This window comes from Takifugu rubripes, chromosome 13, assembly GCF_901000725.2.
Source record: "Takifugu rubripes chromosome 13, fTakRub1.2, whole genome shotgun sequence".
In the NCBI taxonomy this organism is placed as follows: Eukaryota; Metazoa; Chordata; class Actinopteri; order Tetraodontiformes; family Tetraodontidae; genus Takifugu; species Takifugu rubripes.
Window position 1 is genome coordinate 4,286,395 of NC_042297.1, and position 288,358 is coordinate 4,574,752.

At 42.6% G+C, this 288,358-nt stretch overlaps 1 protein-coding gene and 2 long non-coding RNA genes across 5 annotated transcripts; all 3 read left to right on the forward strand.

The window, feature by feature from the left end:
* Positions 1-2,894: 2,894 nt before the first annotated feature.
* LOC115252022 (uncharacterized) lies at positions 2,895-5,186 on the forward strand. The gene is made up of 3 exons (XR_003890467.1): positions 2,895-4,108; positions 4,175-4,269; positions 4,470-5,186. It is a non-coding gene; the product is annotated as an uncharacterized lncRNA (long non-coding RNA).
* A 53,729-nt stretch (positions 5,187-58,915) lies between these two features.
* LOC115252032 (uncharacterized) lies at positions 58,916-60,066 on the forward strand. The gene is made up of 2 exons (XR_003890477.1): positions 58,916-59,013; positions 59,809-60,066. It is a non-coding gene; the product is annotated as an uncharacterized lncRNA (long non-coding RNA).
* Positions 60,067-99,224: 39,158 nt separating this feature from the next.
* ntrk3b (neurotrophic tyrosine kinase, receptor, type 3b) lies at positions 99,225-229,490 on the forward strand. 3 transcript variants are annotated; one of them, XM_011609523.2, is made up of 17 exons: positions 99,225-99,832; positions 121,863-121,937; positions 125,743-125,814; positions 154,510-154,578; positions 162,964-163,118; positions 163,650-163,792; positions 165,243-165,381; positions 172,014-172,316; positions 172,851-172,865; positions 174,699-174,754; positions 175,919-176,021; positions 201,572-201,760; positions 211,128-211,258; positions 212,405-212,577; positions 214,447-214,690; positions 224,135-224,293; positions 226,315-229,490. In XM_011609523.2, exons 1-17 carry the CDS (start codon positions 99,591-99,593, stop codon positions 226,498-226,500), a joined length of 2,454 nt encoding a protein of 817 aa, XP_011607825.2. In that variant the 5' UTR covers positions 99,225-99,590; the 3' UTR covers positions 226,501-229,490. The 3 variants fall into 3 exon arrangements, with proteins under 3 accessions (XP_011607825.2, XP_029702278.1, XP_029702279.1); XM_029846418.1 differs by having other exon boundaries at positions 175,919-176,012; XM_029846419.1 differs by lacking the exon at positions 172,851-172,865.
* The last annotated feature ends 58,868 nt before the right edge of the window (positions 229,491-288,358 follow it).

Below are 288,358 nucleotides of genomic sequence, written 5' to 3' on the forward strand. Positions count from 1 at the left end.
ACTATGCAGGGCTGGGGGAGGCTGGAGGCTGTCCCAGTGTCAATTAGGCAAAGACAGGATACACCCCGAACGTGCTGTTAGTTCAGCACGATGCTTTCATACTGAGTAGTTGTAGAAACCCATTTGCACAAAGTGTCTTCTTAGGAACCTTTACAGGAACTTAATTTTCTCGGGGATGTTTTTCTGGTCGCATTGTCACCTCTTTTAAAGACTGTGAAGTGGCCAACAGTGATACCTTAATCTACTAATGGGAAATCAGTCTGCATCTTAATGTTAATTGTTACAAGGTCATTATTTTTTGTATATGGCTGCATTTAGCACGTCTTTAAATGCAGGGAGGTACTTTTGTAATGTATTTAGGTTTCTTGCAGGGGCCTTGCAGAGTGCAATCAAGCAAAACAGCAGCTGTAAGATATGTTGTAAGATGACAGTGCAAAAAGCTGCAACAACTTTGCTAAAAAGAGGAAAAAAGAACAAAAGTCCCTGTAGTGCTTCGTCCTGGAGACACCTGGTTTGAGAAGTACAGGAATTGGAAAAACACCTAGAAAGTTAGAGAGAAGTTTTATATGTCCAGAATTTTGTTTTCTCTGGGTTTATTGTTCATCTGTTGACAGCTTTAAGTTGAGGCCAATGTGAGCAGAAATAAAGTCCCCAAATGTGACACAGGTTAAACTCTATTCTGCACTCACGTCTGAGCAAAAAGAGCAGAAATGAATCTGTCGGCAGCTGGCACAACTATTTAAGAGTGTATTTTTAGCAAAACCACAGAATACTCTCTGTAAGTTCATTAAAGTTCACACTATAAAGAGAATTTATTTAAAATATATGATGAAGGAATGTACTGAGATGGAAACCTAATCTGGAAATGAAAGATGTTCTACTGCAGGCAGAGATAAAGAAAGACGCAGAGAGATGTCAAAATAAACCGTTCCCGTTTCTGGTTGCTTTGTATCGCCATTGTATCCAACTCCTCCTGACATGAGAGCTTGCACAGCCACCGAACGATGCTCTGCAATTGTTTTCTCTGCCTTTTCCAGTAGGAAATAAAAGCAATACAGTAACAAACAGACAAACCGATGCAGTTTTCTATGGATGGGTGAAGAACTACACAGAGTTTAAATTCACAACTTAATGACTTTATTTATCATTTATTTACACACATGCCCACCTCAGGCTGGTTATATCAGAGTCAAGGAAACTCAGGGACTGGGAGTGCAACACACACCAAGGTGCGGTTGTCAGCCAGAGGGCTGGTTGGATCTAAAGAGCCTGAACCAGCCAGTCTGGCTGTGCCTTTACCTGATTTAAACAACAACAATTTGTTGGTCACTCTCGTTGGCACAGTGCGCTTTAGGTTTGGGAGTGCACTCTATTAAAAAGTCATTAAGGCTGAAGGGAAGCATGGTGGGCTCAACCCTCGTGGTGAAAGGCGCCTCTGGAAATTGCTCCATCCATCATAATTACACCAACTGGACAGTGTCTCACAGAGGCCAAGGGACGCAAATCTCTTCATGACCTCACACGGCCAGATTGTGAGCACATTAGGAGGAGAGATGGAAGGGATGAAGAAAGAGATGGTGCATGTGAAAGACATGAAGAGGAAGCTGGAGCACAGAGGAAGTGTGGAAAGAGGAGGAAGGTTTCGGATCGAAGAAAAAAAAAGGAAGGATGGAAGTCAGGAGAGATGTTGTCTGAGCACAGAATTACTGTGAATGAAGGCTGCTGCCATGAAGCAGATAAGAATTAGGGAATATGTTTGCTTAATAACTTACTCAGAGCAAGTATATAGACGTGAGTGCTCAGGATGCGGTGACTGACTTTTAGCAATTTGGAGCCAGAGGCAAACAGACGCAACTGGAAATTAGGTTGGATTTTTGAGAAATACATTATGTCAGTCTGGATTCAGTCAAGTCTACTCAGATAAGCACTTTTCCTTCCTTTTACAGTTTGATAATTTTGTGATGTGTTCTTCCAGAATCACATAAGTCTGCCGTGAAAGGATATTAATGTCTTTATGTGGGTGGTGCCGCAAGAAAAAGGTACCTTAAATAAGCTACAGGCACTCGGGGCTGCTGCGTGTGTGTTGCTATGGCCTTAGGGGAGCTGTTTGCCTGTGTAGGAAATGATATTAGATAAAGAGACAATCAAATGTTGGCAGCAAAGACACCATGTTGGCCCACACGATTGACTCTAGACCGTCCCAAAGCACATTGTTGAGAGAAAATAAACACAACCTTGATGACCCTTCAGTCCATTACTGGGCCAACACAGATGAACCTGCATGCATATTCAAATCCAGGGGAGAATTAAACTGTCCTCTCTGGAGTTGCAGTTTGATTTTATTGAGTTGAGACCAATATCTAATCCCTTACTTATTAATTCAACAGTTTTAAGTGATTACAATTACAAACTCTAATGAACTGTAAACAGATTTTGTTGAAATTGAAGGCAAATGCTCTTTTAATTAATCTTTACAAACTGTGGCTAACACCTCAAATTAAATGATCATTAAACTGATCACTTTAAATTTTATATAATTTTCCTCTTAATTTGACTCTTCTGCACTGAATGACTGCAGGTCAGGATGATCTTTTCCTTAAATAATAACGACGCAGGGACACGCTGATTCACTTGCTGCCTACTGGTTTTGGGGTGCATTTAAGACACGAGTGGGTCAGTATCCAACAGTTTCGCAGCATTTGCCTGAATGTAAATCAGTCAAAAGCTCCATTTGCTCCATAGGTGCAACGTGTTTATTTAAGTAATGCATCTTTTTCTATCACTGAATATTCCCACAATAAATGAGAGGAATTGCAATTTTTAAAAATAATGCATACTCAAAAACTTGTGATCTTTACTATGTGCAGTCATATCAGAGCACTTGGGGCTTTGTTTTCATTTGATTTTGATTAAGATATCGGCTTGAGTGTCCATACATGGGATGTACAAAAGAGTCTCTGAGACGGACCCTTAATCTTTATTCTAGCACCTTCATGATGAATTGTGGATAAATTCCAGTTTGCAGGAAAAAAAACAAAAATTACAATTCCACCTTTGAGGAGTTTAAAAAAAAAAAAAGCTAATTTATTTGTCCATATTCTCCAGCTTGTTTGTCACGCGGCGTTCCTCTTGAATTCAGCGTGTCACAGTGTGTTCAGACTGATTTACCTTCTCCGTCGCTCTGCTCATGGGAGGGTCTGAAACCTGGCACCGCTGCCAACAGGCTGCAACAAACATCGGCCTGGAGACGCAGAAACTGGCAGCTCGATGGCGCTGACGGTTATTAATGATGACCACTGCAGCCCCCCCCCAGAAAACAATGAAGCAAATCGTTTGTGGAAAATTGTCCGTTTCTGTTTTCATGACTCTCGGTGTAAGGTGAGTCCTCTGAAGATGGACGAAGAGGTCGTGGGCGTGGCGGAAAGTGGCGTGGGAGAGGAGGCTTGCACAGGTCAGACGACGAGACAAAGGAGGTGAACGCAGCTCTGGGGAGCGGGTGCACAGCACAAGAGGGGATCCAGAAGATGGCATGAATAGAAGACTTGAGGGAGCTAATAGTGTCTGTGATGACTCTGTAGTGGAGGAGGATGGGTGTAAAGCACTCTGGAGAGCAGTGCAGAAGAAAGAGGAAATGTTACAGAGCAGGAGTAGGTGGAGGAAGATGAATCTGCAGAGGTCGTATTCAGCTGTGAGAGCAGAAACAATGGAAAAAGAGAGAGAGAGAGCGAGGAAAGAGAGGGGAAGCGATACTGACCCATATTTCTATTACTATGCAGTGTCAGTGGTCAGTGCGTGAGGTTTCCTGTTGCTTAGTTACAGTATTGCAACAGCAGTATCAGTGTGCATTTATGTGTGTCATCCTCACAGTGGTAGGTGTCGGCACGACTCTCCCACTGCTGCCGCCATGTCTGCTGCCACTGTTAACAAGAAACGCTCTCACCCATGCTTGTTCGCGGAGGTCCCTTGACGGCGCAGCGACACAATCTGCTCCAGACGCTCGGTACTGTAGGGAGGCCAGCTGGTGTCGCGGCGTCAACGACGCTCCCCGGATGAACCGTGTGCATCGGCCCAGATGCCCTGCCGTAACCCCGCCCATCAATCACGATTGGTAGGCAGCACCAGCAACGGCATCTACCCTAAAGGAAATCTGAATCTCCCTTTTCTCCCCCTTCAGGATGATGGATGAGGACGGATCATCGAGGCCTGAGGGCTGGAGCTCCATGGGGTGTGAAGATAGAGTTGGGGGAGGCAGAGGAGGGCACGCGCTGGGTAAAGTTGCAAGAGCAAACATTTTTATATGCTCTTTACAGGATCATCTCCACAGCAAACCAATAATTGTTCATCTTTTGGCTTTGTTGGTGTTTTTGTTGGGTTAAGGGTCCAGCTACTTTTTGTTTCTCGTGAAGTTTTGTTTGATTTAATCTTTAGATCAGGAGGATCGTGATGCTTGTTTCTTTCCCCTGTTTTAGGCTCTTGACTGCTGAAAGGTGACCTGATATGATGCCCCTCATGAGAATAGTATCATGCACGCATGTGAAAGTTTAACAAGCATACTGTCAATATGGGCTGAGCTACTCTATTATTTGTTGTCTGTTTGTTCAATTACTCAGACTGAAATAATTATTTGATAAGACATTTGAATACTAAAAATGAGTTATTCCATTGTTTGTGCCAGGGATAATATAACTTACAACACATCACATCCAACATTCAGAAATGTGTGACTGATATATAAATAAAACAAAACATGTTTTTTTTTTTGTCCCAAAGTATAACTCAAAATAATAGATCATGATAGGAAATAGTGTATTGTTCTAATAAATGAAGTTGTTGTGGCTGATTTTAGTTTACAGACCTCCAAACACATTCTTTTGATGTAAATAACTAAATATAAAACATTTTCTTTTTGTAATATTCAACAAGAAAAGGGTGAATGAGAAAAATAAAATGTTCTTTTCTTCCTGATCTTGTGTCTAAGAGATGTAAACATGTAGATATGCAAGTAACAGAAACACACTTCTTCCACAAGGACAGATCTTCACTAGAGGACGTGAAAGGGCCTAAGAAGTCCTCTGAGTTGGTTCCTGGTCCTCCTTTCTGATGGTATCAGTTCATATTCACAATAGCGAGGGAGTGATAAATTGCCCTCTACTGATGTGCTCTAAAACAAAACCGGGTCTTGTCTGTTCTCGACCAGCGATCCTATTGTGGTGTCTGCCTGATATATAGCAACTGGACCCCCCGTATTTTGTACCACTCTTGAATTTGTCCCCTGGTACTTGAGACCAGTGGTCCTACAGTGGCCTCGGTCCTTGGTTCCTCCCGCACACTAGCATAAACAACAATGGTGGCATCTAAAACGGGGAAGCTAATGCTAATGTTGGTGAAGTCCAAATCGGGATGATGAGGCTTTTTTAAGGCACTTCTTCGATAGTTTTCAGAGCAGTCCTGCCACAGGGAGGAGATTTTACCTGTTGGCTTGATGCCCACTGACATCGATCATCCAGGTCATGATTGATCCTCTCTTCTTCCCAAATCTTTTGAGATTATTTGTGCACTCACAGAAGAATCCTGGAAGAACTGCTGATCATAAATCATTCTACTTATTTGTACTAGTTCTTATTTCTAATCATTTCATTGTGACATGTCCGTAAATGACAGTTCTTGAAACCAAATCTCCACCTATTGTTCTTATTTCAATGTAAAAAGAAACCTTCAATAAACAGTTTTTTTTTTTTTTTTAAAAAGGTAGTAGGAATAAGTCTGAACAAGTGGAAGGCCGGAATGAAATGCAGAGAGAACCTGATTGAGTTGATGAAACATAATTGAACTGAATTTTGTTTGAGTCTAATTTCAATCAGGTTGCTAATTTTGGGTGAAAATGTTGGTGTTATGCAACATTGCTTGTCATGATGAGCTCAGTACAGCCACAGACCAAAGACAGACCAGAGTTTGGATTGTGGCTGTACTGAGCTCATCTTTACAGATTTCCTACGCAGTTTTAATGCAGTCCTACATCTTTACATTAAATGTGCTGCCTTTCTCTACCCCCCTTTCATTCTTCACCCATCATTTAATTGCATCTTAGATATGTTAGATGTAATTCAGATGAATGCGAGGCGCTCTCAAATGTGTAAACACGTATGAATCAGAGAACACAGCCTTTCAGCGCCTTTTAAGAAAAAAATGTCAATTTTTATAATCTATGACTTCTATCAAATGCGATATTTACTGTGAAAGGAAGTCAGGTCACAAGCACAGGAATCATTGAGGATACGTACAGTCCACCGGTCCACGTGCATCGCATCGGCCTGCTTGAATGAAGCAGCAGTGAAGCAACAAATACTGAATGGCTGAAGGTGTTTTCCAGTGTTTTGACAAAAACTTACTGCAAAAGTCGCAAAAGTCAGCATGTTCAATGCAACGACCACTTTGGATCCCAAACACAGACCCACAGCGGCAGAGGAATTTCATCAGCAATGATTGAAGCTGAACGTTAGTTATTATTTGTTGACCCTGCAAAATCTCATGTTTACGTGTCTTATATCTGCAGGATGTTGCATTAGAACTTTACAGCTCGACTGCGGAAACAAAAGCACTCCTGAGGGCTGTATCTCTCCCCGTCTAAAAGGTTGCCTCTCCAGTACAGTCTGTGGTTTTTCATGGCATCTAGTTGTAAAGTCACTCATAAAACAACATGGTAGATCTCTCCCAGAGGACGCCATCAACAAACGAAGGCAGCTGAGACACTCCGTGGACGCAGTCACGCTAATAAATGTTAAGGAGATGAATTGTTGATTTTTGCCTCTCCTCTTTCAGTAGAGATATGATAACAGTGAAATTAGAGCCATATGACTTGATGTTGCAGGCCAGCTGCAGCACTGCTCAGATTATGCAAATGTATTTAATGCCTTATCCTCCAAATAAATAGTTGCTGCCAATATTTGTGCCTCAACTGTTGTAGGGATGTGCTCAGAGCTGCGGCTCTACTTAATACCAGCCAACCGCAGTGAGGATTTTCCACTGTGGCATGCTCAAAAATGGGAATCATTGTCCAGAATAACACAATGGCCATACGCAGAAGCTGCAACTACAGCTCTGATGAACACATTAGCTGCCTCATAAATGCACTGCCCGTATTTGGGCTCTATTAGAAATGTCAGCAGTCTGATTTAAAAGGAATGAATCTCTTAGGTGCGCAATGGCATCTCCATACAATGCCCTGTTTTGCATCTCCCCTGTTCCAGTCCTGTAAAATGCAGAGGGCCTCATCACCAAATGAGTGTTCATTACTTACCAGTCATTTGCAATAGTTTACACTTTTACTGAAAATGATTTCACGCTCAGAGATATTTCCTTGGAGTTTTAAAAGGGTTCAGAGTATTAAAACATTCATCAAAGTTAGTGGGCATTGGAGAAATTCAGCCATTATTGTGAGTTTTACAGTGCAGCTGCCAGGCTGGCATCTGCAAGCAGAAGCATTTAATAAAAGAACCAAGTCAGTTTAATAATACACAATCAAATATAACAACTCTGACATGAATTAGTTAACAGCAATTTCACCCCTGAGGTTCTTCAGCTGCTGCTCTGACCTGATGGAAATATTTTGAAATCACAGCGATGGAAGATGCACATCGGTGTAAAGAACCCCTTCACGGCTTTAGGGCGATTCCACTTACTTGGTTGCTTACTACTGTGAGGCTACAGGTCCACCTGCATCGGATCAGCCTGTGTGTATGAAGCTGGAACCGGCTGAGTAAACAGCAGTGAAGCAGCTAATGGAGCAACGTTTAAATGCTAAAGAAACTAGCCTTCAACCGCATGATGGTGTGTTATTTTTACAATTTATAAAGAACAGTTTAAAAAATTGATCATGTCAGACAGGCTAGGACATCCCAGTATAATCAATCTTCACGTGTTTTAAGTAAACCTTCACATTCTGGTACATTAGCTTCTACAATTAGCTCTCCTTTACCCCAGAAATCTGTATCTGATTCCAACACGTCTACCTGAGCTAAGTGTAGCTACACTAGTGTTACACACTAGATTAGACTTTAATGTCTGACAAGCCATCAGCTCGCTTTAATATACATATCATCTGATTTTTTTTTTTTTTGTATAATAAACACCATATTTTTGAGAAATCAGTGGTTGAAAACAATTAATGCTTTACAAGAGAATAAATAGTCTCATCTCGCTCACGTTTAACTGGGATGGCCTCAGTTTTACAGGCCAGTGTTCATTTTATGACAGTGACAGATGGATGGCTTTTGTTTATAGACTAAGTTAATCTTTTTCATGTACAGCTCACTTGACTCCAGAGATCCCTGAAAACAAGGTGCAGGAAGACGCTGGCATGGCTGCCTAATAAAAACTGCAGGATGGTTCCTTCAAGCAGATCCCGAAACCATATATTTGATTCTTTTTTAACCATAGCTTGTCATCCAAGATTCAACACTGAGGTCATCTGTGTTTAACCAAGCACAAACCTCCATCCACCTGTCCATTAATCCATCCATCTGTGCACTGCGTCTCTTGTTAACAGCCACTTATTCCTAATTGTGATGGGGAGTTTATCCCAGCAATCAGTGAATGAATGACATGACAGAACAGGACACTGGTCCATCACAACACACACACACACACACGCACAGACAGACAAGCACACTATTTACGTGGAGGTCGAACCTATAGTGTGCCTGGTCGGTGAGAGGAAAATAAAAGCACAAAAACCTGCAAACTAGATATAGCAAGAATCAAACTCCAGACCTTTTTGCTGTGTGAATCAAACAAAGCCGTTGCTCATGAAAAATCTGTCCAAGTACTCCAATTTGTCAGCCAACTGTAGCACATGGAAAGACTAGGAACAGCAGAAAGCAATTGGTGGTTTCATTTGTTTAACAAATGCAAAAGTTACAGACGGTCTAAGTGCTCAGATGGATGCTAATGATGCCATTTGAAATAGTGACCTGCTCTTATCCATCACAAAGCCCAATATTTATTGCTCAACCAATGACCCAATTACACAGGTGAAAGCATAGAGGCTCTTGTCCAAGTCTGCTACTTTACACATGGAACCTTTGGCCAAAACCACCAACATCCATTTAGCGAAGCATCCCCTCCACCTCCCGAGACACGGCTGACCCATGACTTCACCATCCATTAAACTCAACCCACACGTTTCATAAAATATTAAACACAACAAATTTTATTGCGGGTGACTTTTCCAAGTGCCGAAAAGTATTGACAAAATTTTGACCACCAGATAATTCCTTAGTGAGATCTTAACTATGCAAATTTACAAGTTCAGTCTGATGTCTTCATAAATTAAAGATTATTGGAAATATTAGGCCGATTCAGTAAAGAGCAAGAAAGCTACCAACCCTCCGAAAAAAAGACACACAAAAGCTATGATATAAGAAGTCTGTCTTGTGCTTTTGGCTTTAATGTTTTTAGCTATTCTTTTCTCCTTGATATAGAAAAGAAAATCACATTTCAAATCAGATGGTTAAAACACATTTTATTTTCCTTTTTCCAGAATTTATTATTCGATGTATAAGAGGTCTTTTATTATGTAAATAAATAAATAATCTTAAGAAACTATGTGGGGTGAAAGACATCTTTTTCTGATAGTGACACAATAATGCTCTGATGCAAACACACACACACACACACACACACACACACACACACGCGCACACACACACACACACACACACACACACACACACACACACACACACACACACACACACACACATACAGACACAGATCTTTAGTACACAAAGGGGATTATGGAAAAAATTAGAAGTGACAGTGACCTCTCAGACAGAAAACATGTGGGGGAGCGTTTTTAGATCGCTCCAGTTCCACCGACAGTTGGATGAGCTGCATCTCTGTGACAAACTGTGAAAGGATTCTTTGTTCTGATTTTAAGCAAGGCTAAATTATTGATATATGTTGACATCAATTATTCAGGTTTTAAAGGGGAAAACTGACTCTGTCTTGCACAAGGCTTCTGTGTAAATGTGTTATTTGTGCTTCTCAGATGCATATTAATGCTCCACATCACAATTTTCCTAAAACGTTGGAGAAACACATGTGTTGAATGAAGCACACAGTTCAATATGACGTCCTTTAGATGATTAGTTTGTGTTGAGATCAATTTTTGTGCAGGTGCAACAGCTGACTGACGTCTGAACTCATGTGGCAGCTAAACTGGTACAGACTCTAAAAACACCACATTAGTTCACATCCTTTAAAAAAGACACTCAGCCCACAGAGAAAGGCATTTATGAAAATCTTTCGCTAACAGAGTAAAGTACAGGGGCCAGATTAGCACCGCTAGCTCACTTTGTGCAAACCAATGAACACAATGATTTGTCACCTCCTTATTGATGCTGAAGCACTGGCTTTCAAATGACCACACCCATTAGCCAACTGGTGCACAACCGTCAGTTGCACAAACATGTTGTGCACATTGCTTAATTGTAGACACAAGTCCAAGCACTATAAAAAGGCAGCAGGTGAGTTCACCTGGAACGAGTAAGATGAGGAAGAGCGACGATTTGAGGAGGAAATATGACAGAGAAGGAGGTGGAGGTGGAGGCAGAGGCTGGGCCTGATGAAGACCTGAAGCGGGGATTGATGCTCAAAGCTGAGCACTGGATTTGTAAAATCAAATTCGGGCAACTATAGTTGACCATGTGGCGAAGCGAAGACTAATGCTGAGAGAGTCAAGAGTTCTTAGCAGATATACAGAGGCTTCAGTGATGAGGATAGTTCGATATTAAAATAGGTAAAAAAGAATCATCCTGCTAAAGTAACCAGGTACTTCATATGTGCCATATCAACACAGTTGATCGTGACATTTTGTGACATGTGGCTCTTTCCTCAGGATTCAGGGTTGACAGCAACAAGGACGATGGGGGCCTATTTTCACGCCAGAACAAGAAAAAGGAATCATTAACATGGTTCTGGCCCATAACGCTATGAAGCTCAGAGGAGTTCAAATCGACATCATAGGTGTCATTTTCAATGATCATCGGGTCTCTCTATCAACAATGTCACGAGTCTTGAAAAAATAAAAAATTCACATAGAATAACTGTATCAAGTGCCTTTTCAGCAGAATTCAGCGAGGGTCAAACAGCAGCACCGTGCTCTTATGGAAGTATGTATTGCTCAATTGCACTGAGATGTTGCACAGTGTGTTAGATCCATGCTAAACTACACAATCTCATCTTTTTGTGCGTTACAGAGTGTCACAGATGGATGCTGACCAATCCCACATGAGTTGATCTCCATTGATGAGACAGGGTTGAACTTCTCCAAGGAGAGGCAGGAGCATCATTGGAAATAGGGCTATAATCACTGTGACGGGGGGGAGGGGCATCTCTGGACCAGTTGCACAACGTCATCACAGTGAAACAAATGCAACAGATACAGCACATTTTCTTCTGGGACAATGGATTATGCACAGGTCCAGAAATGGTTTTAGCAGCATCCACAATAGGCTGCTTTATACATTCCACCATACTCTCCATTTCAGAATCCAATCGAGTTCTTCCCTATACCGCTCACGAATGAGGCCGCCCTCATTCACTTCTGAGTGGAGGGCTGTGACAAAATTGACACCGCAGCCATTCAAGGATGGATTCGACAGTCACTGCGGTTCCCTCGTTGTCCTGCCAGTGAAGGTATCGCTGGTGCTGTTGCTGAAGTCCTCCGGCGTGATCCAGCTCGGTGGAGACATAATCCCTCATATTTTTCCTTAGTGGATTTTCTTTTTTTGGTGTTCTGCTAATTATCTGTCTGGCTATGCCAATTATGTATAGTGTTTTGAGAAACTGAGCTCTCTATATAAACTTGTGCTCGGGCAAGTGGAAAAACTGTAATATTAAAGCAATAAAGCTAAAACCTTAACAAATGACACATATTGAGGTAGTTGTGTATATACTGTGTATGGTAGAAGTTCTTAGTGTGTATGGAACATGTATAAAAGGTAGCACAATGTTTCTGTTCCCAGGAGGATGTTATAGATGGCAAAGTTTGGTGCCATTTTCATCTTGTTGTAACGCATTACATCTGAGGGCTACTGCCATACACATCACGAGCGATCTCTCCTCCATTTTATGACTCTGTGGTGGGATCTGCCATCTTTTATGGGCTAGTCTGCTGGTCCATCAGCATCATGGACAGGGACAGGATGGACAGACTGGTAAGGAGGGTCAGCTCTGTCCTGGGATGTCCCCTGGACTCCGTGGAGGTGGTGGCAAACGAGAGGAAGATGGCTAAGCTGTCATCCATGTTGAGCAACACGTCCCACCCCCTACAGGACACTCTGACAGCACTGGGCAGCTCCTTCAGTGAGCGGCTGCTCCTCCCTCGCTGTGTGAAGGAGAGGTATCGCAGATCTTTCCTGCCGGCTGCTGTCAGACTGCACAATAAACATAATACCCGCTAGTCTGCAGAATAGTAGACGTAAATAAATAACTGTTTTTACCACTGGACTCACACAATAATTCTCTAATAGCATTTCAACCATTCTGCACACACTGAATATTAGATATTCTGATATGTATATTGTTCAGGTAAACTCCTCTCTGTACTATGTACAGGTATACAAAAAGGCTAATCATCCATTCATCTTGGATTATTATATACACGGTATATTCTGTTTTAAATATATTTTCTATTCTTATTTCAATTTCTCTGTGTGTTTTTGCTGCTGTTGTGCTGTAAATTACCCCGTTCTGGGAGAAATAAAGGAATCTGAATCTGAATCATAGCCACCGGCTGCTCTTTTGCTCTGCACCTTGTTGTGTCTTCTTTTGACACAAACTCGGGGACGCAGACATTATTTCGCTTGTCCAAATGGCAGCATTCTCTTCTATTCTCTTCTTTTGTAATGGATAGGTGAGAGCACAGGCTGACAGACAAACTTGATAAATTCTCAATGATCTGTCATGATCTCACCTTTAAAAAATAGATTGAGGAAAACACTTTTTTTGTGCTCTGGACATGTTAAAGAAGCACTGACTGATAACATTCATCTATCTATCTATCTATCTATCTATCTATCTATCTATCTATCTATCTATCTATCTATCTATCTATCTGTCTGTCTGTCTGTCTGTCTGTCTGTCTGTCTGTCTGTCTGTCTGTCTGTCTGTCTGTCTGTCTGTCTGTCTGTCTGTCTGTCTGTCTGTCTGTCTGTCTGTCTGTCTGTCTGTCTGTCTGTCTGTCTGTCTATCTATCTATCTATCTATCTATCTATCTATCTATCTATCTCTCTTTTGTGCCCAAAACAGACACTTTATTATAATAATTATAATCACATTAATACCAATAATACTCTAAATGTCTCTTTGTCCTCCACATCTAACATTACCTTATGAGTCAGTGTCAGTAAAGCTTCATTTAATGTTTCTCCTGAATTTGTCACCATCTCTAGCTTCAGCCTTTTATCAAATATCCTCACTGTGGATAAAAAGATTCACAGGAGAATGCAAAACGCGCTCTCATCCATATTCTCATTCCAGGTTTCTGTGCTTCTCACACTGAAGTGGTAAATTCAGGCAACCAGCCTGTAACAAAAGCAAGTCGAGTTGATATGAGTGGAAAAGATAATCAGCAGTGGAATAATGCCTTAAACTCTTACTCTGCAAATGGAGATTATACAGTACATCATTATACATATGAGTTTCTTGTTTTAAACACACGTAGTTTTATCAAGATACATTAAAATAACTGCACTGTAAACATCAGATAAGTCACGGATCATTGGCAGGCATGACATTGTCGGCAAATCATAAATTATGCATAATACAGGTAGTAGAAATGAGGACAAAGTAAACCCTGAGGTGAATTAGAATGCGAATTTCAATCTGTGTTGTTGGAGACTTTTGATAACAAGGCCTGTTTGACTTTCTCTCACCCCTTTTAAACCCCTTTTTTCCCGCAGACAGAAAAATGACAGAGCCTTTCCTAAAGCCAATATCAATCAGAATATTGTCACCTACAGTCAATTCACAACATATTTGCTGGTTAAGGATTTTAACACTCCTGGTATTAAGGAAACACCTTTGTGAACCAAGGAACCGAACACAATGGGCAGTGTGGAGGAAAAAGATCATTCGCTGTTTCACACCCAGTAGCTACAGGAAAACGCTCTCTGTAAACAGTTTTCTCATGGCACCATTTTTTCATTCGTGGCCAACAGTGGCAAACACAAGCAGGTGATAATCCGGACCAGAGGCCCAAACAAACAGATGTGCAGTATGAATCTGTTTTCCTCTTCTCTTTTGTCTTATACCTTTATATTTGACTGACCTTTAGGGCTGGTGAGTTTTTTTTTTTAGAGGTACGGTTTCCATTTCCTCTAGCAACACGACACCCCATACCTCCCTCCCTTCCTCCCTCCCTCCCTCAAATCCATCCATCCATCCATCCATTTCCTTCAAATGACCTAAAGTGTAGCACATCACTGGTCTGTTTTTGGAACCCCTGGCTCCCGCGTGGGTCAAATGTGTTATTACAGCTGATAAGTTGATCCACTTCTTTGAGCCTTCTATATGAGGAGCTTTGTATGCAACAGGCAAACCTGATTTGTTCTAGCCGGAACAGTTGGCGAATGTCTTCCCGGCTCAGACGACTCAATCGCAGCGTGACGGCTGTGCTCCATTGCCTCATCTCATATTTCATCCCAACCAGCCCCTGCGCTGATTTTTTCTGCTCTCTCTAGTTTTCTTATTACAGCCACTACCGAGGAAATAATATCTTGCTTTACAATGCTTCTGTGGAAAAATGCATTTCCTCTCATCTAAGCCTTGTGTGCAGGCAGGATCCTCATAAGGTGTCTTTGCACCCACAATCGGCACAGCCCCCTTTTCCACTCTTCAGTCTTTAAATAGGCAATTTTCTCCCTTAATGTTGTTTCCCTCCTTTTCTGTGGTATTGATTGGACAAGCTCACTGGATCAATAGATTGCTGTAGATCAGAGCGATTCCTGCTCTGATGAGCTACCATCTCTCAGCATTCAACACGGTCTCCTTCTAAACAGCTTAGAGACCCTCTCATATTTGAGACAAGGCTATGAAATAAAGGGCTGATAGAAGTTGATGTTTGGGCTTGTTTGTTTTGACCGATGAATAGGTTAACCGCCCCGACATCGCGCCAAGTCTTCCACCATCGCTCTGATTCTCACCTGATTGTGGAGCAAATTGCCTTGAGTCTACGCTCTCTTTATTGCCCTCACAAATCCTGAAAGTTGTTAGTGCCACAGGGCTGCAGAACACAAAGGGAGATTGTATACTAATGGCTCCATGATGTGTGCATTTTTGTATGATTCAGTTGAGATAGCAAACTATCGATCACTGCTCTACACCGAGGGACAGAGGTTCTGCCCCACATTTCAGTTTCACTTGGTTTTCTTTCAATTCGCTGTTTGGGTATTTGGCTGAAACTGTATTTGTCTCAGATTAAACCATATTTCCAGTATTCCTTAGTTAGTTTATTGAAAAAGTAAAACATTCAAAAGCTTTATTTACATATCCTATACAGTCAGAAAGATTGCAAGCATTCAATAAAGTACAATATAGATTGTCCCGAGAGTTAACTTTACTGATATCAAACACATGTTAATCACTCTGTGATTGATAAAATTTGTCCAGGAAAAACAAGGAAATTATTGGCATTTGTGTCAAGAAGACTAAAAAGCTAAGCAAAATACACAAGCTGTGAGAACAGGAGCCTTTTCTGCTATTCAGTGAGCTGCATGGCTGTTGGTCCAGGTCTGGCTGTTGGTCCAGGTCTGGCCGTTGGTCCAGGTCTGGCCGTTGGTCCAGGTCTGGCCGTTGGTCCAGGTCTGGCCGTTGGTCCAGGTCTGGCCGTTGGTCCAGGTCTGGCCGTTGGTCCAGGTGACTGCATCGCTTCCAGAAGTGAGCGAGAAAGTGTTGAGATCTGATTACACAAACCACATCTGGAGGTGTCTGAACCTCTTGTGATCACATTATTTTTGTAGTAAGAAAGCAAATGTGGCCTACTGACCCAACACTATGGGACCCCCCAAACAGATGGTCAGTGACAGGTACTATCTGGCATGCACATCATACCTATTCATTATGCAACGGTGCCGCTGAAGTTCATTAAAAAGTCATGCTTGAATCTCATCAGAAAAACATGAAAGTGAACTTTTTCACACTTTCCTGTTTTTTTTATTTGGCTTTTCTCTCTTGTTAAAGAAAATGTGTCATAGGAACATATATGTTGTATATGTATATATATATGGCCCTAATCTGGTGCCTTTTAAAATGTGTTTAGTTAGAACAAATCAATTTTATCCCAGCAATGTGCGCCTTCTTTAGGTCTTTAGGTCACCTCCATGTTGGAATGCAGTCTTCAGCAAGGGGTTTGGGTTCTGTACAGAGCCCGCAGGAACTTTTTCTATGGTCTTCACATGTGTAACACATGCCAACACTGACCTCAGTGTCAATGTTTACTGATAAGATACTTGGACTGATCTGTCTGTCTCCACACAGATAAACACCCATTCACACTTGGGTGTAAACATTCTAGTCTCTCCTGGGACATGTGGTGGTAACAATTCACCTAATGGGTGGGACGGGTTAGGTGGGGGTTAGTATCTTTATCCAGGGGACCAATATTCATGAAAAAAGCTCCCATTCAGCCCCAAGATTGTAAGCACAAATAGTCTCAAATCCTGCCAACTAGTCAGGACTGACAACGCCAGATTACGTTTTTTTTTGGGGGGGGGGGGGAAGTGACATAAAAAAACAATAAAGAGAGCAGGTTGGTAACCCGCACCGCAGCCATTGTCACGTAAACGCAGAGTAGCGCTTTTTCAGCAGACGATAGAGCAAGTGCAAGTAGCCGTTGACCATAAGTAGGCGTAGAAGAACAACACATTGGCAAGACTCCCAATCCACATTCTCTGCATTATTTTTAGTTTTGTAGGTCAGGGTTGTTGAAACCACTCCTCCACTTCATCGGTCCCGTGCAAAACTTTGGTGCCCGCCATGATGATTGCTGTTCTGCAGATGGTCACTATTCTACTAACAAGCTGAGGACCAAAGTGCCCCCACACATACACACGCCTGCTTCATTATTGCAACATACTGGCAGAATATATGCATTACAGCATATTGGTGGTCTGAATGCATGGAAATCATTTTCCATACCTTGTTATCTGCATATTGTATTTCTCTGCATTTGGTATACGTTGCTATACGTTGTTGCGGTAACGGGGGCTGAGAGGTGAAACATCTTCCAATTTGTATTACAACATTTTTTCCCAGTTGCTAACACAACTTACAGTTTTTCTCAATCACTTTGGTATATTTTTCCAATCATTCTTGCAATTTGCAGAAGATCAAGTGCATTTCTCAAAACAGTTTGAACAAATAGCAAAACACCGTGGATCACCTGCAAAAGCCAGTCTCTTGCTCAAAATCCTTAGTCCATCCCTCAAAAGCAAGTTTTTGTGTCAATATACTTGTCAGTGCCATCAGAATGTTTAATCATTGTGTCATTGTGTACGGATAAGAAAGTCAAATTCATTAGTCATGTTGGCAATTGAATAGTGCACTTTGAAGGGACATGTTGATGTAAAATGTGGTTTAGGTGTGATGACAAGTGTATGCGCTAAATACAGAAGACAAAATGTTATTTTTGGAATTACTGCATTACATGCATTTGCAAAAGAAGTTAGATCAAACGTATATGACATATTGCATCTTCTTTTCTACAGCCATAGCATATGTGCAAATGCCACACTTACAGTAGTGTAGTGTACATCTTTACATTACATTGCATTTGGCAGACACCTTTTACTGTAAACCCAAAGCGACTTACAAACGAGGACATATCTATATATGGTTTTGGAATAAAAGTTGTACCTGGACAAAGTGGTAGCGCAGCTCCTTCACCCTCTCACCATTTCTTTCAAATGGGACAGTGTATAGCTGTTTCATGCGCATGTGTTGTTTTTTTAGCACTCTATCAATGGTAGAGATACTGACTGTTTGGATGTTTGCAAATGTGTCGTTGTCCTGCAAAATAGTAGTCTGTATCTCTCTTAGTGTAATGGCGTTGTTTTCCACAACAATGTTGCAGATAGCCATCTCCTGCTGTGGTGTGAAAATCCGCCCTCTACCACCCCTGTGTACTTGTCTTGCAGTCCTATGTGGGAAATAGAAATGTCAACCAAAACAAATTTGAGGAAGACACAATGGCATTGTATAGAGCATCAGTGGAATAGGCTACTGTAACTTTGTATGGGGCATTACTGTATTGACATGTAAATACAGTAAACTCCATGTAATTCAGCACATACTGTTAGATTACACACCTGTTCTCTCTGCGGAAAGTTTGAATAATTGAGGACACAGTTGTTCTGCCAACATTTGGCTGCACCCTTCTCCCCGCTTCAGCCATAGTCAGCCCATGATTCAAAACATGGTCTACAAGTGTTGCTCTGATTTCATCAGGAACACGCATGTGTCCGCCTCTTCTGCCTCTTCCTCTTCCTACTCCTCCACCACGCAGCCTCACCCCTCTTCCTCTCCTTCTTGGCTGTTGTCCTTCCATTGTCAGACATTGTAACTTTCTATTGTGCTCTGGTTACCTATATACTCCCCAGTAGATTGTTCATGAGATGCTCCCTTGAGCTCATTCAGAAAACTGTCGATCATTGGTTGATCAACTCTTTTCATTAGAGAAAGTCTAGATTCACCTGGGAGGAATTTACCAATTTAGATCATATTTACAGACAAATGTCTTATGGAAATGTATATATGCTTGACATGTTATGATGGCTTGGTAAATCATTTTGCATGTGAAGACTTATATGATGAACTATAGCCTAAATGTTTTGGGGAAAGAGACTATTTGATAGATTCCTATAACAAAGCATTTTGATTAGCATGACAAAAGCAATTGATAATGTACGAAAAAACTGAGAATTGTACACAATCATTTGCATGGATGGACAAAAGCATTTGCAATTTGTTCAATGCAATGAGAAACTGCCTTTTTCATCTGCACAAATGGCATGATGATGTGACAATTGAACAAGAACTTTTGAGAATTTCAATTCTGATGTGAGAAATGTACCAAACCAATTGAGAAAAACTGTAAATATATCCAGTGTGCATATTTTGCACTGGCTTGTTTGGAGGAAAATAAAAACAAAAAATCCAAATTTTACAACAGCATGTTGCATGCAAATATTTCAGTACCTGTGAACAATCTGAAGAATTTTTACAAGTTCAAATCTTTGAATATTATGGCAAAGCACACTAAAGATGCTTTTCATCATGTCCATTTGTCGTTAATTGGTTAATCTGGTAATTTAAATGAACAAAACCGCCTCTCAAGATTCAACATCTCGATACGCATTTTCTGTTTATATATAGACATTCAACCAGGAAGTCAGCATAGAGATCACAGGTGAGCATCTTTTATTTTATAACAATAGAAAACACTTCTGCTCTCACTGTCTATTGAGGGAAGATCAATCAATCAATCTTTATTTATATAGCGTCTGTTATAATCAAAATTGTTTCTAGGCCCTTTACAGAATTTACAGACCCCAAACAAGCAACAGTGGCAAGGAAAAACGCCCCTTTAACAGGAAGAAACCTTGAGCAGGACCAGACTCATGTAGGGGGACCCTCCTGCTGATGGCCGGCTGGGTAGAGAGAGAGGAGAAAGAGGCGGGGGGGACAGGTAGAGGATAGGTAGAATATAGAGATACATACAGAAATACATTATATTAAGTAAAGTAAACTGCAGGTAGAGTCAATGCCTGTGCCTGTGACGTGGGCAAGGCGTGAGGCCAGACCCAGCTGTGTGGCAAGATGCTGCCCAATTATATTTCTTGTATCTTTCTTCATATTTTTTCCTGCAATTTACTTTTTCAGTCAACTGTTTTTTGTGAGCATATCTCTTTTCACTCCAATTTAAATATATCCAGTGTGCATATTTTACTTGTTTGGCAGAAAAAAAACCAAAAAACCAAAAACAACAACAAATGTTACAACATCATGTGTATATCTGCAAATATTTCAGTACCTGCAAATTTTCTATAATTTGAACTCTTTGAATATTATGGCAAAGCTGTAGTTAATTAGGCAATCTGGTAATTTGAATGATGTGTGTGCCATTTAATGCAGAAGTTTGATAAAGCTAGTTTTAGATTAGATTAGATTAGATTCAACTTTATTGTTATTGCACATGTACAGGTACAGAGCAACAAAATGCAGTTTAGCATCTAACCAGAAGTGCAAAAGAAGCAGCAAGTGAGGATAATAACTTAATAAATACAGTATGGCGGTTATTTTACAATTGTTTACCGGGTTGTGCTATAAACATATTTTACAGATGGTGTTTACATTAAATGCCTTGGACTATAAGTGCAGGAGCTATTTAGCTATTTACATAAGATAGAGGAGATGTGCAAATTATAAATTACGTGTATACAGATACAGATGATAAAGTGCGTGAGTGCGCAGGACAGGTTTAAACAGTAGCTACATTGGTTACTAAGCTAGTGAGTTGTTGTGTAAACTGCTGTAGTGTAGTGAGGTGTGGAGTGTGTAAGGGTCAGCAGGAGTTCAACAGGGACACCGCTCTGGGGAAGAAGCTGTTCCTCAGTCTACTGGTCCGAGTCCTGAGGGTTCTGTAGCGCCTCCCAGAGGGCAGGAGGGAAAATAGTCTGTGGGCGGGGTGGGAGGAGTCCTTGAGTATGCTGCGTGCTCGATGCAGGCAGCGCTTCCTCTGGACATCTCCGATGGCAGGGAGTGTAGTCCTTGTGATGCGTTGGGCAGTTTTCACCACCCTCTGCAAGGCCTTGTGCTCAGCGATAGTGCAGCTTCCATACCAGACTGACACGCAGTTGGTCAGGATGCTTTCTATCGCACAGCGATAGAAGTTCACCAGGACAGCCGAGGATAGCTGGTTCTTCCTCAGTGTCCTCAGGAAGAAGAGGCGCTGGTGAGCCTTCTTGATGATGCTGGAGGTGTTTGTGGTCCAGGACAGGTCCTCTGAGATGTGGGTCCCCAGGAACTTGAAGCTGGAGACACGCTCGACGGCCATCCCGTTGATGTGGATGGGGTCCTGTGTGCCTCCTCTTGCTTTCCTGAAGTCCACGATGAGCTCCTTGGTCTTGCTGGTGTTGAGGACCAAGTTATTGTTAGCGCACCATGTGGTCAGGCGCTCTACCTCCTCTCTGTAGGCTGTCTCGTCGTTGTTGCTGATGAGACCGATCACCGTTGTGTCGTCTGCAAACTTGATGATGGAGTTGGATCCATGTACAGGTCTGCAGTCGTGGGTGAATAGAGAGTAGAGGAACGGGCTCAGCACACAGCCTTGTGGCACACCGGTGCTGAGTGTGATGGTGGTGGAGCAGCTGTGACCTGACCTAACACGCTGTGGTCTGTCGGTCAGGAAGTCCAGAGTCCAGTTGCAGAGGGAGGGGTTGATGCCCAGGTCTCCAAGTTTGGTGATCAGCTTGGAGGGGACGACGGTGTTGAAAGCTGAGCTGAAGTCAGCAAACAGCAATCGTGCATAAGTGTTCGTGTTGTCCAGGTGTGTGAGCACAGAGTGCAGTGCTATGGAGACTGCATCATCTATGCTCCTGTTGCTGCGGTAGGCAAACTGGTGTGGATCGAGTGTGGTTGGGAGGCAGTCCTTCAGGTGAGCCAGGACCAGCCGCTCGAAGCACTTCATAATGATGGGGGTGAGTGCTACCGGGCGGTAGTCATTGAGGCAGGTTGGACTGGAATGCTTCGGAACTGGGACGATAGTTGTGGCCTTGAAGCAAGACGGGACCACTGCGTGGGCGAGGGACAGATTGAAGATGTCCGTAAAAATCCCGGCGAGCTGTTCTGCGCATGCCCTGAGCACACGTCCAGGGATGCCATCAGGACCAGCAGCCTTGCGTGGATTGATCCGGCTGAGGGCTGTGTAGACGGCGGTAGATGATAGTGTGATGGGTTGGTGGTCTGCTGGGAGAGGGGTCCTAGTGGCAGTGTCCTTGTCGTCCTTTTCGAAGCGAGCATAGAAGGTATTAAGCTCGTTCAAAAAGGTGGTGTCCATGACTGTGGGGCTGGAGTTGTTGGGTTTGTAGTCGGTGATGGCCTGGATGCCTTGCCACATACGCCTGGGGTCAGAGCTGGAAAAGTGACCCTCAATCTTGCGTTTGTAGGTGTGCTTGGCCTTTTTGATGCCCCTCCTCAGGTTAGCCCTGGCTGTGCTGTAGGCCTGGGCTTCTCCTGATCTGAAGGCAGTGTTGCGCGCCTTCAGCAGGAGCCGCACCTCCTTGTTCATCCATGGCTTCTGATTGGGGTATGTGGTAGTGTAGTTGTAGATGGAGTGCCTTATTTTTCAGGATATAGGAGGAATTTTGCAGTTTGAGTGTGTGGGGTTGTGAATTGTGTTCTGTATTTTGATAAAAACCAGCCTAGCTTGCAAATTTTTGTTTGGGTTAGCAACAGGAAAAAACTAACAATCCTTTTAAAAGTCAGTACGTTTACATACAGAGTTTAAACAAGCTATGCTCAAAATTGGACTTTGGTGTCTTGTCAGAATTCATTCTTTGTCCTTGTTTACACGCAGCCGAGAACATTGGATAACTGATGGGAAGATGTCCTCATTACTAGGTAGCGAAAAGCGTCTTTTTGGTGGGTTACATAATTCTTTTCTGGGTGCCATATTACATTATGAAATAAACAACTGTAATCAAGTGGCAGAGCAGCGTTTCGAAAACAATCGGAAGATGGATAATCATACAGCTTTTTTTCATTGCGTACATAATGTTCGACTGTACTTTATATTGTGTTGATTTTAAGAGGTAGACAAGGTCAAGATTAAGTCGGACTAAGGCATTTACATGCCGGGGCAAAACGATTTCCGACTGCATTTTCTGGGCGTCTTAGTCAGATTAGGATATCAGTCAGTTAGACTAAGGTTTACATGCAGTTGCCTAGTTACAGTCAAATTAAGGCAACAATTGTTTCTTTCCACGTGGCAACATACTACCTAAATCTCCTTCTGTATGAAATACACCTGTATTTGCGGGACTCTTTAACTCTAATGAATTTCATGATTTTAATTCTATTTTGGATCCTGATTTTGTCCTCCAAGTTTCAAGCGGTGTGGCCAAATTTAAGGAGTGTCACATCCAATTATTTGTCCAATTGTCTGACATCATTAGGATTATTTATCTTAAAGCTACAGATAGAGTTGGAGCCTGCCTGATCCAGAGCGATGGCTGTCTAGCTGCATTACCATATGAGGATGACAAGGAAGCTTCATCAACCAGATGTTGCGTAGTTTGACTAACGCATCCTTTTCACCTGTAGTTTTTGTCTCTCTTTTGGCTACACAACAGGGTACACACAAAAATAGCAAGCTAATGATGATGATGATGATGATGATGATCCTCCATATGTTTTTAAAATCAGGTTTAATTACCAAAATTCCTGTGGGAGCTGGAGTCTGTTGAATTCAGGCTGTGAAATCTTCGCTACAAACAGCTGGTGTGGATTGGACTCATGTGTGTGTCCTTTTGCAGGATTATTGTGTTGAAAGTCACTAACCAAAAGGAGAAGAGCAAGCTCGCTACTATGTTTAAGTTGCACTTCCACTGAACAGAACAGTTCACTTTGGTATGTCAGGTACAGATTTATCCATGTTTGTAATAGGAAAGAAGCCCAAATGATCAGATTCTACAGTAGCTCATTTTGCTACCTTTCCATTAGAGCACCGAAACAGCAGTAAGATACGATTAGAAAGGTGGCTGTAGACAAACCGTAATCCCATAATTGGAAAGCAGCGAATCATCACTTGTGAACCATAATGTTCTCTTTCTCTCTCTTCTTGTAATTCATCAGATGCTATCAAGAATGAGGATTTGACACAGAAGATTTAGAGCTGTTGCTTTTAGTCTTTTAATAGTAATTTCTTCAGTCATCAGACCTTCCTGATGTCACGCTTTTGATCATAGCATTTATTAGAAGGCCGCACAACTCTTCTGTGCTGCTGTGATATAAAGCTGCTTACCTGACACAGCTATCGCCATCTGTGCTGCGCGCCCCACAGTGGAAAGGCAAACCAGATCACGCCATACCACGGAGTGGAAAAGTAGCTGAAATGGCGGTGCAGCTCCACCTCCACAACTTGATTCCCATCTGTCCCCACTTCATGGGTTGCCATGTTGTTGTTGGTAGTGGCTGTTGCTGCTCTTTGGTTGCATATTTCTCATTCTGCTTCCAGTTTTTTCTAATTATGAATTGACAAGCAGGTCTATCTCTGAGGTCGTATGTGACAGGATCTCACATTGACTAGCCATTTCTGCCCATATCTTCAGTAATTGGTATGATTCATGTCTCCGCCCTCACAGATGGCAAGCATCTGACATCAATTTGTGACTTTGTGTTTTACTTACATTTGCAGTTCCAAACTACAGAGTCAGATCATAATTATTTGCTCTCTAGTGAGACTGGTTAATTCATCTTTCTGCACTGCAGTGAACAGGCAAAATCTTAATGAGGCCTCATCCATCTTCCTGTTTGTGCAGCACTTCAAAGATTTTAACTGTAGCTCTGTCCATCTTAAATGACGAGCTCCTTCACCTGTGCTGCTTGTCCTGTGACATTATGCAAATGTCCGTCCCCTCGCCAACAGACCCCTCTGCTCCCTGCCTGTAATCAGGCTTGATTATGCGCTGTTGGCTGTAAATGCTTTATCAGCAAATAAATTCACAATGAGCATTATAATATTCAGGTCCAGCAGCAGAGAGAAAGGTCAAAGGGGTGGACAGGTGTCAGCAGGTACGTTCAAGCACAATAATACAGCACAATGGCAGCATGTTTAGCGGGGTTTTGAATATGATAAGGAAATGTCAGGTGAAGGAATTAGTGGTTTGAGTCAGGAATGAATGGTCGTCAGAAAAATGTCCTCAGAAACAGCTGTTCTCTCAGGACCTGGGCAAGACTCACCTTCAAATGTATTATCTTACATCTTATTTTTTTTTAAACTCACTCCTAGAGTCTTGTAATAACAAGACAGCTGAAGCTTTGAAGACCCCTTAATGGTACCTATTTATTTTTAAGATAAACCGGGCGCATTGGACTAGCATAGACCTGGAATGTTCTTAACGGTCTATAAAATATTGCTGTTCTATTATTATTATGATTACATTTACTATTGGGCCACCTGGGGGCCAGGGGCATTTCTGTGCGAGGTTAGCATGTTCTTCCTGTAACTGCGTGGGTTCTTGCTGGTTACTTCGGCTTCCTCCCACAGCCATAGACATGGATTTGGAGAATTGTCCTTGAATGTGAGCAAAACATATGATAGAGCCATGTTGTTTTGTCTGCAAGAAAAAGAAAATAAAGCTCACAATAAAGCACCAAATCATGACAGTGTAATGAGTACCAATAACATGTTTCTGTAGCAGTCCATGTTATTTTGCCTCTTACAATTTTAGCAGACTAGAAGCATCTCTGAGTGGGTGATGGGAATGGCATAGACCACTGAGCCTGTCCCTTCCTTATCTGTTGCACTACAGTGACAGGTGACATTGTGTATGATATCAAGATTCTTAACGTTACCGTGACATCCAAATCTATGTGCTGATTGTCAATAAATAACCAAGAAGAATGTGAGTGACATGAGAAACTACCTCAAAAAGGAAAAAAAAAAACACTGCAGAAAACAATAAATGAGAATTTATAGCCTCACACACCCAGAAGGCCCGTGATGCTGTATTGCCTACTGCCCTTAACTGCTTCAGTGATTTCTGTTCCTCCGTCCGCTGCGGTAGCTCCATTCATTTTAAAGGAAGAGCCTCCACCATATTAAGGTGAATATTTAGGGTACATTTTAATTTGGTGAGAGACTCAGCAGGTCAACTGGTGGGTTAATTAAGAGGAAAAATGTGACCATATGATGGGAATTGATGTTAAAATTCTGATTCACAGCAAACAAAGTGATGCACCTCATGAAGAGCATAATGACTGTGGAAGACGGGTGTCTCATTTATGATGTCCATGACAGTTTTATTAGCGTAAAGGTCATTTATCTTTTGTGTGCCAATAATGCTATTGCATTGATCCGGTAACGGTGACCAGAATTTCAAATTGTCTTTCCAGAGGAAATTGATGTTGTCATTTTGGAACTGAGAAGGCTAAATCAAACAGCTTGGAGTGACCAAGCAATTACAGAAAATGCCGAATTCAAGTGTCCTTGGCGAAAGAGAGACTGAGTTTTGCAGCTTTAATAATTAGCTTTAATTTAATTAATTTTAGATCATGATTAATTTGATTCCAATATGTTTTATCATCCAACAGACGAATTTGGAGGTAAGTGTATGCGTGTTTCCTTGTAGACAGGAGCCAGAATCATTGTTTGATGGGTCAAATATGAGAAAATCTTTGAGCTCATGAGGCACAGCTGGATGTCTAAACTTATTTAATCAAATATGCCTAGTGAAGTGGAACTCGGGATTCTATCATCCATTCATCTGTGGCACGAAATCACACGCTTCAAAGGTTTAACAGTCCAAATCTACTGTTTTTGGTGGGAGTTGGGCTTCCAGCACTGTCTCGGACCCCCATGCTCTTTGTACACAGCAGGATACACCTATCATCCAGTATGTGCATAAATCCATTATGAATTCATGGATGTGTTTGGCTGAATATGCAGCAACATTTCACCAAAAAAACAATCTTATTTCCTTTAACAGATGAAGCCATGATGCAAACACTGGCAGCATGAGAGCACAATCACTGGGAATAAGATAGCTGTGCTGCATCACCAGTGCCCAGTCTTTCTAAAAAAATTCTCTGTGTCTGATCCACTTCAGGGACAAATATTATACATATATTATGGTCATACACCTGGTGCAAAGTTGCTGTACTGGTGATAGGGTCAGGGATGCAGTCGCACAGCTCCATCTACACCAAGTCTTTATGACCATGGTCAAGAGTTCTGAAAGTAAAGGCTGAATCAAATAAAAAAGAAAAAAAAAAAATCAGTACATTCAATGGCTTCTATAACAGTGAAACACGTGTTAGCCAGTTTTCAAACAAGCATTTTAACTAAAAGGCATAATTTCAGATAGGGCATGCAGATGAATCACATGGAATCCAAGGAAATAAAGCATTCTCATTAAAACTACATAAAGACACATTAGAAAATCATTGGGTACTTCACAGCCTACACAGCTATTCTGTAACAAACACACCAGTTGTATTACAGAAGAAATAGAGGGACACATTGACGGTGGAGGAGCAGCACAACACAAAGAGGTACGGGAAACAATTCAGCAGCATGTCCTCAGGCTATCTGGTTAGCACAATATCTGAGTAGATAACCTTTGCTTTACAAATCATCCACGCCACACACACACACAATGACAATGATGTTTCAGTGTTTTCTGCTGATCATGTTACTTCACTTTTTAAACTCCAACTATTCAATTACTCAACTATTGTGAGCTGATGCGTGCCACAGCCTTGCTTCATCCATCATGACCTGGGGACGGGGACGTTATTGTTCTCACAACCTCACGCTAGCCCAACACAATGTCCACTCTGGAGTTGGTCATATTGTTAGTTGTCAGAGTGAATTTTTGAAACACACGATGAAGTTTTTCCAAACTAGGTCAGCAAACCAATGAATCACTCCCCTGTATTACATACCCCCAACCCACATCTTCCTTCTAACTTGCTGAATAAATAGCCTAACTACCCTCTCCTTTGCTCTCTTTACTTATGTATTTATAGAACATCTGTTCATTGAAGATTGCCAGGCTACATAAACTCCAACATTTGTTATCAGGTGTATGCAACATTATTGATTACATGAATTTTAATCCTTGATTTAATGTTTTCATTCACTCATTTTAATTCAGATCAATGGTTTGTTTTTAAGAGAGCTAACAAGCAAATGACAGAAGTGTGTTTTAAACCTGTGGTGGTGTGAAACATTAAATGTGAATTCATTGTAGCATTTAACTGGACCACAAATTACTGCTAAAAATTCAGTTTTAAGGGAACAACAGATGTGTTCACATGATGGTAGATCAATAATAATACAGAAGATGAGTAGAATATTGTTTTATATGGACTAATATTATGTAATTGTGGAAAAATAATGCTCCCTTTTCTGAAGCTATTCATCTTTTAAAATGGAAATCTAGAGAGTCTTTGGACATTCTTCAACTTCTTCCCAAATGAGAACAAATCCAGAAAAGAAGCTTTTGGCATTTTAGCAACCTGATTTAAGATTAAAATAGATTTGAACATTTGAATTCCAAGCTCTGGTAAGACAAATGTGGTGATTTATTTAACTGATGCATTTCAATTTGCTGTCTCTTATAAAAGAGACCAAATGATCAGAAAATACAGACATAAAGGTGAATTTGAACAGAAGGAGATCCTAATTGCAAGTGTTTTGGAGCTAAACAGCCGGTCTGCAGGTTAAACAGCAATATCACGCTGAAGCACGTCAGCACTTCAGCATGGCATGCAGATAAATTAGGAACCTTCATCCACTTGAACCTTGAAAGAAAACTCACCTGTTGCACAGGCATTGTCAATGTATTCAGCTAACAGGTATAGTTCTGATATTCAGAAACTATCACTAGATTAGTCTTTTTTGCTATGGCTGATGTAATCTGTCCGCAGCAGTAAGGAAACCTGATTCTTTTTTCAGTAGCCCCTTTACACCAATCATCATTTATTGTAATGGTAGAAATTATTCTTCATCACATGATCACACATAAATGCATGTATAAGGAATTACGTAGGAAAAAAACCCCAAATTTCTAGTTTTAGATTCCTCAAAAGTAGCCCCCATTGCTTTGATGACTGCTTTGCAAACCCTTGGCCTTTATTCAATGAGCTTCATAAGGTAGTCACTTGAAATGGTTTTCATATCACTGGTGTGGGTAATCCGTGAAACGTCCTGTCTTCTTAACTTGGCTGGCTCCATCACTTGTTTGTGTCAGGCTGGTATACAGTTGACGGTCCTATTTGACAACTGTTAGAATCTATATCACGACAAAAACCAATCAGCCAGTTGTAGAGAATCAACAGTCCATCATTACTTTAATAACTGCAGGTCAGCCAGTCTGGAGAATTGCAACAACTTTGAATGTATCCCCAAGTGCAGACGCAAAAATCACAAGTCTTATAAAAGGTGCTACAACAAAACTGGCTCATCGAGGGCTTTTCCAGGAAAAGAAGGCCAAGAGTAGCCTCTGCTGCTATTGATGTGTTAATCCAATTCACCAACCTCAGAAATCAACTCAAATTAAAGTCCGGTTAAATGCCACACAGAGTTCTAGTAGTAGACTCATATCCACATTGAGTGTTCAGAAGAGATGAAGACATTTGTTTGGGCCAAGAAACACAAAGAATAGACATTAGAGCAGTAGAAATTAGTGCTTTGGTCTAATGAGTGCAAATTTGAAATCATTGGTTCCACACGCCATGTCTTTGTACAGTGCAGGAAAGGTGAACGGATGGTCGCTACGTGCATGGTTCCCAGCATGAAACATGCAGATGATAGTCTGGGGGTGCTTAGCTTTTGACAGTATGGGGAATTTACTCAAAAATGAATGCAAACTCAACCAGCATGGCTACCATAGCAGTGACATGGCATCCCATCTGGTTTGCATTTGAGAGGAGAATCCTTTATTGTTCAGCAGCACAATGAACCTAAACACACCTCCAAGCTATTTGACCAAAAAGGAGTGTGATGTAGTACTGTCAGATGACCTGGCCCCCTCATAAAGCTCATTGAAAGAATGCCAGGAGTGTGCAAAGCCGTATAGCAAATGGTAGCAATTTAAAGAATCTGAAATATAAAATGCTAAAGGATGTCCCACAAATTATTAGTGTGGCCTTGTTTGTACAATGGGAGGGGTGCAACATGCACAACACATTTTCAGAGAAATGTAGTAACACCTACTCACACCTCTCTACCACTGCTCTGCTGCGCCCTAACTGTTGTAGATTGCCCGCCACTCAGCTCTTCGCAGAAAGAAGTGGAGGACATCATCAGAGAAATTAAGCCATCCTTCTGTGCCTTGGACCCTTTCCCAACTTCTCTGCTGTCTCCCCATTCATCACCAAGATCATAAACCACTTCCTCCTGGCCATATCCCATCAGCCATATCCCATCAGTGTTAAAAACCATAAACATCAGCCCACTACTGAAAATACCCACCCTCGATCAAGCCACCCTCTACTGTAACTGTTTTTTGCAAGCCAACTTCAGGATCACCTCGAACCCAATAACCTATTTGAGATGTTTCAGGCTGGTTTCTGGCCTGGCCACAACACAGAAGCAGTCCTGCTCAGGGTCACCAATGACCTCCCAATGGCAACAGACACTGTTTCATCATCTCTATTCATCCTTTAAGATGTAAAAGCTGCTTGTGATACAGTTGGTTACATCATAATCCCCCACAGATTGCAATAAACCATTGGCCTGTCAGAAGCATTCAAAAAATGGGTTTACATTATACCTGACATTAAACCTATTACTCTAGGCGAAGCAAAATCACACATCCACAACATCAATTATGATGTCCCTCAGGGCTCCCTGCTGGGCCTCTCCCTCTTCTAAAATGGCTGACATCCTAATTGGCGCACCACATCAGCTCCACCCTTTCACCATCACTATCACAATCTTCTCTGACAAAAACATTTCCCTTTCCACATCTGTCACCACCCTGTTTTAAAATGGAAAATCAACTGACCTTTAACACCCACATGTGAGACAACTTGCTACCACCTCAGAAACATCAACAAACTCCATCCAACACTCGCCCTGGCAGATGCAGAGAAACTCGTCCACGCCTTTGTCTCACAGGGGGTCTGAAGTGCACTCCTAATAGGGAACTTTGGCAGGTGCATCCAGAGGCCACAGTACATCCAGAACAGCACTGCCAGGATCGTGATGACAATGTGCAAACATCATCACATCACCCCCATCCCCCATAATGCTGTATATTAACAATCCTATATAACAAAGGTATAAAATATGAAAGATAACAAAAGTCAAATAGAAAATCTGTACATGAGTACAAGGTCTTCCTCCCCACCTACGAGTGCATTTATTGACATGGCCCTTTTTACCTTCTCATGTACACTCCGTTCTGCAGCTACAAACACCTTCCAAGCCCTGGGAACCAAGCTCTGCACCATGGATGATTGGGCCTTTTCTTCCGCTGCCCTGAGGCTGTGGAACACCCTCCATGACCACCTGAGGGCCCAGCAGTCTACAAATGCTTTTAAACGAAACCTAAAATTCTACCTTTATAAAAAGGAAACATTTTGTTAAATGTCTTTTAGATAGGTCTTCATGTTAAGTGTCTTATTGATCTGAATAATGCTTAAAAATAGAAAATAGTCATTATTATTATATTAATACACATATATGTGTATACTCTGCTGAGTATATATATATATATATATATATATAAATCAGCAGGTGCTTGGTTACCTTGGGCAACAGTGTGACATCAGAAGGTTCCTAAATCAGCATTTTTTTGTCTTCAGTAAATTCAAAACACGGACTTCCGCCTTTGTTTACAGTTGAGATTTGGGTTGTGGTCTGTTATGGACAAATGCTCTTCTCCTTTAGCTATAGCTTGTTATGGTTTTATTATTTAAAACAAGTATTAAATAATAAGTTTCTAAAAAGCATAGGGCCGAAGGCTGTTATGAGTTAATGTCTGAAATCTAATGTGTGCATTAGGAGGCATGACATTGTGTAAATCATAATGTAGCGTCACAGCAGTGCATTTTGCTGTGCAGATAGGAGTCTTTTGTCATGGTAATGCTCTTTATATATCACTGATAGGGGAAGCAGGGCACTCAAGTATGGGGTGGAGGAGGCATCCGTCACTGCTGTCTGCTCTTGATCAGATTTTGTTGTAAAATTTGATTCTGTTATATTAAAATCCAATAGTTCCAACTTCTGGTTAAACTTGCCTGTTTTTTTATGTAGTACATAATGTTATGCAGTACATAATGTAGTACATGTAGTAATGTAGGGTTATGTAGTACATAATGGCACAAGTATTAGCACCTTTAGCTTTACAATAACATCAGGTATTTAATTGGCATTTGCTAATGAATGACATTCATTCAAAATAAATTAGTTAAAAAAATCTACCCATTAAATTTAAACCAAATAAAAGTGGAAATAGAAAATCAGATGACACAAATTTTGTTAAATTCCATAATTATGCCAAATATACATTAAAAAAACAGAAAGTGACAGAAAGAGGAATATGAGACATCAATCCCTGTGTAGCAAAGAGAAAACATAGCAAATGTTTGATTATCCAAAATGACCATCATTCTTTGTAGTATATTATAACATGAGGTGTCTTAATATGCCCGCCAGCTTAACAGAAGCATTAAACTCAATCCACCAATCCAGAGTAGTCAGTGAAAGGTGTTCATCCTTGCACCACCTACTAGTGCCATCTACACTATAAATATAAACAGAGCATGCGGACAACACTGCCTTGATTCAACAATCAAACCTCTTCTCACTGCCCAGCATGAAGAGTCATCTAGCGAGTCAAGTTCTTCTTTATAAAATTCACTTGCTATGGGATATGTACCTGCCAGTGGGAATGATCCCAGGGTTTCACTGATGTTGGGATTTCTGGTTTGTGTCTGTCTTTGGCCTGCAGGGTGTGGTGATGAGCACAATTAGGTGCAGCTGGCACTGCAGGCGGGTGCACCTGTAGGCAATTTACATCTTGCTGCCTATTTAAGCAGGTTGTGCCTGCTTGTCAGTGCCGGGGTGTCTGTTCGTGTGGGGACTGTGTTTGTTTCTCTAGTGTGGGTGTTTTTTCGGGTTCCTTGGTGTTGGTAGGGTTTCTGTTCGTGGTGAAGCTTTTTGGTTGCTTCCCCTGTCGTGTGTTGGTGCTCTGCGTTTCCTGGAGGGTCGCTCCTGTTCCCAAGCTTCCGGTTTTCCTGGAGGACCGCTCCTGTTCCTGTGTTCCTGTTGCCCTGGAGGGCCGCTCCTGTCCCCAAGCTTCCGGTTTTCCTGGAGGACCGCTCCTGTTCCTGTGTTCCTGTTGCCCTGGAGGGCCGCTCCTGTCCCCGAGCTTCCGGTTTTCCTGGAGGGCCGCTCCTGTTCCTGGTCTCCTGGAGGACCGCTCCTGCTCCCCTTGCAGCCTAGGAGGACTGCCTCTGCCTCCTGTACTACCACGTATCGTAACAAGTGAGGACTCTAGGAGTACACTAGCCATGCAGAGCCCTGACATGTCAAGCATATATAACTGAATAAATGTTAGAGATGAGGACCAAATTGGTGCTGAACAAATGACCCAAACAAACACTCTCCTATATAGAATCCAAGACGCAGCCATCTCACGAGTACCGCGTGCAAACCCAATGTCAGCTGCAGACACCTGCTTGTATGGACTTAAGCTATAGCCTCCACCACCCTGTAGAAGCTTTGTGCCTTGCTCTCCCTTTTAGGGTTTAGCTCTCAATCAGGGAAAGGAATCCCCTACCTTAGTTACAAAGACCGGGTTGGGTTTCAGAACCATATGCATTATCACTAAAATTAACTGAGTGCTCGAAGGGCTTACAGAGAGCACTTGAGATGAGTGACTAGCTTTGCAGAGGCAAAAACTAGTAACAATACTGTCTCAAGGGACAGATGTTTGAGACTAATTTATGAAATGGCTCAAATAAGCCCATCCAGAACCACCCCTAAGACTCATGTAGGCATCAGTGGTCTGGAGACAGGCAGAAGCCTGCGTGCACTCCTTATAACCTGGCACACCAAATTGTGTTATCTTGCTGTTTCATTCCAATAGTCTATATAGCAAACTGCTATAGCTGCCAGATTAATCTTGAGTGTGTAAAAGGCTTTGCCTTTATCTATTAACCCCCATGAAAATGACAGTATCACTGGCACAGAACACTGAAAGGGGATGTGGTCCCATTCGAGAGACCACCACTGTAAGACTCCCCACTTACAGTTGTACAGAGACCTAGTGGAGGGTGCCCTGGCATTTTGGATAGTGTTAAACACATTTTGAAGTTCCTCTGAATGCATGTGGAACACCATCCCTTCCCGCTGCGAGAGCAAGTCCTTGCGCACTGGCAGTTGACAAGGCTGGGCGCATAGCATCCAATATATCTTGGGCCAAGTGCAACACTGGCCAGTGTGGAGCTATCAGCATCAGCTTGTGGTTGAATTTGGCAAGAGTGGGAGTATAAGGGCCAGCAGGGGGAAAAGCATTGAGCAGCATATGTGGCACAAAATGAGTTAGTGCATCTACACCCAGGGTTCTCTGGATGTGAACAGACCTCTCTTGTGCATCATCCATTCCCCAAATATTGGCACACTCCTTGACAACAGATTGGTCCATGGGATGTGAGTTGCTCCTGTGCAATATACGAGCACAAATGCCCTTGATGTTAAATACACTACTGTTGTTGTGTATCTTCACCAGTATGTGGTGGCTCTAGAGGAATGGCACAGTATAAACTGGACAGACCTGTGTCGACAGAAGAGTGCAGGGCAAGCTCTGAATGATTTTACTCTCTCCTCCAAGAGATAAGCTGTGAATGGCCCGCTGTGCAGGGGATAATCCCAGAAATCTTCTGTGGCAGAGTTGGCTCTTCTCCATATTTTCCAGTCCAAATTGGTGTTTCATGACAATGTGCGATACAACCCCGTCCCTCTGTTCTGGTTGTGCCAACAAAAGTTATTCATTCAAATAAGTGGTCAGCTGTAAGCCCTGACATGAGAGTGGTCTCTGTAAACCGTATGAAAACCCCTGGGCTGAAAGACCAAATGAGTAAACACAGTAATCGTAGCACCCCCCTGAATGGCGAATCAGAAATGTTAGCTGTGAAGGCAAGGCAAGGCAAGTTGTATGTAAGTTGTGGGTAAGTTGTTCAGACAAGATTCAATTCAAAGTGCTTTAAAACAAAAATAGAGATACATTAGAACAAAGCAAATAGAATATCAAGAAGAAATACAATACAATAAAAGCTAAAAGCTTTATTAAAAAGCATTATCCTAGTGAAAATAAGAGAAAGAAATTAGATTATCTATTAGATGGGCTGGGTGAATAATAAAGTTTTAAGGTAGCCATCAGGCAAGTTTTTTCCACAAGTACGAAACATAGTAACTAAAGTCTTTTTGTTTATGACTCTAGGAACCAGGAGTACTGCAATTCCGGAAGACCCAAGGGGTCTGTATGTTTTATATTAGAAAAGTAACTCACAAATGTAACTAGGCTGAGGATCATTCATTGCCTTATGGACAAATCATGAACGTTTTTTCTGATTATTTGACACACAGGTAGCAAGCGCAGTGATTTTTGTGTGGATGTAATGTGTTCCACCCACTTGTTCTGTTATTGAGGCCTGTGGTTGTGGCATTCTGGATAGGCTGCAGGCTTCTGACAATTTTTTTTTTTTTTACCAAAACCTGTAAACTCGCATTATAATAGTCCAGCCTGTTGAAAACAAAAGAACAACCAGTTTTACATTTTGTTCAATTAGAAATCCTTTAATTCTTGCCATATTTTTAGCAGTAAGTAATAGTAGCAAACTGATTTTTGTTTTAGTCCCAATGTGGTTGTTAAAGGTTGTGTGCAAAATTTCTCCAAGATTTTAAGCTTGAATCATTGTCTGAAGTGACATGGAGTCAAGTTATACAGAAAATATAAAGAGGATGTTGTGATTTGCACACACACACACGCACACACGCAGACAGATATATAGATAGACAGACGGATAGATAGACAGATAGATAGATAGATAGATAGATAGATAGATAGATAGATAGATAGATAGATAGATAGAGCAAGGGAGAGGCATCATCTGCATAATTATGGTAGGTGACATTACAAAACTCCATAATCTGAGCCAGTGGGAGCATGCGGATGTTAAATAAAATAAATCCAAGGATAGACCCTTGGGGAACTTCATCAATAATGTTCCTGCTCTCAGATTCATAATTAGCAATTGACAGATAGTACTCCCTGTCATTTTTCGAATCTGTCCAGCAGTATGTTCAAATATATTGAAAGCAGCACTAAGATCCATTAACACTAAGACTGAAATTTTGAATAGGTAACTTCTCACATAAATATCATTCAGTAAGTGCTGTCTCAGTGCTGTAGTTGGATCCAAATCCAGACTGAAAAACATTAAAATAATTATTTTGTGTTATAAAAGCATTAACTTGTCAATTATCTTTCCTAAAAAGGCATGTTTGTTATGGGCCTATATTTGTTAATTGCTGATGCATCCAGACTGCTCTTATTGAGCAGTCGGTTTTTTTTACTGCTGACTTTAGGGCCTTTGGAAAGTTGCCCGTCTGGTGAGAACTGTTAACTATCTGTAGTAAATCTGATGCTAGGTTGAAAACATTTTTTAAAAAAAAGTTCTGGGCAGAATCAAGGCTGCAGGTAGTAGGCCCAAGATGTTGAACTGTCTATTAAAGATGGAGAATGTAAAAGGTGAAAGAATGTAGAAGGTGCCAAGTTAACCAAAATGTTTTTGTGGGAAGGCATAGTTAACATGATAGTCCCATGGCCTGAAGTAGACTGGCCACCTGTCGGCCTTATCTGTTCAAATTGGATGCAAAATCATTGCATGCCTTAACAAAGATGAAGGGGTTGAACAGGAATATAGATATACACATCTATCAGATCTATGGATGAAAAGCATTTGAATGAAAAAACATTTATTTGGTCTTACTACATGCAACAGTGAAGGTGTACTTCCATAGAAATTTTATAAAGGCCTGCAAGTCTTGAATAGCATGTATTTCTCTTCCCCCCCTGTTTGGAAACAAGGAAATATCTGGAATAAAAGGCAAACAAACTCCTTTTGGAAAATATCTTTTTCGACAACAGATTGTTCTTTTTTCTAACAGAGAGAGGATTTCCTCTTGTAAGACTCGAGCTAATTGCCCCTATGTTTGAGACTTTATTTGCCAGAGAAACAGGAAGGAATATGGGCTAACTGGAGCCTGTTTCACTGAGAAAATGTGCATAACAGCCATAATGAGGCTGTATTTGCTTTCCAGTTTTTCCGTTTGAGGGAAAGCCGAGAAGCTTACTGCAGCCCCTGTTCTATCATAAGAGGTACGGTCATAGGAGGTACTTCCTCAGTGGGAGGAGTTGGATTGTCTGTTGCAGCCGCTTCAGAAAGGTGGTGGCTGGACAGCAGCTTGAGCAAGTGATTTGCGCCAGAGGTGAAGGTGTGGTTCCCTTGCGGTGAAATGAAGTGTCAGGGCTTCTTTGTTCTTCCTTGCCTCACATCTCTCCTCTATTTTGGTCTGTACAGAACTGAAAATGCTCCCCAGAATTACTGGCATATCTAGTATGTCAGTCCACTCCCTCAGTCAAGTTAGTGACTGTCATCTCACTTGCACCTGAACAATGATTGTCGCCATCACCGTTCCCGGCCTGAAATGAGCTGGTTAGGAGGGAAGGACAAATCAGCAATCATCGCCATTTTGTCCTGGTCATCAGTGGATGCCCCAAACAGCTGTGCCAGTAAGGATGGAAATATACTGAGAACTCAAGGAAAGAGGGAGGCTGCCTTGTACACCCTCTTGGTCAGTGCATACTGGAACCCCTCGGCTTGGTTTGCAGCTATAGATGCTTGGAAGGACTGCAGATCGCTACTACTCGGGATGCACTACCGTGCAGCTATGGGGACTTCTACTGGAGGCTTTGGAAGAACCAACCAACCAACCAACCAACCAACCAACTAACTAACCAATCTTTATTTATATAGTGTCTGTTACAATCAAATTTGTTTCTAGGCGCTGTACAGAATCCTGACTACCAACAAGCATCATGGCAAGAAAAAACTCCCCTTTAACAGGAAGAAACCTTGAGCAGGACCAGGCTCATGTAGGGGGACCCACCTGCGGATGGCTGGCTGGGTAGACAGGGAGTTTGAAGGGGGAGTACGGGTAGAGGATAGAATAGGAAGAGATCATGGAAATACATTAATGTTTGGCCAGTTACTAGCAATTTGGGTAAGACATAAGCTGTTTGTCTTCATTGTAGGACAGGGTGGGGTCCGCTATTGCAAAGAGCCAGGGGACATCTAGTTTCTCTTGCACACATTTGTATTGGTCGAGCATTAATGGAGGGAGCTGGAGAGCTCACTCCATCTGCCATTCTGCTGGTAGACTTGTGCAGCTTCAACTTTTCAGCTGGGACTAGAGCCATTGAGATGTCATCGTCCTCCTCATCCTCTGATATGAAGATTGAGGTGTTATCGTCAATTGAGGCCAATTTTCCTTGGAAAATGATGGAGTTTGGAATTGCTCACAGAGGGCTTCCCAGTTTTATTCAGTCTCCAGAACTGGAGGGGCTGGAAAAAATGCTCACCTGTCTGTTCTGTTGGAAAATTGACAAGGCAGAAGCCAGCACATCACACTAGCATCCAGTGATCACAAAGATCCATCCAGTGAAGAGTTAAACTCTCTGAGAGGGGGTTTTGAATTGGGGGAGTGTTATCTACTAGATGGGGCTCAGATAAATCCTGGCTGCAGGGCTTTATCTCACACCGAGACACAAGTTGAATATTATGATGAAGAACTAACGGTAACTAGCTACACAGCAATGTACAAAAACATCATAAAACTTACCCAACCCATTTGATCTGTGCATTGGACATTTCCAAAAAACAACCGGACTCATCCCATCCTACCCGACTCAATCATTGACCCATTTTCTCAATAAACATTGTGAACCAACTTACCCCTGCCCACAATAAACAGTGAAGATCAGCATACTTGCACGGGCTCACTTTGACTTCCACATGCTTACACACATGCACACAAACATACATAATTGCAATTATAGATTGTTAGTATATATTTTTAATAATTAATGAACATTTATAGATTGTTTACAGGAAAGTCACTACTTAACAAAATAAGTTGTAATAAACAACTTCCAATCCATTTTTAAATGTCAATTAACTGTTAGTTATTAACTTATGGTTATTGTGAAGTGTTACTCTTGTATCTGTACTACGGTGATGTGGTATGACATGGAGGCACTGAGAAGATGCCAGAAGCAGACACCATTTCAACAAAACATTTGATTCAATTTCTGTTTTCATTTAAGCACACTTGTTCATTTGAAAATAAAATGAAACATTGCTTTTTACTTAAAGGTTTACCGGTAAGTGTTTTTTTAATATTTTTTTTTTGATGTTTCAATACAAATGAAATTAATTATAAAAATAAACATAGTGCATTGAATACTTCCTGTGATTTTATTTTCAGATTTAACAATACACTTTACAAAATTTCCTTTAACTGTCACACCATGTGCTTCCTATACTGCATAAAAATAAAGAGAAACACAAAATTGAAAAGAAAGGATGAAAAAGACAAACGTTAGTGGAGTCTTGTTTTCAGACAATTTGGTCACCGTCGTGCAAGAGATGACAGACAGCGTTAAAGTCAAAATGACAGGAATGAGGAAAAGTGAGAGGGAGAGCTCAAGAGAGGGAGTGAATAAAGAATGAGATTTTTTTTTTTTTTTTTAAAAAGCTACATAAAAAGAGGGAGATGAGAACATAGGAATGAAAGAGAGCAGAAATCCCAGAAATGGATGTAAGAGATTAGTTTATCATACACTTATGCATGAAAGTTTTTCTAATTAACACCTGACACTTAAAATGACCTGAGTAGATTAAAGAAACAAACAAAAATTTCAAGTTTGTAAAAGGCCTTTTTGCCATTTGTGGTGGAAGGACTTGCTTGTCAGAATTGGACCTGAGTGATTGACTCCTGCATGAGGGCCTCACTTTGAAATAAGTGTTCCCAGATATTTCAGAAAGATAAGGTAATCTGTCATTCAATTTCTAGCACCTTCCAGTTGGACACTTCTTAAGGCCTAATAGGTTTTCACACAGTCGACCATTAAGCCCTAAATCAAATAAATTTAGGTTGAGATGAAGGACATTTGTTGGCTCCGAAAACCACAGACAGTCAAGCTTTGTAGCATTGCCTAAAATAAATGAGAACTATCCTGCAGAAGGTCCTGTTGAATATGTTTTGTTGTTTTTCAGTGTTTTTGGTGTCTTTGCAAAGGGGTGGAAGTTTTGCTTATCCCAATTCCCCCAAAAGCCGTTGAAATAAAATAGTATATCATATTTGCTTGGGCTGTGATCTTAGTTATTTCCCTTCTAATTTCATCTCCTGATGCAGCTGAGCAGCAGAGTAGAGCGCGACCACCAAATATAACTGTATGAATCTTTAATTCCAGTGGCCCTGACTGAACTGTCGTTTCTGTTCAAAATGCTTCTATAGGTTTTTGTGGAGAACCCTTGAAATGTGGTGCAAATGCTTTTTTCATCCCTAGGCTACATGGGAACATCCACTTATGATATCATCAAAATACAAAATGAAGTTATCTTCACAGACAATGTATTTTTTTCCTCCTTTGGTTCAGAAATAGTTGCATGAAATCAAGAACAACAATAAAAATGTGAGCCGCATTTGTAAATTTCATCAGGAGGTCGAGTGCAGGGCCGCAGCCAAGGTTTTAGAGGCCCCGAGCAATTGGTCAAAAAACCTTAAATTCCACTCAAATCTTTGCTATTTATTTAAGTTACATTAAATCTACACATAAAAATAGGTATGTTCATAAAATAACAATTAGACAATTCCACATAAATTATTACCATGTGCCTCTGCCCCCCAACACTAGTCAATAAATATAGATGGTCAGCAGTTCCACACGTGACCCACACATTTTTAAGACAGTCATGAGCTGTGTGAGCTGTGAACTAATAAGCTGCGCCGACCTGTCAACACCGAAACTGCTAATGAAACACACAGAACCCACCGGTATTTAAACCTGAATTTCAAGCACTTAGCAAAGAGGATGTTGCTGTGTGTTTTCTTGCCTTCCTTTTTCCTGACCACTACATCCCTTTCAGGGTCATGGGGAAGGCACTGGAGCCTATCCTAGCTGCATATGGGTGAAGGGATGGCTGAATGCGATGCCACCTCATAGTAGAACTGTTAAAACCAAACCAAACAGACTTTAAAATACATGGGTATGAATTTTTGTGAGATGAGGTAAAAAGATATAGAAGAAATAAGATGTTAAAAACTAAGTTTTTTCAGTTTTTAAAGTTTTCTCCAAATTTAACATCGGCCTATTCAATCTATGAAAAAGTGCAACAGTGTAGTTCTATGCATGTAAATCAAAATTTGAAAGCCAAATATTTTTGCTCCATGCATTTCAAATGGTTATTAAACACATGAGATAAAAGTTAATACGTATGTAATGTTGTTCTTGACTTTACTTTGGAATATAAAGATTAGATAATTAAAAAAAATATTTTGTACACTGTCGCTGGAAGCATTTTTTGATAGGGTCCTGTTTGTGTATCAAAATATGCTACCCTAAAATATTAATTAACACACATCAAAACATGTTGGCATTAATCACAAGGGGGCAGTCAGGCAAATATTTATTTTATATAGTACTGGAAGCATTATTTGATATGATGCTGTTGGACTGTGAAAATATTCCAACTGTGAAATATTAATTAAATCATAGTAGAAAACCTTACGATTGTAAGATGATTTCCTTTATAGGGTAACTTTCTTGAGAGTAGAAGTCAACAAGGCAACAAATATTGGCAGAAAATTGGAGGAGGCCTAATATGTAAGTATGGAAAACTGCTGGCAAAAGGCTGCAGGAGAACCCATACATGTGGTATGGGTTGGAGTGGTAGATGCCCAACCCAGTGCTAAAGGCATGCCAACATTGCCACCTTATCAGTGCAGGCATGAATCAGAGAGGGTAAAATGCCCTGTGCATGCTGTATGGAATTGTTCGAACCATTTAAGTGTCCAAATGAATTCTCAGGGAATTACCCTTAGTAGATAAATAGGGTCAAATTTTACTGTTAAACCTTTAATCCTATTTGACTCATATTCTCTGTGCTTTTCACCATCATAACATCAGTTTCAGAGTGTAATTTTCCATCATTGTGGAAAATGATATGTGTTTCCCTGCAGAATTAATTCATTTAATGGCTTTTACTTTATTCAGCACATGGGCTTATATCCATTAATTAAAGCACATCTAGTTAATAGCTCAGTTAACATCCGTCCATAGTCAAAAACAACAGGTGTAAGCACAATATCATGATAATATTACCATTGTTCCCAGACAGTGAGGATCAGAGAAGGAGCTATTTCTTCTGTTTTCAATTTCCCAGCTCACCTCCAATGTGTGTACATGCCACTATCATTTCTGAGATAAAAAATGACATGCTATATATATTTTTCTGAGTGTGAAAGTATCAGTTATATATTTTATAATACACTTTGATAAATTTGAAATATTTTATCCTTCCCTTTAGTCTGTTCCACCAGAAATCTGAGAGCTGAAAAAAGCTCAAGAGGCTCTGTCATTGTGTTCACAGCCTGTCCAAGAGACTGATGAACCCGTCTGTATCCAAAGTTGTGAGTACATAACTCCCTGGACATGCCTCAAACGCTTGTGCACATGATGATACTTGTTATACTTAAGACTCTTGTCATTCCTGCCACCTCTCACTATGTCACTTTTTTCAGAAATCTTTTGTTTGACGATCCTATGTTTCCTCTAGGACCACTCCTACACTCTACCTTCATCATCTGATGATGTGAGGGCCCCATTCATTGGTCCCTTGGCTAGGGTGGAGAGTCTGAAAAGTGAAAAAAGAAATGCAATGTCTAGAGAGAAGAGAGCAAAGAACATAGTGCACAGTCTTTAGGAGCATCTCAGAGGGATGACACTCATCATAACGGTCAACCTGAAAGACAAGATTGATTTATGCTCACGTAAAAAAAATACAAATTTGTAGAAAATCTACAATCATATTTTTCTGTCTGTTTAGAGTTCCTAGTTATTTCAAGTGTTTTTCATAATTGTCTTAGGCTCAATGAATTCCTGATCTTCCTGTACACCTCTTGTCAGCACACAGCCATAAGTACACCAAAGATCACAGGGAGTTTGCTGTCACTCTCCACTTTCACGGTCCCAAACACCTATTTGGAAAAGTTTGGGTTCAGGTTTATTGTATTTAAAACCCCAAATCACAAACATTGTTTGCCTTGGAGGGCTTTACAAGCTGCACAGTTGTGACATCCTCTGTTCTTACACCCTGGACCCGGACTTTGGTTATGAAAGCTTAAAAACCATCTGCTTCTTAACCACTTTATCCCTTTCGGGGTCACGGGAAGGGTACACAAAGGGTGACAGCAGGTCCACCCCTGGAGAAGTCACCAGTCCGTCACAGGGCCCATTATGAGCATTTGTGGGTTTGGTACCTTGCTCAAGGGAACTTTGGCAGTGCTCTGAAGGTGTTCTGGCACCTTCCCCTACTACCAGAACACCTTCCACGTTTTGAGGGAAGTGGAGCTTGAACCGAAAACCTTCCGCTTCTCAGACCAGTTCCCAACAGAGTGAACTACCATCGGCCCAACGCCATTTCTGTATTCACCCTAATTTTGAGCCTTATATAAAAGGAAAGTTTAAGGGCTGGCTTAAAATGATCTTTAAGCGAGACTGTGTCTCCTTCTTGCAGACTGGGAGCTGGCTCCATAGAAAATGACAGCTGAAGGCTCTGCCCCTATACTACCTTAGAAAACCCTAGGAGCTACAAGCAAGAGCGCTGCACTCCAAACACAGGATGATAGGCTGTGTGTTGGATGATAAGCCTTTATAAGGTTTAAATAAGAGGGCAATAAATAACAAGACCATGATCAGCCAAATATGTGAGGAGGATTTTAAAATGTACTCTAAATTTAACAGGGAGCCAACATAGAAAAGCCGATACTGAATTAATATGATCTCTTTTCCTGTTTTTGTCAACACCCAAGCAGCTGCATTTTTGGACCTGTAGAAACTTTAAGGACTTTTTCGGAAAAAAATAAAAATGAATTATAGTCATTAGGCCTGGAGGAAATTGATGCATGGACTAATCTTTCTTCATCACTTTGGGACAGGAGATTGTTTTGCAGGTGACAAAAAGGTGGAACTCGAGACATGCTTAATATAGGTATCTAAAGTCAAATCCTGATTGAACAAGTCACCAAGTTTCCTTACTATGGTACTGGGAGCCAGATCAATGCCACTCAGCAAGGCCACATCAGTAGACAATATGTCCCTTAGGTTTTTTGGACCTAGTGTTAACTCCAGTTTTATCCGAGTTAAACTATGGAAAGTTGAGGAGTCTCTGAATAATCATCTCCCCCATCCACGTACACTGTAACAGTATCATCCATGTTTTTTGAAGTCATGTTGTCTATATCAGTTGTGCATTTTTAAAAATTATTTTGGTGAACTGTAGTGATAACTACACTTACATTAGACTCATTATTAACATCCCCATGAATAAATAATGATATAACAATAAAGAGAACGCCTTAAGGAAATACCCCTCACTGACTTGAATATTTTTTTCACTGGGTAACAGCCAATACTGCTTCCAGTGATTAATGACATGCCTTGGAAATCCTGTTTAGTGCATCTATATTAAATAACTGCCTTTTATTTTTGCCAAGATGGATGAGTTCTGGCATTAACATTACATGTTGAAATGAAAAAAGGAGAAAGATCTAGCTAAATATGAATGTGTGCCTCATGTTGGACTCCAATTATACATTTTTAATTAATAATAAAAACATCCAATGTAATCCTCAAACCCACAAAATGTCTATATATGTTCATATGGTGGATAGTGTAAATAACATATTTGGTTATTGTTTGTATGGTGGTTTGCCTCCAAGGCCATTGGAAGAATCTAATTTTGTAGTTTGTGAGCCTGTCCCCAGAAAAATGGCAGCCCTTGCTCGCTCAAAGACATTTTTGGAAGTAGTCTAATATTTGTTTCAATTAGTATTTTGAGCAGGTTTCTGACATAACATTCAAATAACGTCCCTCTCTAAGTAGGGGGATTTAAATAAAATCAGCACCACACTGTAAATAATGCTCACCTCACTACACTTTCAATTTTGAACAAAGTTGACAGACAATTTAAATATACTTTGACCAAATACCTTTTTGTTGCGAGAATATTCTAAAGATGACAACTGGTACTTTCACACAACACTGCTCTTTGCAGGAGAGAGAGCTACTGAAGATTTTTTTGCAGCCCAAGGACTAAATGGTTTTGTTGAATTGACGATGTGGGAGGAATTTGAATTTCCCTTTGATCCCTGTCTTATTTTATCACCTAGTCTTATTCTGTTGTACTGTCCTGCATCAAAAGTTCATATTCTGTTTTGTGGTTGCAATGTTGTTTCTGTTGGACTTCAATGTTTTCAGTTTTTGAGTTGTTATAATAGAATGTATAACAGTTTTGTTCTGTTCTTTTGTTACACTATTGTTCCTTGTTGCTTTCAAGTCTATGAATGAACAAAGTCAGTCAATGCTCTCTCGAAGCTACTTTATTCCTCTGTCATGATGATATTGCCCAAAAAATTTCTTGTGAAGGTATCATCAACATTGCGACAACAGTACATCTGCACCTTTCTCTTTTGCCAAGATTTCTTGGAGTTGCTCTTTAATTCAACCAGAGCATCAGGTAGGAATTTCAGTTTTTATTTCTTTCATTTTAACAAACAATCATCAGATTGACATTTATTTGTGCTTTATTTTATTTTTCCTTCAGATAAGATCAGGTCTTGCTAGGTGATATGTAAAAGTGAGTCTCTGTGTTTATGTTTTCTCAGGGAGCTGGAATAAAAGCCCTTCACGAGGCCAGTTCAGGCCATTTTCGGCTGTCTCATGGCGGCATGGTGGGGTCTATCCAAGCACATCAGGTCCTGTGGAACTTCATCCCCTTTTGCAAACATTTTTTCAATTGTTTGTTCAAGTTTTTTCTACCAAGACACTTTGCCTTGCGGAAAATGCTGTTGTCTTTGTGTTTAGGCACATTTTGAAGAAGCTGTTGTGTGATATATGCTGTGGTCGCTTGGTCACAGATGCGCTAACTGCAACATTTGATCAGAGCTCCCACTTACTCAAACTAAAGAACAGAGGGGGGTTAATGATTCCATCTGAGGGGACAGCGAGGGTGGTCAGATCAGCTGAGCATTTAATTCGCTGCTCCCTGCCCAGGCAAGCTGTCACGTTGTCCTATATTGATCATTTGTACGGTCTAATGGTAACACATTAGGAAAAAAGAGAAAAGCTATTTTTTTATACGATTTTAGTTATATTTCTTTAACAAAAAATCTCTGTGCTGTGCATAACCTGTATGTGTCATTGAATAACGTTTTGTTGCTGCACAATAGCCAAAATAATAAAGAATAATTTTAATTTAATTGTTACTCATTGTTTAAACCTGATGGACTTGCTATTCATACGTGGGCTTCTAAAAGTAAATTCCATGGTTACACATTGCTGAGTACGGTAAAGTATAATTCTATTTGTTGTGTAAAACTGGAGCAAAAAGGAAACATTTGGCCATCATAACTCTCTTCTATAGTTCATGTTCATACACAGACCACAGCTGACAATATGGCCTTTACATAAATATGCAGGAAAATATTTAATGAGAAAATGAATCAATTTAACAAACAGCTGACACATTTAATGTAACTTTTAATGTTCAATTCTTGAATGAATAAGTGACCATCAGCATGGCGACATTATGTGAGCGAATCCATCAGCTTAATTGCATAATTGTACAGTAATGTAGAGGACTTTCTGTCTAAGATACTGTATAGTTACTAATCATTCAGATAGCACATAACATAAAAATAAAACTCACAAAAGCAATAAAACCATAACGAATTTTAAAAAAATTCATAACCTCAATGATCCTCCAGTCAGGTTGAACAATGCCTCTGCAGAAACATTAAACTAAAGTTTAAAAGGCAATTTAAAACCTACCCAGCTTTATTTCACCCTTCTACTCCATCCCAAAATAAGCACACACACGTAAATTCTGACTGAGGGTCTCGGAGATGATGTTTATAGTCATGCTGAGCTTTTTCGTGGACACTTAAAAAGTAAACCAAATCTAATGAAAAGCTAAGCAGCAAATTTAATAAGAATTTGAATATTCTACACAAAGCATGGTATGAACTGTGAATTAAAATGACAAAATAAATCCAGTGAGTGTAGATGCAAACCAGTGTCCCCATATAGCATCATGCATGTATGCAAATGTTGCATTTAAAATAATATTTTTACCATGAATTATTTATTACTTTACTCATCCACCCTGGCAGATGTTGCCTGCATTTGTTCGTATGGGTTCAAATGGAGTTGTCCCTCACCAACCGTAATACCTCAAGACTTATTTCATTTATTCTAAACTAAAAACACACGCAAAATGGGGAAAAAAAACAATTCTAATTAAAAACTTTTAGCTTGTCCTCTAACTGATTATGTGCTATGTGCAATTCAGTTCAAATTGGTTTAGATGATTAGCATTTAACCCTTTCTTTTGAATAGATGAGATTTACTTTAATATTAACAAAAAAAAGTGTGGTTGAAGCTTGTGCTTATTAGGCTTAAACATTTTACAGAAAAACAGAGAAAAATACAACCAAAAAATCTTCAACGAGGCAATTTTTGAACCAAATGGTCTGAGTTACACAGTAGATCTCCAAAATACACAGGAATGAATGAATAGCTTTAGATAATTATCTTCTTGTTTGTTATGGGGCGACGGCACACCATTGTTTTTATTTTTTAAAGAAAGAAAATAAACAGAGAAAATAACATTCTTAACTGAAAGGTTTTTCTTGCTGCTTTTTTGAATGTTTTGGTTTTTTTTGAATGCACTGACTGTGTGTTGAATCCATAAAGATGCTGTGCATTCTGCTCCCAGGCAGTGAAAACAGGCAGTGGAGTGGAAGGTAATGCTGATGCTGGTGATCATTCCATCCGTGTCCAAAGTGATCATTCTGGACCCTGTGATTGGTCAGGAGGATGCTTCAGGTCCTTAAAGGCCTTTTCTTAGGCATTCGCACTGTTGCCATCCCAGAAATGCTCTTAATTGTTTCATAATAAACCATAGGCACTCAGAAAGTCCAACCTCTGCCAAGATCAAGTCTATTTAATCTGAACATACCTGCGTCTGCCTCCATATCTGGAAACATACCAACACAGAGTGGCTCATTCTCTGTCCTCCCATCAATATTCATCAATTTTTTCAGTATTTTTCCATAAAGAAACAATCCATCAGAGATGATTTAGAACATGTGAACAAAAATCAGTATAAGTGAACAAAAGTGTGATTGATTGATTATGCAAGTTTTACATTTTCCAAAAATCCGTAAATCCATGCAGTGGATGTTATTTTGTTGTTGCCCTTATTGTCTTTAATTAGAGCAGCGATCCTTTGACTGAGATTTCATTTGGTAGCACTAATGAGACATACACGTGTGCTCCTTTTAAAATGCAAAAAGTTTATCAGCGTCCTGGTGATATGTTGCTCCATAAACTGTCATAAACTGCCAACTTTTGTCTAGGAATCAAAAACCAAGAGAGAAGTTCCTCCGAGACTTGATGCAAATTTAAAAAATACGACACTGACGATCTTGGAAAAGATGAGCTGTCTAAAAAAGCTGTTTTTTAAAAAGGCTCTGGTTGATTTTCATTTTCAGCTATTGGTTGTTCCCCCATTACACAGGTTATTCAGATTATCCAAATTATTATTATTGTTGTTGTTCAATCACATACATACAATAGCAGCATGGAAGAGCAGCAGCAGCAGTTCAGGCTGTGTGTAACACCTGTTGGTCACAGTTTTGTTGTTATGCTACATGTTATTGGATGCAGCGGTTGTATTAATATATTTCATAGTAACTTCAGAAATTGCGTCCTATGATTATGATGTGAGTCTACTTGGCATCATCTAACGCTGACAAGGTGCGGGGACTGCTCATCTCCCCGAGCTGTATTTTCTATCTCCGTCAACCTTCCATTTATGACAGGTTCTGAATGCAATAAGCTTGAAATATGAAGTGACACACCTGTTGTGGTTATAATGGTGCATGCAGAAGGCTTTTGAGTTATTTTGAACACCCTCTGATAGATGGAATGCAACTGGATCCCCCGTGCCTGCACCACTAACAAGCTACAACCCGACTCTCCACTCTGCAGCCCTGGCTGCTGCTCCTGCAACACGCAGTATGCATGCATGGAGGCAGAGACCCCTGCCCTGATGATGTAGGAGCTGTGATTCACTCCCACTCTGCTCACTTTGGGCTACATATATACAGAATGTCAGAATGAATTACGAATGTGGATAGATTTTCTCACAGTAACTAACACTGTATCTTAACTAGAATAACTCATGGATTTTCACTCATGTGCCCCATGCAATTGATTCGCTTCCATTTTAATCAATGCAGCTGTTTCACCATCTCTCATGTCTGTTTTTTAATCCCACAGACTCCCCCGTCACTTTTGCCCAGCAGCTGGAAAGTGACGCATTGGACTTCTTGAATATTGATGGGCAAACTGTTGCCTACACTGTATATTTGCTACCACTTGACAACGTCACTGCTCACCTCTTCCTTTGGTGTGATCGCCAACACACACCTGTCCTTCTGGCGCGTTCTCACCCACGCTGTCTCTCTTTAACTCACCCACACAATCACACTGATCCACAGTGAACTACAGCATCATATTAGTGCTCGGGAGGCACAGATCAGGAAGGCACATATGCAGGCCTAAACATGACATGGAATCACTGCTTCTTTGGCTGGGGAGGCTTTAACATGTGTGGACAAACTGTCATGGTGCAAGTGTGATTGAAGGGAACTAGAAGTGAAACAAAGTTTAGGCTGTACAGAGCAAGTATTAAACTAGTATCTTCCTCTGTGTTCCATCATTAGTAAATGCAGTCGGCTGTTGTCATACATCTGGTGCAGATTCTTCATTTTATCTTATATAGCCATTTTTAAAGGTTGAATAATAAATTTGCATCAGTAGAAGATTATGGTTTGCCGTGTCCCGAGGTTTCTACTCGTCCCCTGTTCTTGAGATGAGACAATACATAAAAAGGAAAAAAAAACTCTATACCATCAGAGGTCTCTGAAGTCATTAGAGATGACTGACACAGCGTATCCAGCTACGGACAGCAGATCTTCCAAACCACTCCACTTACAAACCACTCCCCTACAGGGACCACCAGACTCAGTTGATTCAGCCTGAGGGGAAAAGCCCTCAGATGCATTAAAGGGCTGAGGCTGTACAAATGTGCAAACAGGCCACACGGGCCAACAGCTACAGCTCATTTTGCGATCACTTAAAGGTAAGTTTGGGTTATTGTTTTGTGGGCATGTAAAGTACATCTGGACCTTTCCACACTGACATCGGGTTCAGGTTCATCTAAAACATATCTCATCTCGTACTGTGCATTTTAAGGGGGGAACATCTTGTTTCCTTTATATGAAACTTTCTTCATTTCCACCTTCCTTGTTGAGAATCCTAAAAAAAAAAGGTCCATATTGCTGGTAGTAATAGGCAAAGAAATTGCATGTTGGATGATTGCACATAAACAAAACCAAAAGTAGAATTAAAATGTGTTTTTTAAAACAAGCCCACAGAAGTCCAAGAGTGTTCTGCATATATCACATGCAAAATGTCTCTGCTTATAATATATGCAACTGGCTAAGGGGCATCCAGTGTCCTTGCAACACATTCAAAAATCACTAGTGGTTCTTAAAACATTGTAGAAATAAGCAGCAGAAATATGAGTATGTGAGAGGATTTACATTATTATAATTATTATAATAATAATTATTATAATAATAATTATTATAATAATTATTATTATCATCATCATCATTAATAATAATAATTAGTATTATTAGTGTCTTTGGATTTATTCAGTGTTCAGACCTGTCGCCTCTCCATTCATGAAATGCTAACAGCATTTTTACCTAAAAGGTTTATGAAGCCATTTGTAGCATTGAAATATAGCCTGCCAATGGCAGTATATTGTCTCTGAGCTTCAGTGTCGTCTTAGGAACGACCACATAGCACAATCCCCTTTATGACATACACCTTTTTGCACAGTGTGTAAAATTGTAAAAGTGTGTGTACAAGTCTACTGTGACGGGATCTGTCACAGTGGAAAAGCTGCAAAAAAGCAGCGTCAAGTAGCGGATAAGTGAGAAGAAGGTGTACAATGCGTTGCGAAAGCCAAGAAAATGACTCCAGATTTAATATTGTATTATAGTAAAATTGTATTTGGCCATTTCTATATATAGTAGGTCACAGTGAACACGTGATTTGTTAGCCAAGGTTGGTCAAGGTGTTAGTCAAGATGAAAACAGACCAAATAAATGCAGAACAATTGTAATTGGATCACTACAAACTCGTATTAAGACAAGATGCTGAGTATCTTACAGCTGAGTATCTTACAGCTGGAGTGACTTCAGAGTTCAAATTAACAGATAATATCTGTAATATCTGAGAGCAAGACTTGCAACGCAAAGGGATGGAAACACATCTAACAACGTTCCTCATACGTATCACAAAGTCCACATACTCTTTCGGCTGACCATGTATGAATGTTAGAATTCCTCAAAGCAGTGTGCGCACCACCTTAAAATGAAAAACACTTAAGCTGGAATATTGGATTTAGGGAGAACATGTGCCTCTTGTACACTAAAAACCTCCTGAACCTTATTGAAGAAAGATGAAAAAGAGAGAAAATATAACATGGCTTGTTTTTAAATCCTCTACTTTGGAAAGAGCTCAACGCTAAGTCATTACAAGTCTTGCTGAGTTGCAAAAGACTTCTTGTAAAACAACCATAACCCCGGTTATGGCCTGAGAATCCAACCGCAGAATGTCTGCTGGTGCAAAGTTGATCAAATTATCTCATTAATATTGGATTTCAACAGCACCTTAACATCTCCACATACATCTGGACTCCATTTTAGCCTCACAAATGACTGTGTAATTGATCGAAACACACTGATAAGCATTTTTGGGCTGTGCGAGGAGGAGTATTAGTGGTTTGGTACAGCCAGAGGGGCTACAACATTGACAATTTGCAATAACTACATTGAGATAATGTTACTGGTGGACCTAAAGTGGAATAAATAAGTGCTTAATGCGCCCTGCCTTGTTTATCCTTCCTGTCTACTTGCATTGTTCATATGAAAATTGGGCTTCTGAGAATATAAAATTGTTGGGTTTTTAAAAAAAACTTTTGGCCTAAAAACTTTGGGCCGCTCCCTGCGTTGCTGTGGAAGAGCATTTGTCTGCCAGTATGCGGGATACTTATCACAGGAATGGATATCTCATAAATGGGGGCTCCTGGAAACACACGATTCTCTGCCAAATTCGTCAGCCTCAAATGAAACAAACTCTGTTCAGACATGTTGGGTGAGGGAAACCCAGAGGGGCCCACTAAAGAGGAGATTGAAGGGACCAAACGAAAAACACAGGCTTATGATAAGCCTACAGAGAAATAGTTTGCTGGCTTGTTGCCTTTTGATATCAGTTTGAATTAGAATGATACTATTGATTTTTGCAAGAGTGGCCTGACAATGCAGCCTGCAGCTAGTCCTCGGAGAGCACAGAGACAGCCGAGAGAGATAAAAAGGAAGAGGCAGAGGAACACAGAAAGAAAAATAGGCAGATAAAGAGAGAGCAGGATGAAAGCAAAGCAAGAGACAAGCGCATGAGTGAGGGTCTGCTTGCAGAAATAGAACGACTCCCCAATCAATTGTGCGTTGGTGGCCCTGCTGTGAGACTGCAGGGGATCCCTCAGCAGGAGCATAGAGAGGAGAGGTCGTAATAGGCCAATACATTAGATAAATGGCATTTACTGCTATGGAAACGACTTCAACCTGGCTGGAGGTTGCCCACCGTGCTGGCAGCATGTATTTATAGGTCACTCCGGTACCTCGACATGCAGTTTCTATGGAATCAAATGCACGCTCACACTATCTTTACCTCTTCAGCCTTGACTTACATTTCTTTTCTCACTACCTTTGTTGATGCCTTATCACCTGTGTGCCCCTCCTCCCTGCAGCTAATGTTATCAGCTTCCTTGCTGGTAGTGCTGTTGGCACCTCACTTCCTGTCTGAGGAGATCAGGTGATAACCTGTTGGTGCAGCGTGTTTCAGGGCAAAGAAGAGTAGAAAAATGCTGCAGTAAGTAAATTGAAATGAATTGGATTCCTTCCTTAATTTGTGATCAATGGGCTTTAAAGGGCTATATCTTAGTCAAGAGCCCAACCATTAATGTTGCTAATGACATCATTTTGATGATGTTGTTGTTGTCGATGTTGTTGCTTTCTTTTAGTGTACAATATTGATGGCAATATATTCAGATTATGAGCACTGCCATCTCGCTGTGGTGAAATCATTGAACGGCAGAACTGGTGGAGAAAGACCTGGAAAGTGAGAGTAAGTTATTGAATCGCTGCCCGTACATCCGACTGCCAAACCTCTATGTAGAATCAAGCTGTCAATCAATATCAAAGACGCCATTTTCATGGCATAAATGTGACTATTTAAAAGGAAATAGTCATGGACCAGCTTATTGGCTGGATGTGTGTCTAGTAGATAGGACTTTTTTTTCCCCCACCCTGAGCCCATGACCCATGCTGTCTGCCGGTAAGAAAACCCTGACGGTGTTTAATCAATCGTTCTTTTTAATCCTCCCCACATTGCATTTTACCAGGTCTTACACCTTATTATTTTCTCCGGCAGGCAACATAATCCAGTTGATGAAAATTTGATAAAGGGTTTTTGATTTTGAATTTCACTGAAAGCAAAATGTTGTTTACGAACAACACAGAGATAAGATAGATGATATCTCCCACATCTCGGAAAATAAACAGGGAGACAATATTGTCTTCAAATAGTGCCACCACGTGCGCTGTGCATTTTAATTGAGACTTGGTAATTAAAGGGCATTTCAGCTCTCGAAATTAACTTCGTGGCTGTCTAAGCATTGATGCTACGTGCACGGGTGTGATGTTTTTGCAGCGTGCGTGGAGATTTAGAGAGATAGGCCTGCTGCTGGTATCTATGGGCAGTAGTGAAATAAATCATGTGGTAAACAGCCAACAATTGACAACTGATCTGCTACTGATTATTCTAAAAGAAAACAATGAGAAATGATGCATAAACATTCATAAGTTTTAATTTCCTTGGCTAAGCTTGTTGTGGTCAGTGATTTTCATTTAGAATCAAGACATCTCTACCTTTTCCCTCCATTGTTCTCATTTATCATCGCACCTTAATTCCAGCATTACTGGCGCCTTTAAACATCTATTGTGTACAAAAGTACCTCATCTTCTTTTCTCCCCCCTCTTTATTTCCCAATGGTGGATGAATAATTAATTTCTTATTCAAAGGAAAAGGCCAAGTAGACTCGCGGTGTTGTTATGAGCGAGTACTTCTTAACCACAGACCATTGTCATGTTCATGTCTCCCAGGGGAGCAATTCCAACACAATTTACTGAACATGAGCATTAGATAGTTAGAACCCGAGCAGCGCCCCTGTCTTTATGGGAGAACAACGGTGGTCAACTAATGCTCATGGGAGGAAAACACTGAGCAAAGCTTTGCTTTCAGGTAATGGCTCTGAGGGATGCCTATTCATTAAACAGAGTGTCTGAACAATAGAGCTCTACATAATGCATCTGTTTTACACATCCTGAATTATTTATGAGCATAGAGCAGCGTTATATCCAGAATGGGTTAAAAAGGTTGTCACAGCACTCGTTTCCATTCAACATAGTGCATTCTGAATGGTGCCAATATAGAGAAGGAAAACTAATTAAAAGGTTCAATGACAAACTTCACAATAAACAAAAGAATAAATGGAAATATACATCTAGTTATGTGGTAATAATTTGGTGTCTTTCCATCCTAACATTGCACCTGCAGGTCAAAGGTGTCTTTTGATACTCCTGCAGGAACCATAACAAAGAAAGAGCACTATCTTCGACTTGGTTGTTTAAGTAAACAGGGTAGAAAAAGCAGCTGATAGGAAATATAAAGCAATTTGAGCTACTTTCTTTTTCACGGCTGCTGCTAACTGAGAAGCGACTGTGCTAGCGAGGCACGCAGCTTTGCAAAGTTACAATACAGTAAGATGGACCGAGCGGCAAAGCCAATGAGGTGACCGAGAGAGCAGGGAGTTCAGATCCTTCATTCTGTATTGCCCACACCACAACCGAGAGCCTTTTAGATCTCACCCTCTCTAATCCCTCAATTTAGCCTAAGCATAGCAGCCACGTGATGTTTGAAATCACCCCACAAAAAGTACAATAAATACTCACATAAAGCCTGACTAAAAATATACACATATAATCGATAAATATAAACCATCTGAACATATAGAAATACTTACATATCAAATAAAAGACCCCTCTGCTCACTTCCCTGTTGTTTTCTCTCTGGTGGTGCTTAAAACCCCATTTTGCCTGAGCATCCTAATAGGAAGGAGGAAAAGAGGTGAGTTAAAATTCACAGTTAAAATATGTTTTATCAATGTTACATTTATTAACCCGTTATATTTCACCCTTAAATTTTGGTGGTGAGGTCAGATGAACATTTTCCCACCAACCATGTGCTCACCTGCCTGAACAAACTATAAGGGTTTCAAAAACTGCTGCGCTCATCTTATTTCTCTTATCTACTCTTTAGTTGTAATTAGCAAGGATTCATTTAGCCACACACTGTTATCAGTAGTTAACGGCCGACCGCCATTACATGTTACACTCTCTATTTCAGACGTGTAGGGCAGTACCCACAGGTAAGAGTCATTTCTTGGAAATTAAAATTCTTATTCCTCTTGTAAATTATTGCAAGAGGAAGCAATATTACTGTTTGTGACTTCTGCAGCCCGGTTTCTATGATTTGCTGATACTCTAGAGTGTCAGGAAGTGTTTAGATGAATGATGAAATTGAACTTAATTGCCCCAAAACACCTTCAGTCCTCTAATTATATTCCTGCCATAAAAAAAGTCAGCTGATATTATGACTCCTGAGAGCACGCTGCCAAGAGTTTTAGGTTCACCCATGACAAAGAGACAAGGAGGTAAATTATCTTATCATGCAGAAAAATGTCAAAATATGTTGGGGAAAAAAGTCAGCCATTTGAGACTAAGCATGTGACTCCTCCTACAAAATGTCGTGAACGTGAAATGATACTTTGCAGCCAGTTTTAGTAACAAACAGTTTCTCTTTAAGCTCACAATCACGGTGTCAATATCAGTATTAGGACTTTGAGGAGACTGCATGAAACACAAGGCTGAAGTTGATTATCATTATATTTCAACATTATTCTCAATATTGTAGTTTGATTTTTTTTCTTAGCATTTTATTTTGACTTGATTTTTGTAATTGTGTTTTGACCATCTTCTCCAAATGTATTTCGACTATTATTTTTGACATTCCAACTTTATTCTTGACATTCCAACTTTATTCTTGACATTTCAACTTTATTCTTGACATTCCAACTTTATTCTTGACATTTCAACTTTTTACTCAAAGTACATTAAGGAAAGAAAAACTACTCCTCTTAGTTTTTTCTCCTGGGTGGCCCTAATACTCTTCTGTAGACAGGCTGATTAGAGACGAGAGGATTAAAAAGGTGGGGGGGTGCGTGTGCTTGAAATCTTTGTTCTTTCTGTGTTAAGCATGGGAACCTGCAAGAGAATCTGTGCAGTCGTCATCGCTTTGCACAAAAAAGGGCTTTTTATTTTTGCTGGATATTGCTTCAAGTACAACTGCTGCAACTAAATCAACCATTCATCAGATCATGGAGAAATTCAAGGAGAGGGGTTTAATTGTTGTGAAGAATGCTTCAGAGTGAAAGAAAGTAGTACCAGGGTATTGCTGGGCTAGCCCAGGAAAGACATCAGGCATGTGTGAATCCATTTGCAAACACAGAGCAGCAACAAAGAAAAACACAAAGGACAGACTGATATTCTGCAAAGATACAGAGACTGGGCTGCTGAGGACTGCGGTAAAGTCATTTTCTTTGATAAATCTCCTGTCTGATTGTTTGAGGCATCTGAAAAGAAGCCTGTCTGAGCAAGAACAAGTGAGCCCCATCATCACCTGTGCGTTGGAAATGCAACACCAAAGCATCCTGAGACCATTCATGTGTGGGTTTGCTTTTCAGCCTGGGGAGTAGGTTCACTCTCAAAGTTGCCCATCAACGAGGAACGTTGCCAAAACGTCCTGTGAGCGCAACTTCTCCCAATCATCCAAGAACGGGCTGGTGATGAACTGTGCCTTTTCCAGCATGATGGAGCACCTTGTCAGTGAGCAAAAATGATAACTAAATGGCTTGGGGAAGAAAACATTCAGTCATACCACACATTAAAATAAAATAAATGAGATATTCAAGTAGTCAGAATAGTCATCTTTTTTCTTTGCACTGCGCAATATCCTAATCCAGAACTTTCTTCTGCAATTTTTAAAAAATGAGTCTGGATCATACCAATGCCACAAGCATCTGGCATCTCAAGCCATAGGATTCAAGTACCAGCAATAGGAACGGCTATTACTACAGTGAACCCTCAGGCTTCAAGGCCTGGATGAGGGGTTTCTGTCCTGGAAAGACCTTCATATATACTGGATGTACAGTATATTCAGGTATTTCTGGACCCATGTGACTGTCTCTCCTCTCTGCAAAAGGACAGGTCTCACAACAACTGTATGTCTTTAGGTGCCCAACATCTCTGTGGCCTCTGTGTGGGTTCTGCTGCAGAGGACATGGACACATTATGTAGGGTGCATGCTAAACCTGACACACTAACACATGCAGAGCTGGCATCTATTCCTGTGTCTTCACTACAGATGGGAATGTAGGAGTGATTTAATGAGTGTGTGTGTGGTTGTGTTCAAGGTATGATAGTGGGGTAATTGCCAGCCTGCTGCTATATCCTCTCCATAACCTCTCACTTCCACTTATATCGTCACCTCCTTACTTCCTGCTGAGCATGTGCACGCATGTGTTTTACAGTGTTAATAAAATGTCACACACATCCAGCATATTGTACAGCAAATTCAACACAACGATGAGAGAAAACACATGTAAAAGACTGCAGTTACACATCTTTACATAAGCTAGATGTATCATAGTTGAGGCAATAACCTATAAGCAGTACAGCCACAAAACATGCTCACTTAAACCCATGAAATAATATTCAAATAATAATTATATAAGTTGAATTGAGCAGAAATATTTACACAGCAATAAAGACATTACAGTGATGAGCACACAGACATTTAAAGAACCAAGAAATGCACATAAACTGATATGACTCATAAAAATATCATTACACAAAAGCCTGGAGGGGCAAATATTTCGATAAACACATGTAAAGCATATTCAAGGTGCAGCTCAGAGGGTGTTTTTAATAGGACCTTGCTTGTTATGCTGTTATACTGCATGAAATCACCTGAGAGCCACTGATCACTGCAGTGGATGTGCCTCACCCCGGTAACAGGTCAATATTAGATCAGTCAATCAAATCAAACATTTTTCCTAAGATTCTTAATAGGAATTCATATTAAAGCGAGCAGAGAAATGCAGATGTGTCTTGTCTGTTTGAGAGTGGTGAACACATTAAACAACAGAAGAAAAAGCTGTGACATCTATTGAAGAAGATGGTTCCCAGTGTTACCAGACTGCAGGGTCCACTTTAATTTAACTGGCTGCCCTAAATGAGCTCAAGACACCGCAGCTGTTGGGTTCACATGCAGCTGCTCTGTGTAAGGCTTGGAGGTGAGGCACAACCTGCTGACTCCCTGCTTTGGCCTACTGAAGCCAAGTTTCCAATTCAGTAAGAGGGTAGTGCTTCGCCCCCTGGTGAAATTCAAACCTCAGGTCAATTTCTAGTCTCCAGTCAGGCTAATGTGTATGGGTTTGGCCGGTGGGAGGAAGCAGGAGTAGCCACAGAAAAGCCACAAAGATCTTCATAAGGTATTAACAGAGGAACTAATGGGGGCTTTTATAGTCATGTCGATGGCTTTTTCAATAATAAAATCCAAAGGGGAATCTTCATCTTCCTTTCTAACAAGTTGTAAGTTTGTTTGTGAAGAGTAACTTTTTATTTTCTGTTCCTGCGTTGTGGCCGTTGTATTTAAATGATGGTCTCTCATCAGATTTAGTATGTTATACTGTTATAAACAGGAAAGGGTCAGCTAAATCCTTCTGGTGTTCTTGTGGAAAAGATGCGGAATGTATAAGGAAATTTGAGCTCATTAGCTTAACGACAGATCATGACAAGATGTGTTTTGTAGTATTTGTTGACACATGCCAACATTTGCAAGTCCAAGTATGTTTTACAGTATAATTTCCTATTGTCCTACAAGTCTATCAGGAGTGACATTAATAGTGGATAAGCTGCGTACGTGCCGGCTTTAAATTTGTTAGTAAAGCATATGTTTCTTTGCCTCAGTGAGTTGCTTAATGATTTTCTTTCCCCTATTCTTTTCATCCTATATTTCAAATCTATGGCATTGCCATTATGTTTGAGATGTTTTGCAAATTCTACAAGGAGGTCAATGCAGATTTATCCCCCGGCTCCACCTACCCATATCATGGTGAGGTTGGCCAATAATCAGGCATTCATTAGTGCAATATCCAGAAACATATTTACATCTTTATTGAAATGAGGCTCTCTTTGCTTAGAATGGGTACTTCTTCATTGTACAAAACATGTTAATTTTGCTTTTAAGCTATTATACAAAATAACCATCACATTTATCTGTCTAGGCACCATCACTAAAGAATCTTCACAGTGTATTGAACACAAAGGAGGTCGTGAACGGACTCATCGCTAATGGTATCAGTTCTGCTTTCAGTCGTGTATTCAGTAGTTTGCAGAGGAACATATTCCACAAGTGCAACTCATTGATGGCTAAAAACATTGAAAATTCTTCCAAGAGTATACACGAGGACCCCGTGTCCAGATTTCCTTCACTTTTCTCTAGAGAAGGAAAAGGAAAGCTGCCAGTAAAAAAAAAAAAAAAAGCATAAAAAGAGTTACAAAGTGTGCTCTCCACTTGTCATTCACCAGAGAGTGATTGGTTTTAAGGATTAGGAAATTCAATTTTTTTTAAATAGAACAATTATATAACAAATGTACAGTACACTGTTTTCTAATGCCCATGCCCAGAATTAAACAATGAAATGTTTCTACTCCAAACCATATATTTGATCAAATCACACTGACTATTTTTACAATACATTTGTTTGCTGCAACAAAGATACACTCCAGGACAACAGTCTATTACCTTAGATGCCAATTTGTGTAGTGTTTTTGCTAATACTGTTAAGTTTATGGCCCCTGTGCATTTCATCCATTTGTATTTATATAGAACACCACAACTCTGCACTGCAGAGTGGAGTCAAATGTTGCGCAGAATAACAGAAGAAAAAAAGAGGAGTGTTTTGATAGAGTGTGACATTTTACATATAACACTTTTCCATCCAGCAGCATATGAACCATTTAGCCTATAATTCTACAATTCTGTGTAGGATGATCTGAGTTTCTCAATGAAAGCTTTTTCTTTTCTGTCAAAAGGAAAAGCAGGAAAGTCTCATAAAACCCAAATTTCATTCCAGTTGTTATGCGTGCAGCATAAATGACCGCAACATTTAATTATTGAACTGATGCTAACCGTTCAGAAGCCAGAACAATTATTTCAGCTAAGTTAAAAATGAGCTTTACTCACTTTCATTTCCTAACAAATCAATTTAGTGCATCTTTTCTCATCTCAGAGGACAAACATTATGATGCCCCTCCTGGCTGTGATGATTCGGTGTTCTCTTTGATTATTTCTGTTTCTGTGATATTAGTTTCAGTATTGATTGGCCTTGTGTCCTGTGATGTGTCTGTGTTGTCTCGTCTTCCTGCCAAGCTTCCTTGTGTCTTTCCTTTTGCTTCTTGATTGCATTAAATTCCATATTTGCTATGTACCTCCTGCACCCAGCATCAGATATAAAAGCTGTGATGTTCCTGTCAGCTTGTCAGATGTGTTCCTAGTGTGCAGAAGTTATTGACTATGTGTTAGATAGGATCTGTGTCGTTTGCGGCTCAATTTATCTCGTTTCATGCTTACACTTTTCTAGTCATTCTAGGTTTCTCTTTCTTGTGTATATTTTTCCTTTTAGTTGAACTCTAGGTAAATTGTGACATTCACGGTGTTTGTATTTGTATGGCATGACTTCTGTAAAGAAATGAAGTGAAATTTGGAAATAAAACACATTAAAACCCATGCGTACATTTCAGGATTTATTGAGTACTGGTACATTGTCAAAAATATTCACTCACACATCAATTTTCTGTTCAGCAGTGTGTAGAATCAAGCACCTAGGCATGTAGACCGAGCCAACAAACATTTTTGAAAGAATCAATCACCCAGGAGCAGCATCCAAGCCTTATATTAAGTGCAAAGCCAAGCATTGGATGCAGTGGTGCTACAGCAGTGGGGATCTGTTCTCTGGACTGACCACTCTCACAATCTGGTGGATGAGTGGCAGTTGCCAGGGGAATGGTACCTCTCTGACTGCATTGTGCCATATGTAAAGTTTTATGGAAGGGAGATTATGGTGTGGGGTTGTCTTTCAGGAGTTGGGCTCGGCCCCATAAGGCCAGTGAAAGGAACTCCTTGTTTTGGGAACACTGTGGGAATAGCTCCTTCCTGTTCTATCAGGACTGCACAACAAACGGTGTGCAAAGCAAGGTCCATCAAGGCATGGGTGACACTTTCGTGCCTAAAGCCATTCTTTAACTTGCCACATTGGTCTGCCCACATTGAACATGTTCAAGGCAACAGAACATGGTGTCTCCACTTGAGCCATGTCGTCCCAGCTCCCGCTGGCTGCGACGTGTCTGTAAAGCTTCCTGACTTCTGATGGAGCAACTCCAGGTATTATTCAGTGGTCACAGCTTTGGATCAGCAGTCTTTATGCCATATCATGCAACTGCAACAAGTCTTGCCGCAGGTCGGTAAGTACTCAAGCAGCTCATGCTCCGGAGGTGCAGCCTGTCTTCTGTGGAAAGAGCAGATAAGCTACTTTCTCTGCCCACTTAATGCAATAGTTTGGCAGTGGATCTTTTGGATCATATGCTGTGGTTGCTGGGCTCAGATGAAGCTAGATGGGTTGCTTTTTCTGCACATTTTCTTGCACCAGATCCCACCCCCAGTATGCACAGCCCTGGTAAAGTACCTGTGCTTGGCTGCCGGTGATTTCCATGGTTTGGCCAAAGAAGCAGATCGAGTAATACTGACTTCCAGATGTTTCTCCATTTGTGTTGTGGCATCAGATTCCCTGCAATCGGCTGTGGAGGATGTGGATTATGGCTGAGGGTTCCAGCTGGAGGGGGTCGGTGATCTGTGTTTTTTCCACCAGTGTTTTTGTTGCAAGTCTCAGTGCTGCATCCCTACATGTTCCAGGTGCTGGGAAATCCCAAAGCTAGTGCTCAGTAGCAGCCTTGGGTGCCGGTGAACAGCAGGAGCTGCCGTTTTGCAAAGACTCCAAGATGTGCCTAGGACTGCTGTGAATACCCAGTACAAGTATTTCAGTGGCTGATTGACTTAGTGATGCATGTCCTCTCATTCACATTCATTTAGTTGGACTCCATTTTGGTGACCATCACTTCAGCTGATGAGCACCTGGAATAGGTTTGTCGTTGAGGAACATGAACTGATTCTTAACCTCGTGAAATGCCAGGCCAGACTTTTCGGGTCATCCCATTTCATGGCAGGGTGCGGTTCCCTTGTCCTCTAAGGTGCAGTGCAGACTTAACTTGTTTAGTTTTCACTATTGCCCTGCAAGAGTTTTCAGGCATGGTAAACTTCTACAGTCATTTCCTCTCTCATAGCCTACTTCCTGCAGCCACTTTATGAGGCCCTGAGGCTAAGGGAGGTGAACGACTGGGTTGACTGGACTCCCGAACAGACCCAGGGATTTAATGAAGCTAGGTCAATTCAATTTTACGGATATAAAATATGAGGGTCAGGCTCTGGCCACATACTGCTCAACCTGGCAACCTCTTGGTTTTTTTTGGACAATGTGCACAAATATGAGGAATTTTGATATGAGCTATAAGCCAATGACATTTGCTATGTCGAAGGTGACCGAACATGTATTTTTCTGTCATGGGTGCTGACAATGGCCATGGAAATCCTGGCTCTTAAGAACACAAGCCTCAAACTCAAGGTTACTGAGGTACAAGAAGGTGGCTTAACCCTCCCTTGCGATGTATACATGGGTCATTCTTTATTCGTGCCGGTGGCCTTGAGCTGTAGAGTCTTTAACATGGTTCACTCCCTCGGGTTACCTGCTTGTAGGAAAGTTTTCACCGGTTGTTCAAGGCTACATTGTGGGATGCTTCACCTGCTGAAATGGTTTTTGGGTAGCCACTCTGAGCCGTTCCGACCCTTCGTCCTCTCCATTTGCGCTCCTTTTTTGTTCAAAATCCGCTGTCATTCTGGAGTCATTCTTGAAATAGAAAGATATGTCAAAGGAGATGTATCAAATTTCTTTAGTAATAGTTCACATCATAGAGAACTAGACAGAAAGGACAGCAATATGCATCATTTGACAATGGAGTAATGTTGATGAAGAGGACATTAAAATTGAGGAGAAGGCTCATCGTTCATATTGCATGACTCACACACCCCACATCTTGATGATTCATGTACAGAACAAATGTATAAAGTAGCAACAATATTCTTGCATCGGAGAGTTAGTCAACATATTGTTTTATTTTTAGCTAACTTTCGTTTATAACTCACTATAGGAATCCTATAAGTGACCCATTTCCAAATGGTATGTTTTCTATTTGTTTATGGTGCACCAGGATATTGTTCCCACATGATGGGTTTGACAAATAATTGGATATGTATTTATCTGGTATATTTGTTTAGCCTCAAGTTGTACATAACCATATCACTGATGTTATAACATTAAGTCTGCACTGTTTAAGTCTTACATGCAATGTCTCTCCAGTTATGATTTTGGTTTTGGTAGGGTGAAAATTACCCCAAGGTTCTGAATATCTTTCATTGGACTTGCAAGTCCCTTAAACACAATGGTTCCGCATTTTTGCGCCCAGATGCAAAAGGTTTCCAGGTGCTCCTATCTTAGTTACACTTTGCTTTCACATTATTGGTCAGTGGCGGTAAGGTGGAACTTAGAGATGGGTCAATTACAGTTAAAAACAATAATATAAACTGGAGGGCAGAATCAATAGGGAGATTGCTGTTTCACCATGGTGCCTAAAGTGACCGACTCTCTGTCTTCCATCAGATGGAAATCAGGTAGAGAAAGAGGTGGGTCATGTCTTTACTGGTATGACCAAACTACAGTCATGGCAATGAACCCCAAAAAACATTTGTTAGAGTGTTTCCCATTCCAGGAACTCATAACAAACTCTGGGGCTCATCCGGGATCTCTCCTCATCAGAACTTCCAGAGGAGCAGAATCAGAGACACTAACACCACAAGATGTAGAGATTGCAGAGATATCAAGACATTGCTGGAGTTAGTCTGTGGGTGCCTGAAAAGGGAGATCAGACGCCTACTTAAGGTAGGGCACTGCTGATCCAGAGATCAATACATAATAGTCACTTGACCATCCGTCGTGTCAACAGCTTGCAAAAAACAAGTGTGGGGTATCAACAATAAAATGTTAAAAGTCTTGACCAGTGACACCTGCCGTGCTGGGACATTGTAGCTGTAAGCCCTATAGCTTTTTAAAAAATAACAAAACCTCTCATCCTTTCTGTTCACCTTACTTTGTTCCTTGAATGACCAGGAATTGTCTTTTTTGTTTTAACTTTTCTATTTTCTATTAACTTTTTATGCCGCCTGAGTGCACTTTATGGAGACCTCCAGGTAAACCTCCAGGTCTCCTCCTTCAACTCCATCTCTTCTGCCACACAGCTCTAAAAACCATACCTCGCTGATGGACCAGGATGTTGCCCTACTTTTAGCCTTTATTTTTTAAACCACAAACCAGTGCAGTGTCTGTGATGTGTCTATGTCACTTTTTAGAAAAAGCCAGACTGCTTTTTTGGAACCTCAAAAGACAAGGTAGCAAAAAGTAGCACCAGATGCCAGGATACAGGTTCTTTTTTCGGTGGGAATGCACAAAAAGAGCATTAGAGCCAATACCATCAGTGGGAATGTGGCATTAGTTACTTCCCTTCTCAAAGCTTTTTTCCCCCCAATTTTTCAGTTATAGAAAGAATCCTCGTAGACCCAAACATCTTTTAGAGTCTCTGAGAAAGAATAAATGAAGTTGACTTTCTTATTTGTTGGCCTTGTCCAGATCTGTGTCTTGCTCCAGCTCTCTCTCTGAACTTTTCAGGCAATTATTTTGTCCTCTTAGAGCTCACCTGTGCTCTGAAATACCCTACAATGTGTAAGAATTCATTTAGACAGGTGTGTGCATTAAAAATCCATTTACTGACACACAGATGACTCCGATGAAGATAAAGATCCGACTCAAAGCTAAATAAAAGAAATGGATGACACCCAAACGACCTATATGAATGTGACAGAAAAGAGGGATATTTTAGAGTTGCTGCACTTATGAGGTACTTAGTGTAGATTAATGAAAAAATTGATGAAGACAAAAAATATATATTTTTTAACATTTTGACATGGCTTAACCATAACAAGTGAAAAATGTAAGAGGCTTTTAATACTTGTACCCACTGTATATTGAAAAATGTAATTTAAACCAAATGAGGGAAAGTGGACCAACAACGTTAATTGGAACAGGAGCATGACAGGAGAAGGTTCATTGCTTTTTATGTTTTTAATGAGTTGTTATAAAAGAGATGGAAATTTCAAACAGTAGTAGGGCGTTTGTGTCTTTACTCGTCTGATGTAACTACGGTGTTTTCCAATTAAGGGCATTGAACCCTAAAACCATTTATTACTGTGGTTACAACCTCACGACCTGCAACACATAGTTTAGAGCACCATTCTAGCTGGCTTCAACTTGCTTGTTTTTGCATTCTTTCTTTTTGTTTTCTCTGTTTTGCATGCATTTTTGTTGCCCATCATCCTCCTGTATATTAGTTGTCCTGTTCCTGCTGTCTTTGTCAGCTGTAGAGATTTCATTCAATGTGTGCTTCTTGATGCTTGTCATTACCTGTTATGTGCAATTCATTCCCTCTGTTCTTGTGTTTTCTTGCCATTTTTCTTTCGTTTTTATTGCATCGTTTTCTTTTTTGTGGCTAACATGTTTCTTTCAATGTTTAGTATCATGGTATTGCATTAATTATGTTAGACTCCTTTGCTAAGTTGTGTTTATTCCTTTTGTATCTCACACTCCTGATGAATAAATCTCTAACTTACTTTCTAAAAAAAGAGCCATCTGTCTCCTAATGCAGGTTTGGGCCCCGCTCCACCTCCTGTGAGAATCAGAGACCAACATTGGTGTTTGATATTGGTCTTTTCAGATCAGGAAGAAATGGAAAATAATTCCAATTTACAGTTTTAACTTTTTTTAACCAAACAGGACAGCCTGTTTCTGCACGAGCCAAAATGGCTTCACAAAAATAGATTTTGGGAGTTAACAGTGGTTAACAGGCTGCTGAAGAACACCCCTCTCTCTGTTTGCATGGTGCTGCAAGTCGACAAATAATTGAAAGCATGCATGTGCAGCCAGAAACTGCAGCACTGGGCTGATAGTGACAGGGCCTGGCTGAACAAACTGAGAACAGCAGGAGTGATTTAGCAGGCTGGCTGCCCCTCACTGCTGCCATCTCTTTTCCTGGCAGTGGCAGATCCAGTGTAACGAGTTTCATTAGAACGCCACTCCACTGTTGTATCAGTGCCTTCCCTTTTTATACCAGGAGAGGGATCACAATTCTTGAAATCTGCTGTGTTGAATTCATCTCCAAACCTACCATGCCCCCTTTCCAAGCGCAGGAGAAGGTTCAGTAAATTTGTGGGTCATTTCTTCATTTCCCTGGCTAAGCAATGCGGCCAGGGTTGAATTATGATAGTGGAGGTTATGAAATGCTGGATGATGCCTTTTATTATCACCCACACTCAGGTGATGATGAATCTTGGCTCAACTGCTCTCTGACACAAGGATGGGGAATTCGGACACCTTCTGATTTTGTCTGTTGAGAAAACTTAAATCAAGACAATGTTTTTATTTTATGAATGGATGCAGGCGTTCCTGTTCTGGTCAGGGCAGTCACACTGTGTTGTAAATATATCCGGGAGGGAAGCATGACCTCCATTCCACCTGATCTCCATTTTACACGCACACACAAACACACACATGCACAGAATTTATCTGCTGGGATTACTAGCCAACCAGTAGATATCTTACCTTTATTGGTTCACTAGTAAACATGTTGGGTCCATCTACGGTAGTTTAATTAGTAAGGGCAAGAAAAGGCTTGAACTAGTTCACCAGTGAGCATTTCAGCCTTCACTAATGAACTAGTAACATATAATTGTATGCAGTAGTTAACTAGAGACCTTAATTCATGATTGACTAGTTAACATGTCAGAGTTGTTGCATCTAGTGTGTGTTTTTTACATGTGATATCAAGGATACATAAATGCTCACTCTGTATTACACACACGCGCGTGTGTGTCTCTCCCAGGACCTGGCTCATTCACAGTCTCCAGAATTCAGACTCACTGCTCTGAAGTATTGAGATGGGAATCCTGTCTTCATTTTCTAGGATTCTCCATACAGTTCAGATGCAGCGGTGTGATAACTGGTAGCCACACTACAAGCTTGCAGCCAAATGGATAGGCCTTCTGGCAGCGACACTGCAGACAGAAGACATTCTTATGTGCACACTCCCACTGCGGATAATGAGTGGATTAATGTGAGTGCATGTGAATTGGTATTGTTGAATTCATCATTCATTGACTAATGTTGTTTGTTAATAAGAGTGTCATACTTTTCCTGAAACAGGAGTGTACAATGGATCATCGGCAGTAAAGACACAAAAAGGCCTGTCAGCTTGTATCGACCAGCTTCTCCCTACGTTGTTGCCGAGTGAGCGGGCTGACTGAGTTGTCAAGACTGCAGATGAACAGCTTGTGCTGGCTTCTCTCTTTTGGATTCAATGGGGATGGGGAATGGAGCAGTGGTTGTATCTGACTGACAGGCTGTTGGACTGCTCAGCAGGGGGCCAGTGAATGTCAGCGATGGGTCACTTCCAGGACCGTGAGAAAAAAAGGCAGTCAGGTTCCACTTTTTAAATTTGTCCCTGTTCCCCAGGGAATCAAAAGGAAAGATGTTCCAGCTTCAACTCACTTAAGAGGTCCTTTTACGCTTCACTTGCCTCGGAGCTTTGTTCTCACATCCAGTAAGACGTGCCATGTGGGACAGTTGTGGCTTAGCTTGGCCAGAGTAGCAGGAGGACAGGGAGTGCAAGAAGCTGTGCTGGTTGGCAGTGATGCAGCTGAAAGGACAAACAAGACTGTGGAGAAATGAGAGGGACCACTGTGAAGGCCAGAAGAACACAATAGCTATGTCTCTAACAAATAAAACATGCTAGGTTACTGTTTGCATGCTCACTTGACCACTATTCATGTTATTTAACGACAAATTACCCTATCATTCTAAATGTTTTTTATAAACTTTAAAGAGGTCAAAGTAATGGGAACATTTCTACTTTAGTTGCAAGCCCCTATAGAAGCTCTTCATTGCAGCAACTCTATATAAAGTCTTACTGTCACAGCATAGGGTGCCGTATGTAAAGGCCATTGAAATCTCTGAAGGTGACCATTCATTGACTTCAACCTGAATAGACAATATTATAATATAAGTAAATTTAATCCTTGAGCATGTTTAATTTTTTTTTGATGGCAGGTAATGGAAAAGAGCAAACATGTTGCAAGGTAACACTGTTGGGACAGGAAGAAAACAAACATTATACATTCATTACATCCATATGTAAAATAATGGTCGCTTATATTCCTCTCGCGATTAGACAAGCAAGGCAGCTCACAGAACCTTCTTCCATTATAGCTGATGTCGCTGTTTTTCTACATGCTGAAAATAACAACTGTACGTTTAGGTTTAATAATGGCAAAAGTCCAGTAAGTCAGACCACATCTGTCCACATCTGCCATTACAAACAGTTCTCACAGCTGTCAATGATGTCAGACTGGAGACAGATTAGAATCTGAGGTCACAAACAATCCATCAAACCAAAAAAATCCACATGTCCTACAGATACTATATGGTTGGCTTTCAGGTTTTTTTTTGTTTTTTGTTTTATTCCACTGAGGAGAAGCTTTGTTCTGGCCACTCCCATCTGCACTGAGGACATCTGGCTCAGCCAGAGTGACCATTGCATCCTTGGTCAATCACCAACAACCCGATCCCTGATCTTTGGTTATCCTTCCAGCTCTAAGAAGCACCCTGGTTGCTGAAGCTTTTCTTCAAACTTGTTTTACTCCACAACCTCTCTGCTCTTGGCAACCTTGAGTGCAGATAGTGTTTTAATCCTTCCCCAATTAGATGCCATGATCTGAGCTCTGGAGGCATTTCATGCTACTGTCAGCAGGGAGACCTTAAACAGACAGCTAAAATCATGTCTAATCAATTGAATTTACAACAGTTTTCTTTTGAATTAATTTCACAGTACCAAGGGTCTAAAAATCTACCCATTTACTGCCTGTTAAAAAAGGTAGAGCTTAGAAACACAATATAAACAGAATTTATCAGAAATTGTCATGAAGACATACAATTCTTGGTGGTGGTAGCTCAGTCTTTTGAACTGGGCTGTGAAACGGAGGATTCTCGGTTCAAGCCCCAGTGCAGACGAAACATTGAAGGTGTTCTGTATGCCAGAAGCACTGCCAAGGTACACGTGAGCAAGGTACCAAACCCACAGATGCTCACATAGGGTCCTGCGATGAACTGGTGCTCATGCAGGGGTGGACCTGCCTTCGTCCATTGTATACGCTCCCTGTGACCCTGAAAGGGATAAAGCAGTTAAGAATACAAGGCATACAATTCTGCTGAGTCAATCCTTCTCAATGGGCACCTCTTAAACAATTTTCTCTGAGGAATGTGTTTTTTACTGCATGTTCACCACTATTTGGGAACTATAAAAGGATATAAGCTGGCTAACAGCTTTCCAAAGTAATATATACATACCTATCTATATGGAAAGAACAGAAACCTCCATTTCAGTCTTTGAGTACCTAACTGGAATGGCAGGTGATTGTCTCCAGAGGCCTGTTGAAAACTCATACCAAGTTAGTTAATTAGTTTATATTGTAGCTTCCTTCTGTGTGAGGAACTAAACTTGTCCTCAAAACTGTTTTTCTGTAAAGAAAATGATTCAATGCTGCTGTTGTGGAATCACAACACATCAGGATGCATGCGCTAACTGGTCATAGGAACTGGTTTCATCTTCAAAAGGTGATAGTATATTACAGATTCCTTCACAAAAACCCAACCAGTGCCAAAGTTCTCCTGGCTAATTTTCCATCTTGTGTTTCTGAACTGTTTGGTGTGTAAATGTTCTATGATGTATAGAGAGTGGCAAGACTGTGGTTCACATGGAAATGTATAAAGCAGAAATAATTGCAAGATGTTCTGGAGGGATATTACAACAGATATCTAAGCTTTGCAGTATGATTATTTTCTGAAGTGCAGGCAACATTATGTGTATTTGGCTCCAAGGACCAAGCTTCACAATCACTTAGTTTTCTACTGTACTGCTATGTTTTACTGTCTTATGGAACATTAAGACAAAATCCTGCCTTGCTTTTCAAATATTAACAAATATATTCTCTACTATTATATAATATTATGTTACAGATGGTCCCAAAGCCCCTACCCAGTCCAAAACCTTGACCTTCTCTGTCTTAGGTATAATTCCTCTTCTCCTTTGCTGTAGAAATAGCCAAAGTTTCAATAGACATCACTTGATATGATTTATATAAACTGACCTTCGACAACTACAATTAACTGTAAATCATGCAAAACAGGCCTCAGTATCACCATCATCAGGACCATATTTAAGCCCATCAGCAAGTCCAAGGCATAGAGAATAAAAACTACCTACACATATCAGCACTGTGTTGTGTTTCCCACGACAGCATCTATAAAGATTTGTGTCAAATCAGCGAATGCGGCACTTGGGTGAATCCTGGAGAATTTAAACATTCACTGCCTCTGTAACCCAGGGGCAGACATAGAACCTTTCATTTGTTTCATATAACAACCAGTGTTTTGCTTGAGGATTAATATTAATTTGATATTTAGTCCTTCATCTACATCAACCCATAATTCCACATGGAGTTTACTTAAACTTTACATGTCACATTAATGACATGTGGCTACAACCGGCACTGTTATACAGCCTAGTTTAGTATATTGCAGGATAATGCAGTGACCTGGTTTCTGCTGGAATCAGGTACTTCAGCATCCTTACGGCTCAGCAGGTTTCACACAGTGATCCAGCAGTGTTCTCTGCAATTGCCCCCCTGTGCACGAGGGGGGGTCAAGATGTTTCATCAAGTAATCGCCTGCCAGGCCAAAATGTACACCATTATTCCCCCGGGCTGAAAGCCCTTTTTAAAATATTTCCCAAAGAACTCCGTCATTTTAACAGATTGCAGGGTTTTGTTTGGGGTTTTTTGCAGTTTTTTTGAGTGTCACACCAGTTGACTGTAAATGCTTTCTACCAAAGGCCAGACAGTGGACATGTTGTTGATAAGCGGTGAAGAGGGAACAATTCAGTGGAGGATAAAGAACAAATAAGTGGAAGACAACTGCAAGGCAGGCAAATGGATTCAAGGAACCCAGTGTGCCACTCAAAACTGCATGATATCCTCCTGATGAAGTGTATACCTTTCCTGCTGACTATTCTCCAAGTTTCTGTTCACCACCTGGGAGAACTATTCCTTGACTACTGTTCTTTGGCTGAAGTAGTGAAGGTAATTCCCACCCCAGTGTGGCACCACCATAGAGAGCAGCAGCCTCACTGAGACTCAGACTAACAAAATGTGATGAGCAATCACGCAGGCCTCCATCAGAAAGTTGTCTGTTTACTGCAGTACATTTTTTTCAAGCTCTGTTCATATAAGAGCTGTTAAATCAGGCATCATTCATATTTGCCCATTTCTGTGTTTACTATTTTAGTTTGTGCACAATCAGTTGAGATAATTGAATCCAAAAATTTTACATTTAAAAATCTAACAGATATAAATAGTTCAAATCCACTCTGGTGACAGCAGCAACATATGCTTTTCACTCACAGCGATCTTAATTTGCAATATAAAAGATGTTTGAATGTAATAGCTTTCCTATAAATTGTTCTTTATGGGAAAAGATGCTGTTTCCACATTTGGACCACGGTGCCTCTCCAAGAGAGATGCTTGTTCAGCAAGAAGACAAGGCTGCAGTTGGAGAGCGACATGCAGACAAGCGGGCAAGGTGTAATCCATAGATAAACACTGACAAGGAGCAGGCAAACAGGAAGCCAGCAGGAGGAGAAGATGGCTGTACCTGCAATACACAGCCAAGTCAAACAAGACAGAGGCTGCCACTACTGCTCCATTTCTATCACATTTTACAGCATCGCCTAGCTTGACCTGAAGGGCTGCAGCAAAGCTAAAATAGGAACCAAGGGGATGTTTCATATCAATAAACATAGTATGTACGGTGCTATATAAATCAGGATGGAAGATGTGAGCATGTAATGATTTGGGTGCACATGCTCCTCAGGGCATTCCTATGTAATTAATATGTAATTAAATTGTAACTATTATTTTGTCAAACTAGTGCGTGGGTTAAAATCTGTGGCTTGGTTTCCTGGTCAAGTTGCAATGCCACGTTTCTGTATGTATATATTCTTTAAATAACTTTAAATAACATTTTTTCCCCATCTCCCTCAAGACAGCAGCCATTTTCATTTTGCTCCAGCAGTGACTCTGACTGGATAAGCTAATCAGCTCTCGCCTCAGGGATTACATTTCTTATCATATCTCTGCCACCAGTCAGGTTAAGCACGCTGCCACATTGTAGCTCTTTTTAATAAAGCTTCATTTTAAATCAAGATTTGGGTAAAGCCACCCACTCAGTTAATTGGTTTCTATTATATTAGGAGGGATTGTATGGCAGCCAATGCAGTAGGACTGGCTGGAGCTAAAGTGGGTGCAGCACTGCTGACTCACACAATGAGACCTCGCAACTCCCATTTGCACCGTCACAGAAAAGTACTTGGAAACTTCTTTAATGCTTCACAAGTGCAGTGAACATGCAGAAGGTTGGATTTTTCTCTCTGAGTGTTAACACACAGGTCAAGGCTACTGTGCCGACACAATGGCTGCTAATAGTTAGACAATCCTATCTGTGTTTTCTGTCAAAGGCAACAATAGTTTCAAATTCTTATCACCGGGGTGATTTATAATCTTACAAGTTTTATACACTTATAATAATCAAAGTTTTAACCAAACAAAGTAAGATTTTCACAAGATCATCAGTGTCTCGCAGACCATTATAGGTCAGGTCCCTAGACTGCCTGTCTATTGGTTTCATTTTTCTCACATAAAGAAAGTTTATTCACGGGGAAAAGTCAGACAACTAATTGGCACCTGAGTGAAGTCGGGGCTCCAAACCTTAGCAGCTTCCATAATGCACAATTCCATAATTCCCCTTAAGGGAAATTGTAGTGTACATTAAGATCTGACCTCCCTCAGGAACTGTACCTGGCACCACTCGCCTGTTTCCATGGGGTCTCCATGTTTTTACAGTGGCCTTAAAGTCACTCGAGCCAAGTTAGAATCATCCCTGTAAAATACAAGCTAACAAAAGCAATAAAGGAAACAATAAAGTAGATAGTGCACTAAAAGCAGTCAACTCTTTGAAATAATTTATAAGAATATTGGGATTCAGAAGACCCCCCGACAGTTTTCTGCCTTAGGCCCTGATAAATTTGAAATGACCTGTTCTTACATGATGTTCCACTGGCTTTGAGTCTGTTAGACTAAAGCCAAAGGAACCCATTAAACACAAGCTTTCAAACAGTCTCTGGTAAACTGATAACCACGAATTATGACAACCAAAATATCAGGAACCTGCTGCCTGGTTTACTGAAACACATTTTTCAATCAACATAACCTCCGGTCTGTGTATATTGCCACAATTTTAGAACTTACTGTTCAGTTACATGGTTTAGTTTCTATTTTTCAGGTACTGTATAACAGAAGTGTGTTTGATTATGTTCTTCTTTTACAAATGTTGAGAGGAACAATCCAAACATTAAGAACCTCCGCCACAGATCTCTCCTCTCTAACCACCCAGCTTGGCAGAGAGTGGTTAGAGAAGAAAAATGGCACCAGACTTTCCTTTAATGTCAGAATTACTACCTCATTTCTCGCACAATAAAGAAAAAGCCTCCTCTTTCAGGGCTTGTGATGTCTGAAAAGGCAGAAGAGCCATACACTCATTAAGTGGCGAGTCATTGGACTCAGCCTGATGGCTCTGAGAAAATAACAACATTGAATCAATGTGGCTTAACACTGGTGACCTTTAGCCCCTGCTCATAAACACAGATTCTTTCAGATTCAGAGATTCAGTTCAAGCTCTTCCTGTGGGTAAAAATGATGATGAGTGTTGACTTCCATTAGATTTCCATAAACCTTTCACCTCTTATCCAAGAGGTTTCTTTGGTTTTGAATTACCTGGTTGGAATCCCAGAGTTATACATATACTCTGCTGGTTTACTGAATGCTGCTGTTAGTGGCCATTAGTAAGATGGACGGCTGAATCCTGTCCCGAGGAGTTGGCTCTTCTGTGTTGGCCCTGGCGTCTGTACAGTGGCTGTTTAGTCTCACCAATGTACAGATCTCTACATCCTTCACGGTACTGGACAGCATAAACTCCGTTAATTAGTTTATACCTGGCTGTTTTGTCCGTTGGGTGGGCCAGTCTCTGTCTGTGTTGCCAGGTTTTAAATGAACAGGGATGTTGTGTTTGTTGAAAATCCTTCGGAGTCTCTGTGATGTAGCTGATATGGATGGTACGGCAACGCTGTTGCGTTGCGTCTCTGTTTCATCTCTCTCCGGTTTGCTCTTGTTCTTCCTTGTGGATTTAAGAAAGGCTTGACTGATACAACCAGACCTTTTCCGAGATTTCCTGATGTGGTTTTTCTCCTTCCCCTGCCCCTCTTCCATTGAAGGTACCATGTGTGCACGGTGGTTCGGGGTTTGTATAACACCAAGCTTGTGTTGCAGATTCTAATGGCTGTCAAATACACTGGTCTGTGGGTGTGTCTGTGTATGCTTTAATGTTGAGGCTCTACTTCAGGAACTTGATGATATGACCCACTGTGTTGATGTGGTCAATAAAGCCTTCCACCTCCTTTGTCTTGAGTTTAAGCCATGTGTCATCCACGTTAGGAGAGCCCATGGCACAGCCGGTGTTCCTGTCTGCAGAAACTTTATCTAAGTTGGAAGTAGATGTTGGTAAGAGTGCAAGAGCCCAAACGCTATATCCCCAGACCACATTCACATTGGACTTTTAACAAACATTGGATTTTTAACAAACATCCATGTTCATTTTAACCCTAATAACATGCTAGTCCAACAGACTAGTCCACCCAAAGGACACATCATTCAGCCATTAACAATGATTTTTGCTTTATGCTGTCCAGCGCAGTGAAGAATTTACAGATTGTATATCGTTAAGACTATACAACCACACAGACACTCCCCTGAAGACAGCAATGTTCAGGTTTTGGCCACAGAAGAAAGATGCTTTGTAAGAGGAGTAAAATAATTAATCTTTGTTGACCTAGAAAACCCATCACTTAACAGAGGAGGAGGCTTAAGACACCAGTTGCCAATGCTTACGCTGTTGTCCTGAGAATGACCACCAACAGCATCCAGTAAACCAGCACAGGGTACCGGTACATGAAACTGGGATTCCCACCAGTTAATTTTAAACAGGAGAAGCCTCTTGGATTCCAGGTGAAACGTCTTCAAAATACCGAGGCATGTCCAGTTGATTGTTCTTTAGCCAAATATGTAAAAGACAATCAACAATAATGACAAAAGCAGTTTTTGCTTGCACTAAAACCACTGTCTGCACACATGGAAGAGCAGCACAGTCAGACAACAAAGAGGGCAGAAGTAAATAAAGTACAAAGTCTGCATACAGAGATGCATTGCCTGTTAAGCTACATAAATAGGAGTGGCGATTCTCATTCCAGGTTTAGAAGCCTAAAGACAGATGGGGGGAAAAAATAGCTCATCTATTTGTTTTCCTAATAGGTGCTATGAAGCTGCAGCCTGAAGGCATCACTGCGAACTCCGAGGACAGGATTTTATTTTAAATTTCCTTTATTATTATTATTTTTTTCTATGAGGTTGAAAAACACAAACAGATGTCAAAAGACATCAAAGGCCACAAAATCACAAGCAATAGCAGCAGCAACAACAGTAGCAACGTCACCACAACAGCAGCAGAAGCAGCAGCAGTAACAGCTGCAGCACAACAGCAGTAGCTGCAGCAGCACAACAGCAGCAGCAGCCAGAACAGCAGCAGCAGCACAACAGCAGCAGCAGCAGCACACCAGCAGTAGCAGCAGCAACAACATTAGCAGCAGCAGTAGCAGCAGCACACCAGCAGCAGCAGCAGCAACAACAGCAGCAGCAGCAACAACAGTAGCAGCAGCAGCACACTAGCAGCAGCCGCAGCAGCACAACAGCAGCAGCACAGCAGCAGCAGCAGCAACAGCAGCAGCAGCAGCAGCAGCAACAACAATAGCAGCAGCAGCACACTAGCAGCAGCCGCAGCAGCACAACAGCAGCAGCACAGCAGCAGCAGCACAGCAGCAGCAGCACACCAGCAGTAGCAGCAGCAGCACAACAGCAGCAGCAGCAGCACAACAGCAGCCGCAGCAGCACAACAGCAGCAGCACAGCAGCAGCAGCACAGCAGCAGCAGCACACCAGCAGTAGCAGCAGCAGCACAACAGCAGCAGCAGCAGCACAACAGCAGCAGCAGCACAACAGCAGCAGCAGCACAGCAGCAGCAGCACAGCAGCAGCAGCAGCAGCACACCAGCAGTAGCAGCAGCAGCACAACAGCAGCAGCAACAACAGTAGCAGCAGCAGCACAACAGCAGCAGCAGCACACCAGCAGCAGCAGCAGCACAACAGCAGCAGCAACAACAGTAGCAGCACAGCAGCAGCAGCAGCAGCAGCACACCAGCAGTAGCAACAGCAGCAGCAGCAGCACACCAGCAGTAGCAGCAGCAGCACAACAGCAGCAGCAACAACAGTAGCAGCACAGCAGCAGCAGCAGCACACCAGCAGGAGCAGCACAACAGCAGCAGCAGCAGCAGCAGCAGCACACCAGCAGGAGCAGCACAACAGCAGCAGCAGCAGCAGCAGCAGCAGCACACCAGCAGTAGCAGCAGCAGCACACCAGCAGTAGCAGCAGCAGCACAACAGCAGCAGCAGCACACCAGCAGTAGCAGCAGCAGACTATTTTCAGGATTTTTGTCTCACCAGCCAGCTGCACTCTGTGAAGAGGACAAGCGGGTGGAGACAGTGTGATGCAGGCTGGTTCTTGCATGTTGTACATCGTCATTGATGTGTGCACCTTTGTTGACATTAGAACAACATGAAGAAGGCTGTGGAACCTCTGAATAGACATCCCAAAAGAATTTAGGGTACTCCCTTAAGGGTTCCTCCCTTTTTTGAACATTTGCAAAGATTACATTGACTGGAACAATACTGGTAGAGACACAATAAATCAGATCATGTTTAGCATTTGCAGTTCAGCAAATGGAAAAACCAAAACCGGATCACAGCTGACGATACAGAGAAGCTACTTTTCACAGAGAGGAAGCCAACATTTTTTTTCCAACATTTTTCTAACAGCCTGATTTATACTTTATGTACATAACATGGTTGACTCTTCCTGTGGGTTCCATTAAACTGGTCTACTGAACTAGTCTGGCCTGCTTTTGACAAATATTCTCATTGAACTTGTTCAGAGTCATACATCTGCAGTGGAAATCGCTGTCTCGTAGCATCCTGTAGCCTTTGTCTGAATGTGAGCAGCTCCCTCTGTCAGGAGTCACATCATCAGCAGTCATTCAGTTCCATCAGCCACTATTACACCTTCTTGTCATGGTGCTGCTTCCACCCTGTGATGTGCTCACACTCATCTCTTCCTTGCACTCACCCACAATCTTTCCTGACATTAATGTCTTTTTGACGCTAGCTGTTTTTCTTCCATCATTTTGTGCTTTTGGGAGTCAAAACTCCATAAAGTTTAAGGCTGATGTCTGTTATCTCTCCCAATTTGACTTCAAATCAAACCAAATCAAATCATCTTTATTTATACAGCATCTGTTGGAAGCAATCTTGTGACCCCCCCCCCCAATAAGCAACAGTGCCAAAGAAAAACTTCCCTTTCACAGGAAGAAATGGGTGGAGACTAGCATTGACCTTATTTTAGGTCATTAGCGGCATCTTAGCATCAAAGTAAATAAATATCACATTACAGAGATGTTATCTCAATGAAGAATATTGTTCCTGAAATATTATTTTGTGTTCCAATCTCTGCTGAGCCACAAATAAATAAAGATTCACAAACCCAGTGAAGTGAATCAAACTTTTGAATTCCGCTAATCTGTTAAAAGATGAGATTAATTTCCCATTACTGTTTTATTTTTTATGTGTGTGTCACCATTCCATCTGGTTGCATGTTTGAAAGGTGATTAATGGAAAATGCCATCTGTCGCCATCTGATATACTGTTGCTATTTCTGAAAAGCAGCAGATTTAGTTCCCACCACCTCTTACCTGAAATCCTCAGCTTGGATGATGACTGCTTTGACAACCTTCATATCCACAGCCAACGCACAAACGGGTGTGATTGGACTCTAAGCTTCCGGGATGTCCTGAGACTTTCTTTTTTTTCTTTCTTCTGTTTCAGCATATTTTATGCTTGCCACCCATTAATAGCACATATTATTTAATATGGGAATTCTGGCAAGAAAGTCAAAGTTCCAAGATTGAGGCAGCTCTGGAATAATGGAGCAGGAGGCTTGGCCTTCATCAGGGCACCAGTCAAGTTCCATCTAAGGTACTTTGAAGTGGGCGGCTGTGAATAAGTAGGTGGGTGGACTGGAAAGATGTTCATTAAGCAGCACTGGGCCGACTACAGATGCTACTTTGATCTGCAATGGGGGAGCGGGAAGTAGAAAGAGTTGATTTTGGCAAAAAAGACCAATTTAATAGCAAAAAAATGAACTTAGTTTTGGGCAATTTCCAGTACTTTGAGAGGATTTTATTAGCCTGATATTTTCTTATTCCTAAAAAATACCAAGTATTATTTTGGACAAAGAAATCATTTCTCTGTGGTGGGCTTTGGAGAGGGTTTTACCATTAGGATTCACAGTTTAATCGCGATTAAAGAAGAAACATTTGGGGAAATGCTCCTAAATGCTGCAGCCCTGCCACTTTTAAACTCTTTGATGGGCAACCACACAGAGAACATTTGCTGTTTATCTGCAGAAACAGACGTTTGTTCTCTGTAGGGAGGGGATGGTCATCTGTGCCCCAAGGCCACTGACATGACCTCATATATGCAAACATCAGTGGCAGCTTCAAGCCTCCTTGATGGAACTGGAAAACGGGGCGCTCCGCACCTCCTCCAGAGGTCCGGGAGCCTGAGCGTCCTACACAATATCTTGGCTGTTCCGAGTGTCAGAAAACCGTGTTTAATCACACAAAATGTGTTTTAAAGGCAGAACATAGAGTTCTCAATAGGGCCCTGATTGGGCCGTAACGCTTCCACTTTGATTCATTTTCTGTGGGAGAGGTGAGCGGGCATCTTTTGGTGCTGCTGTCTTCTGTGTTTTCCAGAACTGGACTCAATGTGGATTCAGTGACATGTTCACTTAATTATATCCTCTGTAGAGGTTGGAACGTGGTGGAGGAGTTCTGTACATTCAGGTTTCGTTTTACGTTCATCAGAATGAAGCCGAGTGGGGAAACAGCGCTGTGGACGTTACTGCACTCGCCTGGACAGACATCTTAGACAACGTTCCCGGGAGCTGCTGGAGCTCATGCTTCAGGGTCACGACCCCCATTTGTTCTGATGAGCATGTGGATCACCGTTGTTCTCCTCTTTATTCACCACCACTTTTAACGGCCATCGCTTGTTGGTCTGTGTTGTAACGCCGTCAACAGGAGTGAATGCACAGCACAAGTTTGTCAGGTTTGTACATTTAATTGTTATTGGCTACTGACGCCCAAACCACATCAAAAACAGATTGCACACGCTCAAAAACCTGCACGTACAATGTGGTGAATGTAGCTCACTTCCAACTCCACAATGCCTTCATGGGCCACACAATCAGACGTAAGACAGCACACCCAGCACACTAACACATCACATCACAACACACACACATATGAGTTTACACAGAAAACACACACGTCTTTGAAAAAGATGGCAGAGTACACCACAAGGCTCTCTCTTTCCTTGCATTAAAATCCTCATGTGGTTCATGGATGTTAGATTTCCATAAATAGTTGTTGCGTTTGCTTGTGTGTTCTGAAGAGAGATGTGGCCGTTGCTTGGATGTTGTCCAAATGCAGGCGCTGTTTGCTGGATTGGACTGAATGAATGATCAATGACACAAAAAAAATGGTCGTCGTGACAACATAATGAATGTTTAAGATGGTGGTTCTTGTAGATAATGCTCAACTCGACCCATTAGAGAAGAATTTGCAGCAGATTTGTTAAAGACTGACCCCAAAAGCAAAAAGGGGTTCCTGTCATTGTCCCAATCCTGTAAGCTCCAGGTTCAAGAATGCAGGACTGAACAGAGGAGACTCTCTCTCTCTCCCTTTCTGTGTGTGTTCTGTGTTCTTGCATTGTGTGTTTCATACCAGCTAGTTTAGCAATAACATAGGATGCTAAATAAGCAGTGGTAATGCAAAAATCATCTCTCTCATCTTCTCAAAACCACTTTACCCCCTTTCCGGGTCACGGGAAGGGTGCACACATGGGTGAAGGCAGGTCTGGATGAGCCGCCAGTTCACTGCGGGGCCCTATTAGAGCATTTTTGGGTTTTCCACAGGGCGACCTGGCCAGCGCTCTGAAGAAGTTCAGGCACCGAGAACCCTCCGCGTTATATTTACTTTATAACCTCTATCTGTTTTATTGATTTACCTCAGCTTGTTCATCATGTTGTTAAAAACAACGTGTCAGTCATGATTTAAAGTCATTTTTATGTGCTGTTTGCAGTCATTTATAGCCATTTATACCATTTAAGATACTTCAACTAACAATGTCTAAAAATGAATGTGCTGCATACACACTAATAGGCGTTTGTATGAAGAAAAGTAGAGTTTATAGAAAAGACATTAATGTGTCAACTAGCTTGTGCAAAAAGTGACACCGAGAGTTTCTACTCTTATGTTTCTACACAAGGTCTAAAAATCACCTTTGAAAGGTTTTACCATTTGATGCATTATTAAAGTGTTAAAACCACAAAGTAACTACACGTTGAGTGAAACTAAGCTGCCTAGTTGAGTCCATTAAGTGCGAATCACAGATCTTAAAAGCAAATTGACAGCAGTTGAGAGTGATGAAGCTCTCAAATTGACAACAGATATTTATCCATTGACAAAACATTTGACATCTGTCTCCATCACTTCTGGAGGAAAAAAATCCTTTCTTTGTGCTGAATCCAATAACTTTAATGGAAAGTTGGACATATTTACAGCAGGTGACACATCAGAACGGAACTCTTTCCGTCTTAAAGTTCCATTAAAGCTTGTATATTTCTATTTGGCTCAAAAGACACCTTTTGGATGCATTACCAATGTCGAAAATGTTTTTTTTCCCTCTTTCTTTGTGATGTGGACACGTGTTTAAAGATCTAAGCTGCTCAGCATCAAAAATGAAAATGCAGGAACGGAGACGTGATTGACACGTTTAATATACAGCCCAGCACTAGAAAATCCAGCTCAGAGTGGATGAAAAGGAAAAAGCATCATATTCCTTTTTTTGCTCTCTCAGAAATCTGTTTTACATTTTTATCTATCTATATTTTTAAAGAGTGTCTAGGCCCTGTTCAAGGAAGGATCGGCTGACACACATCAGACTGAGAGGACTGAGCCTGTGTGTCTCGGCTCGGAATCTTTGTGCCTTGTTGAAATGTATTAATGCCTGTGATGTAATTACATTTTAAAAAGACACTGGTGATAAATTGAATTTCTATACTGTTCTGCCCTTAAGCAAACTTAATTAATCCATTTTTAATCAGTCGGTGGCAGGCTGCTGACTGGAAGTTTAATTTAACCAAGAGTGACAGCTGAGTCGGTCGCCTCTCTCAGACGGGTCCTGGACCACGACAAGCTCTTCACATGGGAACAAAACTCAAAACAGGATGTACTTGAAAAGGAAAATCGGTTTAATTTGATTTATACAGAATCTGTGCCTCCAGGTGTGTAACAGAACCCCGACCCTGACCCCAAATAAGCAAGAGTAGCACAGAAGAACTTCTTTTAAGAGGAAAAAACCTTGAATAGGACCAGGCTCATGTTTTCTTACTTTACAGAGTCAGCTGCTGTCAGTTATTGTGTAGTCACTCGGTGTGATGAGAGTCCATGACGAATGCCTGCTAATTACAGACGACAGACACGCACTCACTCCCTCAGTGAGTCCCTCCTCCCACAATACCTCCACCCTGTGGCCGTGCTGCACAGACACACACGTTGTTGAAGGAACCCTGTTGCATCAATCCGTGCACGTGATGACGTGAGGAATGACACTAACCTGATTGGAACGACCCACAAACCCACCCTAAGTCTTTTAAGTGCATACTCTGCAGTATAAAGTAGACATTTTAGATACTTTTATTGAAAATTAAATAAAATCAAGATTACAGTGGACATTTTCCTGATCTCATGACCAGATATGAAAAAAAACAATAACCACCCATGATCATGAAAAGTTATTGTTATTTTATTATTATTAATCTCTTCTGCCTGTTGCAGAATATATTGATTGTTTGGTTGTTTAAGCTCTAATGTAAATCGCTCCGTAGAGACGGAACATATTATTGATCACAGCGACAGTTTAACTTTTATTTGCGACAGAGAAACAGTGAAAAGTGCAAATGTGATGACAGTTGCATAACCACACACCGGCCGCGCGGCTCGAGTGTGTCGGCGCTGAGATCCCCTCTTCGATTTTGCTTCGCAACAAATGACTCTGAGCTGCACCTTTATTGTGTCTTTCACTTCAGCCCCTCCACCCCTGAGCACACACAGATTTGTTGACATGGTCTCAACAGACTCAACAGTCAACTCAGGATTAAAGTAAATTCGTTATTGCGCACAATTATTTGCAAAATTAGCAGAGCATCATTTGTTCCCTGATAACAGACTGTCTAGACATTACAGGGAATAAATAACAGCCCCCCACCCCCACCACAGGGATTGAATAAACAGCCCACGGGAGGATGTTGACTCACGGGAGGATGCTGAGGAGGCAGTGGGATTGGGCTCCGGAGCACAGAGCAGCAGAGTGCAGGAGGCAGAGCAGCACAAGCAGCAGCAGCAGCATGGAGAGGCCAGGTAAAAGGGAGGGGATTAAATATCTGCCCCCATCAGGAGGGAGGGTCAGGTGCCAAATCGCGACCTTTGAGTTGTCAGCCTGAACTGGCGCTGCAGGCTTCGCATCACCAATGCTCATTGGCGTCCAAAACACAGCAGCTCAGTCAGGTGTAACACGAGAGTCAACCCCAGAACGATGTGATTTCAATTCTGCCATTAATCTGGAAGTCCCCCCCTCTATCAAGCAGCAACAAATGGTAATGCCAGTCGGGTAAATGATCATCCTCCCTGCTATGAAAACAATCATGGACCATGTCAGCGCTCTCCACATTCAATAACTTGTCTGCTGTGGAAGAAATAAAAGAAAGAGAATGATAGTAGAAGCAATAGAGGAAATTCCTCACATGTCTGATCTGATCTTGCAATAGAGCAGCATTCACCATCATCATCATCATCATCAACATCGTCATCATCATCATCAATCGATCTCATGCTCGGTGCATTGGGATGGGAATTGGAGATTGGAATTGGACAAAACATGGAAGGTGTTCTGGAGGTGCCAAGATGCCTTCAGAGCACTGCTGAGGTACCCTTGAGCAAGGTACCAGTCCCCTAAATGCTCACATATAACCCTGCAAAGAGCTGGTGACTCTTTAAGGAGTGTTTCCTGCCTCCATGTGTAGCTGGGACACCTTCCAGGTGACTCCAAAAGGGATAAAGCAGTCAAGATAAGGAAAATTATATAATGTAGTATATATTTTCCATGATAATCATCTGTACAGATGGAGGAGATGGCTGAACCATCAGGTCCAGGAATGGCTCACGCTGGAATCAGGCTCTGCAGAGGATTTCCCATTAACATTTACTTAATCCCTCAAGTGAGTTTGGGGCCACTTAAAAAGGCTTTCAAAGGCAGGTGTGACTCGCTCACTATACATTTATTTGCAGCTGTTACAAGTCACTGTAGCTTCTCTGTGAAAAAATTCTGTTTGTATTAAAACTGGGTCCTTAAATAATGCCGAGTTACATGAGATAACAGAAATATATCAGCTAGTAGCAAAGCAGGGCTCCAGACATCAGAGGTTGATGTTTCCTTTCCCACTTGAGCAGCAGATCATCGTCACTGGTGCATTCAGGCCCACAGTTCACCTCAACACTCTGCCTTCACAGGTATTAGGTGTTCGTTATATTTTGAAGGGTGTAGATTTATCACATGTGGGGCCTCAGAAAACACAAAGATAACAGCTCTTCATATGGGCTCAGTGCAACAGTCCTCAATTTTATTAATCCAGGCGGTGAAACGTCAGACAATCCCACGTTTTTGCCAGGAAACATGAGCTGCCATCAGTCTAGGGGGATTACCCCCCCCCGCACGGTAGAGGCGTTGAGGGGTGTAAATCTCAGGTCAGGATGACACTGTGTAATGCACCTTGACTAATTGACTGTACTGTTTTGAATGGCAGGAGGCGAATAGATGCAGAGACAGAGAAGCTCTGGGAGCTGATGGAGAGACGTGGCTGTAGTTATCGGGGCATCTTGGCTACCTCGGAGATGTTTAGTGGAGCTTCGACAGAACCGGAATGACTGAAGATCACATCCTGCTCATATTTATGTCCTCTTTACTAAGACATGTTAGCTTAATTGCTCATAAATTGTGCATTCATATTTTCCTCCTATTTAACCCCTTTATTGGTTGGTGCCTTACAGTCAGTAAAAAATACATTTTCCATGATTTCATATTTATTTTAGAAGATCCCAAAACATTTGGTTTAAAGTATATTTATAGAATATGATTAACTGACCCATTATTTCCAAAACAAACAAGAATAAAGTGCTCTTTTAATCTCTTAAGGGAATTTAAGATCTTAATTGCTTAGAAATGACTATCTTTGATGGAAAATTGAGCTTCACCAGATGGAAATGTGACAAACTGTATTTCCTCATGAAAAAAAAAAACAATCCAGAAAGGATGCAGAAAAATGTGTGTTTCATTGTTTTTGTCTAAGGCTTTAGTGCTCTAATTTGATTGTCTGGGAAAGTTTGGAGTCCATTCAGCCGCAGGATGCTGCCAATTACAATCAATCGTAGGCAGACAGCCACTGTGATGGAGCAGTTATCTTCTGATGGTGACCACGGGACAGCAACGCACGGCGAGCTGGCACTCAACTTCTTATTTGAAAGTAGATTTATTCTATTTAGTCCATAGAAAGGCCATGTTCTTAATCTGAACATTTCTGTGATTGCTAATTATCCAGATTTTAGTGATGAGCTAACAGAAGAACTGGCCTTGAACAGAACCCGCTTGGACGCCAAAGTCCTGATACGGTAAACGGGAGAAAATGTCCCTCTCTGATGGTATCGTAGGTTAAGCTCTTAAAAAGTGACCGGCGTAAATTTATGCTTTTATTATTATTCCCTTCTTTCACTTGACCTTTACAAGAATTAATTTCCTCACACTAATAAATAAAATCTTTGGGTAAGTTATCTGTACTTCACTGTGGAATACGGGTCATTGCAATCAGGTTTCAGACAGTCTCACATTTATCTGCGGTTAAAATTTTGGCAGATGTGCCAAATAAACATGCTGCAGTTTTATTTGGAGCACAAATCCATTGTTATTCTATAGGAGCAGAGTCAGACGACTGCAATGAGTCCCTTTAGGAACAATAAATTACCAAGAGCCTCCCTCTTTAGCCATAAATCTCAGCCTGATGCATCATGTTGTCCATGTTGACCCATCAGAGCTGATGATTGAGCCAACCTGTCATCCGTTACTCTCCAGCATAAACGTATCTAAAAATACCATATATGTTGGCGCTGGCTGATATTAATAAATCCAAATGACCAGTGATTGACAGCTCTGCTGTTTAAAATCTCAGTGACAATGTTTACTTGTATGACCGACAGCAAAGGATTGTGGGTTGGGATAGTAGAAATAGTTTTTTTTTTTAAAAAGCTGTTATATAAGATGTGCACAGTGTGTGTGTGAGTAAGTGGGTGAGCGGTGAGACACACGCCGCAGTGAAGCGTGTGCACGAGTGTGTGCAAGACACAGATAATAAATGTCCTGCTGCCCTTAATAATTAATAAAGACAGTAAATCGACAGGAGACACATGTCAGGAGAGTTTCTTTACCCCAGTGTGGGTATAAAAGGAGTTTACCTTGATGTTCCAGGTCTGACTTCAGGCCTTCCTTCTGCTCCTCCACCACCGGCACAATGACTCCTTCTCCTCTGGAGTTGTTTCTCTCAGCTACTTGGAGACACATCCTAAATTATCTTATAGATTTCCTCACCTCTACCTTCTAACCTCTCTTCATTAGGCGTCCAAAGCTCATAATGATCTTGTTTTCCATTCCTTTCCCTACTCGGTGGCAGATTTGCTGGAGCCGCTGCTTTATCCAAGGTTAGAATTTAGTCTTTGTAGTAACCAAAGAGAGACTGACTGCTGTTCTTTATTGCCTTAGCTAGCGCTTGGCTTCCCACCTCTCCCACCTCTTGAAAACCTCTTGGTGCAGGTGGCTCCTAAGAATAGGTGGTGACTCTGCATACATGAACTGTTGCTTTGTTGGTAGACCTCCTCCAGATAGATTGGTAAACCTTATTTCAATGCCAGCCCCCTGAGTCTCCAGTGTGTCTGTTCCACAATCTCCACAAATTCTACAGTCTAATTCATTAACTACTTCATAATAATTAACTTTTCTTTCTCATGCAAGCTTCGTGCTGAAAAAAGAAATTTTTTGAGAGATACTGAGGGAAACTTGCATCTTTCATCTTTCTTCAAAGCTATGACAGATTGAGCGCTTCCTTTGGGTCTCATTTGTGGTTCTCTTTTCACCTTCTCGCGTCCTGTTCTGACATGTCTGTTCGTTGCTTGTTACTTTGTCACATATCAATCAATCAATCAATCAATCAATCAATCAATCAATCAATCAATCAATCAATCAATCAATCAATCAATCAATCAATCAATCAATCAATCAATCAATCTTTATATATATATATAGCTTCTGTTACAATCAAATTGTTTCTAGGTGCTTTACAGAATCCCAGGGCCTGACCCCCAACAAGCAATACCAGGCTCATGTAGGGGGACCCTCCTGCTGATGGGGGGCTGGGTAGAGAGAGAGGAGAAGGGGGAGGACAGGTAGAGGAGAGAGTGGGCAGAACATAGAAATACATTATATTAATTAAAATAAGCTGCTGGTAGAGTCAGGTTGGGTGAGTCAGCGGGGTCGGAGGTCAGTAGGTCAGCATACAGCTATGAAGGCGGCGATACCTGTAGATGAATACAGAAGGGGATGGGGGAGCAGAGGAGAGGAGAGGAGAGGAGAGGAGAGGAGAGGAGAGGAGAGGAGAGGAGAGGAGAGGAGAGGAGAGGAGAGGAGACCCAGTGGGGTGACAAAGGCCTGTCAGGTGATCTTCTTTCTGGACCCTGGCAGCCTCGGCCTATAGCAGCATATCTAAGATGTTAACTTATCCTGCATCACAGTCTGTTTTCTTTGGCTTTCTTTGGCTCAGGTTTCACCCGATCAATCAATCGATAAAAAAAACTTTGCATTTAAAGCTTGAAGGGAACTGTTTTTGTGGTTCCATCATTGAAATCCTCACGGGGGTCCAAACCCCATCCTTGTGAATCCCAATCCAGCCAGGTTTTTTTTAATCCTACAGCTGGACAACGCTTTTAGCCCCATTTGCCTTGGTGAGCGTTTTCTACCTGGTAGGACTCAAAACTCTGCAGAAATGCGGCCCTTGAGGACCGGGTTGGGCCCCCTGACATGGAGGAATTACCTGGCATGTTGAAATGTAAGTATGCAACGATTCTGTTGCTAAGCATTCTCAGTTGAAGCTACACAATTTGAGCCTTCCGTTCCAGTTCTGCAGCTGCACTTCTTTATTTAATGAATGAAAGTGACTGAATGTATTTTTTTTTTTAAAACAGGGCCACTACTGAAATGCTCTGACTTTATGTCAGAGTTATGATTAATGCTTAAATGACTAGTTTTTAAAGTGCTGTGTTCTATATTCAGTGAGTGGGCACTCAGCAAAAGCTACATATTTTCAGTCCTTTAAAACTATCTCAGCGTGTGACATTTTTATTTCATCATTTCTCAGGAATGCACTGTTGGGTCCGTTAAAGTACCGAAGTTACTGAAGTATGTTCTAACTGCTCATGATTAAAAATTATTAATGCACATTATTGAACCTGTGCAGAAGGTGCACTTTTTGGGATTAATTAAAATGCAGCTACTTCAGTGCATGACGTAATACATCCCTCCCCAGCATCAGACACCTGCTGCTATATCATGAAAACTATATATCATGTAATATGCACTCAGTCCCTTAATATTTATCCATCTCCATATAATCTGCTCCACATTTAATTTATTTTTTCATGTTTACATTTTATATTTACTTTATTTGGGTCCATCACTGCTCTGGAAATGCATCTTCACACATCTCCCACAAGGGCCTCTTCTTGGACCTCTGTCCTTTGGTTGTTGCTTCTCTCTGCCAGATAATATGCATGTAAATGTGTGGTTTCATGCTGATGTCTAGCTAAAATGTTTATCACAGTGTCCCTTGAGGATCAAGTGGAGTCTTGCTTACATCTGAATTTATCAACAGTGGACAAGTTCTTGCCTCTGGAAGCTCAGGAAGGAATCACTTTTTCTACTCATATCCTATTTTTTCTAGGTGTTATAAAGGTTACCAGTACACATTGTACTGGACATTTAACTGAAACAGGGGGAATATTCTCACGTTTTCCCAGGGGTCCAATGTCCCAAAGTTCATCTGTGGTCATTCTAAACTCTCCTTTAAGAACTATTTAAAATAACAACAGTCTCCCTTTATTTCTCTAACAGCATTAATCATGTCTTACGTGACTAAACTGGGTTTTTTATGACAAAGGAAAATAAAATAGGAAACATGTGATCTGGAATAGCTTTTTTTCTCCTGTAATCTTGAGAAGATTACAGAAATTTGTGTGACATTTCTGGACCATTCAATAAATATCATAAAAGGTTACATTAAAATCAGTCGTATGCACTTACAGGTACAGTGTTATCCAAAAACAACTGAGATCTTTCCATCAGGATGGAGAGTATGGCATCCTCAATCAGATATGCTGATTCCTTTCACTAATGTTAGCGTTTCTAAAAGGAATTCAAGCAAAGTGGCAGTTTGGCAGAAATTAAAATTAAATGTGCAAAGCTACAACTGTGGCAACAAAAGATTTGTGCATGAAGGATAAAACCGCAGCAGTCAGCAAACCCAGGTCTTGGAGGAATTCACTTTTGAGTTTGCATTGTGCAAAAAGAAAAGGCAAAATATAGGAAACAAAAAGAAAAGTAAAGCCCCTCGGCTTCAGCACTAGAAATTACCTTTTTTTATTTTTATCTTTCCAGCTGGTTATAAAGATGAACCTTTTAAACATTTATACACCAGATTAAGTGGCTCCTCTAAACTAGTAGCATGAGTGCCTTAATAAAAAAACAATGTTTTGAACCTACAAAAGGATCCCAGGATGAGCCACTCTTCTTACCTTTACTGCTAATCACTTTGTCATGTATTCACCAAAATGTCACTTCATTTCCAAACCTCTCAGAGATCTTAAAATTGGTTAATCATCTCTTAGATAGACCAACAAATCAAGAGGAATCCAGGTTAGGTTGATCCACAGTGGCCTAGCACCAGCACTGACCCTCCATTTGGACATCCAGTTTCATCATAGAATAAATTATATGACAATAAAGCTTCTTCTGTTTCCTCTAAATGACAGATCCCAAATATCATCTAATGATGCAAGAAATATACTTATTATAAATCTGGAACCACTACATCAAAAGTAAAATAAACGGAAGGTTGGTCTGCCTGTGATCACCACTTCAACACATTCTATAAGCAGAAAAATATGTGATCTGTATATTAACTGTAATAAATGATCACTTGATTTTGCTCCACATAGTCATAGAGAAGGCATATGTTGAAATATAAATAGATCTTTAAGTATTGCTTTTGAACTACATGTTCTCCTGATAGGTTAGCCATTACACTGCAGACATTAATTGGAGCTAATACAAATTAGCATTTCTTCTCTAAACTGACCGGTTCCCTGAGGTCATCACACAATATGACACGACTGTACCTGCGATTTCTATGCAAACATGGTTTACACTGTATAAATGTCAACTGTTTGTTTTGGAAGCTAAGAAAACTAAGAAAGAGACAATGAGCATTGAGTTTCTCAGTTTGGAAGGACAGCAGAACGCCCCATCCAATTAATTAGTCTTTAACAACTTCATAGCACCCCTTCATCTTCAGTCTCACTTTGAAGGTTCTCCACTTAAACTGGATGTACTTGATTCATTCTGGCAGACCAGCTGAGCTGTTGAAGAACACTGTGGAGGTAGATATCTTTGTCCACGGTCAGTCAAAGATGATGAGTGAATATCAGGGCTGTGGCGAGGATTGCACATGTGTTGTTAATAGTAGAATCTTTACCACACTGATCTAATGCCACTTTTTCCCTGTTTGGAGGCTTCTCCACTAGGGTCACCAGGCATGCCGACTAGGGCCTGCTATGTTAATGACGGGTTCTGATTGGCCAGGGGGTTAATGTCACCGTCTGCGTGTGTATTTCTTTATTTTACAAAATAAATGTAAACTACTCACTGAGATCAGAATTTCGATTTACCATGAGGTCTCCAATGCCCCCTAACAGGAACAAGCAGATGTAAATGTAATCGCAATAAAAACTAAAAACACCAAAAACGTCTACCGAAGTGGGATGAACGGAAGGGAATGGAGGGTTGTTTTTTTAAAGGAAGGATTGGAAGTGGTTTAATCAAATGGACGCTATTTTTGGCATGACTGGTGAGCAATGGGAGGGAGAGATGCCTCAACTCAAAGATGAAGTTCTTGGAAATTAGACAGGGGGTGGGAGAGTTTTGTGACTTTCAGCATTTTTAAGGTACTTTTTTTTAAAATCAGAGATGAACAACAAGAGGTTTCAGACTGCCTCACTATGAAGACCCCGCCCATATCACCGAGGTACCCTAGTGTACCAATGCGGCCGTACTGTACCGTGTCGTGACTGTGTAGTGGAAAAGCACCATATAAGGGACACATTCAAATGTGAAATTCAGCCTAATTATAATCATTTATTGGGGAAGGATGTCAAGTGCACTGGAGTAGCAGTGTGTGTGAAAGTACTTCCTAGACATGCTTCTATTAAGGCAACCGACATTTTTCTAGGCAGCCTCCTCCCACACCTGGATTAGGGAACCGGTCACCTCCTGGTCAGTCTGTGGTGTAACTTGGCGTTTGGAACAACAATGCATGATGTGTCCTAAATGTCTTAAAAAGTCCAGCCAGAGGTTCACATATGAGTTCAGGCCTTTTCAAGCACATGAAGGAACCCAATCCCCACTGCACCCAGTATGATCAGAAAATGGGTCTAAGTGCACCTTTGCCTAGATGTCTGTGCAGTCCTCCAAGACAATGACTCCCAAGTCTTGGACTTGGTTCTACTGAAGGTTGCTGCAGGCACCAGAACATCTATCCCCGTATCTCCACACTTACATCTGTCACATGTGCACAATTGAAAGACCATAATCCCAGTGGTGGATCAGCCAATTCTGATGGTCTTTGGCAAATGCTGTGCAAACTGCAAGGTGCAGGACCAAATGAAAGCCCCTGATGTGGCCTAATGGAGTGGCCTGTCCCGGGTCATCTTGTGTTCCTGTTGTTCCTTCCCTCCCTCCCTCTGTTTAATCAAATGGGCTAATTTCCCTCTCCTGCTGTCTCCTACTGTCTCCTTGTGTCTCCTACTGTCTCCTGCCTTCTTCTGCTGTCTCCTCTATGACACCGTAAACCCTCTGGCCAAGGTGCCTATGGCGGCTGCAGATACGGCCAAACCTTTAAAAGGAAAATGAGTTATTGTTTTGCTTAAAATTCTTTTTATGTCCTATAGTGTAGAACATGACACATTGCAGCAATTAGTTTGATTCAAGATATTGTAAATATTCACAGTTCACAGTCTCTTACAGAACTTAAATAAACAAAGGAAGGATGGATGATGAGTCAAAACAGCTTTTGATGAATCTGAAAATTGTAATACTTTAATGGTGGTGTGATAAATTAAGCCTAATGAATGGACTTGTTATTACACTGGTATGACACTCACCTTGTACTTAGAGCATACGTTATAAAACCTAAACGTCCCCTCAAACAGTAATAAGAATAATCCCTGGATGCAACCCAAAATTGAATAGCTCCTTCCTTGGCATGGTCTCCACCATTTGCTCAATAAAGAATCTGCCAAAAGCAAACTTAACAACAAGCAGGACTGAAAATATATACCTTTGCAACAAGTTAATGTATGTTTATTTACACTGAAACTGACATCTTGTTATGATTTCACGTTGGAGCAACTTACAATGTGGTTTATTGTCCGATTTTTCGACAGCATGCAGAACAAAGATACTACATTTAAAATGACCACTGTACAGTAACAACCAGAGAGACCAAACACACCATAACACCAAATATTCACCAAATATCCCACACAACTGTACATCCACATGAACTTTTTCCTATTTAATACCTCGTGAGAAGGAAAACAAACCCATGTGTCTTTGCAAATGACTGTTGCTTCTTGTTTACTCTGTATTTTCAGCCACGGGGTAAAAGTTCAAATAGTCTTGACTCCTCTGAGCAGAGAGAACTTTTATATAGAGTTTGGCGGGGCTGGTGCACTTTCTTTCCTTTGACCTTCATGACAGTCTGAAGAAAACGTCCAAACTTCCACTGCTCTGTGAGCTGTGTGAGCTCTGTGAGCTGTGTGAGCTGTGTGAGCTCTGTGAGCTGTGTGAATTGTGTGAGCTCTGTGACCTTTTTGAGTTGTGTGAGCTCTGTGAGTTGTGTGAGCTCTGTGAGCTGTGTGAGCTGTGTGAGTTGTGTGAGCTCTGTGAGCTGTGTGAGTTGTGTGAGCTCTGTGATCTTTTTGAGTTGTGTGAGCTCTGTGAGTTGTGTGAGCTCTGTGAGCTGTGTGAGCTGTGTGAGTTGTGTGAGCTCTGTGATCTGTGTGAGTTGTGTGAGCTCTGTGATCTTTTTGAGTTGTGTGAGCTCTGTGAGTTGTGTGAGCTCTGTGAGCTGTGTGAGCTGTGTGAGTTGTGTGAGCTCTGTGATCTCTTTGAGTTGTGTGAGCTCTGTGAGTTGTGTGAGCTCTGTGAGTTGTGTGAGCTCTGTGATCTTTTTGAGTTGTGTGAGCTCTGTGAGTTGTGTGAGCTCTGTGAGCTGTGTGAGCTCTGTGAGTTGTGTGAGCTCTGTGATCTCTTTGAGTTGTGTGAGCTCTGTGAGTTGTGTGAGCTCTGTGAGTTGTGTGAGCTCTGAGTTGTGTGAGCTCTGTGAGCTGTGTGAGCTCTGTGAGATGTGTGAGCTCTGTGAGCTGTGTGAGCTCTGCGACATGTGTGAGCTGTGTGAGCGCTGCGACATGTGTGAGCTCTACGACATGTGTGAGCTGTGTGAGCTCTGCGACATGTGTGAGCTGTGTGAGCTGTGTGAGCTCTGCGACATGTGTGAGCTGTGTGAGCTCTGCGACATGTGTGAGCTGTGTGAGCTGTGTGAGCTCTGCGACATGTGTGAGTTGTGTGAGCTGTGTGAGCTTTGTGAGTTGTGTGAGCTCTGTGTCCTTCCTACAACACAATGCAATCGGCACCTTGCAGCAACAACCCCCACCCACCTTAAATAATGTGGCAGTGGTGGTGTGCACCCCAAGGCCAAAGCACCACCCTCTCGGCAGTGAACAAATGTCTTCTCTTCTGTGGAAGCTCTGCTCTTGTTACTGTGTATTTATAAATGTATTATAATGCTCAATGCTGTAGTAGGACCAGCACGGACAGGTTTAGTGTCAGGGGGGGGCTGGTGCACTTTCTTTCCTTTGACCTTCATGACAGTCTGAAGAAAACGTCCAAACTTCCACTGCTCTGTGAGCTGTGTGAGCTCTGTGAGCTGTGTGAGCTGTGTGAGCTCTGTGAGCTGTGTGAATTGTGTGAGCTCTGTGACCTTTTTGAGATGTGTGAGCTCTGTGAGTTGTGTGAGCTCTGTGAGCTGTGTGAGCTGTGTGAGTTGTGTGAGCTCTGTGAGCTGTGTGAGTTGTGTGAGCTCTGTGATCTTTTTGAGTTGTGTGAGCTCTGTGAGTTGTGTGAGCTCTGTGAGCTGTGTGAGCTCTGTGAGTTGTGTGAGCTCTGTGATCTCTTTGAGTTGTGTGAGCTCTGTGAGTTGTGTGAGCTCTGTGAGTTGGGTGAGCTCTGTGATCTTTTTGAGTTGTGTGAGCTCTGTGAGTTGTGTGAGCTCTGTGAGCTGTGTGAGCTCTGTGAGTTGTGTGAGCTCTGTGATCTCTTTGAGTTGTGTGAGCTCTGTGAGTTGTGTGAGCTCTGTGAGTTGTGTGAGCTCTGAGTTGTGTGAGCTCTGTGAGCTGTGTGAGCTCTGTGAGATGTGTGAGCTCTGTGAGCTGTGTGAGCTCTGCGACATGTGTGAGCTGTGTGAGCGCTGCGACATGTGTGAGCTGTGTGAGCTCTGTGAGATGTGTGAACTCTGCGACATGTGTGAGCTCTGTGAGCTGTGTGAGCTCTGCGACATGTGTGAGCTGTGTGAGCTGTGTGAGCTCTGCGACATGTGTGAGCTGTGTGAGCTGTGTGAGATGTGTGAGCTGTGTGAGCTCTGCGACATGTGTGAGCTGTGTGAGCTGTGTGAGCTCTGCGACATGTGTGAGCTGTGTGAGCTCTGCGACATGTGTGAGCTGTGTGAGTTGTGTGAGCTGTGTGAGCTTTGTGAGTTGTGTGAGCTCTGTGTCCTTCCTACAACACAATGCAATCGGCACCTTGCAGCAACAACCCCCACCCGCCTTAAATAATGTGGCAGTGGTGGTGTGCACCCCAAGGCCAAAGCACCACCCTCTCGGCAGTGAACAAATGTCTTCTCTTCTGTGGAAGCTCTGCTCTTGTTACTGTGTATTTATAAATGTATTATAATGCTCAATGCTGTAGTAGGACCAGCACGGACAGGTTTAGTGTCAGGGGACCTTTCTTTGCTGAACAGGAAGTGTCTGGAACAGACTCATCAATATAAAATAAACCACTTCTTGTTTCATTTCATGCCACGGTGGTTATGACAGACACTGAAATATATGTAATCTTCAATCGAATGAAAGTAAACATTAAAAAAAGGCCACATCACTTCAGTAAATGTTTGATCAAAAAACCTCATGTATTAATAATAACTTCTGGCAACAGATGGATGGCACAATACATGTAAATAAAATGTGTCTTTCGAATCAATTACGGCACAGGCTGGCAAACATTATTTGTAGAATGACACATATTTGTCAAGCAAACAAACAAACAAATAAATGTGAATGAGTCTCTGTCTTGGTGGCCTTGTGCCTGGCTCAGAGGCACTTGGGTGTTCTGACTGTGATCATCTGCTATTCTCACTTATGGCTATGGGGACTCCATCAGCAGTCTGGGGTGTAGGAGTAGAATGGGGAGCCGAGCATTTAGCTACCAGGCCCCCCTGCTATGGAACCAGCTCCCTGTCCAGGTACGAGAGGCTGACTCCATCGCTACTTTTAAGATCAGACTTAAAACCTACCTCTTTGAAAAAGCTTATTGTTGCTAATTCTCTAGTTCCAGTTACTATCATAGACAGGCAAATTATCATACTTAGGGGGTCGTCTAATCATTAGGTCACATCTTAGCTGTGCTGTTATAGGCCGAGGCTGCTGGGGTCCAGAAACATGATCACCTGACAGGCCTCTGTCACCCCACTGGGTCATGGTTTCCTCTCCTCTCCTCTCCTCTCCTCTCCTCTCCTCTCCTCTCCTCTCCTCTCCTCTCCTCTCCTCTCCTCTCCTCGCCTCGCCTCGCCTCGCCTCGCCTCGCCTCTCCTCTCCTCTCCTCTCCTCCTCTCCTCTCCTCTCCTCTCCTCTCCTCTCCTCTCCTCTCCTCTCCTCTCCTCTCCTCTCTCTTTACCCAGCCGGCCATCAGCATGGTCCTTCAGTGGACGCCCTGTCTATCCGTGCTGCGTGCCGTCTGCTTTGGGCCAGCATGGTGTGTGTCAGACTAACACAGTTGTCACACCTGCATGCACACACACCACATATATGCATACCTGCCTGCTTGGACATTGGTGGTTTCAATTTAGTTTAATTCAAAAGGTCCTTATTTGTCTCTGGGGGGCAATTAAATGGAGCATAGATATATCTTATTAAAAGGAGCAATAGAGCAAAAACAAATTAACAAAAAGGACAAAACCGGCAACATGACATTCAAAAGTAAAGCGTTTAGTGCCGCGTGGCTTTGGGAGCGCCACATCCTATGGTAGCAGTTCAGAGTGGAGGAGCCGGACAGCAATGGGGACAACGGTGGCTATCCCTCAGTCTGTCCTGCAGCCAGGACACATGGTCCAGAGTCCAATAGTTTGGGAATCATGCACGTTGCTTCTTTGGATTGTCGTGCAAATGACATCATTATATTTGTCCGTCCGTCCGTCCGTCTGTTTGTCTGTGTTCTTGAGACAAATTGAGTAGCAAAAATATTCACTATACTAGCAAAGTGAGGACATTTTTGGGGAAGTGAGGACATTTTGGCTGGTCTCCAGAACTATAAAGGCTAGATTTGGATTTAGGTTGGGTTAGAATCAGGGTTGGGGGTTAGTTGTGATGGTTCCCAGTATGGTCACGGTTTGTCTGGGTTGGGATGGTAGCATAAGGAATGTAATGTCTTTGAAAAGATCTCATAGAGACAGACGTACTAGGATATGTGCGTGTGTGTGTGTGTGTGTGTGTGTGTGTGTGTGTGTATTGGAATCATGATGAGTTTGTATCAGACTGTATTCATTTATTAAAATCATTACTGGGGGTCTTCTCGGCTCCCTGCGATGAAACAATACTGATGCATTTATTTAATTTGATGCCATCTAAACTCAAAATTAGCTTGATAATTACATTTGAACATTAAATCTTAATTTTCAAGCTGTGTCTCTGAGAAGGACATTTCCTTTTTTCCTGACCTTACAGATAGTAATTAAAGTTAAATGGGCCTGAATTCTTCTTTTATAGATTAACATGAAACATTTTCTTTTGAGGTTTTTCTATTATATCTGCTATTGTGCTTCAGTAGAACTGTAAAGCAGTAATGTCTTCCTTAATCACTATTATTTTGTGTTTTTAAATATATAAATAATCTTTCATTTTAATTGGAGTTAGATATGCTTCATCCATGTAAAAAAAAAAAAAAAAAGGTAATCAATCTGATATCCAGTCGGGCCCTCCTAGGCAGCAATACCTGCAATTAAACATTTGCAATGAGTTTTTTTCCATCCCTGCAGAGAGTTTTCAGCTCGCTCTCCTTTGCAGCCACACCGCACAGATTTCCAATATTAAATGTGTGCTTGCTACAGTAATTCGATCAGATCCAAGTTAGTTCTTTCCACTAGAAAACCTCATTTTATCTCTTCTGGGCCCTCAGAACAGGATGTTTTCCTACAGTGTGGATCAGTGTCCCACTGCGTAAGCCAAGTGTTCTGTAAGTTTAGGTCACAAACAGATGGGCAGAGGATTTCCATTAGGATTTCCTGGCAAATTTGAGTCACTCAGGGAGAGATGTGCAGTTTTTGATGGAGCGGAGCTCCCACACACCAGCACACTGCTGTCACCATCTTAGCAACACGTTAGTTTTTCGGGTTTTTTTGGGTACTTTTAGGTCACTTACAGGGCCACATTCACTATAATAGCTGTTTCTCGGACCTTTCGCTCTCTCTTTATATATATATATATGTGTGTGTGTGTGTGTGTGTGTGTGTGTGTGTGTGTGTGTGTGTCAAGCAAACAAGAGTACATTCATTCCAATTTGGTTGGATGTTGTGCCATCTCTGTGTCCCCTTAATTGTCCCCTGGGAACAAAAAGAAAATCTCACAACATGGACCGATTTCCAAAATATGTACATGTTCTCAGACCATCAGTGGCTGGAAGATGACCCCATATTTGTTGAGAGAAGAACCACTACATTCCTGCCTTTAAGGACATGAATCCGTCATGGCTCGGCGCTTTGGGGGACTTTGTTATATACGTTCAATCAACCCCTGCTAAATTGCGCCACAATCAGAATGGACAGGAACGCGCGTTGCTTCTGGGAGGGTGAACATCATCTTCTGGTGCAGAAACTCGTGTAGGTACCCCCTCCAACACACACACACACACACACACACACTGCAGGGAGGATCAAAGCCTATTCATTCCAGTTTGACTGACTATTGTTGACTGTTTTTAAAAAACACAATTAATTAACCAATCTAAATAAAGGCGTTTGTTGGCTCTGTAATGTTATGCGATGCTTAAAGAATTATAATCCATTGAAATACGATACACACAGGTGCTCGTGCGTGGAGCTGACGCCTTCGCGGACGCATGATTGCAGGCGGTTTCTGCAGGTGTCAGTGTGACTGTAGCCAGTAGGAGGGTCTTGATGCTCCAACTTCACATTTTGTGTCTCTCTCTCCTCACCAGTCAGTCGTCCTAGTCCTGCTTGGAGAGACACGACGACATCAGCAGCAGTGGTAGCAGCTTTCATCATGTATTTCAGACTGAAAAGACGAGCGGAGCCCGTCATCATCGCTCCTTTTCATTTTTGATTTCAGTTTTCTGTTAATGCTTCTGTTTTTTTTAACCTCCTCCTCCTCCTTTTCATCCAGTCTCTGACGCGCAAGGACACTACAGCATCTATCCGCGGCAGAAAGGCTCACAGAGCATCCTCTGTACGCGCCGTTCTCCTCCATCCCCTCCGTCTCCTACTCTCATCCTCTCCTCGCTCTTGTTCGGTTCGAACCTACAGAGGACGTCGGGACCTCTTCTGCACCTTTTTTTTTGTTCCCGCCCGAGACATGGATCTATGGTTTTACTCGATCCGGATTTACTGGTGGAGGGTTTTGTTCCTGATGAGTATATTTCAGGACTATCTGAGCTCCATGCTGGACTGCCCGCCGACCTGCAGCTGCTCTCAAACAGAGATCTATTGCAATAAGTCCGACAACGACCGGTTTTTCCCTTTACTCGCCCTCCAAGACACGGGGAGCAATGGAACCAACGTGGACATAAAAGAGTTATTCAAAAACATCACGTCTATGTGAGTAGATGCGCGTTATTTGCTGTTACTCTCCATCCCTAAATCATTCCGTGAGCTCAAACGCTTCCAGGCTGTCTGTTGCTTCATTCGCGCTGGTTTGATGAAGGGGCTTCTGTTTATTTGTAGCACTTTTTTTTCCGCACTTTTGCACTTGACACTCTCTTGAGTGGCCTCCTCATGACAATATTCGAGAATCCGTTATGTGTGGATGCTTAATGCGCTTTCATTTGCCTTGCGTCCTGGCAATGAGGCAGCGTCTTTGCAGCCATAATAGACGTGGAAACTTGATGCTGAGCCTTTTCAAAGTGTCAGATTTTATGTCCTGACACCCTCTAAAGCCCTCCCCTCCACCTCCCCCGTAAAGTTGCTCCTCCGCAGCGGCTCCGCAGGCCTGCATGAGCCAAATGAGAGTGGAAGGATGTTGCGGAGAGGCTCGCCTCAGCCGTTCCGACAGATTGTGTTAAATGAAACAGAAATAAAGCGGCACAGTTTAGGTCAACCAGCTGGGTTTGAGCCTGTCTCCCCATCAGAGCCAAACTTTATCATGTCCAGATGATGCGCAGGACAAGGACGTCACTTGTGGCTTTCTACCTCTTTCTTGAAGATGGTGGGACTCAGAGATGATTTAAAACAGAGAGGCTGTGATGAGGCAGAAGTACATTTTTATTCTGCATCCTCTCCCTCCCTCACACTCCCTCCCTCCCTCCCTCTCTCCTCCTCCTCCTTCTTTCTCCCTGGCATCGATCCTTCCTGCCAACATCAAAGCTTCCTTTCTTGAAAAGTCGGGGCCTTAAAATAAGACCTGTGGTGTCGATGAGGCTGATTTGCATATAAAGTAAACATCGTCCCATTTTACGCACTGGGACTCCCCTTCCTGCGCGTCGTCTCCTACGCCACAATTGACTTTTCTCCTCCCATCATCAGTTCTGGTATCCGGTTTTAGCCTTTATTCGTTTCAGGAGCGGAGGCTGTAACTTCTTTTAGTGACACGGTTCATCGCGTTTCAGAGCCACTAGAGGGTAGCCTGGCACCCTCTATGCGCTGCGAGCCAACCGTGACTGGATCGCTGCTGCGGGATCACAGAGCTTTCAGTAAATAAAGCCCAGAATGGAAACATAAACGGGGCAAATACGCGATTTCAGGGTAATTAAAACGACTGTTGCTCCAATATTTCGATTAAACTTTTCTTTTCCAACTGAAAAAAAAATCCTTCTAAAGGGCATGTTTGCAACCCTGTATCCCACCTTGCCTTAATGTTTCCCGCAGTTAATAAAAATAATTTTACCCACTTCATAAGATGAAGATGGTTATTCCTCCTCCCTAAAGGGCAATCTGATTATTTCAAACATCAGAGTTTAAGGATTTTATGAAATTTGGTGAGCAAAATATTAATATATTTACATGCAGCAAAATTCTGTGTGTGACAGAAGCTCAGAGCAGTGCTAAAGACAAATAGACCAAGTTGTTTTTACTCATTTAATATTGAGGAAGTTGTCTTGTGTCTATGTGTTGTCTCTATGTGCTTCTGCACAGCAATGCCTCTTATGTGACATCCCATCATTTCCTGAAAGGATCAGGGGTTTGATTCAAACATGTCAGCATGATTTCACATTCATCCCAAACACATTTGCACATTTAATTTTCTGTCTTCCGACCTTCACGGGTCAATTAAGGGCCCTTTTCACCGTGCTGAAGCTGAACTATTCGAAAGCTGCATTCTGAAATGGCTGAAGATACATCAGATTCATCGACAAACTGTTGACAGCATTATTGATCCAACTACAAAATGGTGGCAGTTGTTTGTCTTTACTCGGACGGAGGGGCACCATTTCAGCCTTTTGTCTTGTCCACAATGATGCCGCCATTTGCATCAATGTGCAAAATGATACCAGAACAATATTGGCCTGTGGAGTTTTGACCATAGTTAAACCATTATTTGAATATTTCAAAGTCTCACTAAAACCGATAAGTGCATCATTATTAACTGGTTGATTTCCATGATTTGTAATGAGCAAAACTATGATCACATTGAGCCATTTTAGGCTGGTTAGAGCTTCAGAGTGGATACAGAGTAATTTCTTAGCTGAATTCTTCTTCTTCCTCCTCTCCTACGCTTAAAATAGTAATAATAACAATTATAATAATGCTAATTATTGCTGTTACAATTTTTTTGGAGGTAAACACTTCCTGCTTTGGTTGAGATCTTCTCTTGCTGTAACGTAACGTAACGTGCTGTAAAGAACAAGCGCACTCTCTGGTGCTGATTTTTGCCATTCCCAGTCTAATATGGCCCAGGGCTAATTGTGCATTTCATGGCCCGCTGCCAGCCGGCCGCCTGTTTTCTCGCAGCTCTGCGCGGACGGTAACCACTGGGCTACACTGCCAGCACCTCAATGACACATCGTTCCTATTCCTCTCCTACCAGAGTGCATAATCTGATCATCTGCTCACCTCTCTGTGTTGGAAATGCTATTTAAAAGTATGAAATAGCATAAAATAGCTTTTAGCCGTAGCAGCACACTGTATCTATAAATATAGAGCACGGCAAACTGAAAATAAATAAATGAACACTTCTTATCCGGAAAAACATGCTCACTCCGTATCCATAGTAACACAGAGCCGTCCTTGGTCTTTCTGCCTTTTCAAGTTGTGACATACCCGCGTTTTGAGACCTGAGGAGTTGATTTTCCCACCTCACAGGAGAGATGAGGGCAATTTTGCAGGACAAATCAATGGAGATGGAAAAGTAAAGCTGGAGGCAGAAACATCTCTGTGATTAAGCAGCTGAAGAAAACAGCTCCAAGTCCAGGTGATAGTTTAGTAGTTAGAAGCTTAGCGTAGAAGCATCCTCAAGTATAATGGATCAGAACCAGCCCGGCGCTGACACTTGAAGAAAAAACCTTTTTCTCCCGGACAGCAGCTGAGGTCTGTGTGGACGTCTCCGTCTTCTGGTGCTTCCGCCTGCTGCTGCGATCTGCTTTTTCTTTTCCTTCTTTATTCCAAACCGATCGAAAAGCCCAGAGTTTGACTAAAATGTGCGACTATTCATCCTCATCATCTCTTCGCATCTGTTACCCACCACTTTCCCTCAGACCCGAGTTCCTCAAGGATGAAAACAGAAGTTGTTTTCAAAGCACCTGTTAATATTTATGTTCTTTCATCTTTACAATCAGCAGGTTTATATATACCGTATATATATTTATATACTTTAAGTTTCTCTTGCTACATTCCTCAGGTCCTCATGTGACCCAGAGAAGATTGTTCCTTTTTTTTGTCTGTGAAAGATGAAATTTCGGTTTCGAATGACACGTCTCTTATGTTGAATGTGTTTTTCTGTGTTTGCATCCTTGCTTTTCTCGTAAATTTGGATATTTTGCTACTTTCTTTATCATCTCTTTGTGCTTTTATGACTCTACAAGAAAAGTCACCCTTTTAAGAGTCTTTTGTGTGCCATTTTATGAAATGAAGGCCTTATTTATGATACGCTTTGCAATTTTCTGTCTAGAATCACATAAAATAACTGCATACGGTTATTTCAGGGTTCAATGTCTCCCTCCCCAGACAAAAGAAGAACAATTGTGATTCAAAGTTTAGCAAATTGCCCAGGTTTGGGAATATGGAAGCAGGGCAGGATGTCTTAGTAATTCACAGCTAATTCTTGCTATAACTGACAAATCCTGTATTCATTCTGTCGAGTTGAAAACAAAAATTGCTCCTGCTGCAGCATCACACCTCATGTCGACTCATCATTTAATCAAAGACATTCTTGTGGAATTGCAGACTTTACGATCTGCTTTAAGTCAGACATGCTGAGACTCCTGCACCCAGAAGTGCTTTTATTCTTGACTTGGTTTAGAAAGAAAGACAGTCTTTGAAAAACCTATAACAGGTAACGATCACCGTTGACCTCTCAGGTTCGGGACTCTCTGAAATGATGCTGAAGCAGTTTGAGTCTGCTCACATCGGGCTGTGGACGCTGGTTAAAGAATAATGGAGCAGCCGGCTGCGGCCCAACTGGATTTCTGACCCGTCAGTGTGGGAAAACGCAATTTCCCATATCTTAAATCTGATTATGGGAACAGGTGTGATCTAAGTTGTTGAAAATAAACAAAGCCGTCACATCTATCCATCGACAGCCTGGCAGCCTGTGGAGTCCGTTAGATGTCACATCGGATGACAGTTACGCTGACCCTATAAAAAACTCAGCCAGATCGTTCCAATCTATAAAAGGCTCAGCTTCCATCACACCTTTACCTTCACTCTTTATATGAGTCCTGCCAACTCAAAGATCAAGTTTTACGCAAAAGCTGAGGTTTACTATGAAAAAGGTCGTGTGTGAGCTGCACGCGGCCAGTCAGCATTACTTTATTACATAAATTCAGTGTTTGTTGTACCTCTTACAACTATTAAGCCCACATACAGTCAGCGAGAGAACGGCCAGCAGAAACTACGCGGCTCTGCTCCGCAGCGCTTGCATAAGTCCTCTGAAAGGGCGCTGATAACTTAACTGCGTTTCATTTCACCGGAGTCAAGAGAAATCCTGTGGAAGAGTTTTTGTAGTCAAAGTTGACCCTTAAAATGAAGATGCTTCACATATTTTGGGAATCTGATTTTAGCTCTGGAGCAAGGCGATCGAAAAAGAAATAAATCCACAATTTCTCACAGTCAGAATATCGGTAGAGAATCATCCAATAGGACCTTTTCATTTAAACTAGATCGGCCACACACAACCAGTGTCACCACCCAGTCAGTAACACATAAATGTTCATATCCAATGTTGCATTCACTGTATAAAAGTTACTTCCGGCAAGTTTGTTTTATAGATTTGATTGGACAAGCTGCATCTGTGGTGTGTTGGTTGGATCCACAACAACATCACGTTTAATCAACAGCATTAACGATTATCGGCCGAGGACGAAGACAGGGCAGCTTCAATGACAGAACCAACTAGTCCAATGACAGAGAAGAAGAAACAAATATTATATTAAAAAAAAATAAAAATCAAAAGGGTGAGATTTTGGTCCTAACCACGTCCCCAAACAGCTCAAAGCCACACTTTTGCTGTTCGGTTCTCTGCTTGATTTTGCTCCTATCTAGAGTGTTGAGGTCAGCTGTTGTCATGGAAACACACCAGTGATTTTCACAGAAGTAGCCAGCTTGAGATGATAGCATCACAGCAGAGCTGATAGCCAGCACAACAGAGCCCTTCTTTAAAGGTTTTACTAAACGTGATAACACACCCTCGCTTATTCAGCAAATCAAATGCCGACCCTCGTAGATTCCAGACGTTTGTAGGCTTTTCTAGCCAAACTGGTGCAAACATTAGTGCCAAGTTATTGCAATTGCTCACTTTTTGGCAAATTCATTGATAGAAAACATGCTGATGAAACCCTTGTGGGGTAAATGCACCAAGAACTCAGCCACAGGTTATCATCCACGTTAAACTCGACATTGAGGTTTGGGATATTTCATAAAGTCATCTGCTTCACTGGCTAATTAGAGGCTCGTTTCAGATAGGCAGGAATTTGCATCGGTGAGGAAAAAAGAACGACACGTCCAGGCTTTAAAATAGTCAGTCAATTGGAACCCAGTCAGAGGTCTGTTCCCGCCCCCCAATCTGGGCTGTCAGATGGATGTTGAGGGTGTGCCCCCTCATGAGTGCTCACACTTTCATTCTGCCTGAAACACTCTATTTATTTCCTTACCTCCTCCCTCATATTAATCAATTTCTCTGCTGCCAGTTGAATCTGATGCCCAGCTCGTCTCCACCTGTTTGTCATCCAGATTCATGTTTCTTTGTCACACAGATATAAATCTTAGCTCTTCTCTTTTTATTGAGTTTCCCTCAGTTTACTCAGAGAGTAAATAAGGCTTCTTTGTGTTATTAAAGGTGAAGATGAATGGTGAATAAACCAGCCGTGGGTATCTGCCGAGGGGAACGAAGATGTCCGAATTACATCCCAGCAGACAGAATCAGATTTCTGTCCATAATAATGCTGCTAAATGCTCTTGACTTTTACTGATTTATGAAAAAAACCCTCAAAATTTGCAGTTTTGCATCCAGTTCTTAGCACTGCCTTGTCTTTCAGAGGCATCATCGATGACCACATAAAACCCTAATCAGTCTGTCAATGAACACAGCATGTGAGAAGAGAATTATCCACCCCAATCTTCCATGTCCGCATGTCCGATCAGTTTAGATTCGTAGCTCCTGACGCACGGATGCAAACTGAAAACTAAATGGTTCTCGAAGGACTCTCCAACAGCTGATGATGATTTAGTGGGGGCTAAAGTCTGCGCCAGTATCGGTCTTTGCTGACGTCATCAGACAGTAGTTTAAAACATCAGTAGACTATAAGAAGCAGACGACGTTCCTTACGGAACATTTCTGGCTATAAGAAAAGAACATTCACACGGTATGAATGTACTTTAAAGGTTCAAACAATGGCAGTATCAACACATTTAATTTTATTTTAGGAGGACTTTTAAGCACTAATGAGGGCCTAAAGTAACACTTTGTTTTGCTGTAATGCGTGTTTATGTGGATATTCTTTAACCTCTTTATTACTCTCGTAGCTCCTCGAGGGAGCTTTTAATATTCATTTTTAAACTTACTTTTGAGATGCACTTTGAAAATGAAAGCTAAGGAGGCTCACGTGTTCTCGTCAACAATCCAGAGCTCGCATGAATGTCAGCGAGGCTCTGCGGCGGCGTCGCTAGCCCACGCCTGTGCCAGGCCGTCCTTACCACACAAGCCCCCTGCTGGATCTGAGACTCACCCCGGGCGGTGCAGAATGGGCTCCTCTCTCTGTTCACAGCATGTTATCAAGTTTGCATGAGCCCATCTTTGTGAAAATAGGCCACGGCTGCCATCCGAGAATTAGGAGCTCTGCTTTCGTTCAGATGCAAAAGGTCTGGAAATTGTGACCGGCCCAACTTCTCCCACCCTTGTTCCCACCCCAACATTCGGAAAATTCGGAACATTCGAGCACCCATGAAGCGGCCCTGCAAATGACGCTCTATTCGTCCACTTTACCATCAGAGGATTCCTTGAAAATACAAAAGCCTCTCCAGTTTTTGCCATTTTAGTAAGGCCCAGCTAACACCATCTGGCTTGCTTTGACATTTGAGGAATGTGTGTTTGTTCAAAAGCGCACGTGTGTGTGTATAATACAAATATAACAGTTGTCCTGGAAGCAAAAAGGAGAACAAACGTGATCTATCAGCCCCCCCTAAACAGAAAGTTGCTCAACAAAGCACAAAAAACTTCAGTTAATCAGTTACCACCATATTTACAAGCACTGCTTTGACTCTTGTTCAATTAACTAATCTTTTTTTGTCATAATTTGCTCATAAGTATGCAGTTTCATCAATCTTGTGACCTTGAAGCAGAGGGCTGCAGCATGTGAAGAGCCAAGCCCACTACACAGAACCACTCCTCCCTTATAATGGCCGTGACAGTAAAGCCGGCGTCCGTTGCTTCTCGGAGGTTTATTGTGTGACTGAACATGTTGCGGCACCTGCCGGATCACTGCGCAGGTCTCCGTGTCAGAGCCCAATACTGTAACAACAGCACGTTCTGGAGCTAGAAATCATGTTTGGAACTTGTTAACTCAGCCATATGGCGTCTTTATGAAGTGTCCCACATGTTACAGCAAACATTACAGCCGCGATCTTCTAGCCTGCTTCTGTGATCCCTCGATGGCGTTTTCATAACAGAAACTGTGGCCATTAACGTCACTGAAATTATGTTCTGATACACCGGCCGAGATATTTAATGCTTCCTCTTTCGTCGCTTGTTTCTGCTCCCAGCGCGCCTGAAGTGCAGCAGTGGCAAACTTTCCCATAGTGCACCATGGCACCGGGTTGGTGGGGGTCGGGGTGGGGCCTGAGCGGAGCAGGAGGTTCAAGATTAAATTTGTTGTCAAGTGAGGGGGACCGACATTCATTTTGTACCTCTGTAGAGTGAATGTAGCACAGGCGTGGCCTACAAACAAGGTAGAATAAAACACAACGCCACAGAGTTTGTGTGCGCAGCAACAACCCTGGACAAACCGGCAAAATGACAAATGACCTGGTTAGAGTTGGAGTTTTTTAAATGTAACATTGTAACAAATGTAACAGGAGCTCAGACCTCAGGACATTTCTCCACATATTCAGACTCACGCCTGTAGTGCAGTAGGTAGCGTATAGTAGTATTTATCATACGTAAGCAGACAGACAGACAGACAGACAGACAGACAGACAGACAGACAGACAGACAGACAGACAGACAGACTCTGGCTGTCATATAACCTCCTTGCTGGACGTTATGAATTATTCAGTTAATGCTGCTAAAGTATGTGAAAAGTCAAATCTGCGGTTAGTCTTTATGGTCCTTGTTGACCTGATTATGGTTCCCGGCGTCTCCAGACTTCACCACTCACTGACCCACCAATGCCGTCAGAGGTGGAACGTACAGTAAACGCCTTGATATGTACGGTTGTAATTTCCTACAGTAAATGATCGCCTTTATGCTGCTGTTTAGCCAACATAAATGTAAATTATATATGCTGAAAAAGAGGCCCTGAGCAGTATGGCGGACCTTCATTAATGATTGGCAAAGTCTCTGTATATGTTCTTTTCTCTTGGCTATTGATGCATATTCCACTGTATTAAAACATTTCAGGCCGGGCAGGCTATTGATGTCTGCTCACTGATCATTCGCAGCCAGTGGAGGTGGTTTTGAGAGCACCGAGAGCAAGAGGAGGTCTCTGAGACCCCAGCAGGGCTTGTGTTCAGGCAAATGAGAAGACATTAAAAGTAAATGGTCCACAGGGATTCAGTGCTTTATTCTACTGGCTTCCTGATGGTGCAGTGACCTTGCTGCTCAGCTCAGACTCTGGTCGTCTTCACTCTCAACTGTTTATAAAGTATCCAACCACCGCCACACACACACACACACACACACACACACACACACACACACACACACACCCACACACACACACTATCTACTGTAAAGACATCCTCCCACAGCAGTTTGACTATTTTAAATGGCACAATTACTGTAATATGACTCTCTTTCCTTTAAATGTGTGTGTGAGAGAGACAGTGATACAGAGAGAGAGAGAGAGACCTAACACTGTCAGAATAATTATTAATAATTTATGCTTGTTGATGGTAGCATTTACAGTATTGATTCCAGCCCAGCAGGATTCAATTTTCTGCTTTTACTGATTTCAGTTCCCTGTTTCCCTTTAGCTATCAAATGGAATAAACAAACAAACAAACAAAAACAAAGAGCCAAAAAATATTTGTCCTCCAAATGACCCCACAAATACACCTCACATTTAAATTACAGTATATATAAAACGTAACTATCAAAAAATAGTTTTTGATCATTTTTAAATCTCGGCAAAATCTGCAGATTAATCCTGATTGCTCTTCAACGATGCACCCAACAAAAGAAAAAACTTTCTCTTCATTTTGGTGGGAATAGAGGGATAAATAATAAAAGATTCACTTCACTTCAAGGTTCCCTCTTTACCTAGAACCCATCAGGTGGGCCAGGGGCTTCCTCTTGTGGTTGTTCTTATTTCTCTCCATGCTCTGCTGATCATCAGCTGCAACAGGTTGCACCTGTTAATTGCATTAACTAAATGAATGCATTCATTTCAGGAAATTAATCATCGTACATCAATGCAGCTTGACAGCCCTAATATATGTACCCATATATATGACACACACATTACAGCAAATTCATTGGTAAAATGGGCCCTCCGATTTAAGAAGATAGCATCCTGCATGGATGCTTATCAAAGTGTCATTTCTGGACGTCATGATAATTTAGCTAAATTAGCATCTGCGCGTAACCTGCTATTTATTCTTTGACGTGACTTTGACGGCGCTGGTGGCTGACATGGCATCTGTCTGCGTCCGACATCAGTAACTGCAGATTCTTTTCATTTCCAGAGGAAGCGTCACCTGTCAAGCATCACTAATGTGTTTACAGTTGCTGGAACAATGAACTTGTCCCCCTCTGGAAATGCAAGAGAGGAGACAGTGGGGACAGCTCTCTGAGCATTATAGTGCCGATGAAGTTCCTCTTATTTAAAATGTAATCGTCTATTTGTCCTTTCCCTGGGCACAGCGTCAACAGTGATTCTTGGGCTTTTATTTTTGTTTAGAGTTGCAAGGTTGCAGTCAAATTTTGCCCTCAAGAAGCAGAGACATGATGACCAGTGTGTGGCAACATCTCGAGGATGAGGAGAAATGGTGCTAATGGTCATCGATTAGCGGATACTTCAATGCAATATTTCAGTTTATGACTTTAGATTTCCTGCAAGTTACACAAGCCATGGAAACCATGGCAACAAAGAGCCAAGAAGCAGGTGAGATTCCTACCATTAAGATTTTCCTCACCAACAAGTTGAACATGTGTTCTATAGCTGTCAGGCAGTGTTATGTGCCTGTCTGATGTCAGTGAAAATAACAGCATGTTCACCTGATGTGCTACTGTAGCTTCACAGCATCTCTCTTTTTGACTGATGTTTATGTCTCGGTGCCTCCAGACTGAAACATTTAAAAGGTGCAGCACTTTATAGATACATGAAAGACACCCCTTGAAAATCTGAGTCCAGAACCAAGTTAGAGAAATGTTGCTGAAACACAAGAAACTAATTGTTTTAATCCTTTTTAGACATCTCCTCCGATATTAGTAACATATTCAGCTAAGCTTTTATAAAATTCCAAGAATCTACACAGTATGTTAGCTCGGCTGGCGGTAAAACATTATGAGCAATCTTCTTTTAACAGCCTCTAACCTGTTTCCAGCCAAGTAAATTAAATCTGGATGCGGCGCTAAGCTCTCTCATCCATCTTAGACTAAAAATTTTAAATAAAAACAGTCCCAGCAGTGCTCTGTCTGTGCTGGGCTGTGTTTAACTTTACAAAGGCAAGACACCTTGCTGGCTGTCAACCCCGTTAACCAGTTTTCGTGTTCTTGCTAAAGCAGCATCCTGTTATTTTGACACCTGGCTAAATATCACAGTGTCTCATTCCTGCCGTGATTGTGGCTTCTGTTTTTGCAGGTGTAAATTCAGTCTCGCCTTCGTCGATGTGGAAAATGCTTATTTACCGGGGACTTTAATTAGCACAAACAGGCAGGTGGGAGGATGTCGCCCACATGATTCACATTAACCCCAAGCTTTTCCCTTAAGCCTGATACCTGCGGGTTGACAGGAAACCAGCCCTGTTTGTTCCCTCCGCTGATGAACCTGGACTCTGTCTCTCCCTCCAGATCTATTAAGCTCCCAGAAACATGTAACTAAATTACTGGAGTCTCTTCAATGTATACAAAAACATGACCATAGGGCCCCATAACTCATGTTAATTCCCAACATTGCTGTTTAGTACATGGCAAGAAATAAGCATGATGGTGGACCATGTGACCACCCAATTTGGCTTTTGTATATGACTGAAAAATTGATGTCATACACCCAGTTGTGAAGGTCGATATCGGTCAGGTATGCATTTGATCTTCTGCTCTTTGGTCAATGTTGTTGCTCTTTATGAACAACAGAGGGGTTATTATGGGCAGACATGTCAGCACAGCTTCAATGGCAGCGTGACGCACCAGTGGGATAGGAGGTTTCCTGCCAGATTAAATGCATATTTGTCAGGGGAACAAATATTGTAGTTGTTTATGGGGACCCCCCTTAGCTCATTTTTACAGGCTCACTGAGAAGAATCTGAATGGCCTGTTTATTTACATTATTTTCATATTAAGGCTTGATTAAGTGGTTACAGCGTCTCATTTGATGTGTTTTAGACAAGAGCAACTATAAAACACTTAAGGGAGGTGCAACACTATTATCCAAGCAAGTCCAATTTTTAGTTTTTGCATTGTCACCTTAATTATTTTACAAGTATAGGAGAGCATTTTTTAAGAGCCAGTCACAAAATTGCATTTCTCAAAATTAGGAATGAGGAGGGAGTGTGTGGAATACCATTACTGTTGTAAAGAACTAGATATTTTCCAATACTGGGTTCATTTTGCTTTACTTTTACACCCAATTTACGTCTGAGAGTCACGAAGCTGATCCCCTTTAACGTGAAGGAGGACTTTTGTGATCTGATGAACTGTCAGTGCTGTTAGTGAAATGAGCTCAGTGTTTCATGCTTCACGAGCTGCAGGCTGATCCAGTCTGCTCACAGGACCTGGACAAGGTCTCCTGTTCTGTGTCCTCTTCAGCTGCTCCAGGACCCAAACACATCAGGTCCAGGCACGTCTCCCTGTGGCACAAAACCTAGTGGATGGATGATGGATGGATGGGTGGATGAATGGATGGATGGATGGATGGATGGATGAATGGATGGATGGATGGATGGATGATGGAGCGATAGATGGCTTATGGATGGATGGATGGATGGTGGATGGATTTAATATATATGGATGGGTGGATGGATGGATGGATGGATGGATGGATGGATGGTGGGTGGGTGGGTGGATGGATGGATGATGGATGGATGGATGGATGAATGGATGGATGGATGGATGGATGGATGGATGATAGATGGATGGATGGATGGGTGGATGGATGATGGATGGATGGATTGAATGGATGATGGATCGATAGATGGCTTATGGATGGATGGATGGTGGATGGATGGATGGATGGATGGATGGATGGGTGGTGGGTGGGTGGATGGATGGATGATAGATGGATGGATGGATGGATGGATGGATGGATGGATGATAGATGGATGGATGGATGGATGGTGGATGGATGAATCATGGGTGGCTAAATGAATCAGTGGATGAATAAATTAATAAATGAATGGATGGATGGATGCATTTTAGAAGCTCCAAAGTGAAAATGAAGTTTTTAAATGATAAACTGCTGATAATTACATAAACATTGTGAGAAAGCGTTCAGCTAACTTTAATTCTTCTTAGTTAATCATCTGAACGATTCGTCTCGCTCTGCTGCTGAGTAAAGAACCTCAGATGTCGGTGTTCTGCAGCCCAACCAGCTTCTACTTTTGTGCTGGAAAAAGCCCACCAACAATAAAACTAGCATTATTTCCCAATCATCAATCTCAATCAAGCTTTATATATATATAGGAACGAGAGAGCAGAGAACAAACGGTGGGCGATAACGCTGCAGCAATGAGATCTTTAAATGTCATTAACTGGAAGATGGAGCTGGACTTCTGTCAGGCAGGAATGCTGCGCTGGAGAGTATTTCACCCTCAGATCCTCAATAATTACATTTTTTCCCTCCAGAGATGCAACTGGCTGGATTGGAAAGATGTGCAGACATTTTACAGATTCTGACTCCCTAAATGTCCATTAGAAAAATGAAGGAGGAGCTCAGTATTCAAAAAATATAATAGCCAGATAATTGAACTTCATATTGTGTCTAACTGCGCAGCTCAAAGTTAATTTGCTAAAGTGTTTGATGGATATGGAGCCCAAAGTAACCGCAAAACATTAGCAAAACATTAGCAACAATGCTATCAACTGGGGCATTTAAGATCCATAACCAACGGAGATACGCATCAGAGCGTGTTGAAGATGCACAGCGAACACAGGTGATTCATCTGGTCCTTAATTGTTGGAGCCTTCGTCACGCAATCTCATAAAAGTCTTATCAGATATATTACAGCTAATTATCCCATTTATAACAGCACAATTACACACCCGAGACTCGCTCTTAGCACTGTGAACTGATCTAAACTTCAGGTGGACAGAATGCAGATTACCGGTGAGGACGGCTGACGTGGGCTTCACCTTCAGAAGCAACCGACATGGTCTCGTATTGTGATTAAATTCCATTCACGGGGAGAGAAAATCAGGGGCAGGTCAATCAGAGTGCATCTAATTGATAATTAAGATGTGAAGTAATTACTGAACAGAATTATTGATCTGGTCTGCATACAAAAGAGCCGTCAAGTCCTGTCGGCTTATGAGAAATCACAGACTCCTTCAAAGGTTATCACGGCGTGTTGTCCGCCATCTGCTGGCTGCCCCTCGGTCCGCGCTGTGCTGTTCATCACTGCACTTTGGACTTTCTCCCCCTCACAATGGCGCCCGGCCTTTTGAGAGTGACTTTAAAGAGACGATGAACCCTGAGCCCGGCCAGCCAAATCAATCTAGTCACGGTGGAGGAACGGAGCGGTTCATTACTGGGAGAGCAGAGGAGCTCTAATATCAGTTCCCTAATATCACTGTGAACCTCCACTCCTTTTTTCCCTAATTGAATTCTCCAGGAGAGATGCCCCTGAGCTGCAGATTTATCATATCCTAAAATTGGAGGAGACGAGCTCCATGAAGGACGTGTGTGGAACATTTAATCCACTCTTGGTGCCGTAAGCCAGGTTCTGTGCCAGGGTTGGACTTATCCTGCTGTGAAGCCTTCAGGGACCCGTCTTTATTCCAGAAACAGCAGCGGCTGACAGTGCACGTGTCCCGTACGTGCTGGCTGCCGCCCACAGAATGACCACCAGTGACAGCAGATGGCAACATAATCTGCAATCAAAGCTCAAATGCACCTCAGCACTAAAAAACTCCCTGTAGTTTTTCCTCTTCTACCTGTCAACAACCTCTCTTCATCTCCTTCCTCGTATCTGCGGTGATGACGGATGGTCTCAACATGAAGGCCGAGATAAAAACGCCTTTCAAATTGATTTGAAGATGGTGTTTGGACACGGAATACGGCGGCTTGTTAGCATAAAGCTCGGCTGCAGATAAGTAGTTGGCTCATAAGTCACAGTAGTGCAGGACAGAGGTGGGAGGGACCATAAAATGTAAAGTGCCACATCAGTCCCAGCAGGTCCTGATCAACACAGTCAGGAAGCGTCCCTCATTATAAATATCCATGAGACATCGCCATCCTATCATGTCCTTTTTATTGGTAACACAGATTAGAAAGAGTCGATCCCTTTTCTGGCCAAACGTCAGCAATAAGGAGTACAATCGTACATCATTTTCTTGACATGGTGTCACTCTTTATCCCATCATATCGCTTTAGTTCTGTTCTATACCCCCTTTGCTGCTCAGTCAGCCCAAATGTAGCTTATCTTGGCCTGTCCTGTCCTCTGCTGTCTGGCCGTGGCCCACTTTTCCTTACTCTGGCATCATGTGCTCAGGATGGTCCGCTTCAACAAGACTGCAGCTGTATTATTCACCTCTTTGCTGTATATCTCTGCGCTACATTTGCATTCCATAGGGCAGGACTGGCAGATATCCAGTGTTATACAATATAATCACTTATTGGATTAAGCAGTATCATGCTCAGCGGGCCAGGAAGCCCTAAGAGGAGCTGGAAGTGCTGACAGCAGCAGGAAGCCTTGAGCCTGCCCTCCACCACCATGTTTAAAGAGTGATCAGACCTAGGGTCCTATCTCGGTGTGTTTACCAAATGAATGAAGTCATTTGCTGGAGCAGCTGGGCCGTGTTCATCCCACTGTGACCCTGGTTAGCAACAACACGGATCATTTCCTTCCTCCGAGGACCTCCTCTTCCCCCACGTTTCGGTGTTTCTTTGCGTTCTTTGAAGCATTTGCTTCCATTTTCACAGATAAAAAACTAAAGCGTGGCAGAAAGTCAACGGTCTCACCTGCGTCCCCCCCCCCCCCCCCCATTTTTTTTTCGCATTCACATCGGTAGCACACTTGAATCGCCCAAGCACTGGGGTTTCAGCAATCATCTCCAGTGTGAAAGTTAAATCAAAACACTTAACAGCAGAGCTCATTATCCAGCACTATCGTTCTTTTTTTTTTCATTGTGAAAAAAATTGATTAGCTCTATGGCTCAGTGAGAGATCCTTCCAATGAGGAGGTTTGGAACAAACCTTCCTCCTCTCAAGTTTCACCCACAGCGCTAGTTAGCAACAATGGTGCGTATTTTTTGTTCCTAATAAAGATGGCAGATTAGCTTAACCACGATTAGCTAAAACATCTCTCATACTCTGATTCTGAGCGGGATGGAGGGACAAGCCTAGCATGATGACACTTTACAAAACGGCAGGCTAATTACCATCGTTCCCATTTTGGGCAGAAATGCTGGACTCAGTCGTGTGGAACGAGTTGATACCTTTCAGCTCACGGAGCAGTGCTCCCACGATGTTCAGCCCTGCCAAAAATCTGCTGTGGGTTGGCTGCACCGGTGGTAAACACTGACAGAAGCTCAGGTAGTTTCCTCCCAGGACTGTGCCTCAGAACCAGTGACACAGAACCATTCAGGAGAGCACAAGAGACAGCGAGAGTGCTTAAACACCATGGTCTGATGACCCCGACCAGGCGTCAGAGGAGCACAGCACTAACGCCGTGTTGGGGAGGCGGATTGATTTGGTTTTAACACGATCCCATCTGATGGGTTATAATTATACGAACACTTCCAGTTCTTATCAGCATATGGTGACTTTAACTGGAGGTGTAGAACAAGAATAAAACCAGAATATCAGATGCTTGCTTCAAACAGGACAGTCATAACATCAAAGCTTCTCTAAAAGGTGCCAATTTGATGTCATTAATGCTGATTTATGGACTCAGACTGAGGCTGATTTTAGCTCGATCGTAACAGCGAGTGTTGAATACACATTTTTCCAAGTTGTGGCCTGAATCAACCTGATCTAAGCTCAACAGTCCAGTTTTGATGTACTCGCAACTAAATAATTGCGATATGCCGCAACTATGAAGCATTTTATTGGCCAACAAAAAATAAAAAACGGACCATGTGTGATAAATACGATGTTCAGACTATTTTTTCCCGCACAATGAGATTAAAATGAGGACACAGACACACGTATATATATTGCAATATAGAATTTCTGTGAAGGTTCTCAGTCCAGAAATACCATATAGAATGTGTAGTCATCATTTCAGAGTCTTCAGTTTATTGCACGGGTGTTGTTGCAGCCAGAGCGAAGGTCAGGTCTCCTGAGAACCGCATTTAGTACTTTAGCAGACAATATTGGTCCATAACTGACGCAATCTTTTCCCAGGAAGATATAAAAACCTTGTATAAATAAAATTGTTTGTAATTTACGTCCCTCTGGTGTCCTGAAACGTCTCCCTCACACCTCCGTCTGTCGCTGCTTTTACAGTCTCTGATGCGGTTCCGTCTCTGCACAGAGGAACTATTTCTTCTTCTAACGAAGCTGTGATTTGGCCTATTTGACCTGTCACATTTTCATCACTATCATATTGTCACACAGGCTTTCTGCTGCAAATAGAATTCAGACTAAATGGCTCATTATCCACTCATTTCATATATTTTCACTCATGGAGTCATTTCTGTATCTCTACCAGGACGAAATCAATTTTAGTCCCAAAGATTTGCCGTCACTTTTCCTGTCGTACACATTTATGTACGCTAAGAATTTCCTGGCTGGGAAAGAAGACGACCTCAGTCGGCTACGTATGTTAACACCGTGGTCGGAGGCCATTTTATAATCAGATTCTGTCCGACAGATGGAGGCTGGATGCGATTTCACAGACTCATACATGAGGTAGCAGGCTGCTAGCTGCATCTGTCTGTCTGTGATTGAGTCTACAGAGATGGTGAGTGTGTCTCAGTGGGCCCGACCACAGCCACCGTGATACCTGACTCCCGTTTAGAAGCTCGGGATATCAAACAACCCTTGTCCCTGTTTTTTTTTTTCTGTCTTGCCAGCGTGTTTTATGTGCATCTTCTAGCAAAATCTCTCCAGTGCAGCTTCCCCTTACCTTCATGAGCCATTAGGAAAGAAATCAGAGATTGGTTATCTGATTGATTTGAGGCATTTCCTTTAATCTCAAGGAGTGCTACTTCACTGTAGAGTGCTACAACACACACACACACGTACTCAGCCGAAGGTGTTTGGGCAATAGAGTGCTGCTCTGTTTCTATGAAAACAGGGAAGGAGGCAGAATGTAGATCAATATCCCGGGAAGCCACCAGAGACATTCTATTTTATTAAACATTTTCCCATTAAGGTGCTGGTGTGAGGATTGTAGATCATCCAAACAAAGTCGTAAATCACAGACAGACAGCGGAGGTTGCAACAATGGGCAGAATCAGAGGAGATTATGGGGGAAACATGATGTTTTGTGTTTGCGGGGAATCTCTTCTGTCTCTTTACCATCGCGTTTGAGCTCAGGAATCATGTTTGCGCCAGCGGAGCGTCAAAAGAATCTTCTCATCATCAGGGCACAAATCTTTGTGTGTGCAGACAAAGCTAATCATCTGCTTCCAATTCAGCCCGTTACAGAACACTGAAGCTGTTGGGGGACTAAATTTATGATGCAAACACAAAAATGTAGTTCTAATTGTTTTTTTTTTTAAGCATAACCCTGAAAAGTGAAACTAGTTAAAGTGTCTTTCGTTATTTTTGGTGTTCACCAAACACATTCATTCCTCATTGACCTTGTGTTTGGAGAGAACAGCGTTTAAAACATGATACTAGATCAGATTTCTTGGTTTCAGGTTTTTTATGACACCAGAAAACTAAACTGATGCTTTATCTGAACATAGCAGGACTTGAAAGGTTCCTGTGAAGATGTTATATCCACTAAAATCGAGTTTTAAAAGGTTTAATTTCCGTATCCCTGATACTGATCTACTCATGCATTAAATCAAAAGTGTTGATAGCGAGCTAATAAGTTAGCAACCCAGAGTGTTTAGCGTTTTATGTGCTGTTTGGAATCCTGGTTATTTCCAGCCTGCACATAAAACGCTAAAAAATTCTGGGTTGCTAACTTGTTAGCTCGCTATCAACACTTGTTGTGTTGCTGAAGGTCTACTGGGACAGAGCCGCTGGTCCGGAGAATGTAAACATCCTGATTGTCTGAATGAGAGATCACGTCTGTGATAAAGTTGAACTCTTTCTTAAAAACATTACAGAAAGCCAAGCCTGACATTGCGAGACACTTATTGTAATAGCCTTTTTTTGGGCTGTTTTTTACGGTGAAAAATCCTAAAAGTTACATAAATTCTAGGGAACGCACATCCTGGCATCAGCTGGTTGCTGATATCCTCCTGCAGCTGCGTCCAGGTTTCAGTTTCACTTCCGAGTAACACATTAATGACTCCTCCCTCGTTCACACAGTTGCTATATTTTCCATCGTTTTTAAACTAATATACTTCCACACTTCACCAGCATTTGTCAGGGCGGAGCAGATAGGCTCTCCAGTTTCTAATGTTCAGATCAGAATACTGCAGCTCTCTGGCTGCCTCGTCGCTCACGATTGCTGGGTTCCCCCAACAAAGAAGCAAAAGAGCAGCATATTCATTAACACAATAGACGCTGGGCTAGAGTTTGTATCCCAGGGCCACTGCAACACAACAGATGGCTGTTGCTGGGAAGGAATCTGTTACTGTTTGCTTCCAGCGTGTTCTCCTCCAGCACCGGACCACCCTGCCACCCAGTACAGTTTGTACTTTGTTGGAGGCCATTTTCTGAAGCAGATGGAACATGCTTGTAATTTCATATCCCCGTGTGTTAGCGGAGCGAGCTTTTAGATGCTGCAGGAGCGGTTTGCTCAGATAGAATGCCCCTCATTTTCTCTGTTCTCAGCAGTTATTAATCAAAGCCTGCTGTGGCCAATGTATTTACAAAACCTTTCTAGAGGAAAGGATTGCCATAAATTAGAAGTAACAAAGCATTTAAGGCTGAAATAACAGAGCCGGGAGAAAGAGCGCACATGGCTTTTTAAAAAATTTTCTTTGCTTAAATCTAAATTCTGCGTGGGATTCATTATGACTGGACTGGAAATCTTTCTCCAGCCAAAATCCTTTCAGGTCTGGGTGAACTGTTATTGTGTATCCACTGTAAAATTGACCAATTTAGCAAATTTTAGCCTTTTTTTTCCTCCCCTTGATGAATGACTGGACATTGAAAAAAATAAAGTAAAAACCTGCGTAGCTTTGTCTTATTTCACTGATGGTTCTGAATTTGAAACAACAGTCTTCTTGTTACATTTCTATCTAAACATATTGAGGAAAATAGTCTGAATTCAGCAGCACTTAAATTATTATTTTTTTTTTTTTTAGCTAAGCCAAAGTAAAAAATCCATAAAAGAAAATTTCTCATAGTCAAAACCTCTTCAATTAGGACAAAATACAGGTTGTACTGAATGAGAAAGTTAAAAATGTGGAAAAGGAGCCTCAACTGAGACCGTGATTCAGGCTCGGTGTCTGTTTGTGCCTCTGGTTTTTGTTGTTCTCTCTCTTATTTTACTGAGATTTCCTCCTGCAGTGCCTTCATTTCTATCAGATCTGCATGAAAAAGTAGAAAATCTTAATTGTGTAACTACACAATCTCTCTGACCTCCGACCTTTCTGTCGAAACTGAAACACAGATTGTTTTTAGCATCTGTCACTTCGGTATTGAAGCTAATGAAGCTAACGGGCATCAACTGGCTGTTTATATCGCTTAACTTGGTGGCTGTTTTCAGCATCTTGATTTTTCTGGGACACATTTCCTGACTTGAAGATGCTGAAAACCTCATTTTTACTTTTTCTTCATTACATGAAGACCAAATGAATCATTTTAAAGTCACATGTTGGTCCTGTTTTGTGTCATAAAGCCATTTTTCAGCAGACACTCTGACTGCAATAGACCCCTCTGTCGACCTTATTTCTCATGGGCTACACATGTTAAAGCGCCACGCCGAATTTAAAAAGAAAACTTGTCTTTCTACGTGAAAACCACGTAGTCACCATTTACCATTGAAATATGTCAAGCCGAAAAATATCATCAGTCACGCTGTTTCATTCTCCGCTTAGTATTTTCCAGCACCTCAGATGTTCAATTAATGCTCTATGTGGAAGAATTTTTCCTCTGCTCAACATTTGCAGTGTGTTTCTGGGAGCAGTTGTAGTTTGGATGGCACGTTTTCTTCTCTTTGGCCAATTTTACCAGCTTCCTTTACGCTCGCGGAATGCTGTACCCAAGATGTCGAGACGTTCCTCATCCGTCTGAGCTCACAGCTTATTCCTTAAAAACAAATCTAAGCAAGGAAGACTAACTGAAATGAGACTGTCCAGCTCTGAGTAGTAGCATAAATGCTAAACCAAATGAGCCTGAATAAACTGTATAAATAGACGACGCTGTTAAAGCCATAGAGAGGAGAGCAGGATAGAAAGTAAATCTGAACTGAAACTAGACGTTTCCATAACAGGATGCTGAGAACATATAAATGTAGCCTCCAAAGGCTCTTTCATGTGATAACAATTACACAGTAATTAGCTGAAATTAGCCATTGCTCTCTGTGTCTCATTAAAGTGGCAGAAAAAAGCAGCTCCAGTAATTTCAACGCTACTGCAGATGCAATGAAGGTTTCGCACTGCTAGCTGGAATTAACGCTATTGCGGCTCCAACTAAAAGGCAATTGAAGCCGCACATCGGATTTAATTTTAGCCCCCGCTGTGGGCACAGTTTTTGCCAGGGCACAGTTTTTGCCCTCCCTCGCTAGCGGGGACGCCTGACTCGTGTGATCTGAGCTCCTGTCGCAGTGGAAGCTTAGAGAAATGGCAATTATTCAGATGGCAAGGACACAATATGAGCACAACTGGCATTGTGGTGGCATTGATTTGAAATGTGACATTTAGGCAGACGTTCCCTGTTGTATTCAGTCATAATTTGCTTTGGCGGAGTAAACCACCATCTCCTCATCTCCCCAGCCTAATTGAAACCTGTGTGCTCCACACATGCAGCCTTTCATTTCCAGAACAGTAAATCAGGAGCAAAGCTGCAGCATGCCTGCGTATAAGGCCTTCACTTTTTGGTGGTGATAGCAAAAGTCATTTGAGCTGCTTATTGGTCTGCTCTTTTTTTTCCCCCCTCTCTCACAAATTAAACTTCAAAAGCTGCCTCGTGGCAAATAAAACTATCAGAGAGCAGCAGAGTGCTGTGACAGTAATTACAATTTAAATAAATTTGGATTGCAAACCTTTGACGGCACGCAGATGCCTGGAAACCGACGTTGGCTTTGATTCGGTCCCTTTTCCCCTCGGATGAAAACTATCATTAACTATTTACTTTGTCTTTTGTGTTTGCAGCCACATAGAGAACTGGACGGGCCTGCAGACTCTGAAGGACGTGGATATGGAGCTGTACACCGGACTGCAGCGACTGTGAGTGTTTTATCTGCAGCAGGAAGGAAGGAAGGACAAAAATGTCCTCGTCTCTTGACTGCGTTACAGATTTCGGGGGTGGCAGGGGCAACCGTATCGCCGTTAATCTCTGCGTGGCACCATGTTGCTCATCTCGGGAGATGAGGGTTGACTCAGCTTGGAGCACGAGTGGCTACAGCGATACCGGCGCCAACGATTTAGGATTCCATGTCCAATGCGACAAAATCCCGGTTAATTCTCCGAGGAGATGACAGAGTGCTGCAGTGGTGTGTGTGGCGAGGAAAAAAGATCCTAACACAAGCTGAGCTTTAAACAAGCTTTTAATTCTCCACAGACCCACACTGGCGGAACAACCCCTTCGCTTTGCTTAGCCACTGATCAAATAATGCCACAAAGCAGCAGGGAGAATTAAATTACGAATCCCTGCTGTTTTTTTTCCCCTTTGAAATGCACATCTGTTTCTTGCATAAACCAATGATACACTCCTTTCTCTCCACTGCCATCACGTACTTTCCTCTCAGACCTCCACTCCTCCCTCAGCCACCTCCTCTCCCTCCCAGCTGAGAGCCTTATTCTCCCCTGCCATCCAAAGTTAGAGCTGGCCTCTCCCCTGATCCGCTTGATCCCTCATCAGGGAGGCCAAGTGTAATATCTCCACCGCTAAATTAGCATTTTTCTCATTACCGCTGCCTCTCTCCTGTTGCTGACTCCTCCCCAGCTAGAGTCAGGCCCTTACCTGAAAAATGGTAAAAAAGCCCTTTGCTCTGTTAGCGCATTTGCTCTGCTCCTTCTTCACCGGAGTCATCTAAAGTTTAAGGCGTCGCATCTCGGCTTTATTCTCTGCTTTATGGAATCTTTTAAAAAAAACAACAAAGACCTAAACAACATAAAAAAGTTTCAAAACCACTCGCCAGTGTGGATCCACTGGTTCCCACAGCATCCATCAGTCTTTGTCCTTCAAGATCATTTAAGCACCATTAACAAAAAGCATGAGATTAAAGTTTTACATTACACAACAATACATCTATGGAATTACCTCATTCAGGAATTTGTCTCACCTCAACTCCCGTTGTAGAAGCCACGCCTGTGGTGGGAGAGTCAGCATCCTAAATATGTTTCCAGTTTCATACCAGTTTGGAACCAACTCCCTGCTCTTGATCATATCTGCGGGCTTTTGTTAGAAGCCCATAGGGTTCTTCTAAGAACCTGACGTGATGCAGCGTTGGTGTTTAAAGAGCAGTGCAGGTAAGCTCCAGCTGCAGGTGAGAGGCACCCAGTGCAGGCTCAGATGTTATTTTAAAGCAAATCGCTTTATTGTTTATTGCTTTCAGGCTTCAGCTTCACCTGAAACAAACTTTACACCCATTTTTTCGTGGAAAGAACTTCGGGTGAACTCTGTAAGAAACTTCGAAAATTGCTGTTCTCAACATGTCTTCGCAGCACATTTTGATGCTTTAATGCTCCTCCCGATAAAATCACCCACAGCTCATTCAGGGCCAAATCTGAAAAGGATTTTCGACAATATGAAAAATAAACCAGGCTCTATCCTTTTTTAGATGGATAAAATGACCAATTGATTGAAATTTTTATCTTGTGCAGTGAAATGAGTGTTTATCAAATCAAATCAAATCAAATCAATCTTTATTTATATAGCGTCTTATACAATCAAAATTGTTTCAAGGCGCTTTCCAGAATCCCAGGGCCTATCATGCAGCTCCGAAGGCAGTGATACCTGTAAATAAATAGAGCGGGGTGGGAGAAGCAGAAAAACTACACAGGAATCAGCATAACTAGTCTGCTTGATGAGGAGAGGAGAGGAGAGGAGAGGAGAGGAGAGGAGAGGAGAGGAGAGGAAACCATGACCCAGTGGGGTGACAGAGGCCTGTCAGGTGATCATGTTTCTGGACCCCGGCAGCCTCGGCCTATAACAGCACAGCTAAGATGTGACCTAACGATTAGACGACCCCCTAAGTATGATAATTTGTCTGTCTATGATAGTAACTGGAACTACAGAATTAGTAACAATAAGCTTTTTCAAAGAGGAAGGTTTTAAGTATCTTAAAAGTAGCGATGGAGTCAGCCTCCCATACCTGGACAGGGAGCTGGTTCCATAGCAGGGGGGCCTGGTAGCTAAATGCTCGGCTCCCCATTCTACTCCTAGAGACTCTGGGAACCACAAGCATTCTGAGAGCAGAGCGGTCTATTGGGCTGGTAAGGTGTCACTAGCTCCTCCAGGTAGGATGGAGCTAGGCCTCTGAGGACCTTGTAGGTCAGAAGAAGGTTTTTAAAAATTATTCTAAATTTAATGGGCAGCCAATGAAGCGACACCATTACAGGAGTTATATGATCTCTTTTGTCAATACCTGTCAGAACTCTGGCTGCAGCATTTTGGATCAACTGGAGGCTTCTTAAAGAGTTGTTTAGACACCCTGATAATAAAGAATTACAATAGTCCAGCCTGGAAGGAACAAATGCATGGACTAACTTTTCAGCATCATGCCGCATCAGTAGTTTCCTGATCTTTGTGATGTTCCTCAAGTGAAAAAAGGCACTTCTAGAGACTAATTTAATGTGTGAGTTGAAGGAGAGATTTTGATCAAAAGTTACTCCTAGATTCCTCACAGAGAGACTAGATGTTAATGAGATACCATCTAGAGTGATCATGTGATCTAATCTATCCCTGAGAGGTTCAGGACCAAACACCATGACCTCAGTTTTTCCTGAGTTAAGGAGGAGGAAATTTGAAGACATCCAGGACTTTATGTCTTTAAGACAGGTCTGAAGCTTCACTAACTTCTCTGTCTCTGTCCTCTGTCTGAGGACTTTGCTAAACCTCCCAACACAAACACAAAGACTGGTTCTTTTTAGTCCCCTGTGCTCCAGAAAAAAGACTGAATGGGACAAAAATCTGAGGATTTAAATTGTGCTTTTAAACAGGGAAAACAAACCAAACCGCATGTTCTGATTAAATCCCACTGTCGTCACCACGGACAGGAAACACCAGCGCTCAGAGTTCACTACGGGCTTCAAGGGGACCAATCATACTTTTGAAGCTCTGCTTCTGCAAGTTTTGGGCGATGAAAAGCAACATTCGTGTCATAATCAGAGCTCTGCGTGAGGAGACGGCCGCTGAAGTTGTAGGGAGAGATTAGAAAGTCATTACCATTGTAGTGCAGAAGAGCTCCTTAAACCAGAGCAACGGGAACTCCAGGACTCCATGAAACGAGTCCATTTTGTCTCCAGCAAAATGAGGATTCAATTACTTTAGATTTTTTTTCATTTTTTTAATCTCGGTGCAAGTTCACAGTATGAAGGGACGCGTTAGCATTCATGTTTTAATCAGAAGTTTCGCTCGCTTCATTTTAAGGACACACAAGTTAACAAATCTTTTATGAGCGGTGGTTCAAAGCGAGTTTCCATCTCCACAGGCTGAGCACATGCACATGCACATGCACAGAGGAGTTAAAGTAATAAGAAGAGACAAGGACGTGCTGTGATTGGTTACAGTGGACTGTAACAGATCACAGACGGCAACGTCTTGGCCAGCTCTCTATTATTGCTCTTTGACTACGAGGGTGCCATTTTGTGAGATCCACTTTTATTCAATCTCAAATAAAAAGAGAAGATCCGATTCACTGACGCATGATAAAGCATACCTAAATTTAATTGATGAGGAGGGAAATTACAAGAAGAAAAAAAAAAGTCCTTGATGCAGTGCTATGATAACCTGTCCCACACACAAAGGAAAGGAAATGCCTTTGTTTACTTCACAGTTCATCTTTTTTTGTATGATTTATCATTTCAGAACGATCATGAATTGCAACCTGAAGGTGATCCAGCCCCGTGCCTTTGCTCAGAATTCCAACCTGCGCTACATGTGAGTAAAAGCCTCTTTGTCTGTGACAGCTACGTTTCCCTGTACCTTGAAAGGAGCCGCTCAGACGAGCGACACTTGACACTTTGCAACATGTTTCTGGATGAATTAGTGGAGCAGAAGATGAAGCAGTTGATCGCGACTGGCTTTGGGGAAATTGTGGCGCTGCTATTACTGTTGCAACGGCCGCACATCTTAAATGAGACATCCATTATTTCCCTGGGATAATTGGATTCCTATCTGCTGCGGCTCTTTGTGCTTCAGCTGAGTAACATGCCAAAGATGCACTTCTATTTAGCGCGTGCGCGCCAAATGGACAATTTAAGGAGGTGGCCGATCATCAGAGAGCTGGGTGAAGAACAAGGCAATTTCTTTAACAAAGGCTGATGTGTCACCAGGTTTGACAGCCTGTTATTCCTCAATTTTCCCAGAGTAAACACGGTGTGGAACTTCTTTTACCTGTGCCCACTGCTTTGCACAATTTTCAGCTGTCAGATAAGAGTTCAGACGCTCTACACTTCAATTACTGCCATTAGGCTTGAAGATGTGCGGCACGTTCCCTGTGAGAGAGAAACAGACGGCAGCAAATCATGAAGTGAATTTGAAAATAAACTCTGGTCTTTATGTACACGTTTGGATCATGTGCAAAATGTGTTAGTCTCGGTGTGCACGTGCTGTGGTGTGCATGCACACAGTGTTTTCTATCCCCCAACCCCCCTCAAAAAAGGGGTTTAGAGCCTCATTTCATTTTGCATTTCTCCCAGAATACATAAAAAATGCAGTTTTGACCTTCCCACCACGTTCTCCCACTCCTCTATTTGGTAAACATGACTGTGCTGTTTGATGGAAACCGTCTTCACAGAGGTGCGTGAACGGACAATGCTGTGCTCGGTTCCTCTCACTCATGAGAAACATGGCTGCAGACCTGTTGTTACTGATTATCCAAACAAGTGGAAGGAAAACAAAAAATAGAGGCAGAGAAAAAGCCACCCATCTGGGATGAACACGTGCATAGATGCAGAAGTGAAATTTTGAGCGAATTATTTTGCTTTCGCTGTGGAGCATTCACAGCCAAAGCCCAGACCATCCACGAGAGTGCTCCTCGATGCAAATTGCTGGTTGCTAGGTGACGCAAGTTGATGATGTAAAAGGAGATGAATTATTATGACTAAGCTTAGCCTAAGAAGGACCTCATTGATGACTGTGTCAAGCTCGAGTCTTCAGACCCGTTCCTCTGTGAGATCTGAAGCTCTCCTTCTCGTGTTTGGACAACAGCTCTGACATCACTGCTGATGATTCTTATTAACGACCTCAAACTGCCTTTCCAATTAACACTCTGCTTCGTGATTCCATACATGTTCCTTGCATCATTTAGTGGTTGCAGGAGTGAAGTTATGCACCTTGACAGGCAGCAGTTTCCTGACAGGCGTTGCCGAACAACGTTTGTGTATTTGCTGGATGAAGTCCTAACTTCCTGTCTGATTGACATCCTGCACAACAGAATGGACAAACGAGGCCCTCTATTGGCCGGCTGCAGAGTATGATGCCATAACACACTGGAACCAGACTGGATTCGGAATGACATGAGGCAATGCTGACATTTCTGTGCTCTTGGTTCAAGCCCCAGTGTAGTTGGAGGAGTCAGGGCACCTCTGGAGCACTGCCGAGGTACTCTTGAGCATGGTACCAGACCCTCCAAATGTGCACACGGGGCCCTGCTTTCACCTATATGCACCTGGGATAGACAACCGAAAGAAAATAAATTACTGTTTTAGTGTACCATACACTCAAAGTAATTCAGTGTACAATTACTGGCTTCCTACTATAATATGCAATAAATTGCATCCTTCATAGATGAATGGAGCACTTTTATCTTCCCTGAAATCAGCTACATTTATTAGAATGTCATTGACTTCCTGTTTATTCTCCAGAACTGCTCCTGTCAAAGCAGCCCTGCCGTCGTAATCCACTGTTATTTATCTCAGCCGAAAATAAACTTCATTAATCTACGAACTATTGCTTTGATCCATGGGAGATTTGATGTAGATCTGTAGATGGCTCAGAATAAGTTTCCTCAGTAAGGTTCCTGTTCTAGTCTCCTAACGCTCAGACGGGAACATCAGCTGTCCAATATGAAGGTAAATATAAACTGCAACTCTCCAGAAAGCCTCTCCAGAATTAAGTACACACTCGTGACACAAATATTTGGCGACGATCGGAATTAATATCCTCGCAAGTTGTGCACGTTAGCAAACAACCTTTGAACCCGGCTGATGGGTTTCTTGTTGATGCGTTCCGAGTGTGAAGGGTTGAGACAATAACTGTGGCAGAGCTGTGCAAACACATGTCCAGGGTGGTGTTGAGTGGGCACCTCTGCCACTCCTATTAAACAACTTTAGAACACAAATCTATACATTGGGGGTCTTTTTTTCTAAACATGGAAATAATTGCCAAATACACAAATGAATGTATAGGAGAAAAATAATGCTGTCTTAATTGTTTTAAACAAATTCTGTATTATTTTAGGGTCATTTCAAATGAATTTGTTATCCTACAGTCCGAGTACACGTATGCCTCTAATTTGGACGCACGTGTCCAACCTGTTTGATCCTTTTGAGTTTTACTCAAGATAATGGTGCATTTTTATTTCACCGCCTTCTGCAGAGGAAGCACAGAGGAGGAAGAGGAGGAGGAGGAGGAGGACAGTGAATGCAGCTGAACAAAAATAACGCAGCTTTATGAACTGGCTCCCAGCAGCTCGGCTGGGAGTAGTAACTCTAAAGGCAGCGTCATGACAACGTCCTACATATGTCTTTTATTTCATTATTGCTCTGTCCTGCAGGAAAAAAAAAAACTGGGAATCCTTTAATCCTTCCTTTACGTATATCCATAAGTGTTTGTCTGTGTGATGCGTCTGTTTAAAGACCACTTAAATAAAGTTATTAGTGTGTTGTTCTCAGAGGTCCCAGTGACTCAGCGGCAATTCCCATCACACCAAATATAGTGGCTGGAGAGATTCCAGGACCTCTTAAGTACCATAAAGGGCCATTAAAGAAGCAACCCATCATGTTTTGCAGTGTCTTTGCAGACAGATAATCCCACTCTGTGGCTCCTACTTCAGGTCCTTTTGGGCGCATTATGACACAGACGGTGATTAAATCAGAAGTCACGCTGATCTGCTTTACCTCGTTTGAATCTGCCTAAATTACTGCAAACTGAGATGCAGAATTATTTTATGCCAGCTTCCAGAAGTGGAGTTAGTAAATGTACTGGTTTTAAGTGCTGCTCCGCAGGTAGAAAGTGAAAGGGAATGTGGATAATGATGTTATTTAGCAGAGAGACACTAAGTTAAGGCAAACTAGATGTAAATCCCCCCTGACCAGGGAATATTAATAACTGTAGTGAAGAATCCTCAAAGTTCAGAATGCACATTAGTTCAGAATGGGTGACTTTTGTAATGATTGTGCTCTTTTGCAGCATTTTATTCAAGGCTTATTCTTGAAATTTCTTTAGGTGAGTGTTTATTAACACAAAGCTGTGGACAATAATGATGATCAAGAACATCAGAACATCTGAATCTCTGTAGCAAAGAATCAAGGATTCAATGAACTTAAGTCTTATAACAGCACAAATCTACATGTTTCCGGCCGGAAACCTACAGATAAGTGTTAATTAATTTAACACTGTAAAATTTACCTTCAGCACAGTTGTTTATTTCTTAGCGATACTGTCGTCTTTCCCCCAAATGTCGTCTTTCCCCCAAAACGTCTCCTCCACCAGCTGCTATGTTATTGAAACTCTCTTATTTCACAGCTATTTTCAGTCAGAAGTTAGAGTTAGATGAGAAGGGCAAGACATGCAGTTCATAAGAGCTTTGCTAAAGATGCACTTCACCAGCACTTCTACGAGCGCTAGTCACCTTCAGAACAGTCTGTTAGGTTCCTCTCACACCCTGAAGGTGTCACATGACCAGTGCATAACAAAGGAGTGTGTTTCTTCTTCACACTGACAGAGATAAAGTCAGAGATGAGCCACATTTATTGTAGCAAATGGGGACAAACTAAAACTGCCCTTCGCCGTTGCGGGGCGCCACACTGGCCCCGTCCTGCGCGCTGATGGCTAATTTGTGTTCCCAGTGGCTGTTTCTGTGTTTTTTCTTCTTGATGACATGTTTCATCACCAACATCAAATCTTTATGTTTCTCAAACAGATATTTGACCTGATTTTATTCGTCGGGACCAATGGACAGTAACTTTTTATGGAGCAGATGTTAGAAACGCTTCTGAAAGTATTCATGGTTAATAGATAAAAAACATTTTGTTTGTTTGTTTCAATGGCCACAGTGTCTGTAATTATTTAAGCTTAAACTACAGTATGGGATTGTTGGTCCATGTGATTTTGAGTGATACTCAGACAAAAGCATTTTTGTCTAAGTCATTAGATATGAAATGTAAAAGTAGCGTCCTGAGGGAATTTTTGATGGGGTTTTTTTATATGACATTTTTAGTTTGCAACCATGATGTTAATGGGAACAAACAAACAAACAAACATTATAATAATACCTCCTGAAGCAAAATCAATTAAGGATTTTGAAAACTCAAAAAGAGACAATTGCAGTTTGGTAACAGTGTTCAGTCAGACACACACACACATGCGCACACATGCGCACACACACGCACACGCACACACACACACACACACACACACACACACACCTAAAGGCAGTTTAGATCCAATTACCTTGGTGTGTATTTGGACTGTGGGAGTGCCTGAAAAAAAAAAAAACTCATGGAAAACGTAATTCGTAAAAAGACAAAACATGTATTTCGATGAAGAGCTGGTATTGTGTAAATTCCTCCACAGATGAGGCATTCAGCCTTAAAATGCCATCAAATGGCATCTCTGCCCCTCTCTGCATGGAAACCTTCCCTTTGATGAGTGCGAGGAGTGATGATAACTACGTGTTGGTCAAGGCCTGTCACTCATCTGTCATCACTTCCTGTTTGGCCCCACCGCGAGTCAAACATTCTCACTCTGTTCCCGCGACATTGCTCTCTCTCATGTACAGTATTTATTCTGCAGCCAGAGCTTCAGGTGGACATGAAGCCGACGCTGCACTGTCCTTTCAAGCCTTCAGCGTACTTCTGTCATTGCTGGTCCTTCTCTCTTTGATGCTGCTGACTGGACAGGCTTTGTGTGCTGTTCCTGTCCCCGTCTGTGTCAAATTAAAGGTCAGCGTCTGGATAGTGAGGCAACTCTTCTCTTTATTCTGGTGCAGCCAAGGGAGAGGTCCAATAAATCCAGAGGGAATGTTGTCACCAGGGAGGTGGAAAGGTCACTCCCCACAGGGAGAGGAGTGGAGAGAAGCTCTCTCATTAAAATCTCCCATCCTCCGTATTTTTGCTGCAAAGTGTCACTTTTAGAACCAGGTCAGGTAGCCAACTCCCATTATATCACCTTTAATTAGAAGTCTTGCTATTCAGTGTTTACCTTGTTAAGATGCTTTAAAACCCTCCCTTTTGTGTCCATTTCAAACAGACGCCACTTTCTTCAGCTTCCACTTTGTCTTCTCTGCATGTTTGGATGTTTTTATCCAGTTCCTGTTTCCTGCTCTGCTGACTGAATGTACCAAAAATGACATCTGCAGTTTTTTTAGGCATCTTGATTTAATATTGTCACATTATTCTGGCCGGTTCATCTTTGCTTCTGTTGTCAAGGAGGAAAAGGTTTAATTATTCTCAGGGCTGGAGAATGTTCCAGAAACATCTCTTTAACATCTTGGAAATATTTATGACATTGACTTAGAGGTGATCAGGTTCTTGACATCTCTCTATATACATATATAGACCCCCCCCCCCCTCCCCTCACAAACACACGCACACACACACACACACACACACACACACATATATATATATATATATATATATATATACTTTAGTATAGTAAAACTAAATCAAGTGAGTTGTAAAATTAGCATAAAAACAGTAACATTTGTGTCCAAAATGTTTGACCTTTATTTTGCCTCGAGAGCCCATTGAAGGTAAATCCTCAAAAGAAGCACAAAGCAACACAAATGCAACATAAAGCAGTAGTAGAAAAAATAAAACACTGATTAAAGCGCTTAAAAACAGTAACAGCCAAGTGAAATCAGGTCTGTGACGCTCTCGCAGGGCGCCACTTTTGGGGCGTCTAACTGATGGGCTTTGTTCTGACCCAACACGGATAAGGCTGATAAAGGATTGTGGATCATCTCTGGACCTCTGGAGAGTCTCCGTGACGATTTTTGGCCTCATCCTTGCAGTAATGTAACAAACCTACACAGCCTGAGATGTTTTTTAGGTCATCTTTGTAACACTTCTCTAAAGTACATAATATCTTTTTGATTAGTGCAACTGGAATGGCTGAAATCTGCGGGGTTTGTTTATCCCCAAACACATTTCAGACAAATTTAAACACAAACATATATTGCTGCTGTGACTCAAAGAGAACGTGACTTTTTTCTGTCTTTGCTTGGATTTCTAATCACACAGAATGCATTAAGGCCACAGCGGATTCAGTCAGAGCGTATGTGGGCAAATATTTTCTTTCTGTGGGAGTCGTCGTATGACTTTTGATTCTTTAAGACAGGCATACTGGCTGTTTATTTCTCCCTTTCAAAGTGTAAAAATGTAACACTGCTCTGGAGGAGGACTACCTCCTACACTCAGGCTGCACCCTTTCAAGACCGGAGCTGATCTTTTCAGCAAGCCTTCCACTATTTTTTTTTTTTTTTTTTTTAACATTTAATCCTAAATATGCACGATTAAGCTGGCTGGATTCCACACATTCCAGAACCCAACGCACAGGACATGGACCGTAGAGAGACACATCCTTGAATTAAAGCCTGTGATTTGTGCATTTGTGCGCTAATGTTCTTGCTCTCCTTCAACATTCAATTGGAATCTGACAATGTTGTGCAAGCCCGTTCCCTCCCACAGGCCGACCTGCTCTGCCAGGACGCAATCTGACCGTGGAAGTTAGTTGATGGGGAGGTAGAGGATGCTTCAGGACTTCCCTTCAGTAATAGATTTTGTAGTATACCACCCTCGCCACCCACATGGCACTACATGAAATCACTCCTGGTGCAGCAAACGAACCATCGGAAATGTTATTACAGCCCCAACCACTGTGTTGTTGCACAAGATTAATCATGCCAGGCTGTAGCATCGCTCGCTGCTTTTTGCTGACTTCAGCGTTCCTGGGAGGAGAAATTAGTTTTTCCACTATTAAAAAAAGGCCAGAGAAGAATATCTTGTATGTGCCTGCTAGATCTTAGCATATCGCATGGTTAACGTCTCAACATACAGGTTTAACGGAGTGAGTAATTTCAGTACGCCGTTGAGATGTGTTGATGTTTACGGCTCCTGGATGTGTGTTCTGCCGTTCTAACCGTAAAAACCTCTGTACATGCCACCGTCTGATAGCAGCAACATTGAGAGCGGCGCCAGGCGTCTGCGCAGGGCATGGAAACATGCTCTCTGGATGACCGCTGAGACGCTAGCTGAGTGTGAATGGAGTGTATCCGCCTGTGCTGTGGGTTGGAACCGGTTGCTTAGTGTACAGAACAAACGCCGGCTGAGCACAGGATTCCTGGACTGTTTTTGATCTGTAAAGTCTGGCCAAAGTCAAAGAATCATTGACAAGGACAACAATAAAATTGTGAAGCCTTGTACAAATGTCAGAAGACGCTGCTTCTGTTTGATCCTGCACATGTGTGTTGGATTCTGATATCAAATAACCGTACGAATATTAACACTGAGCAGGTTTTACTTTCAGGAAAAACTCGAATCTAATCGGGATTTTGGATGCACTGCAGGTTTTGTTGTAGAAGATAATCACGTTTTAATTAAACTGTTCTTTGGAAAGGGAATGGGGATCGCAGGATTAGACAGGTTCCCAATTCAAGCAGTCCCAAACACTCAGCATGCTATCATCAAAAGCGACGGTTGCCATGGTTCTGATAATCAATCAATCAATCAATCAATCAATCAATCAATCAATCAATCAATCAATCAATCAATCAATCAATCAATCAATCAATCAATCAATCAATCAATCTTTATTTATATAGCGTCTTATACAATCAAAATAGTTTCAAGGCGCTTTCCAGAATCCCAGGGCCTGACCCCAGACAAGCAACAGTGGCAAGGAAAAACTCCCCTTTAACAGGAAGAAACCTTGAGCAGGACCAGGCTCATATAGGGGGACCCTCCTGCTGATGGCCGGCTGGGTAAAGATAGAGGAGAGGAGAGGAGAGGAGAGGAGAGGAGAGGAGAGGAGAGGAGAGGAGAGGAGAGGAGAGGAGAGGAGAGGAGAGGAGAGGAGAGCACAGAGCACAGAAACACACACAAAAATACACTATTTATACAGCGGGTCAGCGGGGCCGGAGGTCGTCATGCAGCTCCAAAGGCGGCGATACCTGTAAATGAATCGAGAAAGGATAGGGGGGGGAGAAGCAGAAAAACTACACAAGTATCAGCATAACTAGTCTGATTTTAGCAGTGGATTTGCTAGTAGCTTATTAGCTGCAGATGCATTATCTTGCTGTAACTAACATGTTTTAAAATAACGAACCATTGAAAATTTGGCTAAACATGTTTGTGTTACAAATTACATATATATATAATATATATATGTGAGTATTAATCCTGACAGGGATATTTTCCTGAAGTGCCTGAGCCTGAATTAACCCTTATAAACAGAAAATGTAAGAGTGAGTGACTAAAAACACTAAGGTGAGATAATAACAATAATAATGCTGTTCGTCTCTTCCAACCTCGCTGAACCATCCGTGCTTTTATTGAACCCTCTCAACCTAAGTTGGTGGAAAGGTGATGAAAGCAGACAGATTAAGTCAGAAATAGAAACTGTGAAGCATCTACAGGTAAATAACAGCGTGCGAGAAGAGACGGATAAATAGGCATGAAAGCATTAGTACAAGAGCTGGGGGCTTCTCTTCAAAGCTTATTCACTGAGATGGAGAGCAGCCAGCCTGCACAGGCAATCTTTACATCCATAATCACAGCACTTTTGCAGAGCCTAATGCTTTATGACAATGGTGCTGGTCCTCAGACGGTGCTGGGTTGCTGTGGGTCACAGCGAGCCCCTGGAATAACGGCTTCACTTAATCTGCAGGACAGGATGTTCACTCTCATGAGACTCCGTGTCAGCCGGTGTGACCAGATCAATACGTCTGTTACACTGAGCCTTCTCCTGCTGTCTCCAGTTCAAACCTCACACCCACCTCTATGAGCTTCCTCACCACGATGCTGTCGCTTTATCGAAATCCCGATTTGATCTGCGTGATGCCAAACAGCTAATACTGGTTGTGGCTCAGGCAAAACAACACGTTTCATTACTATTAAATCTAAACAGACCTGCAGTCATTACACTGCTGGACGGGTATTAGCATTAGCATTGCAGCAGTGGTGGAGAAGTGAGTATAGTCTCATTTTTTGCATTTTTTCTTAAGTAGCCCAGAAAAATGCCCTATTTTAGTGACATATATGACAACTATTTAATCTATCCAAAACTCCGTCAGTATTATTCGCACACTGTCCTTTAATTTCTGCTGCTTGGCCTCAGAGAGGGAGGAAGTCCATACTGTGGATGGACTAAGGAATAAAGAATGGCAACTATTCCCCCGGGAAAGTCAGCAATCAAGCACTGATTGTGGGTATCACTGGTCACATGATCTGCCTGCATTATGCTAATATATATTCATTGTGAGGCAAACATAATGAAATGGTATTTCAGTTATTTTTTAGTTTATTTAAAGCGCATTTTTCGATAGAAAAATATGCAAGTCATATACGTATCACCACAAATATTGAAAATCATCATTCAAAGTGTTCAACAAAACAAGAGGCAGCAATGTTTACAGAGCCGCAGGCTAACTGCACCGGTGTAGCATCGCTAATGTTAGCTGAGCTGCTGGCTAATGTTCATTTGCGAGGACACTTGTAATTGTGAAATCACACTTTTGTTTAAATAGCTCTCTTCATTAAACCCGCTCATTACGTATAAAGCAAAACATTTCAAATAAACCTGAAAAAGTTCATTTGTCAGTACTATTTTCCTCGACATGGCCACCCTACTCTGCCTCTGATTGGCTCATCTGTTGATGAAGGCAGAGGGTACTAGCATGCCATGACCAACTAGGGCTTCACCATCCTAGGGTAAAAATGAGCACTTTGTCTTGGAGATACTATTGAATGTTGAGGGATTTAGAAGGGGATATATGCAATGCTGACTAAATAAATAAGTGAAAATATACTATACACTCGCGTATCTTCTGGACTACACCAGTGTGTTGCTGGTTCCATGCCCATGGTCTGGGCCTGTGCCCTTGAATTGAGTAGCTGGGGCAGCCTCAGCCAGATCCTGCAGGCCAGATGAGGTTCTGTGATTCCTGAGGTGACACTTTGCCCATCGGACACTTGTGCTTACTTCTATCCTCTTCTGTCCTCACATCACTCGCCTCTCACTCCAGGAAACTGCGTACTGATGGACAGTGTGCTGGCTGAGTCTTGACACGCAGCGTACACAACACCAAGCCCCTCCACACAGGCGCCGTCAATCAAACAACACTAGCGAGGAACCTTCAGATGTGTTTGGACAAGAGGATGAGAGTTTCAGCCAATCCAATTGCTATTTACTGTCGGGGGGTGGGGGGTGGTGGTGCAGGATCAGGCATTTCCTCCTCATCCCTATGGTCTTTGCTGTAACCTCTGGCCCCTCATTCACCGAAGCTGAGAGGGGGGCGTGCAAGCGTGGCGCTGGGCTGATTTTCCTTGTGTCAGAGACAGATAGAGGGGACAGACTCTTATGTGCGAGAGGAAATAGGCTTTTTTTCCCCCTTTGGTGCGTCTGAGGAGACCCGTCAGCTGGCACTGGTCTGAATGTTCCATGTCAGGTGTCCTGCTTGTCATCATTTTCACGGTGCATTTTAGGGCTTTCTGAAGGCTGTCAAGCATCCTATGGTTCAATAGAACATTTAGGGGCAGCAGGCCTGGCCTGAAAGTCAACAGTTGAATCCAGAATTTTTCACTTTTAGGGGAGAAATAATTCTGTATTGGAGGTGTGAGAGTAAGTCTGGACATTCTTTTCAGCCACGTTAGCTTAAGTTATGCTACCGTTTAAATGTTAGCAAAGTCATGGCAAAGATCTCCTTGCTAACAATTCCTGCCAATGTCATTTTGGAAGCGACACTACAGGAAACATCTGTGCACATGCTGATGATAGAGGAGTCACAATCGAGGAGTCACAAGTCCTCTTATGGTTTGTGCACACATGTTTGGAGCCACAGAAAAGAGAATGTGATCAAATGAAGTGAGAGCTCAAAGACAAGAACCTCTGATAGCTCAGCATTAAACCCCTTTTATGTGGGTCGTGTTTGGTCTTCAAAACAGTCCCTACATTCCCCATGAAAAGCAATGTTTTTACATCAAATCGCAGCTGTGGAGATGAAACAGCTGGTGCGAGTGGTGATTTTCAGAGGCGCTAACTCGCTGCCTCTCCAAATATCTAAACCACTCTCAAGTGCCGTTGCCTATCACACCTTAAAACTCACTGAACCGTTCCGATAATCGAAGTCTCTTTCACAAATGTCACCCCGAGTGAGCAGCAGACAGTGATGCACGCACTTAAATTCTGCTGCCATTATCATTAAGTGCATTTACATGCGCACAAGGAAACTGAATTCTGAATTCTGGATGTGCCAGTATCGACCCAGAGTATCCTTAATGTAGCTGGACAATCACCCCCGATAGCTTGGTTGGGAGTGGCCTAGTGAGAGCGTGCGGCCTGCCAGCTGGCTTATGCATACGTGCACGTGATACATTTTATATTTTGCTGACCTGGAAACAAAAGCTTTACAAACACGAACAGTTTGTGATCTGTGAGTATGGCCGAGAACTATTGGAAGAACTGAAGGAACTCAATGCTTTCAAGACCATAGAGGGGCGCAAAACCTGAAATTATTTTAAAAAACTATCCTCCACAGGCCCGTTACGATGTGCACCCCCATCAGCGCAATGCTCATGGTGGCTCTAGGTGCTCCTACCCCAGAAGGCCATGCCGAGTATCTCCATGCCGAGTATCTCCATGCCGCGTATCGCCATGCAGAGTATCGCCATGCAGAGTATCTCCATGCCGAGTATCGCCATGCCGAGTATCTCCATGCCGAGTATCGCCATGCCGAGTATCGCCATGCCGAGTATCTCCATGCTGAGTATCACCATGCAGAGTATCGCCATACAGAGTATCTCCATGCTGAGTATCGCTATGCTGAGTATCTCCATGCCGAGTATCGCCATGCAGAGTATCGACATGCAGAGTATCTCCATGCAGAGTATCGCCATGCAGAGTATTTCCATGCCGAGTATCGCCATGCAGAGTATCGACATGGCAAGTATCAAGTATAAACTCAACCATCGCAGGTGTTGATTCAGCTTTGGCTACTCTCTCTCTCTCTGGCGATGGACCGTTTTAGCGTAAATGGTCAATTGGTGAGGACCAACAACAACAAAGCGCAAATCACCACCTGGCGGAGGGATGGGGGGTGGGGGGGGGGGGTTATTGATGCCACCCCTAATCCGGCTACTGCAATCTCCTTTGTAGACAGAAAGCCCGGTTGTATAAAAAATGCACGCCAATCGCGGCACAAGTGTATTCCAATTTCGGTGCACGCTTACTGAATCGTCGCTGCTTTTTAATTTCCCTTCCCTTCTTCTGCCTCATGCATCCTTCCTGCAGTGCTCCAGGTTTTTCTGTCGCAACCGTTGGCTGTTCCAGACAGAATCTGTTCTGTGCTGATAGCTCCACTAAACCCAATAAATGGTAATAATGTTCTAATCTGAATAAATGAAGACATTCCTTATAAGTTTTAGTCACTTGGAAAGAGCTTTAAATGTTATTGCACAACGTTTTATCGTTAGAATTTGAGTCTTCTATGATGTGCTCCAAAATAACAACCATAATAATGACTAGAAACAGCAAATACAATATATAGGCAGTAGTAATATATGGTTACAGAGCAAAGTGGTTGCTTTATGATCAAAGACCCACGCTTTGAAAAAGTCCTTCCGGAATGCAGAAGATCACCAAAATGCAATGAGGTTTTCCTCGGCCCATAATTAACATTTCCAAATTTCATTAAATTCATAACTTCAGAACTTTGTGACTCATTTTACTAAAAGGAAGACAAACAAAGGCCGCCTGTCACATGGCCTCCTTGGCAAAAGTAATAATAATACTAACAATAACACCACCAATAATAATAATAATAATGGTGATGACAATAATAATAATAATAACAATGATGATACACACTACAGATGAGATAGTTGGAGGTTTGTTTCTAGTTTAGATGCCTCATGAAGAAGGTTCTGGGTTTGCGTCTTTCTTGTGCCTCCGTACTGTGTGTAACGGTGATAGTCTAAGTTTGATCTTTCCTGTTCCCTGTATGTAAAATATACGTTGTTACTTTGTTTCCAGCAGGATAGATAGAATTGAAATCAGGCTGTTCCCGGTCAAGGTGTCGTCCTACTTCCCCCCCCCCCCAGCTCATGACTGCCATCTGCCCCTGCTCCTCTTCCCACGCGACAAAACAAGTCAAAATGGCAGCCTCGGGTGGGCGTGTATGACGGCTGCGGCAGAGGGGATGCAGGGATATTCTGGCAGCAACAGGCTGCTCAGATGATCGCACAGCAACACCTTCATGGGGAGGGGGAGAAGGGGGGGGGGGGAGAGTGCTGCCGTCCCCTGTTCCTGCCGCCGCTTTTAACGACCGAACTTATTATCATCAGCCAGACGCCTCAACCTTTTCAGCGTGTGATTCTGTTCTACTAAGCGACTGTGACGTCCATGAGTAAACCAAACAGCAGAGACACAGGTGAGAAACACAGAGGCGATCTGGTGAGGCCAGGCAGAGAGGAGTCGGGAGGAGGGCGAAGCTAAAGACGGACGCGACACCATCAAACAGATCCTGACGGACAGAAGAGGTTCCAGCTGCTGAGCAGCAGTGAGCCAGGACTGAAGTGGATCACCATTTTCTAAATGAGGCAAAGATGTCGAATTACATACGAACCATTGTGAGGGTTCATTAAATCACAATTAAAATAAGGAATTTAATGATGACATTAAATGGGTTTTAGGGCTTTTAATCAATGGGTGGAGCAACACTTAGCCTGCTTAACTGTTGCACATTTGTGTGTGTGTGTGTGTGTGTGTCCTGTAATGGACTGGTGGCCTTTCCTGTGGATTTCTGCCTCTCTCCCAGCAGCTGTTGGGAAAGCAGAGTTTCTCTTCCTCCGTGATTACATCATTTTCTCTTGTGTTTTTGGCCACAAGTGGAACACCATCCTCATAACCTGGCAACTAAATCTGGCAGCAACAGAATCAAGGTGTTTTTTTCCTCTCTTTATAGTTATAAAAATTAGGGAGACACTTTGTTGATTAAGCATTTTTCCCTATTTGACAATATTTTAGCTTTTAAAGGACAATCCCAGACACGTTTTGGAGTTTTAAGGCCTTATGCCATATTTAGTCACTGTTAAACAGTATATTATATTCCACTTTTATACTCCGAACCATTACTTTGACAAAGGGCTAAAAATGCAGCGTGTGACATCACACAAGGTTTTATTCCAGCCAGTATATCGGGGTCCTCCTGAGGCCGAGCTCCGCTGTTGTTTTATTACACTGGATTCAATTGTGCCCAGTCACTCAGTACAACCGTCTACAGAGGTAAATTCATTAGGAACTTCGGTCACAATGGTGATAAAAAAATTGAAGTGTCAAATCATCAAAAAGCCACAGGGACTCTAGTAAAAATGATTGGGGAGCCCCGGTAACATTTACCTGCTTATCGCCCTTAAATAAAACACTACCTCGCTATTTTAAACACGTCTCTGTGCTGCTGTGCACCTGTAGCAAGCGCGGTCTTTTCCATGGCTTGCTGGTTCACGACAATCCATCAAAAGCCGCTATTTGAGGAGCAACAACAGAATAAACCAGGTTGTGTAATGAAGCAATTAAGCTAGCAGTGAGTGGTAGATTGACATTTGACTTTTAATACTTGTCCACATATATTTTGGCGAAAACAAGGCCTTTTCCTCGCCCAAATGCTTGCCAGTAATTCCACGATGTTCTTTGTTCTCCCCTTCATTTTCATACAGATTTTAGTAGAAACAATGACAGAAATGCGGAATTATCTCATCTGCTTAATAACTCTTTGGGATGGAGGGAGCTGTGAAGTGATGAGGTTATTGCACAGAAACACAAAGAAGCACTTTTCCATCTCAAAACGGACGGGAAACCTCAGACGGGATTTCTTTCTTCTTCGTCGACTGACTGCTCCGACAAATCTGTAGAAATGTTGCTGCATTCCGCATCCGGACTCCGTAATTTCTTTTCCATGGGAGGACCTTGCGACGTCAACTTTTAAAGAAAAAAAAACGTGTTCTTACAAAATTGTGTCACACCTGAGCCAGGCCGCCTGGTGCACGTGATGATGTCATGGTTTCATCGTGGATTCATATCTTCTCCGAGCTCTGATGTTTGGAGCATCTCCGCCATGATGACATCAGAGCGGGATGAGCCAGTGGCACTCGCTTCTTTACCCACAGATCAATTCAGCATGAGGCCTCGCTACTCTTCCTCACTACTCTTCATTGCCCCTCTTTATCGTCATGGTTCATAGCTACTCTTCATCACCGCTCTTCGTTGATACTCTTCATTACTACTCTTCGTCGCTATCAGTGCTCAAATTACAATCTGAGCTTTGTAGGGGGTCTTTAAAATGACTGAAGATAAGAGGGAGATAAATAAATAACGAGCCATTTCAGAGAGCGAGAGAGGTGAAAGAGAGAGATATCACTGCTCATTACATGGTCCAACACACACACGCATGCACACACACACGCACACACACAGTAGCCCACTTTATGAGACACTGTCCCCAGCAAGACAGCCAGCAAGCGCTGCATGAAAGAGGTTTTCGGCAGCCTGTTAGAGCCTGTGAAGTCAGGTCTAGATGGTTGGACACACAGGCACCTTCCCAACAGCTCTCTCCATTATTCTGAAACGGCCTCTGTTTCTGTCCACTGGTTCAGAAGCAGCAGATAAGCGAGAGACATCGTGAATCAGAAACTGTCCAAGTGTGAGGCGGGCCAACCTTCAGGTGTGGAGCTAGCATAGAGGCCGAGCTAGTACAGCTGTGCTGCGACGATGGAATCTGGGCCTCCACAGCTGGTTTTTCTTTCCTCAGAAACCCAAAATAGATTATTATTTATTTAGATGGTATATAAATAAATAATTATATTCAATAAGAGGACTCAAGAGCCCCACAGATGGAGGATTTTACTGCCGTCATGGGAGCGCCTACACCTCCTTGTTGACTCCCACATGATTGGAACCCACATTGCTACTCTTCATCACTACTCTTGCTACCCTTCATGGCTACTCTTCATCACTACTCTTTGTAATTACTCTCGCTGCTCACCATCGCTACTCTTCATCTTTGCTTTTCATTTTTACTCTTCATCACTGCTCCTCATCACTACACTTCATTTCTATTGTTCATAACTCTTCTTCACCATTCTTTATCGGCACACTTTGTCACTTCGTAGCTATTCATCACTACTTTTGCTACTCTTCATCACTACTTTTGCTGCTCTTCATAGCTACCCTTCATGGCTACTCTACATGACTACTCTTCATCACCACTCTTCATCACTACCCCAGCTAGTCTTCATCACTATGTTTTCACACCCTCGCTACTCTCCTTTGCTACTTTTACCACTATACTTTCTCGCTACTCCTCATCGCTACATTTCATTGCCGCTCTTCCTCACTACCCTTCGTAGCTACTTTTCACCGTTACTCTTCATCACTCCTCTTCATCCCTAATCCACCAGGCTCTACTGTTGCGTACTGTCAATGTTACATCAGTATCGCCTTGAAAGGATGTGCGTCGCTGTGTCTTTTGTGATTGTGAAAGGTTGTATTGTGGGGAAAATAAGCTGTTTGGGAGTGAGGGAATAAAATCTGCTCGCGTTGCTGCCTTCCACTCTCTTTCCTCCCTGCTCCGATTTGTTTTATTGTCCTCTTACGGTGTCACTCATTAATGTAAAGCCAGAGGAGGCGTCCCAAGCTGCTGATGTGTGGTACAGCTTTAGGGGGCTGTTATTGTTGCAGGAGCGTCATCAGACCATGAGACCAGGCTAATGTAACCTGGAGCCGACTGCAAAGCAACTGCGTTTAATCTTTTGGGCACAGCCGTTTTGCATGTTCTGAATGTCACTGCTCTGATTTCTACCTGCGAGAGCGTTTTGTATGTCACCTGCTCGGGTTGCGTTCCTGAAAGTGTTGATGCATCCAGCTGAAATGGTCGTGGCTCTCACAACCTCTGAGCCGTGCTCCGGACGCAGAGACGCTGGCGGCTGTGCAGATTTTGGATCCGACAGGTCAGGCTCAGGCTGGCAAACAGCTGCTGCTCACCAAACCTCCGCTTACATTTATTCAAAATACTTAACAAATTTGCTGCTGGAAACTAATCTATTAGCAACATTTTAATGTTCAAAACACACTCAGAACCCTGTTTCACTGCCAGCAGGCACACAAATCTATGACTATTCAGAGTCATTCTCACCATTTTGTTCAGCATTCTAAAAGGGTCTTTTCTTACTTATTTTCTTTCCTTTTTTTTTTTTTAAGCAATTATCTGTAATATTGTGCGATGTGGTCATATAATTGCTTCGGAACTGACTGCCTCTGGAAGATTTTTCTCATTTTGATGCAGTTCCTTGGTGAATTGAAGGGGAAAAAAATGGCTCCTCTTGAATTATTATGAGTATTTATTTGTACCTGAGCTTTCTTCTCCATAAAACTGTGAATCTTCCCACCGGTCTGGTGAGGACGGACCCCGAGGTCCAGGAAATGGAAGAAGACACCAGAAGAAAAGCCAAGAAGCTGACACAGTTACATCAAGTGTAAATGTTGGGGGGAAAAAATGATTGACAAGTTGGAGTTCTTAGAAAGATTCCTTGTTGGATCTTTCCCCCTCCGACTGTGAGGCTGCAGTGGAAACACAATGTAGGTTCTTTTATAATGAAAAGGAAAGAACGAGAGCTGTTATTCGCATACTGGATGAGTAAAAACACACTTGACACCGAGTCTCTGCTGAATGGCTGTTTTGCTCTTGTGTGTCTCATGCTGTGTGTATGTGTGTTTCTAAAAGTGCCAACCTCATAATAGATCTGGTTGCAGGTGAAATTCTCCTGGTTAATTCTCTGTTAGTTACTGACAGTTCTACGCCAAAGGGTTTATGCTAGAACCTGATAAAAAATGGTCAAACATTATTATTTGCTGTACAGCAAGTCCACAGGAAAAGAAGGTGCTTTCTGTGGGAAAACAGACAGGAATAAGGGCCAAGACTGTGACTCAGTAGAAATGTTTTAATTACCAGAAACAACATTTAATTGAGTCCTAGGGACAGTGAGAATTACAAATGGGCCCAGGCAGACAGGCCCTGCTGCAGTCTGGGCTGGCTGCTGCTGCTCCAGACTGTTGCGCGTTTGAATGCAAGTTCAGCAGTGAATGCCTGCATCGCTTGGTGTGAGGATTTGTGATTACGTGCCGGTCAGCCTCACAGAACAAATGATTTAAGGTCTCCTGCTTCGGGGGAAAGATGCCAAACACACTTGAGCTCCTTCGGTAGTCAACCTTCACTTTTGCTGCAACACCCCGGCACGTGATTTATCGAGGGTTTTTAGGAATCCACAGAGCAGCGTTAGTACACCCGAGCACACAACAGGCTGCAGTGCTGTGAGCCACAGCTCTGTACAGCTGCGCTGCTCTGCTGCAAACAGGAATTTTCAGTGAGATTAATTCAAGGTTTTACTTTGGATGATTTAGCTCGGTGAGTTCTTGATATTTGAACTCAACTAAACTAACCTGCGCAGCGTCTCTTCTTCACTGAAACGTTGGAGTCAAACCAGCAGACCGGCTGTGATTACCCAGAATCCTTTTGCTTTCGGTAAAAATCTATCTGAAAAGAGAAGCGGCTGGAAATGTTTGTTGCAGTTCTTTGAAGAGGGGGAAAAAAATGCTCCCGGGCGTCTTTATTGCTGTTTTTTTTAATCAAGTCTAACATTTTATCGATCTCAGCAAGAGGCATTTCATAAAGCAGCAGGAAGGAGCAGGCAGCCAGTGGGAAGCCTGAGCCGCGCTCGCCGCCGTGTTCTCTCTCTCTCAGCTCGGCGTCGCCATTAGAGCGCTAGCTGCAGTGTTCTGTGTGCTGTTTGTGTCATTTGTTCTGTGTGAAGGCCCACGTGTTATCTTTATAATTAACAAATGTAATCAGAAGTCTGGCTGAAAGGTTTGGTTGTGTGGCGACGCCATCAGCCCTGCGGCACCTCTGTCTCCGCTTGTCTCATTAGATGGGAGACAATTTTCCTGACATTACTCAGTCTATATTAGCATCTCCATCCCTGTCTGGAGAAATAATCAGAATCATGGCTTAAAGGCTTGCTCCTCCTGCATGCTGGAATGTTGGTGAGCATCTCTTCCATGTAATGAGCCGCATAGACGGATGACTTTCAATATTCCGTTGCATTAATTATGCTGACAAATTGAAAGCTCAAGTGATAATGCAGGGCCATATTCCACTAACTAACATCTTAACCGCACCCAGCTCAGCGAGCTTGGGCCTAAGCTGTCATCTCATAAAGCTTTTTGCTTCATCACAGCCTTAATTCATCTTTCAACCTTGTGCTAAAACAGGACCGCTACAGTAACACAAAGATACCACTCAGGGATCAGAATCAGCGGAACGACACAAGCGGGTGTGCTCATAATGCTGATAACTGAATTTCCAAAAAGCTTCAGAAAAGGATTAAGTTCTTATTAAAACTAATCATTTCCTGTCAGTCACAGCTCGTGCGGGGCTGTTATTTAATGCCATTAGTCACCATAAGGCTGCTGTTTACAAAAAACGTAGATCGCTGAGGAGAGCGTCATTTATTCCTGACTGACTCAGAAGCTCCATTATTCAGTAAAAATGCCTTTTCTAATAATTCAGCAGTTTTATTTATACCGTCCAAAATTCCGAACACTGCCTCTGTGGGCCTGGCAGTCGGCTCCCGGTATGAGTCTGTCCCCAGACATTGGAGTGACTAGAGGGAAAAGCAGCCAAGAGCCACTGCCAGTGTCTTCAAACATGTAAGAAAGAGAGCAGAATAATCACAGGATTTACAGGTGATCTCTAGTCTGACTAGATTAGGAGATGACAATGACAAATGCTAATGCAGGAGGAAGATCACGTCTTGCCAAGTTGCTCCAAAGACAGATTTACATCTGTTGTCCAACAGGGAGCGGTGCTGCATGGACACCGTGTGTGGTGGTTAATCAGGTTTTGGACGGCTGCTTTGTGTGAAGGAGAAAGTGTGTGTTTTTACCTACTTTAGAAACAGACAGACATCGGAGAAAATAAGCCCAGTGCCGCCTCGTTGCAATTATTATTTATATATGAAAAATCCCCACATTTATGAATTTATGCAGGTAGGATTTTGGATGTTTTATAACCTAGAAGATTATAAAAGAAGACAAACCAACTTTTGATGAGTAGAATTATTTAAAACATCCCTGGCATCAATGCAACAGCACTTCCATCCATCAGAACAAACTTCAAACTGAAGAACAACCTGTAATAAACATAGTGATGATAATGGAAGCATCCTTAATGATCACTGGCAGCATAACAGGAATCGGCAACAACTGTAGCGATGACGTCATCCCAATGTGCCGCTTGTGGTGCGTTTAAATGCAGAACACAGCAATCAGACATTCTGCCCTTGTAGCTCTCTTGACATGGCCTGTGTGTAACCACATGCTAATGATAATATAAGCAACAATACTGCTAACAGATGATTGGACGTTCTATTCCTCACTCCAGGCGACTTTGCTGCTTCATGTGCTTTGACCAAGCTGGTGTGGAGGAGGAATAAACAGGTTTCCTTCCAGATGAGAGGAATTCTGAAACGAGACATGCACACATGCTCAGGATTTTCCTGAGATTAAAGAATCAACTATATTTATCCCCCTTCCCCAGAGTCAAGCCTACCTATGTTTGATGCAGTCTTAGTGCATATAATGTTCATGATTATAATAAAGGGAAGGCTGTTTGAAGTTTCTCCTGCTTTAAATAAATCATTTCTTTTCCATTTAAGGATCTCAGTCTGTTTCATTATCTTTATTTTTGGTGACTGCGCAGGGATCATGTGCACATCCTCTCTGGTAGCTGTTTTTTATAGAGTTGGTCATTCAACAATCATAAAATTGTAAAACCCCACCTGAACACACACACACAAACACACACACACATACATCCATATACTCATATAGATATAATGCATTCTCCAGCCCTGTACTGTAACCCTAATCATTACAACCAACCCTAAACCCTAAACCCTAATCTAACCCCAACCTGAAAACAAACCCTGAATCCTCAAACAGACTTTGTAATTATGAGGACCAGCCAAAATGTCCTCACTTTCCAAAAATGTCCTCACTTTGCTATTAGAAAATGCTGGTACTCATTGAAAGTATATATTGACACACATACTGTTCACTCACACACTCACAAGTCTCCTTCCAAACATGTTTTTGGACTGTTGAAAACTTAAGAACCTGGAGAGAAAACACAGACATGCACGGGGAGAAAATGCATTCTTGCTGAAGAATGTGCTAAACACTGTAAAACCTCTCCACTCCATGCTTCTTCTCTTATTTTCCAATACACCAAGTGGCCCACCATATGCTCATGTGGGTAAATATAAGAAACTTTCAGGGTTTTTGAAAGTTAAATACTAATTATAGGATTTCCTGTTAATGTCAGACCTTGTACTTGTCTTTAGAATTTTAAGGAGGAGTCATCATCAGGTATTGATCAGCAGCAGGTGAATGTTGGATGGGCAGAAACAGACAGACAGACAGACAGACAGACAGACAGACAGACAGACAGACAGACAGACAGACAGACAGAAGTCACAATCGAGAAGAAGGCCAAAGGTTGCAGATATTAGCCTTGAACCAAGTCATAGCAGACACGCACAAAATCATACAGTACATCGAATACTCCATCAATACGTGCGCTGAGCCAAGACGTGAGCTTTAAGCGTCAGCTGCGGAGGGGACGACTGAGGCCCAGCCGACCGTGAGCTGTGCTGCAATGCTGGGTGGGATGAAAAGCATGAAATTAAATAAATTCTGAGGAGATACATGCAGAAGACTGCAGCCACACGCAGTCTGAAATAACTCCTTGATGTGTTTTTCACTCTGACTTGACTTTTTATTCCTGAGGCTGGAACAGCTTGTAATTCAGCCTCTGCAAGTAGTCGGAGGCAACATTTGGGGGTGACCTTTGGTGATCGGCACCGGCACCTTTGATGTGTTTGGAACTGAAGAGAAAAATATGGTTTCTCAGAAAGAGAAGGCTGGAATTTGGTAGTAAGGAGGCTGTTTTCAGGGAGAGAGACAACTGTGCAGCTGCTGCTTCTTCACTTCTAAAGACGCTTCATGTAAAGAAACAACTCAATTTTACTGCCCATCCATCCATCCATCCATCCATCCATCCATCCATCCATCCATCCATCCATCCATCCATCCACCCCCCCCCCCCACACACACACACACACACACACACACACATACACACATACACACATCCGGAGGTCATCATGGAGCTCCGAAGGCGGCGATACCTGTAAATAAATAGAGAGGGGAGTGGGGGGAGCAGAAAAACTACACAGGAATCAGCATAACTAGTCTGCTTGATGAGGAGGAGAGGAGAGGAGAGGAAAGGAGAGGAGAGAAAACCATGACCCAGTGGGGTGACAGAGGCCTGTCAGGTGATCATGTTTCCGGACCCCGGCAGCCTCGGCCTATAACAGCATAGCTAAGATGTGACCTAACGATTAGACGACCCCCTAAGTATGATAATTTGTCTATCTATGATAGTAACTGGAACTACAGAATTAACAACAATAAGCTTTTTCAAAGAGGTAAGTTTTAAGTCTGATCTTAAAAGTAGCGATGGAGTCAGCCTCCCGTACCTGGACAGGCAGCTGGTTCCATAACAGGGGGGCCTGGTAGCTAAATGCTCGGCTCCCCATTCTACTCCTAGAAACTCTGGGAACCACAAGTAGACCAGCATTCTGAGAGCGGAGCGGTCTATTGGGCTGATAAGGTGTCACTAGCTCCTCCAGGTAGGATGGAGCTAGGCCTCTGAGGACCTTGTAGGTCAAAAGAAGGGTTTTAAAAATTATTCTAAATTTAACGGGCAGCCAATGAAGAGATGCCATTACAGGAGTTATATGATCTCTTTTGTCAATACCTGTCAGAACTCTGGCTGCAGCATTTTGGATCAGCTGGAGGCTTCTTAAAGAGTTGTTTGGACACCCTGATAATAAAAAAATTACAATAGTCCAGCCTAGAAGGAACAAATGCATGGACTAACTTTTCAGCATCATGCCGCATCAGTAGTTTCCTGATCTTTTTGATGTTCCTCAGGTGAAAAAAGGCACTTCTAGAGTCTAATTTAATGTGTGAGTTGAAGGAGAGATTTTGATCAAAAGTTACTCCAAGATTCCTCACAGAGAGACTAGATGTTAATGAGATACCATCTAGAGTGATCATGTGATCTAATCTATCCCTGAGAGGTTCAGGACCAAACACCATGACCTCAGTTTTTCCTGAGTTAAGGAGGAGGAAATTTGAAGACATCCAGGACTTTATGTCTTTAAGACAGGTCTGAAGCTTCACTAACTTCTCTGTCTCCTCTGGTTTCATGGATAAATAAAGCTGTGTTTGTCATCAACACAACAATGAAAATTCATCCCATGCTGCCGAATAATGTTCCCTAAGGGAAGCATGTACAAGGTGAAGAGGATTGGTCCAAGTACAGAACCTTGAGGAACTCCATGGCTAACCCTACTGTAGGAGGAGGGAACACCATGGACATGAGCAAACTGGTATCTATCAGATAAATATGATCTAAACCAGTCTAGTGCTGTCCCTTTAATCCCAATCACATGTTCCAGTCTATGTAACAGGATGCTGTGATCAACTGTATCAAAAGCAGCACTGAGGTCCAGCAGAACCAGCATAGAGACCAGTCCATGATCTGAAGCTATGAGAAGATCATTAGTAACTTTAAGAAGTGCTGTTTCTGTGCTGTGATGAGCTCTAAAGCCTGACTGAAACATCTCAAACAGGCTGTTCCTCTGCAGGTGCTCCAGTAACTGAGTCACCACCACCTTCTCAAGAACTTTAGAGATAAAAGGAAGGTTGGATATCGGCCTATAGTTTACTAACACATCAGGATCCAGTGAAGTTTTTTTAAGCAACGGCTTAATCACTGCCACCTTGTAGGACCGGGGTACATAACCTGTCACTAAAGCACCATTGATCTGGTCCAGGATAGAACTGCCTATCAATGGTAAAACATCCTTCAACAGGTGTGTTGGGATGGGATCTAAGAGATACGTGGTGGACTTTGATTTCTGAATTAGCGATGACACCTCAGAAAAATATATAGGGCTGAAGGAGTTTAAGGACTCGTTGGAGAACCTGTATGTTCCCACAGTCAGCACATCTGGTGATGGCCCAGTTGTTGGGATGACCTGGTTAGCTTTCTCTCTGATAGCTAGAACTTTATCAGTTAAGAAGCTCATGAAGTCTTCACCACTAATCCATCCATCCATCCATCCATCCATCCATCCATCCATCCATCCATCCATCCATCCATCCATCCATCCATCCATTTGCTTTGGTAACAAAAAAGTTAATGAGGGCTTGTTTTTCCCCAGATTCATCATGCTGCGTCCTAAACAAGTGAGAGAATGAAGAATAAATATGTATTTTCTGGGAAGTCGTTTGCTTTCGCAAAAAACACTTTCCATTATTTTAGGTGATGGATGCCGCGTCATTTCATAAACTGCAGATGGCTGCTAAAAACCACAAACCTTCTTTCTGTAAAATGTCAGCGTTTCCAAGCACAGGAGGAAAAACAACTTCTGCTCATGATTGACAGCCATGGTATTTTAAAGTTAGACTTTTAACGCCGTGATTGCACGGTTTAGAGTCCTCGGCGGTGCTCAAAAAATTCCTAACGTGACAAAAAATTGGTAGAAAACAAAGAGATAACACGGACCAATTAGGTTTTTTCGGCTGTTGTGCTGGAGCAAACTCTTTTCAGCTTCTCTTAAGCGTGACAGACGGTGATGCGTTTTAACGGCGTTGAGGCTGCTGATGGGCTGCGACATCTCACACAGTGGCTGTCTGGTTCTCCTGTGCGTGGTCGTGAATGTCAATCTGCAGCACTCCCCCACACTCACACAGTGGCTATCAGTGCTGCTGCGCTAATTAGCCAATCCTCTTGAGTAGCTGAGTCCTCCCAATGGCATCTGTGCCAAACAGAATTATTAAAGAAGGAGCGGGGAGGAGTTGGGCCTCCTCTGCAGAGGAGCGAACATCCAGGTTCAGTTTAGCATTCACTTCATTGCCCTCTGGCAAGGGGATCCAGCACTGTGATAAATATTAACTCCTGCTTACATCTGCTACACTACGCCTTTTTTTTACCCCAACCTAATGAAAATTTCATGTGAATCGCATAATTCTAATTCTTTATTTAAATGAGCAATGTCTGAGGAGCAGAAACGATATGTGACTCAGTTGTGGATGCTGATGCTGGGTCTCAATATTTAAAGTGGCATGTGTGCATGTTAGTGTGCATGTGTGTGTGTGTGGGTGTAGGGGGGGTGTCCTTTTGGCTTATAAATTGATTAATCTTCTACTCCAATTATTATTTTTTAAATCTAATAATCATTTTGCTTTCCCCTCTGCAGTGATTGGCCTTCCTCGCATCCTGTCTTTTGGCATTCCATCAGTTCTGATGGCTTATTTGCTGATTTGTTTATATATTAATTAATTCATTTGCCCCCTCAATCCAATTTCAAATGACATTTCTTATCGAGCTGCAGTGGATGACCTTTGAAAACGGAACATTTCCTGCTGGAGATGTGAATGAAGTCCCTCTGCTTAAACAACTCGTGCTCTATTACACATAATAACATGTGACAAGCTTCATTTAAGCTCATTATTTAATGAGTTTTATCCCAGTGTAAAAAAGTCAAAAGGCTCTATGGTGTTCCGTGCACACCAGTCAGAGAACCCTCCTTTACCAGCTCGGTGTTTTGAGCATTGTGTTGCCATGGAAACGTACAACATGCATTCACGGCAACAATGTTAAAGGTGAACATATCATATATCAATCATATATAATGTATAAAAAATTAGACTTATACAGACAGGCAGGCAGGCAGGCAGGCAGGCAGGCAGGCAGGCAGGCAGGCAGACAGACAGACAGACAGACAGATGTAGGTTCCTTCAACATGTTAACTGAAATTTGGCCCCTGCACCCTCCATGTAACCCCAAAAGGGGTAAAGCGGTGAAGAAAAAGTAGTTCAAATGTGTGACGATGCACGCCGTGACATCATCACGGCTGTGGATGTGTGTCTGCAGACGCGTCTCAGATGATTTGATAAAACCTGGCATGAAGGATGATGTCAATCCTGGCAAAGACAGACGTGGAAGTTACACTTACGCATCATTCTGATGCAACTGCTGCAATTCGTTCTTGCTGTCCTCTTGGGGAGTGTGCACGTGCATGAGTACATGCAAGGGTGAGTGGTTGTCACCGACCATGTTTCTAATCTAGGGGGAGCTAAAGGCAGGCCTGAAATACACGTCTGAACATTAAACAAGGCAACAATATTAGACTTACAACAGAGGCACGTTGGGGCAACAAATGCATGCTAGGAAATTAAAACTTAAAACATAAAACACAGACTTTTTTCCTGGTTGGATGGAAGCTAGAGCTGATGGAGCTTCTTTCAACCTCCTGGTTTTAAACACCAAAATATCTCTCTCTTTAATTTTAAACCTGACCCCCTCCCCCAGTCCTGGTAGGATGCATCCATCGGCGTCTGTCATTGCGCTGAAGCTTAGTACAGGTTTCTGTAGTTTCTGAAGACTGTCGGGAGTTTGGAGGTAAACTCCCGAGCATCTGACCCTCTCAGCGACGCTGTGGTGCAGCATTCCATGTCGTTGGTCTGTTTGAAGCGTGTCTGTTTTGTAGTCCTCCGTTGGAGGGTGTGAAGTTGACGATCTGTGGTAAATGTGTCTATTTTGAGGCCTGTGATTTGACAGATGTGTTCAGCATCCGTGTTCAGCATGACTGAAGCTGTTTGATGCCTCACCTTCCCCTCTCTCTCCCGCACGCTCCAGCAGGATGTATTCTCCTCATATATTATACAGTCCCAGAGGGACTTAAGGCTGTTTTTCATCGGCAGGTGAAACTTCACGCAGCATTTTTAAACGCTCCGCTAACACACCTACTGTTTTCTGAGCCGAGGTGCGTTTGCACAAACATACATTTCAAGGTGAAAATTTGATTCAAACCAGCAACTCCATGCAAACATGTTGGATGTGAGCAACCTTGCAGGAAGTTAGGAAAAAAGGAGCAACACCTTGTTGCCATGGTGACACTTCTGGTTACGACTGAATCTATTAGGGCCCACGTAAAAATTAACATCCAGAGGTGTGAGGGAGGGTGTGTGGGAGTGTATATGTGTAGAGAATTTCTCAACATCTTTCTAGTGTGAATTGTAGCTTGTCTTAATATCACGTTATTAGATCGGACCGTTTGACGCGTCGGTGAATCGGCGATTGGTGGTTTCTCAATCAATCAATCAATCTTTATTTATATAGCATCTTTTACAATCAAAATTGTTCCTAGGCGCTTTCCAGAATCCCAGGGCCTGACCCCAGACAAGCAACAGCGGCAAGGAAAAACTCCCCTTTAACAGGAAGAAACCTTGAGCAGGACCAGGCTCATGTAGGGGGACCCTCCTGCTGATGGGGGGCTGGGTAGGAAGGTAGGAGAAGGAGGGAGGACAGGTAGAGGAGAGAATAGGTAGTCGAGGAGAGGAGGGGAGGGGACGAGAGGAGAGGAGAGGAGAGGAGAGGAGAGGAGAGGAGAGGAGAGGAGAGGAGAGGAGAGGAGAGGAGAGGAGAGGAGAGGAGAGCAGAGGTAGAGGAGAGACTAGGCACACATACTCCACAGAGTACATACTGTACAGAGTACATACATTCTGTCAGAGACGTATAGGATGACAATAATCTGAAGGAGTTAATGTTTATTTGTATTGTTTGGAAATGTGGCAGGATTTGATGCTTCTTGGGGCCAGAGTGGATTTATTTCCTACAACCTCGACACACGCACATGTCCATCAGACACATATATTTTTTTTATATTTAAATCTAATCAAAGTTTCTAGCCAAATTACTTATTTGTCTTTTATTGAGTTAGCTGAGCCCTGAAGCACCACACGGCCATGCTGGGTTCCATTTCTTCATCACTAGTAGTTATTTTCAGCCATCAGTGCAGGCCTCATCCCCATCTTCAGTTTACTTTAATGTCTCCAACAAAAAAAAGGCAATAAAAATGATGCAGAGTAATTTCAATACCTTATTATTTTGATCATCAAAAAGGTGCTCATAATTCCTTTTCTCTGATTCTCTTTCCTCTGCAGAAACCTGTCAAAGAATCCTCTCACCACGCTGTCATGGCAGCTCTTCCAGAACCTCCAACTCGCCGAGCTGTAAGTCTGATGCTTCATCACACTCCGCATCTCTCTCTCCCTCCCTCTCTGTCTCTGTCAATGGCTTTTGTTTGTATTTCCCTACATCAATTTATCACCACACCCTAAGTGCTATATCTCCCTCTATACGAATTGTCTTCGCTGCATACCATTTTAATTCCCGTCTTTGTTGTGCAAAACCTCATTTGTCTGAACGTGCTGTAAAAGACTGAATATAGGCGGCTTGATGCTGCTGCTTGATCCTTTAAGTCATTTGTTGACTCAATTAATGTTCACAAAGGAAATGTAATGGCCTGCATACAAGGAGTCCAACCCTATTTTCCTCTTTGTCATGAATATTTTAGTGATGAGTGTGCTTATGAAATGAGTTTGCCATTTCGCTACCAAGGAGACGAGTGCAACACCGACCTGCTTGTGATTCACACGTCAGCACACCTGTCGACTTTGTCCATCATTTGAACCTTGGCGCTGCGCTTCCTGCACCTACAGGCCAGCAAAGTGGAGGCAGAGGAGGGCAGGAGGCTATTTCAAACCTCCTTATTGTTCTATTTTCAGAGGTAGAAGCAGGGCAGGTCCTGAGAGAGCGCCACACTCTGTTGATCAGTGTGAACGCCCCTTCTCGCATCAATAGTCAGTCAGAGAGGATCCTGCACCATAAAATGCCCAGTGGTGTGTGTGTTTTTTTTTAAAAATTTAAACATTGTGGTACCCCTGTGGGTCTCCAGGTGCATTTCTTGGTGTGAAAAGTGGCTTTTCTCCTGACATTGGGCTTTTATTACTATCTCTGAAAATCTCAAGGCACTTCGTGCTTTATCTGATGCTCTCATCGGGATCCGCTGCGCTAGCAGGAACTGCAGGATCAGCACCTGTTCCCATCATCCCTGCATAGTTTGCACCTCTGCCTGGACCTCGTACCAGTGTTCCACAAGTGTCATCTCAACGCGTGCCTTCCTCCCAGGCAGATGTGCTGTAAATCCCTCATTATATATGTTATATTCCTGTGAATGTCTTTCCTCTCTGGACTGTAGACGTTCCGCACTGGCTAAACCGTGATATGTTCTTTTTTTCCCCAAAAAAACTCCTAGCGATCAGTAGAAGGTATTAAAATTGATACTTTTGTGGCTGAACAAAAAGCTTCTGCTGTTTGCTGTGTGCTAATTTTCTAACTGCCGGAGTGTGCTGAAGGCAGTGATGTGGCCAAGTCAGGTTTTCATTAATATCACTGGCGAGGCTGGCTGATTTTCAAATCTTGAGCCCAGTACATTCATCACCAGGCGGATTCATTTCTCATTACAGCAAACTCAATTAAACAGGTTTTCTTCTTCTAACAGACAGATATGTGAAGCTGCCTTTACAGAAAGTGGTAAAGCTCAGTTCTGCTGACCTCGGTATGATTTGAAATGGTAAATAGTGACCTGACTTGCATTTCCACCCCAGGACGCTTAAGCTAGATAGAAATTGCTACATCAGCGGCAGTCACGTAATACCAGTTTCGCTGGTCAATAAATTGAAGAACATGACAGTAAACCTCTGAAATTGGAATAAAAAGTCATACAAATGTCATCTTCATCCAGCAAAGACCAACAATGGCATCAGCAATAACAAAAATGGGACGAACATGCAGGCATGCCCACAAAAAAACTTTGTTTGGACCATTTAACACACTCCCTTAGACACCCAGCCAATGTGGATGAGGATGTGCGCTCTTTGCTTCATAAGGAGAACATAAATATGTGTTTTACCAGCAAAGTGAGGACATTTCTGGTATGTGAGGACATTTGTTTGGTCCTCACAACAACCTTCAAACACACCTTTTTGGGTTTACATTAAAGGTACCTTCAGGGAACCGAGCCCGGCCCATAACCACCTCCCTGGTCCCCCAATGGTTGAACCTCCATCCAACCATCCTCCAAAATATGCCACGTTATTTCATAATGTTTATTTACGTCAATCCTCTTGTTTGCATTTTTGTACTTTAAAAGTTATCAAGTTAAAAAAGAACAAATGGAGCATTTTTAGAGTGTTTGTGTGTGTTTAAACATAAGAAAGAAAAATAATATGTGTTCCTAAAGCAACATTTCTACTTGGGTTGAAAATGACTTTAGTTGTTTTTTCCAAACGTGGCCATTTTACAAGGATGTGACAGATAGTGATTAGTGACATCACGTCACCTACTGGGAAATCACTGCATTCCTTTTTAGACAAGGGCGCATTGGGGAAATTAAAATGACTCCCTCGGTTGACACAACTCACTAAAGTTCATTGCTATTTGTTCTTAAGCCGCAGTTTTCTATGAGTACAAATGGCATCGTTGTTGTTCTACATGAAGAGCAGGGCCGGGATGATGTCATGCTTCCTGCTGAATACTGATGAGGAGTGAGGCTTAGCGTCTATCGCATTTGGCGTGTTTGGTTAAGAGGTGTCAGTTGGAGTGGCGTGGCGGCAGAGACGGGGGCCGAGGCTTTATGCAAGAAGGAAGCCGTGTGGAATCAGCCCTCGCTAATGGGAATTGAGTCACTCTATCATGGGCAGAGTCTGCAACATGGCTCCAACATTATTACCTTCTTCACTGCATCAGTGTGCTAATTTAAACCATTTTCACTCACTGAGCGTCAATCATTCAGTCATGCCAAACTGAGCATCCTGACCAACTGCCTGTCTTTATTAGGAAACAGCTCCGTTCACAATCAGTAAAAAACACTCCCGCGCTGCTCAATCATGCTTATATCACATCAAAAGTGCACCCTAATGAAAAGAAATTCCCCGGACATGATGAAATTGAAGCAAAGACTCAAGACATTTAAGATCCCCGCCCCATCATTCCCCTTATTGACATGTTATTTCCTTTAACAAACAAACGGATTTGCTAATTAAAATCAAACCCAGGACAAATCCAGCCATTTTGACAAGACTCCAGGTCAACGTAGGAGCAAGTGTTTCTCGTCGCTGGATGTGAAGTCTCTGTGCTTCTGCTCTTATCAGATCTTGGAACTGTGAAGTTGCTTTGTTTTGCAGGTTGGTTGCAAAGATATCTCACACTCCCCGCAATATCTTAATATCGGTGACAATGACGCGGCTATCAGTGGAATCTTAATAATCTGGAGTCCTTTGTGGCTCCTGTGAAAAGGCTCTAACGTCATATCAAAACCTTTACAATGGAAGTCTGCTCTGCGCTGCCTCTGGATGAGACTAACATAATCGGCTCTGCCTCTTTGTCAGTTTGCCCTTTAGCTGAAGAACTGCAGCCCGTCCAATCAGAAGCCTGAGAAAGGCGGCAGAGTTGAATTGGGCAGCTAAATGCTAAATCTGTGGCTGAGGCTCTCAGTGGTGATGTTAACTGGAGATTATAGGAAGCAGACTTAGTGGCAGTCAACGATACCGCCGTCTTGGAGGAAGAGCATAATGTCTGGAACACAAAAAGAGGGAGAGATTCTCTTCTCTTCTTTTGCAGTGGAAGCAATCAGCCCGAGGCAATGTGCATCCCCAATCCCTTTATTCTGTCCGTGCTTCTTTAATCCGAGCTCTCTGGAAAGCAGGGGCTGGCCGACGCAAACTCAAACATTTACGCCTCTCAGTGCAAAATGGATTTTTCTTTGAATGTGGATGAAATGTGACTAGATCAAACGTGTGATCCTAGATCAAATATGACTGCCAGTCATATCTTCTAATATGACTGCCAGTGCATTAGGCTAAATTAAACATTCATTTTTCCCTCCCAAGGTTTCCTGACAGGTAAATTACTCAATTCGATCCATTTCATTAGTGCCCAACAGCATTTAGGCCAAACTTTAAGTCAAACGCGTGACATTTTCTTTGACACTGCAAACTTCAAAGGACGACATATAAGTGGAAAGAGAGCATTCAAATGGTAAATATAGAAGAAAAGACGGGATTATGAGAATAAATGGCCCAGATATTTGGAGGTCAGCGGCTGAAAACACTGACTGTCATGCATGGTGAAACTGACAATAACTGGCAAATGTCCAAAATGTCACCTTTGAAACATTTGTACCAATGTGCGATTCTGGTGCAGCAGGCATGTGGGAGCAAAGCTGGGGTGTCAGGATCAGACAGTATTTAGCTGAGGAAGAGAAGCTGGAGCAGTTCAACGGCAGTGGCAGAACAAAGTGCAAAGAGGGACACCGCCGTAGCCGCGGGAGTAACAGGATCTGGAGGATCAGGAACAGTGACAGCCTGCGTTTGACCCAGGTCAACGATGTCCACATACCTCTCAGCATCAGGCTTCAGCAGTGTCAGAGGTTTTGCCCTTTCTTGAGCATTTTTATTAAAAAAACAACAAAAAAAAACCCTAACTAATGCTACTGGCCAATAAACTAGATGTGAAAAATCATCAAAATGAATATAAACTTATCTGATGACGAACTCCTTCTTCCTCCAAGATGTCATAAGATGTAGAAATGTTGTTTAAAACAAACCATAATGAACAATAGAAATATGATAGCGATGGAGAAACTACCATTAAATTAGAGTTGTTCCCCATTTAACAGCAACAGCAGGAAATACCCCAACAGAGGAAGAAACACATGCAGGGGGGACGAGGCCTATAGATGAAGACAGAGGCAGTGAGATTGAATAGAGTCATTTCTTTATCACAAAGGCGGTAGTTTTGGTCACATTAGCTTTGATCGGCCGATCTGGTAATATTTGATTATGCAGAGCACCCTTTTATGCGGGGGAACATCGGCTGAGAGTAGAACAGGAGGATGATAGGCCCTGAGCTTCTTAGAATTCAACTTTAGTCTTCCCTTATCTCTGCCGCTGCAGCTTTTACCTGACTCCACATACTCAAGCAAGTGCTCATAATTTACAACTAAATACAAAGGACGGCTCCTCCGAATGTCTCTGGGCTTCCCTGTAGTGCAGCTTATTCGCCTGTATAGTCTTTGAGTGCGACTGACTCAGTTTTTGGAGAAGTTGGCGCTGTGGCACCACAATGAGGTTCACTTGAAGGGGTTCAGATATTTTTATTTCCTGTCACTGGCGCAACATCCCGGATTTAATCAAAGAGCTGCCTCGACAACAACATCAAAAAAGCTGCTGCTTTGCAAAAAGAAAAGAGAAATATTTGAATGTCAAGCAGTCGTCATTTACGGCAGGATAATGAGTGCACTTAACTGCAGGAGCTGTGATATAAAGCTTTAAAGATTCTAGTATTTGTAAAGTCAAAAATGACATGTCTAGACCAAATACAGCTGGTGTTTACATCTACTTCACGCGTGCCATGAAAGGCAACACTGATGTGCTATATAACGATCATTTTGCAAATTATTTCATCATCCAGAGAAAAGTGTGTTTGTATTAATTGAGTAGAGCCCAGGGACGGAGCGCTCAAAGATCAGCAAACACCTTTGCTGTTTTCCGTGGAGCTTCCACACCTTCAACAGGACGGTGAAAGGCGGTGAGTGCTTGAATGAGCGTGCTTTCTGATGTGGAGGAGCTGCAGAAGACATGGTTTTAGAGGGGGGTCGGGGGGTTATGGTGAATTGGTAGGATAGTGCATTTTGTTTTTCTTTTCTTGTTTGCTTTTGGTGCAGAGGAGCTTCAGTGGTAAAGTGGTGAGATGATATTGGCTTTATGGGACTCAAGTAAATGTAAAAATCCAATTTGTCTTTGTAAAGTTTGCCATCTGTAATACATTTAAATTTCAAGTAAATGCAAAGCAATTTCAGGGTTTATTGGGATAACTAACCAGGAATGCAATACTAGAATTTAATAAATAGCTTGACATGCTTCAAATATAAGCATTAGGGAGGCTTTTGTAATAAGTCCAGTGTTTCTGTTCAGCCAGTGCAATATTATCCTAGAAATACCAGATAAATGTGGCGGAAAGTCAAGAGTGCTGTATCTACTAATAAAGTAGGTACTGTAAAGGCATAAGACACAATTGGAAATGAAATACACACATTAAACAGGCACCAATGAGCAGGATAAAGACCTCAGAGTTTGAAACCTTAGCTCTTTTTATTGCTCTTCAGAGATCTGCTGTTCATTTGTTTAGCTGAATCCATTTTAATGCTCATTTTAGATTACGGTGACGTCATTTACACGTGTTTCTCTGGTGGATAGCATGTAGAGTCTACATGCTATCCACCATTCCACCCTTATTTTATCACTGTAGCCTCCGATTCCACACATCACTGTAGTCGTCCAGCGTGGTTGGACGGCCCTCCTGGCTCAAAGACGTGACTTCCACATGTTTTTATTCATTTATAAGGCCCTCACTGGCAAACTTCCAAACTGCATCTCTTCATTAACTGTTGAGTCCACAAACACTTACATCAGCTGCTCAAGTGAGTGGCTGCAACTGAAAAAAAGCCCCAAATCTCTACTGAGCTGGGGAGATCTGCCTTCTTTTCTTGCCTCGTGAGTTTAAATAAAGGTATTGAATGAGTGAATAACTTATTCCGGTGTCCGGCGCTGCTGCGTGCAGGGTTGGTGTTATGCCTTGTGCACCCAGCTGAGGCCGCTTCAGTTTGGTTAGCCTGACTCTTTACCCTGAACAGATGACAGAATGTCAGTCACTTGCTTTAAGAGAAGCCAATTTGAGGGTCTGAAAGCTGGAATAAAACTGTGATCAGTGAGGGTTTCTCCGATACTCTTAGGCACAGCTCTGCTGGGTTGCATTAAAGGTGACAAACAGCACAAAGAGATGCTCAACTGCACGACGCAAAGGCAAAGCAGCGGGGATTCAACACACCCGCTGCCTAAAATAATGCCTGACGACATATAAAAGGAGAAAGCGCAGCTCTGAAACCTGTGATCTGCCAATTCCCAACTGAAGGCCATGACAACCTTTCCAGGAATTAAGAAAAAACGAAAATAGAAGAATGTGATCATTAGCTCTCCTCTGGAGAGGCGGGGGGGGGGGGGGGGGGGGGGGATTGTTAGCAGGCTTCAAGCAAACATAATTTTTGCTCTTTTCACGGCTTCAGAAGCCTTTCAGATGAGGGGTGAAAAGTCTTTGTTGCTTTAAACAGTCCAATTGACCCTTTGCTGGACCTTTATGGATTAATATGACTTGGATGAATGAAAACCTACATGGAGAATGCATTTTTATCCATTTTATAGCCTGTTGTATAGAAATGTAGCTCTGTATCAGTGCAGCAGGATCCCTGAACGTCCCTGAGAGCTACTGGTTTGATAATACACCAATGTGGTGGTTCTCATTAAAAATTAGCATAATTTTAGTGTGAGAAAGGACAACCTGGACCATCTGTGTTAGTGAGCATTGATCTCCTGTGGTTCAGCTCATCCAGCGTTAAATTAAAAGTTCTGTGCATGCAGGAAGCCGACCCCTTCTGCAGCACGCGATTTCATTATCCTCTATGCTTTCATTCATTCACTGGACGTGCACAACAGTAGCGAACAACCATTGTGTGATGGTTCATGTTTGTGTGTCTGTGTGTGTGTGTTGGTGCCATTTCTGTAACTGTTCCATATTTGCTGCAATTTAAATTTGTTCCTTTTTATTCTGTATGGCTGGAAATTGTGATACTGAAACATATGAAGAGCACTTTTTAATGCTTCTTTCATCTTCAAGTGATGCACTGTTAAAAGTGAAGGGATCTGTGTAACCGGCAGCATGCAGGGTTAGCGTGACGCTGCCGCTGCATCAAAGCTGTACCTGCTCTACTATCAGATCCAGTGAGCACCTGATAATAAGCCCGATCCACCCGAGGAAATCTATTCTCATTACTTAAAATGTGGCACATTGGAGGCATACATTATTCATGCATTCCGCAATATCAATATTGACCTCTGTCAAGGACGCTTGGATGGGCATTCGTCTTGACAGAATCAGCCAAGCCAAGCCTCCAAATTGGACATATGCAAAATGCAAATTGGGCGTATCGTGCAGAACAATGCAGCTGCCCACGATGAGAATGCTGAGAAACGCATGCTCAGAGGAGCCTAATGGTACCTGTCTGCCTTAACACAGCTCCTGACCTTTCACCTTCCGACATTTGAACACGGGCATGCAGCCTTTTGTTAGTTTCCTGTTTCATCTGCGTGTGCCAATAAATCCAACTTCAACAAAAGCTACCTGCCATATACAGCAATAAGCAGCACTAATGAGCAGGGACAGTTGACCTTTTAATCCTACTAAAGATTTTCACAGCTTCCAGCCTGGTTCTGCTAATGGGAGAAATCTATACTCTGTGACTGTTAAAGCTAAATGCAGCAGACCCAGAGCATCCTCCAGTTGCATCTTCTTGACATTATCAGCCATGTCTGTGCTATGCAGTTTACCGATATGTTTTATGAATGCATGTGTTTATTAAGCATCGGTTTCCTCCGGATTTCAAAGGTGCCCGCTTGGACTGTTCTCATTGTTGATGGTGTTGGTGTCTCTGTGGGTTCCAGGCGTCTGGATGGCGTGGTGTTTGAATGTGGCTGCAATATCCGCTGGATCCAGTTGTGGATGCAGAGAGGAGAAGCCGGGCTGCACACACAAGAGCTGTACTGCAAGAACGAAGACTCCCAGATACGCCTGCACAACATGTACATCCAGAAATGTGGTAAGAGCAGGAAGACGGGGAGGGGGCGGGTGTGTGCGTGCGTGTGTGTGTGTGAACTGCATTAAAAGAGGACAGAAGAAAGGAATCAGCTGAGGGAAGATGGGAGATTCCAAAAGTAGGTGAGCAAATGAGTGAAGGCTGATGGAAATAAGACAAGGAAAGGTCTGAAGAAGAACGGAAAGGGTTAAAGGTGAAATGGAGGGAAAGGAGGAGGAGCAGGAAGGCGTACGGAGGCGGGAGGACGGGGGTGTGTGACAGGGTTCACGGGGTGAATCTGATGTGAGGAGCTGCGTGTTGATTCTGACAGACGCTGGAGACTCTGCAGTGTTATCTCCTGGTGGTGACTCATCCTTGTGACATTTTGTGCGTGTGTGTGTGAATGTGTGGGGGGGAGCCCTATTTCTTTCAATGCACTGATTCTCTTACACTAATAGAAGTGAAAATGTAATTGTGTGTGAAAATACATACAACCAGCATTGATTTAAGCACCTTGAGTGTCTGTGTGTGTGTCTGCGCACGTGTGTTTTCCAGACTTACCTGAAATAAGTGTGAGCCATGGCAGCGTGTTGGTGACCGAGGGCGACAATGTGACCGTGAGCTGCAATGGATCTGGACTACCTCTGCCTGATGTGGACTGGACTATCAGCGGCCTGCGCTCCATTAACACACACATGGTGAAATACGCACACACAAACACACGCGCACACACTCCGGTGAAAACAGCTGTTGGCATTATGCTTAATTAGCTTGACAGCATTTGTGACACTGAGAGAAACAACCATTAGTGGTTAGCTATTAGCCTCCCCAAGCTGTGTGATGTCACTGAGGACTAACACTGTTATCAGTGTCAGAATTCCCTTTTGGTTATTTTGGCAATAGCTGGACTTATTTTTACATTTCAGCAGCCAAATGAGGGCAAAAAAAGAAAGCGTGGACCATCTTTTGAACAGACCTTAAAGCCAGTGCTTTTGTTTAATTCCACATCTGCCTTTTTGCGTCACGATAAAGTGATCCATCGAAATCAGGCCATATAGAGAAATTAAAGGAATTATTTTTCCTCTTATACAAAAAAAAAATCATTCAAGCATTTTGTGGGGCGAATGTTTGTTTTAATAAGCGTGAACTGGCCAAAGTGACTGGAAATGGAGCTCTTGGGAGGTGCAGGAAAGTCCAATTTGAAGTGAAATAAACGACTCCAGACAGTAAACAGCAGCCTGATTCAGTGCGCTTCAGTGGGAATACAAGTTCCTGGCACTCCTCTTTAATTAGTGTAATGTTAGAATATTTCCATATGTGATGTCGCAGCAGCACATTTATAAGCACAAATCATTGCAAACAGTCAAAACAAATTCTGATTCCTAAAGAGCTTCTGAAAGAACGCTGATGAACCTCAATCCACGTAACAGCCAATGCGCCGCGAAGAAAATGCATTTACCTCTAGTTTTATTTGTCGTCGGCTTGTTTCGCTCCCCTGAATGTGATGTATATTTAAAAATGTTTGGGTTGTTTCTTTAAAGCTCATGTTGATGCGCAAACATGCAATTATGGTCTGACTTATTCACATATGAAGAACAAGGCTTTAATCTGCTTTGCTGCTCCCAGATTAGCTGTGCAGCATAGGTTACCCCTGATCAAAATAAGCTACTTTAGGAAGACTGAGAGGCCCGGGCTGAACCCGCAGCGTGCCAGCTAAAGCACTAATCTGGCTCCCTGAGACAGGCCCAAGGGATGCTGCAGCAATAACAACGGCAGAGATAAACAGCAGGAGGAAGAGAAATGCAGTTTGGGAAGCTGCTATGTGATGGCATTTGTCAGCCATGCCTTTAATGCTCAAAGTCACCTTACAAATGGAAGTTAGTGCAGCCTCAGGGTTGATGTTTTTAGCGATAATGTAGCTCATCAGGATGAGTAAAGTGGAAGGTACCGCGGCCGACGGAAGGCACCGGGGGACGCGTAAACATCCTACGCTCTCCCGTCTGGCTGAAAGTAGCAAGCAGGCGGAGCACCCAAAGACTGAGTGTGCACGTTCCCCTTCAGGCCACGGCGATCTCCATCAGACGGAAGTCCGGCTCCCATTCATATATGTTCTCTTTTGTGTGTCTCCTCCCTCCTCTCCTGCTCCAGTCTGATATCCACCCCACCACCCATTCCATCAACCTGACCCTGTTCAACATCAGCAGAGATGACAACAACTATCAGCTGACCTGCATCGCAGAGAACGTGGTTGGGATGACCAACGCCTCCGTGCAGCTCAACGTCCAGTGTGAGTGGGACTTCCATCTCGGAACATTCGCATACCGCACCGTTCCTTCCCATGGTCCTTTGCTCCTTTGATGGCTGTCATCATTTCAATTGAATTTCCAGGAAACCAAAAAAAGTTTAATAGAAATGTCAGTTAGCTTAAGATCCATGATTGCAGAAATGTTCTCCCTCCTGTAGCAGAGGTCCGTTCATCAGTTTAAGCTTTATTAAAAAGAGAGACAAAGAGAAAATAACTCACCACCACCTCAGAAGGGTGATCCTGGAGGACAATCACCTTTAGGTTGTCAGAGAGCCACACGTGTTTAATTCCACTCAAACAATTCTTCATAAACACAAGCAAAGTACACAGAATGAAGCTCTGCAGGTTCAGGAGATGCTCTTTTACTTCTCTTTTAGAATTCTCTTTCCTTTGATATTAAATAAAAACAAAACCTGCAGAAGAATGTCCTAATATATAACACCAATATTTTATTGTTTGGTTGAATTTTAAGGAAACATGGATTAAGCTGTTCCATATTTATTAAATATTAAATTTAATTAGTTGAGAGGGACGCTGTGAATTATCTTTACATTTGAATTTTTTTTCTGCTCAGCATCGTTTACCTTTTCAGGATTTGTATCATGAAATTCTCTAACTTGCTGCTTTAAGAGGCCATAAAAGGTGTTTTCACTACATCTGCTGATTTGAATCAAAACCCACGATTCCTGCGCTGTTCTTCCCTTTGATTGCTATCGACGTAAGGAGGAAGTTCAGCGGTTTCTAGCTGGGAAGGTGCTAAGCAGAGGTTTGAAATAAATCAGGAATCCAGCGTTCCCAGCAGAGCGCCTGAGACAATGTGATGAGTGTAGCGCTGTCACAGAGAACTGGCCATGAAAAGTGTATTATTCCTAACTGCGGAGCTTCATCCAGATCAATACACAAGCGCACTAGGAGAAAATGTTACGGGAAGATGGATGGATTTTATTTTTGGAGGTTTGCCTAGCTGTTTTTTTCATTCTGTACAACTTATTTTACACCTCTAATGGAGAGAATGTGAACCACTGGAGCTGATCAGGACTAATCCAGAACAATTCCTACTGTAAATATTCATACAAACACACATAGAAACCCTAAATAGCAACAACAATAAGGGTAAAAAGTCAGATATTGGAATTGAAATTTGGTATCCCAATAGTCTTCCAAGGATTTTCACTTATAGTCATTTTAAAATATCATGTAGAGTGAAAAAGGACCGTTACAGCGAGTTACACTTTTAGAGCACTCAGATTCTCTAAATGTTGTGTCCTCACGTAGGACGACAGTAATCGCGTAGGATTGGGTGAACACACAACACAAACATGATCATCAAACATCAGACCTCTGGCCTAGAAGGCTTCAGGTGTTTGAATGAACGCTTTTCCATTATATTGTTTTGTTGTTTCTTTTCAATTTTCGTGACAACCGAGCAGGTAATAGCTCCGATGTCAACCTCCCCTCGGTCATCAGCCCGTTCATTATTTTGTGAGGCGTTAATCCATGTCCTTCATCTGCTGTCAACCCGCTGGCTTTGAAGACGGATCAGCTCTAAAGCACATAGCTGCACCTCTGTGACTGGACTGTCAACACTGAAGAGCTAAAGCTAGCAATCACGCCAGTCCGTCAGTTAGCTATATCACACCTTTAATCAAAGTCTTCTTTAAAATGAGATCATTTTGAAAAGTAGTTTAGCGAAAGGATTAGTAGAAGTCAAGGCACGTCCAGTGCCCACTGAACTGGCACCAATTAAATCAATACAGTGTTTATTCATTGATGAGTATGGAACATCCAACCCAACCTTTTTGGACTCTATGTTGAGACTAAAAGATGCATTTTCTTTACCAACTCCTTAAATCGGGGTTTTGGCTTCAGAGGGTCTTCCTGCCGCTTCTTTCAAATCAGTTGCAGAACCAGCTCCATTAGCTTCACCTCACAAATGTGCGTACGTGTAAAATCAACAGCCAAAATCAGCGGCTATTCAGGAAATTAGTGGCCAAGTGTCAACATATTAAATACACTGTTTGGATGCGGACTGATGATACTTTAGCCTCACTGAAGTCCAAGGACTGCGCAAGTCACTGTTGTTTATGGCAGTAAGAAGGATTCAGACTGGAATTTGTCAGAGAATAAGAGAAAAACCTCTTTTGCCAGCAGAACATCCAAATTAAGCAGGTACATTTAGGATGCAATGAGATGTTGAGAGTGAAATTGATGAAGACAATTAAGACAATTGAACAGTGTAGACCATCCTGCAGCCTTCCAGCTCTCCGGCAAGAAAAGCTATGGGAGGATGAGCGGGTGATATATAACCTTACGCTGTAATAGAGCAATGATCTCAATGTTCCTGTAATATCCCTGAATCACAGCTCATCCACAGGTTTGTCCCAGGGATTGGCCTCAGGCAGAAATGGGACAGACTATATATCCAAAGACAACATTTATCAATGGGGACATTATTCTTTTTGTAGCAAACTCACCGATGTAGCGGACAATCTATTGTGCCTGTTTGTAATGCATCACTGTGCTGATTTGTCATCAGTTCAGAACCTCCTACTGGAGCAGAGCAGCTGTGCGCCGCAACGCAATGACTGATTGACGTTGCGGCATCTGGTCACATGGGCAGTGTATGGATTACGTATCTCCAGACTTTTTGTCTTTTTCTTTTTGTTGACATTGTCTGCTGGTGTTCTAAATTAACTTATTAATTTTTCACCACATGCTCTGATGGTAATTACATTTCCCTTCCCGGACCTGCCTATTGTCTCTGGAAACGTTTTTTTTAAAAAAAAGCTCGAACTGCTGTTCTGATTAGAGAGTAATGTGACTGACAGCAAAATTACCAGCCGTCAAATAACATTCTCTGCATTCAAAGCCATCGTCCCTGTTTTTAGTCAATTTGTAATTATTGGAATGCAAATTCTACGAACCATTGTCCCACTGCTGCCTGAACAATAGCGGCTGTACAACGCTGTAGACTCCTGAGTTTTTTTCTCCTTTTGGTCCTAAAGTTTGATGTAGCGTCTTTTTGTTAGGAACAAAGTCCTTGCTGATGTTGAAAGTCCTGTTCCCTGGGAATAATAGCTGCTATTATCAGCTGAGAAAAGACGTGTTTGACTCGAGCTCGTGCCATTGTGCAGCTTGTTACCTGTTAAATCATTAGACCAATTGAGTCATATTGTTGTCCAGATGAGGCCCCAGTCAGCCTTTCTTCTCCTTGTCAGAAGCTAGTTGACTTAAATTTTGCCTGGCTTTGGAAGTTAAAATCTTGCGACAAACTGCCTAAAGAACCCAGGACACAAGCCACTTCCATTCTACAGAAACCCCCAGTGATGTCCCACATCAACGCAGGTCCTTCCGGCAGTATGAACGGGTTGTCATTCCATCCTGGGTCAAATGGCCCTGCGAGCGACCTGAGAAATTTGGAGTGCGAAAGGCGTCGATGATGTTGTGTCTCCGCTGTGTTGTCAATCCCCGCTGGCAATGCCCAACAAAAAGGGACGACCACCCAGGAGTGGAGGACACAGACAGTGTCACAATCTCGCACTCGCTGTTTTTGCAAATGTACCATGCTGACCCTCACCGCTGTGGAAAGTTGAAGCAAACTGCCGTAATACTGCAAATAATAGATATAAATACAAATGTTAAATAATGTGACAACTGCAAGTGCACTCGCTTGCTCGTTATTATCCATCAGGTGTTACACAGAAATCAGGGTTGATCCACTTTAAAAAATCCTGCATCAAAGTGCTTATTTCAGTGTGAAAGCGATAGTTAAGTAATTGTAGACTGTTGTAAACCCGGCAGGATTCTAGTGTTAATGTGTGTTTTGAATAACATTACTACAAATTAAAGTAATGGGGGGGGGGGGGGCAAAACTGAGATTATATTTGTATTAAAATGGGGCTTTGTATTACTGGGGCTTCAAAGACCCGCCTCCACACTCATGAATGTGTGTACATTTAGATTTGAGTGCCATTATTTCAGTGAGTGGAATTTAAAATCTATCGGCATATTCTTCGATCTGCACATTCTGGGGTAATGTCTGAAACTAATCTGCGTGTTTTGGGAAGTGGAGGCTGATGTAATTGCTGATTTAATTCAACGGAGCTATGGGGCGAAAACCGAAACTTCAAGACTGTAGAATATCTCCCAGTTTAGGCTCAGAGAGATGCTGATTCGGCAGTATTCGGGCCGCTGACGCTCTGCCCTTCCGCTTGACTGGAGCTGCTCAGGAACAAGAGAACGCGCTTGGTTTTAGAACAAATGGTTTGAGTTCCACATCTGGGGCCAGTCCGGAGGGATGTGTCGCCTGACCTGCCACTGCTGGCGCTGATGTCATGTCTGGAGTCAGGTCAGAACACGGTGTTTGAAACGGGCCGCGAGTGTTGGCGCAAGATAACATTACCCAACGTGCTTTTGTTTTCCGTGTTCTTTGTGATCGAGCGGATGTATTTATCAAAACCTGGCGTGTGCGTGTGCGGCATGAGGACGCGGTCGTGCCGACGGTGCCGCGCGCTGATGTGTATTGTGTTGAGTGAGACTGGGCTGACAGCAGCGCTGTGGGGAAAATGGATCTGTCCCCAACTGTCCATCAGTGACAGAACTTCAATCTTTTTCCTCTGTCTTTAGGCTGCAGATACACACCTCCCTCACTATGGGCCAATCGTCCTCCCTCATCTTCTTTTTGTCTCCCTTCTTTCTTCTGCAGCTCAGAATCCACAGCTCAGTGCACACCTCCACACCACTGCTCTCACACATGCACGTGCCTCAGCTTTTTAGTTGAACTGAATGACTTTATTGTCACTATTGTCTGGCAGGGACAATATCGCTCAAGCAGTTTCTGAAAAATGACAGCTTTCAAGCACGAATAAAGGCTTAATTCATCTTTTCTAACAGAATTATTGTTAAACACAAGCCATCCAGTAGTACACAACCAGCCGCAATCGCAGTCCACAGCGCTGTAATTGTGTTTGATTATATCTGGCAAAGGTTCATACGTTTGAGTAGGGCAAGTGTGGGACCAGTAGCTAATAGGTGATCATAGATTACAAATGGCTGCCAGCCTCTGAATATTCTCATAGATGTTCACCACCATAGAAGACAGTTAGAATTAGTGTCTTCTTTGGCGGTATCAAATTAAATCAAATCAAATAAATCTTTATTTATATAGCGTCTTATACAATCAACATTGTTTCGAGGTGCTTTCCAGAATCCTAGGGCCTAACCCCAGACAAGCAACAGCGGCAAGGAAAAACTCCCCTTTAACAGGAAGAAACCTTGAGCAGGACCAGGCTCATGTAGGGGGACCCTCCTGCTGATGGCCGGCTGGGTAGAGAGGAGAGGAGAGGAGAGGAGAGGAGAGGAGAGGAGAGGAGAGGAGAGGAGAGGAGAGGAGAGGAGAGGAGAGGAGAGGCACAGACCACAGAAACACACACAAAAATACACTATACAAAGGGTCAGCGGGGCCGGAGGTCATCATGCAGCTCCGAAAGGCGGCGATACCTGTAAATAAACAAAGAGGGGAGGGGGGGGGGGGCAGAAAAACTACACAGGAATCAGCATAACTAGTCTGCTTGATGAGGAGGAGGAAAGGAGAGGAAAGGAGAGGAAACCATGACCCAGTGGGGTGACAGAGGCCTGTCAGGTGATCATGTTTCTGGACCCCGGCAGCCTCGGCCTATAACAGCATAGCTAAGATGTGACCTAACGATTAGACGACCCCCTAAGTATGATAATTTTTCTATCTATGATAGTAACTGGAACTACAGAATTAACAACAATAAGCTTTTTCAAAGAGGTAGGTTTTAAGTCTGATCTTAAAACTAGCAATGGAGGTATAGACGATGTTCACAAAAAAAAAAACTATCAAATTATCGGTAAACAAGAGGTGACATTATTTTTCCTAGCTTAGACTAGAGAAACTCCGGAAGAACGCAATTTAAAGGACACTTTTAAATGACACGTGGTATTTTCTTGTGTACAAATCTATCTTCTGGATGATGATCATCTGCACTTGAGTGGGATTTCCTTTTTTACGTTTACATTTTGACTATCAAGCAGTAAAGAATCAAGTCAAATCTCGTCCAGAAAGGGCAGTTTTACCAGAGTCCAGTCCTGGAGAGTTGACTGGATGACTGGTCTCAACTACAAAACAAACACAAAACGTGAAGTGACAAATTGGGGGATGATAGATTGGATTCAAAGACTTTCCCACCTATCAAGGTGTGAAGTTTCCTCCTGAACTGGCTGCAGGACAGACTCGCTGCCGAGAGAAATCAGTGCATGAATTGTTTATTCAAAGTTTGGCTTGGTGGTTTTGAAGAATTCCGATTCTGGAGGAATATGGTGTTGATAAGGTTCTTTTAAGCAGATATGTCCCATTCTTTTCCTCTAAAGGTTTAACTTACCCTATATGAACAAAGTGTAAGAAGCCCACATAAAGGTCCAACACGTGTCTTCAAATTTCTTCACAAATTCTTATGAAATATGGAATCCACAGAGCAGATGCTTGTAGTTTTTGGGTCTTCTCTTCTCATTTAAGAGAGGTTAAATGTCTTACAAACGCAGTAGACTGTCCCCTGTGTAAAGCAGTCTTTATCTCCTCGCTCTTCTCCCAGTTCCTCCAGTCATCTTGAGACTGGCTGAGCCCGAGCAGCGCCATGACACCTGCATCGAGTTCACCGTGCGGGGTTACCCACATCCTAAGCTGCGTTGGTTCCACCAGCAGAAGGAGATTCAGCAGAATGACTACATTCGAACTGAGATGGACTTCTACCAAGACTATCTGGAGGGCTGCCTGACCTTCCAGACCCCTACGCACATCAACAATGGCAACTACACTCTGGAGGCCAGCAACCCACTGGGAACAGTCACAAAGACAGTGTACGGTCACTTCCTCATGGCTCCTGATATCGATGAAGGTGAGTGGACAAATCATGCCTTAATCCATAGCCTCTTCAGGTTAATATTAACAGCAGTGATTTGTCAGTAATCTCAATTTAGAGTAGATTTAAAGGTAATGTCATTTTTACTGTCCAAGAGTTCCACTTAAGCATCCCAGACACCCCAGCAGACAGCATCACCTTTAACTCCCAAACTCCCACCAGAGAACGCTCGGTCTACTTTCTGACATCAAAATTGCAGCAGTCAGTCAACCGGTTTGGCCCGTACGGACCTCAGGTTCTGTCTAAGGTGGATAAACTATTAGGAGAATTCATTAAAAGCTCCTCTTCCTGGTTCAGATGGGGAGCTGATCCCTGCTGTCTGGACGGCAGCCAGGGTTCATCCACAGTTCAGTCAGGTAGATTGTTCATCGGTAGTTCATTCCCAGTTCACAGGGAGGGGGGTAAACCCACAAAGACTGGCAAATTTCTCCCCATGGTCAATATTCCGAGGTTAATACTGCCAGTCCATTTATTGACACAGCGTGGCTTTCTCTGTCTTCTCTTTTGCAGACACAGTGGAAATAGGTGAGTGTTTCTGTTTTAAACTTTAACCCTGCTGATTCTTTCAGTTCTTCGCTACATCCCTTAGTAGCTGTTTATTTGGTACTTATGCATGCACACACACACACACACACACACCGAAGAGGAAAGCCATGGAGAAATTTGTTCACTTTGTCGGTATAAACAGTTGTAGCAAAGATGCAACGGGTGTGCGTTTATTCACATGTTTTGTATTTGCCAAAGACTTTTTCTGTGCTCTCATCGTGGTGTTGAAAAATCAGGTGAAGGTGTGTAGGTAAGTGTGATCCGGTCACACTGGAGGAAAGCATCAAATGTTGTTATTGTCACAAACAAACACACAAAAATAACATCACGTAACCGTATGTGAACAGCAAAGCTACGTATAGAGCATCTTCCTGCGGGATTAAGTCTTAATGAATCCAGTCATGCAGTCTGTTGGTGCTGGAACTGCAGCAGACTGTGGAACGATGGTGCTCTATGGGCTGTTTCCGTTCTCCTAAACGTCTCATCATTATAAAATATGGAGCTGTTACAGCTCACACTGCCTTCTGAAAATTTCCCAATGAAAACTTTGCTGTTTCACTATTTCCAGGTTTATTTTAAGCTCTTCAATGAGCAGAGAATCCAAAAATGTAGTTTAAAAAAAAGCAACGAGGGAGGTTATTATTTTCATTTGCTAATAGAGACTTTTCGTCTTTCAAGTGTTGCCATTACGCTGGCTGATGCATTAGTACGGCGCTACACTCTGCCGGCTGTGACGGCTTCAGCTGGTCTGCGAAGACTGTTCCCACAAAGCTCTCTGACGCTGGCTGTGAGGGTGACATTAATAAAGGATGCCGTTGGAATCTTTGACCTTCATCACAGTTCTCTTCGTCTCCATATATAGCCATTCATTCAAATCAGGATTATAAAGCTGCAGCACGGACACAGAATGGAGATAAATGGGCCCATAGCGAGCGGTGATTTCACGTAGCCGCACATGCACACACTCACAGGGCCCGTGGCAGCTTGCAGGTGAGGGCGAGGTGGTTGGGTTACAAACATAACAGCAGCTGTGTGCGAGGGAATTCGGGCGTAGAAACAAGACTGACAGGCTGACTGATACTCCCCACCGCTAAGGGGAGAGGGTGGAGAGAGGGATGAGGGCTGGAGGAGAGGCACACAGATTAGCATTAGCACACAAATACACACACAGAGCAGTGTGATGCGTGTCTGAGCCAGTGGCGGCCGCTCTGCCATGTGGCCATTAATTTGCCAACAATTACTCTCTGATGTCCTGGCTGGAGGCGCCTGACTGGAGTTTTCCCGACACTAGCTCATTTGGTTTCATGGCTGTGAGACCCGTCCGTCCTCTAGACCTCTGCCAAAAGTGTGCTTGTGCTCACATGTTGTGTCCTAATAACAGGAATTTTTTTTTGGGAGAACAATTCCAAGACATTGACATTCCTGCTGCTTTGCGACTTTCCTGCATTTGTAGATTTGGAAGTTAGATGGTTTTTCGACATATAGAGACATACAGCATGCATTTGTGCAACATGGATCAGACCCTTTTTTTTCCCCTTACCTGAAACTTGTGTTTTTGTTTGTGGCTTATTCTTTTATCAACCTTGTTCTCCTGGCCGATGACAGCGTCCCAGCTACAGCTCTGTTCACGGACACAAGCTGACTTCCTTTTGCTTCCTGTGAAGGACAGTACTATCATCAACAGTTCATCTGTGGAAAGAAATACTTTTTACCAAAGGAGACTGTTTTGTGGTTCATCGGGACACCTTAATGACACTGTTTGGTTCTGGGGAGACTCTCTGATGGGTTTTTCTGTTGTGTTTTGTTTTGCAGTGACTACGGCACCGACAGATGGTGAGACGGGGCGAACACACGAGGACACGTTCGGGGTGAGTTTTTTCCTTAATGATGTGGCCGACACATCTGTAAATAGTCCTACCTTCAGAATCCACAGTTGCTCATCTGTGCTTTTGCACAGTTTCCACTATGTGCAGAAACAAATTTCACGATGCACCAAAAGCCACATCACAGGCTGAAACTTGTGTGTGTATGTGTGTGTGTGTGTGTGTGTGCTTGGACTGAGCGATGCCGATGTCCTCTCAACTGTGTATTCCGCAGCTTGATTACTGCACAAATACCGTGAAGCTGCCGTGTTTAATGAGTCTGAAATGACATTTACTGCATTTTGACTTGTCATTTCTAAAAAAGCACAGGATTAAGAATGACATTAATAATACCTTTGCAGTCTGTCAAGTGTGAGCATTCCAGTTCCCTTGTTGGGTATATTTACTCGCTGGCATGGCCCAGTCAGATGTCCAAGTGGAGGTGAGCCAACATCGCTGTAGAATTACACCTATGCCACCTGCCAACAACTACAGTGAAATGTGGCCATTGCACCGAAATATTTCAGGATATTGAAAACAATGAGGCAGGCCTGATAAAATATTTGGCTTTAACCTTCTAATTTAACATTTTGCACAGAAACACTGCTCTTGAATACACGGAATAGGAAGCAGTAAAATGCACACTTGACAAATTCTTATTTGAAGCTTTGTATCTTCATTTTGGAAAATGAACATGCTCGTGCCATTGCAATGGTAAATAAATAAGCAAATGTGGGTAAACCATTGGATGCACCCTATTTTGATTGCTTTTACTGCTATTTCAACTGAGGTTTTGCTTTGTTCCCTCCGATGGAATAGACAAAGAGAAAGGTGTTTGTGGTGATGGTAACCTGGAGCTGAAACCAAATATTTTGATGACGATGATAGTAATAGTTTGAAATTAGGACTAATCGAATCAGACATCAGTTTCTAAACAGTTGAAAATGGGAACCAGGGTTGAGACTCAGAAATTCGACATGGTGGATCTAAGCTCTGCTGATGGGGAACGTCTTTTAACTATAATCTGTGACCTGGAATAAATGACAGCTGAGACAGGTTTTTGTATTTTGAGACTGCTCTGATTCTGTGTATTTAAAGGTGATGGGGAGGCTGGATGGAATTATAACGTGACTGAAGCTTGAGCCTGACTCTACACTTCTTTTCTCCCAGGTTTCCATTGCTGTGGGCTTGGCAGGCTTCGCTTGCATCCTCCTCCTCGTCCTTTTTGTTCTTATCAACAAATACGGCCGCCGCTCCAAATTCGGTATGAAAGGTAAGTCTCTGTTGATTGCCATACAGGCGGAACACCACAGACACATTTGACTTTCTTTGGGTTTTTGCCTTTCTGCTAGATTTGTCACGGTGTGTATCGTCCCCCCCTTCCTTCCTGCTAAAATCCTTTACACTTTTATTTATTCAGCAACAAATGTCTGCAGGACATACAGCCAATGATATTTAACATTACATGTTGAGAAAGGAGCTTTTCTCATTGTCTTCAATATTGTAGTGCCCATATTGAGTGTTGCTACACAGGCCACAGATCTGCAATCACACTCACCGGTGTCGAGGAGCCCAAATTAATTAGGGGACTCGGGCTTGTCGATCACGACAGGGAATTCAATAGGATTAATGTGGCATTGTGTGTGCCGAGTTTCGGTTTCATTCCGGCTGTAGGTTTTTGCTCTGTTCTCCGGCATACCAGCGTTGAAGAGGTGACAGCCGCTGCAGCTCTGATCTGTGACAGTGAGAGGTGAGCGGAGAGGATAACATTTGGCTCCAGTCTTTTGGTACGGGACCAAGTGTTTGCATACCCAAGCGCTGCTCTTATCAGCTGGCAGGCTGAGCGGCAGCATCTGCTCAGTGCTGCGCGCCTCAGAATGGAGTGTTGCTGTAAAGAAACTGCAGTTTTCTTCTTCTCTTTGTTGAATTTGAGACGGCTCCAACAGAACTCCACCCTGACACAGCACTCCAACCATGTATGTTCTTTATTTCCTACTGTAGCATGGTGCAGAGGAGCATTAGCCTCTGCCATTCATTAATGAGCTACTTTACAGGATTAGGGCTGCTTACTTACCTCAGCAACAAAGCCTCTGTTGTAGTTATTAAAGGGTTGTCAATTATTGCATTGACCTAAAGCTGGCTTTAATAAAGGATGAGTTTCATGGTTAATGAGGCTTCCAGATGTGTTTGTTCAGTCATGACAGGTCATGAGGTGAAGCAGCGCTGGCACACTGATCTTCCACCAAGCAAAACCAGACAGAAACAGGCAGGAACAGGCAGGAACTGGCGAACCCTCCCGTTATTTTTAGGAATCTGCCCATGATTGTGTTCAGCAGGCGTCACCTGTGGACTGGTTACAAACAGGAAATCTATGTGTCCATCTTCAGTAAACCAGCCTATTATTTAATGTTGAATAAAAGCTATGACCTTTAATGACCTTTAATGACTGGGATTTCAATCCCTACATTTATTTTAACTTCTGCATTTGGAACAAAAATGCAAAACTGATGTTGACTTTTAGCTTAATGTTTGTGAAACTATTCAGAAAGAAATGTCCCGGTCCCACTAATGCATCCAGCGGAGGAGACTGTAGTCCTAACCGGGAAGGCTCACGTGTTAAAAACGGAGCATTCTCGGTCAGAGCAGCTGCTTCGAAGAGGAAGCGCTCGGGCTCTGTCGTGATTTAGCAGTCTCTTCCCTGTTATTGTTTGTGTAATTTTCACTCTTGCCTGAAATATGGTTTCAGTGTTTCCTGTGTGGGAGCATCGGAGGGCCTATTTTATCACACTTGATGGTAAAGTCCTAATTCCACTTGGACACCATAGGATGCTTTCTAAAAATTATATTCTCGGGCTTCTGCACTCTGCCCCATTGCTTCTTGCAATCTTTTAAGATGGTCTGCGTTACGCTCAGGGCTCCCTCAACATTTTTCACTCCACCGCAACGCAGCTCGTTTGCATTTCTCCCAGCTCCGCTTCATAATTTGAGTTTAGCTGCCTCGTTCACTGTGATAGTTTCATAAATTACAGTAGCAACACAACAAACGGATATGAAAATATGGAGCAAAGTACCCAGTTGAGCCATTCTGTTATTTCAGGACAGGTCCTTGTGTAAAAATGGTATATAGCTATACGGTAACGTAGCCTTTAGCCGAGTTTGAATGAAAAAGCTATTTACTGTCATTGAGAGTGACTGAAGGTATAAAAGACCTAAAGAGCGAGCAGAGCGGCACATGACTTTCTGCTGCTCTACTCAAGCTTGATTTGCACTGTGTGTGCATGTGTGTCCGTGCGCGCGTGTGTGTTTTGATCCTTTTCATTGTGGAGAATCAGCTGGAAGGGCAGAAGAAGTCATTACCTTTGGATGGAGCCATAATGGATTTTCACTGCACTAAATCTCTGTGGCTCTTTTGGCTGTTGGAGTTTGATCACCGGCCGTTTTGGGGCACCAATAAAAAGTTTTTCTTTCATTTTCTGTGGTTGAAGTGTGTGTGGTGTGTGTGTGTGTGTGTGCACCTCTCTCCTTAAATGTGTTGGTAATTGTGTTTTGTTTTGTAATGAAAGCTACTGTGTCTGCTGCTGTTTGTGTGTTCAGCAAAATAGACTCTGTTGTTCTGATCAATATGTTACCATTTTACCTCCCAGCGAAAGCATCTTTGAGCGGGCTCATCTTTCACGTGGTGATTCACACGGTGGGTTTCTGAAGCGTCTCTCACACAGATTTTTATGTCGGCAGAGAATCAATAGTGTTCTTTAGAAAAAGGTGCTGCCCCGATCATTAGTACAAAGCGTCTCCCTATCATGTTTTGTTCCTATGGAGTATCACTTTATCTGTGGTGCTCGTGCAATTCTACGTGCTTTATCCGACTTCTTATCACTTTCTGTGCACCAGAAGTCTTGGGGTTAAAAGCTCCATTGATTTTTGAAAGACCACGCAGTACATACAAGGCTGATGATGGATGTCTGGACCAAGTTTGGACTAGAAACTCCGAGGTGAAAGTGGGACACCTCCAAATGTGTCTGAGGATGACAGTGGTAAGATCCTGTGAGACTCCCAGATAAAGCTGGACACTGTGGTGGTGGCCAAAAGGGACAAGAATGCTGCAGAAACAGATGTGGCAGCTCCCAATTACAGCAGCGTCATGAAGAAGGAACAGGACAGCCTGGAGAAATCCGAGGGACTGAGAAGATGAGAGGAGTGAAGACAATGGTGATCCCCGTGGTCATCGGACCGCTTGGGGCTGTGACCCCCTCAATCTGGGCGGGTGATCCCAGCAGATCCCAGGGACAATATCTGAGATCTCTGTCCAGAAGAGTGGACAAAGTAGCTCACTCTGACTTAAATGGGCTGACAAGAGGGAAGGTGTTTTGTAGTACGAGGAGGTGCCAGAACAGCTTCAGAGCACTGCCGAGTTACCCTTGTAGCTGGGACAGGCTCCAGCAGCCTCCCCGTGACCCCAAAAACAGTCGGCGCCTTTAAAAGACCCCCTTGGTGGCACCTTGTGCATTTCACGGGTTTATCCACAATCGTCGTTGACAGCTGTTGTGTGTTTATATTAGACACAGATGATACGGCTGCTATTTTTAGGCTTTCACAGCAGAGCCGGGACTGAGAATGTATGTACAGTCAGTCGGAGACAGATGGGCGTCAGCAGGAAGTGACACTGTTGGTAGGGATCAGTCATTCTTTCACAGACGCATTTGGGGAGGAACCATTGATTTTGAGATTGATGTAGGTCTACAAGTTTTCAAGAGAAGTTTTGGGGATTTTTTTTTTTCTTCCTTTGCCTATTCCCACGAGCAATGATTTGTCTTTAATTATTGTTGAACAAAACAGATTTTTTGGGCCAGTTTTTTGTTTGCGACTCACTTGAGATTTGGATGATTCGATGTGTCTCCGTTTGTTTGCAGAGCTGCCGTTCATATTCACACCACACACATAAAAACTATAGCGAGCAACAATTGCAGGAAAATATTATTATTGTTGTTGTTTCTATGACAGAAGTCTCATAAAATATCAAGTCATCCATTATTTTGTAATTAAATGTTGTGTCCTGTTTTAAGCAGTGTCAACGAGCTTTGAGCAACAAGACACCGTTACATTGCTGTGTCAATGTTGCTATGACACTAGGGATCTCTCGACCAATAGAAAGCGCTGTCAGTGTTGCTAAGATAGGCCCTCGACGCTCTTTTCAGAGACGCGGCTGACGTGCCACTACAGACGGGAGTGGCTCATTTGCAAGTCTCCTGCCTTCCTTGGATGTGGTCACCGTTTCCCAGGCTCCTCCTCCAGGTTGCGTGGAAGTGTCGGAACGCAAAATAAACACGGATGGCAGGAAAACAAGAGAGATAAATCATACAAAGTCATCTGCACATCTCCGATCAGCTATGGCTAATCACATGTTGACTACCATAACCTAGTAATTATACTTTTTTTGATGGTTGCATGGTAACTACCGTATTTTCTGGACTATACGTCGCTCCGGAGTTTAAGTCGCACTAGCCAGAAAATGCATAATAAAGAAGAAAAACAGATATATAAGTCGCACTGGACTATAAGTCGCATTTTGGGGGAAAATTTATTTGATAAAATCCGAGACCAAGAACATGCATTTCATCTTGAAAGGCAATTAGCCATCCATTAGCATGGATTAGCAATAGGGTTACAGTATGCTAACGTAACAAATTCAGCTACATGACCCTCTTGTGGTTGTCAGTGTGAAACTAACGAACATGTGAAATTCTGTAATAATGTATTTATTTAACATATAAATCGCTCCGGAGTACAAGTTGCACCCCCTGACAAACTATGAAAAAAAGTGTGACTTATAGTCGGGAAAATACGGTACTCACGTTTGGAACATGCAGAATGCACCTGGAAGGAATCTGTCCCTTGACCTTTAACCCTGTTAAAGTTCTGAGAGTCAAACTGCTGAGTGAAGTGAATCGCTGACTCCAAAATGCTGAACCATTGTGATATCAGGGTCGGATATAAGATAGTTTTTCATCCCACCTGTGGGCCAAGATGAGCAGATTGTGCACGTGTATTTAAGTCCAACCCTCTAGCTAGCGAGCCAAAAATTATTGATGATTGATGCAGTCATCCTTGACATGATGGATGTTTTCGAACCGTGTGTAATGTTGTGACCCTCAAACAGCCCTTTGAAGTTGTGTGGTCCGGACAAAATGCCCTCACGTTGCTAGTAGAATGAACATTTTGGTAGAGCCTGATTACAACCACCGACATGTTCTAGAGCTATTATGGTATTGCTGTTTTTCGTTTAATTTACACAAAATGGACTAGGACGTTCCTGAATAGCAAAAAGAAACAAAGAAACAAACATAAAAGTCTTGTGTTGCAGAGTACAGACGTCTTCCTTGGTCATCTCCTCTGCTACCTGCTGAGCTGCCTGATAGAAATGGGATGGAGCAGATTGGGCCGTCTCCGCTCCTACACATTTTTGGGATTAGATAAAATGCGATGCCAGTCTGCATCTGCTGCAAATGTAAAGACAATGATTTGCAAAAACTGCTGAAGACATATGCAGGAAGGTCCTGTGGCATCATTCCTGCTGGGCGTAAAATGTGCTGCAGAAATAAATGCCAATATGAATGTAGCCCTGTTGTATAGTGAAAACCGCTGTACTTGACCCAGGTCTGTGTGTGTTCTGCACAACAAAAGGAGACAAGTTAAATCAAGCTCCGGTCTAACCTCAGGCAGTTTTCGTAGGGAGTGAAAAAAAGAAAAAAGAAGAAACCTGATCTGAATCGATTCGTTGAGCTGTGCGGTGACAGCTCCCAGGGGGGGTTCCGAGACCTCAAACAGGTCAGGGTCTTTCTCAACGATCAGCCAAGATGTGAGAAGTGAACCTGTAAAATGTCCAATGTGTTCGTTCCTTCATTCTTCCTTCATTCTCTAGAATTATAACCAGCTCCAATTAGTCTTTAGGAGATGAATTACAGATGTCCTCTAAAGTGCACACACACACACACACATACACACACACACACACACACACACACTTGCATTAGCCATACCCTGTGGCATTGTGTTGTAGCCTCTGTGATCCAGGCCTGTGTGTCAAGGCAACTTATCTTTGTCTCCGCTACATTACCTGAAACAGGCTAGGGGATCACCAGGGATGATCAGCACACACACGCACACACATGCACACACACTGCAACATTTAGTGCATCACTGCTCTGCTTGGCCTTCTGTGGCCAGATCAAGCTCAGACACGTCTGCAGGCAGCTAGTCAGGCGGACACTCTGGTCTTATGTGTCTATACAGACATAAAGGAAATCTCAACAATACAATCACAGTTTTGCTTTGAAATGAAAAATCAATAGTATAGATTTAGTCTCTATAAATGCAAACATCACTTGGAGGAAAATGCTGGGAAACAGGAAAGCAGCATGGATTTATGAGGCTGAGCTTTGGTGGATATGAGAGCTGTTTGCAGCTGGAGCTGAAATAAGGTTGGATTGAAAGAAGATGCATCGAAGATAATGGGATTAGCTGAGGAGAGCTGACCTGTCTGTTTTAGAAGTTTACGGCTTCTGTCCTGAAAAAATCGAATAAAATGCTCAGTTTAGCTGACCATCAAAGGCTACAGACCCCTGGCCAGGATCAAAACGAAGCCTCACCTCTTGAGATTATGTAATAAAGGATAGACTTTCCTACGTATAAAATCGGTGATTATAACATTAGTAAGTGCATGAAAGGACGTCAGCTTGTGTGTTCAGAGGGAGATGAGAATGAAATTGCAATTTACTGTTGGGAATTTACAGGCAAAGAAGCGATTGTGTAAATTCACACAAAGTCCGTGTTCACCCACAAAGACGGCGGCAAAATGAGAAAAAGGGAGGAAAACAACAACAACAACAACAGCGTTGATTAATTTGCCATTAGCGGATGTTCCAGCAGCATTTGTAACCAAGGTGATTTAACTGCTACATTACTGTGGGGGGGGGGGGGGGGGGACAGAAATGTCTTTCTTTTAATACTTAAATGATAGTTTTCCAGATATAAAACTCCTTTTTTTTACATTTAGGGTTTTCATTTTCTTGCACAATTCCGGAGAGACGGGTCACGCACTGCTTGTTTTTCCTGCACAAATGGTGATTACCCTTTTGCACTGTAGCTACAGCACTAACCATCTTAATTAGCTCTAATTCATTCTTCTAAACACAGGCGACAGATGGGGACAACAGGCGCCGCTGAAAGTGCATTTTTCCTCTTTTATTTGTGTCCTTTTTACATGTCTACCCACAAACAAGTCTGGGTTTGGGGAGTTGAGGCTCACCTGCCATCATTTCTGTCGTTTTTCAGTTTGTCTCTGCAGACTCGCTGCATTTTAGTGAACCGTTGAAGGGTTCGAAGGCTGTTTACCGCTGTCTGTGGCAGCCACAGCTTCATCCCAGGTGGTTTTGTTATTTTTACATGTTCCATGTAGAATGAAAACACAAAAACAGGTTTTTACTTATTTATTTCAATCAAATCTGCATGAGCGTCATCCCCGGGAGTCCGCCCCGGCCGTTCGGATGCAGAGTGCAGGCTGACCTAAGTCTGCTGTTCCGAGTACAAATAGGATTTCTATTTTTTCCATTCTTTATCTTGAACTGTCAGCACTAGCCCGCTAAGAGCTAAGTGCTCTCTGTCCTCTCACTGTCTTTCTGCAGAGGTGTTGTGTCATGCATTGTAAAGTAAGTCCCAGTAAAAGGCCAGGCCCACAGAGTGGTCATGTTGGATGCACTTTGAATGGGTGTTTGGTCCCTTTCAAATCTTTTCTATCAAAGGTTTAGGAGGTTGTAAAAATAGTTCTGTGTAGCATGTACAAGGAAGCTGCCAGGATATGGGAGAGTGCAGATGTAGGAGAAGGAGAAGCAGCCTTCCTCCTGACTTTCTAATCTGCTGCAGCAGTTTGCCTTTGTCCCCACGGGGACTTGTTTAGAAGATATCCCATTTGCTCTTCTCTTGGACCGTGGCAAGCTGGAGAATTTGGCTTTATATGGTTATAAATATGGGTCGCACTGGTGCCGTTTAACTGGCCGAGCCATCTTTACCGCAGCTGAGCCGAAAAACCGTGACAATGCATCGGGGATGGCCTCTGCGTTGGCACATTTGGATGACTAGTGAAGGTCCTCGGATGACGCTTCATCTTTAATAACAGCAGATAACGGACATTGGTTTAACCCAGGGGTCCCCAAAAAGTCAGGAAATAAATAATAACCACATAACCCTCTCTGGTTTCTTCACATAAAAAAGGCCATGGAACATAAACTTTCTGTTGTGCCGTTCACAATGTTAACAGGTCCAAGTTCAGCTTAGTTGTCGGAGCAGAATCTCTTACTTAAATGACTCATATGAGCAGTCTCTAAAGTCCAACTTTATTATCAAATACAAATACACATATATGAAAAAAAAAAATTAAAATGCTTTCTTGTTCAGGGGGCCGGACCAAATGTGGAGGTGGGCCGTATTCCGGCCCACGGGCCATAGTTAGGGACCACTGGTTTAACCGCTACCTATACGCCATCGTTCAGTCTGTCTTCAATATTCAGCTCTCCCAGCCCAGTCTGGCAGTTTATTTAATGGGTTAAGCTTCAACACACACACACACACACACACACACACACATACAGACACACAAAATATTGAAATATTTGGGGGGTTTTCCCATGCCAGAGATTATCAGCTTGGCAGAAATTAACCAGAAACCCACTGAGCTCTAAAATCTAAAATCACACTTCAGTGTGTTCTTTACACCCTCAAGGAATTTTCAAACCATCATTACACTCATATTTTCTGTAATATGCACAATACCTTGAAAAAAGGAACCTGGCAGTGCCGCGCTGATGAGGTTCTCCGCTTTAACGGCCATTAAGGGACCGGTTCTCCTTTGATTACAGACGACTCAGCTCGGGCAGCATTTATTTCCTCCGAAACACTTTCAGACCTGAGCAGATTCGGAAGGTTCTCTTTTCAGTCCAGGTTACTGTGATCCGGTAACTCGAATAAGGACGCGCTCCTACGGTAAAACCAGCCAGTCAGGATGTTCAGGGTGCAGCGAGTCCCTAATGTTGGGGGGCTTTACAGGAAACGCTGCAAACTGCTCTGGTGAGATCAGCCCCCCCTCGACGGCTGCCGTCTCCCTCGTGGAAAAACGGGTTCTCCTGCCGATACGGAGCCAAAGTCTAAATCTCAGGCTGCAGCTCATCTCCTTATTCACTGAGTGACTCTGAAAAGCCCCCAAAGTCTCTGACAGGGTCATGAGGGGGCACCAGGCTGCTATTAGCTTTGTGCAGCTCTTTACTTCAAACATTTTCATCCATTCCGAAGGTGGTGCCGAGGAGGAGAAGTTTTTGACCCTGTTTTTAGTCATCTGTGTAACCAGGAGTCGGTTCTGAATTTGAGCCACCAGCCCAGCAAACAGCTCGAGTTATATAACAGCTGAATCTGGGGCTGCAGGCTCACTCCTCCGCTGACGAGGACGACCGGGCGGCTTTTACACTGACAGCAGGAACAGATCAGACGGTACCATGACGGTGCATTAAAATGATTAAACTTCAACAGTGCTGCCCCAGTAGTCATTTCAAACATGTCTGTAATTTATAATATCATTAATAAAACAGTCTAATCCCACTGTAATACTCTGTTACTCCTACATTATCTAGCTAATCTGTGTAATAACCCTTTAAATGATACCTTTAATTATAACAAAATAGTTGCTAACATGCATAGTTTAATATTCTCTTGGCAAATCTTTGGATTAGAGTTCCAGGAGAGCAAAAAGGAACTATCTTCATGAAGATTCCCATGCAAGACTTTAACTATTGACATGAAACTCTCAGACTGGATGCGTGAACGAAGCAGAACAAGTTTTCTCTGGTCCCAAACCGTTCCAGCTGTCCTCATGTGTTCTGAATTCTCCGCGGCTCCGACTTTATATCAGCGCGACGGCGTCTTTTTCAGACGTGCAGAACAATCAGCTGAATGGCTGAATCGTTGCTGCCTGTATCGTCTGAGCGGTTGAACGAGGTTTGATAGAGTATTTGTAGAAAGACGGACACACGGACATCAGTCGGCATCTTGGTCTGCCTGCCTGTCTGTCTGTCTGCTTGTCTGTCTGCCTGCCTGTCTGCTGTTCCCCACTTATCTCTGCGCCATCACTCTCCTGCTTCTCCCTCTTTCTCCCTCCCTCCGTCTTTCCAGACTAATGGAGTTAGTGAGCATTGAGGATAAAACAATTAAAAGAAAATTCATTTGGATGAATTAAAGAGCGGCGAGCGGCGGTCGCTGCCACTTCTGAGGCAAGACAAATTATCCCGCCTGACTGGATTAGCAGCATCTCACAGTGGCCTCGTCCCATCTCACTGACCCCCCCCCATTAACCCCCAGAAAATAACTGTTGGTACACAATATTGCAATATAGACAGAGGCTACACAGGAAGACAGTCACGGTTGTTACGGTTACCACGTCAATGGTGACCCTTCTTTCAGCCGTATCTTCAGAGAATATGATGAGGACCAGTGTGGCCAGTGCTGGTTTCCCAGTAAGACCATGGCCACTGGAGATGAGATGGGTTTGCACCTTTGCTTCCCAAAGATCGGGAGGGGGGGGGGGGGTGCTGCTTTAAACGGGTGTGAAATGAAGACAGAGAGCGCGCCAGACTGCCATGGGAGGTCATTATTGGCTCCTCTAAGGCGGCAGATTACGTCAATTTTACAGGTCACAGTGTTCTGGCTCACAAAGTTTCTTTATCCGCTCCGTCTCGGTGAAAGCTTCGCGTTTGGTAACGAGTCCAGAAGTGTCTTCAGTCTGAACGGCTGCAAACGCTGGGATGCTTCTGACAAGCTGCTGACTGATGGAGCCCGATTGCATCAACTCGTGGTGTTGGGAGCTATGATTGGCGCCTTCGCACACCCGTCCTTTTCTGGACAAACAATTCTGGATGATGAGAATGCTACTGATTAGCTAACAGCGCACAACAACACGCCACTCACACAAAAGTTAGCCAGAAAACACTCAACAAGTAAGTAATAAGAAAAGCTCGAGTTTTTCCATTTGTGGTGTTGCTCAAACGGCCCTAGAGCCTGAAGGACCCTCTCCACATCGTTCCAATTTTCGGGAGTGACACATCTCTGAGGTTAGCTAGAGCTAAACTAGGCTAAAATACAGCGCAAATACGCCATATTCAAAATGTCTCTTTTGGACAAACATCTTGTGTTTCCCACAATCATTTATACCTGGAAAGGTTTCGTTATCTTCTTATACCCAAAGCTAGCTGAACTTCTCTCATGTCCCTCGCTTGAGATCTCTCAGGGTTTCAAACTGGACTGAGCTTTATTACTGGTGAGTTCCACCATCTTCATCCAGTGGTATTAAGCAGCAGGTGGCAGCAGGACCGCGCTAACATGTCCTGAAGCCAGACACTGAACCTGTTCTCAGCTCCTGCTCCTCTGCTGCTGTCCCTGACCCCTGGACCACAGAGAGGAGTGAAAGTCCAGGAGTTTGCTTCAGGGAACCTTAATTTCAGTGAGTCAGCCCTGCTTTAAACAGCAGGCTGCCATCTCAAGGCTCCACTAAGATGGTAAAATACAAGGATTTAAGAACTAAACAAATGTGCAAATGTGTACCTATTTTAAATGTGTGTGTGTGTGTGTGTGTGTGTGTGTGCGTGTGTGTGTGTGTGTGTGTGTGTGTGTGTGTGTGTGTGTGTGCAAGGTTGTAACCTGTAAAACTGATTGCTCATTAGGCCTGGCAGGCACTTTGTTTTAATTACAATTTAAAGCTCTTTTTTTTCCCCCATTAACTGGCATCATCTTATATTTCTGCTGCCTCCTAACATTTGGAAGAGAAATCAGACCAAAACAAAAAACATTTGAGGAAAATATAGTGTGGCCATAAATTATTTTGGTCAGTTTTAATTACAATCTGTGTTTCTCTTAGTTATAAAGTCCAAACATTCAGCTTCAGACTCGTTCAGAGCTATTTTCTCCAGGCAACTGACGTCCACGGGGAGAAGGACTCTTTAGCTACTATCTGCTGTGGTGACATTTCCTTTCCTGCGAATATTTGAAAGTCAAATACTTTAAATGAAGATATACATACTTCATTTCATGAAGATAAGAACGAGGGTTTTTTTTTTTTTTTTTTAATGGACCGCTGACCTTCTAGAGACACTGCAGTCCTCCTTCCATAAACCAACGCTCTCCCTGTGGAGCATCAGTCTTTTGAGGACGTCTCTGAGCCCACTGGCTGCCGGAATATTGCATTGTTGCTGTATTATTGTGTTTCAGCCGCGTGGCAAAGTGGCTTACTCCTGTGTTTGCGTTTTGTGGCAGCTAACTGGCAGGGAGATAAACTCCATGTAGCCCAGGGGACTGTGGTGATGATGAGCTAAACAAACAAGCTAACAGGCTAATGCTGCTACAGCGCAGGCGAGCGTGTGCAGGAAGGAAGCGGAAGGCAGGATGAAAAGGGGGACCAAAAGAGAAGAGGAAGAAGAGGAAATGGGATGCTATGACAGGGAACTGTCTCAGCTGTTTGGGCTAATGGCTGACGTAGCAACTGTTGAATGTAGCTGGGATGAACCCACCAAGCTACATTTAGACACGGGGTGCTGCGGGCTAAATCTGCTCTGACCATCATATACAGCCACATTCGGAGTTAGCTTCATTTTTCAATTTATTTGTTGTAGCGTTTCTAGCCAAAGGCATCTGTGTGGGGGGGGGGGGGGGGGGGGGGGGGGGTTATTTTTCAGTTCAGACTGATGTTGGGTTGGTCAGACGTGATCAAATTCACTTGACATAAATATTAGGAGCAAAAATACAGTAAACACAGCATCAGCAACTTCACAGATTACATGATGATTTTTGCCTTTTTTTGTTTGTTTTTGGAATAAATTGGCCTGACTGCATGGGTGTGGATGTTGAAAACATGTGTGTGTGTGTGTGTGTGTGTGTGTGTGTGTGCTTGATTTAAGATCACTTCCAGCTCTGATTTAAAAGCATTTTCATGGCAACCACAGCAATCAGTTCTTTCTGGGTCATGGTAAGGCTGGTATCATTTAGATTTATATATCAACAATTCCAGCACACACACACACACACACACCTGCATGTAAAATGCATTTGCGGGTAAATGCAGCATGTGTTTGCAAACAAACAGACATTAATCAAGAAGGAAATCATAATAATAATACTGCTTTAGTTTGCATTTGTGCATGCGCGCGCACGTCTTCTCCCTTTTTCCTGCGTCGACGGTCGACTGAAGCTTATTTCCACTGGGAGAGGAGCAGCAACGTGTGCTGAGGCTGAGATAAGATCCACCTGACTGCAGTGCACAATCTGATCCTGCTGCTGTGCCAGAGGGCAAAATCCAATTTCCTCTACAGCACAAAGACAAAAAAAAAAGCAAAACAAGGAAAACCCAAAGCATTTTTAATGAAAGATTAATGCTCGGCAGAAGATGACCATTTATCTTTCTGATATTCCAGGAAGGCCGTTGTTGCTGCTAATGTATTGTTTGCAGTCTGGGAGGGTTTTGGGGGCTGAATAATTGGATGATAAAGGCTGGCACGTCACGTCTTTAACCTGCGCCTTCGTCTCTGTCGGCTCTGCTTCCACCGGGCCATGTTTGCCTTTTCCCAACCTGACATTTGGACTGCAAATTGTCTGGCCTTTGAGAGGCCGGACCGACAAGACAAAACAGTCTTTCTCCGATAACTGCTCCATCCTCAGTTATTAGACTCCTTTGAACCGAATGTTCCCGTGCGGCGTGCACGTCTGTCACCCGCTGCAGATAAGCTGTGGGCTGCCGTGTTTGCTGCAGCCCCCGTGCAGGTTTGCTCCTGGACCGTCGCTGCGCTCTCCACCCACACGGTTACCGTGAGTCGGTTCCATTAGGACCCGACAGGGCTGTTTGTTTCATGTGTGTTGAATAATCAGAGAGAACCTCGGCTTCTGTTGTCGCCGCCTGTTCGTCAGGCACTTTGTATCACTACTGATGCCATTTAAAGCCGGAGTGTGGCGGCGTCTGGCCAGTGGAGCCGGGGTAACGAGTTCCCATCCAGAACCCGGCCTGCTCAATCCCGAGCAGCACTCCGGTGTCAATTGTGATGTTTCCTTCAGTAATAACAGCGTAATAACAATGAGGATGTCTTTGGTGCTAACCTGGACTGTGTTTATGGAGTTTTTCTGAGCCAGAGGATGAACAACATTTTCCAAGTTTATATTCTGGCCTCGCACATATTGTCTCATATTTATATATTGTATAAGAATAAGTGCTGCATTTTTTAACGACTGACTTTTCCCTTTGGAAAAAGCCATTAAGAATATTGATACTAATATAAAAGCTAATGAAGAGAATATTTTCACTCTTCAGCTACTAACACAAATTATTATTATTTTTAATTTCAACTTTCAGCGCGTGATCCCTTTCAAAGTGTTTGGACACCTGCGCTCTGGCGCAAATATGAAACCAAACATAAAACCGTTTATTTCGCACAAAGCAGCCCTGGAGTGAACTGACTCCGTTAGCTGGCTAATTGTGCGCGTGAAAACAAAGTTGTATTACATCTTTCACTTGGACTTTCAAACTGTATCAGATGAGATTACGAGAGTTTAATGTGTGACGACTGACAGCAGCTAAAAAAAAAACAAGGTCCTCAACATCTTATGAAAGGCAAAGCTGAGGCTTATTAGCCGGCTGTGATTACAGAAGTAATCGTTTTATGGAAACTCCATTGTGTGTTTAGCTTCTCTCTTTGCACTGTGGCTGTTGCAGACGTGTTACATAAATCTCTGGCAACCCGCTTCTCAGTGAGCAATTCTGTGGAACTTTCCAGTACAGATGATATGCAAAACAAAGAGGGAACGTGGAAGATTCTTCTCTCTGGGGGACGCAGCCAAAACGCAACAGTAATTCATCAAGCATGCATGGCAGCCAGATCTACAGTAGCGCCGCCTGTCTGTAAGCCTTTGTTCATTAGCATAAACATACTGTATTTTTTTAGCTAGCCAGCTCCTCTCGTTGCCCCCAAAGTCTTAATCCCCCTCCCGCCTGTTGTGTTTCCGCTCCACTGGGGGGCAATTGTGCCAATTCCACTCATCGGGCTCAATAATTAGTGACAATTGTACAAGTAATTTACAAACGCCAGCGATGCCATTGAGCAAATGGTGCCAATTAATGTTAGATGCTAATGTGGGCAGAAATGCGGAAAAGCAGCATCCGACCTTCATTACAGCGTGAGGAGGCGGAGGGCCAGAAAGCTGTCTTCTGAGTGTCGGGGGGGAATTGTCCAGGGACGAGAGGGGAGGAGGGGAACAGTATTGGCCTGGGCCTCCATGCTGCTGATTCATTCTTCAATAGAGGCACAAATATCAACACAAGGGCAACAAATCATGGACATGAAAAGCTATTAGCCGCCGTTGTTATTCAGAGTCCCAGGCAGGCGCTCCTGCGCGGAACACGACATCCTCGTCACCTACTCTGAAAAAGACTCAACCAAGGATTGATAATCATCATTTTAAGCAAATTTAATACGCTCCGTGCTAAATTGAAAGGCATCTGCGATGCAGCTAACTGTGAGACTGCAAATGATCGTGGATGACACGTGCTCACTGAACCAACCCCCCATTATCAGGTTAAATAAACCGATTTTGCTGTTTGTTTGTTTTTTTGACCCGTGTAGATGATTTATGTCATCCAAATGGACTTTAAAAACAGAATGTAATTTAGGACTGTGGGATCTGCTCTCTAATTAATCAAACAACACTGCTGGAAATGGAAAACCAGCCTGTTTGACCAATACACGTGCAGGAACTCTAATGGTTTTAGGCTCCGCTGTGTAATGCCAGGACTGGTCCATCAGGCCAAACCGAATATCCCAGTAATATTCCATTATTCCTGGCTGCTTGACAATCTTTGTTTTGTGAAAATCAGTTATTTCACGAGAGCGAACGATGGAGAATCCACCTGTGAACATTAAAAGACGCTCCGGCAGAGTTGCAGCCCTACTTTTTGTGTCCTGGGAGCCTGATATTCAGTAAGTGTGAAATTAGGCAAATTATTGCCGGAAGGATTTTCTTTACTGGATCATCACAGGATTGACTTTCCTACTTTGAATATTAATCCAGCCCCTGTCAGAGAATTGATCCCGCGATTCATTCGGTGTTTCAGTTTTGGGTTGGCGCTCGAGTAAAATCTGCTTGTTGTTCTCTTCTCTTTTTTTTTCTTCTTCTTTTTTTAGCTGAGATAATGTCTCAAATGGGCTCGTTATTTGAAGTCAAGGCCTGGCTGTCTGCCTCTGATTAGTGTAATTGTCTCTCGGTTCAGTGCCTCCAGCTTCCTCCGACCTGAAGAGGAATCGGTAATGTAACTAATCCACGGTAAGCAGGAGGCAGCCCTCTGCTTTAATCCTGCAGTTTGCCCTTTGGAGAATCTTCCCTTCTTGTCTTTTCTCTGGGAGTCAGAACAGGAGCTGTATTCTCATTCTGTCAGTCACAGGGTTGCCTCCGAGGCCGTGCCGCCGATCACAGTAAACTGAGGAGCCAAAAGCAGCTTCGGTCATGTCCTCCCGCCTAAAAAGTCCATTGTGGCAGAAGGAAATTGACTGCGGCAAGTTTAACGGCAAACGGGATGAGAGAGAGGTGTGGGCGGAGGACGGGGCTGGATCGCCATCATTGATTGGCTGTCACAGAAAAGGACCTGAACCAATTTGACTTTGGAAAAAAGAACTGACGGGACTTTGATTTTGATTTGAGACACGGCCGTTTCTGCCACGCCCTCATCCAAATGACCCGCTGACATTTGTGCCCTGTGAAATCCAGCTTCCTTTAGATTTGCTAACGCCCACTGGACAGGAAACGTCCACTGGCGCTCGGCTCCACGCTGGTATCAACAACGTCTGCGATTTGGACAAAAGCCGTCCTTGTTGTCTGCCGACCTGGGTCGCCTCCATCCACACAGTAACCAATAACAGAAGCAGAATGAGCCAAACTGTCAGCCCATGAGCACATAGGAACCCTTTATTTCAGCCCCAGAGAAGATGGACCATCTTCTCTGGCTTGGCTCTGAAGTGTGACCATCGGTAGATCTGTCCCCCACGTTCTTGGACCCTGGATTGGAAACCAGTCCTTTCCAGCTCACATACACAGCAGATTTGTGAGCAGGATGCTGCGTATTGAGGCAGACAGAACCTGGACGGCTCCCCCTCTCCTCTTTAAAGCTGCAGAAGTGGATAAGCCTCTGGTGTTATTCACAGGCTCCCTCTGACATATTCTGTTGATGTTTATTTAAACGCTGCTCAGATTGGTGTGGAAATTGTCCTGTTGTGAATGCCCAGCAGGACACAAAACAGCTGAGCTCTGGAAGTGAAACAGAGAAAGAGAAGGAGGGGAAAATATATTTTTCTGAAAGGATGGAGTGAGAAAGAGAGGGAGAGCAAGGGAAGGGGAGGCTTTTATGTAAAGGAAGGGATTTGTGGGAGATGTATTTTGTGTAATGAGATGCCCCAATTCTGCTCTTTGAAATCACCTGGAGCAGCAAACTGAAAATCTCTCCTTTGGTCTGTCCCCGGTGGATCCCTCTTCTCGGGGCCCGGATCCCCCATCTGACGGAACCGCAGCAGGCAGCTGGGTGATGGCTCCCACCCAGCCATCAGCTCTCAGCTCCCGCTGGGAGATTGCTCCCTCTGCCAGGACATTGTGTCACAGAGCGGTAATGACGCACTGCTCCTTCCCTCCTTTTTTGTGGCAACATCGCCATCAACCTTATTGGCCATCAGGAGAAATGTCCATTCGACGACGGTGCCGGCGTCTTTGCGCGCAGACTCGGCGCCACCTGTGCGTGGAAGGTGTGGGAAGAGCCTCCCTCCACATGGAAAGACTGTTATCTGATGGTGATGAGCGCCATTTGAAGTCCCCTGCCTCTGCATCCTCAACATCGGGGCCCATTTCCAGCCAGCTCATTCACTTTATTGCCGTTCGCTGATGGCAGCACTTTGAAGTGGTTGCTGAGGCAGGGATGGGGGTAGCTCGGGGGGGAAGGGGGAGTTTAATTGGCTGCATTAGTTGCTGTGCCTTTCTTCTTCTTTGTTGGTGCCCTCCAGTCACAGAGAGTCGGATTAGCCGACCTACATTTTCACCCCCCTCCCCCACATCATCTTGATTCAACGCTTTTGGTTTTGAAATTTTTTAGAGTTTTCCCCTCACAAATAAGTTTTAGTTGTTTGCTCGGAGTGTTTCATACATTTCAGACATGCAGCAGCTCCGGTCCACACTGCTGTGTTTGTATTTCCACAGATGTGTACACACAGACCACGGGGGAAGATAATTTTAGCTCCTCTCCCTATAGACCCATCAGTGATTGACAGCATGGATGATGTCTTCTGTTTCAGAAAGTGTCGCCCACAGCAGTCACCCTTGGAGACGGTTTTGATGTTTGTTTTGTTCTAAATGCCTGAACGCTGTTGTACATCCACTGTGACATCTCCTGCAGTATGATTAAGCAGGACAGAAAACATCCACGTGGATGAGACAAATGAGGAAGAAGAAAAACCCTTTTTTTTAAAAAAAAAACGCCCACCATCCATCCGTGGTTGACAGGTGCAACATGCATCACCAAAGCCATTTCAAATCCCACAAACATAAATATCAGGGGGTGACTTTATGGTTTCCGGACTAATTTACCAAACTGCAGCGTAAACAAACGGATAAGAGAAGCCGTTTGTGATTTGCTGATGTCTCTTAATGCAATTTAAAACCGCATCAAAACAGCAACTTCAATGTTGTGAATGAAAAACATCCAACAAACATTTCTGTCCGCAATGTCGTAAATCTCTTGCTGTTTGAGGCATTATTTGAGACATTATGTGGTAGTGAACTTCTGAACTCAGGGCACCTAAAAAGGGGTTGTCCTTCCTCCGCGTGCGTTATTGCGGCGCGCGGGGTCACATGGGGGGAGGTTGATGTTGTGGCTAACCTTGGCTGGCTGCCCCTGTAAACTATCAGTCTGCAGAGAGTCTGACTGAAATATTAAAGAGGCATTGTGCCGGAGCACATCGCCACAGAGGGGGCGCCACCTGCGCCGCAGCATATGTCACGGGTACAGTAGCACCTCCTGCTGCCGTCGACCGCAACGATGTGAAGGGAAAAACAAGACTCGTCCTGTCTGAGTGAGAACAGGCCTGTCGCACCTGTCAGAAGATGGAGGTCGGCTCGGCTTACACGAACTCTGTGGGCTCCGATCAGCCGAGCTGTGATTACTCGAATGAGGAAAAGCCAGCAGTTATGTTTGGGGGTTTGCTTACCTGAGCCGTGTCTGTTGCCAGAGCAACAGTGGATATCATGTCAGGGGGTGACAACAACAACAACAACAACTGCGTGCTTGTTCAGGTTTCAGGCCCGTAGCTTGGATTGAAAAGATGCTGAGAATAGAGCCAGGTTCTGTCCTGAATGTTGGACCAGCGTCCTGTCTGATTGTCCCTGCAGGTGCCGGGAAAAGCTCAACACCTGGGTTTGAAGAGGTGACATTTGACTGGAACTGCTTTGGGTTGCAGAGCAAAACACCAGAGTCGCTGGCGACACGTGGAGTGGAACTCTTAATAATTCCTGACATAATTCCAAAAACAGATATTTTAGATGTGTGTTTACGATAATAGATGAACAACGCTGGGTTTGAATGTAAAGCTGGAGCTTCCGGGGAAAAAAACGAAAACGCCAAAGAGCACACAGCTGCCTGGACAGTTGTCGGATTTGTATTTGATCAGAACAAAACAGATCTAGAATAACAATCAATTTGCTGTAAAGTTCAACCAGCAGCCTTCGCAGCATTCACATCGCAGCTGATCCAAGACAGACGCGATGCCCAGTGTGGCATTTGGAAGAGCGTGAAGGTTGATTTGCATTCATGCATCTGAGTTTGTAATTAGAATGACCTCCCACGCACGCGCACGTGCACACGGACGCACACACGCCTGGTTCCGTCTCTCCTCCCCTCCAAGGCTAACAAATGTGTTTGGCAGAGAAAGCTTCCTACACAGGGAGAGTGGTGAAAGAACTGAGGCAGGATTTAAGGCCCCTGGGGAACGAAGAGAGCGAGCAAGAGGCAGGAGGAGAGCGAGGGAAGGAGGAAGGCGGATACAATCTTTTAAAAACGTCTTTTAGATGGTGATTTTCAGGTTTTTTAGGTTTCGCTCTGCTGTTGCTCTGGGAACTGTCCTGATCATTGTGAAATCAAGCACTTATGATCATGATACGTGGTAGCAGGGGTCTGAATATGCCCCCCCAATGTCTCCGTAACAAGCTGAAATATTACTAAATATGAATCTTTCTGCTGTGTACTCTAAATTTACTGTCGTCTCACACACTCCAGCAGTATAAGAGTCTAATGTGCTTCTCTGGAGACAGCGGCTTTGTAGCTTTTAAGCCTCACTCAGTGGGATGGACACGTTGGTCGGTCGCGTATGTAAAAGTATTCATGATTCCCACAGGAACGCCACAGCGATGCCTGCTGCTGGATGATGTTTGCTTGGATGGTGACATTGTTGTTACATTAATGCAGCCATGAGAACATGAGCATCTCCTTCAGCTCAGCTGTATTCAGCACACTTATCATGGTTGATGTGCCTCTAAATCATTTCCATTCATTTGGGAGCTCCAGGAAGTAGCTAGCTGTGCAGCAGCTCATCCATATTTATGGAAATCTCCCTGATTTATTGCGTGAATGGATTCAGTATAAAGACACATTAAGATGTCGTAGAACCAAACCGAATCGTGGATTTGATCAAGGTGGAGGAGAGACGACATCACAGCGCTGTGTCATCGACACGCGTTCGCTGCCTTTGGAACACTTGTTGCAGAGCTGTGCAACAGTCGACGGCGTGCAAGACCACGGAGCTGTCTGAGGGACCGCGGAGGCGAATCACGTGCTATCACTGCCAGATGTTTGATGCTGAGGAATCCTTTCATATTCTAATTCTCTGATATATGACTGTGAGTGTGCCTGGAGCCATGCAGCTATTCCTACTATAGTTGATGGCTTTATGTTCTCACTGTTACCGGCTGTTTTGTTTCCTGTAACAATGCAAACGCTTTTTTTTCATGTGGGCATTTAGACAAGAAAGAAGAATGGCACAGTTGGTGTGTGTGTGTGTGTGTGTGTGTGGGGGGGGGGGGGGGGGGGTTGTGTGTGTTCCACTCTCCACTGTAAATGCTGTGTATGTTGTTTTCAGTTTTGGAAAACGCAACAGTTTAGAAATGAAGACCTGGCTGCCGTCCCGACTGTTGTAAATCAGGAAGTGGACGGAAGACAACTCAAACCGTCTGATGATGTCACACAGGCAGACAGCTCTGGATTAGACGTAATAACTTTATCGATCCACAATTATCTGCACAACTAGCAGAGCAGTGATGTATTGATTCTCTGATAATGATCTGCTTAGACATTACAGGGAATGAATAGCAGACGTCCCACCAGGGACCCTAGAGACAGATCTCATAGGAGGATGCTGGGGGATTAAACTTCAAGGCAGCACAGAGCAGAGCAGCGCAGCACAGAGCAGCATAAACCAGCACAGAGCAGCATAGAGCATCATAGAGCAGCACAGAGCAGCATAGAGCAGTATAGGGGCAGTGCAGAGCGCTCAACAGTGACCAGTTTAACTGGGGGAGGGTTCAAATGATCAGAAATTGCAGCGTTTCCACCTGAACCACCTCCTCAGGCTTCGCATAATTTCTCACCACTTGTGTAAAATGACATGCCCGTCTTTGGTTTAGACCAACAACGTCGCTCCTTTGTTTTATTTGATCACCACTGTCAACATCAAGACCACAAATACGCAGCAACAAACACTGTAATTGCTTCGACTGATAATGCTCATCCGGGGCTACGTGTCAGAGTCTCAGGGACGTCCGCCGGAGTGTCTGAGCTTTATGGAGTGACTGAAGAATTCCATGTGGGTTTGGTTTTAACGGGGCTGTCTTTCCCTCCTGTGTTCCGCTTTGTTTAAGTCACAGTGAGAAGGATGGACTTGAGCAATGTAGGGCAACATCACTCAATGCTCACCAGCCTGGCAGGATAAACTGGTCAGCTTGACGAAAAAGATATTCTCTAGAACACAGAGGGGGGAGGTGTCACTGTTTTGGTTGTTTTAAGGCTTTTCCCATAATGGCGGCATTTGGCAATTAGTTGCTCTTTTAATTGCACATAAAGCTGAGGTGGCTGTGTGGATTTGGTGCGCCATCACCTCATTTTCACTGTTCCACTACAGCGGGTCCGTCTGGGTCTCCTCTCTCCTCAGCCGCTACCATCAACACACTCTCGTCACTCCACGATGAGATTGAAATACACCCACAGTCATATTCCTCTAAAGCTGTTATGCATGCCATTAAAAGCATTATAAATCACCTTTGTTATGTCCGGGTATTATCTCGCTCCGTAATATACAACCGTTTACTACACCATTTAAAATTAGCTACCTGAGCAGGGCGGCAGTGCTGATGGCCGTGTGTGGGGAGGATCCACATTTCACCCTAAGCAGCGGAAAACCCTACATATGGTTTACGATGTCCTTTATCATGTGTTGTGGGCTCCGGAAGCCTTTTACAGAGTTTACGCATATTTTTTATGGATGCACGATGACAAAAAAAAGTGTCATTTGGGATATTTGACATTGATTTAGTGCTTCAAAAAGACTTGTAGGAATCAAATGACTCAGTTCTCTGTTTGCAAAAGCTGGAATTCTCTGTTCTCCATTGATATTCTCACCAGAAAAACACCCAATAAGCAGATGACTGAATTTTTTTTCAAAGAAAGCTATTGATCAGGTAATCCTTTTGATGAAAATAGGAAGTGTAAAGAACAAACAGTAGCTAGAACTGATTTTATGGGCAGCTATTATATCAAATTAAGCAGGTCATTGATTTTAGGGGTCTCTGTTGTTATTTCTCGGCTTGAAAGTCGTCTGCTTAGATCTTCGTGCTTCCAGTTCTTCCCACGTATGGATTTAATTTGTGCAAATCCATCAGGAACCAGAAATGAGACCTTGCCTCAGCGAGTTATCCTTCCTGTGTTCTCTTGTTCATTTTACATGTCCTCGAGTTAATTCCACTCCTAATTAACAACCTTTGAAAGGAATCTATGTGATAATTACCACAAGGAGGTGGAACGGAAGTAATCACACGCTGCAAAATTTATTCCCTACCACAGGGAGAACCCGACACTTACCCACTTTTGTCCTGAGAATAACTTTCAGCACTTGTTTTGGAAGCAGAGGAACCTGAATGGAGATGAAGGGGTCAGTTGACGTGGAGGTCATGTGGCGGACAAGTACAAAAAAGCTGCCTTTACTGCGGGGATGACCTTCACAGGGACTGTGACCTTTTTTTGAACCTTTTTGAAATGTGACCAGTAGCTTTGGTAAGCAAACACGCACTTTAAATTGAATGGGTAATGTTCCCTATACAGGTTAAAAATGTCCAAAATTCTCAGCATGTTTTGACATTTACTGCCTTTGAAATTAGATTTAAATATATACAGCTACAAAGGGAAACCAATGAATGGCAGCGATAAATGATTAATAAAAACTCAAATAATTATGATTCAGTGTTTAACCCTGTGAAATGCATCAGTTCTGGAACAACATTTTCAGAATCCGTGTCATTAAAATCACTCACTGGCAAGTCCAGGGGGCGTCGTCCCGCTGATGAAGTGAAGGTGACTTCTTCCAGTGCATCAGCATATTTATCACATTACTCAGCAATGTTCTCTCATCCTGATCACGAGAGAGGAGGTACCAACCAAAGAGAGGCTTTGTTTTTGTGAAGGGTCAGGGGAGACGTCACCCAAAAGTCCTAAACAAAGAAACAACTGCAAAAATTGAGCTTTGATTAGATACCCCATAAAAGATCTTCTAAATGCCTTTTTTTTTTTACGTAGTCCAATACTGTCATATCGTTTTGATTGGCCACAGGAGTTCAAAGCTCAACCAAATATGAGCAGAATCCAGCTGTCAATCACCTTTAAATTTATATTTTCGGACTCACAAAGCAGCTGGCTGCTAGTGTGCAAAAACTTCCAATTTCAAGCTAATTAACAGGGTCGTTTCATGATATTTCAACAGTCGTCTCAGGACAGTTTGACCCTCTCTTACACCACCGCTCCTGCCGAGATCATCGGTAATCATTTCAGGGGCGTTTGAAACTCAGTAAAATACTTGCTAATCTTTTCAATGAGGTCTAGATCATAAAGTTGAAATAAACTCCACGCTGTAGGTGACTATATGCTAGATTTTAAAAAAGATTAGTGGCTTTAAGAACTGTGGCTGCTGCTCTGCAATACATAGAAGATTTTGAGCACAGCCTTATTTTTAGTTTTCCTGAATAACGTTGGGTTCATAGAGAGGAACGTCCAGGCCTGAACAGCTGTGTGTGCACAGGCGGCTGCTCAGATAATAAAAAGCCTGCCGGCCCATCGGGCCTTTTCATTACTCACTGAGCATTAATGCAGTTTTTAAGGAGGAGTCAAGAAGTGCAATTTCCTCTAAAAACCTTACTCTGGGAAAAATCAGGCAAGTTTTTGTCCTTTTTGAGTGCTGCGGTTTGAAGTGCGGCCAGACGTTGCTGGAGACCGCATTGATCCAGGTCTGCGTTTTGATCCGGTGACTTTTCAATCCATTCAATTCATCAGAAGACTTTCCAAGGTATCTAATCTTTCAGGACTTTTCATTCATGACCATCTGTAATGATTGGATGGGAGACTAGAGAGATTGGAGTGGTGTATCTCACTGGTCGTGTTGTGACTGGAAACACTGGAGAGGCTGTGTGTGTCTTTCATCCCTTCTATTGTGGGGCAGATTCACATTTACAGTGAACTACTCTGCATCTGGTACCTTTTTAATAACCAGTCAGCCATGAAAGGAACCTTTATAGATGGACTCCCACACTTTTTTCCCATCCTTTCCTCCATCATCGTAATGACACTTGTGTGATTTCTGATCGGTGTCGGAGCAGAGAGGTGAGGTTGGCTGACAGTAAATTATTTCTGTTCAATTTGTAGAAAGAAGATTGTTGGTTGGCAGGAATTTGTATCTATGTTTCTATTCATTGAACTGGGAAAGAACCAAAGGTAATAAATGAATACGATGCGCTGCTTCAGTTGTGGAATTATTGATTAGTCTCTTCTTTAAACATGACTTATTTTAATTGTTTCACTTTTGTTTTGTCAGTGAATGCCAAATTCTGATCTAACTTGCTTAGTCTCCATGGAAACACAATCTGCAGCTTTAAACAGGAGGTATTTTTGCTTGACAAATCCTGAAATGATTGATCAGTTATCGCCATGGCTGCAGGTTATTTTTGCTCTTGAGTTCTGGATGGATTTTGGCATCACTTGGCAAATCGCATGAAAAGTATTTCCGGGGAACACACCGACTTCCTGTCACCTCTAAACGCTTGGTTAAACATACAATGAGGCATGTGTGAGTGTGTTTCTGCGTGTTGAAGTATCCCTAAATGTCTAAGTGCTTTATTCCCATCTAACTGCTGATTATTACTGGCTGTAAACCTACTTCCCACCACACTCGCTGCCACTGCCGTGACTTAATTTCACAGAAATCACAACAAACCGTCCACCTTCACAACGGTTTGTCCTATTTTACTGGAGTAAACTGACACCAGAGTTCTTAGGAGACATTTCCTCGCAGACAGATCTGAACCCCCTCAGTCTTTAATCTGAAATAACACATGAAAAAAACGTTAAATCTGCTGACGCACTGCAGAAAACATCGAGGGACTCACCGTCTCTGTGTGTCATTCCAGGTCCAGTTGCTGTGATCAGTGGCGAGGAAGACTCTGCCAGCCCTCTCCATCATGTCAACCACGGGATCATCACCCCGTGTACTCTGGATGCTGGTCCTGATGCGGTTGTCATAGGGATGACGCGCATCCCAGTGGTGGAGAATCCCCAGTACTTCAGACACGGCCACAACTGCAACAAGCCAGCAACCCGTAAGTCATCAGTCCATCAGTCTCCTGTCTGTTGGGGTACCGAACCAGAGGGGCAGGTCAGCTCTGCTGGGGCTGATGGGCCCGGACCGAATCCTAAAGTCCTCCTGGATGTCATTGCTTTGTGCTTCTTTACATAGCCAGCCTACGTCCACTTCGATCTGCGCCATTCCGTGAATTCAATGCTGTGCCGAACTAAACTTTTTCCAGAACATGTAATTATTTCTATCCTCTGAGGTGCTCAGGCCATCATTAAGTTGGTGCAGCAAGAGGAAGCTGCTGTGTCTCATCCATCATTATTTATAACCAAGTGATTGAACTGGAACAGCCTTCTCTTGTCAAGCCCACCAGACTGGACACCGTATTTTCCTTTCAGACAGACACAGGAGAGGGACTCTCAATATTCATCCCATCATTGCAGTGTTTCACCCACAATTCAACAGTTTGTACAGCCAGAGGAGAGAAAGAGCTGACAATGACCACAGCAGGGGGGGGGGATGGTTCCGCCACTGAACCAGGCTCTGGTTAGAGGTTTAAACAACCTTTTAACCCAATATGAGCAATCAACACCAACGATGCGACACAACATAAAATGATGAGTAAAAAACCCCAACTGCTGGTCAGTGACCCCATGAATTTATGAGGCTCGTTTACGGTGTCACATCTGCACCCTGATTTGTTTTCTATCTTTACGCCGAGAAGCACTCGGGCCCACAGGGCTTCACGGTAATCTAGTATCGGTTACAGCGCCAGCATCCTTATATGGCGTGAACATCTGGAGACATGGTTTCAGGCCCCTCATCTACAATTTGTTCTGCTGCTCGCAGTCTGACAGGCGACTGGGATGTAGCCAGCCTCCCTCTGTCCCCGAACCCATCCGCTGGTCCCCTGGGACTCATGCTGCAGGTTTGGGGAAAGACGTGACCGCTGCAATGTGACATTTACTCGCGATTACATCAGGTGTTCCAGGGAGTCACAACGAGACGTCGCAGCGGCTGCAGAGTGACTCCTGCTCCTGGAGGAGTTGGTCCCGGTCAGGAGAGTTTACCACAATTTTACCAGGCAGACGGCTTTTGACTCATATCCCAAAAATGACCACTGGTCAGGTTAACAGAATTGGACGTATGGATTTTAGCCAATGAGGTTGAAGGAAATCCCATTTATAGGTAATAAATAAATAAACGTCAGGTATGATGTATTATGAATCACATGAATTGTTAATGGCAAAGGCAGCGACTGATTTAGATCTTCATGTCTTGCACAGGATATCTGATTGCAGGCTAATGAATAAATGACAGCTGCTGCAAAATGAAACTTTCGCCCACGTTCCTGTTGTGTAAAGTCAAAGATGTCTGGCGAAGCCCTCTGAGCGTTCCTGCTCTCTGAGCTCTACCTTCCCCTTTTTAGATTTCATTCCATGTGCATGTTCAGAAAGTGAGACTCTAACAAATGAACCCTGATTTCATCACAGGGTCATAAATGGCTACTGGCTGCAAAAAAAAGGGAAAAAAGGAATGAGCTCAGAACAGCTCCTGCCTGTGCTGATCCTTCACTGAATATAAATGCTTCCTTCCCCCAGGACACAAACATAGGAGCAGGAAATATCTGTGTGTACATGTCTATATCCACATTGTGTAGGTGTACAACAGGGAAATGGAATCTGTGCACATATGCGCATCTAGGTAGACTTTTTTCCACCTCCAATTTGATCCCCAGGGTGGCCCCTGGGCCCCGGTGGCTCCCTATTGTCCTGCTGCAGGCCTCATTGAGACACACTGTCCTACAGCTCCTGTCCACTGCTGCTGCTTTGTGCATCCAGTGGCACCGATACATAATTCATTTATTAATTTACTGCTTGTCAAAGAAGATAACACACACATAAAATCACAGCCACACACACATCTGAAGAAACTCTCCTTACTTACATCTGTCAGGAGTCCAACAGAGAGCTTCTGGGATATTGTGAGATCCCCTCTGAACACTGCTGCCGCCCATTGTTTTTCTCCGTTTATCTACAAGGTCGATTGAAGAGATGGGATTTTTTTTTGCTAACAGCTTGATCACATTTACTGAATAACAATAATAAGTAAATCACAGTAAATCTGTGAATATTAAAACGTAAAGCTATCATCTCTTGTTAAAAGCAGCTGTCGGCAGCAGTGAAGTTGGTTTCTACATCACTTTATGAAGCTCGCAGCTCCTTCTGGAGCATTTTGAAACCATTTCAAACAGCTGCTTTGGGTTGGATGGGGAAGGACCGTCTGCATGGAAGGGGGGAGCCGCAGCTCTGGAGATCCCACTGTTGTTTTCCCAGATGAATTATTCAGGAGAATTTCCTGGTCAGGTGCAGCTAAAAACCACAAAGCGGAAAAATGCTCTCTTTCTGTCCTCGGTTGCTGCTTGGTTGTTGCTGCTGACATTTTAAAGCCACAGCAAATATATAAAGAAATGACATAAATATCATCCAGGTGTTGTTGTCCTCAAACCTAAACACACACACACACACACAAACACATGTTCACGCGCGCACAGCACTCTCACGCACACAGCTGTGACGAACTGGAGAGATTTGGGGGTATCAACCAGCGTCGATCTCATTGTCACTCTGTTGGTGATGATTGCTCCAATTCTCCAGATGAAACGCTGGTCTTGACTTTTATTGCAGTAAACAGGCGAGCTGTAACTGATTAGAGCTTTTGTTGAAATCAGCTTTTTTTTTTTTTTTTAATGCCTGGCAAAAAAAAAAAAAAAAGAGGCCAATTCTGGGGTATTGCAGCCACATTAGGGAGATAAGGACAGAAAAGGCAAAGGACAATTCTTTAGCCTAATGACAGATCTATATCTAGCTGGATCTGCTGTCTCCCAGCAAGTGGTTTTGTTTTATCAGTCGGCTCGCTATTTTAATTACAGATTTGTCACATCCCGCTGGCCAACATCATACAATAGCTTTTGATGTTGGAGTGTAACACTGAGTCTTTCATTATACCCATGTTATTAGTGATATCACACATGGCTCGGACACCCCCCCCCCACCCCCACCCCTCCTGTCCCCTCTGCTTTTGGTGTAACAGAGACATAATTCCGCTCATGGTGATGTTTTTGAAGATTAAAATGTTTCCAGCAGAGACAAGGAGAGAGTAATTTGGCAGCTTGAAGCCACCAATGAATGAAAATGCAGAGTAGATTGATTAAAAGGGAGCCGTCATCCTCCAAGGCTGTGATTCAATGAATGCTAGCTGGAAAGTGAGCCGCCATGCTGACCGACCAGTTGTGACTTCAAAGATTGCTCTTTAATTTGCCATTGAAGTCATCCAAGATGAGCTCTTTTCAGGAGAGGTCAAAAGGGAGCAAATGCAGGAATACAGAGGGATTACCACAAAGATGTCCGTGCCAGATTCAATTCTATCAAATCTATATCCCCAAAGTTCATTAAAATTCACCCACTAGCCAAACCGCCGGATGAAAAATGAATTACAATGCAAAACTGCATCTGCAGGCTTGTTTAATTGGTTCCTCAACATTTTTGTACCACCTATTACTGCACATCACAGCAAATTACTGCCATCGTGGTTGGCCAGCGGCGGAGATCATTTCAAAGTTTTAACTAGTTTTATTTTGCCACTTTAAAAGCACATTTCATTTTATTCTTTTAGAATAGAACATTTAGAATTATAATTTTAAGCTCCCAAACATTTGAACCATGTCCTTGAGCAAGAATGCACAAGAAAATGTTTTCTTACATAAGCATAGATTAATTTTTTGTGCTAAACTGAGATCATGACAAGCTAAAATGATTCTTCTTTAGCTAGGCCGCTCACCTCAACTCAGCATGTGTCAAGTCACTTCTCACACATTGATTGAATTTCCGCTGTAAAAATCGGTTTAGCAGAGACGATTGGGTGGAAAACTGCTGCGATGTGAACAAATAGTGCCTGGACGTGAAGTCACTGATGAGCAGCGATGGAGAGGATTGGGCTCTTGACTCACAGGAGGTGATTTCACACAGAGGAAGCAGCTTTTATCAGAGAGGCTGAAACAAATATCGTTACTAACAATAGAAATGAATAAAAAGCACGACAAAACAAAGGTGCGAGAATAACTGAAACTGTGGGTACATGTCAAGCCGCTAATAACCCAACTGGACCAGCTTAGAGTTTGGTTAACGTGAACTTCAGAACTTCTCTCTTCTTATTAGATATTCACTGGCACATCTGTAGGGACGCTCAGCTCAGGGTGCACACCAGGCCTCGCCTCTAAGATGACAAATATAACTGTTAAGACTGATAAAGAACATCCCCTGAGCAGCAAGTGTAAAGTACTTAGTGCTTAAGTGTACTTAATGCTAAAACTTTAATCCAGAAATAACACTAGTTTGAGCTGAGGGAGCAGCCGTCACACAGCAAAGTTTATCTCTCAAATGCTGTGCGTTGCCTCACCAACTGTGACAATATCAAATCATTTACAAATAATAAAACATTTGTCCCTGAACACCCAGGTAGAGTCAGTTCAATTACAAAAACTATTAATATTCATATTAAAATACAGATGTTGTCGGAGATGAGAAATCAGGAGTCAGTGAAGATCAGAGGAACCTTTTGTGTGACTGCTTTAAGATAGATCACGTAGATCACAGTGTAATCATCCATCAGACAAATTAAGGTTTACCAAATATAACTTTTAAATATGTGACATTTTGTACCACATTGATATTATATAAGTGAGACATTAACGCAGTGTGTTAGTTAGCTACAGACATCTAAAGGTTACTTTCCCTCCAGTTTATTGGCATAGATCAGCAATGTGATTCAAAATTGAGGGATTATGGTGAAAAAAACATTCTAAATTTATAAAAATGTTAAATTCTTAATAAACTCTGCAGCATCCCTGTCAGTCATACAAACACATTTGATTTTTAACCTCTTATAATAGAAGATCACATATTAAACACACTGGTCCTGACACCAGTAGCAGCAGTCCATGAATTTTATTGTACAGTGGTGAGATTTCATGGATTAAAGGGTCGCTGTTGCTGCTGCCGCTGCCATTGGCCAGTCTTGACTGCGTGGTTATGCACACGCACCACATGAAGGAGCACAGGTCACAAGCAGCAGTCATCCAGCTTCAGCAGGTTGTAAGGAGGGCTATGCTGAGAGTCAGCGGTTAATGGGGCTGTTGCTGTCAGAGTTTGCCAACAGCAGCAGCAGATATGGAGCTGCTCTGCTGCAGAGAGCTGCTGGATGAGCCCCCCACCCCACCTCAGTACCAACATCCTGCAGCGCTCTGTTCTGTAGACAGGCAGAGATGCAGGAGCCGTGATTCCCCTCCTCTCCGCAGCTTGAAACGCTTATCTGAGTGACAAAGGGTCGGCAGTCTACACCGGTCTGGGCGCGACGTGTGCAGCAGCGGCTCCGTTTGCTCTCAGAAATGTCCGGAATATTCACAATTGTTGGCAAATGTCTTTGTGTGACGTGAGCTGAGAGTGTGAGAGGAGCTCGGTCTCCAGCGCTGAGCTTCGTTGTGTCCAAACCTCCACATTTAAGGGACTTGATGTCAGAGACCAGGAGACTTGTATCGATTGACCTATCGGACACTTGGGGAAGCTGTCAGACACACCTTCACTCAGAAGCAAGCACACACACATCCACACACACACAGACTCGCACAGGGAACAAAGCTGGTCAAACATCAGCGTTTCCCCCGGCAGCTGGACCTGACTCACTGACTAAATCTCAGTACAGTCTTGTTTCTCGGCCTCCCGGGAGAATGTTTGTCGGCACGCCGGCTTCAGGTGAGCCGGGACATATGAATGGTGCCGAACTGGTGGTCGGAGATTTAATCTCGGGCCTTTTCAACGCTTCACTCTGCCTGAATGGACTGCAGGAAGCAGTTTTGTACTGCAGAGAAAGTCAAGGTTAAAGGACCTTGTCCTCGCCACTGCCAGCAGGCCCAGTCCATAATAGGCTGTATTTGTTCTTTATTTCCATCAGTGGGGAGGAATAAGCTGGTCAGTGTGGACTCACCCGCTGAATAAAGGTGCGTCTGATAAAAATAGTCTAAATCCAACATTTGCATGCAGAAAATAATGAAGTGGTGGCAGTTGGAACAAACGGGGAGCTAAACTGTTTTCTGATGCAGCAGATTTGATAGCGGGGACTCCAGTGTTCTCTGGAGAACTAATTTTCCTGCATTAATTTGTTGCAGTTGAGCGGGCCTTATTAAACTGCTCCCACCAACCCCGCTCTGATAATATATTATTTACATTAGTCCTGATTACAGTTCCATTCATTTGAAAAGATTTGTTTCAATTATGCACCGATTGGCTTGCATGTGGTTTAGAGAAAAATCCAGTAGGTTTTCAGGTGCAGCGAACGTTGTTCCTGATCCAGGTCAGTTCGATGATATGCAAATGACTCAGTAGCCATTTTGAGTTTTCCTGACGCTCTCAAACAGAAGATAAACTGAGGAACTCAGCAGCCAGTTACATCCAGTTTATGGCTACTGAGTGAGTTAAAACCAAACTTTAACTTACAGAAACATTACATTAACTAAAATGTCTGCAGCTCACCATTATTTTAATTTCAATATTAATCCGTATTCTCCCAGCTGTATTTAGGAACACAAGTACTACCTACGATTCTTTTTTTTAATATAAATATCCATCCAGGTCCGATTATTAATGTGTTCCACAGCGTTTTAAAGTCACAAGGTCAGAACCTTTGAAGAACACATCGTCACATAGAAATGCTTCATTCATGAAATAGAACACGGTAGATTATTTCCAGACTAGACGAACAGGAGCAATTAAGAACGGCTAAAATCATGAAGCGACTCCGTGGAGTTCATTTACCTAAAGCAAAGATATAAGTACTGATGTGATACAACTGATAAAATATGATGAAACCAAGCACAAACTTCCTATTTTCACACTGGAGATAAGGACTTCATCCATGAAATATCACCTCTCTACACAGCGAAGGAGACGATAAATGGAGCCAAAGTCAAGATAACGATACTAACTTCAGACAAAGGAATGTATTATCCAGCATTCATCATGTGGGTAAAAGCGCTTCCCCACCTGCTGATGCTGTAGATAACAGGCTTCGCCCCACTCAGATTTTTTTATTTCTCTGGCTGGTTCATGAAGAGAGGCTTCAAGACACTCCAACAACAGCCTGAGCATGATGAGCCAGCACCGACCCTCCATCCTTAATGACTGAGGGCTGCAGTCAGCAGAGCTGCTGTTCAGATTATTCATGTTTTCAACATCCGTCAGGTCTGAAATCAGATGAGAAAAGAGCAAATATTTAGGACTTTCGCCCAATGAAAGTGAGCCAGGGCACATTTTCAGTGTTTTGTCTTCTGGATGTTGTTTTTAAGGCTCTGAAAGCAGGATTTTACTGATGACGGCAGCGATGGGTTCAAGTTCCAGGTGAGGGTTACACGCAGAACGTTGGCCGCCACTTTCCACAGACGCTTCTATTCTATTCTCTCTTCCTATGGTGATTAACATGGAAATAAAGTGGAAACAGAGGAAGGGTCAGGCTGAACATATGACGTCATCCTGTTAGTTAACATTCACCGCTCAAAATATCATTTTAAAAATAAAAACCTCACCTCACTTAATTATGGAAGCACAAGCCGCTTCCAGCTGATTGGATTGACAGTTTACATCTGAAGAAAGAGCGGCTGTGTTTGGTTACCCCCACCTGAAATCAACCCCCCGCTGTCCTGAAAGTAGGCTTCAGAAAAGAAAGAAAAAAACAAACCGGGGCTGCAATCTGGCTGCCATTATTATTGCATAACGTGTATGAAGTGCGCGGACGCTGAAAAAAAGGCTTAACAGGAGCAGTTTGGTTAACTAAAGGAGACGGGCCAACACAGGGCCAATTGAAAATCGCAGACCGAGTCGAGCTTGTCGGCTGAATGAGGCTAAACACCAGCAGAAGCTGCATCATCTTCATCATCATCATCATCATCAGTAGCAGCAGCTGCACTAGCAGGGTGGTTTCCATCCCAGATGTAGGTCCTAGGAAGACTAGGAAGTCTTCCACATGGTCTTTAGTTTCATTAATGGTTTGTTTTTGGCGTTTTTAACCGTCTGCTCATCACCGTTACAGGATATTATCCTCTGCTCAGAACATGGGATCATAAGCTGCTTTTCACTGCTGTGTCTGTCATCTGTTGATAAAGAACAGAATTAGAGAATTACCATATTTTCATGACCATAAGGCGCACCGTATTAAAAGGCGCCCCGTCCATTTGGGAGAAGATTTAAGACTTTTAAGTGCGCCTTATGGTCGGGAAAATACGGTAAATGTAGCTCAGAGCTGCAGAGAGCAAAGGTTCCCCATCTGAACTGATGACTTTGGTCGTCCAACACTTTCTTAAATAAACTCCAGTAAACCATATGTAAACAGTAAATCAATAAAGGTTATCCTGGCGTCATTGGCAACAAATTTTTCATTTTAATATTTATTGCCTCAAATCGTCACTCAAATAAAGAGCGATCACCAAGAGAAATATGTTTATCACATTTTCCCTTCATTTTCCTTTCATAACCAAATCAGCCCAACATGGGAGAAGCTGCATTTACTTGTTTTGAGTGTTGTTTGTTTTGTTTTGTGCGTATGTGGACACATTTATAGCAGCGTTGAGCCAACAATCAGTTGCGTTTCATTCAAAGTGAAGCCTGGAAGTGCGACTCTGCCCTTAAGCCAAAAACTCCTCCATCTTCTCCCTACCGCGTCCTCCACAGCATTGCTGCTAAGGTATTAGCTGCTGAAATGTAACCAAGGCCACACTCTCCGAAATTAACTGACAGAACTGGTTCAACATAATTCTGGAGCAGAAATGTACAAAAGCCTCCAGAGACAAATAGGCTGACATTTCTAAAGGTGCTCATTAGCTGTCTTATTAGCTCCAAATATACTATATACATCCTGTCTACATGTCAGCCAATGGTTTCTACTCTGCTTTTCTGCAGTGATTTGCTCATAATAGCATTGCACCCACAGCTTCACCTCACATTTTTCATGTTTCCAGATGTTACATATTAAGAGTGATAGCAGCGGCACCTTCTGGTCCTTTAGATGTTTATGAAGGGTCATCACCACAGGCTGGTATCCTCTTACATGTTCTTCAGTTTAGAGGCATAAAGAACCACATATATGATCCTTTCCAATCTCCTCTCCTCGTGCAGCTGATCAGTTCCGGAATTGTATCTGTTTTCTCTTGTTCAGTCCCAGCATTCACGTGTAAAAAAGGTCTTTCTAAGATTTTTTTTTCTTGCCAGTATGCGGCATTCTGATCATGAAATGGTTTATAAAATGACACCCTCTGCTCTTCTCTCCTCTGCCCGCCTGCGGTTTAGTTGTCCAGCACATAAAGCGGCGAGACATCATCCTGAAAAGGGAGCTGGGCGAAGGTGCGTTCGGCAAAGTCTTCTTGGCAGAGTGTTACAACCTGAGCCCCACCAAGGACAAGATGCTGGTGGCTGTCAAGGTAAGTCCTCATCACATCTGTGGGTGTGTGTGTGTGTGTGTGTGATCGAAACACCAGCCAACGGACGGTCTTCAAACAATCCTTTTTTTAATTATTCCAGGGTCAGTGTCAGTACTTTTTAAATTCAGACAGAATAAAACCTCTCAGCTGTGACCCTCCAATAGAATGAGCCTCAATTTAGAGGCCAACATTCTGTTGCAACACTTATGTTCAAGTTTGAACGTATTAAAGGCTGCACACTCATATATTCAGGCTTCCAGTCACCGCATCATGGACCACGGCGCCCTGAACAATTAACTGACTTGTCTATGGTAACGAGACACTTTGTTTTTGTAAGGAAACTACAGAATTTTTCCCTTTACCAGGATATATAGACCTGATGCCTGAAAATGTCACTGATAAGAGTCACAGACGAACATCATCCGTGTTCACTGACGAGGCAACAGCCCTTATCAATGCATCTTTTAACCACAGTGTCTACCCAGAAAGCCTCCGTCACCAGGAGCTCTGCAGGCAACTTACAGCCACTGTGACGCAAAATGCAGCTAAGGGCCTTGATACTAAAATGTTTGAGTCATCTCAATTAAAATAAAATGTTATTTATTTTTTGAGGATTCAAAAAGAACATGTTCAGTCATCCAGGAAACACTGAGAACCCTCATACCCTCATGTGTTTGTGTATGTATGTGAGAGCTCTTAATGGTCTACTGCAGGTGATTAATGGATGCTATTGTTTACGAGGAGAAGAAGATTCTTGTTAAGAGTGCGATTGATTTGGCCGTAGAGTTTTACCTGCTCTGCTCTGCACCTTAACCCTCCCCAACACAGAAGGATGCATTTGCTTTCCAAGGTCTCTCCATCAGTGATAACGTCAGCAGCGGGCTGACAAAGCAGCAACCAAGGCCACAGAGATCAACACAAGTAACTTCCTGTGTTGTGGTGGTGATGTAAGGAGGGTTTTGCCCACAGGAATCTTAGAAAAACAACATAGTCAATAATCCAGTTTCCATTTAATGTGTCTGCGATGGTTTTTTTTTTAGTTACTACTGTATGTTGCTTTGACTGACACTGGGGCTTATCAGCATACAGCTGCTGGTGTTAATACCTCTGCTGAGGGCATAACTTGCTAAACTTTTTCACTTGCAGACTTTAAAAGATCCCAACCTGTCAGCAAGGAAGGATTTCCAGAGGGAGGCGGAGCTGCTGACCAACCTCCAGCACGACCACATTGTTAAGTTCTATGGAGTGTGTGTAGACGGGGACCCTCTCATCATGGTGTTCGAGTACATGAAGCATGGAGACCTCAACAAATTTCTCAGGTCAGTCAGTCGTCTGTTCTCCAATGGTTGCCTGTACACAGGCCACATTAATATTGCACCGAGCAGTACGAGTTAAAAACACAAGTCCGGAAAAGATTTTTCTGAGGGAACCCAGGGTTCTGGGTTAGCAAACAGGTTTAGTTGTAGTACTTCTGTATCGTAATGTCAGACTGTATTGAGGGAAATGACCTCTGATACGTCTCTACAAAAGCGACACAATGGCGGTACAGCCAGTGCTTTGGTAATGAGATGATCCACGTCAGCGCTTCAAAAGGAGACTGAGTAGCGCCTGTGTGTGTGTGCATGTGTGTGTGTGCATTAAAGACCTTGTGCGGGGAAATCATTCCTGAAATGAAAGGCAGCGTCGTGAGTGATGAAATTCTTTCAAGCGCGGTGCAAGTCTTTTTTTTTCTTTCTTTTTTTTGCTCTGTTGGACCTCTTGGTCACATTTGGCAAATGCGATGTGTGGAAAATCGGTCGCAGAAAGGGGAAGATCTGATTCCAGTTCAACCTTCAGACGTGACAATTAAAGCTGGGGGTTCATGTTTGTGTTTGAACCCAAATTGAAGCGTTCCTGCCTCAGATATAACCACTGTGGGTCTTCAGCATTCATACATACTGTACTTTTATTTAATCCAATCCACTTTATGAAACAGCACATTTTATAAACTTTTTTTTCAGATTCTACACAGAGTAAAATAATGTAAAATAAGTGAAAGTCAAAGCCAAAGTACCCTTGAGCAAGGTACCAACCCCCCCACAATGCTCACATAGGGCCCTACATTGAGCTGGTGAGCCTGCCTTCATCCAAATGGAGCTGGGATGGACTTCAGCAACCCCCTCCTGACCCTGAAATGGTTATAGCAGCCAGGAAAAGCAAATAACTAAATCTTCATAAGCAAAATGCAATAAAAGAGTAAAATAGACCCACACTGACACAACTGTCATCCTGAGTTTAAATCCAAAAAGCGAAAAATGGATTTTGAGTCAAGTTGTTGACAGGCTGTGGGCCACAAGTTATTCCACAGATTGGTGCAAAAGGAAGGACGATCCTACTCTGAGGCTCGTTGTTGGAACAGCCATTCATAGCTGAATCATTTATTAATCTATTAATCACTATGGAATATATATCCGGGTGCCAAACCATCAAAGGAACAAATAAATGAATCCTATTAGAAACAGGAAGACAGTAGAGGCTTGATGTGATCACTAGTGTGGACTCCTGTTAGAAGATGAGTGGCTGCAGTTTAACACCACTAAAGAGTCATCCAGTGCAATTAGCACAAATAGCCGTCCCCCCTCCCCAAACTACTCAGAACTGAAGAAGCCTCACGGATGACTGGAGCAACATATTCAGTTACTTTCAGAAGTCCAGTTGACTAAAGATTTAAATGGATTACTGGATGGAGGAGAACCCTCGTGAACATAAAATATATATCAATGGGAGAGAGAGTAGAAAGAAAAGAGGACTGGCCCAAGGATGGAGCCTTGTGGAACTGTGTGCTCCAGATGGGCAAAAGATGAGTGGGACTTACCAAGTTAACTTTGTGGTCACCTGTGTCAAAGGCAGCACTGAGATCTAAAAGCACATGAAAAAAAACAAAAAAACAACATTGTGTAGACACTTGGAGTTGTATCTATTAATTAATGTTTATTTGGTTATGGTTCTTTAATAATAATGTGCTTTTAAACCAGCATTGTGATATATTTTAAATAAGTTTTAAAAGGAAACAAGCTTGTGGAAATTGGACAAAAGTAGTTTTAAAGATGTGCTACCTGTGGCTTTTATTGGAGTATTACGGACTTTTGTGGCTGTTGTTCAGTGAAGAATATCAAAAATAATAGTTGACTTTATTCTGCCTCACCCAGAGCACACGGTCCAGACGCCATGATCCTGGTGGACGGCCAGCCACTGCAGTCCAACGGCGAACTGGGCCTTTCCCAAATGCTGCACATCGCAACCCAGATTGCCTCAGGCATGGTGTACCTGGCCTCCCAGCACTTTGTTCACAGAGATCTGGCAACCCGCAACTGCCTGGTGGGCAACGGCCTTCTGGTCAAGATCGGAGACTTCGGCATGTCCAGGGACATCTACAGCAGTGACTACTACAGGGTAGGAATTTGGGGTCCTTGTTTATGCTTTCTAAAATCAAGACATCTTCCCTGCTGCTAAAGTCAACAGATAAACTTTAAAGTGAACTTGATTAAAAGCCCCCACCCACATGCTCCTCTTCCACTGGCGTTAGCCTCTAACATCAGGCACATATGAAGTGTTTAGTTGCTAGTGTTCACGCTAGTTAACACAATGTTCATAAACCACCTCGAGCCTTTTTTGTTTTTGTTTTTATTACTTTTGGAGGGTGTACTACCCCCACTTCCACACACGCACACACACACCAGCCATCATGGATGGAGAAGTTTAGAAGACGGCTGTGTTGAACCTAAAGCTTCGGGGCTTGTTTATGCAGCTCCATATTCATGTCCTCTCTACTGTTTAACACGATTAATGCTCTGAACGCCGCAAACTACGCAGCAGAAGCTGAAAAAGTTAGACTTTTCGCATTTGGATGCATACATTTGTCCTCTGCTGTACTGGTGGCCTGACGCTGTGTCAGATGTTTCTGTCTGTGCTGGCTGCTTGTGAGGTTTGTGTTTTTGAAGTTAGGATCTGATGTTTTACTAGCAGGAAGACAGTCGACCTGGTAGGACAGAAGCTGGCTCATATGCAGCCCTCCGGGACTGGATTTGGGCTCCCAAAGGGTTGTCTCATCAAGGAGGAGCTTTTTTTATATGGGATCTTTCAAATCGTCAATAATCAAACTCAACCACATAAATCTAATAATCGGAAACTTCCACGTGAATATGGAAGTGAGGAAGGAGCTTCTGTGCAATATTAGCATGTATGTTTTACACCTACATTCTCAGCCCACATGCTACATATTCCTGGGTTACAAACTAATTACTGCTGCATTGTTTGGATGTTTAGCATCAGTGGTATAGAAAGATTGTGCTTTTTTTTTTCTTGAATACTCATTATAAGCTCTGTGTGACGGATGATAATGGGATATTTAGACACTGCTGCATCAATAGCCCTGTTTTTATGGTAACTATGGCAGATATGAGGCTAATTATCTTGTGCGTATGATTTATCGCAGTGTTGTAATTATGCGGTACATATGCTCTGGATTTGCTTTTGGTTTATGAATCTCCCTCTGAAATCATCTTTATGATCACTGGAGGAGCCTCAATTAGAGATTTAAGTGGTAGCTTTAGACTTGACATGAATTATTGTCAATCGTGGCGGGCTGATGATGCCAGAGAAGTGGATGCTTCAGATTTTTCCGTCCTTCCTCATTGTTCCTCTTCACATACTGCGCGTCACATCACACATTTCACAATAGTTAAAGTATGCTGCACTTGTCAGCCACGATGGTAACTGAAACTTGAGGAAACTGACTCATAACTCTGATATGTTGAAATGTACTGAAAGGACGAAATATATTTCCTTTTTTTCTGTTATTTAACCGGTGACAGTGATACTGTCAGGCACAGAAGAATGTGCTGTTTAGTGGTTGTAATTAAAGCCTTAATGTGTGTTTGACTGATCCTCTCATCACATGCAGCTACAGTTGAACCCTGTTAACTTTTGATTAGCATAATTGATAAGGTCCTGCTATTAAATAGAGCTCAGTGTTTTGAACCATTAATCCTTAACAGGAGCTGAGGAGGCAGCCTCTCTGTCACCTGTCACTGTTGTGAGGGACTCAGGGACCCAGCGGGGGAGATAGTCTTTTTGCTAGGATGATAAAGTGCCTTTGCCAGTCCAGAGCGACTTGAATGCTCATGAGAAGGGATTTATAATTGCTTATAGTGATAGCTGTCAGGAACAGGTTAGTATGCAGTGTCAGTAAAGCGTCGTCAACGCGTTCTGAGAGATTACCCAAAAACACAAGCACTGCTCAGCGACCCGTGTCGGACCACCGGAAACCGTCTGCGAGAAGAACTCAGTGCATATTTAAAAAGAAATAATGAATATCCCCTACAAATAATTTATTAGAAAGCAGCGTCAGAGAACTTCTTCAGTGGAAATGTTGGTTCCCTCTAAAAAACTCCGTGGCAAATGTATTGAGCGAATTTGAGGCGGTTGAATAATTTATGGAATAATTAACTGGGCGCACACTTGACTGAGGATCTGAGGGGTTCTTGCAGATGTGTGTTGGATTAGGCGGAAAGCAGAGAAGAGCAACACTAAAAAGCAGAGTGTGTATCCTCACTTGGACAGCATGTCCTATATGTGTTACACCTTATATGAGAGTGTGACGGTCCACCTACGCGCAGGAATATTGACAGACCCACAGCTAAGGAGCTCCTAACAGTATTAGGAGTATGTTGAGTGGTTATAAATAGCAGCTTCAAGCCTCCCGTCGCTGACTAGTTGTACTGTTCGTCACCCTCGGAGACACATGCGGCAGAGGGAAAACAACTTGGACAGACGCAAGCGTCCTGTTCCTCCACCTGTAGGAAGGTGTTTGTGTGGTTTGACAGGGAGACGACCGCACAAGCTGCTAATGCAGGTTTTTGTTATCACGTTGGGTTGGGATTCCTCATCTGTCTGATCGTGTTTTCCGAGCAGGAACCCCGATTACGCAGCGACGGGGAATGCTTTGTATAAGGAAGCAGCGGAGTGCACAGGTGAAACACAGCCTGATGACTTTCTGTTAGTGGAATGTCAGTCTCAGTCACTTCCTTTATTCGTAATTCAATTTTCTTTCGAGCAATTTAGCTTTTTTTCTTCTTATGATTGCCATTTACACCATATTTATTTTCAACCGGGGGTCAAAGAAAATAAAGTCGTTTATTTTATTTCTTGCATTTACATTAGCATTTTTTTTTCCCACCAGAGGTTTGCTGGCGGTGGAGCCTTTTCATTTGGTGGTGGTGGGGCTTTGTTGCCCATTTTCAGAGAGCCTGAAACATCCTGGATGCGAAGAAGGAGAAAATTAAAGTATCCATTCAGCTGATTTAGTCATGAGGAATGCTACAGAATAAAAGCTTCTTTCAAATGGCACATCTGTGTTGTGGAATCTGCAGCAATGTTCTAACGTGATGAGATTCAAGGACCTGGTGTTCTTTGTGATGGTGCCAGGAGCCTCTGCTTACCTGCACTGCTTTGCTTTGAAGAAAAATGGTGTCTGGGCTATTTTACGCAAAACTGTGCAGAGCTCGCTGGTAATCAGTACACAGGCCATATGTATTGCTCCTTTTGTACAGGAAGGGAGAAAAACCTGTTCTCTCAGTCCCTTTGGGTCTCATTTTCCCCTCCTCGCTTCGCCTGGCGCACCAACACATGCAACAGAACCCGTGAGAACATGTGCAGCTACCTAAGACGGCCCAGGAAAGCAATATTTTTAGTGTGCTCATTATTTTAGTTGGATTTTTCGCAAGAATTTGAGAAAATGCCAATCTCCTCAAATTATTTTTAGATAGGCCAACAGCACGGCACCTCAGTTAGTCAGTGTGTCCATCTGCTGCTCATGACTGAAGCATCTCAGTGGGTATTTGTGATTGTTAGCGGGTCTTGGATAAACGCTGGATACATTTCTGAATTAATGTTAACTGCAGTTTCAGTTTGATCACATTTATTGCATCTGTGAATTGCGTGGTCATCCTAGGTTGAATTGTTTCTATTTAGTTGTAGGCTTAAAATCTGGGTTACACACTGACGCAGTCGACAGGTTTACTGGTTTAATTGGTGGAAAATTTATGAGTTCTAAGAGCAAAGATGTTTATTCTCTCTGTCACATCCTTTGAAACCAAACATCTGCCACATACATCGTTGCATTAGGTAAATGAACTGGAATTACTCCGATTCATTAACTTGCCAATACTTCATCTCACCCCGCAACACACACACACACAAAATAAACTGCCTTGTTGGTGGTACAAATTGGTGTCACGATGCAAACACACAAAACTTGTGATGGATTTGGTAAATATGCAAACGGTGCTGCTCTGCAATCTCATATTCACAACATAGTTATCAGTCTAAGGAGCCCAAATACTGAACAGAAGGTAAAAATTGTGATACTTTGAGGACAAGACATGAACCTCTGAATTCTGTGTGTGCGTGTGTGTGTGTGTGTGTGTGTGTGTGTGTGTGTGTGTGTGGTGAAATCCTCTGAATCTTTCACCACCCAGCAGCCAGAATAGATTCTACTTTATCTCCACTCGGCAGCAGCACAGCAGGTAGAACCTTAATGGACATCATAGCCTCTAAAAGTGAACTTGTGTTCACTCCTGTCTGAGCTGGTAGACCAAAGATAGTAGCGAGGCTGAGGTGAGGAGGGAGGGTGTATAGATGGTAATCAAGGTCCTTTAAGATATCTGGGGCCTCCCAGGGCTCTCTGCAGGCCAATGAGTGCCCATGGAAAAGCCCAACTGGACTAGTAATCTATTCCCCTGCCATGTTGCTATGCTCTCCACACCGTTAATCCAATCACTCCCCTGCCACGGTGGGACAGGCAGAGCACTAATCCAGTTTACACAGCTACAAAAAAGCCCCAGACTCATTCCTCACTCCCTGCAGAGGATTGCCAGCTTCTCCATGTGACATTGAGTGAGAAAGATGAGGGTAATTACAGGGGCAATTATTTTATTTTTATTACGTGTTTGTAGTTGTTTTTTTCCCCCCATGTTCTGGGCTAATTCCCATGGCCTTGTTATAAAAACCCAAGTTGAGAGCACGAGACGTCTGGGGAAGTCAGGGAAATGTCGGCTGCTTTAATGCCCCATCCGTGAGGGCTGCTGCTGAGTCATTAGCATGCATCAGATGAGCTTTAGCCTTACGTGGAATGGACTGGGTGCACCTCAGATAAGTGATTTAGAGGGTAACTTAATTAATTTTGTTTAATCTTTTTAAAACTCCACAGGGGGACAGATTGTCTTACAGCCCTTGCTGGCTCCTTTACCTCACTTTCAGCCAATTGTCATTGGTTCATCTCTTACGGAACAATAGTTTTTCATCAGGCCCAGTTTGATATTGGGTACAAAGAAAAGGTATAACCTGGTGCAGCTTTGATTGTAGCCCCAGTGGAGAAGTCAGCTGACCCAGCCCACATCGCTGACTCAATATTCACCATCATACTGAATAAAAATGGCACTTTACCACCTCCGATTGGTTTACCTTTTTTGGTTTTCAGTGGGATTCGGGGCCTTGTGGGTATTTGGGGCTGGAGCTTTAGACATAAAGCAAAAGAGTAAATGATTTTTTTCTCAAGATTCTGCTAATGCACCCGGTACCCCAGATAAGCTTTGTAGAAGCATTTGTTGATCCAAAAGTTTGATAAAATTACAAGATTTTCTTCCGCTCCTACATGTTTGTTTGAGCGAAGCGCTTATCTGCTGCAGGGATTAGCAGAAATCCCGATCGCATTGAGTATTTTTAAAGGTGTAAATATTTGTAAAGGTATTAATGTGAAGCAGGATGGACTGTTTCCGAATGGGGCAGCTATTTCTTTACGCACTGGCCACAACATGAGTCCCCGGCTCCTTACCAGATCTTTCAGAGCTGCTGTTCTGATCAAAAGCGTGGATGGAATCCTGAGTGGATGGAAGTGGAAAGTGGATGGAATCCCAAGACCTTTTGGTCCAAACTGACCGAATGGCGAAAGAGAATATTATTACCAGCAGGGCTGTGAACATGGGTCTCCGCTTTCTCGGCAATAATCCTGCTTTCATTTGCAACTCCCCCCTTCCCAGCGGACTCCCTGTAACATTTGCAGCTCTTGAGGTGGAAAATTATTGGTGCAGATTTCTCAGAAATTGGATCTGGCTCTCACTGGGACATGAATCCTTCCAGGGAAAAGGACTGTAAAGTTACTAATATAGGCTGGACCTCTTACATGCCCTTAATCATCATAGGTTATGTAAAAACATTTACTTTACACCATAAATTCAAATTCATGGAGCTTTTATTTTGTGTTTTCAAACAATCTCTAATGTCACGTCCCCCAACATTCTACTTTTTTTTACTTTTAAAATAACACAATTGAAGTGATGCCTTCCTTTCCTGCAGCTCGGCTCCAGCCTGAACCTGAGTTTAATGGAGTGAAATGTTTTTACCCCAGTCAGCAAATACTGGTGGTACTGGTGCCATCTGTAATGATGTGTTTGACCTCCAGGCTACATGCTCACATATCGTTTTGTGTTAAATGTAGAGACCACATGTGGCCTTGTGCACAAAAAGTGCACTCAGCTACAGTTTTCGACTTTCTCCAAAGTGGCAGGGGAAGATGCCCTTGACAGGCTTCACATTAACTCTCTATTTCTCAGTTTCAGCACCCTGTGGCCACCAGTGCCACCACTTATTCACCATCACTAAGACTATTTCAGACCAGCTGCTTAAAATGAGAACAAACTGGTTTAGTGTGAACCAGCCGCGCGTCGTCCGCCACGCACGTGACTCGCTGCTAGCTTGGGCGCGCTAAAATCATCTGCTTCAGCAGCTGGTCAGTGATTCGTGGTTTTCTGCTTCAGGTTGGAGGGAAACGAGGATTGCTTCAGTAAATCGGGAGCGGAACGGCTGTGTGGGCATGATACGAGACTTTGAAATTCATGCCGGCCCTTTTCCTCTGGTTTTGCTCTTCCTCTGACTGTAGCTCTGCATAGCTGTGGTCAAACACTCAACCTTTACGTCCCCCACGGTAGTACTAGAAGCATAACTGAGATATCAGCGCTGATTATTGATGCAGGATCAGATCATAGCCGAACGGCTCACCACTCCATTAAACCGCACATGGATTTCAATCCATTTTCACCGTTTCCTGACTGCTGCATTACCTTTAAATTTACATTAATAAGCATCATTTGTGGTGGTTTTCATTCATGTTGATGTGCTGCTGTGTTTTTATTTCAATGATTACAGCAGCTTGTTTGTTTCAGGGGGGGTGCGTAATTGATCTCTTTGAAAATGACGGATGGAAACTGGCTCCCATCTCGCAGCCAAATAGTTTAGTCTGTGACAATTTGTGTTATTGAAGTGATAGAAGAAACACACAGACTTCTGGTTAATGTTGCTCAAGAGAGCTGAAAAGAGGCTGGAGTTTTTGCCACATTTCCACACCTCAATAGTCACCCAATAATACTTATTTATCTGAAATTATGCAATTTTAAGAGAAATGCAATGTAAAGAAATTGACACTCTGTAGACATTACAATTCTGTAGACATTATCTGATTAAACTCAGTAATTTTAGCAGTGCGGCTACTTACGACCGTATTTTCGCGACCATAAAGTGCACCTTATTAAAAGGCTCAGTCTCAGTTATGGGTACTATTTCTGTATTTAACACATACATAAGGCGCACCGGATTATAGGGTGCGGGCGTGGTAAAACATACCGGTGGATGTCTAACGACCAAAAAAGATGACTTTCCAGTTATTAATGGTCCAACCTGATTTAAGAGGAGCTAAGGTCCACTGAACCCTGCAGATATGCATACAAATGACTGTTACATCCCACTCCAGAACCTACAAAAAGGTCGGAAGGAAAAGGACAGTAAAGGCAACAGAGGCCTTGTACCATCACTCAAATGTGATGAAGTGCAGCAGCTACAGGATGTTCTGACTGAGCGGCTCCTGGCACGCTGACAAATCTCACATTTCCTTAAACCATCCGCAAGATTCATCTGCTGCGTCAAGATGACGCAGAGATTGTTTTTGACTGTCAGAGGAAATGTGCAATGAGCACACGATGGAACGAGGGGGTAATTAGTGCGACAGCGTCTCCGACTCAAAATGCCAGCGATGTTCACAGCTGAAGGCACACAGATGTTGGAGCTGCTAAATGAAGTTTGAAAAAGCCCTTATTATGATTAAATGAAACTGATTGTTTGCCACCCTGAGGATCAGAGTTTATGTGTGTGTGTGTGTGTGTGTGTGTGTGTTTATACTTGCTACATATTGAGTACCAAAATTCACATTCTGCTAGCCAAGTGGGGACATTTCTTTAGAAGTGAGGACATTATAACTGGGTAACTGGACGCACACAGGATGGATGGATAAGTAGATCGCTGCATTTATAAAAAATCAAACAAAAACCAAAAATGCACCTCTGTGAGTTACAACATTGTAATATATCTGATTTGATGTATGTAATATATTAAATTTAACCAGGTCAAGCTACAAAGGAGTTTGGGTCAATGTAAAATGTCGAGTAAATATACATGTATATTACTAACAGCCCTTCGACTGGAAAATTATGGGAAGTCTTTCATTGACAGTAAATTTAAAAACGTAAAGATTAAAACATGCAGTCATGCAAAGTTATCTTATGCATTTCTGCCTCAAGGAAAGAAAATGTGAACCATTATTTGATCTTAATTAACTAGACGATACTCAGTAGAGTTCATAATGTATCTCTGCCAAGACCCAAAAGACTTCTTAATATTCCTGGAACAATTTCTTTATCCTGAGGGTAACTTCATTAAAACAAAAAATGTTTTTCTTCTTGGATCAATTCGCTTCCTCCAATCAGACGTCTTTAGACGTGTCCAATAGAATTAGAGGATCTGCAACCAACCGGCCAATCGGCAAGAGAGGCGATGACATAACCCAGGAGGTGGAGCAAATAGTGACATGTGATTGATTCCCTGCGATAACAGGTGTTGTCATGGTTACGCTTCTGCAGAGATTTCAGATAAGCACAAGTCACGCACGTCTGCTGGAAGTGGAAGAAACCGGGACTGCGCAAGCATGTTAATCGCTGGATCTGCCAATAGTGCTTTTGGACTCGCGCTGACTGTCTTTGTGATCTAATCGGTCTTGTCCAGAACGTCACCGCGGTGACTAAAGCCTGTCATGAATGGCAAATAGATTTTCAAACAATGTCTGCTAATAAGCTGAGAGCAAGCACGATTCAGAGGTGATTGTTTAATCGATTAATATCCAGTCTCTGAGGCATTTAGGGTTAGAAGACAGACTTCATTTCATGTCCTGCTGGTTTGAAGACATTAAGAAGCTAACACTTGATATCCTGCCCGCCTCCGCTGCACCGCGCCGTCATGAAAACCCTCTCATGAATGCAGCAGCTTTGCATAGTGATATGAATCTTCCTCCAAGAAGAGAAAAGTCTCATTTGAATATTCACATTTGCATTAGAAACCATATGATCTGCTTCAATGTGAGGATCAATTCAAACTCCTTCTGCCAAAGAAAACGACTGGGACACATTCTATTCCACGCTTCAGGAGTCCGATTCCCGCTTAATGCCGCTGTGGCAGCGAAGGGATTTTTCAACAAGAACAAGAAAGCAGCCCTAATACCCTCACCTAAAGAATTCCACATACAGCCCAAACAGAAAGGGTGGCAGATAAGTCAGCATTTTCCAGCACCATCAGTGTCGAAAGCACACATTCATGAGACGTTAAGCTTGCCCGATCAGTTTTGCTAGCACAGTTAATCCCCTGGTGACTGGGTGTCGTGTCGATTACTGGAGTTCCTAATCTGCATTTTAGCCGCGTAGCCGTTCATTTGTAACAGGTGCCGTCTACTTCCTGCAGGTTGGAGGACACACCATGCTCCCCATTCGCTGGATGCCCCCGGAGAGCATCATGTACAGGAAATTCTCCACGGAAAGTGACGTTTGGAGCTTCGGAGTCATCTTGTGGGAGATCTTTACCTACGGGAAGCAGCCTTGGTTTCAGCTGGGAAACAATGAGGTAAGAGAAGAGCCCAAAGCAGGTTGAGACCACACGGGACACAACACACAGCTGAAAGTACAGCTGAGCAAACAGAAATGTTTAACAAAAGTTGTTAAAATTTTCAAACAATCCTGACATTTTCCTTGTCCTTCTACTGCCGGCTGCTGTGCATGTCGGGCTTTTGCCCAGTAAGGTGATAGATTGATACCAGTTTGCCAGCAGACAAGACAAAACACCCGTGATTGGTTAGTTCTTCCACTGGAGCATCCACTTGGAATCAATAAAATTCAATTAGGGTTACTCTTGTAAACCCAACATATTGAGAAAATTAAATTGACCTCAAAGAATAACCTGGCATTTTCAATAAAAAAGGCATTTAGGTGTGCTTGGACTTGACACACGCATTAGGATTTCCACAGTTATCCTGCATGGAAAGGTTTTAGAATGGAGCTCTTAAGCTGATTCTACAAACCTTAAAGCAATAATAAAATTAGATTTCAAGTCTGCCACTTACCAAATGACACTTTACAGCTATATCTGTCTGTCTTTCTGCCTGTCCATCTATCTAGTATCTGGTCCTATTTTCTAAGAAATGAAATGAGAAATCTCTCCTGCCACTTTGTATTCAGCTGTGGCTCGTCTGCACTCCGGCTCTTTGTAGCAGCTGATCCACATCCAGCCCACTACACATCCCCGCAGCTGAGCCCCCCCCCACATCCATCTGAGCGGCTTGTTAGTGCGGGGGCCTGGTGTTCCATTTATCACCGGCTCCAGCATCACTGGTGGGCTCTCACAGCTTTATTTGACCAAACACCCGCGCTGTTTGCCCACTTCGGCTGGTTGAACCCATTCGCCTTCCTCGCACGTCCCCCCGCCTTCCCGTCAATGCTGCCCTGCCGACATTGTCAGCCTTTGCCGAGTTTGGTGACATCAGTTATTCCGCGCCGCTCCGCGTCCCCCTGACTAGTGGTCTAATAAGGCGGGCTAATTGAGAACAGCTGCACGTGCTCAATTTGCAAAGTAACCACTAACATAAGCTGTCAGCAAAATGAAGTAAAACATTTCAGAGACAAGAGGATGTGATTACAAAGTACAATCTAGAGACTAAAGCCTTGATTTTATCAAAAAATAATCAGTGTCATCATTCTTGGTTTTTAATTGAGCAAGTTAGCCTGTTAGCATTACATATTGGGTGATCCCAATGTAGCCATGTAGCCTAAAGTGGTACTAATGAACATCTTTGGAAGACAGAAAGATGTTTGTGGCTGATGTATTCAGTTGAGGCTGTAAGAGGAGACGAGAGGGCAGCTTAATCAGAGTCAGACTGATGCCGATGTCCTACAGTTTTTAAATTGTTTAGCCAATTTCATCAAGATTTCCGGCAGTGGCAACCTGGTGCTTCGTGATTTATTTTGCAAAAAAACACAAAAAACACAAGAGCTCCCAACTGAAAACTGTTCCAACTTTCTTTGCTGCCAGTCTTCACCCAAAAAAAACCTTCCCAAATTTGGATTTCTCCTAGATTTCGGAATTCCAAGAAGCACGGACAAACACGCAACAGCTCTCTTTGCTTTGCTCGATTTCACACTGTTTGTATGGAGGATCATTTAAACTATCTCCCGTTCTGTTACCATGGCGATATCCAGAAGGGTCTGCCTTAGATGTTTTTGAAGGACGCCGTGTTCTTTAATGATAAAATAATTCTGATTATATTATTATAGAGGAAACTGTGCAATAGTTTGGTAAACAAACGCAACAGTCAGAGGAAGAGAACCGAACGTCCCCATAGATTTGCTGAATTGTCGCCTTGTGCTCAGTATTATTGACACCCTTGAGTGCAAACGCGTCTGTATTTAAACCCAGATCGGGTCTGTTCTTTCACAGAAACCGGAGAAAAGGGTTAGCTGTTTCATCGTGGTTTCATTAGCTGTGTCCTCAGAGGACAACGTGCCCCGTGTCACCGCTTTCCCATTACGAACAAAACAAAGCCATCAGTCAGCGAGAGCTGTCCGTCTCACTCCGTTGCCCTCTCTCTGCAGGTTATCGAGTGCATCACCCAGGGTCGTGTCCTGGAGAGGCCACGGATCTGTCCTAAGGAGGTCTATGACATCATGCTGGGCTGCTGGCAGAGGGAACCGCAGCAGCGACTGAACATTAAGGACATTCAGAAGGTCCTTTTCGCCATGGGAAAAGCCACGCCGGTCTACCTGGACATCCTGGGCTAGCGGCGGCTCCCGATCCTCAGCCAACAGACAGATGGGAGACAAACAGACAGACCGACTGATACGAATCCAGGAAATAACCAAACCAACCTGCTCCACTGTCGAAAAACACCTACAATGTTTGGAAGGACTTAAGTGCCTGCAACACTTTTGGATATAGTGGATAAAACATGTTCTAAAAACACGCACTTTTACATTTTGTTTACTTGCGTCTAAGATGTACAGGTTTGAAGAAGACTTTTGTTTTTCCTTGGAAAAAAAAAAAAACTGCAAAAATACACAAAAACAGGACAGACGCAGAGTGGACAGGCAGCGGGGGAATGGCCAGTTCGATTATTCAACACTTCAGAGTTTAAATCTATCCTTGGTTTGGTTTTATGGATATATATAGAAATATTACATATATTTTATATTTATTTCTTTTTGTCATGGTGTTGAAGGGTCTGCCATGTACGTTGCTAAGGGCTCGGCCCTGTCTGAAGACATCACCGACAAACTCTTGGCAGGGACTTGATGATGGCAGCCTTACTTGCACTCTGATTGGCTGGCACAGAGCTTTTAGCGGGAATTCTGCCACTGTGGAATAACACTGGAATGGTTGCAAAAACATAAACGGAATGCTCTGTAAAGGACCTACCCAATCAAACAAATGACAACTCTATTTTAATTTAAAAGAAGAAAAAAAACAACAATGTACATACTGTAAAATTCTCTGTGTCAGAATTATGTTAACTTATTTTCTTTTTTTCTTGTGTTATTTTGGTTCTTTTCCTGACTGTGACCTAGGTGGCTCAAGTATAAAGTTATGATATTAGTTTTTCATGATAATTTTGAGGAGATTTCTGTCGGTTATTACCTGAGGCGGTGCTGGTGGGTTGTCTTATTTGATGGAGGTTAATGCTGTTGGGAAAGTTTGCTGGAAGTGATTGACGCAGACCGGAAAAATGGGCGACAACACAAAGCCATCGTCATGACACTGTTCCACAGAGGTGATGAAACCTCACGCTTACTTTCCACTTCATTTGCTTTTTATAGCAGTAATAATGCATCGCTAAGTAATATCCCACGCCGCACCTTCAAACACGCAGACACCGCTTGAGAAAGCGCACCGTCGTTCTTCAGGCTTTTTGATGTAAGACTGCTATTCCGCCTGAACGAAATCATACTGGCCCCTGAAAGCAGACAGCATCTGTTAGCTGTGGCTGTGTCTTTGTGCAAAATCAATAACGCCGAGGAGTCCGTTAAAAAAAATTTGGGAAGTTGCACTAATCTGTTATCCCTAAATATAAAGCCATAGCCAGGAGACGCTCAGCGTAGCTTACTATGAAGACTGGAAAGACCTCTGTGCTCAGCTTCGAGTCGAAAGCGAAAGTTTTTGATCATAAAACTGATTTTCGAATATGCTAATGCTTCTGTCTTTGCAATGAACCAAATTGTAACAACGCAACACGATATATGAGCTGTTAATTAGCAGGATTTATGGAGCAGTTTGCTGCCCCGTGCTGCTCTGTTCCCTGCTGCTTCGGCTTAAATCCACTGGGATTTACAGGAATAACTGGCAGTCAACAGAAGATGGATGGATTTATTTTTATTTGACTCGATTTTTAGCTTCATGTCTTTGGCCTTTAGGCAAAGATAGGGTAGCTGTTTGCCCAAGTGACATGGCTAAAAATGGAAAACATATTACACACCAGCTTGTAAAAAAGATGAAGCCAAAAATATGTGGAATACATCTTCCACAGGTCCTGCTGACAGCATACGTGGTCATTGATGCCCTGGGAGTGGAAGCACGCGTTTCCACTTACACCCAATCAGAAGTCAGTCATGTTGTTCACCCTCTTTATTTCTGGAGTCATGCAGCAAACCTAGCGTATATAACTTTAACTGTTAAAGAACTGCATGAAATACAGGTTCTTCTATATGTCTCCACCAAAAAAGCGCTTTAGCTCCACCTTTGAGGCGCCATGTTGTCAGAGATCTTGACTTAGTCCCACCACGTTGCCAGTCTTCATGTTAAGGTTGCTATTTTACGATCTCTTCTGTCCAATTTCCCAAAATACCCACATGGAGGTGTGTCGGGTTTGTTGGCATCAGAAACAACTGAGCCCGCTCCTCAATCCACAAAATCTTAGCCATCACATCTCCATGCAGAGGTCCATGAGAGCGCCGGTGTTTTTATTCTCCTCATTTCTTTTTCATCATCTATACATGTCTCACATCACTATCGCCACATGTTAGCGGTGCTCAGCCTTTACGGACACTTTGATTAAAACCATCTTTACTGGACACCAGAGAGGATCTGAGGAAGATCCGTGGGAACCAGCTAACAGTGTGCTTCATGTGCATTCCATAGGTTTTGATAATTCCAGTATTTACTCAGCTGATTTGCAGGAAGAGTTTTGCTCAAAATGGTGAGAACGTGGGCCCCTCCCTCACGAAAACCGTCTAAACAAACAAAGGGGAGGATGAATCCTCAGGCAAAGATTGTATTTTATGTTATTTTCCAGCGTTTTGGAGTGGAACTCTTCACACTATCACAGTGGCGTCTCTGTCTTGGGACTTTGTGAATCATTAATGAGTTTTTTCAAGTCCTCCAAATGAAGGCAGGATCCGATGGGCCGAGTTACCCAAAGCGTTGCATTTTTGTGTGTTCTCTTGTGGTGAAGAGTAAAGCTTAAAGACATTATGACACAGACCGTGAGCATTTGCAGAGTATTGTAATTGTTTCATAGTGAGTTCAATATTTTTTTTTTGAAAGTTCTCATTTCTTCTTTTTCTTTCCTTGGATGAACTAACTGAACACTTTTTGAAGTTGGCATATTACCATGTACACATGTTACAGAATATAAAAATGTGGTATAAAAACTGCAGTATATGAAATACTGGTATTCCATTATAGATCTTTGTATTAATGTGACTCTCTTAAGAAAATGTCTTCAAACAATCCGATGATCTCCTTTTCCATTTTGTCCTGTCTTATAAAGCTGTGTAAATTTAACGAAATCTTGTCTCTCATCTAAATCTCTCGGAATGCTGATCAGCATGTGTTTGCATTCTATCTCATCTGCTCCTCTCCTGGCCACTCCTGAGAAGGCTGGCCTCTCTCACACACCAGCTCCTCATCTCTAAAACCTCAAATTTGACATTATTGAAGCAGAGAAATTAAGAAGAGGATAAAAGGACAAAATTTGTTTACAGCACGACTGAGAAAAGATGTTTGTATGGGTCTTATTTGACTAATTAACTTATGAGAACAACCGTTCCTATCATTGAAGTATTACATGAGTTTCTGTTTTAAGTCTGTCCTCCTTTCTTCATCTGGAGCTTGAAATCTGTTTCAAGGTTGAGTTCAACACTTCTCCTGCCGACACCACAACATTAACCCCTAACATTGGAGTAATTTAGCAGGAGAGATCTGTGCTGGGCTGCAGTCGCAATTCTTTTGACCATTTGGTTGGTTCCTTTTGCTTTATGGATCATTTTCTTATGCAGCAGAAGCACAGCTCGTCCACACTTTGGTAATTGGAACATGGATTTTTGGGTCTTTGCACCAATGATCACATATCCCCTGAAACCTGCAGAAATATACTTTCATTCTCTCTGTTTCTGCTGTAAATTAAGGGAACTAATACTCTTTCTGGGAAGAGAAAAATGCTCTAGTAGAAACCATGAGCGCCCAGCAGTTGGTTGGACAGCAGGCGTGAATGGCATCAAATGCTGAAGTTTGAACAGACCTCGCACCTGCCCCCAGAACGATACTAGAGTAAAGTTAAAAGATGGAACTTTTCAGTTAATTTTGCACATCACCAAAACTTCATCTGCTTTCTCTCTTTTTATTGGCATCAATAGACCTGCTTAGCTAAATGTGATCAGATTTTATCTTGATCTTGATGGGAATGAACTGTCTGTTAGGAATCTGACCTCTGCCAGGGCCTATTTGATAACTGGTTCTGTACTTTTCTGTTTGAGAGTTTCAAAGGAGACAGAATTAGCCAAAATCTGTTTCGAAACAACCCTCATGCACATCAAAACCAAAGAAAAGGCTAAAAACTCGACTGGTTGTTTAGTCAAAGCTCAGAAGCATCAATGGAGGTGAGATTTGGCCATGCATTTAAAGATATAACAACTTAAATTACACAGAGACAAAACAAGGGACGCCTTATGATCTGATAAATGGCAGAAATGCACGTATAGAGACGTGCAACACGGCATTTTTGATCCCAGAGAGTGAAACAGCGCATGTTTGTGATGCCTGGAAGAGATAATCCATCAGAGCAAAATGTAACTTCACAGTCTGCTGACGCACAAAAACAAACAGACATTGCAGCTTTATCGTTGCCACATGCTCCACTGGCCAGCATCCACATCAGCCGACAGCTATCCCATTACAGTTTTTCACTGCCCTCTTCCAAACAACAACAGGAAAATGGAGTCACAGTTAGCACCGAGGGATTTGAGGTCAGTAAGCAGTGTGTTATGACGGCGGCACCTTAATTGTTTATTGATTTACAATTACACAGTGTTGTGTGTGTTCAGGCTTCTCTGGGATAGTGTGTGTGTGTATGTATGTATGTGTGTGTGTGTGTGTGTGAGGGCACGGTCACAGTTGTGGTTTTTTAGTCCCTAGTGTCTGGTTTCAACTTGAGCACGAGGAACGTGCACAGAGACTTGTCAGAGGTGCGTTACAGTTGAAAGTGGCACATACAGCGATGCTCACAAGCACGTGATTATTATCTCCGGCAGCAACAGAACAGCTCGGACCATTTGCACACTTTTATCCCTCTCACTTTGGACATTAGACTGCCAACTGTGCATCATAAAACTATTAGTGTTCTCAAACAGCAGGTGGATCATGTAAAACCCCCCAAAAATCCCCCAAAAAGTGAAAATGCAGACTGCAGTGCACAGTATTAACCAGCTTATAATAATAATATACCAGTAAGTAATCAAAGTAACAAACTAGACATGCGCAGTCGCTTGTGTAACTTTTGCTTTTTGACCGCGCTCAACAAGGCAGACCGCTCGCCAACATCAAGCGTTGCGACGCAGCCAAAGCATCTGAGCACATACAAAAGGCGGCATTAGGAAACGGCTTCTGAAAGTTCATTCACCTTCGAGCGCTGAGAGTGAGTCACGCTCATCTGTCTCTCTGAAGACCAAAATGGCTGATAGGAAATGAGTGGTTAGCCACTTTTACAGTGGTTAGCCACTTTTACAGTGCCGCAGCTGACTGTACCGGGCTTTGCTCGCGCTGATATAAATGCCAGTGTCGGTCATGGATAACTGACTTTAGACAACACAAGGATGGGGAAATGACTTTCGCTCTTTTTTGCAATCATAAGTAGGCAAACTCATTTGCAAGCAAACAGGCTGCGCAAACAAAGAGAGGGAAGAAAGATCCTACCATAATGGGGCACCTGGTTTCCTCTCTTACAAACTCACACGTGTGGTGACCTTGACCACGTCCTGGGCTGGCTCTCACCACGTGATCATGTCTGAAATCCTTTGCTGTGCCCGAGCAGCCTCTGTAAACACGGGTTTTGTTAAGTAGCTGAACCCAGGGCGCCGTTCTCACCACCCAAGGAGACTATCTTTGACTAATCCCCGGGGCTTTCTTATCAGGTGTGATTGAATAGAACCTCCAGTCCTCCGGAGACGAGCTAACCTTTATCTTGCCTATTTTCTATTTCTGCATTTTTCTTTTTACTCCGCAACAAGGTGTTTGTTGAAAAACGGAGACCTGTTAACTGTTTACACTTCTCCCATATGCAGATCATTTTCCCACTGGGCTTTCTTTCAAACATGAAAGGCGCTGAACAAAATGGGACATTTCCGCTCTATTAGCCATGCAGCCAATCAGCGCGCAGTGACCCAGATAACGAGCATGATTTTGACGATGAAAACAATATTTTAACCAAAAAGCTTCGCCTCTAATTGGGTTTGATCTGCGGCGGAAATAAATGAATTTTGACAAAATGGAAACAGAGGTGGCGAGCGGGAGGGATTAGACGAGAGAGCGTGACAGGAACAGAAGGGGGTGGAATTTAGAAGGGGTCTGGGGGTTAACTGTCTTTACTGTTGAGAAGGAAGTGACGATTAGCAGTGAGATGAGATTTCATGGCTGCAGGAGCTCCCTAAATGTGGCGGGTGCTGGCTGGAAAAGGTCAGGGTCAAGTGACTCATACTCACTGATGATATATCGCTTGTTTTTGCCCTGAGCTGCAGCTGCAGTGTTGACGGCGCTGACGCTGTAGACTTCTTCAAAGTGTGCATTAAAGGAGTGCGAAAGCAATTTATGAGACAATAACTGTGCCTCTTCAAACACTGTTGTTTGGGCCGGACGATTATAGTGTTGTCACTTCTAAAGAACCCCGGGGCTCCAGGATCAGGATGTCAACTTACTCTTTGAACTGCTGATATTTTACACAGTAAACGAAGGAAGGAGAAGTGCATGCACATTTTGTAAAGTTTCTAACTAAAGTCCGGCCCGTATGTTCCAGAGCGACCACAATGGTTATCACAGGTTCCACATCGTAAAGTGTGTGGCCCATCTAGAGTGTGTTCCTGCCCCAAAATTTGGGGTTTATTTGGCTTCGAGGGGGTATCTGAATCTTTTCATTGGTGCTCTAATTGCATGTGGTGAGCTCGGCAGCCATTTAGGCATAAGCACACTGTGGCCTAAAATCAAATCAAATTTATTTAGACCCAAAATCACAGTGTTTGCCTCGGAGGACTTTCCACCCTGCAGTTTATGAGAGGAAACCTTTCTCGAGTTTTGTGATATTTGTCTTGATTTTGATGCCCCTTGTGGACAAAAGCAGTAGTGCTCTCAGCCTTCCAAGTCTGTCCTTAGACTCTCCAACCAGCTCATGAAAAATCGAAAAGGAAGATGGAGAGCCACAAAGGAAGCGTCCAGCTGCCAAGAATACCTAAAGTCTTACATGTATGTTGACTGTGTTTACATTTTAGATACAGCGAGTTTGAATGACGTATCACTGGCGGTATAGAGTGGCATGATTCAGGGGGGATTTACCCTTTGCCTTTAGAAGACCAACATCAGGAGCCCATTCTATCTATTCCAATAAAAAGGGATTGTAGCACATATTATGATGGATTCCATTGACCTATAGATCCCAAAATAAATATTAGACTCATTTTTCACAAGCCAAATAGCAGCATATGTTTTCTGAGCTGGTAACTTTAATCCAGGGTTATCTCAGAACAATATATCCTGGTGGTCTTTCTGTATCTGTGTGTGCTTCAAAAGTGGAAGATCTGGAGCTTTCCCAGGACTACAGTACCAGATCTCAAGGAGAAAAAACAGACTTTCAAACAAACATGCTGAATCAGCTATGAGGTTCAAATAATTGAACAAAAAGCTTCAGTAGAGGTTGAGTAAGTGTTGATTTTTTTGTTTTTTTTAAGAACAAACACATGTGACACCTTCAGCCAAATAATAATAATGTAGATGTCTCAATTGGATACGTGGGATTTGTTATCGACAATTTTTTTTTTTCCATTAAATATGAGCATCACAGATGGTGTAATGACTGAATGATGCGTCTCGCACGGGATGCGCTGACACTGTTATTGTACTTGGTGAGAGCTAAATATTCTCTGAGCAGCCGCAGTTTGAAACGACGTAAGCTAACTCAAATCAAAGTCTTAATATTTCATCAGAGACATCTCAACGGCGGGTTCTCCAAACTGCCAGGAGCACCGAGGAGTGAGCCAGACTCTGCGGCAACTCGCTGATTAAATTATCATCAGCCGTTGTAGAAAACACAAGATTACATCAAATGGAATTAAAGAATAACAGACCAAAGCAAATTGTATTCAAATATTACCAAAGACGATCTACTTTTACTTTATTTTTCTAGTAAATAGAGCAGTGACTGCTGAGCACACACATGTAGCATTAGAAGTGTTCCATGTGTGGATGTGAAGCTGAGCTACAGGTGGTGATATTTTGCATATATCCTCCCCCCCCACACACACACACACACATACACACACCTAAAATTAAATCACACCATCCTCTAAACATGAACTCTCCACATGCCTTTGAGAATGTCACGGAGGAGGTTTGGACTGTGGCCAGGCGGGAAGCAATCAAGCAAGCAAGTAAGAAGGTCAGTAGCCAAAGTGCCAGGAGGAACAGTCATGCACAGCAGCACCGAAATACCAGGATCTGCACTCGCTCCTGGAGGGGGTGGGGGTGGGGTGGGGGGGGGGGTGGAATCACTTGCCACATTAAGTTTTCACAGCGGAGCAGAAGATGGGGGATGTCACCCCACAGCAATCTGCGGCGTGCTCAGCAGGTGTTGACATCTAGATTAAGCTGGACGGCTCTCAGTCCAATTCCACTGGAAGGCAGTGTCTCATTAGAATGCACACACACAGCTCAGATCCAATCCTTGTCCTCCCAGGCTCTCAGGTACTGCCCCCTCATTTGTTGGCCTGTCAATCGAGGGGTCATTGGAGAATTGCTGCAGGGATGTGGGAAAGTTAAAAGGAGCGTGGGGCATCTTATTATCCAAGAATGAGCCAGTGTTGCCTTATTCATACTCTGACTGCCACAGTGGTTTCACGAAGGCCTCACGACTGAGAGCAGGAAGCTGCTGTCACCCACGTCGCTTCAGCATTTTTGTTGCATCAAACAGTTCCTGGAAAGGTTCCTGAACGTACCAGCTTTCTGAGCATGACAAAAAGAATTAGGCAAACTTTGAAGACGTAGAAGGCTGAAAGCACTACTGATTTTGTCCACAGGGGGCACCAGAATCAAGACAACTCGAGAAACATTTCCTCTCATAAGCATACTGTAATGACAAAACCGCTGATGAGAGTCAGAGAACTGTGGGAACCTGTGGACACCAGCAGGGTTTCCTGTTTATCTCCTCACTCTAGCAGGGGGCAGCGTGGATGCAGATGAAGGTACGAGCAACTCCACTCAGCATGTTTCATCACTCCGTCTTTGTAGCTCAGCTATGTAGTATCGGCTGAAATTAACCCCATTATTCAACTTTGGAGGGATTCAAGGTTGGAGCACTTTTTTTTTTTTCTCAAATCAATCTTTTTGGACCACTTATTTATTGTGAAGCAGCATGCTGGTACCTTGGCTAAAGTGCTGCACATACACATCACGCTGGGCTTTCATTTGAAACAATTCAGTCTTTAATGGCAGCTAGTCCAATGTCAAGAGGACCCAATCTCTTCCTCGTGTTTTTCATAGTGTTTTCACCACTCAATAATTCCATCCAGCTCTTTTCTAAAAGCTTTTCTGATAGGACATGACCACGATGTTGTTAGGTGAAAGGACTCAAATTCATTTGCATTTATAAAGTGAGGGAACAAAAACTGCAACAAATTGGCTTCAGTAAGTTGTTTCAATGGAAATAGAATTAGCTTGTCACATCTCAACTTGGGCTCTATTTGTCCTGTGTCAAATTTCATGCAAATATTTTTGACTTCTCAGGGGAAATTAGGCGCATGTGCAAGTTTTAGTGAACATATGAGTCTTTCAGTGCAATGTTGTTGCTAAAGCTCTTGAGTACCACTGACCTTATCACCAGTATAATTATCTTTTATAAGACCTCCGTCTGCAGCTTTCCATGCGTTCAACACTTGACTGACTCAATCTGCAGCTGCAGCGTTTATCTGAAGGAGCTTGTGCACGCAGAGAGGAGATTCACCGATTTGTTAGCATCACTGAAACTGGAATGAATAACATTTGAATTCCGTGCTAGATCGTCCTACTTTAATAAAAGCAGAATCATTGTTGTTTATAGATTTGGATCGCCACCAGCTGAATGTCCACTGACAAATTTAGCACTTAAAGTCGACTTTAGAGGTGTATGTCAGGTTTCATTTTGAGCGGAAGCCAAACCTCAACACATTTGTCTTAAAACAATTCCAGCACCTGAACTACTCTAGATTCTTATTCATTCTAAATACGATCCATCATAGGCGGAGCTTTAAACATCCGCTCAACTTAAATTCTGAATAGAACTCTACACTTTAGGATTTAATCTGGGATTATGACTGTATGATGGGAGGATTAGTGAAGCAAGAGGGTAATGTTGGCTCCATTTAAGCAGCATCTCAAAGAAAGTCCAAATGTGGTCCGTGCGTACCTATAGACCTATTGTCTTCAATAAATAACAGGCTGGACAATCTCGGGGGGTTGAACTCACTTTTAGAGTGTCAAAGTCTCAGCGCAAACATTGTTGCGAGCTTCCACCCATCCACACTCACGTCTTTGTCCTCTGGGTCTGTGCACATCCGCGCAGAGATGATCGCACCAAAACAGCTTCATATTTTAGTGATGCTCAGATTAGACGTGCTCCGAATTTCAACGCGCTCACATCTCAGTAATTATTTCTTTCCTCGCTCCCTTTTGCACGAAGTTTCACAAGTCTCCCACTTGGATGGGACATGTTTGTATATCCTTCAGTCATCATGCAGCAGCCACACATGAGACTGAGAAACTCAGCCGCTTAAGCCAAAACGCCCCTGATGCAAAGAGAAGAGTGGGAGGAAGAGGAGTGGAGGAGAGAGACAGAGAGAGACATAGGAGGAAGAGGGGGAAGGCAAGAGGTGGGGAAGACAGAGAGAAGAAGAGAAATGACGGGGAGGATGATGCTGATCTCCTCCCACTGGACCAACCTGTTCTTCCAGCCAGTGAAATGATGCTCTCACGTTCCCTTTGTTCAACCTGAAATTGCTGCTTCCGTCTCACATTAGGCGTGCGTTCGTTTCCTTGTTTATCTGCTTGTTTTAGAATGAATAAAAGATTAAGGCCGAAGAGACGAGCCTTCCTTACAGAACTTGTTAGAACTTCTCTCCCTGCTCCTTTATATTCAAAGGCAGCGCTGACCTACGGGGAGGAGAGAGGTTCTTTTCTGCACCTCCATCTCTGCTGCTGTCTGCAAGGCTGAAGCTTTCAGACTGGGGTTGTGTTGCCATTAGAAGCAGGGTGTCAGGATTTGAGATCTACCTCGTGTCACGTTGTCACGGTGCTTGTTGTTGTCCTTTCTGTGTAAATCAGCCATGCAGAACAGATGGTGTTTATTTCTCTGAAGCGCTCAGTGCTCCAGCTTTCACCTGAAAGTGATTAATATGGACCGCCACCACAAACCTGCCGCCTCCAGTCTTCATTCCACGTCAGGATTCCAAGTGCAGTCGGATGTGGGCTTCTTTACTAATTCCTTTATGTCGGCGTCTGCCTTTGACACGGTGTCAGCCTAGAAACACACATTTCCTCCTGCAGCCTCCACAGTCGGACTTTTGTCATGAATAAACATGCAGATGTAGAAAGATGTGCGTGTAGGTTAGAGATGAGATGGATAGTTGGCAAGTGTTTGGAAGGAAGGGCCTGCAGCAAAGGGAGGTGACAGCCTTGTCTCACCCCGGCCTTTTAAAAGAAGCTGTCGGGCTGCTTTCTATTATTCCTTTTCTAGCAAATGTGTTGGAGTTTTTAGCACTTTAAAACCACAGCAGTGACCACATCTTCCTTGAATTTTACCATCCTGGCATCATTCCTCCCTGGTGGATCCTTATATTGACTTTCTTTTTTAACTATTCCAGAAGAGGCCGAGTGGCTTTTGTGACACCATCACCGAAATCTCCCAGAAACATGGAAGGTGAAGACGTGAGCAGAGTTTTAGCCACCAAATCTTCCCTTTTTTATCGTTTGCATCGCCGTGTGCTTATTTATTTATTAGTTTATTTTTCTGAATATTTTTCTGGCCAGAATAGGTTTAAAAAAAACACATTGTTATCTGTAAATAATTATGCTAGAATTTAAAAGCATATTTTGATTTTTCAGGTTGAAAAGAAGTGCTGAAAAGAGTCAGCAGTCAGCACATGTCGCCAGTTTTTCTCTCCTGAATGTTTCCTTCAAGTTTTTAATTGTTTGTGTAGTGTTTTTTTTTTTAATCTTATCTTTTGTCTTGTGAAGAACAAAAGCGCCATCAGAGATGTGTGGCAATGAGTCGATGTTTCCCAATGATGTTTTCCCATCAGCTCCATCAGTTCAGTGCTGAAAGCACGTTAATACACAATATTCAACAGGTCGATTAATTTTGTCAAACTCAGGACATGATAGGCACAACGTCACGCTTAACAACGGCCTCAACATCTCTATTACTCTGTGAAAGGATGCAGCTCGGCCCCCCAGGAGAGCCGATGAGCTCTCGTCACATTCAAGGAGAAACATCTTCCACAAAATGCAACGTCCAAAATGAATGACAGTGTTTTTGTGCTTGCTTTTGCTGCAGTTCTTTGACAGCTAGGAACAGGTTTTTATTGTAATATACACACATCAACCCACTGTCTGCTTTAGAGGTGGAGACGTTGCTGCAACTTCTATCCTTGTAGCGCTGATTTCCGCTTTGCTTCTCATGTGTTTAGCCACAGTAAGATGTTTTTCCTCACGGAGAAGATCTTTGGTTGTTGACGGGCTTCTGATGCTAATCATGGCTGACTCTGAGCAGCACAAATGAGATGCCATATGATGTTACTAATGGAGTGATGGTGGCAGCTTATGCTGAGCTACCACCCTGCTAGTGGGGTTAGCTACCCAAGATTAGCCACATCAGCAAAATCCTCTGAACCCTCCACCTGTCATTGGGGCACAACTCAGGGATTGTGTTAGCTTGATCCACAACAGGAGCTTTAACCTTTGACCTATGACCAGTGCAGTAATTGTAGAGTCCTGCAGCTTTTTGGCTGATTAGTGTGTCGGTGATTCATGTTACTGACTTGCAGGGTATTCAGAGAGAAAAGCTTTGTTGCTGTTCCTCGTAAAAATAATCTTGGATTTTTGGTCAGGTCTCACATTCCACAGCTTCCAAATACAAGCAGCTCATTGTCTCCTATCCTCAGGGGCTTTGAATGAATGGAACAGGCTGCTCAATAGCTTCCGCTGAATGGTACAGCAGCTAGCACAGTGGCAAGGAGATGTTATCAGCAGGGAAAAACGGTCTCTCCTGGTTGATTTGCTAGTCATGTACCCTGCTTGTCTGGCTGCACTGGAGCAGATAGTGTCAGAGGGACACCAGATGAGGCCCGAGGGATGAGATGCTAACAGCTCAACATGGAGAAGATGTTCTCAGTGACGTGCTGTCTGAGCATGGATGGGTACTGACTGTTTCCCCTGCAGCATTAAAGAAAACCTTTAAGACTGATTTGATTTTTAAAAGATTTTGAGCATTTTACATCTGTGCCTCGGCAAATTTGTATGTACGGAAGCACCTGTCTTATTAAGTCAAAACCCTTTGCTGTGAAAGAAGAAAGTTTTCCGATATTTTTGATGGAGAAGGCATCGATTTACCCTGTTTGCCAGGATCAAATTCAAGTATAGACACCGAGACAGCAGGAAATCTGCTTCCCACAGAAAGGGGCTTTCAACAAATTAAGAGTAAAATGTTAATTAGATTCTAATCACAGTTGAGAGGGGAAATATTAACGGTATCAGTTGCTTCAGTGTGTAAGTGGTTACAACACTACAGGAGCAACCACAACGTGACCTTAGTCTTACACACGTTCAAAATGAGACAATTCAAACCCGAGAACTTCTGGTGTAGAAATCCCTCATCGTATGATCAAAATTTATGGACGAAGTGAATTATGAACTATCGGAATGCATTTATTTTATGGTCTATTCACTTTTCCTTGTCACAATGAATCACTCCGCCATGATGTGTTCCTGTGTGTGTTCTAAGTCCTTGTACAAATAAAGTACACGGTCATTCATTGAGCCACTTTACACTGACCTCACATTTCCAAAACTTTTAATGCTGGTGTTCTAAAAGCTTTGGACGGTTGCCTCATCCATAGTTGTTTTGCTGGATCTCAGTGCCATGTGACAGGTCAGAGTAGTTAACTGAAGAGGCTGGAGGATGTCACCAGTGAGAGCAACAGCCTGGTCCAATCACAGTTTTCATGTTAATTATGCTTTTCATGTTGGATTTGCTTCAGTGTTTCTGCATTTACTCAGCAGCATAGATATGACCTTGAATTTAACCCCTTCCCTTCCTCTCCTCGCCCCTCTCCTCCCATCACCTCATCTCCTCTTCTCTCCTCCTCTCCTCCCCTTTCTCCTCCTCTCCTCTCCTCTCCTCTCCTCTCCTCTCCTCTCCTCTCCTCTCCTCTCCTCTCCTCTCCTCTCCTCTCCTCTCCTCCCATCCCTTCTCCTCACCTCTCCTCTACTGTCTCCTCCTCCCCTCCCCTCCCCTCCCCTCCCCTCCCCTCCCCTCTCCTTCTCCTTCTCTCCTCTCCTCTCCTCTCCTCTCCTCTCCTCTCCTCTCCTCTCCTCTCCTCTCCTCTCCTCTCCTCTCCAATCAATGCAGTCTAATCCCTCACATACATTCAGGGCATCTTCGTCTTCTTCATTATCATCCTCGTTGCTGCGGTTAACTTTAAAGGTAAAACAGAATTCCACTTAGATTATTCCAAACATGAAAAGTTTTCCTGATGTGAATAGTAAAATAAACTTTCCCACAAGGACCAAAGTGCTGAGTGCTGCAAATTGCTGGAGCTCACTTTATCTGCAGCTTCCAATAAAGGTGCTGGTTGTTGAGGACTCTCACCAGAAATAACCAGCTGAGCCCCAAACAACCTTGTCTGTCCTTCGGTGATGCTTAGGAGGCAAACTTTGCCCACTGCAGAGCTGAACACGCACATCAAGATTAAAGCGAGAGAAGCCCGATAAGAAGAAAGTTGCAGATTCTTAACAGTTATTCCCTGATGAGGGCAGAAACTACAACAGGACGCAGCCCCGCTCTGATTAGACCACCTCCATCTGCATTTCAGTGCCTTTTTAAACACCCTCTAACACACTTGGTTTCAAGTTTTTTCTGCAAAAGGTTCACTGGAGCTTTAAGCTACATGGCTCTCCCAAGTTGTCACATACATTTAACCCAGATGTGCCACAGAAAGTGGCTGTTTGCATCCCTTCTATTGTAAAGAACAACAGAAACAGCCATGAAATGGATTTTTCAAGGTTTAATTATGTGGATTTTTGGTCTAAAAATGATCAAACAACTTTGCGGTTTGCGGTTAAAACAGTAATCTCAGAGGTTTTGGGTTTGATTTGAGGTTCAAGGTCTTAAATGGTGACGTTGTGTGGTCCCAGTAAACGAGCTAGTTTTCACCCCCAGGTTATTAGCACATTGTGAATAGGAAAAAGATGAATGGAACGTACAGCTTATGTATCATAATCAGTTCTGCAAAGCACCAGCTTGGAACAAGAAGCTAATTGCATTTCTTGTTAGATAAACACCAATACAAAGACAAACATCTAACATCTTCAAAATCAAAGTGAGCCATAAAATAAAATCAAAATGTTGCAATATGAGCCTCAGCTTAATGAAGTCATCGAGAAGCAGCACTTTAATCACAGAGCCAAACAGGCTGTTTATTAACAGCAGCATCAATACTCAGGCTGCTGACACAGGACTCAAAGTCAAACAGGTGAGGTTGTGCCGTTGCACAATCCAAATATTTAACTATAATCAGCGTCACTAGAACGTGCACGTTTAATCCTCCTCCGAAAATAAAAACAATGGCTGGACTTGTTTTTGAACCAGCTCTATCTGCTTTTGAAATCTGAATCTGTCCTCTGTGATTGTTTACAGGCACATTTCAACATTCATGATCTCAGCCGGAGGTGACCTTCCCCCACAACCACCTACACGTCTCCCATCACGCCTGATGGAAATTACACGTGTGCACAGGCTGCACAATGTCATTTCACAAACAAAAGTCAGTCTTGCATCCATCCTCGTTTCATTACAATAGAGAAAAAGGAATTTAAACGGTCATTATTATATGTAACGCAGAAGTGAGAATGGGGCGAGGATGAGAAAATGCTCAGTTTGCTGACATAAAAAAACATTTTCAAAAGCTGCATTTCAGTAAAGCGGCAATGCAAAATGGACAAAAAAATCCTGCTATTGTTCTTTATTCCTCAGAACAGGCAGAGGAAGCAGGGAACAAATGAAACTGAGTCTTCCTTTTTTCTAAAACACTATCAACTTCAGGCTGAAATTTAGACTTTAACCTCACGCCTTATTCCTAAGTAAATGTAGCCGCATCGGCTATTTTCTCCAAATATGTCACGTTCGTATTGGAAGTGGAGTGAATAATGACCGTGCTGGAGACCCATGCTGTTCAGTTATTGTAAATATCTATACCCATTTTAAAATAAACACAGACACAAATTGAAATGCAGGATTTTCCATTACGTATGCTGAAATGCAGGAAATGCAATTTTGGCCCAACAGGTAAAGTGTGTCTCAGTCGTGAAATCAAATAACACCAAAGCCCTCGTTTCAATATCCTCCTCGATAACCATCGCCGGAATGCTCGTCCCGCCCTCTTATTCAATCGGGTGTTTCTGCAGCAGTAGTTTAGCACTCGTGCTGTTCGTTCTACTGCATGAAGCAACATCCAAAAGAAGCTTGAATGTCTCTATAACCGTCATCACCTGTGATGAAATTAAACATCATAGCAAAAATAGAGGCTTTTTACAGCTCCTGTCCATCCATCATCATCCCACGTCAGGTTGTGCACGCAACTGGCCTTCATTAATAATACATGACACGTCCACATCCTGTGTGATGGATAACGTCTTGGCGCCTCAGTACATTTCAGTGAAGCACTTGACCTTTATCAATACAGTCCAATTCAGTATACTGAGCAATAAAGGGCTCTGTAAATTAAATATATCCTGGGCTTCAGCAGGAGCGCACCTTCGGCAAAGGTAGTGATGTGCTCATGAAGGTTGCTAAATGGATCCAATTAAATCCACTCACGAGACAAAGACGATGCTAAGCAGGAGCCAAAAATATGGCCTGATGTTGAGATCAAAGCACCGCTACATTATTTCGTGACGTTCCGATGAGGTTCCATGCCACCTTGTTTGCTGAGGTGGCCTCGGGAGAACACCTGAGAGTTTCAGACCAAGGACGGGAGCCCGATGTCACTGACTCGTGAATGTGAATGGGGAGCAGAGAAGTGAGTTCTGTTGTAATTTGTTGGCTTTGATCTGTGAACTCTGCAGGGGGGCTGGGCTGCTGACACGACGCCTCCCCAGAGACACTTGCTCTGTGCAGATCGCTGCATGAATTCCAAACCTCTCCATTTCAACCATTTTTTTAGAATTAAAGGCAACGCCCTGCAGCTCTGTCTGATGTAACATTTTCACAGATTTTTGAAGGTCAGTACGCACTTTTTGGCCGAAAGCTCTTCATCTGAGATGCTGCACAAGGCTTTTTTCTCTCCGTTCTGCCTACAGGAATCAGTTTTCTCGAGGACGGATCCATTTGTTTCGATGTTTTTCTTAAACTCCTGACTTTTAAAAAGGTCCAAAAACCTTTCTGAGGATTTGATTGCACTACAGCGATCATTTTAACAACTCAACTTTGTGTTGTGCGCCGAGCAAATCCTCGGTGTAACCCCTTTGTTGACGATGTGGTCACCACAACCACGTGTCTGAACTATCAAGGCTGAGCAAGTTGTGTCTTCTGGAACCCTCTTCTGTCCTGTTGGCATCAGTTCTGCCTCTCATTTCCAATTCAACATTTGCCTACCAAACAACCACCTGTTGAAAGATGGTAATGTCTGAAAAGGATGAAACTGGAATCGCTTCCAAAGCTCACAGATAACCCTTTTCTGCGATATGATGCCAACACAAGGACTCTGTGGCACTGGAATATGCTGCCGCAGAGTATGTAGGTATGCTAATGACCCTGTAATATCCCTTGTTTTTCTGGCTCTAATCAGTGGAGCAGAGAGTGCAGACCCTTGTCAGTGATTAAAACCTGCTTCAAATGTCAACACCTCTGCAAAACCTCCTAACGGTGAAATATTAGTGCCGCATAAAGTGGCATCCTTGATGTTGCACCACATATGATGTAAGCTAGGCTGGTTATTTTAGTCTATAGGTTTAAGCAATTAATGGTAAATAGACGGTGTTTAAACAACACTTTTCTAGTCATCTTTGTCGACTCAAAGGACTTTATATTTACATAGATGCGCAGTCACCCTTTCACACTCATTCGTACACTGATGGCAAAATAATCTGTTTTGGAATTAGAAATAATGACTGAAGTGAGGATCAGTGGGATGTGAGCAAGGTCAAGACCCACCGCGTCGTCTCTCTGTGGGCGTTGCTTTGCGAACTGGGTGAAAGTAAAAGAAAGTACGGTTGAAAGAAAGTAGGGCTGAACTAAAGAGACTTTTAGAGAGTTTTTCTGATTCACACTGGTGATTGACACTGCAACCCCAGGTCACATGATGAGCTATCACAATGTGTACTTGGGTGGGTCACTGCATAAATTTAATGACTGTCTTTTCTTTCCAGCTGCAGGTTGCTGGAGTCGATGAGCGGTTCTGTTCTCATTCACCATTAGCGCTGATTAGCCGTAGCCGAGTGAATATCCCTGTGACATATGACCCTGTAATGAAGGGATTTGCAATTCCATTTTGCTGAAAGTCTAAATTTTTAGACTGATGCCTCAAATGTTTTTGGCCAATATATTTCCATTCAAATCCTTTTAAGTTCTCTCCATTATGCAGGGGGAAAAAAGGAGACAAGCATGGAGCTCCACCCCTGAGGTACTGACCCAATGGTTGGCGTTCTTTTTGTTGCCGACAGACCACTAGTTGCTGTCAGTTTTTCTGCACTTTCATGTACTTTGGGTTTCGTTCTTCTGGGATTTCTTTACTGTCTGTCTCCATCCCCAAGAGTAAGTCTGTCATTCAGAGCTCGACTGTTTATTTTTTGACCTTTGCATTCATTGTACCCGTCTGTCCTTTTGTTGGCTTTTGTGAGCGGAGCCGTGTCCTCAGAGGCAAGGCAAGGAGGATGAGATGAAAGATTCATATGGGCACATGGGGTACGAGAAGAGGCAGAGTGAGAGTTAATTAGGATCTCCCTTTCCAAGACAATCACTCTGCTCTTGACATTTCATCTCACTTTTTTTCTCTGAACAAATCTCTTCTCAACTGAGCCAAGCAGGGATACAGAGAAAGTGCTTGACCTTGGTTAGGTGTTGTGATTCATTGCTGGTTTTAGCCCACATCAGTCTGCCTACCCATGATAAGGTTCAACATGAAACACTGGAATAATCCCACAGCTCTCCAAGCAAGCTGCCTATGAATAGTCTCCCTCCCCTCACCTGAGACAGAAGAACCATTTCATTTGCCTCCCTCATGCAAATCCATCACTCTGTTAAAGACCAAAACCTGACGTTTCACAGACCCATTTCCGAGTACCAAAGGTGTTCCTGCTGCAAAATTAAAATGGTGAAACATTCATACGCAAATCAGTCCCGGGAGGGAAGGAAGGGAAGCGATTAAAGATCCGGACAGACCATCGACACAGATCTTTTTTTTCCCTGCTCTTGAATCGGTAGAAATCAAATCATAGCTTTGGTAAATTGAAAACCTACAATGTTTGATGTGAAACCTATAGATCTGATGGTAAGTGTCCTGGAAAGCTGCGGAGAAAGCTTCTGAGAAGCAAAATGTGTTTATTGTCCTCATTTCCCTGTCTGTCGTTTAAAATTGGCAAAAACAGACTCTATTATTGGACACTAGTGCCGGTGCCAGGCTACCATCTGGCTGCACGATGGATCTGTTTAATGCACACTTTATAGCTGGCAATCCACCCGCCGCCAATTTTTCATAAAGTTGACAGAGTGGTTATAACCCGCTTGCAGAGAATGGGGGGAATTATGGCTCTGAAATTACTTGAAATGAAAGCGACAGCATGTCTCTCAGTCCCCTGAACCTCTCCGGCTGGGCTGAAATCGTTGAGTTGAAATTCCTCACCTCTCAAGGATTCCATCACGATAGGAACAAGGTGGGAAAAAGGAGAAATAAGTGGGAATATATGTGACAAAACACAACGAATGGTAAAAATGGGTTTCTGTAATAGTGTGAATTTGTGTAGTCGCGCAGGCAGACACTTTTCATTGCAGCCTAAACACATTGGTTACACTGCTGAAGGTTTTAGTTCCAATGTCTAGACTGCTGCTTTTCTCACGTCAGCCAAAAGTATGGTGTTTTTCCTCCCAGCAGCTGTAGTAACAGACAAAATCGCTTTATTACGGCGGCTTAAAGGAAACAGGTTTCTTCAACCTGATGATTACGACTCCAAGACACGGGTCAGGTTATAAACGATGTGTGGGGGTCAACCAATCAGGAAGAGTATGCAGCGGCCCTCCACGAAGGTTGGCCACATTATGGATTCACTAATTAAAAACCTTTTGTATGGGTGTAGGTCAGGCAGGTTCTGACAGGTGTCAGTGAGATAAATGACTCACCTGTAAAACACACACACACACACACTTTCTCTTCTAATTCGATCACCCAATGAAGGTGCAAGTGTGAACTGGAGGGAAATGAGGGATTGTAACCTCGCCATGCTTTATTCATTAATCCGCTGTGGATGGAGCCAGTGACCAGTCCCAGTTCTGATGACTATTTTACTTCTGACAAATGCATGACATCTAATGTAATTATAAAATGTGTCAAAATCTAGAATCACTCCACCATTAGCCTTGCTGATGGGAAATCCACAACATTGGCGACAGATGCAGAAACCAAGCTGGGGTCCTTGAGTTGGATCTTAACCTTCAGCTTCTGTTACAATCCTGGAGCTAATATTACTTGGCTGTTGTCACCTTCTCAACATTCATTGTGATTGTTGGGGGACGTTGCTTTCCTATACAGCGAAAGGGGCTTGAAAAGGGTCGTTTGTCTTAAGATGCATTTCCAGTAATCGAATCACTAGCGGTCGCCATTCAGCTGATATGACTTCACCTTGTCCCAGTGTGTGACTCCACAAATCTCCGACCAGCATTTATAGTCTCACGCCCCCATTTCGTAGGTGCTGAGATGTTACACACACCATTTCTCATTCACGGTACCTACATGTCTCAGCTCTGTGTGGGTGCCTCTCATTACAAAATTTAATTTTTCCTCAACTGGAAATGACCTTGAGGGAAACCGTTGTAATGTGTGCTTCTCCTGTCTCAAAACAATGAACAATAAAGAAGCGAGTGTGGGCTCGATCATTTTTGAATACGACTATTTCTCGTAAGTGACAACAGGCGAAACTGTGGGTAATTTGTGTTCAGAGGGTTAGACTTTGCAATGAAAGCATTTCAAGAGGTTGTGTTCCACTCCGCACAGCCAAATTGTGTAATTACATATATTTAACTGTATGAAATGAGCTTTAGCTGTGTTTTTGCTAATGTGAGGTGCACACCTAAAGTCATGATTCAATGTGCAAAGACAGCAAATAACATGGAGAAATAGAAATTGCAATGCAGTTAGCAAACATCAACAAGCGAATAATGATTTGACCACAAACAGAATGTAAAGACCGAACTACACAAGAGGAGCAACAACAACACAGGCAGCGACAACACATGAGATAAAAGACGTGAGGCTAATTAAGGGAATCCAAAAGGTGAGCCAAAGGACACAGAACCCATACGCCTTCCACCTGCAAAAATGCTTATTTTCATCAGTAGAAATGTAGTTTTAAGAAAAGATGCAGGATGTGTCTTTCAGTAATATCCACACGAATGAAGCAGAATGGATTCTGAAGAATCAAACAAATCTGGATTATAACATAGTTATAACAATTTAGATACAATGAAAGTAGGAAAACAAGCCAAAGACTTAAACACAATATGACTGACGGTGTGGAATTACAATCCCTCTGATTGTAGTCATGATTTAACCCTGACCATGGAGACCCGCGTTAACCGTTGCTGCTCGGCTCCTCTAGACCATAGTCAGAGAGCACCGAGGAGACCCCCCCTGGGGGCCAACATCAGGGTTAACTCAAGTTTTGCCAGCAGTGGAGGCAGCAGACCCGACGTCTCGGACTCAAACGGTAGCTTTATTTTCATGAATGTTACAATATATAATTTTTCTGGCTTATTTTGCTGTCACACCTCACAAACTGCCAGTGGCTCATCTCTCTCTCGACCACACATCACATGCACGCGCCCATCTCATAATACGGCTACAGTCTACCTTTATAGTTTGATTAGACCTTAATTGATGATAAGTTCATTTTAGGCAATTAAAATCCAAAAGACACAGTGTACCTCACAACATTGCTTCCAATCAGTTAAGTTAATAAAAGGGGAATAAAATGATATTCTTTTTCTTGAATTTCTTTTTCCCATCAAGATAAGCTCATATAAACTCCAATAAAAGGGAATCGAGACAGTGATTGAAGATGAAAAGGAGAAAGGTTGTGTTTTCAGCTAAGAAAAAACATTCCCGCCGGATTTTTGATGACTGCTATAAAGAATAAAATTATTTTAAAGGCTGTCTGTGAAGGATCTCCTTGTTTTTGCCACTTTCTCAGTATTTATTTAGCTCTCAGATCTGCATCCACTCTTTCATCACCACACAATAGAATCGTCTGAGCTATAATGTTCAAATGACGATAAGACATCAAACGTTTATGCAGAAATACTGACTGTTAGCGCCACCAATCACTGTTATCAGCACACCAGCAATTCATTAAATGTGTTTTTTAGTAAATGGAACTAAAAAAAATGACATGCATAAACTGAATAATTGCCTGAGTAAAAAAAAACTTTACAGCAACTTTACAAAATTTATCTTCTTGTATCCTCAGCCTCTTCTACTTAGCCAAATATGCTGGTTATTATTCTGCCAGTACTGACCATTTCTGACCATTTCTTCCCAGTATATTTGTAAAAAGGATAAAATTGGTGTAGAAAGAAAAGACCAAGACTTGCTTCCTTGTTTTATTCAAATTCCTGTTTATTTATACTAAATCTATGGAAGTAAATCTGGGTCACAGTTTGAAGTTGAATTTTTGCATCTTGATTATTTTTTCATCGAAATTCCAAGTTGAATATTGAGTTTTAAGAAACATTACATTTCTAGCATTTCACCTTTTCTGTCAAGCTTATAAGACCTAATTGCAGCCTTTTGACTGAGACGGGTCTTTCGCCTCCATCACAACGGCTTGTTTTGTTCTTTTGGGTTTTATTGAATGTATTTATTGGCATTGAGCTTTTACTGTGCTCATTTATTTCTTGACATGTTCATTATTGTTGTGAGGTGACCTTGAGGGCTCAGAAAGGCAGCTGTGAATAAAATGGATTATCATTATTGTCGACAATAATGACAACCATCATAGTAATTACAATAAAATATGATTATGAGACCATCATGACGTACAGCACAGGAGAGGACTGGATTCCTATTGGATCACACATGTTGTTCCGTGCTGTGTATTCACCGCACTTAAAAGCAGACATTAACAGGAATTCTTGCAGCCTGTTTGTGGTGGACCTGTTGTTCACAAACAGATGAAGCTTTCATTTGATTTGCTCCAGTTTTGTCAATTGCAAGGAGATTTTCTTAGGCTTTTTACCTTTGTCATCCATTTTCGGAGGCTGCTTCAATATAAATAAAAGTTATTAATGTGACTTTGGGCCTATGGAAGCAATATTTAACTGTTATATTAAAGAACTTAATGGATTTCAGAAAACACAGTGTTTGCCTTGAATTCAGATTTAATCTGGTGTGTATTTGAATGGTGCTGTATTATCTTGGTGATTTGTGTGTAACCTCGCACCCTGACACTTAAGTTACATCTGGATATTCATATATGATCTATCTAAGCGTAAACACGTAAATGGTGCCGGAGAGAATGCATCCTCCCAGAACTGTCTGGTTGAACAGAGGCTCGTCGTTGTTCACCAGGGAAAGCTCAGCGAGTGTGTGAAATGTCACAGTAGACCTCAACACTGCGGTGACACTCGCCACTCCACTGAACTGCACATTCTGGCTGGCGTCGTGCGTCACATTTGAGTGGTTTAAAAAAAAAAAAGATTTAAAACATGTAGAAGGGTGTTTCTGTTTTGTCTTTCTGTTTTCTCACCTTTGGCGTTCATGTTGTGACAGCAGTGAAGTCACAGGTTGGTAAGGGGGGAGGGTCACAGTTGTCCTCTGATAGACTTGGTTACCATCTCCTCTGTCCTCTGCTAGTGGGATTAGATGGTGAAATGACCGGGTGTTTGCTCTGTACACCGCGTAATGCATCGTTTCTTCCATGAATATGGATAGATGGCGAGCAGCAGCAGCGCTGGGAGGGCCGTTATCTCCTGCCTCTTTTCATTTAGGATGCTTTCGGGATGCTCTCCTTCATGGATCACACTCTCGGGCACACCACAGGCTTGCCGGACACTTATCGAACTCAGCAAGATAGAATAACGAGTGTGTGTTCATTGGCCAACACACACAACATCAAGCAACAGATTTACATAAAATGATCATGTTTTTTCCAAGAGAAAATAAATAAATGGGTTATTAATAAGGAGATTTGTAGAAGCTGTAATGGCACCGCCATCACAACCACATCCTAAATGAACATACTGAGAGGATCCAGCGAAGCAGCCTGCAGGCGTACGGCTGTCAGTCTGTCCCTCTGACACACAGGAAGCATTACAGGCTAAACGGACGTCACACAACAGGGAAGACAACAAAATAGAATGGTGCAAATTCTGCTATTTGGACATTTGTCAAACCTCTGCAACAAGAGAAAACTATCATCTGCTGCAGACGTTGAGTGGTTTCATCCAACGAAATATGGCTGAATATCAGTTTATATGTCACTGCACCAACAGAGAATTAAAGGGGGTCAGAGAATACAAATAAGGAGGCATCTGGTGGGATCATAAATTAAAGTAAATGAAAACAAAAAAAACAAGAGGGTCTCTGGCGAAATAAATCACAGTTGCCTGTCTGCCGCAGGATAAATATGACAGCGGCTGTCTTTTGACAGCCTTGACTTATGGTGATGTCGGCTATAGACATGCTTCTGGTTCTCGTCTCATCCACTAGACTCAGATCATCACTCAGGTGGCAGTTACTCCGCCCACAATAGGACACCTCATAGGCCCTTTAACCTGGCCACGTGATTATTCTTATTCACTTTCAAATGATTGTTTCATCCTCAATATTCTGCACAGAAATACTGAATTTAGTTGGGGGAGAAACAAAATAAAAAACAAAACTCTGATTCAAGAGATGAGTGTCGCTGAAGGTAAAGAGAGCTGTGGGTCATTTTCTTGGCAAACAGCCGTCTGTCTCCCAGTGGCAGACATGAGGGAGGTCAGTCAGACACTTGTCACCTCTTGATGGATTGATCCATGTTTCCACTTATCTTCAGCCTTGTGGAGAGACCAACACAGAGCTCAGGACACGCTGTAAATAAGAAACAATATGAGAAAATTAACATGTCAGCGACGCTGTAACGTGTATAGTCTGTTTAAGAAGGCTGCATTTAAAGACAGACATTCTCAAAATTGGATACCAGAACTGTATTTCTCCTGCTTTTTCTGTGACTGCAGTGCCTTGTTTGGTTCTCTCCATCCATGTTCTTTCTCCCTCTCTGTCACTTTCATTGGGGCAGGAACGTGGTGGGAGCACCTGAACCAGCTGCAGCTGTCCACCACCAATCATTTCACTTTAAAAAGATGGCTGCGCTTTCCCTCCATTGCCATGTAATTCCACATGTTTCAGCCTGTTCCAGCACCAGAGCTTTGATTGTGCTTTTGTCTCTATTAATCATGGAACTTGTCTCCTGTGTTTTTTTGTTTTGTTTTGTTTTTTCCTCGCCTTTGGAGTTTCAAATGCTTTTCGTTTGCCGTCCTGCTGAGTTTTCCATTTAGTCATTTTTTTACGCTTTTTATTTATTGTCCTTTTTGTTTTTCCATACAATAAATCTGCTTCCCACCACTTTTGCTACAGCTTTTATCACTGTCCATTAGGTCTTATTTCTGACCTATCGTATTTTTCATATACACAATCCATTTAGGCCACTGTTGGCACACGATCCCTGCTTTTATTCTTAGATAGTAAGTCAGTCTTTCCATTTAATAAATCTCCTCGACTATATCCAGTCACTGTCCTGGACATTGAGGATCACTTTTCAGCCAGTTTCTTGCAATGGCCTTTTTACATGCCAAGATCAATATTTTAAAAAGATATGGGTCATTTTGAACAGAACCTTCTGGAGTTAAAGCCAGATAAAATGTCTGGCGGCCTCTAAATGTCCTAGAGGAAAAAATGCCTTCCAGAATCTGAACCACTCTGTCCCAGAACCCCTGTAATTTTACACATGACCAGAATCACACATGTGATTGGCACTCATCTGCCCATATTGCTGCTGTTCACCCATTTGATTGTTTTTGATGTGCAGTGTGAAAAAGAACCAACTCAATTCTTCCATTCCCTTCATCTTTTAAAGCTGGTGGAAGTTTTGTTTAGTTCTAGAAATAGAGTGCCAGTCACCCTCTGACAGTTTAATGTTCACTTCTAGCTCCCATTTCGATTTCACATACAATGACTTCCTTCCATTTCGTTTTTGTGGATCTCTGTACAGCTTAGAGAGAATTGTTACATTTGTATACATTGGAAAATATGTTTATCACTGTTTCTTCCCACAGACACTTCATTTGTATCTTATAGCAATGTCTTAGTTGTATGTATCTGAATGAGTTACCATTATCTAAATAAAAAAATCTTGAGTTATTCAAGTTTTCCCCTCTAAGAGTATACACATCGCTATAAGGGAGAAATCTGAGATGTGAGAGAAGTACTGTCTGTATCTAATTTAGATTTTTTTGTCCTGCTTTGTACCATATTTGACACAATGTGTTTCCACCTACCTTGGTACTCCAGGCAGCACCACTAGACAAAGGATCTCATCTGGGCAGGAGAATAGTACTCCCTTAGATTTGGTACTGGTTTTTGTCAAGCTGAGGGGTTTTAAATCCTACCCTTGGTCTTTTTCCAGCCCAGATAAACCCTGACAGCTGTTCTTCTCTACATTGACAATTGTGAATCTAGTATCATACAGGTATAGATAAATGTAAAAACAAAAAAACAGCCTTGGCAGCAGGTTTTTTTCATTTTCACTGCCTCAATCCTTGAAGTCCAACCCAGAATGGATCATTTTTTTGAATATCTTCCTGTATCTTATTACTTATTATTTTATAGGTTATTTCATTTATTTCCTCAAGTTTCTGACACCCCCAAGTAGTTTATTGATTTTGCTTTCCTGGTTCATTTTATATTTCACCCTAATGTCTACTCGGTGTGTAATTAAAAGAGAGTCTTTGTGTCTTGGCTGTGTTCAATTTATAATCTGACTTTTGGCCAGATCCAGCTAAAGTTGCCCTGAGTTTAGGGAATGTTAAATTAGGGTTTTGGAGATAGACAATGATGTCATCTTCTAAGAGTCCTCATTTGCTATGCTGATTCTTCTCAATTCTATCTTGACTATTGCAAGTGCACAACTAAGACAGCATCCCTGCTGGGTGCTCCTGAATAGTGTAAAGCAGCCTCTCAGATGGCTGTTGGGTCTCGTAAAGAGCCTGTATGCACCTGACCAAATCAAATCAAATCAAATCAGTCTTTATTTATATAGCATCTTTTACAATCCAAATTGTTTCAAGGTACTTTCCAGAATCCCAGGGCCTAACCCCAGACAAGCAACAATGGCAAGGAAAAACTCCTCTTTAACAGGAAGAAACCTTGAGCAGGACCAGGGACCCTCCTACTGATGGAGGGCTAGGTAGAGAGAGAGGGGGGGGGGGGGGGGGGCAGGTAGAGGGGAGAATAGGTAGGAGAGGAGAGAAGAGGAGAGGAGAGGCATAGACAAAGTGACAATTGAAGCTCTGCCTCTCTAGCACTGGGTAGACACAGGACCAGCAGACCCTGGCAAAGGCCTTTTCCTGGCCTCAGCTGCACGCAGGTGTTTTTTTTTTAATTCTCAATCTGTACTACAACATGTAAAGTTCATCTGATGTTGATTTGAGTTGGTCGTCCTTTTACAAACCCTATCTGTTCCTCATGAATCAAGTCAGACAGGGAATGTTGAATTATTTTACACATAATAGATGTAATTAACTTGTAATCTATATTCTATATAATTATTAGACAGTATGATTCATAATTTTCTTTGTCCCCCCCCACATCTTGTGGAATGACTGCTATTACCGCCTCTTTCCATGATTGTGGAGCAACAGATTTTAGTAAAGGCCAAATAAATGGTTTTAAAATAATCATTCCAGGACATTTATTTGCTTTCAGTTTACTGAGAACGATGTTAAGTTTGTTTGTTTTTTGTGATGGGAGCAATTGTCTCCAATGATGACAAATAATGTATAATGTTTTTCTCTCTGTAGTCTTGGGCTGCAAGAACAGAAATTTGTCGTAAGATTTAGTAAATTTTTTGAATTTCATCTGGCTCATAAGTTATTCTTTTCTATTGTAATTGTCAGTTACAGGGTCTCTAATTTTATGTAGTGCATTTTTCATTCGCTGCACCCTAAGGCGTTTGGCTAGAATTTTTGCTGCAATTTTTTTTGTTCAAAAAGTTTTGCTCAGTGAATGTCAGTTTCATTTCCAATTCATCGTTCAGGATATTATTTATTTATGCTCTTTATTCTTTAATTTGATTTTCCAACCCTTTATCCCCATCTTTTGGTTGTTGCTTCTCTAATTTTCTCTTTCTTATTTTGTCTTGATCATCATATTCTGATTTCAATATTTTATATTTTTTAATATTTTTTAAAAGAGCTGCTCTTGAAATGAGCTCACTGTTGCTTTAACTGTGTCCCAAACAATAGCTGGGACCAGTTATTTTATCCTCCATAAATCTGTTCTTCTTTTTTTCCTTGTTCTGTCCAGCAGTGAGGCGAGCCGCATTGGCATCAGAATGTCTTTTTGTGGCAGCTCTGGTTTGCCAGGGTGAGTTAGCTGAGCCCATCGTGTATCCTGATTTTATAAATGAATGTTGGACCCGACTGTTCGGAAGCCCACAACGTGAGGAACAATCATAACAAGACAGACGGAGAACATCTACCAAACAAGGCCTAAAAAAAAAACAAAAAAAGAAACTGAGGGACTTGGGAAACTATGAAAAAACAATGTCTCTACCATCCTACTAGTCCGACTTTTACAATATAAAATAAAGCTGCCTCTCCCAGACATTGGATTTTCTGTATAGAGGTTAGAAAGAAAATAACCATTCACACCAGAGTTTCAAATTTAGAGTTTTCATACTGGGCAGGTTAATTCTGCATTCAAGATTCCTCAGTGTGCATGGAGTTTGGAAGCAGATCCCCTTTTCTTTTAGGGCTTCCATGATCACATTCTATCGCTTGAGCTAATTAACTAATGCATAATCTTGGTTGAAGTACATCAATCTTTCACGCACTTGCATCTTCCTCTTTTTCCAAGCTTCTTCCTGTATCAGTTCCTTGATGGTAAACTCCAAAAAGTTGACAACAATCCGGTCTGGTGACCCCGCTGTATTTTCAGGTCTGTGTTGAGATGCTAGCAACTCACATTTAATGAATTTCTTTACGGACTGTGATACCGAGTTTCCCTCTTCTCCCTCCACCACGTTTTGCTGCTTTGTTGTTTGAGATATGTACACAGCATCTTAGTTGCCTCCTCGGTCCGTCCCTCCACCTGTTCCACATGGGACTCTGCCTCATCAACGTGGTCTGATAGGCTCTCCACTGCCTCTGCAAGATTATCAAGTTTTCTGTTGACTGCTTGACTCAGTTGAATAATTTCCTATTTCAGACAATCATTGCGCCCCTTGATATCATTCTTTAGCTCATTAATCGTCCTGATGATATCTCCGGAATCCATGTTTGTTCCGGGATTCCTCTGACTTGCTGCTGCTCCACTACGGGTATTAGCTTGAGCTGTTGAGCCTTGTCATGTTAGCATTGGATTTTGAGTTGTTTTTCTCTTGCATTTTCTCTTTTTCCCCTTGGTTTTTGGTGCTTTCCACCCCCGACTTGCTGGGCCGCTGTTCAAAATAAATACCATAATTTCCAGACTATAAGCCGCTACTTTTTCCCTACACTTTAAACACTGCGGCTTATTCTACGGTGCGGCTTATTTATGTTTTTTTTCATGGCGCACTATCACAACTATTGTGAATCAGTCATTTTTACTAACCCTCATCAACAAGGAAAATACTAGAAGAAAAGCATATGATGCGACTTTTAAGTTTAAAGTGATCACTCTGGCGGTTGAAGAAGGAAATCGAGCTGCCGTGCGTAATCATGGCATACATTACGGTAATCAATGGCGAGAAGGTGGAGACGCCCGCCTGAAGAACTGATCGAAAGCAAAAAGACGACAAAAGCTTTTGTGTAGCTGATACAAACGTATATTTCAAGATGGCTGCATTACAGACACCATTAGAAAAAAAAGCATTTACCGGTAGAATATAGTCGTTTATGTTGCTAAGCGGATTCAATTAAAAGAAAAGTTAAAAAAAAAAAATTGGATTTAAGGTCTCTGTATGAACATACAAGTGAAAAGAGTGGCTGTTGTTTCTTACCTGTCTGTTTGTCACCCATCAGTGACTCATCTCTTACAGTAATAAAAACATATACCGGTACTGAATGTTTTCGATCTAATTTTGCATATTACTACGTGGGATAACTGTGGCTTAAAATCCGGTGTGGCTTGTATAAGTACAAAATTGATTTTCTTTCTAAAATTAGATTATGCGGCTTTTAATCAGGTGCGCTCTATAGTCCGGAAATTACGGTATGAAGTTTTTGAGTTACTAGATGAGTAATATTTATTAGGCCAGGTTGAGCGACTCTACAGTGTATCCAACTCAACCATTAGCCAAACTGGATGCCGAGCTGTCTGCTTACTTCTCTAAGCAATGTTCACGTCCCCAGCTGAACATCTTCTTATGTCTCTGGTGATAATTAAATGAGTATTTTATACTTAGTAGTGGTCACATCATGTTTCTGACATGAGGGTCTCTTCTTATCATCCAGTTTTATATAAACTGTTTGGACGAATCAAAATGATAATATGGTTAAGCTTAGGCGAGTGACCCAAGTTTGACTCTTCTCCAGCACTGTGAGTGTGGTCCCATCATCCATGTTACAATCACTTTAATAAGACCTTTAATGATATTTTTAGTTAGTAAGTAATTCAGTTAGGTAGTTAATAATTCAGCATTGAATCGAAAACTAGCAGGGCGCAAGAAGAGCGCGGTCAGTTAAGAGAAAATAAATATTTAGCATTAAAGTCCAAGTTGAATTTGAAAAAAATTGAATTATTTGAAAAAAACAAAAAAAAACCCACTATTACAATTAAAATGTAATGATTTTATACTGAGGATCACCAACCTTTTTTAGCATTAACTGGAGTAAAAATATATCACTTAGTGGAAGTGCAATCACCTGAAATCTTTATTGTGCCTAGTTCGATTCCATCTTTGGCAGCAATAAATATGGTAATTTGGATGATTATGCTAACCAGGGTTCATTTACCCAGTGGTAGATAATACATAAACCTTAATGTCTTCTGTGTAAAGTGCATTGATTGTCTGCTCTGATTGATTAGTAGCTCTTTTGATCAAAACCCTTCTTTTCTTTTTTGTCATTTGTCAGCGTGACTGGATAAACTCACCGTTTTATTGATTTCACCAGAGGAACCTTCAATGTGGAGGTCTACAGCCAGATCCAGCTTCCTCCAACCTTCTTCCAGCCTATCCAACAACAACCCCCAGCATCCAAATATTTTAGCTCATTGTTGTCCCAGTGTGTAAATAGATCAGCAGATGGCTGTTTTTCATCAGTGCTGCACGATCAGCTCTCGAGTCAGAAGAGCTCTTAAAGGCGTCAGATGAAGAGTCAGAAGTCTGAGTGGCGCAAGCAGAAAGGAAACAAAATACGGTAAAGAAGTTTACAGGTCTGAGTTACACAGCAGATTTAACATCAGTGATCAATTCTTATACCCAATTTTATTGTGTGTTTCCAGGATTTAACATGAACAAACACACGTGTCTTAAATACTTACGGCCTCTATCAAATCTGATAGATTATACTGTATAGAGTATATGATCCATATTGGTTGATGTTGCATCTTTTAGCAGTTGTTTTTATTCATCTAAAGATGTTTCATGTTATATTTCCTTTGCATGATAGCTCTCTTCTTACTACCTGATGACGGGGGAAGAGCAGAGCTCTGCAGGTGGTCCACCACTCCAAAGTGGAGGACCCACAAAATAATTGATTTGCTTTAACAGCTTCTATGACATAAAATATCCCCTCAAGTTGTCTCTGTTCTTTGGTTTTTCAAGTTTTCTGTCTAGAAAAATAGATGGTAGTGTCAGAAATGTGGTGAGCATGATATTAAGGCAAACAAGAAAAAAAAAGTAATTTTCAGCAGAAGTAAAGAATCAGAAGCCCCAACAAGTCCCAGATACACAGTCTTCTGCAAGAACGTCTGCAGAACAAAGAGAAATTCTGTCCTTTAAAATAATGGCACATTGATTGTAAAAGACGCTATATAAATAAAGATTGATTTGATTGAATCATTCCTCAAACATTCTTTAGTTGACTTTTTACTTTTAGGTAGATATGCTGTAGCTCCAGCAGAGAGTCTGTGTGCACAGCTGCAGATGTTATTACAACCCTACAGCTTCAACCTGCCGTCACCCTAAACATTCAGCCAGAGAAGAAACTAAAACCCTTTAAATTCAAGGATCAGACACATTTATTTTGCTGCTCCTCTAAAGTTTAAAGCTAGAGTTACTCTGCTGCCTTATTAGGAAAATGAGACACTCACCTGGCAGAGGGATCATGTTGCCAATCCCTGATCCATGATGGCCCAGGGCCACAAGGCTAGGGATAGGGTTAGGACATGTAGTATTATCATATTATAAACATTCAATCAATTATTTTTATACAGTGTCAATTAACAAAAATATATATCTCAGGATGAATTCTTGGGGGAAAACACTAATGTTGATGGCAGTTAGCAAGGGAAAAAAAATGACAAAACAATCCTCCCTTATCCAGAAGAAATCACAACTTTTTTGGGGTACCCATCTGCTCGAGGTTGTCCAGGCAAGGAGATTAAAAACAGAGAAAAGAGGAGATGAGGGGAGTAAAAAAAGTAGTGCAACAGTTCCCTTCAATGATCTACACAGGTTATTCTTTATGTCCTCATCTGATTCGCTGCTCTAACACTTTAGGTTTAATGGACACCTAGTAGGTATCGCTGCCTTTCGGAGCTGCATGATGACCTCTGGCCCTGCTGACCCGTTGTATAGTGTATTTTTGTGTGTGTTTCTGTGCTCTGTGCCTCTCCTCTCCTCTCCTCTCCTCTCCCCTCCCCTCCTCTCCTCTCCTCTCCTCTCCTCTCCTCTCCTCTCCTCTCCTCTCCTCTCCTCTCCTCTCCTCTCCTCTCCTCTCCTCTCCTCTCCTTCTCCCCTCCTCTCTCTCTCCTCTCCTCTTCCCCCTCCTCCTCTCCTCTCCTCTCCTCTCCTCTCCTCTCCTCTCCTCTCCTCTCCTCTCCTCTCCTCTCCTCTCCTCTCCTCTCCTCTCTCTCTACCCAGCCGGCCATCAGCAGGAGGGTCCCCCTACATGAGCCTGGTCCTGCTCAAGGTTTCTTCCTGTTAAAGGGGAGTTTTTCCTTGCCACTGTTGCTTGTCTGGGGTTAGGCCCTGGGATTCTGGAAAGCGCCTTGAAACAATTTTGATCGTATAAGACGCTATATAAATAAAGATTGATTGATTGATTGATAGGAAGTGATCCGGGTTCTGCAGCCAATGATCATCACCTGTTGTTGGTAACAATGCTAACAACAACCGAATATGTGTGAAATATGTGCTGGATTGATTTACAGGTCAGCACCATATTTGGGTAAATGGGCGGGGTTGTTGGAGGAGTTAGGGGTGGGTCTAACTTTAGAAGTCAGTAAAATAGACACGCCCCATTTTAAGGATTAACAATTATGGAAATAATATCAGATGGATCACCAGATCATATTTTGGGATGGAGAAATTTAGCTGCTGACACCAGATTGGAGGCAGGGCTTTTTGGAGGCAGATTGCACGTAAAAGCATATCCCCATTGGATTTCATTTTCAGACCGGAAGATTACTGGCAAAACACTCACGAATCCTATTGTACTATTAAAGTTTCCACATGGATTTGCTGTGATTCTGGTCATCTACGTCTTCAGGTGTGTTATTGTTTGGCCTCCAGAAACAATTTGATGTCATTGAATTTTTTTTTGAAAATTGGGGGGAAAAGGGAAAAACTAATTTCACACAGGTTGTTAATGTTCTCCTATAAAACGAATGATTGTGCTGCTGGCAGATGGTGAATAACAACAAAAGGAAATATGAACAAACAGACCATTTTGCTGCTTTCAGAGAGGAAGTTCTACAGGCTCTCAAAGACCCTAAAATGCTCTCCGCGAAGAAAAGCAGGCTTTTACGCAGGGGCATTTAAATCCAGGGGAGAGGAATATTTCACCTTCTTTTTCCCTCCTCAGTTTCTGGGCTGCACGTCTCAGCCTGTCTGAGGACACTGCGGTTTTTCGGCTCGTTGACTTGTTAATGATGTGTTAAAGACACGTATGAAACCAGTTAGAGGCAGAAACTCAGCATCGTCTCAAGCAAAGAAATAGCATCACATTTTTAGCGTGATGAACCTGAGGAGGAGGCAGCTTGTTTCTTTTTCCTCCTGTTTTTCATGATTGAAGCATTTGTTTCCCCTGATTGCTTTTCTGGCGATGAGAGGTAAGAAGAGATGGAAATGGAATGGAATTATTTTCTTGATGTCTTTGGCCCTTAGAGTTAATCAGAAGTTTCTTAGAGTTTATCTTCATTTTCATATTTTTAAAAGTTATAAACCTTTTAAGACGGTAGGCTTCCTTTTGGTTGTTTACCTGACTGCATACCACGTAATACATACCAGGTCAGGGGTCACCATGCATGTGTGGTCAAATGAAGTAGCTAATGCAGCGAACTTTAGGGTGCGATATAACAATGTGAGGAGTTTTATAGCTCTACCAAGAACAACAACAAGCAGTTACCACTGGGAGGACTTCCACCACATTCACCCACCAGCTGGCTCTTCTACACAAATAACCTCAATTCATTCGATGACACATTTTAAAGGATCTGCTGATGAGTGTGAGGTCCCTTTCCATCAATACCAGCGGCATTAATGTGGTAGAGAAACCATTATTGTCACTTCAGATTCAGATTCCTTTATTTGTCCCACAGGGGGAAATTTACAATGCAACAGCAGGAAAAACACGCAGAAAAAAAATTGAAACAAGAATACAATAAAAATTATATATATATATATATATATATAATCCAAGATAAATGGATAATTAGCCTTTTTGTATACCTGTATGTAGTAAAGAGTGTATACAATATAGATATCAGAATATGTAATATTCAGTATGTGCAAAATGGTTGAAATGCTATTAGAGAATTGTAATATTATAGTGTGAGTCCAGTGGTAAAAACAGTTATTTATTTACGTCTACTATTCTGCAAACTAGCGGGCATTATGTTTATTGTGCAGACTGACAGCAGCCGGCAGGAAAGATCTGCGATACCTCTCCTTCACACAGCGAGGGAGGAGCAGCCGCTCACTGAAGGAGCTGCCCAGTGCTGTCAGAGTGTCCTGTAGGGGGTGGGACGTGTTGCTCAACATGGATGACAGATTAGCCATCATCCTCCCGTTTCCCACTACCTCCACTGAGTCCAGGGGACATCCCAGGACAGAGCTGACCCTCCTTACCAGTCTGTCCCTCCTCTCCCTGTCCCTGTCCGTGATGCTGCTGGACCAGCAGACAATCCCATAAAAGATGGCAGATCCCATCACAGAGTCATAAAAAGTCCTCAGGAGTGGTCCCTGCACTCCAAAAGACCTCAGTCTCCTGAGCCGGAACAGTCTGCCATTGCCCTTCTTGACAAGGGCATCTGTGTTGTGTGTCCAGTCCGGTGAACACCCAGGTACTTATAGGTCTTCACAACTTGTCTGTTCCCAGGATGCAGGCGGGGGGGTTGTTACGCCTGTGGAAATCCACCAGCAGCTCCTTGGTTTTACTGGCATTGATCCAGAGGTTGTTCCGCAGGCTCCAGTCCACAAAGTCCTGAATAAGTCCTCTGTACTCCGTATCGTCCCCATCAGTGTTGAGGCTGACAGCAGCGGAGTCGTCAAAGAACTTCTGGAGGTGACGTGATGATGAACTGTATGAAATGTTCAGCTGCAGACGAAGGTGACGGCAGATTTGTTGGTGCTGAAAATAAAATCCTTGTCAACCACGACTACAGATTGTTGAGAAAAAAAAAATATTTTTTTAAACTTTAATCACATTTATTGAAACTGTGTGTACAAGTGAGAAAAAGAAAAATGTTAGTGTCTAAAAAGACCTTTGTTCACTCTCCCCTGATGTTTGGAGACCATCAGCCAGGACAAAGCCGTTGGGTTTCCGGTAAATTGGTCCATTTTTATGCCAGTCTCAGCACACATGTTCCTGCCGATGTGGGATGTTTTCCGATATGTGTTATTACTCCATACAGCCCTGCAAAAACAGAGGGGCAATATCATCCCTGAAATTTCCCAATTTCCAAAAGGTCATTCCTTTGAAAACACTTGAAAGTGTCTTACTCACTAACAAATTGTGCCGCGCTCCTCCCGTATCTCCTATTAAGCTTGTTGAATGCTCATAGTTACAGCAGGCTCTTGGGACGTCTCTACGTAGACCAGGGGGCCCACCGGTCTGTTTCAGCATGAAATGACCATGTTGGAATGATTTAGATTCCAGAGGAAAGTCGGTGTCACAGTCTAAACGTGTTGCTCCACGTGTTGCTCATAGGCTCATACTTCTCTCCCTTTAATAGCGGTATATTGTTTTTTACCCTTTATTTAGATGGAATAATTTGAAAGCTAATAGTGTAATAAGCTATGGGGACGGAGTAACTGCATGTTGGACAAACTTTGACCTTGCACATGTGTGGTGACCCATGTGTTAGAAAAAAACTGGCTGACCTTCATGTCAATCAAGCAAATATCAATATAGGGACCGATTATTGCTAACATCTCATTTTCCAAGCAAAATACGATCTATCTACTCTACCCGTGTGATCAACCAGGTGCTGGTGATGGACCAGTTAAATGCTCATCAGCTTTCTAAATCTGTCACTGAACAGATGACAACGAGAGGACATATAGGTTAGATGGAAACGATGGCGCACTCCGTCGCAGCTGAGACACCAAATGAAATTTAAATGTGACTCCCATGTTTGGCTTGAACTCATTATTGTCTCTCCCACACTGGACTTTCTTGTTCACCCTGATATCCGCTCAAAGTGGCTCCCGTGTAACAAACTACGACCCCTCTACATCTGCACCAATGCTCCACACAGGCTTTGCTGCAGTCACAAAACTGCCCATCGAACATTCAAAAGACTTGGAACACTCTTACTAATCATTGAATTGTTCAAGGAAAAGGTCATGCATCAATAAACCAGTCGATAAAAAAATCACCCTGAAATCCCTATTAAATTTAAATGCCTGTATGATTTACCGGATCCAGCGGAGTGGACAGAGTCCATTGGGAGGTATGGCCTCCAGATTGGAAAATATATAGTATGTTCTGGAGACTGGAAGCTTAATGACTTATGCTCATTCTTTTTAATTTAATTTAGTTTAATTTAATTTAAACCAGGTCTTTTCTTTAAAGTAACTCATATCAGAGGGGTCCTTCAGGACCTTTTACACCAAGAGCAAAGCTCTATGATTTCTGGAGCAAGAAATAGATGCATCTAATAAAAAAAGGTAATTATTATTTTTTTTTAATCTCTTAATCTCTTTTAATTTAATAGAATATATTTTCTTTAATATACATTCTAAAGCTAAGCTAATTGTAAAGCTCACATCAGCAAGGAAACGTGTACTGTCCTGGAACACGTTATGTAATCAGAATCCTCCATCTCTATCAGGACTACATGAATTCCATTGACTCAGAACACTTTTACCAACCGTTAAATAAATGAACAATTACGACATAGTCACTGGGAGTGGGTGACCTCAATTGAGCCGGAAGTTATTGTTTTCGGCACTTTATGAGAAAGTTTGCCACCAAAAGAAGAAGAAAAACGTCTTGTGGGTTTGGTAAAACGATGAAGTGAATGTTATGTCCTTTCCTATTATAAAGCTTGCCCAGTTTTGCTCCTCTTGTGGACGGACAGTTCGTTTTTTAGTAATGGCCTTTTTCGACGATACAGGCTGTCCTCACTTGATGTTCATGAAAACTCCGTCTGTTCAGATGTATGCAGACATACACATATCCCTACTTATGCGTCAACTGAAATAAACTACTCATACATCCAATTCGGTAACTTCTGATACATTTCCATTAAATTAGTCCTATTTTTCATTTGTTTTAGAGTTGGTCTTGTGCGTGATATTTTGAAAGAGTGCTTTGTTTTTTGTCTTTTTTTTAATCAAATTAAAAATGTGTATTTTTTTTTTCTTTCATCAACATTATTTTGCATTGAACTTCTCAGCCACCTTACACACCGTAAAGTCCTGACATCATCTCAGCCGCAACTCCAAAGAGTGTGTTTATTTACCCGTGTTTGGGAGACGCTTGACATTTATTTAAATCTCATGTTTATCAATGTTATAGTCATAAATAACTGGATTAGAATATAAGCTCTCCGTAAAGGTACACTATGCATTCGGTCACTTCCAGCGATGTTTGAAGTCAACACAAAATTAAAAAACGCCACAACGCCTCCTTCCAAAGTCTAGAGAAACAAACACATGGAAAATGGACGATAAAAAGAGAAAGGCAACGGAGCATATTGGTACAAGCTAGGTCCTCTTCCAAGAGTTTGGTACCTCGAAACATTTAACATTGATCCACATGGGATTTAAATGATCTGCCACTATTGGTGAGCTCGTCCTTTATCTTGTTAACGGAGTTAGCTGTTGTAGTGACGAAGAATTAAAGAATGCAGAGCTTTTTAGAGCTCTTGAGGAAACCGATTTCGGTCGGATTCAAGACCTTTGAATTTCCCGTAAAGAGAAGGTCACAGTTATTTAAGAAGTATATGAACAAATGTGTTGCCTCCAAGACTTGTTTGCTTGCTTTTGGCTAACATATGCTAGTTTCCTAGACAAATTTGTTTGAAAAAAAAATATTTTTGAAGCCTGTAAGTGGTTGAAATTTATTGGTTTTTCAGTTATTTATCTATGATTTAGGGCACATATTTGCCCACAGCTATCTCAGATAATGCTAGCAGCTTAGTAAATGCTCCGGATGAAACAACATAACAGATGTCCCATCGTGTTTATTTATTTATTTTGCCAAAGCGTTCATGTGGGCAACTGTAGTTATTGACCCAGCGCATTTGCACCATGTTTTTAACTTCTGTTCGGTTCTTTTGGTTTAACAAGGGCAGCGTCGTCGATGCAGCCGGTGTAAATGCAGTGTTTAAAACACACTTGCACTCCGTCAAATAGAGGTTAGAAATAATCACAGGTCCAGGCGCTCTGTTGTTGGCCACTAAAGTCTAAAATAACTGGGGGGGGGGGGAGTTATTTCCTGATATATCTCCAGACATTAAGGAATCATGTTAATTGCATGTTAGTGTTAATTAAAATACATTGTTCACTGATGAAGTGTAGTCCAGCCAGAATGTTCTCATTTCAAAAGCAAAGTAATGTTGATGTTGTCATTTTGTGATGTTTATTCTCTGCCCAGTCAGAAGGTTGGTAGAGTTTTAGCATTCAGGTTGCCAGTTACCACTGAGCTGCAGCTACGACCGCTGCAAATCACAAATGTCTGCATACAAAACCTAAAAGGCATCATTGTGATTCATTATGAAAGATGGAGTCGGCTGAAAGCAGAGAAGAATTTATAGACCCATACCACAGGTCCTCATTTTCATCTTGACATGACATTCAGCTAAGTTTCACTAACTTAATTCAACTTAATATAACCACAGACCATCATAAATACAGCATGAACATAATCAACCGACAATATAATTAGTGTATAAGTTAACACTTGCTATGGTAGCTGTTTGTAGTCGACATTTTAGTTGGCTCCAGCACCCTCTGGCAGCCTCCATTTTCTAAAGTATTTTAAATGTTTTGGGGACAAACTTGCATTTTACTTCTTTTAAAGCATATTAACATTTTCCTTCATCCAGCTAAATAGGCACAAGTGATTCACAGACCCCAAATATGACCCAAGCACTGGTTCAAAAAAGCTATTTGGTGAGAATGGATAAAGTGTGAATACAAAACGGGCAGGTCAGACCATCAGACAGGGTCTGATGTTTGGAGAATGATGTTGGCCAATGACGGGGGTTGAGCATGTAAACAGATTAATGGAATGAGCCCACACACGGGTCTGTCATCCTTCACTCCAGGGGTTCCAGCCTCTGACCCTGATGCTGATAAATGTCTGCGCTGCTTCAGGGCAAAGTCCTCACTTTAAGTCAAATATTTCCATTAGCAGGATGAGTGGTTGGAAGCAACTGCTAGCATTCATGCTAACTTCAGAAGCAGTTCTTTTATATTCCAGACTAATCATTTTCACCTCATCCTTCACTCATCCTCTCCTACAAGCAGCTAATGGGTCTCTGTACCCCTGCTGTCTAAAATAACTGTATATATTTTCTCTCATAACAGTGTGGAAAATTCAGAATAGAAGCTAATTATTATTGTTTATTGTTTCCCACTTATGTTGTAACTCACTAATGTCTGCAAATTACTTCAGGCACAACCAATATTCCACATGTGTGTTTGATCAGAAGAGTCAGAGAATGAAAATTCACCAATATGAGAACCAGTGGCTCTTAACCTTTGACCTCTTACTCTCCAATGATGCTCTCCATCGTGTCTGAGGTCCCGTTCCTGCTTGAATAAATATAAACTTCTGTACATGTTGCCATATTAAAGGTTTACTCTTCTTGTTTGTCTGCCTTCTACAGCACCAGTATATAGGAAAACCAGAAGAGGAGAACTTTAGCTTCCCAGTATTTGGTGTCTTCCAAACCAGCGGTGTAGCAGCTGGAGTGAGTGACACTCCAAAAGGAAATGGAGCCAGTGGAGCTCTGATGAGCAAACAGTGTCTCCTCACACTGTAATGTTCTCTTCTTTAAGAGTTTCTGTTCAAAACAACCGCCTCATACTTCATTTGTGCTGAAGTTATTCTCTTTAGCCACTTTAGCCATTATCTTTAGAATAGAACTATGTTCATTCAAATGTAATTTGCTGTTATTCCGAATGAAAATGTTGTAATAAACACAGCACCATATGACATGGCAAAGCCTCATGTTATATGGTGCTGTGTTTACTCATTCACACCTGATTTCATTTTAAAAGCCTTCAATTTAAAAAGCAAGCAACCATCTAATTTGGTGTTAATTGTCCACTTAGTGACATACAGTTCCAAAAAACATCCAACATGAATGGACTCATGGTTAAACAAACAGACAAACAAACACAGCCAAGGTACCCTTGAGCAAGGTACCAAGCCCACACATGCTCATGCAGGACCCTGTGACGAACTGGCGACTCACCCAAGGGTGGACCTGCCTTCACCCTGTGACCTCGAAAGGGATAAAGTGGAACAAGAAATGAGAGATGAGACAAACAAACACACACACACACACACACATACACACACACACACACACACATACATACATACATACACACACACACACACACACACACACACACACATACATACATACATACATACACACATACACACATACATACCGTCACAGTCATCTGGGCTGAACAGCTGAACAGAACATACATTCGTATCTTTTCTGAAAACAGGTAGTTTTTCTTGTTTTTAAACTCTCTCTTTAAACTGCACACCAGAGAAAGGTGGCTGAGGAAGGATGGATTCCACTGGTGACGGTGACAAAAGGTGCATCTTATATGTCTGTACCAGAGGTGCTAAAGGCCAGTGACACACCAGCAGTATTTAAGAGTGTGTTCCTTTGTGTTGGTGGGTGTGTGCGTGGCTCTGTTTTCTCCCCACCCATCCATTCAGAGGACTTGATCACAATGGCTTGTGAAGGTGTGGAGCGTGACACACACACTCTTCCTGGCTGTGTTTTCCTGGCTGAGGCCTGTCTGTTTGAATCCAGGTCTGAATCCCCTTCTGTCAAAAATTATTTAACAGTCCTTCATTTTCAGTGCTGTGGGCTTTCTGTCTCAACTCCTTGTGCTGAGCAAAGCCTCAGTGTCAGGGGAGTTTGACTGGAAATTTGTTCTGCAGCAGGGAAGTGAAACAGGGTAAAACTGATTAAAGTAACTTTCGGTTTGACTGACTGGTCAACAAAAAAATTGTTAAATAGGTTGGACTCCAGAAAAAAAGGGACAGGAATATCAGGACCACAGCATACCTCAAATGATGATACATGACAAATATCGTAACACCGTTATAATACCTCAAATCTGAATATAACTAGTGTTATCGGTAGCTAGTGTTATTCATTTTTAACAGACATTTTAAAGAATTAACATCTGCGCCTGTGGCTGTGAGTCACTTTAAGGAACTTAAGAAACCTTGAAGTGAAAATGTCTAATCAGATGATGGAAATCTGGTTTTGCTGGGCTGAAGCCCTCAGCTATTGTGATGAGAGGACTCAGGACTTCCACCCACATATTCTGAAACAATGTGACACAGAGGGTCACCTGTCTGAAAGGAACCACTTCATGCCCCTGTCTCACATCCTGCAGACTGGGCTGGACTCGTACCCACACCTCTACAAAGACCCACGATGCTCCTTGAAATTCCAACAGGTATTAAAGCAATACACAATGCTGAATGGACAAAAAAAGGCAGTATTAAAAAGAAAATCAAAATTATGCCGGCTGGCATAAATTCTTCCTGTGGAAGTGCAGAAGCAGCTTTTTTTCCCCTTCCTTCTTCTTGATCCTGTTCAAAATTGAATTGACGAATGATGGTCACCCAACTGACAGGAAGAGAGCAATAAAAACTTTCTTCTCAGCCAATTTAGCTCCCAAGTTAAATTTGCCTCATTGCGAATAAGCACCAGTGTGGTGAGACACGCAGACTTTTTGCTTTAATTAAAGATCAATGCCTGCTGTCAGCTAATTGATTTTTCTGTTTCACATCTCTATGATTCATCGATCTTTCGTCCCACCCCTGTCGCACAGTCTTTTTTTGTTTCTGGCTGTTAAAGTGTGGCTGGCAATGGGTTGTTTTCTGTTATTTCAACAGCCTCACACATAATGTTATATATCTCTTCAAAATTGAATCAAAGCCATCTGAACTGTCTTTTAGCAATGATGTGAAGTAATACACAATAACTGGGGGTGTCTGTTTTCCAGCAGAAAGTGTGGCTTTTTTCTTTTACCACTTTAAAATGTTTAACTCTCCTGTATTACATTCAACATCAGAAACGTTCTATCACTAATTTGATAATCCAGTTAGCCAGACTAGCAAGTATGCAGGTAATGCTACACTAGCATGTAGCTCACTAACCTTAGCCTCCTTCTTTGGGGGTATTGGAATTGTTTCATTCACCCTTTTGTGTATTTCTTTCTGTCTAAGAGCATCAACGATTCTTCTACATCCTGTAATTCTGATTCTTATGAAGCAGGCTATGCCATCCCCTGTTTTTTTTAAGTGGAACCTGTGGCAGAGAACCTATTAAAAGAACCACTCAACATTGCTGGAGTGTGGCAGAGTGACACCAGGTGTGACCTAAAAAAGGTAGACGGCATAATTAGACACGGCAGATTCAGGTCGGCGAGGGCATCAGCCTTCGTTTCACTCCCCGACAAATTAGCAACAGAAGGAATGTATTCAAATAATGAATTCTTTCTACCTGGCAGAGTTAAAAGGAAGAGGACCAAAGGAGAAAATGGAAGAGAGGGAGAGTTTTACAGAGCCTGGAAATCAGAGAAACATCCCTGAATATCAAGTTAAGGCATTCTCCCTCTGATGAATACAAATGATGAGGGAGGAATGATGCATCCGTCCATCCAGGCTGGCATTTTGATGCCCAGCGAATGTGAAAAGGAAGCAGATGGTTTTCTGCACAAGACCAGGCCACAGCCAACGATATTGCACATGACTGATAATCAGCATCCGCTGTAATACGAATCGTCCTTTTGCCACATAAAGTTCACACAGTACTTCCTCAAAGTGAGTTTTACGTTTGGAATTACTGGGACACAACCGACACCTCCTTTTTTTTGCTTTTTAAAGCAAAAAATATCTCCCAGTTCAGCAGTTTTACTGCAAGGATGGAAAAAACCACCAAACTACCCATTGCTGTTCAGACTTTGTACCAAGAGCTGTCAGGCGACACACTGAGATGATGTGTCAAGAACAAGCCACAAGACCATTCTTCCCTTAAGCCCAGGGAGTGTCTGTTAACCTTGGAAATAGTCCAGATATTCCAATAAGTAGGACGTAGAACGACTTTACAATAAAAGGCGAAGCCACGTATCCTTGGATCATCAGTGTTGAAATCACAGGTGAGATTTTGTTTGTGAGCAGCGAGTGAGAACAACAGCAGTTAACTTTGCCTTGACTCGCATGTAAAAATACACCTGTGTAGCACAATTCAAACAGGGCTGCAGAACAACGGAACAGATCACAAGGACTAATTAAGACCCAACAGATCTGGCCTATATATACAGAAAAGCTCTTTAAAAAGATGTTTGAAGAACAGCCGTTAGCGAGCGCACGGTCCACAGGAATCCAAAAACACCTTTTATTGCTTCTGCTCAAATAAGATTCAATCTAGCCCCATATTATAAAGTTGTGAAGGCCGTCCAAAAATGTGAAATTTAAATGTACCAGGGCTGTCGGTGAGATCTCTTTGAGTCGTGTCATTTTTCTTTCCCAAACATCAAAGCTGGGGTTCTTTTATGTCTCGCTCCCATGGTCGGTGGACGCCCCCGTCCTCCTGCATGGAGACGTCAGTCCGGTCCAGTCAAACACACAACCATCTGCGGATCCACACCTGCCAAGCAGAAAGTCTTCTGGTCACTGCGGTACTTATGTGAAGCTGATCCAGAGAAGACATGTGATGCCTGCATGCTCTGCTGGCCGTGTTCCAGTCCATCAGCAAGGATATTGGAGAGGGAGGCTGAGACGAGCCTGAAAGATCATCCACATATGTCAGAGAGAGCTGCTGCCCCTCCAGGCCCAGGAGATGTCAAATTCATGAGACGCCGGCAGTTTTTGGTGGCGTGGCCAGTTTTGATGATGCTGCTTGGTTTGCGTTGTTGAACCGTGCTTTTTTGTTAAGTCCCAGAGAGAAGGACTGTAGCAGCCTGACGGGGATATCGACACGCTCGGACCTCCACCGCCACCGAGGGTGACTGTGCTCATCCGAACGGTACTGCCCTCATTCCAGCTCCATTCATGTAGATTCATGTTGGCTGGCTATGAAGCTGCCCTGCTCAAAAGCTCAGGTCAGGTGCAGCCAGGAGAAAACACGTTATTCAGTGTGTCCCCATGTCCGTATGGATTTCTCCACATAACTTATAGAGAGAGAGAGAGAGTGAGTCCTGGTAGGATGAGGAGGCAGCAGATGCTGACTGTATGGAGAATACTGAACAGCTGCACTATGACAGATGACTTTAGATCGACGAGAGACGGCACCCATTCAGGCCCAGTCTGACATGTCATGGGGGGGGGGGGGGGGGGGGGGGGGGGGGGTACTGGCTGCCTGCTTCCTCTCACAGAGTTTTTTTCTTTCCAAAGCAATAAAAGATTTAGGAGGCCATTGTACAATTCCTTTTGATGTCTTTGCACAGTAGATTTTTGTTTTTCCATATTAACAGGCAGATATAAAGATAAAGATGAGCTGCATTTTTACCTACAACGTGCAATGTACACACACACACACACACACACATAAAACATAGCGAGAGTAACAATGGTCCAAAGACTTCTCTTGGTTCCAGTCAAAATCAGCTTTTTCAAGTTGGCACTAGTAAAATGCAGCACTGGTAACCCAGCCTTGTTCGCAACCTGCTCCCCTCGGCTCCTTTGTCTTGATCTCCTGGTGCAGAGTGTCCAGGAGCCAGGCCAGGTCAGGAGAAAGCGCTAATGAAATGGAGTGTGAGTACTGTATTCCAAGGTTTAGGAAGCTCTGTTTGTTATATTCAATATGACAGAGCAGGTGAGATAAGGAGGTCGAACACGATAGCAAAAACTACAAGACAGTCGGGGACAGGTACAAAGGCTGCTGTCCTCATTGGCAAAATTTTGTTAGTGAAGCTAAATAAAACTGACCTGACACACTGCTGCAAGAACTTTGCATGGTTAACAGGGTCACGCCGGTGATTTCCTGTGGTTTAGATTAAAACCGATGTGACTGTCTGTGTTTCATAGGCCATATTGCAACATTCAGGTTGGCCTGTGTGCTTTCTTGAGGCCAACATCTGGTAATGGACAGAACCGTACACATTAGGGTCAGTGGAGATTCCATATATCTCTATAGTGTTAGAGAATGGTGCATGCTCTGTGCTGGCCTGCTTTGTTGCAGTTCCAATGGCCCTGTCTTACCTTTTACCTCCCTTCAGTTTTCACCTTTATGAGATTATATTTCTGCATACCTGGGTACCAGAATGTCAGTTGGTTCTGGGCTTTTCTAGGTACTTGATTTTCCTCTTGCACACTTGATTGGAGACTTCAAATGGCCTCTGGCTGTGAGTGAATGGATTGTGTACTGTATATTCTTGAGTCTCACCCAGTGAGTGCTGAGAGAGCACCCCCTCCCCCATGATGCCAATTCAGAATAATTGGTGGTTAATAGAAAATTGAAGGTAGGCTTTCTGAAGCACTCCTGGTCTGACTGGGATTGAAAGTAGCTAACCCTGGGATTCTGTAAAGCACCTAGAAACAATTTTGATTGGAAAAGACGCTATATAAATAAAAAGTGATTGATTGATTGATTGATTGATTGATTAAATGGAGGCATCCAAGTAGATGTAAGTTTAAATCGTGGAATGGTTCTGTCACAGCTTAAATACGCAAGCTGAGGTGTAACAGAGGTACAGGTGGTCCAAGACCCTGTGCTGATAAATTCCCCATCACAGGGTGGATTTATGCTCTTAGTTATTTTATGAGACATGACAATGGAAGCCTTGACTTTTCCTACACTCCCATCTCCCTCTAATGTGGGTTCATCTGCACATCACAATTAACTGCGGTTGCAGTATATCGTGCATTTACACTTGACTTCTAATTTCCCATTGACTTTGTGTTGACCGGTCATGGATAGGCACAGAGCCAAGTGTGGTCAGGAAGCCGTAAAATGTCTAATGTCCTGGTTTAAATGAATCTAATCCTCCCACTGGGAGGAGGGCTGTGGTGGCAGCATCCTCTAACCCTGGTCTATCAATAATTCCTAAACCTAAAATCAGCTGTAAGTGGGTGGGCGATGGGTGAGAGGGGACAATAAAAGACGCAACAGCTGGAAGCTACATTACCTTTATTTTGGTTGTGTTGTGTGTTTGTGGAAGGAAGACAGTGGACTACGTTTAATCACTCATCTACTGTGACACAGAACTCCCAGACATCTGATGTCTGGTCGCCATGACAAGTGACTCCAAGGGTACCCTGACATAGACAGACTGCTGGAGGCTTTTTTATATATTGTCCAGATTGGCCATAGATTGTAGGCAAGACAAAATGAAGGCTGGTGAGCCATGCTGAGGAATCTAACTCCTGTTGCCTAAAATTTGTCTGATGAGTGCACCATCATTGAAATACTGCATCCTCCATACCATTTCTTCACAGGGGCATTTTGTAATGGTCAAAAAGAGCTCAATGGAGTTCCTGATAAAGCAGGTGAAGACTGTTACCATCCAGATCTCAATAGTCTTCACAAAAATGCCCCACAAATCAGCAACCATTATTTCCATGCATTACAAACCCTGATTTCAGCAACCTCAGTGACTTCAAAGACTCTGAATATCTTGGGACAGCTGTGAAAACGCTCTTTTTTACCTACCTTTCAGCGTTCGTTACCTATGGAACCAAGATTCTTCTAGATGACGGTAGATTTTCCCACCTGAGTACTACCTGAATTGGAGACTGAGGGTTGGTGACAAGATCCTTTCCCCCTCGGAGGCGGCACGGGCTCCAATAAAGGATGCGTTAATTACATCCATGGTGATAATCACGCCCAGCCCACCCAGTAGGTGTGTTAGGAACATCATGTCCCTTAACATCAAAAAAGAAAGGAAAACAGCAGCAGTCGTTCAGGTGACTCCTCTCTACTTCAGTGATAAATGTGAACAGATGGTCCTCATATTCATCACAGCAGCACCGAAGAAGGTGCATCAGCAGAAGAACCAGACTGGACAGGGCAGTAACCTTCTGCCCTGTTCACTGGCTGCACAGCAGCAGATGAGTGAAGGCAGCAGAGCGTCATAAAGAAGCCAAAAAACACCCCCACCTTGCTTGACATTCCCATTTCTTGCTGCCTCGGCAGGTCTGGGAAGGTTTTTGATGAACACCTCCATAACAGACACCACCAGGCCACCTTCCCTCAGGAAGGAGATGCAGACCAGAAAAACGAACTGTAAACCCACAAACCACCAGTTTAAACCTTAAATACTGAAACACACACCCCTTCAGTCAGAATTGACCTGAGATTTCTGAACAAAAAGCTCTATTATGAGCTCCAACATATCTTCCCACACCATCTTTTCATTCATCTTATCATCACATTTTAATGAAAAAAATAGATATATAGTGCCATTCATTAGCTCAGTTTTATGTTTTTTTCATGCATCCTTTAAAGATAAAATCAGAAAAGATGCTTGAAGCAAATAGAGGCTGCTGGAATCTATCCCATCAGTGGCTCTTTGGACTCTAGTCCAGCACAGAACACACTGACATAGTACACACACTAATTATTAAGATATGTGTGGACTGAGGTTTACTTTATCTCGACTTCCTAAAAGCTAAGACCCTGTTGATCCCAACCTCGGCAGCACCTCAACCGCAGCTCCAGTGACCCAACAAGGTTGATTAGAATTCCCTTCCACATCGCTCGTTCTTCTCCTTCCTTCATGCTCAAATGACTGGCGACATTTTCAGACGTTCTTTGCATCATTTTCCACCGGGAGCTGTTTGAGGGTTCTGTATGACCGTCGGGTCAGTTTGAAGCAGCTGTGACTGGAGCTCGTTGGCTGGTTGTAACATGTTCAGGTGGCCCTGCGGAGATGATGGTCACAGCCACAGTTAGCCACTAAAAAGAAGGCAGAAATGCAGATCACACTTCAAAACATCTACTCATGCTCTCTTCAAGTCTTCCCTTTGCCTGCTGATAGAGTGAGCTCCCCAAATGTGTAAGTACAGCAGAAATGGAATCAAATAGTGCTGGTGGGTCGATGAGGTGGAATCAGAAGAGTTTTTACTGATGGATCCTGGATTATTTTCTTTGAGTGGGCATTGTTGGTTGTCCACTTGTCTTGTTCTATCAGCAGCTATATCCTCTGCTGAGACAGAGCTGCCCTCTCTCAACATCTTGAAGGTTATCCACCAAGGGAAGTGTCACAGTCAATCAGATCTGCAGCGTGCTCGCAGCATAGGTGGCACATCATTACCATCGCTTACAACGGCGCCCCGCCATCCTGCTATGTGCTGCTTAATTAACTACAACCAAATTATGTGTGACGCTCACCACGCACTCAGAAACAAGAACATTGTGCTTTCTGCCCTTTTCTTTTCTATTCTATGCTGTGGGTGAGAGGAAACACCCCCCAGGCTGCAGGGGTTTTGCGTGTTATTAGGTTTATGATTTAAGGCCTGAGGCCAATGTCGTGGTTTGAAGTTTAGGTAATCTCATCGGGTTGTGGTGGATCGGTGGTTGGAGAAATAAAATACAATTACAAGAAAATGGAGCATTAAAATAAACTAGACACAGTTGGAATGAAGAGGACAGATTCTATACCTGAACAAGGGGCACAGCTGGATCCGGAGAACTGGACGGGGTTCATTTTTTATAAATTATGTTAATTTAGAGTAATTTACACACTATACTGAAGACCTTTCCCCCCTTATCTTTTGTCTATATGTACGCGTTTGTGAGTGCTTTGCTTTTCAGATAACTACAGTGTTTTTTATGTGATTTCCCGGTTTTAACCTTGTTTCAATGCTTTAGATGCTGTGAATATTCTGCCTTATTCCAGAGGAACTATGCTGTGTTTAGACATTTAAAGTACACTGAGGTCACATGGTAAATTTTGATGTGTTTAAAGTACACTGAAGTCACATGGTAAATTTTGATGTGAACAGAGTTTGAAGGTGAAGGTGAGGAGATCGGAGCTTTAAGATGCAGCAACGGCCAGCTTTGCGTTGTCCTATATAGGCTCTTTCTCTTGGTATTGAAGTGCCATAGATCTGTGTCTAAATGGGAAATTGTAACTAAAATAGAGACAAGGGCTTTGCAGAAGGAGTGAAAGGTTGTGTGGATTATTGAATTCAAAAGTGACAGTGTACAGCACTTGCACAGCCCCCTGCGGGTGATTGGACCACTCACTTTATCGATTAACCCTCCCCATCTTATGGCCTACTCCAAATCTCTCCAAACCGCAGCTCTAACGACCAAGATTTATCACTTGGGATCCAATAATATCTCCACAAGGAAGCTATCAGACGGCGTGCTGTGTGGATTAGCTATGGTTGAGTTCATAAGAAGCTGCACTCAAGTGGCTAAAATGATCTCAGCTGACAGTAGAGGGATTGAGCCGTGGGGCTCCGGGTGACACCACCCTCTGCACTCTCAGGAAGAGAATCACTTTTAGTGTGCAAAGCACACAATTCAAGACACTTTCTGCTGGCATCTACCACAGCAGGCCTTCAACCGTGTCACATAAATGAGATGAGACCCAAAAGATGCAGATGTTAAATTCAGCATCGTGAATGTTCATTCATTGCTCCCTGAGGATCAGCCAGGATCTGGGTGTTCTACAGGTCACTCCCTCCACAGTTACCAACACCATATCCATGTAAAACAGTGGCAATTACCTCCAGATGGCAAATCCTCTGACAGCTTGAGGATGAAGTTTCCAGAATGTGGCTGGACCATGGAAAGCTCAGGTTTTAGACAGTGAGTAGCCTCAAAACTGCCCAGGCTTCCCTAAAGAAACAGTAGCAACTCCTGTCATTTTTTTTACTTCTGCTGTCACAACCTACCTCTTTGAACATAAGATCCAATATAAGATGGGAGTATACCATTGTTAAGAAGTGTGATATTTCCCACAGGTCCTCCCCATCGTGACTCATACATCCCTCTGAAATGTAATCACATGCAAATATAGGATTTACATCCACCGGGGCAATCATCCTGGTTAGCTTTTGCAATCAAGACTGCAGCTTTTTTTGTGCTTTGAAGGGGACAGAAGCATGTGAGTGCAGTCAGAGATTGAGTTTTCCAGTCAGATGTTAGAGGTGCAGATATGAGGAGACCCCTGGCACCAGCAACCCAAAATATGAACTTTGAGTTAAAGGAACAAATGGGCTGGCTGCCAGTGTCACCTACAGCTGTGGAGTAAGCTCAACGCCTGGCACGGTAATGACTTCCCCGCAGCAAAACAGATTTTAATAGAGATGTGTGTGTGTGTGTGTGTGTGTGTGTGTACATGCCAGACTAACACCTAGGGACATTACAGGGACAAAAAATATGTATTTGGGACAATAATTAATAGCCCCCAGGATGCATTCGGGACATTATTTGTATGTTTTTTGAGGTGTAAAACCTCTTGAAGCACGAGAGTGCCGATAGAATCAACAATAAAGGCAACGCTACTATGTTAGCAGTACTACTGTTAGCACAGGAGCTGCATCGCGCTGTACGCCATCACGCATCACTTTTTAAAAAGAAAAACACCTGGGTGGAATGATGTGGCAAAAAATGACAAGAGAACACAACCAAGAAGACCTGCTGCTCGTTCACCTCTGGAGTCCAACGTAACCACATCACTAAATCACTTGAGTATTTTGTTAGCTGCAGCTTTAGCTAGGAAGTGGGGCTATTCAGCTGTAAGGCAGCCTGGTTGGTAATTTGCTCAGTCTCACTTCTCTGTCTGTCTGTCTGTCTGTCTCACACACCTCCAGTTTAACGACGGAGGGTAGGATTTCCGAGGGGGAAACCCCCTCAAAGCCCAAGAGTGTCCATTTAAACCATTTCTGAGCTGATTAATTCCTGCGAGAGTTCTCAAAGATGGGCGCAGGCCAATCCGCAGGTGTTAGATCCTGGAGCCAATGTTGCTGGACACATAAGCATTAATAGAGAGAAAGAAAAATCAATGCGAGATCCAGCCCCAGTCGAGTTATTCGTTTTCACTCTCTCACTTTTTATTTTTATTTTAACTTTTTTCCCGTATACTGTTTTAAATCAATTGTATCAAAATTACCTTTAATCATTTCCTACTCCTCTGATTAATGTTTTCGTGGCAATAATTAGAAATGACAAAGCCAGACTAGAGACATACAATATTGGGGGGACAATGAAGTGTATTCACTTTGGTGGGACAATTTTCTGGACGGTGGTCAAAAAAGTTAGTCTCCAGTCCTGCCACCCTGGATGTTGATGCATCGCATTTGGGACCGGAGATAGTTTTCAAAGTGCGTTCTAAAAGGCTTACCGAGCAAAGTAAACAGCACGGCTCTGCCAGGTGAGATGAATCAAAGTGCTGAGATGCTGCCAGATGTTTTCAGACTATGAGGCACCCAATCGGATTAGCAAAAGAAGCAGCTGGACACCCAGATGTTCCAGGCATGTGTGTTAAGGTGGAGCCAAATTCTCAGTGTCTTTGATTAAAAAGTAAGTAGTTATTTATTGGAGACTCTGAAGCTGCAGTGGACCACGTCCCCTGATGGTGAAGATATGAAATCACGCTATATTCAAACATACTTATATTTAAAGTGCTTTTAGCAATTATCAAATTAAGTAAATATGGCATAGCAATGTGTGTGTGTGTGTTTTCTCTGGTTTGTTATTTGAGTCCACAGACAGCCATTACACTGCAATCTGACATGGACAGATTAACCTTTATCTCAGTTATGCAGCTGAATGTGCAAACTCAGACAGCTCACCAATAGGGGAAAGGGCACTTTATGGCACTTTTAATGCCGTAGAACTGCCCCGTTGAGCCGTGCAACTAGCCTTTTCAAATCAGACTGTTGCTAGTTAAATAATATACAGTTCTTTTCACTCGACTTCTGCTCACCAGAGTGGCTTTGGAAGTCTACGAGTCTTGACAAAGCTTCAAACACGGGAACAAAGCTGCAGTGAAGGTCAGTCGCTTTGCACGCGGGATCCTTTTCATACAATATTCATCAAAGCCTAATTCCAGATAAAAAGATGTGGCATCTTGAACTTGTAGATAACATCAAGTTAGAGGATGACGGTGTCTCCTGTGGGCTCTTGTTAAAATACCCTTCGTTTACTGGAAAGCACTGAGGAAAAACTGCCTGATTTAATTAGTTTTAAGAGAACAAATATGTCAAATATGGACAGCAAATCACCAGCCAGCAGCTCTCCATGGATTTAAGACAATTAAAGGCCTAAATCACTGCACATTTTCATAGCCCCATCCATAATGCCACCCTTTTGCATGAACTGTAATATGTGTCCATTTTTCTACTCTTAATTTACAACTGAAAATTGTAAACACTTGTAAAACAGTGTAGTATGACACAGCCGTATGATACCTCACACTTAAGCCTCTTTCAGACTGCATGAAAATTGCAGGTTGTTCCGGTTTCAGCACTGAACGGGTGGTTACCGCATTTTGTTAGATCAGCGGCTCAGCTCGGCTTGCCTGTAATATAAAAGGTGTTCCACGTCCTCCCGCTAAATGTCCCAAGGACAGTGATGCATGTTGCGTACTCATTTTGTCACTGAACAGACAGTCAACAGAGACTGACCTCCGAAGAATTTTTTGTTCCTGTTTTTTGCAATCAAACAAATCAAATGTGTAATACATACTCTAGAAATCCCACCGATCGGGGATTGTTTCTATTGTTTATGTACCGAATGCTTCTGTAGCCACATGGTCCATCTTGTGCCCTGTGTGGGACAGTTATCCATGGCAATATAGCCAACCTGGGACACACTTATTCTGAAATTTTCAAATTAATATAGTGCTAGTTTAACCTCCTCAGCGACTCCGGCTCTCCAGCTAGCCGTTCCGCCAGTGTCCACATCCTCCACTGTTGTCAGAAATCTAAGAAACACAACACACATTACTTGCCAACAATAATTTATTTAAAAAATAATAATAATTTGGAAATTACTCTTTTGCTTAGTAGCCTAGTCACTGGAGTAATAAAAAAGGCCTCATAGTCTTTCCAGATTAGCCACAAATTCCATCCCCTTTACTGATTTAACCCTCGGACATTTTTCAATCTGCACTAAGCTCGTAAACTTTGTAAAAATGGACAAAATTGCAAAGTACGAAACAACAGCGCTGACCATCTTCTTGCTGACCATCGTCTTGCTGACCATCGTCTTGCTGACTATCGTGTACTTCACATGTTCCGCTGCATGTAAAGGTGTCATGATGACTTATGAGAGGGAGAAAAAAGCAGCCACACCCCCCTCAGAGGGATCTCAGACCAGCTACTACTGGCAATGTCAAAGTGCCCAAATGCCGAGCAGAGGCCGGTCGACCCGCATTAGAAAATCCCTCATTGACGTGTTAATTTCAGTGTTAAAACAGTAATAATGAGTCCTGTACCAATTTACACCTCGTAGACCCTGAGGGGCCGAGGGCCTTTCTCACACTCTTTTACTGTTTACTTGTCTAGTCAGCCTCATCATAATTTGCGAGTTTTCTTGCGCAATAGACACGCGTAAAAATAAATAATGAAATCAATTAGCCAAGTACACAACCACCTATGCAAATGTCAACAGCAATATAGTCCAAAAAGCCCTGAAACAACCGTACAAACAAGTCAGAGCTGACTGATTAAAATGCTGCAGGAGCATCTCTAAAACCCTTGTTGATTTATTACCACAATAAAGAGTTTTCTAATGAGTTTATTGTCACTGTCTTTTTTAATACAGTGCAGCATTCATTTTGTAAATGATGATCCCAATTATAGAAAACCAATGATGCTTCGGGGGGGCGCTACCCCCCTGATTGACAAGGCGGAGCAGCAGCCCGTCTCCATACAATCAGGACAAAGTATGAGTGGATAAACCTGAATATTATGGAATCTGCTATTATGCTACCACCTTATATTGGATAATAACACCTGTACTACGGGTGCAGTATGTGATTAAGTGTATACAGACTGTCCACATGTCCAGCTTGACCAGCCTGGAAACAACAAGTATTTGCACCAACTGTGTCAGAAAAGCAGCAGGATGCAGGTCCAAACATGTGGCAATGAGAAACAACACAGCTCAGCACAGTAGTGGAATATCTCTCAGTAAAAAAAGTTTAAAAAAATACACAATGTAAAATTACATGTGTTGTGCCGAAGCTCATGTTTCTATAATTCAATGTTGGAAAACAACAGAAAAGACCAACTGGCAAAATGGGAACAGTGGAGCTGCCATCAATTCCCTTATGATGACACGAATGAATCAAGGTGGGGCCTTGAACCGAAAGACACAGCAAGCTGATAATGTGAAAATGCACTGATGTTTATCAACCTTGCCCCGTGGCTACTGTGATTCCAGATCAATCAATAAAACGCTGAAGATGTGTGTCCTGACGATTCACTGTCAAACCACTGTGGTGCTGGTAGCAACATTTCCATTCATTTTTTAAAGATTTCTCCCCATCATCTCTGGATGATGTGATGAATGCCATTGATCAGAATGCATTAATGTCACAGGATGTTTTAAAGGAAATCTAGTAAAGGCCACGAGCTGTTTATGTCCCTAACTGATCAGGAATTCAGAGAACACACATGTCATTACTGAAAAATGGAAATGTCTCTGCTTGCATATGTATTGAATACAGGCAGTTTGCTGCAGGCTGGATTGACATCTGTGCTTTTCCCTGGTTCATTAAATCAAGGTCAGTAAGTTTGTCCATTAAGCTGCACTCATTTGCTGATGTATGAGGTGATGGTGGTGGCGGACACGCTGTCGTGTGGTGTGGTGCGTCTAAGAATAACAACATCAGATTTTAAAGATATTTCTCCTTTAAGCAATGTGAAACTGCTCAGGTCAGATCAACACTTAGATAATTCTACGTTAAATTTCACTTCTCTAATTGTGTTTTTATGCGACGTTACACACATACAATGTATGTGACGATGTTAAGAAATGATGATAGCAAAAATAGCTACGATTTTAACCGCCTGTTGCTCTGTTCCCATCATTTCAAAACAATTAAGGAACATATGCATCCTTACATCCTGGATAAAGGTCAGACAAACAGGCTGCGCTTCTCCCAATGGGTGTAGTTCAAACAGAGAATCATGTTTTGCTGTGTCTGCATCAAACACGATAAGCTAATGTAGCATAGCATAACATAACCCATATCCAAGCGTGGATAGCAATAAGCTGGAAGAGTGTGCTGAAAAATGCCCCGTCAGAAACAACTTAATCACCAAAGTGGTTCAATATCATTTGTGACCTACATCATCATTCAAAGGGAGGCCGCAGCAGCGACAGAATCATGCTGCCTGTGAGCAGCAGTGTGGGCTAACCTGTTACTGGACTGGAATATCTATTGTAATATCTTTACATTGCATATTACAAAACACACAGATCATTTTAATAAATGAATGGGACTATATGTAATCGCATATATTAAACAGAAAATCCACCAGACATATTTGTGATTTTCTATTAACTTTGTGCTCATTTAAAAAATGAATTAATTTTTTATGCAGATGTTTGTCCTTTTCGACAGAGAATACAGTCACATGTTTGTGACCTTCATTATCTCAACCTTCAGACACCTTGATAAGAGGTCAATGCAGCTTCTCTGGTCTGAACTTCTCAAAATAGCCACAACAGCCAGCTGAGATATAACTTAGAGAATCGGTGTCAGTGCACGTGATCGGTACATCGAAAGAAAAGTTTTTAGGATACAATGTGTTCATTTAAATAATTATTTCTCTGAGCGCTCCGATGGCAGCTCTGGTGTGCCCCAAGGTTCTATCCTTGGCCCTCTTTTGTTTTATATTCTGCTCCCTCCAGAAGGAATCATCTCAGACTGTGGCATAAAATATCAATGCTACGCAGATGTCTTCGTTCTACAGCTGGATGAACCCTCTCAGACCTGTGATCTAAAGACACGTGTATGTAAAATGAAATAAAAATGAAATGAGTTGGAATCTTAGTGTTAAATGCTGCTAAGACTGACCCAGTGGTGATCAGGCCCTCTAATTATAAGAAGTTGTCTGCACATTTTTGTTGTAATGTTGATGGATGTATGATCACACAGAGTTTGGGCCTCAGAAATGTGGGAGTTGTGTTTAATTCTACTTCAAGCTCATATCAGAGAGATTACCAAATCAATCTTTTCCCATCTCTGTAACATTGCTAAAATTTGCATGGTTTGTCTCATGACAAGGCTGAAATTGCTCTTCATGCTCTGTCTTCTAAACTCAACGATTGTAATGTTCTTTTCTCCAGTCCTCCTGAATCCTGCATCCCAGCCATAATCTCCACCTTATGCAGAATGCTCAGCTAGAATTTTCAACAAAACCAGTAAATCAGGACAGGTCCTCAGCTCCCCCAAAAAATCATTTGGTTGTCTTACCATGCCTTCCTTTTGGAACAGCCTTCCACTACATAAAGAATCCACATCCTTTGCAAGTTTTTAAACTCTCCTTTTTACCTTACTGCACCATTTTACCCAGAGAAAGGAGTTTCCAAATTGCTATATGCATGTATGTTTTTTCCTGTCTTTTGCTGTGTTCTCATGCTTATTTTCTAGTTTAGTCTTTCCCTTGATCGTTTTAAATGCAATTGATTCTGTAAAGTGAATTAAGACCAGGTTGCACCCATGGTGATTTTACATGCTAAATAAACTGAAACTGAAACGGAAAGATTTCCTCATGTTTTTTTAACTTATTTTTTTCCTTTTCTACATTAAAGTGGACACGCACTAAGCATCTTGACTCCATGGCAGTGTGCTGTCAAACTTCTGCCCAAAGGCCAACAAGAACTTTAAACTAGTTTAACCACCGTTATGTCACAAATTTGTGAGGCTATATCAAAGAGTCACCAAAGAAAAGTGCAAGTCGTGTCCACTTTAGGCCATCAGTAGCAGTGTTTTAGTCCAAGTCAAGATCCTTAATCTACCAAGGAATTTCTTGGGTGCAGCTTTGACAGCGTTCCCAGTACTTGGATCTGCTTTAGCAGGCAGACAATCTGAGTTTTCTTCCTAGTTTTCAACCAAAATTTATCTCATCATTTTTGACAAAAGACAAAGGTTTATGTCTTAGTTTGAAACCATGAGTCGACTCTTGGACAAAGACTGGGAGCTGTGAGTCACATAACATTCAGACTCAAGTCCAAGTCCTGATTCGAGCACCGGTACTCATCTGACTCCAAACGGGTCCAGAAATTCCTCAACAACTTAATTGACTGGATGGCACAATTTCAGCAATAGAGTCACTAGCTGGTTTAACAGGTGTTGGTCAATGTTTCCAGTCATCCAGGTTGAAGAACTGACTACATCACACCTTCATCTGAGGGTGGGGGTGAAGTGCCTCCCCAGCCTCTGTGGAAAGAGCTAAAGAGGACCAGGGCAAGGTAAGTGACTGGCTCTGATCTTACACACGTGCAAGATGAGCATCGGTCTGGAGAAAGTTCCCTTCCTGTGGGAAACATTAGATGTGGTCTCAGTTCACACCTCATGAAGACCATGGAGAGGATTATTCTCACCCACCTCCAACATCTGGCAAATGGCAAGATGGATCCTTTGCAGTTTGCTTCACCTACCTGCTGCACAGGTCACTGGCACACCTGGATATTGCAGGGGGAAGGTGAAAGGAGCTGAAGTCGACTGTCACCTGTCTGTGTGGACCAACTACCGCACCAGCATACCACATTATGGGAGACTTTGCAGCCATCACTACATTTGTATGCGCAGCTTTAAGGAGCTATGCTTGTCCCAGAGCAACTGGAGTCAGACCACATTTCAAACAGAGAGATGGTTAAAGGTACAGATTTGTTCATCTTCTACATAATTTTCTTCTTTTGTTAACCACTTCATCCCTTTAGGGGTCACTGGGAGAGTGCTGGAGTCTGTCATAGCTACATATGGGTGAAGGCAAGTTACACCCCTGAGTGAGTCCCCCGCTCATCGCAGGGTACGATGTCAGCATTCTGGGGTTCAGTAGCTCGCTGAAGAGCACCTCGGTGGTCTTCTGAAGATGTCCTGTCGCCTCTTCTTGCTACCTGCACAACTCCCAAGTCTTTGCAATGAGCTTGAACCAAGAAACCTGTAACTAGCACCACCTTGTACATAATTTAGCCTGCACGTATTGTGCAGATAAGATGCTCGCTCTCCTTCATGGTCACGATGTCGAGAGGCAAACACCGTATGCCAATGCAGACTTCCTTGAATGTTTTTGTTCCAGGGTCATATGCGGGGGTTGTTAGGCAGAAGAGAAAGTCGATTTCCTATCGCATTATCTGCATGTCTCAGTCAGATACGGAGAGCACCAATATCAGTCGGACTAACACATTTACATGCACTTCACTTGTCCAGTTACGGTCTAATTGAGGCAATAATTTGTTTATTGGAGCGTCATGTATGTTTACCACGTGTGTCTGAGGTGTTAATCTGCAGACCAGGAGCCCCACGGGGTACAGCGCTCTCTCCTTCCCTCTTCACACCCAAGCTTTTCTGAAGATAGGAGCTATCCTCAGACTGCACCGGTGAACATCCAGGGTTTAGATGTTCTGATCATAGAGGAATACAAATACACGTTACCCTCAACACAAAGCCGGGCTGGACACAAAACAGATGTTTTATACATGAAGGGCCAAATTCTTCTGTCTGCCGAGGAGACTGAGGTCCTTCGGTGTGTGCAGGACACTGTTAAAAACAGACCACGGTGGCAGTAGCTCAACAGACAGGCTGGCTCTGTTTGTATGTGAGCCAAGCTGACATCAATCATGGACAACTCCTCTCGCCTCCTACATGAGACTGTAGGAGCCTTAAACTCCTTTAGTAAGAGACTGCTCCACCCACTATTGAAACCGAATGCCACCACAGGTCATTAATTCCAAATGCTGTTCGACTACACAATACCTCTTAAGGTTTTTAACACTATAACCACCTGCTGATTTGTACTAATCAACCACTTCTGCCATTTTGTGCCTTATTACCCACACAGCAGGGCTAAAATGTACTATTTTTATGTTATTTTTCACAAACTCTGCTCATACCAGTATGCATGCACCCATCAGTTAATCTGAGTTTTTTGGTTTTTTTTTACACATACCTCATTCCATTGTATATAATCCACATAGCCTATAGGTTTTATCTGTTTTTTTTGTTTTATCTTTGATGGTCTGACCTTTTCTTGATGCAACAACTTCCCCGTTGTGGGAACCATAAACTTTATCTTGTCTTATCTCAACCATCGGGGATCCCAGCGGTCGGTCACAACTGAAGAAGCGAGGACAAACTGCAAAGAAATCCAGATGACCTATTTTAAAGGTGAAGAGGAGAGTTAACAAAGACACTTAATCCAGCACAGTCAGAAAGCAAACTGACATGTCCCCCCCATATACTGCTGAAATCTTAACGTACTCCAAACATTTGTGCTTCTGTTGGTTAGAAACTTGCAGAAGTTGTTTACTGGATGGAGAGTGAAGCGTGTGGTTTTGGATCAGGGATAAACTGCCGTGTTTACCCAAGATCTGCAGCCGTGTGTGTTTGCTCTGGCAGCGTTGCTGCAGCGTGCTGGTTATCGCAGCCACTCAGCAGGGTTCATTAAGTGCTCCAGACCGGAGGCCATTCAATCACATCATTTCCCAGTCTGGTTTTAAATGTGACAATGCTTTAACATAGTAACAATTCATTCAACAAATCTAATGAGGCTACCATAGTGAGTTGCCCTCATGGTCCTAGTTTAGAGATCAACCCTCAAAGTGAAACTAAATTCTGCTCTTCGATAAAGTTTTAATCTCCTGCGACAGTCCAGCGCTCTTTATTTACTCCAAGCCAAGACAGCTCCGCCTCACATCCACACTCAAACAGGAAGCATTTAGGGTTGTTAGCAAAAACAGCCTACAATAATTACAGTAGGCAAAAATCATCTCAAGCTACAGGTGATGGGGGGGGGGGGGGGAAAAATAAAATAAAACTGGAAACTAAGGAAGGAGGATTTGAACAAATGGGACAATCAGGTGAGAGAAAATGAGTTAATTGGGTAAAGAAAGAAAGAAGCAGAAGAACACAACAACAACGACTCCCTGATTGAATCACTGTCTTCAAACAACTCAAAGTATTTCCAAAAAATAAAATAAAACCACACAACCCAACAACCTTTGTTCATTTCATGTTCAGTTACCTGTGCAAATGTGGAGGAAATTCTGGATAATGCAATGAATGAATGAATGAATGAATGAATGGCAGAACCACTAATGATTCTTTTAAAGCATCTTAAAGATTACAAACATATGCGAGCTTTTTAAAAAAAAAAAACTATGTAGTGTGACGGGTGCAATTTGAACCCAAATGCAGCACTCTGGAAAGCTGGGCCGTGGTAATGACTTATTAGCACACAGGCAAACAGGAACTCAGGCAGACAAGGAAACACAGGAAATAGTCCGTTCTTCAGGCTCAGGGCCCACACATAGTCTATGGGTTGCAGGCTCGGGGAGTGGGTCGAGCAGAGCTGGAATGCGGAATCGGGGGGGGACGTAAATCCTCGGAACCGTGCAGTTCCGCTGACAGCGGGCAGGAGTGACAGAAAGGGGCTTACAGGAGATGAGGCTA

Excerpts from the sequence above, each read along its gene's own strand:
- ntrk3b (XM_011609523.2), top strand. The coding sequence starts at position 99,591 with ATGGATCTATGGTTTTACTCGATCCGGATTTACTGGTGGAGGGTTTTG. Across the intron at positions 121,938-125,742 it reads TACACCGGACTGCAGCGACT|AACGATCATGAATTGCAACC; the intron begins GTGAGTGTTTTA and ends TTATCATTTCAG. Across the intron at positions 214,691-224,134 it reads ACAGCAGTGACTACTACAGG|GTTGGAGGACACACCATGCT; the intron begins GTAGGAATTTGG and ends TACTTCCTGCAG.